This window comes from Apus apus, chromosome 8 (assembly GCF_020740795.1).
Source record: "Apus apus isolate bApuApu2 chromosome 8, bApuApu2.pri.cur, whole genome shotgun sequence".
Lineage (NCBI taxonomy): Eukaryota > Metazoa > Chordata > Aves > Apodiformes > Apodidae > Apus > Apus apus.
Window position 1 is genome coordinate 16,436,057 of NC_067289.1, and position 271,635 is coordinate 16,707,691.

The 271,635-nt window shown below is 47.5% G+C and overlaps 7 protein-coding genes and 2 non-coding genes across 14 annotated transcripts; 4 read left to right on the plus strand and 5 right to left on the minus strand.

Moving 5' to 3' along the window:
- Window positions 1–2,039: 2,039 nt before the first annotated feature.
- C8H2orf72 (chromosome 8 C2orf72 homolog) lies at window positions 2,040–9,555 on the plus strand. The gene is made up of 3 exons (XM_051626852.1): window positions 2,040–2,593; window positions 5,674–5,790; window positions 7,014–9,555. Exons 1-3 carry the CDS (start codon window positions 2,056–2,058, stop codon window positions 7,103–7,105), a joined length of 747 nt encoding a protein of 248 aa, XP_051482812.1. The 5' UTR covers window positions 2,040–2,055; the 3' UTR covers window positions 7,106–9,555.
- A 1,531-nt stretch (window positions 9,556–11,086) lies between these two features.
- Window positions 11,087–83,354, plus strand: PSMD1 (proteasome 26S subunit, non-ATPase 1). Its single transcript, XM_051626793.1, has 25 exons — window positions 11,087–11,227; window positions 13,477–13,520; window positions 14,546–14,619; window positions 14,843–15,012; window positions 15,809–16,014; window positions 17,317–17,460; window positions 18,289–18,515; window positions 19,931–19,991; window positions 21,744–21,872; window positions 23,007–23,095; window positions 23,749–23,827; window positions 24,506–24,679; window positions 25,594–25,705; window positions 26,332–26,528; window positions 27,149–27,244; window positions 27,742–27,806; window positions 58,481–58,595; window positions 61,595–61,711; window positions 68,738–68,840; window positions 72,731–72,900; window positions 74,529–74,621; window positions 77,441–77,533; window positions 79,856–80,002; window positions 82,167–82,321; window positions 83,136–83,354. The coding sequence occupies exons 1-24, from the start codon at window positions 11,212–11,214 to the stop codon at window positions 82,311–82,313; spliced, it is 2,868 nt and encodes a 955-aa protein (XP_051482753.1). The 5' UTR covers window positions 11,087–11,211; the 3' UTR covers window positions 82,314–82,321; window positions 83,136–83,354.
- On the minus strand, window positions 37,363–48,188 carry HTR2B (5-hydroxytryptamine receptor 2B). Its single transcript, XM_051626834.1, has 3 exons — window positions 47,516–48,188; window positions 40,540–40,740; window positions 37,363–38,506 (listed from the first exon to the last, which is right to left on the minus strand). Exons 1-3 carry the CDS (start codon window positions 47,829–47,831, stop codon window positions 37,623–37,625), a joined length of 1,401 nt encoding a protein of 466 aa, XP_051482794.1. The 5' UTR covers window positions 47,832–48,188; the 3' UTR covers window positions 37,363–37,622.
- A 7,299-nt stretch (window positions 83,355–90,653) lies between the features above and the next one.
- On the plus strand, window positions 90,654–149,817 carry ARMC9 (armadillo repeat containing 9). Of its 4 annotated transcripts, none has more exons than XM_051626795.1 (26): window positions 90,654–90,738; window positions 91,069–91,156; window positions 92,101–92,226; window positions 92,758–92,928; window positions 93,232–93,387; window positions 96,099–96,191; window positions 96,930–96,954; window positions 100,222–100,358; window positions 102,236–102,334; window positions 109,458–109,493; window positions 116,428–116,462; window positions 117,664–117,775; window positions 118,712–118,804; window positions 119,455–119,545; window positions 120,397–120,520; window positions 122,380–122,519; window positions 123,301–123,377; window positions 124,936–125,010; window positions 126,163–126,253; window positions 127,589–127,647; window positions 134,504–134,608; window positions 135,380–135,495; window positions 138,120–138,244; window positions 141,678–141,810; window positions 146,355–146,527; window positions 149,224–149,817. In XM_051626795.1, exons 2-26 carry the CDS (start codon window positions 91,106–91,108, stop codon window positions 149,244–149,246), a joined length of 2,466 nt encoding a protein of 821 aa, XP_051482755.1. In that variant the 5' UTR covers window positions 90,654–90,738; window positions 91,069–91,105; the 3' UTR covers window positions 149,247–149,817. The 4 variants fall into 4 exon arrangements, with proteins under 4 accessions (XP_051482755.1, XP_051482756.1, XP_051482757.1 ...); XM_051626796.1 differs by having other exon boundaries at window positions 141,681–141,810; XM_051626797.1 differs by lacking the exon at window positions 109,458–109,493.
- A 19,313-nt stretch (window positions 149,818–169,130) lies between these two features.
- Window positions 169,131–174,036, plus strand: B3GNT7 (UDP-GlcNAc:betaGal beta-1,3-N-acetylglucosaminyltransferase 7). Its single transcript, XM_051626835.1, has 2 exons — window positions 169,131–169,207; window positions 172,612–174,036. The coding sequence occupies exons 1-2, from the start codon at window positions 169,197–169,199 to the stop codon at window positions 173,813–173,815; spliced, it is 1,215 nt and encodes a 404-aa protein (XP_051482795.1). The 5' UTR covers window positions 169,131–169,196; the 3' UTR covers window positions 173,816–174,036.
- Window positions 174,037–178,575: 4,539 nt separating this feature from the next.
- On the minus strand, window positions 178,576–186,212 carry NCL (nucleolin). 3 transcript variants are annotated; one of them, XM_051626820.1, is made up of 16 exons: window positions 185,996–186,212; window positions 185,067–185,201; window positions 184,243–184,531; window positions 183,744–183,896; window positions 183,400–183,503; window positions 183,318–183,354; window positions 183,069–183,152; window positions 182,683–182,824; window positions 182,187–182,323; window positions 181,602–181,728; window positions 181,251–181,384; window positions 180,766–180,892; window positions 180,510–180,661; window positions 179,877–180,003; window positions 179,243–179,475; window positions 178,576–179,057 (listed from the first exon to the last, which is right to left on the minus strand). In XM_051626820.1, the coding sequence occupies exons 1-16, from the start codon at window positions 186,011–186,013 to the stop codon at window positions 178,978–178,980; spliced, it is 2,079 nt and encodes a 692-aa protein (XP_051482780.1). In that variant the 5' UTR covers window positions 186,014–186,212; the 3' UTR covers window positions 178,576–178,977. The 3 variants fall into 3 exon arrangements, with proteins under 3 accessions (XP_051482780.1, XP_051482779.1, XP_051482778.1); XM_051626819.1 differs by having other exon boundaries at window positions 183,318–183,503; window positions 185,094–185,201; XM_051626818.1 differs by having other exon boundaries at window positions 183,318–183,503.
- Window positions 180,300–180,376, minus strand: LOC127388058 (small nucleolar RNA SNORD20). Its single transcript, XR_007890285.1, has one exon. It is a non-coding gene; the product is annotated as a small nucleolar RNA SNORD20 (small nucleolar RNA).
- On the minus strand, window positions 182,896–182,965 carry LOC127388057 (small nucleolar RNA SNORD82). Its single transcript, XR_007890284.1, has one exon. It is a non-coding gene; the product is annotated as a small nucleolar RNA SNORD82 (small nucleolar RNA).
- A 19,840-nt stretch (window positions 186,213–206,052) lies between the features above and the next one.
- On the minus strand, window positions 206,053–212,157 carry NMUR1 (neuromedin U receptor 1). Its single transcript, XM_051626854.1, has 3 exons — window positions 212,141–212,157; window positions 207,034–207,938; window positions 206,053–206,483 (listed from the first exon to the last, which is right to left on the minus strand). The coding sequence occupies exons 2-3, from the start codon at window positions 207,926–207,928 to the stop codon at window positions 206,080–206,082; spliced, it is 1,299 nt and encodes a 432-aa protein (XP_051482814.1). The 5' UTR covers window positions 207,929–207,938; window positions 212,141–212,157; the 3' UTR covers window positions 206,053–206,079.
- Between the last annotated feature and the right edge of the window lie 59,478 nt (window positions 212,158–271,635).

Genomic DNA, 271,635 nt, shown 5'->3' on the forward strand with positions numbered 1-271,635 from the left:
GAAATGTAAACAAAGTTGTTTAGGTATTGTGGGTGCCATTCACCTTTCCAGCCAGCCTCTACTGGCAATAGTACATGTGTATGCAAAATAAACTAGAGAATTGCAGTGGCCACAAACAGCTCTATCTGGTCCCAAATATTAGTTTTTGGAGGCTGTGCTGGCAGTTTAAACATTGGGGCCACTGCAGAGAAACAGGCAGTGGTGCTTCTGAGCTGGCACAGCTCATGGTGCTGCTTATACCCAGGGCTTTTCCTCACGGGACCATGAGCAGGATTCTGATCAGAGGAGGAAAAAAAATATTGTAAATACAAAATCTGGGAAGCACTAAGATCAGACCGGGTTGTTAAATTATGTCTGAACTTGTAGCCCTGCTGTGTCGACAGCTGCTTTCAGGGCTGTCACACTGGTTCGGAAGCCAGGGACTCGTGCAGTGATACACACTGATCTGTGGAAGTGCAGCCTAATCCCTCTGTTTTAACTCCTCTCGATTTCAGTATCAGCGCTTGCCTGTGACTAAGTTACTTTTGCTAGAACTCAGGGCAGAAAGTCTGTCTGAAACCCTTGTCCAGGCTGTCTGACCCCCATGGTGCTGGTGCAGGGCAGTTTGCCATAGCTGGGGCAAGTATTTTTCTGGCTTAAAACTGGTGTCACACGGCGACCTTCCCCAGCTGCCACGCCTCCATTGTGCTTGGGACCAGCCTCTGGCACATCCCTTCCCTGGGGTGGCTGCTGGGCTGTGGGGGGTGGGTGGCTGTGAGGATGGGCAGGGACCAGACAGGTGGCTCAGCTGAGTTCATGGCACAAGTGTGGCTCAATGCACCAGTTGGGAATCACTGACCCAGGGCAGGCACATGGATTTTGGCTCTGCTTTTGCCCTCGGTGCTCTTGGAGCCTCCTCCACCCATCCCTCAGGGTTGATTTGGCTCCTGAATGGTCTCAGAGAGCAACTGGCCAAGGTGATTCTGGCTGTTTGCACCTTTGAGCTGCTAATCACCTCCCAGGTTTTTGCGATAAGACATTAACTGTTAGGAGGAGCCTCTTCTGATGCGGCACAGGGGAAGTACTTAGTGCTGTGGATCAGAGCTCCCTGGTTCATCTGACAGACACATGTACACCATGCAAGTGCTGGACTGGGCACAGGATCTGCTATCATGTGGCTTTCATTCTATCCCTGCAAACATGTTGTGCTTTGGCAGGACGTGTCTGTCACCGTGGGGCGCTGCCGATGCTGGTGGGGCTGTGGCTATGGACAGAGTTGTGCATGGAGGGGATGGATGTGGTGTTTGCACAAGGGAAGCCAAAGGGCACTGGCTTGGGAAGGGACTCCGAGGTGCAGTGTGTGGAGTGGGGGCTGCAGCTCAGCTGTGTGCTTATGCACGGACTGGGGAACTCACCAGTGGGGTGGGTATGGCCTTCGAGGGGATAATTGTTTCCCAAGGTGGAATTGTTTCCCAAACGTGGCTATAGCCTGTCCAGGCTGCACAGCAGCCTAGTGCTTTCTCGGGCACATGATGCCACGGAGGCCACTTCATGGCTGCCCTGGGGTATGGCACGTTACACCCTGGGGAGCACCTTATATCCTTGGGGGTGCAAGATCAGCTGCTCCTCTATCGCAGCCTCGTGTGTGCCCCGCTGTGCAGTCACCGCAGCCTCTGCCCATTCCTCTCTCGGCTTCTTAGCCCCTCCACAGCGCGTGTTTTTTACCTGAATGTTATCACCTCCGCACTGGAAACGGGGGCAGCCTCGCAGGAGGCTTGTGCAAGGGCTCTGGAGCTGGTTATGTGGCAGACTGGGGGCACCCGGGTCCCCTCGAGTGCCCTCCCTGCTGCACACCCCCAGCAGCGGGCAGGGGCTGTTCACCAGAGGGATTTGGGGATGGGGGCTGAAGGCGATGCCGGCCGCTTTTCACGGGGCAGGGGTCGGTGTCCTTTACCCCTCGCGGCTCCGGGGCCGGGGCTCGGGGAGCTGCTCGGCTCGGGGGCCGGAGCCGGTGCCCGGGGGCGGGGCCCGGGGCGGGGCCGGGCACGGTGCACGGAGGCGCCGGTAGCGGCGGGGATGGCGGCGGGGGAGCTGCGGGAGCTGCGGGCGCTGGTGGAGCTGGCGGGCGGGCGGCGGGCAGTGCTGCTGGTGGCCGAGGTGGTGGAGGGAGCCCCGGTGGCGACTACGTTGGCCGCCTTCGCCCGCGACCTCCTGGGCGACGAGACGCCGCCGGGTGCGGCGGCGGGGCCCGGGTCAGGGTGCGGGTCCCGGCGGCGGGCCAGCAGCGGGCGGCGGGCGCTGGCAGCGCGGCTGGTGCTGGTGCTGTGCGGCGGGGGCGCGGCGCGGGACCGCGGGGCCCGGGCCCGCCTGCGGGAGGTGGTGCGGGACGTGCGCGGCCGCCTGCCCCGCGCACCGCCGCCCGCCGCGGTGGGCGTCCTGCTGCCCGGCGGGGACGCGGGGGACGCGGCGGTGCTGGACGCCGCGCTGCGCCGGCACTTCCCGGCGCCCGGCACGGTGCAGGCGGCCCGGTACAGCCCCGGCAGCCCCGCCGCCCTGCAGCGCTGCCGCGCCGCCGCCAGCCGAGCCCTGCGGGCAGCCCTGCAGCACCCCCCAGGTACCGGGGACGGGGGGACCGGCCGGGGGACGGTCGGGGGGCCGGGCTGCTCCCTCCCTCAGGGGTTCGGGGGCTTTAGCGTGGGATTTGCCGTCTTTTCCTGTGGGGTCTTCCCCTCCTCGGTGGGGGCTCTGCCATCAGAATGTGATCTGAGCACTCCTGATGGGAACTTTCTCCCACCCCAATGGGATCTGAGCACTCTTGATGAGATCTCCCCTCCACCTCAATGGGATCTTGCTTTTCCCAATGGGATCTCACCAATCCTGATGGAGTGTCCCTCCCACCCAATCCGATCTGGCTTCTCCAACGGGATCTCTTTCATGCTGGTGGGATCAGAGCCTTCCCAATAGGATATGCCTCTTTCTGGTGGTATTCCCAGTCATGGCATCTGAGGAAGACAAACTTGCCATCAGGTTGGAAAGCACTAGAGCAGCTCATGGATAGCAGGGATGTGGCGTGGTTGCCATCCATCCTCACGGATGTGTGATCTTGGGGATGCAGGATGGGGGCTCAGCCCTTGCTGTAGGGTGAGGCAGGAAGACACTTGTGCTGCCTCTGCATAATGAGTAAGAACAGCAAGCGTCTGGGCTTAAAGCCACGCGTCTGTTGCTGGCCAGTGTAAGCAACGTGAGGATGGTGGGATGAAAGCTGGGTGTCAAACAGGCCTTGAGGAGCAGCACTTGCCTTGGGACAAAAGGCAAGTCCTGTTTGTGTCTCAGTACAGGGTAATGAGCAGCTGAGCAGGCTCTTTAATCTTCAGCACTGCTTTTTTTTTTTACTGTTTCCCTTTCCTCCTCTCTTACTTCATTTTTTCCCCACTTTTCCCTTGCTCCCCGTAATGTCCAGGGGCTCTGGAGTTTTGCTTTCTCTCTGCCTTTACCCCAAAGGATCCTGGTACTTGCCTGCAGCACCTCATTGACAGGATACTCTGGAATCCCTGGGACATGGGTATGGTTGCTGCAGCTCAGGTTGTTCTTCCCATCAGCTCATCCCAGAATCCTGGAACTGAACTTTGAGATGGCCAGGACCCACTGCAAGTTGTCTCTGAAAACCCATTGTACTGTGGCACACACAATCCCCTTTCTAGCTTCTTTCCTTTCCCATGCTTTTGTCTTCCTCACATTACTCTTGCTGCAAGAATTTCTGGTGTGCTACCAGATGCAGGCGAGCCCTTCAGTTCTGGTCACAGCAGCTGGGTGGGACAGAGCTGAAGAGGCAGGAAACATCCCTGCCTATGTGACCTTTTCCTGCCTCTGCACACTGCTGGCATTTGGCTCAGTCCATGTAACTTTGTGGCTTGCTTTTGTGGCTTTGTCCCTTGTGCAGATGGGGAAACAGCATAGCAACCAGCAGTGGAGAAAGAGGAGCAGCGGGAGCTGGAGTGGGTGTTGCAGCCTGTTTGTGTGTGTTTTATAAGTGTGGTGGGCAGGAGGACTCAGCATGTTGCTTTAATTCACCTCTGATGTGCTGCCTGCTGCTCTTAGTCATATAAGTGTCACAGGAGCTGTACGTGGGATGAGGAGACTCATCAGTGGCAGTGTCCAGCCTGAAGCAGGGGCAGCTTCTTTCCGTGCCTCTGTGAGGACTAACTTCCAAAATCTACACGTGGCCAGAGGGATTCCAGGCACAGCTGTGCCTCTGTGGAGGTGGGGACCTGGCAGTGCCAGGCACCAGCTTCGTTGCAGCCTGGTCTCCTTCACCCTGTGGCTTTCTCTGCAAGCAAAGCACAGGGGGAATAATATCATTAATGTAACATGAGGGAGGGCTGTGGGAAAGATGGGCATGGGGTTGCAGAGCACCCTGCAGAGCAGGTTCTAGGGATGCCACTGCAAAGATGTCCTCTGCTGGGCTGAACTTGTCTTATTTTCCCCCTTGAGTTTGAAAGGGGCTTGTGCTAAGCTAATAAAAGATGCTCTTGCATCTGGAGGACGATGCTGGGCAGTGTACAGAGTGTAAGGCTCTGTGTACGTGTGCTTGTGCCCTTTTTATTTCAGCCCAGCTTCAAAGCTCTTCCCCTTCTGCACATATGGCTGCTCAGTGATGCACATGACAGTTCCTCTGGAGCTGCAGCCCACCCTGTGCTGGGAAGGTCCTGGACAGCATTATTTGCATGGTGAAGCTGGGAGAGGAATCACAGTGGGGTTCCTGCATCTCTTGGGTTGTGTTCCTGCATCTCTTGGGTCTAAGCAGGAACATCTGGGCTCCTATCCTGCCTCAGTGGTGTCCAGAGTCCCCACGCACTGCGGGGAGGGAACAAGTTTATGGCTGGAGGTTTTGGTTTATTGACTGGCAGGAAACACAGCCACTGTGTACCCTTTAGTGTTGCAACAGTTTGATAAGCTGAAGGACGCTGGAGTGGTTTATCATTTGTTATCTGATTAGGAGGTGAAAGGCTGGACAATCTTTCAATGGAGATGCTGAACTGCTGCTGTTGGAGACCACATAAAATATGCTGGTGTAGTGTTTTACAACCTGCTGCAGTGTTTTACTATAATGGCTTGGAAGGCTGTAGTAACATGCTGTGATCTTCATGGTCCTCCTGAATAAATAGTGTACATCAGTGGAGGCCACGTGCTCTGTGTTACACAAGCAGTTAGAGCTGTAGTTTTCAGTGTGCTGCAAGTCTGTGTGTCCAGCAGGGCTCCTTGGGAGGGAGGAATTGCTTAATAGAGTGGGGAGCAGTAAATAAGTTGATGTGGTAGAAGCTGTGTGATAATACCAAAGAAAAACTTCCTTCTGCAAGGGTGTCCTAACTGTGTCAGTCCCCAGCCTTGCCACGTGTGCAGGCTGAGCTCCTGCCAGGTTTCTTGCTCGCTCTGGGCTGCCACATCCAAGATGGTTTTGGCAGCAAGGTGGCAAAGTGGAAACTGACTCGAGGGACAAATTTCCAAGGCAGCTTAGAGTTTTCAACTTGAAAGAAGGATTGTCAGGAGCTGCTCTGTGCTTTCCAGGGGTGGGCTCCGTGGAGTGGACCTGGAGTTGGGAGTTGGGCTCTTGGAGAGGAAATGTTGTGCGTTGGCAGTGGGGAGCTGGGGCAGCAGCTACTGCCAGTCTGAACTCATCTTCTCTGGTTTATCCAGAAGATGGGAAAGACAGGGAGAGGTGGAGGCTCCCATCCTTCCTGAGGTGCATTTCTTGGAGCCAGAGTAGCTGGAGAAAAGGTCATGAAGCAAAAGCTGCAAACAATGTTAATGAAGGTAAGCTCCTTCTCTTGTACTCCTGCTGTGTCTGTCAGAGATTCCTCACCTACTCCATGGTGGTCTTGGTGCCCAAACCCCTTGGCTGGTGGCCTCTTTAAGCTATTTCCAACTCATCAGCTGATGTCTCTTCCCTGGCTGTGGCTTGGCCGGAACTTGAAGACAACCAGCACACATCTGATTGCTGTGCTGCTGCCTCCCTATTTTCTCTCACTTGTCTAAATTAAACCCTGCTGGATCTGGTGCCCAGCTACACTCCTGGAGCTCTGCTGGACTCAGCTGTGCTTTGCCAGAGTTTCTGGCAGCAGAACTACTGTTTGTCTAAACAATTAATTGGAAGCATCACTCTGCATTTACATGATGTTTTCTGCAAACACAACTGGAATCCCAAACCACTTGCATTTGGGGTTGTCAGGGAAGAGGAAGAGGGCACTCAGCCCTGGGCTCCCTGATTTTCAAAGAAATTGTTCAAATATCAAATAGCCTAGTGTCCAGCCTTTGCTGCACCATTGGCACTTCTGCTTGCCTTTCCCAGCAGTGATTTTGTTTTGCAGAGACCCCCCTGCAGGAGGCTACAAGGTGTGTGATGTGGACATTCAGATTGCCCTATGGAGCACGTCGAGGAGAGGAAGGTCCCTCACTGTGAATAGAATAGAATAGAATAGAATAGAATAGAATAGAATAGAATAGAATAGAAATGGAACTTTTTCAGTTGGAAGTGACCTACAATGATCATCTATTCCAACTGCCTTGACCAGTTCAGGGCTGACCAAAAGTTAAAGCATGTTGTTAAGGGCATTGTCCAAAAGCCTCTTAAACACCTAAAATGCTTAAAAAGCATAAGGCTTGGAGAAAACTACTGAAATACCCGATTTGGGCAACTTTGAGACATGTCTTCTAGGATCAGAACGTTGAAGTGCCTGATCTTGCAGTCAGTGCCAGGCAGGTGACTCCTTGTTGCCATGCAGCTTGTTCTGAGATTGCTGAGGCTGGGGAGCCAGGCCCTGTGCTCCTGTGCTCACAGATCATCCCTCTTTGTTGAAGCAACGTTGAGTTTGTAAAACAAAATGAAAATTGGTTATGAAAAAGATCAGCTGTGAATATGTATAATTTGCTTAATTTGCTTCATCCCGTACTTCCTTTTTAAGTTGTTTTAAGTTCTGTTTTGCATGAAGAATGGTCTCCCATTCATATGTCCCTTAACCTTCCTCTGCTCTTCTCAGATGACCTGCAGGACCCTGAGGAAGAAGTGGCTCTGACCAGCCTGTCTCCCAATGGAAACTGTGAAGTGGCTGCTGGAGACATGGGCACCTAGAGCTGCTGGGCACCCAGCACAGTCTATGTCCTGGCTCTGCCCCGTGGATTTGGAGAGGTGGGAGGAGGAGCTGGTGTGTGCCCACTCACCCTCTGCTCTGAGGACCCGCCTCTCTGGGGAGAAGCTGCTCACCTTAACTCACCAGGGTCTTCTGTAGCTTCCAAGAACCCCTTTGGGGATGTATCTCACATCCTGGGTGAGGAATTTGGGTGTGAAATACAGCCACCTGCTTGGAGAAAGAGGAACACTTTCTAATTCTGACCAAAGGTCCCTGCCGAGATGGCTGAGGTTGGCCTTCCTGACAAAGACATTCTGTGCCTTGTGCCTTGTTTTCCTGCTTTGCTGCTGCTGTGAAGTTCCCACCCTCGTTCTGATCAGGCAAAAAGAAAAAAAAAAAAAGAGGCCAATAACATGGTGGCCTGGAGACTGCAGTGGGACTGAATATGAGGTCTTGGATCTACCAGCTACTGAAAAGGCTTTAATGTAACTGTGTAACATGAAGAAATGCAGCAACAGCCCAGAAGGGTAGCAATAATAATGCAAAAGAGACTGATAGTAATGGCAGGTGGAGCAGGATCCTCTGGCTTGTGCTGGTGCTCACAAACTGACTGATGGACTGCCTGGGCTAGAGAGGGTGGCAGATGGTATTACAGGCTGATGCTAAGGTGGGGTTATGGGAAAGGCTGATCTCACCTGGGATATCTCCACAGTCATGTGGTGGCAGGTCTCGGAGGTGGCCTGCAGCACAACAAGATGTGGCAGCTTCATAAAGACATCTAAAAATATTAAAATAATCTATTTAAGTAGTTCCAAAGGGCTGCCTGTAGCCTGTGGGGCGACGCGCTTCATTACAAATCCTTAGTTTACAGGGAATATTATGGTAGGAACACCTTTTTTATTTTTACTTTAATGCAACAAAAAGCAGGTCTGGTTTTATTTTTAGGACAAGCTGGATTTTGTTTGGGACTGGCTGTCCTTTTTGGGGTTTGAGGCCAGAAAACTCAGCCCATGATATCGTGTCTACCTCTTCTCTGGGTTAGCTGCTGAGCTGTGGCAGCACATCCTCTGTGCGTGTCTGTCCTTTCTGTCACACAGATGAAGTGTCTGCAGTCCTGCTGGCTCTGGCCAGAATTGTCTCTCAGCAATGTGCCTTCAGCATTTCTCTAGCTCTTACCTGGAGCAGGTGATGGTTTGTTTTTTTTTATCAAGCTCTGCTCATGATCATCAACATTTTTCAACAAACTATTTTTCTGTGCCTCAGCTTCCCCAACAGTAGGATGTGGAGAGCAGCACCTACCTGTCTTGCTGGAGTAACGAGGGTAACCCTAGAGCAGAGCTCAGCAGCTCTTGGTTTTGGAGTGGGTCCTTTTTGGCTGGCAGAGCCCCTGACTGCGTATGGGACATGCTGGTGTGCTCAAGTAGGAGAGATGGGGAGCGTTTCCAGGTGTGCTCAGCAAGTCTCTGTGTTACCACACTGCTTGTTTGAATGAGTTGGGACAGTCAGGCTTGGTCTGTGCAGGAAAGCTCTGCCTGGAACGCAGCCGCAAGGTGCTGTTGCTGCTCCACAGGAAGGCAGGACGGAGGGGGCAGGTGGGTCCCTCTGAGCTTGGGGAAGCACACGTCCCATCTCTTCTCAGCAGAAACACTTCCCTGTGGGAGTGTGGGCTGGGCAGAGAAAACCTCGGAGGCAGGTGACACTGGCAGAGGGTGCTGCTCTGCAGAGAGGGCAGCCAGCCCCTCCTTCCAGCCGGCAGGTTCCCCGTAGGGCTTCTTTGCTTATGCCTAGGTGGAAAATGCCAATGGAACCAAGCGACTCAGCAAAGTCACCTGCAGTGGATGGCTGTATTTGTGACCCTGGGCTTCGGCCCTGAGCAGCAAGTGCACCTTAGCAGGACGAAGGTGTCCTCCTGCTCTGTCCCTGGCAAGAGTATGTAGGTCTGCTGTGCCTGGAGTCCCTCTGATGGCCTCCCAGCAGAGCCCAGCTCCCTGGGCAGTTATGTACTTTCCCAACAAAGCCCTTGGTTAGGAGAGTCCTGTGGGACTTGACAGGTGAATCTTTATTTTCTTGCTGCTTGCCCTTTGCTGTCTATGATTTATCAGTGAAGAGGTGGCCCAAGTGAACAGATTCTCAGTTATCTTAGCACTATAAATCAAATGGATTTATTTACTGGTAATTTTAAAGTAAATTATGCAAGTTTACCCTTGCAGTGAGACTTTTGTGGAAGCAGATGAACTGCCTGGGGTTTAGGAGGTGTGAGTGGGAATGCATTTGACAAAAAAGGTACTGTTTTTCTTTGACTGAAGAGTAAAAAATGACTTCCCCCCTCCCTTCACTCTTTGGACATGCAGAGGTGCAGGAGATAGTTCTACATGTTTAATTGACTTAAGAATTTAAGGGCTCTGTTCTCTCACATGCTTGCTGTAAAGAATAAAGATGTTTAATTTCTGAATTGGAACGTGCTTCGGTTTGGTTTTTGTTTGTCATGGTGTTACCCTGAAAGTAGCATTATGCCTGGTTTAACTGATGTTTCCCTTGGTTTAAATAAAAGGTACAGTGGGAGGGAAGGGAGGTGACCCCGGTGTAGGGTAAGCAGATGATCAGAACTGCTCTGTGAGTGGCTCGGGCAGGCTGCTCTGGGAGCAGGGGGGAAGGCTGGAGACCCCAGTTATGTCAGCTCCATGGGCTGTTAGCTTGTGTTGGGCTAACTCACTGAGGCTGTTAGGTTCCCTCAATTAATCCAAGCCTTTCTAAAAGTATATTTTTCCTGTTTAGTAGAAAGAGGTAGAAACCGGTGCCGCTGAAGTCCGGGCACTTTCACCTCTTGTCGTGCAGCACCGTTGCTGCCCAACTGGGCTTTCCTGGGTGTAGAACCACCAGCTGGGATCCCCCACCTGCCGTGCGGGAGCCAAACCAATGTCCTCAGCGACCAGGGTCCCGCACAACGGAGGCACCTCCAGGTACACACGGGTGTGCGGGAGATCTGGCACCGCCCTGCGCCCACCAACAAGGTGTTCGGGCAAGAGGCTTCGGCGAGGGGCTGCCGGATCCCCACCCGCACGCGTGCCCCGCTCCCCGAGGCAGGACGGGGCTGGGCGGGGCGTCCCGGCGCGGCGGCGAATCCACGGGGTAAAATCCCCGGTCCCCGCGATGCCGCGGGAATGCCGCGGGAATGCCGCGGGAATGCCGCCCTGCTGCGGCCCGGCAGAGCCGGCAGCCGAGAGTCTGGGGGGGGGGCCGCCCGTGGGGACCCCCCCCGCCACCTCCGTGCAGCGGGGAGGCCGCTCCCAGGCTGAGCAGCAGCCCTGGGGCCGGTGCGGGGCCCGTGGGGTGTGCGGGGTGTGCGGGTGTGAGGGTGTGCGGGGTGTGAGGGTGTGCGGGGTGTGAGGGTGTGAGGGTGTGCGGGTGTGAGGGTGTGCGGGGTGTGAGGGTGTGAGGGTGTGCGGGTATGAGGGTGTGCGGGGTGTGAGGGTGTGCGGGGTGTGCGGGTATGAGGGTGTGCAGGTGTGAGGGTGTGCAGGGTGTGCGGGTATGAGGGTGTGCAGGTGTGAGGGTGTGAGGGTGTGCGGGGTGTGCGGGTATGAGGGTGTGCAGGTGTGAGGGTGTGCAGGGTGTGCGGGTATGAGGGTGTGCAGGGTGTGAGGGTGTGGGGGGTGTGAGGGGTGTGCGGGTATGTGGGTGTGCGGGGTGTGAGGGTGTGCGGGGTGTGAGGGTATGAGGGTGTGTGGGTATGAGGGTGTGCGGGTGTGCGGGGTGTGAGGGGTGTGCGGGTATGAGGGTGTGCGGGTGTGCAGGTATGAGGGTGTGCGGGGTGCGCGGGTCTCCAGGATGTGCCGGGAACCTCCGGTGGGTCCCGCGAGGACCCGGCCGGCAGAGCCGTCCAGCTCCCGCCTGGCTGGTTTTTCTTCCGGCGCCCCGCGCAGGCGATCGCCACGGGCACCTTCCCCGGGAGGCGCGGGGCCCTGCCGGAAGAGGGCCTGGGCGGCACTTCCGGGCCGGGCGGCGGCGGGGCGGCAGCGAGCGGCGCGGACCCCGGGCAGCGGCAGCACCAGCCCCGCACCTGGGCCGGACAGGGCCCCACCTCCCTGCGGGCCGGGCGGGCGGCACCATGATCACCTCGGCCGGTGAGGGAGCGGCGCGGGGCAGCGCTGCCCGCTGGGGTTTCGCTGAGTCAGGGCCGTGACTGGGCACCGCCGCAGGCCGCGGGGCCGCCGCGCTCCGCCGAGCCGCCCGGCTTGGGGGCCTCCCCCGGCCCTGCTCACTCCTCGCCGGTCGCCGCCGTGCGCACTGGTGGGAGCGGGAGGCCTCCCCGGTGCCCCGCGGGTCACCACAACCGGTACCCTGAGCCGGAGCCGCGGGAGCTGCCCCGTGGCCGATGTCCCGGGGCGGCCTCCCGCCCTCCCCCGGCTGCCGCGGCCGGTGCTTCATGAGGGCCCGGGGGGGGCTTTGCGGATCCCCGGCGGGTACCGGGGTGGTCCTGCCCCGCGGCTGGGGCTGAAGGGCTTCACTTGTTTAACGTGAGCAGGGCCTGGATGTATAAAGCAGGGAGTGAGGCAGGGGGAAGAGACAGGCGTGGAACTTCGGAGGGGGCTGGAAATGCAAACGCTTTGGAGAGGAAAATCCAGCCTCAAGAGTCCAGGCTAACGACCTGTGTGAGGAATTAAATGTTAAACACTGTTCCTGGATCTACTGAGAGCTTCATAGTGTGAGAAAATATGAGAAATATTTTTAGAAGTACTGAGGCCAGAAATTAATGTGTGACTGGTTGTGGCTTTGCGAGAAACATGGTTTGCTGGTGCCTCTGCTTGAGTCCTTTGCTTTAAGTTTAAGTCTTATTTGAATCGAGGAGTAAGAATTAATTTCAAAGGGTTTTTTTAGAAGTAGAAATGAAATGTTGAATAGGAGTGAAATTGCTTCCTCTTGATAGGTCAGGTAAATGCAGAAGCTTATTTAATTTAGTTAGTTTGATGGTGGTTTTTGTTTTTCTTAATTAAAGTGATACATTTGGAATAGAGTTGCAGCAAACAGCAGGAAGGAGCTATGGAGTGGGCTCAGAACCTGCCTAGCCTAAGGGCCATCAGTGCTCCTTCACTTGGTGTTACTGACTGACTTGTCTCTAGTCTGGTTTTAAAAAATCTCTGATAATGGTGGTTCTACGGCCTTGTTAGGCAAAGTGAGTAACAGTGTTACTGTCAGAAGACCTTTGTTGTCATCAAACCTTAATAATTGAAGCTTCAAATAAAGCTTGGTCTTGCAGTTCATGTCTGACACACAGATCAGATATGTGGCTTTGGGCAGCCTGGTCTAGTGGAAGGTGTCCCTGCTCATGGCAGGGTGGTGGGAATGAGATGATCTTTAAGGTCCCTTCCAACCCAAACCATTCTGTGGCTTGTTCCTGTTGCTCAGTTCTGAACCCCTGGTTTGCTCTTAACTGTTAAAATGTGGTGCCCTGCAGAGGGAAGGATTGACTCATACACCTGCCTGGAAACACTCTCACATCTCAATGTGAGATTGGAGTTCTCTGCCTCTCACTGCAGCCATGTGATATTATTGATCATGTTTCATCTCAACCCACTCTACTATTCAGATTCCTTTCTATATTTGTACATTTGAGTTCTGACCTGCACACTCTCCTTTTAAATTTGTCAAGATCTTTTGAAAACTTAGGTCTGCCCTCCAGTAGCCTTGCTGCCCTTTCCAGTTTGAGATCTTATTTAGATTTAAAACAGTTACCAATCTGTACAACAACTGAAAGACTAAAAGCTGTCAATTTTGTTGGACTTTGATCAGATCCTATTCCAACCCTCTCAGTTGTATCCTTGCAGTCTGACACTGAAATGACCTACAAGCATTCTTCAGATTGAACTTCCCAAATAACCATCAACCTCTCTGTCAGTTAAACAATAATTCTGTAGCTGTTATTTGTACAAGTGTTCTGGGACAGTGTCAGGATTCTTGCTAAAGCTGTGAGGCAGCACATCTTGTAGCCATGAGGCCTGCTTCCCTGGTATGAAAAAACTTTGGGTGTTTTGACATGATCTTTCTGCTCCTCAGGAAAGTGGGAAGTGACTTGCTAGAAATCAGTCAGCAAACTACTGATGGAGCTGGAAGTAATCCCATGTTCTCTAAGTTCCTGCATAATGTGTTTCCCTCTAAGAAGGATCATCTTTTATAAACACTCAGTTTCAGTTATAAATTCTGAACTATTTTATATCATGTTTAATACAAACTTGGATCTGATCTATACATTTTAATGCTAAAGATTTAAAACCAGCATTCCAGAGACAGGCTTCTTTCCTGTTCTGTTGGTTTTGAACTAAATAGCACTTTGAAACAGAGGGAGTCCAAAACTGACTATGATCTTGTTTTGCAGCTGGAATTATCTCTCTTCTGGATGAAGAAGAGCCACAGCTCAAGGTAAATTCTTATATCTGGAAGCCAACAACAGCAAATGCATTACTTTGAGAACTTGATATCAGAAATTAGTGGATCTCAATATTTAATGGTTAGACAGAAACAGATGGGCCTCAAAATTCTGTCTAGTCTGAAAGCTGAAAGGAAGTGTCTAAATAACATGATAATATGGCAAACTGCCTTGTTGTGAACATGGATCAGGCTGAAGCTTCACATGCAAAGATCTCTACTCACCAAAGCTCCCAGCTCTCTGCTGACAATAGGGCTTTGTTACTTGAAAGTTTTCTGGAGACTGCATTTTGACTGCATAAGATTCAAAGCTGAAGAGCATCTCCAATTTTTAGTATAATTTAAGCAATGTAAAACAAAGTAACAATTACTGTTTTCTCTTGGAAGTATATCATCATAGTAGTGGGAAAAGAAAACAACAACAGAGATGTTGTAGTCCACAGAGTGTATGAATCCATAGGACAGCCGGTTAATTGGAAGAGTTAACATGGCCGCTTTAAAGAAGGGGGGGTGCATCTTGTAATGTTGGTAATCACCTAGAGGTTTTGCTTGGAAGCAGAGGCAGGTGCTGATAGAGCCCAACAAGCCCTGCATTTGCTCTGAACTGATGACAGGTGGGCTGATCCTAGTCTGGATATTGTTCATCTGCTGAAGTACTGCTTCCAAAGAAATAGAGCTGGCTGGCATAGACCACAGACAGAGTTCTGTGTGATACACAAAGTTTGCCACAAAGACTTCTAAAGCTTTATATTTTAAGGAATTTCACCTATCAGACATTTTAGCCAGTCATTTATCCCAGAGGGATGGGAAGAGGAATATGAGGGTTGTCTTACCTGTTAATTGAACAGCCCTTTATTTGCAAAGGACTTGCAATGCTGGCAAAGATCTTTTAGAGTAGAATTTGCTGTTGAAATGGGTCAGTGTTTGTGATATCAGTCTTAGGTTATACTTCATTTTTACTGGGGAAAGGTAACAAATGCAATTTTTAATGTAATATAACTTTGTATTATTTTTTGTAGGAGTTTGCTCTTCACAAGTTGAATGCTGTTGTCAATGACTTCTGGGCAGAAATCTCTGAGTCAGTGGACAAAATGTAAGAAGAGACATTACTTCAGTGTGCTGCTTAAAAAGAACATGAGATATGAAGTGGATGTAGTTCTGGTTGCTTGGTACTGGCTAGTACAGTGTCTAGCTCTGTGCTTTCTGGAAAGCACTAACATAAATGGATATGGGGTTGGAGCTCTGGTCCCAGCTGTCGAGTGGCTCAAAGAGAACTGAGCGCATGAAGCTGATGCTCTTCTCTCTCTCCTTTGCAGTGAAGTTCTCTATGAAGATGAGGGCTTTCGGAGCCGGCAGTTTGCTGCTTTAGTTGCTTCTAAGGTTTTTTACCACCTGGGGGCTTTTGAGGAGTCACTGAACTATGCCCTGGGAGCAGGTGACCTCTTCAATGTCAACGACAACTCGGAGTATGTGGAGACGATCATTGGTAAGCAGCTATTGCTTCAAAAGAAAAGCTCTTTAGATACTTTTCTCCATATTTGTCTTGCACCTCTTGAATTAACTTAAACTGACACTGCAGCTGTTTTTACCCAGTTTATTTTTGCTTTGTTTCCCCTGCTTTGGCACTTCTGTAATAGAACTGACTTAGGAGTTCTGGCAGTTTTTCCTATTCTTGACTATGATTCCATTGCAAGTTCCTAGTAGCAAAATTGTTTTGGTTTTTTATTGTCCTTTTTCTCATTTGTGTTCTAATGTTATTGCTGATGGCAGCATAACTTTGGAAATAATCAGCTAATAAGTGTAGCTGCAAACCTGACTGAGTGGTACAATTTTTTTTAGCCACCCTTAACAAGATAGCAAGTCAGATGTAGAATGCAGGTATGATTTGAATGTCTTTTTAAATAAAGTCTAGTCTGCTGGTATCAGTTGCTCTGTACAGGACATGATGGACCAGAGCTGGCTTTCAGTCTCCCCAGCTAGTGCTTGCAGTGGAGCTAGGAAGTCTGCTGTTGCTTCATTTATTTAAAATATTGTGCCATTTAAACAAAGATTGTGTCCTAAAAATGTCTGGTTAGTTTCAGCACTAAAATCAGAGTTGGTTAGGAGAGAATATAAGTGTCTTCCACTAGGATCTCTGTATGACTACACAAATAGTTCTTGTGCCTCACCTTTGTGTAGTTTCCCATGTGCTGTATTTGCTGGTCTCTTCACCTGTAAAACACTGCCTGCAGACCTCCAGGAAACTGACTTTTCCCCCCTGTGTTTATTCAATGTCTTTTCAGCAAAATGTATCGACCACTACACCAAGCAGTGCGTGGAGAATGCAGAGCTGCCAGAAGGAGAGAAGAAGCCTGTTGATGAAAGGCTAGAAGGGATAGTGAACAAAATGTTCCAGCGCTGCTTGGATGACCACAAGTACAAGCAGGCCATTGGCATTGCTCTGGAGACACGCAGGCTGGATGTCTTTGAGAAAACCATCCTGGAGTCAGTAAGTGCAAGAGGCAGGAGGTGCACAGAGCCCAGCTCTCCTAGGTGTGAATCCGGAGGTGCAGTGGAAGATCCATGTTGCTGTGGAACTTGCCCTGTTTTGTATGAAGAAAATAAATGATGAAACTCTGGGGGTATTTGGTTCAACATGTTAATGAAAGGCAGGGCCACTCAGAGCTGTCAAGTGTAGCTAGATCTCTAGTTTTAACAAATCCCTGAGCTCAGATTTGCTGGGAGAATATTCCCAGGAGGCCTGGCTGTGTGTCCTCCTCTTCGGGTATTCCCTGTCAGCTACTAGCAGAGGTATGATACTGGACTAGGTAGACCTTGGGTCTGGCATAATGTAAGAACAGCTCCTCTCTCTTGTGGTCCCTGTCATCTGCTGTAATTCCCTGTGAGAAGGGATCCTTAGGACCGGGTAAGTGATTTATTTGTGGCACTTCAATAACCAAAAAATGCAGTAGTTGGATGAGCTGCTCTAATTTTCAGTAAGTGGCTGTGTGCAGCCTTAACCTGCCCTGACTGCAAGGCAGTTCAGTCTGGTCTTAATGCCTCTCACTGAGGGCTTCAGGTAGGTCATGCTACCTAGTAATGGCAGTGAGAGCAGCATGCCTGTAGTCATTTGCAGCAGCTCAGCACTTGTGTGTAACCTTGTTGTGCTGCAGCCTCTCAATCATATTCCAGAGCACACGGTTTAAATCCTTTACATTTTATCACTTTTCAGGTTACAGCTTTCCTGTATTTTTTTATGTCTCCTATTTGTGTAGATAGGATTGATAATCACAAGGCATTCATCTTGCTTTCTCTGTTCTGTTTGATGTCCTGGGTATTTACTAGCTTTATTGCCTGTTATAAATCCCTCATTTCAAGTTACAGTCTGAAATCCAGTAACCAAATCTGTTTCTCAGCCTCTAGCAAGAAATAAATGTTGAAGATCTTTTCTTGATGCATGGTTTCTTTTGCTGGCATTTTATGTTAGTGCAGAAAATTTCACTGCATCCAAGAAAGATTTCTCAAACATGAAGGGTGAAGAAGGGGAAATAGCAATTGAAATTTTAAATGAATCTTTTGCATGTTTTACCTACAGTATTAAACTGATCTTGGACATTTTGATAGTGCTTTTTCTTTACAGTATGAGCCACGTGCATATAAGCTTTTCTGAAAATGGGAAAGGAAATTGAAGGTTTATTTGTGCATGTCTTGCTCTGCTTTTTAAAATGGAAAGGAGGTAGCTTTATTTTAACTTCTAAATCCTGCTTGTCAGTCCAAACTCAGACTTGATATCCCTGATATTTAATTGCAGAATGATGTTCCTGGGATGCTGGCCTACAGCTTGAAGCTTTGTATGTCTCTGATGCAGAACAAACAGTTCCGTAATAAAGTCTTGAGAGTCTTAGTTAAAATCTACATGAATCTGGAGAAACCAGACTTCATCAACGTGTGCCAGGTAAACCTCTCGGAGTGCTGCTGAAAGATCAATCCAAAGTTCATCCTCTTTAAATGTGTTTGACTTGACAGCTGCCTGATCTGTGTTTTTTTCTGAAGTTAAATAACTTCCTGGTTGTGTACTTCAAATATTTGTGAACGTGAACTTGAAAAACAGATGCAAATATTGCAGGTTTGTTAAATCGATTTATAGATGAAGAAACATATTCAAGGGCAGTTTTGGGATGTATACAACTCTGACAGAATATTTCAAGCCTTTGTAGGGAGTATCAGGTGGAAGGTTCATGGCTTGGAAGTTTATTTGTTCCTCAAAAGAACATTTGCCGTGCTTTAGGTTTTGGTAAGCCATTGTCTGAAAGCTTTTAGACACAGTGAGTTGTTCAGGTGTTCTCAGGCCTTTGCCAGTCTTGGTATGGCATGTGCATGTGACTCGGGAGTGTTATGCCTGTTCCATTTTAGCTGACATCCCTATAGAATGGCTGATGCTTCTTTAACATGGTTTTGAAATTTCTGTTTTTAGCGGAGCAACACTGTCAGTTTCCAAAGATGTAGCTGCAGAAATAGGAATGCTTGAATGGTGTGTCTTGACTTTGTTTGGACTTGTCTTGGACTGTTTTTTAAATTGATGTATGAAAACTCTTCAAAGATTTCTATTATCTCCTATAAGAGAGAGAATTTTTGTTTCTTTGAAGGGTTGTTCTGTGGAAGCAGCAGATCAGGAAATGGGGAGATGGAGTGTGGCCTTGGGTAGTGTTGCTTTTTCATTCTGAAATACATGATGTCTTCTCCTAACATCTTTTTTTTCTGTTCTTCCCTTCCTCCTGCTCAGTGCCTGATTTTCCTGGATGACCCACAGGCTGTGAGTGACATTTTGGAAAAGCTGGTGAAGGAAGATAACCTTCTCATGGCCTACCAGATTTGCTTTGATCTGTATGAAAGTGCTAGCCAGCAGTTCTTGTCTTCTGTGATCCAGAACCTCCGCACGGTTGGCACTCCCATTGCTTCTGTGCCTGGATCCACCAACACTGGCACCGTCCCTGGATCGGAGAAGGACAGGTGGGGAGCTTGGCTTGAGAAAGAGGCATTGTTGTTTGGTTGCAGTTGTGCTCTGATGGAACCCCTTAGTTTAAGTCAGGGTAATAAAAAAACCAACAGTTTGCTCAGGGCAAAATTTTATATTGCCAGAATCTGCTGTTTGAAACAACTCATGTTCCTTTGCAGTTGAGGTGACCGTGGTGGAGTTACCGTGACTCACCTAATGAGCAGTACTTCATTAAGCCATAGTCGGAGTTGCTCAGGAGCACCCTGATGTTGTGTGGTCTTTGCAGCAACTGGTAAAGGCTAAGGAAGGGGAGAGTTCAAGCAAGAAGCCCATAGCAGCTTTGTGCAAGCTTGGTTTCACATCACAGCTCATGAGGTGCTACCTGCTTGTAGGAAGAGTGAGCTCAGTTGATGCTGAAGTGTTATAGACCCTTTTGTATTTGTAGTTAAAAAGAGCTAGTTCAAATCTAGTATGAATTTTGTCCTAATATTCCAAACTTGTTCAGTGATCAACATGACTGGATCTTAGCTGCAGGAAGCCTCTGTTAAGAAAATCAAAGTTGTTATTAACCATTTCATCATCTTTACTTTTTTCTTTTGATAGTTTACAGATAATTGACATAGGTAGTTTTGCTGTAAACCTCAGTTTTTAGAGAATCTACACATTCAGACTAAGGTTGCTGCCCAGCTCAGGGGAAGCATGGAAGAAGTTTGTACTCCAGCTACTCTTTCATCACCAGAGTTGTCATGTCTGTACACAACCTGATCCCTGCACCATCTTTAACAGTATGTGGTGGAGAATGCTGCCTGCATCAAGACTGTTTAAATATAAGGGTTTATGCAGGTGGGAGGAACTAGCTCTGAATGCTTCTGAATCAGCACTGTGGGCACAGCAAGCATTCTCCTCTCTTCTTTTTAATGAAATAAAATGAAAGGCACAAATAAAGTTATAATTCAGGCTGTGAAGCACTAGGACAAGGTGCTAACAGAAACTTACAGCTTTTGTTCCCATTTCAACACTAGCATCTATCCTAATAGTGATGATCTGAAGGCTTTTGGGTGAGGATATAATTATCCTATTATAACTATACCTAGTTGTTGACCTTGTTTTCTCACCTGTCTCTGCCTTTTCGTTCCCTACAAGCATCTGTTGTGTGTTTTGTTTTTTTTTAAATCTCATCTAGATGGAATAAAGGATGAGGTTTTCCAGGCCTTTGTCTTCAAGTTCCCTGAAATTGATCTGGGGAGGAGTTTGCTTCTCAGCAGTGACCTCTGGATAGTCAGCCCTTGTTCTGTCAAAAGTTCTCTGTCCAGTCAGCATTTCCAAGTCCCAGGCTACTCTTTCAAGACCATGTTAGCCATAATTACAGTGTTTAGCTAGTTACAAGTGATGAACTGGGTTGCATTTTTTCATTTTTATTTTATTTCAGTGATGCTATGGAAGCAGAAGAGAAACCAGGAAGCATTTGTGCAGGGAAGTCTGCAGAAATCGTGAGTGCCATTTCCGAAATATGCCTTGCTTAGCTTTTCTTACATGTTCTCTTTGAATCTCTGGGGCTGGTAGGTTGGTGTGGCTATTGAAGAATGGAGTTCTACTTTTGTCTTGCTTGAACACAGGTGACAGATATCTCTGAGGACCAAATATCTGACAGTCTGAAAATCCAGCAGTTCAGAACTGAAACCTGGAGGAGAGTGGAAAGTGGGCAGATTTTATTAGGAATTACTGAACCTAGAAAAAGGAGAATAACAGAAGGATCTGGCTCATATGTTTTCTTTTAGTTGATGTTGAAATAATTGACTCATTCCAGAAAAAGGGGCCTGAAGTTTGTCTGCTGCTGATGAAATAGCTTGATGTTTTTTTCTTCTCCTTATGAAATCCACATGAACCTTAGCTGATGAATTAGATTGATTCTATGCAGAATTACAGCCAGATTTCAGAAGGAAAAAATAAAATAAAATAATCAATGGTTCTGTGGGAATAGCAGGAGGGGATGCTGACATCATGCAGTTTCTTTTCTGTGAAGGGAGAAGGTGTTGCCTCTGGCTAGGATGGTGGGCCAGCTGGTTAGAATCTTCTTGCTTAATTTCTTTTCCCAAGTCCTGAAGGAAGTGTGTTCACTCCTAACACTCACATACAATTGCATTTCAGCATGCAGAACAGCTATTGCAGTTCTAATGCTTCTAATGCCAAGGAAAGGAAATGCTACTCCAAAGGAGAGTAAAAACCAAGACAAGAATTTTTTTTCTTTTCCTCCATGGTGAATGTTTGTGAACTAGACTGGAGAATCTTTGAAGGATTCTTGCAGATTGCTTAAAAAGCTCCAGGTTTTAATTAATCAAGGGCAAACAGAAGTGTTCTCTTGAACTTATATTCCAGAATGAAAAAAAATAAAAAAAATAAGAAAAATGGGTGGAGTTTCATGCCACATCAAGGAACCCGTTGACAGTGCATTTCTGCAGGAGAGGTGTCTTGAAACAGTTTCTGCTGCACTGGCATTGCTGATTGTGCCAAGGGACAAGTACATAAAAATTAGCTTTGTGGCCAGAAATGTTCTTGTGCTTAATCTTCCACAATTCAGAATGCTGACTATGAAGAAATAATTGAGGGGATTAGTTTAAGGACTGAAATACTCATGCCAGTACAAAGAGCTGCAGTGTACTCTTCACCCTACTCAGAAGGGGCTTCAGTTGTGACTTAAACTGTGGAAACTGTACTGTGGTGGGGAAGGAGGAGGCTTTCTCAAAGAGCTCTGAATGATTAATGTATTAGACATTCCTAGCTCTCCTAGCCATTGTTTTAAATAAAGCCTTTAGCTCCCAAGAATGTTGATGCAGGTCAGCAGGGTCATGCATAGTGTGGTTTTTATGGTCCTCTCTGTTAAAACTTCCAGGTTCAGATTTATAAAGTGGTTACCTCTTGCAAGAGACTCATCATATCTGCAAGGCCAAACATAGCAGCTTGCAAAATATCAGTTGTCACTCATATCCTTTTGCTTTCAATGAAATAATAAATTTATTTTCAAAAAGTCTGTTCTCCCACCTGCAGTGTTGTGTGAAAAAGGACTTGACTATCTGGGAGGTTTGGGCTTGTGCATTAAGGGTGGAAACGATGTCCTTTTAGTCCAAAACCCTGACAGATTTTGAAATACAGTGATGGGAGCTTACCAGAGTGGCTTCTCAGGAATTATATTTTAACAGAGCTGTAGTTGGGTTCTCATGTTTTTTCTTTTTTCTTGTATGAAGAACCCAGAGCCTAAGGACCAGATCTCAAAAATGATTAAAATTTTAAGTGGAGAAATGGCCATTGAGTTACATCTGCAGTTTTTAATACGAAACAACAATACAGACCTCATGATCCTCAAAAACACAAAGGTAAGATGCTATGTTAGATATGGCTGTCATGGATTCCTCTGATTCATCCTGTTTGTTTTGCCCATGTTGCTGATATTTTACAACATCATCTTATGTTTTAGCATAGCCTCACTGGGCTTTGGGGATACAAATCAGTGTTTTGGTCTTGATAAATTAACATTTAAAACTTAAACCTGTGAGGCTGAGGAAAAGCTTACTGCACCCAGAGAAGCTGATATGAGATTGTTTCAGCTTACAGCTACCATGACTTTAATGGCAGGCTGCTATTAGGGTGTTGGTTTTTTGCTGATTGATTTTAGAAATGAGTCTGGTTTGCTTTGCATGTGGTCAGTAGGATGGACCAACTCACCCTGCAGCTCTGTGACTGATCCAGTGAAACACTGCTGGCTGGGGAGGGGGTCAGCCAGGACTGTATGTTACAGTGTGTTGGTATCTGTTGAGGTGTTGTGTGAGACCAGACCTTCAGCTGGGCTAAAGGAATCCCAATATGTGCTTAGGGACTAGTATTTCCACATTGAAGTCAAAACTGATCAGAAAGTGTAATGTAGACAGTGCTGGTAAATTGAGTAACTGTTTTTGGTTTGGAAGTTTTTGCTTAAGGGTGGACAAATAAAAGCTTACAGGTAAGTTAGGTTCTCTTAAGCTAAATTATTATTAAAAACCTTAGGAGAAGTTTTTTTGTGTGTGAAATGAGATGGATGTTAATAGGAAAAATGGTAGGAGGTGATTGTTGGTGGCTTCCTCTATTTCAGGAAGCACTTAAGTGTATTAGAAAATCTTTTACATCAGTTGGTTAAGTGCTAGGGAGTGATCCTACACAGCATTCCAGGAATGGCTTGGAAATGTCAGCAGTGCTCAGTTCTGGGAACCAGAAAGGGGCTTCTCCAGTTAAGCTGCAGTTGAAGGAATTGTCTCTCTGGCAAGAGCTCAAATAAAGGATTAATTTGCACTGGAAAGATGGGTTGAGGATATATTAGAATGTATTAACAATCTATTAACTTTGATTAAAGGGAAATTGCTGGTTAAATTGAAGCTGATTACAGTCCATTTTTTCTAGTGTACTGGCAAGCATGTTGATTGACCTAGGACATGTATTTTGCTGGTGGGTGATGCTGATTGTTCTTGCTCTTTCAGGATGCGGTGCGGAATTCCGTGTGTCATACAGCAACGGTTATAGCAAACTCCTTTATGCATTGTGGTACAACTAGTGACCAGTTCCTTAGGTAAATCTATGGCAAGGAAGCTCCAATGTAATTTGAACAATGTTTTTGCCCTACTTACCTTGATCATTCCAAAAGCATGGATGCAGAATCCTGATGGGCTTAGAGGAGAGTAAATAAAAAGTCTGAAAACTAATGTCGAGGCAGAGTGAAGAAGCTGGAATAGTTTCTTTTTCTCTGTCCTCACATACTGGCTTTATTTGCTCACCATAAGAGCAGTTTGGAGGGTGGAGATCTGGAATGACTGCTCTTCTTGCTTACTAGCTGGAGAATTTCTGAGATGATATATTGTTTTTGGTAGAGACTGACAATGCTGAATGACTCTTGAAAGGAAATGTCAGTGCCTACCTTACCAGGGACTTCAGGAAAACTCCAGAAACTCAGGTTTGAGTTTCTCCTAGAGAGTTGATGGGCTGCATGTTGAGCAGTTGTTCTTCGTCTTTCACTGAGATCACAAATATGTAGAAGCTTGACAAGGACCAGCCAAAAATCAGGGCTATGAAGGGGAGAACGGTATAAAGTGTAAAGGCCTTCTTGCCTTCCAGAGCTCCTTTCTGGTTTGAAAGCAGTCTTTAGTGCTGTGAAGCCTTATTTGTAGGGTGAGGCATTGGCAGTATCAAAACCTTTTGAGTAATTTTTCTCTTTTTGTCTTCCAGAGACAATTTGGAGTGGTTGGCCAGGGCCACTAACTGGGCTAAGTTTACTGCTACCGCCAGCTTGGGTGTTATACACAAGGTAACACTGCATTCCTTCCCCTCTCTTCAGAGTAAGTGCTTGACTTCTGAACACTGAAAACATTTGAAGCAGAGATATTGAAAGATGCCTGCACTCCCGTTTACCAAGACTATTGCGAGGCACAGCTGTAACAGTTTGTCTTTGCAGTAAAGAAAAGCTGTGCTTTATCAAGTCCATCTCATCTGATACCTAGTGTAGTTTATGGCATGTTTTGCTCATCTTCAAAAAGGCGTTAGGATAAGCATGGCTCAAGGAGAGAGCTGTCTTCCTAACTCTTCCTTTGAGTTGTGGAGTGCATAGTTTCTAGCTATGAACATTTTAGGTGTATTTTCCTTAAGTAGTTTTGGGACAGTACCAATGTACCACTTTGTAATTCCTTTTTGTGCTTCAGCCCTCATTAAAGTGCCCTACCAAATAAATCAGTGTAGCTTCAGGCCAAATTTGTTCTGGTTTAGATCAGTGACCAAGTGATTGATGAAGACTCATGTACTGGTGTTTCGTTAACCCCAGTACAGCAGGATTCTTTGCTGAAAGGCTGATTTTTGTGGAGAAAGTGATGGCTATAACATGTTTTCTCCTGACATGTTTAAATATTATAATGAAATTTTTTTTTGTCTGCTGTTTTTTCACCTTTCACTTCCCACTGTCTCCTCTTCCTGCTGGACACTGGACATACAGGGTCATGAGAAGGAAGCCTTACAGCTCATGGCAACATACCTACCCAAGGACACCTCTCCAGGGTCAGCCTACCAGGAAGGTGGAGGTCTCTATGCCTTGGGTCTCATTCATGCAAACCATGGTGGGGACATAATTGACTATTTGCTGAACCAGCTGAAGAATGCCAGTAATGATGTATGTACTGGGCTCAGTAATGAACCTTTGTTTTGTTGGGAATATCCAGAGGGTGCTAACTAGTTTAGAAGTGGGGGTTAGAGGTAACTAAGACAGTGGCAGTGGTGTGGTACTTGAACCTCTTGTGGGCTTTAAAAATAAAGTTTGATTTTAAAAACCTATTGCTTGAGGTTTAGGTAAGATTTTTAAGAAATTCTTACATATTTGATAGTGAATCTGGCTTCATTTTTCTTACTGCTTATGTATATAGTTTGTTTTGCTAATTAACCTGTGGTATTCAGGCACTGTTACTGTTTACAGTGTAGCTGTCAAAGGAGTAAGCCACAGAAAGCTTTGCTGCCATGTAGGTTTAATGCATCTTATGCAAAAATAAGTGTTTTACTTCATCACTTACTGTTTCTAGACCTCTACAAAATGTCCCTTTTAAAGTTTGGAGTAGATTAGTATTTTTCATTCTTCTCTTTGGGTAATTTCAGACTACATATTTAAATAATCTGTGAATGGATTTCAGACATGGTGCCTTTTCTGTGTCTGTTGTTAGAACAAAAGGGGATGTACACTGTTTAAGTGGGTACTGATTTAAAAAAAGCTGTTACTAGGCAGCAGTTTTCACATGATGCTCCAATTTGTTACTGCATAAATAATTGGGGAAAAAGACCTTAAACATACTAGAAAGTCTCTTGTGTTGTTTGGAAAGCTAATACTCATTGTATATGGGCTTTTGAACTGCTGTCTTTATTCTAGCTTCTGCCTCTTTCATCAGAGTTACTGTCTGAGAATGTAAAAGTGGTATTTCTAACAGGTCAGGTGATAATTTTGGGTTTTCAGCTTTATGTTGATGGAAAGATATCTGCTTCAGCTGAACTGTGTTGTGCCCTGTTTTATGATGACTACACTTGCATATGCCCCTCCAGATTGTCCGACACGGTGGCAGCCTGGGTTTGGGTCTGGCTGCCATGGGGACGGCACGTCAAGATGTCTATGATTTGCTGAAAACAAATCTATACCAGGATGATGCAGTGACAGGTAAATGTTCTGCTTTCAAAGCAAATAACCTCATGAGGCCTTATCAGATATCTGGGGGGTTTTTGTCTTGGTTTTTCAGGTTTTCTGTTTGCAGCATAAATTGCTTCTAGGTTGCCTTAGCTGCAGTTTATTTACTGACCTTTTCCTGATCAACAAGGTTCTTCAGTTATGTGGCAGTAAGGTTCAGAGGTCCTGTCAGGACTAGTTTGTGGCACTATGCCAGATATTGATAAGACATTTTTATTTTGCTCTATTCTTTCCTTTTTCATATGCTTTAATTTAGTGTGGTTGATCTCCAGAGCCATGTGCCCTTTTTGGCTTAGAGGCCGGCTTGGAGAAGCTTGTGGGGGCTATTTCTGCATTGGCAGAGGTTGACAGGAAAACTATCTCAGCAGCTCTTGGCCCAAGGAAAAGAAGATTGTACTTGGTAGGGAAGAGCACAAAGATGTGGCTGATAGGTTATCATTACAAGCACATTTGGCCACGAATAATGGGGTTGCTGAGCGTGGTGGTGTCCAGAAATGATCAATTGTCCTACATCTTGTGTGATTCTCTACATATAATATTTACTGCTTCTGGGAGCAGAGTTTGCTTGATTTTTCTTCTTGCTTTTCTGTGCTGTGCAGGTGAAGCAGCTGGCCTGGCACTGGGGTTGGTTATGCTGGGATCTAAAAATGCTCAGGCTATTGAGGACATGGTTGGCTACGCACAGGAAACCCAGCATGAAAAGATTTTGCGAGGCCTTGCAGTTGGAATTGCTCTGGTCATGTATGGGAGGATGGAGGAGGCAGATGCTCTCATTGAGAGTCTCTGCAGAGATAAGGTAAGTTAGCTGTGACTTCATGCCTGGCCCTATTTTTCACAAGGATGACTTCCTGGCCTTTTGTGGGATCTCCAGCTACAGTGCATTGGCTGTTTCAAGCCTGCTTTAGCATCTCTAGAGTTCCCTTCCAACCCTGACAATTCTGTGATTCTGTGAAACCAGGGACATTCTTGCATAGGTCTGAAGCAGGCCAGTTTCCCAGGTGGCTTCACTCTGATAAAAAATACAAGAACAGTGCTTAGTTTTGTATTTATTTAGCCTCATACTCAGTCTCTATTGTGCAAGCAACAACAAGGAGTAGAACAGGGTCTAATGGTTAAAAACAAATGAGTCTCACTGAAGATGGGTCATTCTCAAGGATCTAGTAGTGGTCAACAGCAGATAGTGAAAAAGAATGGCACATCTGCCACATACTCTCTTGGCAGCCTGTGGCATAAAAACTTTCTGTCCCTCTGAAATTGGTAACAATAACGCTGCTTTGATTGTTCTGCTACTCATCCCTAATAAACAAACAGGCTACCTGTGTGCAGTTTCTAGGCCCAAGAGTGGAGCAGATTTAACATCAGAATTCCTTATTCTCTGTTTGGATGGATGTTAAATTTTGATCCTTTCTCTTCCAGGATCCAATTCTCCGTCGTTCCGGCATGTACACAGTTGCTATGGCGTATTGTGGCTCAGGGAACAACAAGGCCATCAGACGCCTACTGCATGTGGCAGTAAGTACTGTGGGCTTAGAATAACATAGCAAGAAATTTGTGGTGAGAGTAAGCACATCACTTTGACAGGCTTTTTGTCCACAGTGTTAAATGTCTTGGTCCAAATCAGAGAAAGTAGAGTGATGGAAGCTTTCCTTAATGTTATGAGTAGAAATAGCAGGGTCGCCTGACATTAGGATAAGTAGACTTTTCAGCAAGAGAATATTCAGTCTGGTATCACAAAAATGGTACCTATGAAAAAATAAGTGAATTCTGTGTAATGATGGGCTGGGAAAAAAACAAACTGTAAAAGATGAGGTCTGTCTGCTCTTTGACAGACTTGCAGTCACAGTCTGTGAGCAAGGGTGAGGCCATTTCAGCTAAGGCTGAACATGATTGTTAACTTTCTCTAATTCTGTCTTCTTGATTAATGTATGTGCCTGACACCTGACCTGAAATGTTGCAGAGTCCTCAGTTATTTTAGCTATGTTCTGAATGCCTTGTTTTCCCTTCTGTAGGTGAGTGATGTGAATGATGACGTGAGGCGGGCAGCTGTTGAGTCACTCGGCTTCATTCTGTTCAGGTACAGTAAATTCCTTGGTCACTTCCACAGCTTTCAATTTGATGTCTGTTACATTTTCAGGAAATATGTACACAACTGCTTTTGCAAAAGTGTTCCTTTGTGTTCAGCAGATGCTTGATGAGCCTTTCTGTAGGTTTCTGGTCTTATGGCTTAATTGTCTGGGTAGTTAGATGAAGCTGACAAATGAAAAATTAATATCTGCAGAATTAAGAGTTAATTAAAAATTAAATATACAGTGCTGGTGCCAGGCCTCTTAAAAGCAGCAGTACTCAGACAAATATGTCTGCTTAATTGCTATCTAAAACATTCCTGGAGGTTGTGACTTCAGTGAAAATAGCCTGAAGAAGGATGTTGCACTAGTCTGTCTTGTTGTTTCTTAAGTATCCACTGTTAAACCCTGACAGGTTATTTGATTTACACTGTGGTAATGTAAACCCATCACAAAATAGTAATGATGTTTGCTTTGGCTCTTTAAAGTGAATGCTGTTGTTGAACTGGTATTTTGTAGTGCTCTGGTACTCTTATGGTTCCCTAGGTAAGAGATGTTTTGGGTGTTTTTTATCAGTCTAGGGAATTGGAAGATCCAAGGACTAAACTTTCATCTGTCAATACAGTCATCTGTGTAGTCTGAGCACTGAGCTAAGCTGCAGCTTTTGAGTCTGTCTGAGAGAAGGTATTGCATACTTGAGTCCAGGGTTGTAATTGTAAAATCTTTGTTCACATCTTATTGGGGTTAGTGGCAGTCTGTAAATTCATCCATAAAAGCAGGATAAGAGGTGCTTACAGCTGGTATTAAAAAACTGAGTTAGTTGTATGACCAGTCAATTTGTTGTTAACCAAGTTGTTCCTCATGTAGAAGGGACTCGGGTTCGTTCCCTTTTACCTGGAGCACATTCTGTCTGCAATTATACGTGGTTTACAAACAGAACCAATTCGCTGTGTGGGCAGCAGGTGTCTCCCAACAGCTGCTGCTTAGTTGTCACGGCCACAGATCGTTTCCTCGCTGCATAGCGAGCAGTGTCTCTACTCTAGCCAAGGCTCTGTTTAACTGGCTTCTGCATCTGTCTACGGATGAAAAACTCCACATAGCCTTCTGTAGTTTCGAGCATCTTTTTTCCAAACAGGTTGTAACAAACCATCTTTGGCTAGTTTCATTGTCTTTATTTTTGACAAATGCAAAACATAATTGGGCAGTGATAGCTCCTACCAAATGAGAAGCTTCCAAGGCTCTGAACTAAACCATTTGCCATGTGCTGGCATCTTGTTGGAGCAAGATAAGTTCTGGATATGTTCTCTCCATATCCAGCAGTTGGGAAATGAGTGACATCATCTTTGAGTCTCTTACCTGCTCTGCAGCAGTTCAGATCTTATCCTGTCTCTTCCCTTTCCGGAGGGGGTACAGTCCAAGACTTGCACAATAGGGAAGAACATTTCCTTGTAAATTCCAGTGTCCACCTTGCTTGGTAGCAAAGGACTGAAACTTTAGCTGCTTATCACAGACTTCTGGAGACAAAGAAGGCTTGTGTTAGGCTGTAGTAGTTGCTAACACTTTGCACTTGGTAACTTTACCAAAATAAATTATCAACTGTTTTGCTTCAGAGAGACAGTCCTGGAGGGAGCCCTTGATTTGTCTAGCCCAGACCCCTGCATTCACATGCAGTACTGGGAGGGATTGTCAGCTTAGAGGGTCCCACAGGTTGCCCCTTGCATTACTCTCTCATAAACCAAAAACTGTGTTTTGTATCCTGGAAATAAATATTGCCCATCAGAGTAGGAATCTAGAAGCTGGTTTTACACTTACCTTTTCTGTTTGCTGAAATGCTAATTAGCACTTAACTGTGTGCTCTGGCCCATCTCAACACTACCAGAATGCAGGGGCTGTGAGTTTGTCAGATTTCATTACTAAAATGACATCTCTTGCTTAAGACTACTGTTTGTTGAAGTCTGACTGGATTTACTTGTCTTAAAGCCACTAATACAGCATTAGTCAGTGGCACAGGTCAGTGACCTGTGAGCTGCTAGGTATGCAGAGCTTTTGAATGAAGGGTTTTGTAATGGGAGGTGAGCAGGTCTAACAGAATGGGCTAAGCCCTAGAAATTAATCTCCTTTTAGGTGAAGGACCATGACTGAAGCTTCTGTGAGGTCTTGTTGAATCCTTTGTATGTAGTTTCAGAAAGGGAACTGTGAAGTCAGGACTGAAATAAGAAAATCAGTCTGTAGTTATGGCTCTCTTGAAATTAGTATCAGATTGGGTTTTTTGGAAACTTCAATACCTTTTATGTTCTCAGATAACATAAGTGTTAAAATACACTTTTAGCAGCATTCAGGAGTCTTCTTCCTACGTTCTTTTCCAAGTCCTCTTTGCTGCATGGAGCAAAAGTGAAAAGTTGATTAAATTCTCACTCCTGCAACAGGATCAGTGGCTGTAATTGCTCAGCAAGTGCTGTGGGGCTTTGAGAGTGAGCTGTGTGAGGAACTCTGCTTTCCTCAGAACATGAGCTGTGGTGCAGGAGGTTTGAAAGGATGAGGGGAGCAGGGATTAGTGGTGCTGTAGCAGTTTCACACTTGAGTGGTGCATGCAGGCTGGCTTGGCTGTGTGAGTGTCTGCAGGCAAGTCGCTCTAGGGAGCAATGCAGGAGGAGTTGGACTGTTTGCACTGCAGAATTCATTGGGGTGTGCTGTTCATATAGCACAAAACTTCCTTGTTCTACTCTTGGACTCCCTAGAGCTTTCCAGAGGCAGTGTATGTAGCATTGAAGCGTTGCCGGTGTGAATTCTGGGTTTGCCAGCTGTGCACAGGTCTGCAGACTGGGGATGGAAAGCACAACCTGTTGGCTGTAGGACTTGGTGTGGTTTTGTGCCATCTCTGTGTAGTTCTGTGCTTTGCAGCTGATCATTTTCATGCCACTCCATATTAACTTACAAGAAAAAGCTCTGATGCAGGAGAATTGTTTCAAAACTGTCTCCGCCTCAGAACTAGGAAGACAGACAAAAGAGTATGGCATAAAAAACTGAGACTTTTACATAATCTCTCTTTTTAAAATTTAACATGTCTTGCAGGAAATGCATATAAGAAAAATGTTATTGTAAAATGGCATAAAGGCATGAATAGAGCTTAGGATGTTTGGAGGTTGCAGTGTGGATGCAGGGCTGTACAAGAAGTTGTGTTGTAAAATAGCAAGAAAAGAAGTGATGTATTTACTTGGCTACTGTAATGTGTCTCTGTTCTCCCAGTCCTGATACTTTCCTGGTACTGATACTGATCATAGAGAGCAAACCTGCCTTATATTGATGTTTGTATATTAGTCCTTTCTACTCAAGTGGTTTATAAAATATTTATCATGGCTGTTGGAAAACAGTGTTTAAAGCACTTGTGATTTCTGGTCAGTCTTTATGTGTTTGGTTTTGTTTTTTAAGACTATTCTGATGGAAAATATGATAAATTTAAAGTGGTTTACTTTTAAAAAATGGAAATAATTCCTTTTGTATTAATTTTTACTACTTCAGATTATTTGATCTTTGTTTATATTGCAGAGAGATGCGATTGATATGTCAACTTTATTTTTATATGGTTAGAGCAATGCTGCAGTGTATCTAAACACTTTATATATTAAATGAGAGGTAGAAGTTTTACAAATATAACAAAACTGGCTAGGGAGAAGGATTTACTGTAGAATGCAGCAGTGCTTGGAAGCATGAGATAAAAAGGTTTGATGCTCTCATAGCAGTTGTTAAGAGCAGGGAAATAAGAGCCATGGAAAAGTAGGACTTAAGGCACAGGACTGTAGGATGCTGTGTCTGTCTTAGTGCAATATTTTTGAGAAAAGGCTAAGGGCAGGAGAGGGAACAATGTAGCCTCTGGAGAGCCTCAAAAGGAAGATGTAGTTTTGGCTGATAATTGCAAGCTACCCAAACAGGGAATGCTCTGCGTGGCTTATGTTCAGTACTTCATTTTAGGATGATGCAAGTGAAATAGTAATGTTTCCTGCCTTTGTATTCTTTGTGTTTACAGAGCCTTTGATGTTTTAACTTTATATATTTGATTTAAAGCAAACACAGATCAGGTAGTTGGATTTTGTTCCAGGAAGACTTGGACAGTTTGTTTTCCTTAACTCCTGCAGCCTTGGCAGATGGCAGATCTTCTGGGTAACTGAGTATGAGGCTAACAGTCACTCTAATGTGGCCTGTACCAGCCACTTTTTCAGTGTGTTAATTGTGAAGAAGAGGAATTTAGAAAAACATATCTCCTTGTTAATTCTTGCGTATAAAAGATTAAAAGGGTTTTGTTTACCCTCCAACCCATTTTACCTTTGTCTTATTCAGTCTTCCTGGGGGAGGAGAATGAGGATCCCTTTCAGTGAAAGATTAATAGTAACAGAAATCTTATTGTAATCAGAAGAAGCCTTAGACTTTCACTGAAGTCTTTTTGGTTTTGAAAATGCCTTTATCTGCTGGTCTGAAACTGGAAACAGAACTATGTGTCTTTCTTGACCAAACTGTTGTGCACTGGAGAAGTCCCTTGGTATCTCTGGCAAAACTAACCCAACTTCTAATGAGTTTACTTTGGAAAATAGGGCTCAGAGCCTTATATCACTTGAGAGCTTTTGAAAAATCCCAGTGTTTTAACTTCTTGCCATAAACTGTAATGTCTTCGCAGATAAATTAATGTGATTGCTTTAAATCTAGGATAGTTTCTTCAGCCTCACTTGTACCCTGCTGAAAACTCAGAAGTATTCCTTCAGGAAGTCACTTGCTCCTTAGGGGCTAAAGATACTGTCTATAGTGCCTATAATAAACCTATAAGCTTATATATAAAGATTTTTCAGACCACTAAATCACAGTATGCATGAGGAGAGGGAGAGAAACAGTCTAGTATGTTCCCCATCACACCTCTAATTCCAGAAAAATACTTTCAGTTGCTCTGTTTATAAACATTAAGGCTTTTTAACTGAGTAACTAAACATTTTAAGCTGTACAATTTATAACTAAGTTAGTTATGTGACCAAATCCTTGAATTTGCTTTAAAACTACTGTTCCAACAACTGAAGTTTCAAATTAAGACACCAAAAATGCTGAGATTCTTTGAACCATGAAACTAAAGTTGATGAATTATTTTTTATGGCAAAAACTTCCTGTTGGATTTTCTTAGGGAGTATTGATGTGCATCTTGCAGAATAAAAGGCTCATTTGTTTTGAAGTGCTTAATGAGTTTGAAAATTAGTTGCTGTCATCTGTCTAGAGCATTTGTAAAGAGGATCCTCCAGAGAGCAAGGTCTTCATTTTTGAGAGCATGATGTTGTTTTTCAGAGGTTGGAAAGAACCTCATTACCTGGATGTAAGGAGACTTAGATGTGGTTAGACAAATACAGTTTGATGTGAATTATTAAAATAAAGAGTAAAATTGGACATTTCAGCAAACCATCTTTCCTGGTTTTATAACTAACTTCCCATTTAAAAATGAAAAAGCTTTCTCTCCTTCTCTGCAGGGTGAAAGCCTTTCTTTGCAACTGGAGGAAACATTGTGTCTCAGGGGAACGGACACTGACAGTAAACACTATGGTGTCAAATGCCAAAGGAAAAATATGGAAGTAACTTTTCCCCTGACTGTTGTTTTTGCCATGTTGATAGTTACCTAGACAGCCAAAGGGGATGCAAAACAAAGGAGTGATTCTTAGCAGTTGTGATTAGGCTTCTTTACCAATATGATGACAGAAATCTAATGCTTCATAGTAATAAGTCAGTTCTAAGAACTGTCCAGAGCTCTGGGACTCCTAGCTCCAGCTTGCAGGGCAAAGAGCCAGAAGAGCTCTGGTGAGCATCCTGCCTCTTTGGGCTCCAGTGTCAGTGGTTGATCACTGTGCCTTTACCAGGTGTACAGTGCTTGCATTACTTTACCTTCCAAGGCTGATGTTACATATGAAAGCCTAGGAAAAGGTATAAGGAGTAATGCTTTTGCTTCCTCATACCAGCTTGCAGTGCTGTGGATTTTTCCAGTGTAAAAAAAAAATGTGTAGGAACATGAGTTTTTTTGTGAAGCAACATAAGAAGTCAGTGTGGCTCTTGTACACTAGTGAACAGCTTTACAGCATCAGTTTCTCTTCTCAGAGCCTTGATTCTACTTAACACTGGATTTTTTTTAACTGTATTTTGATGCATTTGAAAACTGATAGTACTATGGCCAGATGTGCTGTAATTAGGAAGGGTTTACACTTGGAGAATGCAAGATAAATGGTGAATAGATTTTTCTGGCTGCTGGAAAGTTTCTCACAGAACTTGAACTAAAGGCTTGCAGCTTATAGAACCCCAGATGGTTTGGGACTAGCTTCACAATGTGTATTTTATATGAGTGCAGTTGAGATGAACTGAAATTTTGCTTCTCTATTTTTAGGGTGGCTTAAAGGTTGGGATTTTGTTTATTTGGTTTTGCTTGGTTTTGTTTGGGGTTTTTGTTTGTGGAGGTTTTTTTAAGGTATTCCCTTTGTTTGTGTTTCAAGGCACTCATTCTCTTATACTTTAAACTCCATTATTTTCCTCTCTGCAAAATTGCTAAGGTGAATTTATTTATAGGTAGTCCTTCTGTCTGTGTCTGTGCTGTAATTTTTAGATAAGCAGCCAGAACATTGACTAAATATCTCCTAAATAATTAAGCAACAAATAAAATGGTACAAAATGCGTGTTTTCCCATAGTGCTTGTATGTTGCAGCTTTGACTTTTGCCTGTCTTGCTTCTCTAGTATTTAAAAAAAAAAAAAAGCTTGATAAAAGTGTCTATGGAAATGAGGAAAGGTCAACTAGGTAACTGTGTAAGTTATTTTATGTAGTGTATAGAGGCCACCGAGCTGGCCGGGTGGTTGGTTTGCCATGGGCCAGTTTCTGTAAGAATTGAGAGCATTTCATTCCTGAGAAAGGAATGACTTTTTTTTTTTTTTAAATGTGGTGAGCATGGACCCTTTCTCCTGTAAAAAGGTCCTGTGTTCTTCTAGCAAGGAACTGCAAACCTTTTATCAGTTATTTAGGCTGCTATCTTTATGAAGGAAGCTGGAAGCTATACTCTAGCTTCACAGCCAGCATGTAAAAATGTGTTTTCTATATTTGTGTTACTTAAAGATGATGCTTGTGGATGTAGTCCTGAGCATCCTGTCTCCCTTGTCAGTACCACATGAGCAGTGTTGTTCTTAGTTACCATGCAATAAACTTTTGCTTTCTTACAGTAGCTTGCAGTGACTCTAATTTTCAGTCATGGCCTGCTAATGAAGACAATGACTCTGCTGAAATCTGTTCTTGTAGATACAGTTGCTAAAACAAGAACTCTGCCATCTGTTATGTTGGGTTTTTATTTCGTAATTCTGCATCTTCATCTTCTCCCTCTGTCCTTATTCTTTCCAGGACAGTCACCTGTATTCTTAGCTTTGTCAGCGGAGGAGCAATTTCTTTTTATACTTAGCATGTTAGATGGAATGTGCATCCATGATGGAAAACATCGTGTTTTCTTGATGATGTGCTCCTGTCTGTGGAGAAATTTCCTTTGTCTGTAGGAAGAAGGGATTTTTGATTAGTCATTAGTCTTTTTGATTAGTTTTATTGTTGCTGACTAAAGTCAGTAACTGGAACATGTTGAGCTTCTATTTATTGTTACTAAAATTGAGAAATCTATATGCTGGCTTGACAAAGTACATCTTTGCTAGATGAAACTTTTTCAAGGATTGTTTCACGTTGGTGGAATGTAACCACTGATCACGAAGAGGCCTTGGAATTATTCTCTGTGGGACATGTAGAGCAAATTACTCCTCAGGTCATTGCTCATTGCAGACTGACAAGAATAGGGTCAGATAGAAGAGAATTAGGTTACCTCTTGCTCTTTCCAGCTGCTGTGAGCCAGCTGTGATGTTCCTGCTGGAAAGGGAAAATTTAAGTTGTTGCTGGAAGTAAGTGGTTGCTGCTTGCTGTATGAATGGTTTTTGTTTAATTAGCATGGATTTATTTAAGTAGCACAAGAGTTTTCAAAGATGACTGCTTCTTGCTCTCTGGCTGCTGGGAGATATCCCCTCAGGAGCAGCACTGTGCCTGTTTGCTACTTGGTGTTAGTCCTCAAGAAAGCTGGTTCCTGCATTGCAAAGGATTTGTTTCGTCTCTGTGTATGGATGTGAGTGTTTGCACTTTTACCTGGTTCCAGATGTCTGCTTTAGGTTAATGAAACACCAGCCTGTGGTGTTTTCAGCTACATAACTGGAAGTTTTGGCTTTTTAGGTTTGTTTTATTATTGTTCCCTTTTCCCTTGAGCTTCAAAGTAATCCAGATCTTATTAAAGGCTTCTGATTCTCAGATCTTTTTGGGTACAGGCATCTTTCACAGCTATAGCAATCCATCAATTCTGGCTTTCAACTACAGGATCCTCTTAAACAAATTTTGATTAACGAAAGAGGAGTAAGAGCAGTTAGAGCTTATTTGCTACCTTAAGTGGCTAGTGACTATCACTAGAAAGGGGAGGAGGGAGACAAATTACTCTTAAGTATCACAGAAGTATTTTTAATACTTTATCCTGGAACTCTGGCAGTTGTTATGTTAGGCTCTGTTTTGAACTTGCATATGTTTTAAAATAAATATATATAAATAAAAGTTGGAAGGACATTTTATCTTTAGTACTTTCTGTTCTGCAGATGAAAAAAATGTAGGCCTTTTGCTGTACATAATTTTAGTGTGTAACTAAAAAGTTCTGAAAATTTAAAAAATGAAAACAAAACCCAAACTGAAAATTTTACTCTAAAAGGAAACTGTCAAAAAAAACAGTGAGCTCATTGCTTACTGTAAGAACTCCACTACTTTGGGGAAGTCAGATTTACCTTCCCAAAGAGAGATGGCCTGAAACTGTCAGAAGTTCCTGATTTCCCAGATGACAGACTCTGGTAGCTTTTGTGGATTGTGATGAGTGATTCTTTTCTACGGAAAAGACCTGAACATCTGAGAGTGCAGACTGGGACCTGTGATCTTATGCCATTAGTTTGATGAAATTATTTTGAGTGAGGATGGACTATGGATGTGTGTGGGTCTAGAGAGCACTGTTGTCTCTGCTGTCTCTTGAACACTTGCTCCTATTTTCAAATGAAATAGCTATTCTATCTGTGATTTCTCTACTTTGTGTGAACTATATTGGCTGAGGGAAGGCTTTCACTGAAGTTCCAATGGTCATAAAAAAGGAATTTTGTTCATATAAATTAAAGGGATGCTCCAGGCACTGCTTGTCCTATTTTACTCATGATCATTGATGTGATATTGTCCAATTTTGGTAAAATGCTCTCATTTTCTTACTATGAAAAGACCAAAGGGCAGTTTCCTGTGATAAATCTGACACCACCAGGCTTATGTGTACTTGAGATTAATGGAGTTGAAATTTAAGTAGGTAAGAGGTTCTGCCCACCCTTACAGTAAAACCACAAAGGTTTAGTCATCTTGCCAGAGTGAATGTTAAAGTAATGTTTGTTTAGAGATGCTTTTCTTACAAAAAAGTAATTATTGTACTTTTAAGAGGCTAAAGGTTATGAGAACTGAAGTCGGACACACTGATTTAGCTTTTATTTATTACCCTCTTCCTGTAGGCTACAGTTGGGCATTAGTCATTTATCACAGCATGAAGTTGTGGTTGCCACCATGGGGTTGCAGTTAAAATAGAGGAGACTTTGGAGGAGAGGAATTAGTATAAATGTATAAGATATTGCTTGCATAAATAACATAAAACAATAGTATTTATACCCTCTTATAGCACAGATACTATAATGATACATACAGTAATACTATGTTATGGACATGGCTGTCATTCCACTATACATAGCTGACTTGTTCTTCTGTTTTATCAACTTCATTCTCTGTGAGCAGCAATGTATCCAGCAGAACAGCTGAAGATGTTTGGATGGGTGAGCTCCTCAGCCTCATTGGGCTCTGGTATATAATGGGGTTAATCCCATTTCTCATCCCATGCATGACAAAGAGCTTGGAATTTTCTGCCACAGAGCTTCTGAAAGAGATTCTGCTTGATCGCTTCTTCCAAAGGGCCTTGATAGGCTTTGTGGTCCGATAGTTGCAAGTGATATACCTGCTGAAGGCCTCCCTAAATGTTTTGTTGAAGAGTGTGTAGACAAGAGGGTTCACTCCTGAAGATACATATCCTATCCAAACAAATATCTCCATAAGCTTTTGAAAAACCTTCTGGTTGCAGGAGTTGCACAGAACTGAACTTATGTTGGTTATGAAGAATGGGCACCACATCAACAAGAAAAGAAAAAATACAATCCCCAGGACTTTTGATGCCCTTTGTTCATTGGTTATTGTTTGCATGGACTTCCTTCCAATTGTAGATGTTCTGCAGATAGGCACATCATTGGACAAAGTCTTGTCCCTTCTGGAGCCATTTAGCATGGCCACCTTTTCTGGTGAGGAGGCAGGTGTTACATCACGCTGAAACACTGTGGACACTGTTGACCAGGTGAAGCGCTGAGGTGGCTTGTTGATCAAGTAGGCCTTCTTGCGCAGCACTTGGATTGTCAGAAAATAAGTGACTACCATGATAGTGAGGGGAATGAAGAAGGCAGCCACTGATCCAAACAGAATGAAGTCATGAAAACGATCAGGCATCAGGACACATGTGATGTTTGTAGAGCTACTGTTTCCATCTTCAATGCCTCTGATAGGAACTGGAATAGCAATGCCTACAGGAGAAAAAACAAGGACTTCAGAGTCCAATTACTTGCAATCTCTTGTTTTGGGGAACTAAAGCTTCCGGGTCTCTAAAGAGCGAGCTCTGGAGTGGGCACAGGGTGACAGAGAACATGAATTGCTGAGATCATCATGTGGGTCATTGGGCAAACAGTACTTTGTGAGACTTGGCAAGCTCAGCTTAAACAGAGTGCCCTCTCCAAGGAGATTGGGCCTAACCCTGAGTGACTGAGGAAGCAGTATAAAGTTGCCAAATTCTCAAGTGTAAAACAGATTAATTGCTTTGACTTTAGTTGTTAGAATTAGCATGGTTTTTCCTCCAGTGAAATGTTTCCCTAATGCCATCTGCCTTTTCCCCCCCACACCCCCCTGAGGTAACCTTTTTACTTTTTGGAGGGCAGTTCTGTAAACCTTGTCTTTCCCTCTTATCTTAACCAAGTCAAATGACTGGACACAGCTGATTTTTTTCACCCTTCGTGACTCTTTCGTGTATACAAGTAGTTAAATAGATGCCAGAATTGTGCAGTGTGTGTTTGAGATGGATGTGTTGTTTAAAGTTTCTTGCATATTTAAGAGTGTTTAAATGAGGCTAGCTAGCTCTGTAATTCACCACTTTTTTTTTTTTTTTTAAAGTTAGCAGTCTTGTCTTTTAAATGAATTTTTTACAACCACTAAATTACAGTCAGCACTTTGTTTGCCAGTAGTCTGACATTACAACAAAAACAATAGGTTCCTTGCAGTCTGGTGAAGGTTATTTGTCTGAGGTTTCCTGATACCACCTAGTGAGATCTAGGGATTTACGGTATTCTTCTGCTACTCTCCTCACTGAACTTGGTTGAAAGCAGCAAGAGCAAAGTGGTTTACCCTTCAGCCACTTGATCTCCTTCTTAAGAAGAGGCACACCTTCAGATACAGCAAACATCCAAAATGAGGACTGAACCAAATTAACCTATGATTAATAGAACCATAGCTCAGCTGCCCGGTACTTTTGTGTTGGATAAGGAAGAAATTAGAAAGGGCAGCATTCATTAATAACAATAAATCAGGCATTAAAAGGTCCACTTTTAAGTGCCTTGTCATGGTAAGAGTTTCCTTTTTTTTTGTGATAAAATGGAGATGGCATCTCTTCTCCAATCATCACAGCTCTTCCAGAGTTTTTTTTCAAGTTGGAATTTTGTTTTAGGCATGTATGCATCAGCCAAGAAGGTTGTTGTATCCATTCTCCTATACATCATTGACCTTAAAATGCATCATGATTTTGTTCTTTCTCTTGCACATAGAGCATACAGCACAATGCTCATGGTTGCCTTCAGCACACATTCAGTTATTGGAATTAAATGTTTTCACCTTCTTTGCTCATTTAACATTTGGAGTTTCTTTTAAGCATAAAAGACCAGTGAGGTCCCACATCACACCACAGAGGGGCTAATACCATACAAGTTTATACGCTGGCATGATTTATATAATCTGTTTGAGGCTTGTTTTTGTTGTTGGGATTTTTTGCTTAGAATTTAGCCTTTCTGTGTGCTATATTGCCAGGGCATCTCAGTCTGCAGTGTGAATGTTACCAGCCACTCACTTATCTTTCAATCAGTTAACTTTTTTTACTTTCTTCATGGGACAATTGTAAGGCGCAGATTTTAGCACCAGCTACTCAAGGCTTAAAAATCATGTTTGAGATGGAATATACTACCACAGAAACATGAAATCTTGCTTTCCTAGGAGAGCTGCTATGCATGCAGATGTTGTCTTTTGTTTTTTGGACTCTTAGGACCACAAAGAAGAGTGATGTGTATCCCTACTCAATCTTTGCCCTTTCTGGTAAGCCTGATAAGGAGCGATGGTTCAGGCAGACTTTTATGATAAAGCTATATATGATCCAAGAGGTGGACCTAGGCCAGCTCAGGTTTTAGGGTCTGCTAATCAATAGATCTTGGCCAAATTTTCCACTTAGCTCAGCTTTCACCTACTGTTTTGGACACAAAAAGCTTCTGCATTCCTTTTCCAGTCTACAAATCTCACATACCTATGGAAATGAGCCAAACCACGATGATTTTGATGATTGTTGTAGCCCATGAATTGTACTGACTAGCCTGGATTGGCTTTTTAATCGCAATATAGCGGTCTAGTGAGATGGCACAGAGGTGCATGATGGAAGCCGTGGAAAAGAGGACATCAAGAAACAGCCATATAGGACACAGGGCAGCTGGAAAAGGCCAGGCATTGTCTGAAAGAGAACAGAAAATTCATTAGAATATGAGCTTTTCCAGAGTTTTCAGTGTGTGGTTTTCCCTTGGCATCAGTACCATTGAGAAGTTCGTAATACAAGAGCCACTGCCTTGGTTGGGTTTTGTCTTACTTTTTAGTTAGCTCCTAGCTGGTATGGTTGCTGCTATCATACTGATCAGGCTGTTTGTGTGTTACAGCCTTCTCCTGTCTTTTTGTCCTTTTTAGATCATAAGCTCTTTGTGACAAGCACTCTGGATAAGAAAGTTCTTTAAAAAACAGACCATGACTGTGCTTGGTCCTCACTCCCTGCTGTTAAATGATTAATTTCAGCAAGGTCTCCTTGATAGTCCTATAATTCAAGGTTGTATTATATTGAGATAATGGATAATAGCCGATATATTAGTCAATCATTGCAGAACCATGGTTGAATTTGAGTGGTGATCTTGAAGAATCTAGTTAAAACAGTTTAAAATTGGTTTCCTGTGTCACTTGAGCAGATACTCTTGAGCACTGATGTGGCAAAGCAGGGCTCTTGTATCTCAGTAATGATTTTCTAAAAATTAAAGGGCTTTTGCACATGTCTCTTTTTTCTCCTTAAGGGCAATAGTACTTGGTTTCTTACAGTAGTTATCTGTCTTTCATGTTTATTTTTGTAGCAAGCATAGGATCTGTCAACTGCATGGTGTCCGAGATAAATGTTTTGTAGTGTTCAACTTTCCAAAAGGCTGGTGTTTTCGAGAGGTGGGTCTCCCCATGCATGTTTGCAAATCAAAACCCAATGGACTTAAGTGAAACTGACCGCTGCTTGATTTTCACTCACAAAGAGTTTGTGTTGTAATCCAGTGCTAGCACTGTTCAACTTGAGATGGCTCCTTAGTGTTGTGTGTCTATAAATGTTCTGCAGTCCTAGGGAAGAACATGTGAACACAGAAGTTTTCTGCATTTTTAATGGTAGAAGTTGATCTACTAAATATTCTCCTTCCTTATAAAAATCAGCTGTACTCAATTAGTAGGCGCATTCATAGTATTGGCAGAGAAATCACTTCTTCACTGAATGATGATTAAGGGAAAAAAAAATATTTCTAGCAAATCAGGTTGGTTTTAATCTCCTTGCTCTGAATGAATAGATCTCTGTGCTGAGGATGCCAAACAACCAGGATTATTGTCATGCACAGTCTTACCAATGTGGTCATTGAGAATAAAACATTTCAGAATGTGACTGTTAGATGGAAATTATAACGGTGCTGTCTTGACTTGAATTATAAACTCTAGAGGATGGAAAAAAATTATTCTGCTGGGAAGCCTCACCGGCTAAACAAAGAGAATGGGTGGATGGATGGAGCCCTGAACTGAACTTGAAAGCAGCGGGCTTCAGGTATGGATGAGGTAGGCATTGAGGCAGAAGGGGAATAGGTGGTCTGTATTCAGATGATTAGCCAGTAAATTTTAGTATCTAGTTGCCCATTTCCTAAAATAGATGTAATTGTTGAAATCATGCCTCAAAAAAATTAATCTGTCAGGCAGGTACGAGGAAGTCGTTACTAGTATATTATGAAACGCTTACTCATCTTTAATTTTTCTATCTGCACTTTCATCTGGTAGTGTAAGGTATGATACCTTTCTGAAGAAAAAAACCGGAAAACCAAAATGTCTTGTGACTCATGAAACCAGCTGTTCAGAAACAAAAACACACAAAAAAAGACAAGTGTCCTGGTTTGAGCCAGAATAGAACCAAGACAAAATAATAGAGTTAAAAGAAATAACTTATATGATGGGCTTTAAAAGCTTCTGCTCACTCCAGAAAAATAAGATGGCTTCTTTTGACTATGGTGAAGAATTAGTTCAGATAAAATGTGAATAATGGAAAGTGTATTTCATATCTTGAAGGATGTCAGATAGTTGGATTTCAAGTGAGGAGTTAATACTTCTGTTGGAGGGTGCTTAAGTGCTGCTCCCTGGATTATAGCTGCATTGCTTTCTGGAGAATTACAGTGTGATAAATTGTTTCCTTTTGTTGTTAATTTATTCTTTGCAGAAGAAAACCCTCAAATATTTTGCAATGAAAAGCTCTTTCCTTTCTTTTAAATATAGATGGATTTAAACAGCTATGTGATGCAAAGCAACCTTGTACATTTTTGAGTCATAAGAGCTTTTGTTAGTTGATCAGTGCAACTGAACAGAGAAAGCTTTGTCTTTATTTTGGTCTTGTTTTGAACTGAGTGCAGAAGGCAGTAAGTTATCTCGTTCATGCTTATAGCACTATGTATTATATTTGTATGAGATGATGGTTTTATATCCAAACAAAATCAGAGTAGACTTTAAATTCAGTTGCTGGTAATAATTGAAGAATATGATTATTATTTAAACAAAACAAATATTATTAAACTGATACCTTAAAGTCCAGAAGAGTCGTGTAGTTGTCTAGGATTCATACAGTGGTGTATTTGCTTTTACTTATTTTGATTTGTTGGTAACACCTGTGTTAGAAACTCTGTACCTGGTGTTTGAGGGACTGCTCTGGGCTAAGATTTTTTGCTTTCCTGGTGGTCATTTTGTGTATCACTGGCCTATTCTGTTAGTTGGCTGTAGGGAAAGGGTGGAATAATAATTTCCCCTCAGGATTCAGGAAGCATCTCTGACCAACATGATAGTAACCTGCTTGCTTGTTGTCCTGCTTCTTAATTCAGACTGCAGGTAAAATAAGTACGTCCTGCCAAGCAGCAATACAATGCCATTAGCAGGTCTTGCTTAGTTTGGATTGTTATACATTCTGATGAGCCTAGTGTAGAGCCACACTGTTGGAGCAGACCAGAGCATTTATTGGGCTGACTGAGATTCCCCACCTTCTTTTTCCTTGGAAGTTGAAATTCTGATTTAAACACGGTAGAGGATTGGGTTTTTTAAATATCTGGCTTACCTGACAAATGTGCCTGCCTGAAAACTCATCTGGTTTCTCCAACTGTAAGGTGGTATAATAAGAGAAAAAGGTATTCCTCCTTCCTACAGACTTTGCCTTGGATCCTCCCAGTGCAGCAGCAGGGCTGCTATGGTGGATTATTTTTTCTTATTTTGAGTTAATACAAGATAAAATGCATATTTTAAGATTTGCTTTGCACCTTAAGAGTTGAGCTTTTACCAAAACTGTCTACCTTTCATGAACCTTTATTTAAGAAAAACTTGATTTATAGGAAATGCCTTGGAAATGTGTAATCCTTAAAACAAAGTATGGTACAGAAGAGCTGCTCCTGCTATAAACCAAAAAGGTTTTTAAAAGTTTGGGAGGAAGCACTGCTTGTGTACATGTGTGGGCATGATTAAGAGACACCATTAAATAGACTTTGAAACCGCTTGTTCTTCTGCTCTAAGGGTGACTGCAACATGTTGCCTGTAGAGGACTTTGTTGCTGTTAGATAATGATGCTTTTAGTGAGATGGAAATTGGATATGTTTAATCACAACCTGACTTAAGCCTAGGCTTCAGTCTTCAAATCCATGTGCCTGCTGTAGCCCTGGGGAGGGTGTTCACCCTCATGTCAGTGTGCAGATTCATCACACACTGTTCAGCACAGGCCTGGCCCTTCCAGGCTGCTGTTGTGCCATTTCACCCCCATGGCTGCCTGACTTTATTTCTCAGCTTCAACAGTAGTTGGTGACTGTCATGTACATTTTTTTTTTAATTTAGTCAAAGTAATTTTCTTTTTTTTAGAGTTGCTTTGTGAGGAATCAACTTTTTTTACTTGTATTTATATATGAGATTTGGAAAAGAGCCTTCAATTAAAGCGGTTTTCTCTGGTAGTTTGCACGAGCAAGAAGGGAAGATTTGCTGTGGCTTGTCATCAGTAATGGGGGAACATTAAGGTGGTGGTTGTTTCTGGAATATTTTAAAAATCATGGCTTGCAGCCATGATTGGCATTACCTTCTGATTTTTAAGCAGAATAATATCAGGAATAGATAATATATTTTAAAAGATGGTACATTCACAGTCTTCAAGTAACCCATAGCCCAACAAGCCATGGACAGCAGACTTCTGATCTCAAGTTTATTTGCTAATTTCACTGTCCAATGAATAGCGACATTTTTCCTTTCCTCCCATAATTCTGAGTGTAAGAAATTTGGATAACTCTTTTGAAAGCTAGATTTCAGAGAATGCAATTATTTCTTAATGTGCCCTCTTTTTTCTTTTTTTTTAAAGAAATTAGAAGAATTTAGCAAGCAATGATCTGTTTGTGTGTTCTGAAACTCACACTCCTAAATGAAAACGGCAGTGTGTGTTTGTACCAGACAACATTTTGGTCACTCTGCTGAGAAGAAATAAATCTGCTGCTCATGGTGTTGTACCTGTGAGCAAGTTACAAATTTATTTATTTTTAGAGGGGGCAGTTTTCTATTCCAGAGACAATTCTTTCTGAAGATTTTTCTGTAAGCTTACTGCCAGAGTTGGGAGCCAGTATCTGTAGAAGTTTTTGAATTTGAATGCTCTGTGACACATGTGTTTTTACAGTCAGAATCATGTAATGTGACTGCACTTCAGTTCACACCTTTTCCCTCAAATATTCTCTACATAATTAGATATCAGTCCCATATCAGAAGCATAATATTTGTATTCTCTATCTCGAAGCTGCACCCAGCTATTTCAATATTGTGGAAACATTCCTGTGTGGAAGTGCCAGGAGGCTAGATTTAATTTGCTCTCTGGCTGTCAGTGATTATTCTGTGTTCAAGTAGTTATCTGGCTAATGTAGCTTCAAGATTTAGACTTGTTATGTATTTAAATATCTGTTCTAGCTTCATTCCAGTAACTCCTCATGTTTTGTTCATGCCTTAAACCTCAGTAAACACCTCAGCATCTTCTCCCAGTCAGTGAAGAGGCAAAGCAGTTTTTCTGGTTGGCTGCCAAAAGGACTTGTATGCAAGAAATTTCAGTTTTAACCACTGCTACGTGGACGGCTGGTCACAATCAAATATAACTAATTTTGCTACTTTCTTGTAAATTTCCTGCAGCATGAAAGATGCTTTTGTTTGACTTTTAAGACTCCTGGCATGCTTTAAACTGCTGTAACCAGGGTTTAGCACTGGAACTATTGAAGATTAAGGAGCAGAAGTCTCATTATAAAAAGTTAAAAAGATTTCTTGGTTTAGCAAAATGAAAATAATAATAATAAAAATCCAAACCAAAAGAACTCCACCACCACCAAGAAACAACTTCACAAAATCCAGAACTTGCCTTCCCTGTGTATTGATTGTTAGTTGAATACTAGTACTTTTTACATTTATTTGTTTTATTATCAGTTAGGCCTTTGGCACGAAGTAAGCAGTTGCAGCATGTGTGTGTAAAAATGCATATATGTCTCTGTTTCTTGCCTCTACACACACATGTGCACATACATGACATACCAAATGTTTTTAAGTGACTGTTTTTTTCAAGTTAGAAATAACTGTCCTGGTCATGTATATTAATTTTTCTTTCTAAAAACTGTTGCTTGAAAAGAGGCTATTTTATGATCTCAACACTGAAATCTGACCTCCAATTCACACTCCTGTTCAGGGAGAAGCAGTCTGTCTCATACAGAAAGTCCATCTCAATGCATTTGTGAATAAACACATTTTATTAGTGAAACCAGTTATCTACAGAAAACTAAAGCTACTGATGGTCTTTCTGAAAGAAAGTTTATGATTGAGTTTGCTTGTTGCTCAGGCAACTCTTAGAGATTTAGCATAGGAAAAATGAACTCCCGCTGCCTTTCATTACTGCCCTGCCCCACCTAGGGTCCAGTCGTATCTGTACATTACAGATAATTGTGTAAATCTGTAAGTGTACTGAAAAAGGTCTCATGGATTTTTTTCCATTCATATTATACAAAAATAGACTATTTAAAATATATTCTCAAAGGAACCTTAAGAGTACAAGAGAGAGACTTGTCTGGAGCTGCCTCTGATTAGTTGTCAAAAGCGGTATCTGAAAATAAAGCTGGGCTCTTTATGAGCTCTCTTTATGAGAGAATATAAAAGTCATGCTTTATCATAATGACTAGCTAGAAAGAAAATGTCACATTCAATGTATGTTCATGTAAAAATATCTATTTTTTTTCCACATGAACCAGACTAACTGGTAAATCTGAGTCTCAAACATTAGGTAGATGGTTTGACATGGTACTTGGCTTGACAGATGAGTTAATTCTTTGGGATGCTTTATGAACCTGCTGCTTTCCCTAGGGTGAGAGAATATTGGTTTCTCTAGAACTGGTGCTGTTCAAGTTTGTTGTCATGGATGGTGCTGGAGACCATCTCTGACTGCTCATGGAGCCTGGAGTCAATACTAAGGTGAAATCATGTACCTGGCTCCTAGAAAGCTCAAAACCCATTCAGTGAACTGAGCAGGTAACTAGTCTTCAGTCATGTTTTTTAAGAGAAGCCTGCAAATTGTGTACTATCCAACAGAACAGATATGAACATTGTGCTGTTGTTAAAAATAATACTGCACTATACGAAATGTAATTTCCCATGTCCAGCTCCAATTTAGTATCACTAAGTTTCAGGTGATTTTTTTGAATGCTTTGTTTCAAAGGAAAGAATAAGCACAGTGGTTATACTTCCCATAAAGATATTAAGCTATATTAACCTGAGAGAGACAAAAGATTTAGCAGCCCTCATCCAAGTGATTTTTATTTTTTTTTTTAAATTATAATGGTGGAAAAGCAAATAGGTTTTCTGCATAAATGAGACCTACCCAAATTGTACCCCATATATTAGCCTCATGAAACAAATGTACTTACCAAATAATATTGTGAGAAGGGCAATCGGCATCACAAACAGACCCACGAGCAAATCTGCCACCGCCAAGGATGTCAAAAAGTAGTTGGTAGCATATTGTAATTTTTTCTCCAGAGACACTGCCAGTATGACAAGTATGTTCCCCCCAATGGTGGGGATTATCACCAGGAGGATCAGTAAAGCTGACCAACGCACTTGCACTTTGTTTCCTTGTTCGTCACCTGGGTAGTCCTGCTTGGGCTCTCCTGTTACTGAGAGAGGCGACAAAGATCCATTGCCAGCTCCAGACCCGTTCAGGAAATGTAAAGGATGGGACATTTTTGTGTCCAGCAGAATGTATTCAGGAGCTGTATTTTGCACAGGAATTGCAGACGGTGTAAGAGTTCTCTGTTCCTCTCTGGTCCAGGATGGTCCTGAAGAAAGGCCAGCATGATCAGTATGGTAAACTGGTCATCTGCTATTTTGAGATATAGTAACCATGTCGGAGCTGGTATCCAGTTTTTTTATCCTTGCCTTATTGACTGCAATTAGGTCTTAAAAATGAAAGTCCTGTCTTGTGTCCATCTCTGGTTGGTAGGGGTCAGTGGTCTGGTCTCCCCTTTATAGCGAGGTTCGGGTTTCAGAAGATTTTAGGAGACAATTCAGTATCTGTGAAAAGTAAGCAGTGTATTATCTTCCCCCTGTTTTATTTTAAATTTCTTTCTACAGCAGTAAAGAGTGATTAATTTAGATAGATGCTAAATGATTCCCTTTAGATACGGTGTATGTAGATTTGCTCCAAGTACAAACTGATGCAAAGGCAGTTGGTGGCGTTGTGTATATGCAACTCCTCCTCTCTCGAGTGTCTAATCTCCAGCAGCGTGTGCGTAGGCAGACAGCAGTTCCCATATTTCCCCTTATTAAGAATCCTATTTCTCCACAGCGGGTCACCCCCAAAATATCTTCAGAAATTATGTATGAGGTTTCCGTTTTAATGTCCACAGTTCCTCATCTGTCAGGTGAGGGTCAGGAAGCTGTAGACAATAAAACACTGATGACAGTCTCAAGGGGACAGTAAAGATTTATGGAACTGTGAGACATCTAAATTTACCCATTACTTGGAGGGGGGGCAGTTAGTAAGCCACTTGTTTTGGTAATCTGAGCAGGGCTTTTATTAAGCACAGCCTTTTCTCTCTCTTTCTCTGTCTGGCAACTCTGCTGAAGACTTAACGCTTACATTTCCCCTCTCAAGCAGAGACTATAACAGCTGTCCCGGAGTTCAGCTGAATGAATGCTCAGTTACGGAGAAGATTTGATGTGTTGTAATTTTCAGGTGAAAAAAGCCTTACCTCTTTCTCTTGCATTTTAGTAGAGTTCACTTTGCATCCAGGGAGATCCTTTGTAATTTTCATCACGTGGTGGGTTTTACAATAAGGTTTTTCACTACCTTCTGGAAAAAAAAAGTTGTTCATTTGGTTTTGATTTTTATAATTTTTCTAAAGCTTGTCTCTTTGTGTGCTTTTGTTAGCATGTGTTCTCCTAAGACCAAGGATAAAAACTTCTGATTTGGGAAAACTATTTCTTACTCAGGTATTTTCTCTAACTCTTGAACAGACGACAAGAATCGCTCTTGCCACATTTTAAAAAGATAGAAATAAGGCTGTGTTCTTTTCTTGCTGTTCTTTCTCTTCCATTCTTTCAATTATTTACTTAAGTGATTTGCAGTTTTCTTTCTTCATTAGCAAAGCTTGCAGTGTGCTGCTACCCTTGTTTGTTGATTGACTAATTCCGGTGTTATCCAGCTCCAGTGCTTGAAAAGCAGGGAAATAAATGAGTGGGGTTTGGCTGGAAAAGAGCCAGGGAGAGTTGATTGCTTCAGTGCTCTCATGCTATAATATGTGCTCCTTGTAGCTGTATCAGGATGTGCAGATCCTGTGAACGATACTTCCATGCTACAGTATTGCAGCTATAAGCATCATAGTGTGTGTTTGCCTGTGCTTCTCTGTCTCTCTCTTGCTCACTCTTCTGGACGGAAGCATAGTTAACCCTGAAAAGTTCTGCTGCCCTATAAACACTCCAGTTTCTTTATTGAATAATTTTATAAAAGTATTGTCTGGCACAATATTTTAAGTTCATGTGCTGTTACTTTAATCCTTTCTTCATGCAGCTGCTTTTTGAGTGTTCTCTTTTGTTACCTTCCAACTTTCAGTCAAATGTGTGTATGTCTTAGAATTCCATATTAAAATGGAAATAGGGTTCATTTCCAAGGATGTTAGCTGGACAAGTGTATAACAGCGAACATGAGTTTAAGGCCAGAAGAGACCATGAGATCATGGTCTGACCCCCCTGTATGTGAGTGGTCATTGCATTTCATGATTTGTTAGGGCTTACCAGGCTTGAGCTGGGTAGGGTCCTCAGTGAACTGTGAATCAATTTATATTGGTTAAAAAAAAATAATTAAAAAGCATGAATATCTTTAGGATACAGCTACGTTGGGGGCAAAGAGAGAAGACTTCTGCCAGAAATTATTAGAAATATTTGACCTAAAGTGCGTTCAGATCATACAATAGAATTTCCAGAAAAATAGTTCCTTGTTTTTTCCTGTTTAAAGGAAACCTTGGTAAGATTCCTTGTCGTATTCATTTGCAATTGACTTTTGATATATTTATTCTTCAGAAAAGTATATATTAGGAAATAAAGATTAATCCAGCTATGGTAATTCTGTTTCCTTATCTGACCACCTCCCCATTGTTAGTCCTGACAGTACTGAGAGAACAGAGCACATAAAAGCATACAAAAATCAAAAAACAAGAGTGGACAGTACTGTCTTGGGCTGGTGAGCATTTGGATTCAGTTTTCCTTAAGCTCAACTGTGTCTAATAAACTTACATTTTATTTTATGAAGATTGGAGGCTCTTCTGGCATTAATCTAACTGTACTTGAAGTCTTTACCGAAATTTCTGTTGGATTAAACACAGCTAGTGTTCTGTCTTTCTGATTGTATAGATGAAGCTTGTTTTCCTTCATCATTAACGCTTGAGCTAGTTCCTTGTTGAAAGGTGACTGGAATTATTACAGCTTTCTGGAGTAATTGGTAGTGTATCTGAACCATAAATGGAACAAAAAAAATGTGCTGGATTAAAACCATGAAAGTACAGTAAAAGATAGATGAGTCCTTTAACTTCAGTGGTCTGCTTGTGGGTGTATGCCATGTGCACATCTTCATATTACATATCGGAATTTAAAGAACAGAATTAAGACTTCTGGGGAAAAAATAGTCTGCATCTATCAGGACCATCTGCTAATCATCAGCATCAGTTACTGATCGAGCTGTGTTGGAGCTGGTGTGTTACCTTGAAAGAGGGTGGGTTTTCTACTTTTCACACAATCTCTTTTCACAGCACGATAGATTGTACCTAAGTCACCTCAGTGTAGAAATATCAGAGTTATAGAAGTATAATTTTGTCAGCTTGAGTTCTGTGTTACCTCTATAGGTAACACAGGTTGTTACCTCACAGATTTTACACTCAGAGAAGCATCACTGTTGGTTACTGCAATAAAGGACTGTTTTGGCCAAAGTGAAAATCAAGTGTTCCCACTTCTCTGGAATGTCTCAGTGGATGTTAAAAACATAATGTATATGACAAAATCGTCTCTTTAGCCACTAGGATGGCTAAATTTAAATAAATTGGGAGAGGGGAGGCACCTTGATGAATCATGGAATCACTTAGGTTGGAAAAAATCTTGAAGATCATTGAGTCCAACCATTAACCCTATTCTGCCAAGTCCAGCACTAAGCCATGTCCCCAAGTGCCACATCTAGATGACTTTTAAATGCATCCAGGGATGATGACTCAGCCAGCTCCCTGGGCAGCGTGTTCCAATATCTGACAACCCTTTCACCTAATGTCTAGTCTAAACCTCTCCTGGTGCAGCTTGAGGCCATTCCTCCTTGTTCTATCTTCAGTTACTTGTGAGAAGAGACCAGCCCCTATCTCTTTACAACATCCTTTCAGGTAGTTGTAGAGGGCAATGTGGTCTCCCCTCAGCCTCCTCTTCTTCAGACTAAACAGCCCCCATTCCCTCAGCTGCTCCTCATAAGACTTGTTCTCCAGGCCCTTCACCAGCTTCATTGCCATTCTTTGGACATTCTCCAGCATCTCAATGTCTTCCTTGTATTGAGGTGCCCAAAACTGGACACAGTATTCAAAGTGTGGCCTCACCAAGGCTGAATACAGAGGGACAGTCACCTCCCTGGTCCTGCTTGCCACACTATTTCTAATAGGTGGTCTTCTTGGCCACCTGGGCACACTGCTGGCTCATATTCAGCTGCCTGTCAATCAGAACCCCCAGGCCCTTTCTGCTGGACAGCTTTCCAGCCACTCTTCCCCAAGCCTGTAGTGTTCTATGGGGTTGTTGTGGCCCAAGTGCAGGACCTGGCATTTGGGTTTGTTGCAGCTCATACAATTGCCTCCCTACCCTGAGGCAGATCAACACTCCCTCCCAACTTGGTGTTGTCTGCAAACTCATTGACAGTGCATTCTATCTCCTCATCAAGATCGTTGCTAAAGATGTTAAAAAGAAATGGTCCCAACACTGAGCCCTGAGAAACCCCACTTGTGAGTAGCCACCAACTGGGTTTAACTCTGTTCACCACCGCTCTCTGGGCCCAGCCACCCAGCCAGTGTCTTACCCAGCAGAAGCACCAGCTGGGGGCTGTAGATTGCTCTGATGAAAGCTGTATAAACACGTTCATATCTAATTGAAAAATCAAATTATTACTTTAAAATACAGATGGAAACAGTTTTCTTAGGAACTGACAGAGGAAGCTGATACAAGTGTAGCTGCACGTAGGCTTGCAGAGCATATATACGTGCTTGTTTGTTTTCAGATGGCTAAAAAACTTATCTGCCTTTCGTGATGTTCTTTGAACTTTCCTGGGTTTGAATAATTTCTCAGAAACACATCCTCCTGTGTGTCTTTTACAGATCTGCAGCAGGTTCTTCACTGAATGCTTCTGGCCAGGCTTTTTGTGCAAGCCACTGGTCTGACCCCACACCTAGTTCCTCTTCTTTGTTAATGTGCATTAAACCCTAAATCTTGCCAGACCCCACTCCTGCTCCACTATAACCAGAGTATTTGAACCATGCATAGATTTTTTTTTTTTTCACCCCTTGCTGCAATTTCTGTTTTCAAATTTCCAATACTATTTTCTTTGAATGGAGCCACAGCTACACTAGGCATGAGCTGACAGTGGTGACAGTGTTGTTCAGTCAGTGCTTATCCCTCAAGTCCATCATCTGTGCCTGTTGGCAGCACTCGGGCTCATCCTCCTGGCAGTGGGAGGCCTCCTAGAAGTTCTCATTCTCTACCAAGTCTTGCTCAAGCAACCAGGAGGCATTTCAGGGAAAAACATTTTGGAGAAGGAGGCTGTGTTGCACATGGTGTTAGTTACAGGAAATTCCTGGCAGGGGAATAGTTCAGATCCTTTTTGTCCAGAGAGAAAGAGGCGGGGTTTGCATGCTTAGTCTACACTGAAATATGTCAGTTCGTTGCATTTTTCCCTGCAGTTTTACCATGTATTTTCTCCCCTCTGCTACACTAACCCCCTTCAGCAATTACTGTAAATTGTGCAGTTAGAGATCCTCATCCCTCCTTTATTAATTCATCCATGGTTGACATTAAACTAGAGTTAAGTTGGTTGTTTGTTTTTTTCATTTGTCACTGCATTGCCCAAGCAACTTGTGGAAATAGTTCTGTATCAAATGATTAATTCATGTCCAATAGTTTAGCAAGTTATAAATATTTAGAATAATTTTGAAATATGACTGAGGAGACTTAATGAGGAATTTAAAATATATATTTGACATTGTTCTTTCATTTTCTGACATTTCATTTTTCAATGAGTTGTAAAGTCCTTAAATATTTAGACTAAAAAAATTAAGTGTATATTAGTGATGCTTCAGACACTTCCATTTTTAGTCTCAATCACAAGATCATTGTGATGGTTTATTTTCAGTATTATCTGTATTTCCTTATATATGTACACAGGGTTTCATGAATAAATATAGCTGAAATATAAAGAGAAGTGCCAATAATCCTTTAACCTTCAAGATGTGCAACTTACAGAACTGGAAATGAAATCCAAAAAGGTATTTGGATGTGATTCTAACTGGGCTGTGATCTAAGAAACTAAGTGGAATATGCTTCAAGATATGGCAATCTGAGTTTTTAATTTATCCTATGGCAGTGTTGCATGCCTCTTGGAAAAAATAAATATTAAAGTGGACTGTTAAAGAGTAAACATAACTAACAATGTTCCTCAACTTTCAGTAGTCCAGTAAGGCTGTTGTAGGCAAAGCCTACCAAGAATTACAGTATCTGCAGATGTTGCAGTTGTAACTACTTGCAGAAAAAAAGACTTTATGTTCCTTACAGATTTCTAATAACGCTGCTGTAAGAAACACGGTGAAAAGGAAAAAGGAAATACAATTTCAGGGTTCTTTGCAAATGATGGAGAACCTTCCTGGTCAACATCATGGATTGAAAGGAAAACTGATCACCTTCCATGTCCAGCTGATCTGGTTGGGTTTTGTTCATATTTTGTTCATAACAGTCAACATTCTGGGTTTTGTTTTGTTAATTTTTGCATTGAAGGCTTAAGTAAAACTTTCTTTCCTCTCTTTTTGGGAGTAATGGAGATTTCAAAACTTCCTTTGATTTCCCAGAAGTTCTAGAGCAATTGTGCGGGTGTTTAGGCAGCTCCTTTGTGTTCTCTCTGGTTCCTGTTTCCATGAAGATTCAGAATCCTTAGCTGCATAGGGTGGTTTACTCACCGCTTGGTGAGTAAAACTAATAAAATGAGAAGTCTTGCATTTTGCTGAGAACCTCCCATTACTGTCTTGGTGCATCTTTCATTTTCTTTATGACTTCTGAAAAAAACAAGCTGGATCTTGGAGGAAGTCCTTCATCTGCAGCCCATTTATCACAACAGTAAAACTTACCCTGCTTTGGGGTGGAAACAAAGCTGTAGCTGAATACTGTATTGAAATTCTTTAGAAGAAACTTTTAGGCTTTTTTGGCTTTCTTGATTAGTGTTGTTTCCTGGTAACAGAAGAAAGTTGCAGTTAATTGTGATGTTGAGTTTTTGTATATGGGTCAGGGTTCACTGACATCTGTGTTTTGACGGCTTATCTAGGAGCAGTTGAGCAATTTTCAGATTTAAATGAAGGAAATAATCAGATTGTTCTTTTGTCATTGTTTTGCTGTTGTAGTAAAATGTAATTGCAAAAGCGAGCTGCTTGAGCAAAGACAGTGTTAGGAAAAAAGGAAGGAACCAGTACATTAAAGGTAATTTGGATTTTAAAAATAGACATTGTCTATCTTTCTAAGATATACAACCCAATTTAGAGACATGCCTTAGGCTTTAATGTAGGAATTTTTAGATGAAATTACTGGACTGTGTTATGGGAAGGTCAGACTAGAAGACTATGGTACATTGCTTCTGTCCTCAAAATATATTAAGGATACTTCAGATTTAGAATTTCTACTATGACATTTAAGATGGGGCCAAAATTGAGTCTGGAGATGAAATTTCTTCCCCCTAAATCTCCAAATGTTATCCTGGTATTTCATGTGATGTTATCTTCTGTGTGTCACTCTTAGTAAAGACAAGTGTCTGTATTAGGACTGGTTAGGACTAGCCTGTTGCTGAGTGTGACTTTAGAGAAACCATTTTTCTTTTTAGTAGTGTTCTTTAGTTTTCTCACACTCTTTGTTGCTTCTCTCCCTCTTCCACCAGGGGTTTCTACTCAGTGACCACATTGATTTAGCCCTCAGCACAAAGAGTGGTGGAGGTCGAGGTTTCCAGCAGGGTGACCAGAGGGATGGGCTTGGTACCAGTGAAGTGGAACCTTCCTCTGTCAGCAGCAGGATTGCCCCTCCAGTGTGCAGAGTGTCAAGGCAGCAGCTCATGTGGTTGTGCTCTAAGAGAAGGGTGAAAGCCTTGGAACAGGTGGAGGAGGATGTGGTCATGGTTTAATCATATTTCCCAACTGAGTTACCAGTTGGAAGTAACGCCACGGGACCCTGATTGCAGCCTGTAACTGCTTACAAAGACTTCTCAATTTTTCTTTTGATCACTTGACAGGATTGGTTTGCATTTTACAAGTTTTATTTAGGGTGGGTTTGGGTTTATACGGACAAACCTTTGGCAACAGCATGTAGGACTTTGAAAAGCATCTCAGTATTAAAGTGATCAAGCAAATGATATTGCTTAAGCATTGATGCCAACAGTGCTCTTGTGTACAATGTTCCTCTGATAATCATTTTTACAGTGCTCTTTCTCTCCCACGTTCCTTTTGTGATTCTGCCTTCTAGTTCTCTGTTAATGTGCGAAGATGTTTTCTGAAGATTGCAGGTTCTGGAAGACTGCATTACTGAGGAAAGTGGTGGGATCTGTTAAGTAGCTTTAACTCCCAAAGTGGATTTACTGAAGGCACCCTCCTATCAAAATGTTTGACCATTTAATGGATAGCTTTCAAAGAAAAGCATTTAAAATAATGGCCACAAATAATGTAAATCTGGCGAAGAATTCCAGAGTCAATTAGTGTACATTAATCCTGATTTTATGATAAAAACTATTGGCACTTCTGGATTTTCGGGCATAAAGATGTGTCCAAGTTAATGCTTCTATAAAATCCAACTTTCTGAAAAGGAATCTAATGATTAATGCTTCAAAGTGCATGATCACATCTTTGCTATAAGATGTTTTTCTCTGCCTCACAATCTGCCTGTTTAACATTTTGCTGAAGTAAAGCAAACATAAAGGTGTTAAGAGTCTTTGTGCAAGAGCTTAAGTCTGCTGTGCAGCTGAATGCTTGGGCTCATTTATTATAGGATTAGTGACTCCTGGTCTTCACATCAGCTCAGTTTAAAAAAAAAAAAAAATCATTGTTGGCATCAAAGCTGTTATTTGAGCAAGAGGCTGATAGGTAGTTTTAAATGAGTCTTAGTTAATAATCTTCAGTTCTGCTTGTTTGCAGGACAGAATTGTTCCATTTTCGAGCTCTTCCTCCTTCCTTAACATTTGTCATCATGACTGCGTCTTTGAGGCAGCAGAGTTTCCAGCAACTTTGTGTTTTTTCCTCTCTTTTATGTGCTTCTTTTTCTTTGCTATTTGGAGGAGATTCCTTTGTAAGGGGGTGGTGGTAGATGGGATTCTTTCCCCGCACTGATATTTTAGGAAAACTCATAAAGAAGCAGATGACTGGGCGCAGGGGTGAAGTAGGAGATCAGGGTACTTGCTGCCTTTACTGCCAAAGTTTTGAATAGTCTGAGACCTGGCTGCCTTTGGATCCCCTCAGCAATGCTGGAGGAGGACTGGAGCCGATGTGGTGGTGGTGCCTGCCTGTGATCAACTGGGGTAGAAGAAAGGAGTGTAAAGAGGAGTTTAGGACTGGTTATCAGAGGACACTATGGGGAAGTGTTGAAATGGGAAGAGATAATAGCTAGAGTAGAAACCAACCAAAGTTGGAGCATACTTTATAGTGGTTTTTCTACCTTTTGAGTTGTTGAGTGCTTTGATAGACACTTAATGATCATAGATGATGCTATAATTCCTGTGTACAACATATACTGCCACCACCCTCCGTCTTTCAGTGTAGCAAACTAAAAACAACATTCATTTGGCTCTTCCTTTGTATGTTTCAGTCTGAAATTAGTTTGTAGTCAAAGTAAATGGCTTGTGAGACTGCTCTTAGGATTGTGAATGTGACAATTAAAAAACTGTCTGCAAGACAGAGTGAGAAGGAGTGGATAACCAGATGATGTGCATTTTGAAAGCAGAGATAATTAAATCACTTGCAATTTACAGTTTCTCATCTTTCTTTTCCATGATCATGTTCTTGCCAACCACATTCCTGCATCGGTCTTGTGTTCATGCTGTCATGAGATTGGGTAGATTTAACAGACTAGCTGTGATGGATGTGCTTGCCATGCCTAGGAGTTCAGAATACAGACTTGTCTGATGCAGAGATGGTTATTTTACAAACAGTTGTGTCTTTGCTGCATTAGAAATGCTGTCAGCGTATGATACTATGATGTGGCTTGTGTGGCATCAGAATTAATGGAGTGATAAACAGGACTACAAAGACAGGAGGGAAATGAATGTATCCACACCTGTGAGTTCTGCCTTACTTCAGAAAGGCTCAGAATTCACAAGACTCTGCATTTGCAACGTGTGCTTCTTGCTGTAGGAAATAAAGGGTTCCCTTTCAGCTCCCCAAGCACTGGGCTAGAAGTCCTGTTGCTGTAGTGACCAACAGGACACTGCTTCCCAGCTGGCAAGGCATGGAGCATATACTTCCATTTTAGATGGCTTAGAAGGCAGCAACATCACAGCATGCTTTTGTAAGGAGGCAGCACTAAACATTGCTAATAAACTGGCTGGAAGTGTGTGTTGTATCAGCATTCCCTCATGTGCTTTGATTTACAGCAGTAGGTGGGGGTGAGGAGGAGCCAGCAGAAGCAGTGATTGCAAATGGGAGTTTGGGACCCATCAACCTTGAAGGCTGATTGAATACTGGAGTTGCGTATTTTGTCTTCTGATGAGAGATTAACTACTGTGTCTCATGGAGAGTAAACCTCCACCAGTGGGAAGTCTGTCACAACAGTGTGATTTCCAGAGATAAAGACCTCAGTCTCAATAGATGTGTAGTTCTGCTGGATAATCTTTAAAAAAAATCTGAAAAGAAAGACTTAGTGGGACCTGTGTGATACCTGCAGTGATAGGGAAGCTTATTCATTTGTGCATTTCCCTGTTCTCCTCTTAGTCCATTTGTTCCACCCTTCTGGTTATGTTTTGAGAAATGCAAAGTGTACCGTCCGGAAGGACAGTTTCAAATTTTCCCATATGAACAGAGTGAAGCCTCCATATTTTGAAGAACAACAATAATAAACAACATTCTTTCCCCCCCCCCTTTCTTTAGGACTCCTGAGCAGTGTCCGAGCGTGGTTTCCCTGCTGTCAGAGAGCTACAATCCCCATGTGCGTTACGGGGCTGCCATGGCTTTGGGTATCTGCTGTGCAGGCACTGGAAACAAGGTGAGGACCAGAAGCATCTGTTGCCAAGACTGTTTCTGCTGTCCCTGCCAGAGGGATATTTGTGGGGCAATGTCACACACACAGATGAGATTTCTCACACACGTACACTGCTAACCAGCTGGAATAGAGCAGTACTTTAAATCTTTAGCTGTCCTGGGCATAGAGATTTCCTGCTTATACAGAATAGATAAGTAGAAGAATGTTTTTGTACATTATTGCCACATTCTTGGAATTTTGTCTTCAAAAGGTTTCGTAGAGTTATCTTACTGTCAAGTTGCCACTGAACCTTAAATGTATATTGAGTAGTCCAAAATCAATACTCCTTTGACCTTGGGGTTGATCTTTCACAGATTGCTTTGGGAGAACAAGGGAGTGCTAGTGACAGGAAAACAGTGTGTGTTTTGCATAACTTCTAACTCCTTTCTTCTTTCATGTGCTACACAAATTGTCAAAGATCATGTAGTAAAGCCATGTGCAATGAAAATTAATGACATTTACTGTAGTTTCAGGTGTGTAATTCACAGCTAGTAAATTTTATTATCATGTTGTGTCATTTAAGGGTAATTCTCACAGATTTTATCAGGGACCTTTTAGAGTAAAAGAATTCCCACTTCTGCATGTGGGAATTGAATGCTCATTGGGACAAGCAACGGGTAAACTAGAGGATAATCTTTCTCTATTCACCCACTTGTGTATGTAATCTCTATTGGTACTGAATCTTATTTTCAAAACAGGTGCACAGACTGTCCATATGGAAGTAATATTTCATGCTTCCAAGTTTTTGTTAAATCTCATCCTTACCTGTATGATCCCTTCCTCAACTAGTATTAAAAACTTGGTTTGTGGCTCTTGCAAGTGAGTGTTCCCTGGCCTGTCACTTGTGTGAAATGCACAGAATGCTGACACGCACTGCCTGCTTCTTAAGTATCTGAAGCATGCAGACTGGAAAGCAAACTGAAAATTCTATTTTTATCTAGGTTGCTTTGTTCTCAAGTGGAAGGTGGAATCAAGGAGCTAATTATTTTTAACCTGTTTTATCTGACAAGTTGATTTAAGTGGAAATGCTTTTAGTCACAAAAAGAAGCCTGTTTTATTTCCAGATACATTGTGTGACAAAGACCTAAACCATCTGATTACATAGACATGCAGACATGTCTTCCAGAGCTTATGTTCATAGTAGGTTTTGAAGGCCCAGAAATAATTAACTTTGAAGATCAGAAAGTTCAGCATTTGTCATAGTGGATGTTCCATACATGGTAGTAAATGAGTGCCAGAGAATGGATGAGCCACCTTCAGGTGGAGAAGCACAGCCTCCAGGATAGCCCAGTTGGCAAAAACTGTCTAAGCGAAGGCATGATGTTATTCTAGAAGTGGGTTTTGGAAATAGTGTTTTGTATAAAATCAGATTTTTTTAAAAAGGCCTCACCCTAACAGAAGTAACACTGAGAGGAGGCTGTGCAGGGGGGCTCATGCACTCAGCTGCATTTGCTTGTGTCCTCAGTTTAACTATGGGCAGGAGTTAACTCCATACAAGAGACTGCCAAGTGATCCCATCAGGTTTCTGTAATCAGAGAATCACGTCATAGATTAAAAGAGCTCTTCGAGCTTCTTAGGGTGGATGGCTGCTCTCTCCCCTGTTAAAAAGAGTATCTATCTAGCAGCTTGCTTCACATGCCATTTCAGAGTGCTTTTACAAGACCTCCATGTTGCCACAGTCCAAACTGCCCATGGCTGTACATACTGCTATCTGAGGTTTATTCTGCTCAGCTCTGGAGTGTGTGGTTGCTGAAGGCTGGCTGAGCCCACTGACACCTTGCTGCTGTTGGAGCAAGGTAGTCTTGGTCCCTCCTGCCACCTTTTGCTCTGTCTTGCACCCAGCTCCCTGGTGAGCTGATTCAGACATAAATTTACAGAAAAGTGACCCAGATAACAACAAAAAAAAGGGAACATTCTCTGGTGAATTATTCTGAGTGAGATAAGGGCTGCAGCTCCACAGGGAAGGAGGAGGGCTGCATACCTGAAGGGAAAGTGAGGAAGAGAGGGATCTCAGTGGTGGTAGTGGTGAGTTTAGATGAGCTCAGTTGTCCAGTGTAATGTGTGCTGAGGACCTTGTACGGTTAGAAGTGAATTTGTGTTTGTAGTAATTCTGTGTATATTTAAGTCATGGTTTGCAAAGCAGCGAAACTGTAAATGGATATGAAAACATGTTCCTAAAGAGATAATTTAGTCTGAGATGCCTGCAAATTGCCCTTGTTGTTCTTGGGTACATCTGAGCATCGTTTGTTACAACAGACCCTCTTGGATCAGTGACTGCATTGAAAACAATGCTTATTGATAAGATCATTGTGGATCATGTTCCTTTTGTGTTTAGCTGGGTAGTGGCTGAATTGGAAGAAGCAGCAGAGTATTTTGAAATGTTTTTAAAACCTAGATTTATTATGTGGATGTTCAGAGGTAGCCCCACTTGACGTAGGTTTGAAATGAATACTTTAATGTGATGCTGAATGTTACAGGTTCTAACACCAAAGTGTAAGGCAAAGAATTTGGGACCTGGATTGTTTTACCATCTTATTCTCTAACCTTCAACCTGTTGTTTGATATCTCTGGTTCATTTGCTCCTTACACATGAAAGGAAGGTAATGCTGATGTGTTTTGTTAGGAAGAATGGCAAAGAAAGGGTAGGAATAATTCATGTGTACTATTGAAGGCATGTCAGTAGTTCTATGTGATGAATGTATCTGTTGCCTTATTTCTGCAGATAGATCTCGTTCCATCTATCACTTGGTTTTTGTGGGTATTCTTCCTGATTTTTAGATTAAAATCCACAGAAATACAGATTTCTGCTTCATTTGCAAAGAGCAAGCAAAATATTTTAATAGTATATTTGATAGCATCAATCTAATTACGTTCCATTAGAGTACTGTATCCTGGGATACTAAAAATAATAGCATTAACTTTGTGGCTGCTTATTTCTTGATTGTTTTTGTGGGTTTTTTTAGGAAGCAATTAATTTGCTTGAGCCAATGACAAATGATCCTGTGAACTACGTGCGTCAAGGAGCTCTGATTGCATCTGCCCTTATCATGATCCAGCAGACTGAGATTACCTGCCCAAAGGTAATGTGGCATACCTTACATACTAACTTGTTAGCTGGAAAAATGGTCTTGGAGGCCAAATCTTTAGTGCTTGGCACAGCACATAAAGTGTACATGCCTTGTAACAAGCCGGAGCTAAATGCACAGCAGGAATCCTGCATGGATCAGCACGTGCACTTGTGCATGGGGGAGCAATGCATACTGATGGGAACGTGCCTGGTAGGTGGCAGCATCTTAACTCCAGATACTAAAAGAATGAATGCTTATTCTTAAAAGGTCTAAAAGCATCTTTTAATGCTATGAAAGTGACTGTCTTCACTAACATGCACTGAGGCCTGTATGCTCATGATTTATGCCAACGCTTCCTTAGTAAAGAAGTTGGTTTTAGTGATAGTAAAATCAGTTTTAGATTTAGTCATCCCACAGGGATGTCCTGTTATAACTGTTTCTTTTGTAGCTGGTCTTATACTTCTCAGGTGAAAGTCTCTGCTGTCAGAACTGGTTTAGTGGCTTTATAGCAAATACATTTTTTTTAATGGAGTTTTTCTTTCTGCTCAGAAGGCAGAAAGGATTGTATGTGCTGTGTTTAGCTTTTAAAAATAGATTGCCCTGTGAATATATGACAGATGATGATATGCAAACATTTGTACAGACTAAAAGTCCACATTAATGAAGCTTTTGAGGTTCCTTCCACATTTCATCCTCTCTGGTGACTGCTGAGGCAAAACAGTAGCTGGTACTTTGCAACTCATCTGTCACATATGGGTTGCTTTTATTGATGTCATTTTAGAAATTGAACTGTGATTAAAAAAGCCCCTTTTTAACTGCATTTGGATGGGGAGAAAGGAAAAGGCCTCTGTACAGTGGAAAATTTTACTTGGGAAAATCAGTGAAGGAAATCTACAAGTACAGGTGTTTGGTATTTCCAAGTCATGGAACATGAGGATTTGCTGTCAGACAGTTTGTTCCTTTGAATTACTTAAAAAAATAACCTCAACCACGCAAAAAAAAAAACCCAGTTAGTTTTCACTGGTCAGAATCTGGAAGTGTTGTTTGTATTCTCAGAATTGTAGCTCAACTGAGTAAGCCAGTGGAGAACACTAGAGTTCTGTTGGATTCCTTTGTCTTCTAAGATACTAAGTCCCTGTAACATGAAGCTGAATTATCTTTCTATGGAAAGAAACTGCTTGTTGTTTTTATTCTTTCTTCCTTGCTCAGGTGCTTGGAGTGCCAGCCTTCAATACAGGAGATCACGTTTAATCGTTCTACACTCCCCTAATGTTGGGCAAATTGTATAGCTCTCCTGTGCTTCCATTTCCCACCTGTTTGAGTTTGTGTGATGTTATAAAATACAGATCCAGAAGGTGGTTCATTACCCAGTCATAGAAGCACTACAGATACTAAAAAACAATAAAACACACCAACCCCCCAAAAGGTACAGATTATAAAATAATAGATATTCCCTGAAATGTTCTACTGGTCTAGGAACTAAACACAGGATGTGTAAGTTCTACTTGTTTTGAACACCCCAAAAGTTAGTTAAAACCATCATAGTTTCTCACTCAAAAGTAAAAGGAATATTTTGCGTAATATGTTGCTAATTATGTTATTTATTACCCATGGGAAAGTTTCTGGAGCTCTCTGCCACTCTGAAGAAAAGTTATTTTACTCTGATATGAAAGGGCGGAGTTCAGAAAACTAGCTGGTTTTGGATTGCAGTGACATATTTTGATCTGATTGGATTCCTAAGTGGCATGCTGGGGCACTGTGTGCCAAAGTGTCTAACCTGATGTATGTGAGTCCTTGTGTTGCTGGATAAGCAGCTGGTTAGAGAAGCATGATGGATTTCATCTCCCACAAGCTGTACATGTGGTCTTGATGGGGTTACATATCATTGCGGTTGAATGATGGTTGAATCATTATCCCTGAAAGTGTTTAAAAGATGCGTAGACATGGTGCTTAGGAATATGGGTTAGTACTGGACTTGGCAGAGTTAGGTTAATGCTTTGACTCGGTAATCTTAAAGGTCTTTTCCAAGCAGAACAATTCTGTGATCATCTCACTGCTGCTAAATATTTTGTCATGTTTTGCATGTGAGAGGCAGTGATTTTTAAAAAGATTATGATATGTATGGTCTGACCAGCTTCCTGTCATGACTTCTAATGTTTTTCTATTCTGGGAGCATAATTTTTTTTTAAGCTTCTTGTTTGTGAACTTTGGGTTAGAAGGATTTCAAATTCTCTGGTGATCATTTGGGATGAAGATGACAGCAAACAATCTTCCTTGAATAGGATTAGATTTTTCAGGAATAAAACAACTTAAGAGTTTTGAGAGCTGAGCTTTGCAGTGGTGAAATGTCAGCAGTACTCAGAGATTTAAGAGTTAAGGTACTTTTGGTTTAAAATAAAACATCTTTATTGTGAGAGATTCTAGATGTATGCCTTTGAATCACCTTTGCTGTCCTCTTTCCTTTGTATTTTTCTTCCTCTTTGTTGAGCTCACTTTATTTAAGCAGAGAATTTAAAGATTTTAATGTTAAACAAAGAGTTAAAATAAAGAAGTGTCATTGTATGGAGGTCCCTTGAACTTGCAGGTTGCTTAAGTGCCAAAAATGGGTAGCAAATCTTGTGTCAATCTGATTTGGCCTCTTTGGAGTTGAAACACAATTCTTCTGTGTGCAGCCAGGATGATTTCTCCTGACCTCTGTTGATACATTTAAGAACTGTATTAATGCAGGATATAGAACAAGAACAAGTTTATTTTGTGAAATAGGATGCTAAATTACAGATGTGATGAGATCATTGTAACAGAAATCATTGACAACTTCATTATGTGTTTGTGACCTGTGGGGCAATTAAGACAGCAATTTTTAAGACAAACTACGTGTCTCACATCTTGAATTTACTTTTTCCTAGTTTTGTGTTAGGATAGTCATCTTGGCAAAATGAGAAGACAATAAGCAAGGTTAAGAGCTGTCTTCCATCTTCCTTTGACCATCATGGTTATCTTTGAGATGTTGTGAAGAAACCGAGACCAGTTTGCTCTTTTATCCCTTCTCACTTTCATTTAGATGAGATGCTGTCTTGTTAGGCTGCAAGGATCATTTTTGTTGTATTCTGGTAGCACCTTCACATTCTTTCATTTAAGCCAGATGCTGTTAAGGTCCTTCTGCATAACATATGCTCTTTCAAGAGAGCAAGCATATGCAGAATAATGTCAACTTTTGAAGAAGACAGACTATGCAGAATTGAAAACCTGTTTTATTAACAACAGATTCCTAGAGTTCTTAAGAGCTTGATTTGCAAAAAAGTGCCATGTGTGTTACATGCTTCTGTTTCCTTTATTTGACTGTTCATCAAATCTTGTTCTTAACAGTCTGATGGGCTTCATGTGCCTGAATGTTGACTGATGGAGGGAGATGTGGTAAACAGCTTCATAAAGGACAACCCCTTGGGTTTGTGGTAGAAAATGGGGCTGTATCATTCTCATATCTTAAAGCCTCTGTTCTTTCCTCTGTGTTGCCAACGTTGCACATTTGGCTTCATTTGAAATCAGTGGCATGTCATTTTGGCCAGCACTAATTGTCAGAATGTTGTGTGTATTGTTAGTAAAGATGAAATGAGTCATTGTCTACATTTTAGTGTTCTTCCTGGAAGTTGCCCAAATAAATTTCTTGATAGCTTTTCCAAATGCTATAAAATTCTTTAAGTACTTTGAAGTTTTCAAGGGAGAAACAGAGCTTATGAATTTCACAGCATATTAAATAAATCTGTTCAGTAGTTTGGGATGTGCTGGTTGCTGTGGTTTGAAGGAAAACTAGTAGCAGATTAAAGGACTCTACTAGATAAACTCTGGCAGATTTTGCTTCAACAGCTTAAGAAATTACTGTCTTGATATTTTTGCCACATTCTGTAGGAGTTGGTTGCCCCAACAGCAAAAACAGGACAGAGCTTTTGGCTGTACTGCTCTTGCTTTCTCTAAAAAGATGGAGCATGTGAGGATGATTCCTTCCTGAACTGCTACAGCTAGAGCTTCCAAAGCAGGCTTTCCCCAGCAGCAAGTAACACTTTCAGCTGGGACCTTATCCAGTCAAAAATCCCATTCCTGTGATGTATTTGCTTTATATGAACAGCCTGAATAAGCATGCAGGCCTGCTGTGCATTTGAGTGTTGAGGCACTCCTTCTGTCTGGGTTTGCCAGGTCCCCAAGGCCAGGAAAGGTAGTCTCCCACCCCTTAATACCACAGTTTTGCTTCCACTTAAGGTAAAGTAAAACTTTGGAAAGGGCACACTTGCTCAATACTTTTTCCAGGGTTGGCAGAGGTCCATGGCTTGTGCCAGGTATGCAGAATTTATCTGCAAGCAAAATGCTCTTGATACAGAACTACATATTTTGTATTTTTATAAGTAAGGGGTATAAGGACTGTTTCTTGTTGTACCCGTTCAGTGCTTATTCATTGAACACCTAATCTCAGCTGTAACCTCTGCTCTCCATATTGCCTGGAGAGGTGGCAATTGATCCAGTCAGGTTTAGCAGCCAAATTCCTGTCCCTTGGTCCCTTGAAGTTGTCAGGGTCCTGGTTAGCTCACTGCCCTGTGTGGTCTCCTAGTGCCACAGCTGGTGAGTTCCTGGTGGGCTTGTTGCCTGGGTGTTCTGTTCATCTCCTCTGGACTAATGTACATGTTGGGTAGGAGCTGTGGGAGTTGTATTAGGGAAAGGGTGCTCAAAGTGCAGCACACCATCACCAGGGGAGGTGGACAATTTCCCCTGCTAGCCCTATCTCACCTTTCCCAAAGGAGGTGTTTCTGCCCTTTCTTCCCAGGTGCTGTTCCATTAGACTTCAGACAGCAGTGTGAACATTAGCAGTTCTGCTGAATATCTTCTTGCTTCACCCAGAGTTTCATTCTCTGAAGATTTGATTACAGTGTAAATTCCTCATCACAGTCCACCAAATGAGATTTGTAACATCCGTCCATTTTTATAAATATTCCAAACCCAGAAGCTAAGCCCAGAGTCACAGGAATGATGTGCTCTAAACAGAGGCACTGGAATCCTCCTGCTCAGCTCAACTGAAGGAATAGTTTTACATGTTGCTTTTCTGTCTGTCCCAAATAATATCTGAAGACTTTGGTTAACCTTGTCTGTATGTGGTTGCCCTTGATACTGCACAAGGCCCTGTTCTAGGTTGCAAATACAAATTAAGATATTTTTCCAGTGTACAAGAGGTCAGGCATAAGAAACAAACTATTTATATTAAATGTGTAAACCTCAATGTAAGGTTTTATAAATAAAAATTGGGAGAGCATGAAAAAGCATAAAAGGAATGAAGTAAGAGCAGAGTTTGGTCAGTATATTGAGAAGAAACCCTGTATTGTGTGTGCAGTATCTCCCTGCCACATACCTGGGTGGCTGTCCTGAAAATGTTCACTGCACCTTTTTCTTAGTTTTAATAAATTCAAGAAAATTTAAGTCACTTCCTTTTGGGGATAGAGACTAACAGCTAAAAACTTCTTTATGCAGAGGGGAATTGGTGAATAGAGAAATAATATTAGCACAAAAATTGCTGGACTTACTTAGACTGAAAAATGGAAATAGCTGCTGTTTTTCTCCTGTCAGTTTTAATAAATGCCTCCTGCTCTACCAGAGAAGTGCTGTTTTGTTCAGCTTTGCTGTTTAAAAGTGGCTGGCTGCTCTGGGGCCTCATGGTCCTGAGGCTGTCCACTTGTGTGAAACCAGTAAAGTGATTTTAATACAGTCATCTTGAGCAGGTAATGGTTTACTCATATGAACGTTGGTGTCTTTCATTGCCACGGGTTGGTTTAATATCTGGTTAGATGCCATCAGTGCTGAAGTAGTGGAGGTGACAAGAAGTTTGGCTCGGTTAGTGTCTGAAAGAGCAAAGGCAGGAAAGGTACATACAGTGTCTGTTCCTTTAGGGTACCTGTGTTTTAAGTGGTGTGAGGAGTCAATGTGTATTGAGAACGATTTTGCAGAAAACCTGCAGTCTGAACCCAAGTGTTTGCTGAGTGCACAGGGCAGCCAAGCAGCGTTGCAGTTCCTGGGTATAATGCTTGTGGGCTGGAGACAGAACTTCTGTCTTCCATCCCAGACATTGGACACAATCTCTCTAAGGTGCAGTCTCAATTTACTGCCTTCTGGTCAAAAATTCACGGGTGAAATGTGGTGAAATTTATTGCTAGCCTTACCCCGGCTGAAGCATCACCTCTGATGTGCTTCTACTGGGAAATCTGATCTTGTGCTTTGCTGAGAAACCCCTGCATTTTGATCTGTCTGCTCAGTCAGCAATTAGTTCTGTTTTGACCTTTGTTTTTTTTACCTTGATGAATCCCAGTTTATTCCCAGCACAGTTTTCATGTCACTGACTCAGACTCTCTCTTCAACAGTTGTTGAAATGGTGAAAGATTAAGCTGTTTGAAGCAAAGACAATAATATAAGCAACTGTTCAGTACCCTTACAAATGTGTGCTTAAGATATTGTGCTAAACATACCATGTCGTAAACTATTACTTAATTAAATATGTTTATGATTTTTGCTTAAAAGGTAAGAGAGCAGAAGCAGGATTTGCTGATGACACACCACAGGGGCATTACCAGTACAGCAGAAATATTGTGCAGGAAAAACAGAATAGGTCTGACATTTTCAGCAGCAGGAATTGGAGGAAGTTTGATAAAACGCAGTGTCACGCACCTAAGGACATACAGTAGTTCTTGCTACAAACTCATCTGTTGGTCTTTTATTCCAGCAACACTCCAGAGATTCTGAGGCCTGTAAGGCCTGCAAAATATGGCTTGGAAATGCACATCCATCCTGACGATCTTAAAATCACTTTATGGGTATCTTCAAGTGGGGAAAACCTCAAATTAATTTTTAGTGGATGACTTGTAACACCAGTGACTAAAGCCATTGAAAAGAAAAATGTCATCCTAGGATGTGGAAATCCTGGATGCTTCCAGTAAAGGCACAGTATTTGACCCATACAGTCAGTTTTATAATCTCTCTCTTTTTTCTTTTAATTTTTTTATCCAGGTCAGCCAGTTCAGACAGCTCTATTCCAAAGTGATCAATGATAAGCATGATGATGTCATGGCAAAGTTTGGAGCAATCCTGGCACAAGGCATTTTGGATGCAGGTAATTCCTCAAACATTTAAAGTGGTCAATTTCTAAAACATATTTGGCTACTATAGCTGTAATAGCAAATTTAATCTGGGAGTCATGGTCCTGGCTTTATGTCTGTCATGTAATAGTAGCAAGAAATCTCTAATTCCAGGTCATTTTTATCTAACTAAAGAAACCCTGTTTTGTAGTTTCAGCTTGTATCAGTGTGCTTCTGTTAGGAGAGAACGCAGTCATTGGGCCAGAATTCTTGTCTGGAAGTCTGGACAAATATGTCCTTTTTGCTCTTAAGACTGTTTTTGTCACCCTGAATGTGATTTCTAGCACAAGAGATTGCTTCTTTATTTTTCAAAGTAAGCAACTGCTGCAGAAATTTTGAAACCTTGTGGTATTCAGTGCTCATATTTGCTTTTTCTGTTAAAATCTGACAGAACCAGTTTAAAATACATATATGTATTAAATATGTTTTAATAACGAGGGTTTGCCTCTGTCCTGATAATTGAGAGGAGTTGCAGAAAGAGAGAGGAACAGTTATCTGCAACAGTGTTACTTCAGAAGACTCAGTTTCACAGACTGCTACCTTTTTCTAGTGTAGGAAATATCATCTTATGAGTGTTAATGGCTAAATGTTGAGCCAGAGCATTAGCCTTTCAGAAGGACTGAATTGCAGGTCCTATTAAGGAAGGTTTCTGTAAGCAAAGAGGACAGTCAGTGTTTTGTTTTGAATTTTTCCTTCTGCTAGAGTTAAGACTTGTGCAGCGCTCTGTCACTAGCATCCCCCTTCCAAATTTCCAAACACAGTTTTTCCCATCTTGTCTCTCATGCTGTGGCTGCTTCTTGCCATGCAGCTTCTTATTCCCTGTGCTTACAGTGTTGGTGTGAAATTGCTACACCTCCAAGCCATGTGGTGAGGGGAGAAAAAAAAGGGCTGCCTGCACCTATCTGTGTAGAAGCCTGCTTAAAAAGCTCTTTCCCTGGCAAGCATGTGGCAGTCAGACTGCTCTGTGCTTTATCACCAGGGCTACCCAGAGAAAAAAGCAGCAGGAACCACTTTCTTGTTCTGTCTTGCCTCCCAGGTATCCCTCCCAGAGTTCAGACTGGGCAGTATTCTTGGCACAGGACTGTTAAAATAATTTTGACCATTCCCATACTCCTATTGTGTTGCTGGAAAGCCAGATCCCAGCTCAGAGATTTTTCTCTCAGCAGTACAGACCTGCTTCAAATTCCTGCCTTTAAGATTAAATAATAAAAATGCAGCTAAAACCTTATTTGCTTCCTGTGTCACTCACGTATTGTATAATGACTTGGAAACCAGAAGCATCCAATTTTAATAAAGTACATGTGAACTTGTGCCAACTTCAACCTCTTTATTTCTTGCTGCACTGCTGGGGGAAGGCTGTGAAGTAGCCTTTCTTAACCTATTGCCACTTCCATTAGAGCCTCTTAAAAGAATAATTTTTTTTATCTCTCCCATACAACTACAAGTGCTTATCTGAAACAATGAGCTATAGAATTTAATTATCACTACCAGGAAGACAAGGTTCTTTGTGTTGCCTGCCACACTTGGGGCAATTGAATTTGTAGGAGAAAAGTATAATTCTCTTCCCATGACAAGCTTTGATTAAACGTGCAAGATTTCCAATGTGACTGGAAAAATGATGCACTGGAGGTGGGGTTTTTGAGGCAGTTGTCGGTTGAAACCACCAGTTGGCTGGTGGTTTCATGGAAGGAGCAGGGTACCTTGGAAGCACTGAAGTGCAGATGAAGAATTAGTCATTGTCTAATTGTTAAGGCCCAGCAACTACATTTTTACTTCTTTAATAAAATAAGAAAAATGTAGACACACTAAATTTAGCTTAGAGATATTTTTTTTCCCCCTCTGAACTTTTATAATGCTCCCCCACTTGATACTCTCATGTTCCAGGCTGATGACTTCTTTTCTGTTCTTTGCAAAACTCAATATGCTTTATTTTCTGGAGTATGTATTTGTCAATGTGAGCTACAAAAGGGATATCCTGATGGAATTAGATGTCAGCAAACCTTGCCACAGTGACAGTGTGAATTCTGGGAGATGGACCTTACAGTACTACCCAAAGGGTCCTGAAATTTTTCTTGAGTGTTTTTTGGATTTTATTTTCCAAGCATCATGTCACAGCTTTCATCCATCCAAAGATCTGGAATGTCTCCCTTCCAGATTGTCAGGGTTACTAATTAATCTTGAAGATAAATCAGTTGTGTAATATCATGTCTTCCTGACTTTCCTGCCCCCTGCAAAACCCTGGGGGTGAGGGTGGGCTCTGTGTGGGTGTAAAAGACCAGAAACAAGTAACATGACAGCATCTTTTTAATGTGAAATCTGTTACTCATCCAGGAAATTCCAGAGATTGAATAATATAATTCTAAAGGTTAAATTCTAAAAATTAAAGTTTGAGAGTTCAATGAAGTCTGCTTGAGCTGCTTGTGCAACATTCACTGGGATGCTTGATCCAGAATATCTGCAGATTACTCACCTGGCCCTTACACAGTGATGCAGTGTTTGACTTGTTGATGGATGGCACAAGACCCGAGGGAGCCCTTCCTTAATGCTGTGGCAAATTCAAGTATAAGGTGGAGAGTTTTATATTGGAGAAAATAAGAAGCAGAGCAGACCTAGCAGTAGTAAAATACAAGACTGTATCATTGCCTTTCTTCAAAGATGTGACTGGAAGGAGTTCTCAAGTCAAACAGCAGGAGATCTATTGCTACCACAAAAGGAAAAGCAAGGAGGTTGTTTGTATGCAGAATATCCTACAGGAGGATCAAAATCTTCCATCTTCTTTTGGACTAACACTGACAAATCACTAAGATCAGATTACTGCTTCATTCAGGGCTTTCATTAGTTTTGGCAGCAAAAATTAATTTTGCTTGTCTTTTAAAATTCAGACAGCTCCATCGCTGCCTGGCACCATTGAGGTGACTGTGTGTGAGGCAGGGGAATGCTCCTCCAGTTTGGGATTTTCAGTTACAAAGTATCCCGAGTTTGCAGGGAGTGGGTGTTTGTATTTTAACAAAGTTAACCTCCCTGCAACTGGTCTTGTCAGCGGTAATGGACTTGCCTGGTGCCCTCCTCAACTCAATTTGCTGTGTTCATCAGAAGACTGAAGATCAGATTAACACTTTCTCACTCTGTCTGCAAGCCCAATCTTTCAATTTGGTTTCTAACTGGATGTTTCTGCACTACATCAACATATGGAGCTGTTTTGGTCTCTGCTTTGCTAGTACAGAGCTAAGACTTGGTTGTCTGGCAGAGATATAGTTTTGCTACAAAGACTGCAGAAGCTTGTCTCTTTGCTGCTTAGATTGATAACCTCTAGAAGCAACTTCTGAAGTTGCTGCTGTTTACATTTTTTTCTACTGAGATCGTGTAGGATAAAAACCTAGGCATATTTCTTCTGAATAACTGACATTTCAGAGAGGCAGCCACAGAAAGAAAAGTTTCTGTATGCACTGCTTTCCTTGTGAGGCTTGTTTTGTGGATCATCTACATGCTATGTTTTAAAACTGCTTATGGCAAAGGTTTGCCTTTTTCTCCCCCTCTCCCTGCCTTCTGCATTGTGCTTTTGTTTAACCTGTATCCTGGCAAAATGTCTGTGGAAGGGCTGCATTCACTGATTGTGTTTGGGTAATATGCAGCAGATAGAGCAGTTTGGTTGTTGCACCACCTGTTTTGTTTCGTGTGTAAACTGAGATCACAGTAAAGGAGGGGGAGAGGTGTGTTCCAGAGGAGAAATCTGAGAGCACTGTGGCTTGTCTTGTGTGGTGTAACCCCCTGCAGAGCAGCTGTTTTAGAGATACATCGCTCAGGTGTCTTTGTGGAGTATCCAGGAGTGCATAAACTAACTTCTTTCATTTCTGTTTCCTTGCAGGGGGCCATAATGTAACTATTTCACTGCAGTCAAGGACAGGACATACTCACATGCCTTCTGTGGTGGGGGTTCTGGTCTTCACGCAGTTCTGGTTCTGGTTCCCCCTGTCACACTTTTTGTCTCTGGCTTTCACCCCAACCTGTGTCATTGGCCTTAACAAGGATCTTAAGGTACACAATGATAGCTGCCTGGAAGGCTCGAGGGGTCTGGGAGGGGTGTGCACGGATTTGTTGGTTTTCTTTGCATGTCTGCAGTTTGTGCCATAGAACGTCCTAACTGGAAGAAGTCTGAAAAGCAGGCTTAAATTGCAGAGCTGGTGGTGGGAACAGGGACAAGAAAAATGTAGAGAGCAGATTTGATCCCTTTACTTCAAAGCAGCTTACAAAGAAAGGAACTCTGGCCAGTATATGTGGACTGACACCATCTCATCATCACTCCAGAAGGTCAAAGTTATTTAAAAAAAAAAAAGTGTGTTGCCTCCCCTGCCTTTACAAATAAATTATGTTACATTCTCCCCTAGGAAAGCTAGCAGTGGGAAAACAGGATTTGTTTGTATTCCTTGCAGAGTAAACATTAAACCAAGCAGTCATGGGTACTGCTGTTTTCTGATGCATCTGTTCTTACAGCTGATCAGCTGTGGCATGGCCCTGCAAGCTGTGCCACTCTGGGTCTCCTGTGCTGAAGACCTGAGCTAGTAATTTCCACCAAAAAAAAACTTCTGCATGGGGGTGCACAGCCCCTCCTGTCACTGCTGCAGGTTTATCCTTGCTTTCAGAGCCCCTCAAGGGGACTGAGCCAGGTCGCTGGATCACAATCCCTGGGACAGTATCTTACGCCTCTAGGTTGCTCTTCTCCACCTGTCTCAGGCTGAGCATTGAGGCAATCTACACACAGCTCAAAATTCTCCCTCTGTTTGAAGACAAGTTTGCGTGAAAATACCCTCCCCCTCTCCTGCCCCCTCACCTCCCCCTTCTTAACACTTCAAGGGGTTGTGTTGCTGCTTGTCTCCACACCCCCCTGGCACTGATCAGTTCTGCATCTTTTTGGCTGTACTGCTGTTTTGACTCCCTCTCCCCATCCCTCAATCCAGAGAGCCCAGAAGGCTGTAGGTGAGGTTATGTTGTATAACTGGGTGTGCAGACTGAAGCAGCTACAGGCTGGATGGATGTTACAGGCTGTACTTGCTTCCTCAGAGCAGTCCCTGCTCCAGTGTTGCTCTGTGATGTGCCCTAAAGGAAGAGAGTTGAGATACTGCAGAAATAAATTCAGTTCAAGAATTTGGGTTGCCTATCATAAGATGCTTTCTGCCCTTGCTTATGTAGCCAGGAATGTGCCACTGGTAACCTGCCCTCAAAAGGTACTGTCCTTTTGCAAGGGGTGAATGTCAGGCAGTGCTTGGTCGGCCCTAGCGTGCATTGACAGAGCAGATCTTCACTTAGATCTTAAACCAATTTTGAGTTAATATGAGCAGGCACAGCAACAACATCAAACCACAAAAGCTTCGAAACAATGAAAACAAAGCATGGTGTGAATAGTGTGGAGTGTATGGAGAAGGCTAGGAGAACTTGCCAGAGTCGAATTATAGAATAATTAAATAACATTGTTCTAGTTGAACTGTTGCCACTGATAACAGTTTCTCAGCTTCCGGAGGGGGAGAAGGGGAAGCTTGTATTCTTTAGAGGATCCGTGTTTGTCTCTGCTGGAAGGAAAATTAAGCTAAAGTAATTACACTGATGTGAATTATTTTTTTTCTCTTGCTTTTCTCGTCTCTAACAATTCTTACAACTGTTTGTCTTAGATGCCAAAAGTCCAGTACAAGTCCAACTGTAAGCCGTCCACATTTGCCTACCCCCCACCTCTTGAGGTACCAAAGGAAAAGGAGAAAGAAAAGGTATTCAGACTGGCTTTCCCTGTTGTAAGGACTAACCCCTTTTCCCTCCAAGTATAAACATTGACTTTGGTGGCACTAATAGGGAATCTAAAGAGCGAAAGAAAAATTGGCAGGCACTATTGTCTCTGAAAGAGAATTCTAGCTATTTTTTCCTGCTATGCCTGGGACTTGCTTATCATGGCATAAAACTGCTGTGCTTCTAAGTCACTGGAACCTTCCTTGTCTCCAGTGGTCAAGCAGAAGCATTGATTAATGAAACTGTTTTCCGTGCCCTACTGGTTTGTACGTGTGTGTCGTTGTTGTGCGTTCATGACTTGGGCTTCAAAGTGCTACTGAAGTACCAACATTGAGAATATTAGGTGGGACACTTCTAATATATTCCCATATGGAAGGACAGGCATATTCCCATAGTGAGTGTCTCTTTGGAACAAAGCTAACTTCAGCTGTCTGATTTCGTTTGAAAAACTATTCATGAGGACAAACCACCTGTGCCTGTGACACGATCAGAGGAAAGCATGCCTAGTTCCAGGGGCATTTGTGTGAGGTAATACAAGCCAGAAGCAATATATTGAAGGAATGCTTAAGTCTTTGAAGGAAATGTTGTCTTGAATAAAATCCTGAATTATTTAAGTCTGATCTTCCATTTTAAAATTAATATTCTAAATTGGGGATTAATGGATTTTTAGTGCTTGTGAGATACAGAGATTGACGATATTTCTCTACGCATTTCTGTCCTTCCAAACCACCATAGGTCCCCACAGGCTGGGCTATCTCCTGAGACAACCTTGGTTTCCAGAAGGAAATCTTTATGCAGCAGCTGTGATAGGTTTCTGTCAGGATTTCATTAGGATAATGGTGTTTCTTGACATCTGCCTCTAAGGAACAAAACTTTGTGTTTTAATGTCCTATTATCTTGCAAATTTGATTTCTGAAGATGGAATAAGATCAGTTTGTGTGTGGGATACTACAGTCTGCAATCTAAGAACAGGCTGAACATCTCTGTTCAGTGTGATGGGAAATATTTGAAAATACTTGGAAAATGATGTATTTTTTTGTTTAATCTAGATGCTGTCATATATAACTAGCTTTATAATGTGTATTTGTGTTGTATTTAGAGTGTCTACATGTGTGTCTTTGTCTATAGGTGTTTCTTTAGTCACTCTTTGAGTTAATTACTCATGATGTCCAGCTGATGTCAAATTTTAAAATGTGTATTACAGCACATCTCTATTGCATCTTCAGAGTAAATACCAAACTCCTGCTTTTCCTGTGACTTCTAGTAGTGGGCTTTTGGAGGAGGGAAAGATACAGTAATTACCTCTGTAAGGAGAGGAGACCTTCTCACTCTCTACAGCTACCTGAAAAGAGGCTGTAGCAAGGTGGGAGTTGGTTTCTTCTCCCAAGTAACAAGCGACAGAACGAGAGGAAATGGGCTCAAGTTGTGCCAGGGGGAGATTTAGATTGGATATTGGGAACAATGTCTTCACTGAAAGGGTAACTAAGCAGTGGAATAGGCTGCCCAGGGAGATGGTCGGGTCTCCATCCCTAGAGATATTTCAGACATATAGATGTGGTGCTTAGGAGCATGGTTTAAGCACTGCACTTAGAGTTAGGTTAATGGTTGGTAGAGTTAGGTTATGGTTGGACTCGATGATCTTGAAGGTCTTTTCCAACCAGAACAATTCTGTGATTCTGTGACAGGGGTGTAGCTGGGCTCAGAGCAGGGGGCCCATGCACTAGCTCATGGATTGCAAGGAGTTAAGTGTGGAACTGAGAACATGTACGTAATTGAAAAGGTAGAGATGAAACCTATGGGATGACAAGTGGGACAATAGTGGAAGCAATTTGTCTCCTGGTACAGGATGGTAAAAGCTGTTGGGCAGAACACAGCAGCAGGCAGAGCAGCCCTTAGGGAGCAATTGCAGCAGTGGAGACCTCAGGCATGTCATGCTGATGAATGACTTTGTGTGAAAACTGTAAAACATTTTAGCAGAATTGAATTCTGGGCAGGACAGATTTCCGAGCCAACCCAGAAATGAACTCTGATGAAAGACAAAGCTGCTCATAGCTGCTTTCTCACCTTTGGACTAGGGTGGGAATTGGACAAATCCTTTATCTCTGAAGCTTCCCTGGCCAAAATTAAAATGTGCCAAGAGCCCACACTTAGCCTAGAAGGCCTCACCAGCAACATGGCAAATGCAGTTGCTCCCTGTCCTGAGCAAGTTACTGCCTTGCAGAGACAGTTACTGTGGATGGAGAGATGTGCTGAATTCTTGTATTTGAGTGTTGCTTCTGGATACTTTCTGGCTCTGAAGTACCAAAGTCTCCTGTAGGCTCCTCCATAGGGCATTTTGCTTATCCACTTCTTTACATCAACGAGAGACACAGCTGTCTGGTTAGGACAGTGGAGCAGCTTTAGATCATCCTAAAGAGTATCTATTTACATGTTTCTTTACCTTGGAGGCTTTGGCAACCAGTTCGCATGTAACAAGAATTCCATTTGTTACTTTGTTAAAAATAAATAACAAATGTCTCTTATAGAAGCCCAGAGAGTATTGGCTGATCTCTAAATAAGGAATTTTGCTCACCTTCTGCATGTGTGGCTGGACCAGTCCGCATTCATGGCATTTTTTGTGCCGCCTGTGCCATGTATTTGTTTTGACAGTGGTGTATTTGTCTCTTGAACAGAGCAGTGGGTAGGAAGTGGAATTGATCTTATTGACACCTGCACTGAGAACTGACCTAACAGGCAGGGGGAGCTGAAGCACAGCCTACAGTCTTGCAGTCACACTGAATGTCTCCTCTGTTGACCTACCCAGGTTTCCACTGCTGTGCTGTCCATCACTGCGAAAGCCAAGAAGAAGGAAAAGGAAAAGGAGAAAGAGAAGAAGGAAGAAGAGAAGATGGAAGTGGTGGGTGCAAACACTGGAACTTAAATGTCTTGTTCCTTCCTTGATAATCCCCCCTTGATAAACATGGAAGGTGTGGCATGGTAGCTGGCACCCTCTTAATGTTGTCCTCCTTGCCACCTGTGTTAGTTCTGAGCAACGCATTAACATGTCAGTGTCCTGCATACACTGGTCGGCATCTGTACTCTGTGTGTGTGCCCTGTCACAGGCAAGAGGTGGTGTTATTTATGAAGCCATTATTTCTGAGAAATAATTCTTCCTCAGTATTGTTAAATAACTGACTTCCTTAAAAGCAGGAGCTCGTTCTGACAAATTTATGTGCCTTTAACTGCATGAACCTTTTGTGCACTATTTCATTGCCTCCTGTTTCTAGACCAAGGGAATTTTATCTTTTATCCATGTAGTTATTAACATGGAAAAAGGTCTTAATAACTTCATGTCCTTAGTACCTCTGACCTTTTAAAAAGAAATCAATGTTGTAGCAGTTGCTTGATGGTCTTATATCAGGTATGAGCACTGAAGAGTTTAAAGTTTCTGGTTTTGCACATGCTTAACCCCCTATTCTGAAATGTTCACCTTTTGGGGAGCAATTTCTTGTGTGCTTTGTCCATCTGTCAAAGTGCAAATTGTTTGTCCACATCTGGCTCAGGACCAGTTGAGCTTTGAGTACAGGATCCATGTGCTGCTCTGTTATTATGGTGATTGCTTTAGTCCTCTGATTTCTTTCAGCTCATAGACCTGACACTGGAGCTTGTCACCTTCACCTATGAATAACGTGTCATCCTGGAGCAAGCTGAGGGGTAGAGAGATGGCTGGGTAGTGAATTCTTGGTGGTTGCTGTAATACAGAAAACATTTCGCAGCTAAAATTCTTGCTGTACCCTGACAAAAGGACCCTTCCTGTTGGGCTCTGCTAATGGATTTAAATATGCCAAGAACAACTATAAGCTGAAAGTTACTCTGACAAGCTCAGCAGAAAACTTTCTGATTCCACTTTAATATCTATGAGAGGAAAGCAACGTGGGCACAGAATTTTTTGTCTCTTTAATTTTTAAAAAAAATACAGAAATAGTATGTGAAGGGTGTGGTGTAAGATCAAGGTGTACATGTAAAATAACCTTCTGAGACCTACTTAAATGCAGCCATGTGGTAGGCAATGAACTTTATACAGTTGGCTCAGAAAATTAATCATCTCATGGGTACAATGTAGAATTTCTTATTTTTAATATTTTTGCTCCTTTATAAATGTTTCCTTGTCACTAAATGTTGCCTTTTCATTGAATTATGCTTACTGCACCATATACTAAGCAAAATGTGCTGCACAGATTCATGTTTCTTCTAAAATTGCTACAACGTACAGTTAAGTACAGGTGTTGAGAAGAAGCAATATATTAGAAGGTATTCACATGTCATGTCTGCCTGTGTGTGTGTAAGCTTCAGATGTCTGAAAGGTTTTCTTGGCTTGAATTGAGCAGAAAAACGTGGGTAGTAAAAAGGGAGCTTGCTGCCACCTGCTGTGTTTGAGTGCTTTGCCATTATCCCAATGTTTTAGAGGTGTAACTGCTTTCCTGTTTTTCTTTTACACCTGTTGCATGACTAATAATCCATAGCTTCAAAGAGACCTGCATGACAACCAGAGAAAGTCCTGTCTGATGTTACAGGAAGTGCTGTGCAATTGGTGGGGTTCCTCATCATTTCCTACTGGTTGTTTCATCTTTTCTGCAGTCCTTGTTTGCATCTCAGATGTTCCTAAGCGAGAGGGCAAACATGATCTGTGTTCTTAAGTATGTAAAGGATGCCGTGTTTTTTCCTTCTGAGCTTTTGCCTCCAGCTGCTGAGTCATTGGTAAAGGAGGGTTTAACTGCAGTTCCCTTGGGAGTCACTGAAGTCGAGTCATTTTGGTTGAGCTGCTGTTCAACAGCTGTTTAGCTGTGAAAATACAAGGGCAGCTTTTTGGCACTTTTCATGTGCTTAATAATTATATTAAAGAATCTTCAGTTGGGAACAAAAAGTGGTGAGTTTACAGAGGAAGTATTAAAAAAGGAAGCCAGAGGTAAACTTCCACTGCCACCTCGTGTTAAACTCATTTTCACCTGCAGTTGTGAGTGAGACATTGCCATGATGAGAGTACTTAGATCCAGGGTGGCATTGACTGTGGCAGCTGACATACCTGTGAACTTGTTCCTCAGCCAGAGAATAGCTTCTCACCATGCTCTGGAATTGCTGCCTATGTTAAGAGCAGCAGCTTATATCTTACCCCTCTGAATTGTGAAAGGGCTAGAGAGTACTGTTAAAATCATGTTGATGTTCTCCTCTCCTTCCACAGGATGAGACTGAAAAGAAGGATGAAAAAGAAAAGAAAAAAGAGCCAGAACCCAACTTCCAGCTTCTGGACAACCCAGCCAGAGTCATGCCTGCTCAGCTCAAAGTTCTCACTATGACAGAGAGCTGCCGATACCAGCCTTTCAAACCAGTAAGTGTCACCTTCCTAAGCCATGTACTTGACCAGAACATTCCCAGCGCTCGGCTTGTGCGTAAGGACCCAGAATTTCTGTGTGTACATGGGAAAGCCACTCACAGCTGCTGGATCACTGCAATGTGTCTTAGAGATCTGCAACTTCTCTCTTGTATTATTTGCTTTTTAATTTCCCTCTCTCAAAATTACCATATGCAGTTATACCTGGGGGAAGCCAGAGCTGCTGCAAACCTTTTCACAAAGCTAAAACTGCCTGATTTTTCTTTCTTCTTCTACATATGTCCAATACCATGACCTGGATATCAATCAGACATACACTTTTTATTAATGACATTGCTGGGGACATAAAGACTGAGCCGTGATCTTTACAATGGCCTGAGAAGTTGTACAGGCTCATTGTCAAAGCAATTAAATACATTAGGACTTCTGCTGGTTCTTTATTATTCTGTAGTGGGGCTTATACCTAAATGAAGTGGGGTTTTCATTAAACAGATTTCTTATTCAGTTGTCTCTGATCTTAGAGAAGTGCTTTCATCTCCTGTTAGCATAGAGAAGAGATAGAATGTGGTTGTCAGATGGAGAATGACAAAGATATTGTAGCATTAGCCCAAGGGATAACTATCTTTTGTGAGATGCTAAAATATATTGCAAAGCTGGTAAGCTTGCGCCTGATGTCTGAATTTCCTGAATCAATTCTTCTGGCCTATATTTTTGTTCAAGAAATAACACACTTGACTTCCCCCTTTTGCAGGATTATGCTTGAAAAATACTTGGGAAAATACTTTGCTTGGGAAAGCTGTGTTCAAAAAGCAGTAACATTTTTCCAGGAAAACAGTAATGTTTTAAATAAATGGATTTCCTGGAACTTCCCATCAACACATTGGAATTTTCTGTGCATCGTCCCCTTTTGAAACATCCCCTTTAGCATAGCTGTGGAAGGGTTTTCATTTTATACCCTTTTAAGAGAGGAGGTGACCCAGCTGGTATTTGGATTGGGAATATCTGCTCTGTGGTTCGGTAAGTGTCCACTCAAGCAGCTGAAATGTGGGCTTACGTAGCTGTTTGCTTCAGTTTCAAAACAAGCCAAGTCCCTGGTGAGGGGAGTGCAGTTTCCTGCCTTAACTCCCCTCCTCATAAATAGGTTTTGGAGGGGACAGAACAGTGCAGGTTTTTTTCTGGGACTTGGGTGTGTAACCAAGGAGGCTCTCAAAACAGAGCTGTTCTGGAGCTTTGCTCTGCTTTAGGCAATGCCAGAGTAAAAGGCTTCTTTGAAATGCTGTTTGTAGCCTGGAATCTTGCTGTGGTCAAAGCTCTGATCCCAGCCAGGAGTGACACAGCACTACCTCTTTGCACCTCCTGTTTCAGTCCTGGAGATGCACCCTTTTGCTTTAGCCTGCCAGGATGTTTGGTTGTGATCTTTGTAATTAATTCCCCTTTGTTTTATGAGGTTCTGCTAATAAGATTCCTCAGTCGGTGGAAGCGGGTGATCAGATTAGTGTCTCTTTCTGATACCCTCCTGGGAGGTGGCTACACAGAGGCTTCACTAAGCTTTGTTGCCCTGCAAAGATGAATCTTAGCAATTAGTTTTCATGTGAGAGCTCCAGACTGGAGCTGTGGTCAAGCTGTTGTAGTGGTTTGGGCCTAAGATGACAACAAAGAAACAGCCACGTGGCCTCTAACTCAACTCTCCTTACACACAGAAGGGAGACTTCTCCTTGGGCATCTTCTTCCTCTTCTTCCTCACCAACCACCAGGATCTTCACTCCAGCACTGCCTTTCACCTCTCCAGCTCAGCTCTTGTTTTTCCTCTGCTCCTTCTGCTCAGCTCTTATCTCACTTCTTTCGTATGTTAATCACAGAGGTCCCTCTAATTGTCCCTCTAATGCCCCTGGGGCCTTTCCCCCGCTACAAAAACATCCCCCCAAACCAGCACAGCTGTGTGAATCCAGATGCCATTTTATATCAAACTGAGACGCAGGTAGTGCAAATACAAAAGGTAGCCTGGATAGACTCTGTTCCATCCTCTTGTCAGGCAGAGATCCAGGTGGGTATAAGACACTTTGCTCTCTGAAAGTCGCTCCTGCTGAGGTGTCTCATATGGCCTGGGATAACCAGGAGGCAGAGGTGAGCAGCTCTAATGCTCACTGCACTTGTCTTGCAGCTTTCCATTGGAGGCATCATCATTCTGAAGGACACCAGTGAGGATATGGAGGAGCTGGTGGAACCTGTGGCAGCTCATGGTCCGAAGATTGAGGAAGAGGAGCAGGAACCTGAACCACCAGAGCCCTTTGAGTACATTGATGATTAAGAACTGAGGTACAGTGTAGCATGCAGAGTCACTTTTATTAATCCAAATGAAAGAAAAGCTTATTTGAATCAACCAAAGTGGTTACCACGATCCAGCACTCTTGTTCTAGCTCTTTGATGATTTTTTGTGTCAGGTTCAGAAACATACGCTGTCCCAATTTAAAGAATTGGCAGCAATAAAAGAGAAATCCACTCTTCTGGATCAGGCCTGACCTGGTCATACTGGATCTGGTCTCTAATCTTGGACGGCTTGGCTACTCTTGACTAGAATCTTGCTGGGCAGTTAGAGCAGTGCAGGGCCGCAGGCAGCAGCTGAGCTGGGAATAATCAGCTCATGAAAGATGGTCCTGGAGGGGCAAGTGGTTTATTTAACAAAGCTGTCATCCACTTGACCTCAGTGTAGCAGGATTGGTGGAAGGAGAATTACTACCCTGCTTTCTAGGGTTGTCTTGTCTTCCCAGCAGTTCTTAGCAGAATTTAAAGACACTCTAGTCATGGGCTTTTAACAATCCTCATAGATCTGTTCCAGGCAATGAATGGTGCAGTTCTCAGGTTCCTTGGTAAAAGTGCCTGAACTGATGTGCAAGTTTCTCACTGACAGGCAGAAACCTTGTTGCTGTATTTCCAAATATGGACTGGCATGTCCCAGTGCTCCCAAGAGCAAAGATTATGCACTTGAATTGGTGGATGTGCTGGAAAACAAACTCCTTGCTAAAAACTGTAAATGTTGCGTCAGTGGCAGGCTTGGGTGAAAGTGTGGGGCCAAACACAAGAAGCCTTAGTTAAACACATTTGCTTTTCTGGTTTCTATCTCCTCCTCCAGGCTCATGTCCTCTAAAGAAGACACTATGCTTGATATCAGAAAGACAGACATGAGGACCTTCGTATGGAGATCTGCTGTTCAGTGCATGCACCCCAATCTGTGCTGAGCTAAAGCTGATAGTCCGTGTTTTATGGCTGAAGAACAGATATATGCTATTTAGTGTACTCTTTCACAAAACCTTGTTTTCAAATAAATATATTAAAAACTCTTGACAGAAAAGTTGCTGCTCTTAAAAAAAAAAACACAAAAAAGGAAGTCTAACAGCCTTCTTTTCTACTCACCCCTAATGTTAAAAACTAGACCCAAGTTGTGCATCTTCTTCTGGAAAGCTTGGCTGACTCTGCTCCTCTGCAGAGTTGTTGGGATCTGTGCACGTCTCTGCCTTGTCTAGCACTTGTTTAGGCTGAGCAAGGTCACCAGCTCCCATCTGGCCCAGCCATAGCTCAGGTGCTACAGGGAGTCTGTGCTTGGCAGCAGCTGTCCAGATGAGATCTGCTTCCAAATTACCCCTGTGGTGCTGAGTTTGTGCTGACCTTCCCCCTTGTTCATCCTGGTATTTGTGACACTGTAGGGCTGACAGAAGGGCTCTAGGTGTTAGTGGTGGGGAAATGGGGCATGTTTCTCTCTTTTTTTTTTTCTCTTTTTACACAGAATCCCTTTTTTCTCCTGTGTGCTTTCACTAAATATGAGCATAATAGCTGATGTGAGCAGGCAGCTAGAAATACATTACAGGCCTAGATGGGGTGAATCCAGACATGCAAGTTGTTACACTGATGTACATTGTTAGCCAAGGGGGCATTTACAGTCGAGTGTGGAATGAGCAGCAGTCAGAAGGAAGGAATGCACCCTGGCTGCTCACTGTGACCCCTTGCCTGTTGGGCTGTGAGGCTTCCAAGGGTGCAGGCCCTGTTTAGCTGTAAGCCAAATGCTGGGCAAAGCTTCAGCACTTGAAACAGGACTTAAAGGGAATGAGGTTTTTATTGTATATATGTTGGGAATATTCTGCTCCATGTGAACATACCACAAGTTCATGTGCATTTGTAATAATGGAAGACAAATACTCCATGTAGTGCCTGGGAGTTTTCCCAGCAGATGGTTTATTTGGTGAATGTATCTATAGCAACAGGATAGTCTGCCTTTGTTCTCTGCAGAGCTTAAGCAGGACAGAGCAGAGGTATGGGACTGAGAGCCCATTTTGAGTCCTAGGCTTCAGTCAGAAGTCCCTGAAGTTGAAATGTGCTGGTCTTGCAGTTCTCAGCCTGATCCAGTCTGTTCTGCCGTGAAGCAGAGCCGAGAATGAACCCGAAGTGGCTACAGACAACGTTGCTGTTAGAACTGGAAACAAAGAGGGAATCGCTGCTCCAATCCCACAGTCATTCAAAGTAAGACCCAGTGTTGTGGTGCAAGAAACAGAAGCTGGACAAATGGACGTTGTGTGAGTCTCCCTAGGACTGGTATCCCTTCCGTTGGAGTGGGTGCCTGCATCCTTTCCTCCTGTGTGTTCTGCTGATCCAACCAGTCTGGTACGTGGTGGTTTTCAGTAATTTGTTAGCAATGCCATATGTCATCTTATAAAATGCTGTTTAGAGGGAGGATGAAAAACCCTCATTTCAGGTCATTCAGCAACCTGCTGAGCAGCCAGATATTGCTGGGAGATTTCTAGAGTCTGAGTAGGAATGCTGGGAGTAGCTGGCTCAGAAAGACCTGAAGCCCTACACTGACACCTTGGCCAAGGTGTGAACAGTCTGCTCCTATTCACAAGACTTTCTGCCCAGCCTTTCCTACTATACCAGGTGTTTCAGGGTAGCCAGCATATTTCTGGTGCTTGCTATAGGTTAGGTGTGACTGTGGAAATCCATGTACTGCCTGGGGCACTGCCCAGAAGACTTGATTCTTCTGCTAAATTATTTTCTTGTGCCTGTAAAACCACTCCTGCCTCTGGCAGTGATGTTTCCCAGGGCTCCCTTGGCATAAGCAAAATAGCCCCAAACTGATTTCTGAGCTGCTAGTCTGGGGCCACGAGGCAAGGTTACATTCACACAGTCATGTTTTCAGAGGAGCTGTTTTTTGTGGAAGAAAAAGGTCACGTATGCTAGGCTGGGGATACCAGGAAGGACGTCTGGGAATTAGCCTGTCCTTGCTTTCCTGGCTATGCTCACTGTTTTTTGTCTCCACTGGGCAAATCTATATGGGAACTGTGGTTTAGGATTGAGAGCACATGCAGAAAAGCATCCACTGTCTTGGCTTTGCCCCGTGGCTGCTCTGTATTTTCCTGCTTGGGAGAATGTCCAGGGGAAGAAGAGAGGAGCTGAAGGAGCGTCAACAGAGGTAGCTGCTGGTTAAAAGGCAAAACAAATGGATTAGCAGTGTGAAGGAGGAGAGGGGACAGCCACACTGCCAATCTTGAGTTGCTCTGAGCTGAGGGGGGGGCAAGAAGGGGCAGGTCAGTGGGATGGTGTTGGGGGTAGAACACCCATGAGGAATGCTTTCTAGCAAGCACAAATTGACGTTTCACCAGAGGGTTGATGATTGAGAAGTGGCTCCTCTCTAGACAGGAGTATGCACAGTAAGAGGCTTCAAGGAGTTTCAGCCTGTTTGCACCCCTCTGGAGAGAAGGCTGTGCATGATGAACAGCTTGTTGGTATGAGTGGACAGGGTTTCCCTTTTGGGACTTCACTGGGTGAGCTCTTTGCAATTGGAGCCTGATCTGCTGTGGAGCACCCAGGTCCTTCCCAGCTTTCCATGTAGTGGGCAGTCCCTTGGATACATGTGCTTAGATCCCCCAAGTTCATAAAGGATAAACCTCTTTCACCCACACCACAGCCTGGGAGGATGCTGATCCCACACTTCAGGGAGATGTGAATCTGACTCAGGCTGGTTTTGCTTAGGGACAGGCACCTAAAACGCTCCAGACCACACAAGGACAAGAGACCCAGCTCAATTTGAGTGTCTGTGATGCAAAACAGTGTGTCCTGACTATAGAATGATCCTATGCGTGAGCTTTCCTCAATTGCCTAAGTGCCACTTCAGAAATGTGGAAGTTGCCAACCTGTGACTCTGTAAAAAAAACGCTTTGATTGGCTGTAACAACCTCAGAAGGTGTTCATTTAACGTCTAGGAAGAGGTTAGAAATCTGGAGATGCAGCAGAAATCCTATAGAAAGACTACAAAAATTTCCAGGGAATGGCCAGGAAATGTTCTGAAATCTTCTGGAAAGGTGCTGGAAAAACAGAGAAGGTTCTAGAAAGCCTCCTGGGCTGGATTCTGTCCCCAGGCTAAGGCATCTGAGCAGTTTCCCTGAGGACAGATGGGGCCAGTCACTGCAGGCTCAGTGCTGTGCTTGGGGAATGGAGGCCACCACTGGCTTTTTGATCTTCAGTTTGAAGAAGACAAGGTGGGAGCCTGGAAACCTTTGGTGCTGCTTTAAATAAAGTAGCCACCGTGACTCATTAGCACTGATTTTTGAGGAAGTGCTGCTCTCCTGGGCCTGTCTGGGGATGCTGTGGAGCGACCCACCCCTGGGGTGTTTGCCAAGGGCTAATTGGACCTAAAGCTTCTGGGTCTGCTTCAGGGAGAGGCTGAAGTGGCAGGAAGCATGCTTCTGTCCCTCCTGACTAATGGGCCTCATCCCCCTTGACCTTGGTGAGAAATAAATCACTTCAAAAGCATGCCCCTTCTGACAGTGCCTGAGTCCCTCCAGGAGGCCCTGGACGTGTCATCAGTCTCCTCTTTCCACACGTTAGCTTGGGTAGCAGCCCCCTGCTTGGCACCACACTGGGGACAGAAGTGAGGATGGAGACATTGGAGGCAATGCTCCCAGGGCATGGGGTCTTCAAGGAGGGGGCCAACAGGGGCAGGTACTCAGCAGATCTCATCTTCCCACCTCTCCCTATCACAGTGGTGCCGCCCTCCCTATCTCTCCCCTTCCTTCCAGGGCCAGGCAAAGCTCTTCCTCCTTACCACTCCATGTGAAGGTTGGACGTCACTGATAAGGATGGCAACGTTGGCCATTTGTCTCCCTGCATCCCGGAGGCTGGAGCGTCCCCCACCCTCACCCGTGCCAGACCCCAGCCTGCCCTGGGCTCTTTGCCTGCCTGCTGCTCTCGGCGTGGATGACAGGTTGGATTTGCAGCCCAGCTCTGGGTGCACTTTAACCCTACAGCAGGGGCAGATGGGGAGCATGGACATTGCAGGACCATACAAGGCTTGTGGTATTTGCTTGCAACCTCTGATGGGACTAGTCTGAAGGCCTTCACCCAAGGGTGCTGATCTTTCCCAAGGGTTTCCTGATCTTTTCACAGGGAAACAAGCCTCTTTGATCCCTGAAGATAACTGGTTTGAGCAGACTCAGTTCAATATATTTCTTCAGCACTGGTGGGACTGGGCTGGCCTGTGCTCTCTGCCTTGGGAGAAGAAGCTGCCCCAGCCTCTGCTGCAGGGCTGCACCTCAGGACTGGCTTGGCCTCTGAAATCCCACAGGGTGTGGGCAAATGGTGCAGCTGGCAGCAGCCTAGGCCTGGAGCTTTGTTTTGAGGTCTGTATTCCAGTTCTTGGCATTGGCTACACAAATAAAACTTTTTTTTTTTTTGCTCAGAATAAATATGGTTCAGGTACTTAAGTGAGCCATTGGTCTCTTCCAGCCCTCCAGCACCTGAGGGAATGGGCATTACCCCAAGTATTGCAAAGAGGTTACTTGAGGCAAATTGTATTTCTGCCCAATACCTTTGGAGACCAGCTAATGAGAGTTCCTGTAACCATGAACCCCAGACATCTCAATCCTGTGAGCTTGGTCTGATGGACCCTGTGTGGATCTGTGTGTTTAAGCAACACTCGTCTGTTTTCCAGTGTGTTCATACAGCATGTGCAGAAAACAGTGAAGGGTCCAGGTGAAGCAGGTCCTGGTGAGCAGGGCAGGGTGCAGGGGGCTCACCCTGAGACTTGCTGCTGCAGCCTGGGTGCAGGGCTAGCTCTGGGGTTGGCCAAGGGAAAGGGCAGTCATTTGGTGGTAACAATGTCCTGGCCAAAGGTATAAATAGCTGCTCTGATGACCCAGGGAAGAATTGCTGTACAAGCGAGGTTAATTGTCAGCAGAAATGATGGGGACATTGTTCCTCCAAAGATAACCTGCAAAGGATGAAACATGGAGCAATTTTTTCCCCTTCAGACTGAAGGAAAAAGGCCTGAAATATTGGTGTGGTGTCTTTGTTCTCAGCTTCAGGCTGGCTCTCCCATTTAATTGTTTTTCTCCGGTCCTTGTCAATGAGAACCAAGATGGATTAACTTTTTGTTTCCCTACCATGTCCTTACAGAGAAGAAGCTGAGATAGCTCCTGTGGGACCTACTCTCTCTTCACACAGAGATCTTTATTTTTAGCTTAAGCAAGAAATCTGGGGTTCATGGGTGAATAAGAAGCAGCTGAAAATAATTTACTGGAAATATCTGCATTGGACAGCAGAGTTCATGGGCTCATTCATAGATGAGACCTGCTACTTGCTCCTCTTGTGAGCCTGGAGGTTTTGCAATTTGTGCCAGAGTGACGAGGCAGGTGGCCATTGGTCGGTGTTGGTGGCATGGGACAGACAGCCGTTGGTCTGTGTTGGTGGTACCCATGCAGTGAAGGCAGTGAGGCCCTCTGGGCCTTGGTGGAACTGGGAATGTTTCTCCTGAGGCTCCCTGTCCTGCCATTTCTGTGCACTCAGTTTCCCAGGCTATTTTGTCCTTTTTTTTTTTTTTTTTTTTTTTTAATGGAGCATCTCTAGCTCTTCCCTCCTTTCAGCCCCCTGCCATTTTTGGCTGGAAAGCTTTGCTGTTATTGCAAGCCAAGCCTTCCCATGCATTGGTGATCACCTTGGTTGGGGGTTTAATGACCCATGTCTTAGATGGGCAGATGCCAGAAAGCCCAGCTGGGGTTCCCTTCAGGCCCACCGCACTGAGCTGCTGTCATCCCCCACAGAGGTACCCCCAGCCCCACAAAAGCAGCAGGTCTCTCCTGGTTGTCAGCTGTGCCTCCGCACTGGGGTCTCTGAAGGGTGATCTCTGCTGTGGCTGGAAAGGCTCCAGGGGCTGATCTGTCAGGATGGAGGAGCAGAGGAAGCACTTGAGGCCTCCCTCCCTCCTCTGGCCTGGGCTGGGATTCAGCCAGCCTGCACCAGGGTGGTGGCAGCAGCAAGAAGGTTTTGTGGAGCAGCATCTCCTCTCCAGGCAGGCGCAGAGATTTGTCAGTACTGCTTCTGTCCTTCATAAGATATTTAATGCCTTCCTTTCCCAAAGAGCAACAGTCTGCCTCAGTATTTTATTCACAAATACCAATCCACAGCTGTCTGGCCGTGGAGCAGTGGTGAAACAACTCCTACAGGTTATGGATGGAGTGTGAGTGCCTACTTTGTCACAACTCTGCTTCCCATCACCTCACTCTTTCCAACATTTCACCTATTAAGCTGATAACTTTAGATTCGGCAAGAGTGTTCAAGAGTGTTGTGGTTTTGTTTTTTTATTTGTTTGTTTTTGGTTTGTTTGCTTTTCCTGCTCCTTAAATAGTCTTTTAATGGCAAAAGAGAAGATCCTTAGACCACCCTTAGATCATGAGCCGAGGGAAGGCTGTTCCCTGAACTGCATTCTCTCATGCTGGTGTTGGAAAGCTAAGGTTTGGCTGGGAAAGGCTCTCGGTGGAGAGCAGTGCCTCTGAGGCGGATGGTGAGATTATTAAGGGTCAGAACCCTTGAGCATGGGGCAGGCGTGAAGCTCCGTGTTCAGGTGCAGCTGCCCCTCTTCAGGAGCCTTTTAGAGGAAGAAAGATGGTCCCGTGCTGTGTTGGGTTGTGGGTCACGTGAAGGACACGGGGAGCCTTAGGTGCTCGTGGTGGAGAACCCTGGGCAGGACGTCACTGGTGACTGGACGTAATTTTGCTGTGTCTAGACAATGCCTGCTAGAAAGTTGGTGTTAATGGCAAGAGGTTTGTTAACACCACTGTTAATTAAAAATGGGACAAAGCCTCAATAAGGGGCTTGGCCAATCCTCCTGATGGCTTTGGTCAGGCTTCCCCGAGGTAACGACGTTGTCGGACGCGTGGGGCTGGAGCTGTATGTTCTGCTGGATGGTTGTCGTGGCTGTAACTAAGAAATCATCCAAGCGTCCCGCTGAAAGCTGCCGGCCGCCGGAGGAGGCCCTGTGCCAAGTGTTTAGAAGCCTTTTTGCCTGCCCAGGACGGGGAGGGGTACGTGCAAAACATCTTAAGGCAGTAGCTCAATTTAAAAATTCACTTGGCCCCAAACGCTCTTCCAGGCACGTCAGAGAGCGGGCGGGGGTGCTGGGGCAGGGGTCCCGGGGCAGCGGGCAGGGGTGCGGGGCCCGGGGACACGGAGCAGCCGCCGCCCCCGCCCCAGCAGCACCAGCCCCCGCGGCCCCCGCCGGAAACCCCCTTCGTGACGTCATGCGCCCCTCCCGGCTGCGGATTGGCTGCGGGGGATCACGTGAGGGGGGCCCTGCCCTTGCGGTTGCCAAGGCGACAGGCGGCGGCGGCGGCGGGGCACGGGAAGGAAGGCCTCGCCGCCCGTGGCCGTCGGGGTTTGCTCGCTTCCCGCCCCTCCGGCTGGCTCAGGAGCTGGTAGGACAGCGTGCTCTCGGCTCTGAAGGGGCGACCGCAGCGCCCCGGCCCCGGTTAGCGGGCGGTCGGGCTCCTGTGTGGGGGGCTGCTGTGTGGGGAAAAGTGCTGCAAGCGCTCCGCGGCCTGGCGAGAGCGGTGGTTGGGGTCGGCGAGGGCCGGTGCCGGAGTTTCCTTGGAAGTGCGTCACGGGTTGGGGGGGGGGGGGTGTTATCGTCCTCGTGCGGTTTGATTTGGAGGTGAGACGGCTAACGGGCTGTGCCGGCTGTGCTGTGTGGGGCTGTGTGAACTGCTGTGCTGTCTGCTAACACCCCCTTCTTTACGTTTTTCTAGGTTTATCAACGATGAGATGTAGCAGTGGCACTTAGTCATGATTGACACTTTAGACTCTGAAGCTCAGTTACTTGAACTAGTGAGAGAGGTTGTTTTTTCTTTTTTCCTTTTTTTTTTTTTCTTATTGTTGTTGCTGAAATGAGCATGACAAAACTTAATAATGCTTGTACTCAGAGCCAGTTGTTGTAACTGTGGCCTAAATTCTGGAGTTATTTAACTGGTCAAGTGTCTGCTGTAGCCTGAAATCACATTGACTCCTGTTATGCTCTGTAGGCTCAAAGGGCTCAATGTCCATTAAAAGCCAGCAGTCAAACAGCAAATCAATCTAGAATTATCTCTTGGTCATTGCAAATGAGGCTTTCATTAAAGGAACAATTAGGTTGATAAGATCCACATACAGCTTTGACGCTCAAGTCCAACCAGTGATAATGGTGAGATCTTTAAAACATTGCTGAGTTGTCTCACCTGATTCTATACATGTGTAGAATCACAGAGCCTTTAGACCCTAGATCTCACAAAGCCCAGGCTGAAGTCTTGAGACCACTGATCTCCATGGAGATCCTAAGCAGGATTTTCCAGCTGGGCTCTCCCCGTCTTGCCCAAAAGGGGTCATCAGAAGATACTCTACAATGTGAAATGGCCCTGCAAAACAGTGAGAGACAAACTGTCAAGGGCAGGTGCCTCTCTGTTGGTCTGTGCTTCAGCCTTCTGGATAAATTGCCTAAAATGGGATATTTATGATTTGGAACAAGAGCACAAACTGTGACCCCTCCTGCTTGTTATTGCCTTATTTCTTGGACCAACACTATGTTGGTAGCCTAGTCTGGGGTCCTCAGTAAACCCCAAACCAACAACCAGTTCCCCCCACTTTGTAGACTTGTGTAACCCAACCTGTTGCAGGGTTCCACAGCAGCTGGTGCTGCAGAGAGTCATGCTATGGAGAGCCTGAAGAGAATTTGACAGTTCATAGGTCACTCATTGAAGCATTAATAGCATTTAAAAATATTATTCCTTTATGGTTTTGTCTCATAGTATTTGGATTTTGCTGGATTTGAAGAAACAGTGAAAGTATTCACAGAGGAGTGTGAAATAAAGGAGAAGTCACTACCTAAACCAGGAGGTGTTTCCTCAAGATGTTCAAAAGCTTTGTCTGTTCAGGTAGTGCATCATGTACACTTACTTTGAGGAATATTAAAAAGAGTTAAAGGCCACTAACCACCATGTGAATTATGACAGCAGTGAGATTAGCTGAACTCTGAACAGATTCTTGAGTATTTGAAGACAGCTGCTATCAGTCTTCTTTCAGAGCAGGAACCTTCAAATTTGGATGTTTTTTTTTCTGAACTTCTCTTCTTTTGAACCTGAGACAGTACTTTTGATTCATGCTCCTTTAGGTTTTTAGCTTGCCATACTTTGAGAAGACTGATTTTCACATGTTGTAGTTTTCCTTTATGGTAAAATTGGGTCCCCAGATCAACATGCTTGAAAACTTGGGCTTTGCTTCTTGTATTGAAGGTTGATTCAAGCTCTCAAAGATACTAAAAATAGATGGAGAAAAAAGAACATTTAAGTGGTCATTGAATGGTGAGACTTTTCATGGCACTTCAATTCTTCATTCACTAACTTACAGTTGAAAAAGCATTGCTCTTATGTGTTTGTTTTTTCATCAAATGCTTTTCCTCTTTGCAGAAAGATCTGCTTACAGCATTTGAACATGGTGAGCAGAAGGTTTTCTTCCAGCTCTGGGAGGAGCATGTTTCACCTTCAATCCGGAGCAATGATCAGATTGCTCAGAAGCTGGAGTTCCATCTTCATGTCCACTTTGCCACCTACCTCTTGAAGAACTCTATGGAAAAGTCTGTAAGTTTAGGTCACATTTCACACTTCAAATTCCTTTTGTTTGTTTTACTTCATATATTTGTCCTTAGTGTGGACGAGGATGGATTATTTAGTAAGAAGAATTCCCAGAAGATGTATCTGCTATTTGGGCCACAGTCTGGTTTAGTTGAACCAGACCCTGTATTATTGTTGCTTTTTAGATAATAAATATTCTGAGATTTCAAACTTGATTTTAATGTATTTAGGTCGCTGCTTATATTTGACAGCTTTACAGTGCACTCAGAGCAGTAGTTCTCTAAATAAATACACTGCTTTATTTCCTAGGACAATGCTGAACTTGAGGAAAGGATTTTTCTTTTTAAGGCATATCTGGAAAAAAAAGGAGCTCCACTAAGCCAGACTGCAGAGTTTCTTCCCTTCTATGTTTTGCCTTTTGTTCCAAACCCCCTGGTACATCCTTCATTTAAAGAAATTTTTCAGGTAAGTATCTGTTTTGCAGAGATGGTATTTATGATTATTTTTCTCATGAGGTGATAAATATTGAATGAAATCTAGTTCAGTAATTGCTTTTATTGTTGCCATTTACAGAAACTAGACAGTCATTAAAGAACATATATTTGATGGAGGCAGGATTGTGAGAGTGCTATCAATACTCGAATACCATCTTAAATATATTTTATATTTGCTTGAGTCCTAAACAGTTTGCCAGCTTTGTGTCCACAAATAAGAATTGCACCGTCTCCTTCCTTTCCACACACCCCTGAGGTACATGTGCTTCTGGGGAACACTAGATAGTAGTTCAAGTCCACTTCCTTGCTTTGAGGTTGTTTCCCAGCCCTTCTATCTGTGTGTATATAGCTGGATTTAAAACATGCTAGGTAGGCAGAAGGAGACTGAAGTAGTTTCATTTAATGTCAAAAAGAGGAAGTCAAGTTTAGAAGTAATCCTGCTGTAACAGAAAATGAGTGACCATTGTCTGTGTTCTGAGGTTCTTCTCCACCCCCTAAAAAATGCTGGAAGAGCATAGTTGTGCTTAGTGATTTGGTGACTCTTGCCACAGACATTTTTCCTTTGTATTTTTTTTGTTAAGTATGTTTTAGCCTTTGCCACTGAATGGCTGTTGCAGAGTTCGGTTCTTGGGCTTGCACATGCAAGGTGAGAAGAGAGTGTGAAAGTTAGTGTGATTGAACTCCAAACTAGATCTCATTTGCAGGTGCCCTTTCAGTGTGATTATGATCTACACTTACTCTGTTGATGAAGGGGTAATAAAATACTCTTACCTTGACTGCTTTCCGGGCACTGTGCAGATAGTTCTTTAGGAGATGATGTCCAGAGCTGTGGTTTGATGTTCCAAAGCATTGGTGGCAATTTCTGTGGGGAGGGTGTACAGCCACCATTCCACCTGTTGAGGGCTTGTTCCTGCGGTGCAAAACTGCACCTTAACTACTTGGTTTTGCTGGAAATGGCTGGATGCACTTGGAATGTGACCAACCTACGTTATTGCTGGTGGTTGCATACACAGCTCTCGTGTACACGTGCTTCACACACGTGTAGATAGATTTGTTTGTAAAATATGAATCATATTTTGCCAGGTTGTATGATTGAAATGCTTCACCATCCTACCACATGGACAGTTGTGCTGGCTTATCTAGGGAGCCGTGGGAGCTACTGTGGTGGGAGGAGGTATCTTTGTTCTGCACTGCTGCTTCACTCTTTGATACCAAATCAAAGCTGAAGTGGTACTTGCCCTAAGGCTGACTTTGGATGTACCAGCTGATGAGGTGCTCCAGTTTAACACCAAAAAAAGGCATACACTGCCATTTTCCTTTGGGACTGGCTATAAATAATGAGATCTACTGGTTGACCTCAGAAATGGGATATGACTGCTCTTTTTAAATTATGCTTAGCATTTTTTTTCCCTCAATGCCTTATCAAAGATGAGATCCTCAGATTTATTCATAGTAACGCTGTGTCCAAGCTCTTAGTCCACAGTCACTTATATTTTCTTGTGGGAATTGTGCAGTGCATTCCATGTTAGTGTTGAGACATGGATTGTTTTACATTAGAGAAAGAACAGCAGTGAGTCACCACTTTGCTAAGCAGTGTTCTTAAGGCTTTTTTTTTTTCCTTAGGCATCTGATGCTTTATATAGCTGGAGTTCCCGTCTGTTTGTGAAATGCATCTTGAAAAACATAACAATCCTCTCTGGGACAGACATGGTGCCTTTGGTAACATACAGCATACTGGGATGCACCACTGTCTGGAAACTGAGTGGGTAAATGTAGCACGTAAATTGTGTAGGCTCTCCAGCTGGGTGAAATAAGGGCAAATCAGAGCTGCCAGAACAACTTGCAACATATACAGCTGTAAATTTAGGAAGCTCCTGCTTGGAAGGTGCTGCTTTTTCATGTTGGCTAGCTTTTTGCCAAGCAGAAATTAACTTAGCTAAAGGTTTGAAATAAAATAAATTAGTATTCAATGAATTCTTAGGTATAATTTGACTTTTTCCTTAACAATTGTTTTCTTTTGTTTATGAGGCACTCTGTCAGGCAGAAGGCAGCATTCCAGTTTGTTGCTGATACATGGGTCTGTTTTTGTATGCAAGCTGTCTCCAAATCCTTATTTTAGAAAGGTGCCCTGATCACTGGTGTCACGTCATGATGCTTGCAATAGTTACTGACGAAAGTTACAATTCCCAGATCTTGTTAGAAGTGAAGGATGACTACTCTGGTTACTTTCTGAAAGCTGATCTATGGAAAATTATTTATTTAATACTCTCCTTAATAAATTTAAAATTTAAAATTTAATCTTTTTATCTTTTTCTCAAGTTTCTCATATTTTAGGGGTACTGGAGTACCTTTAGGGGGGTACTGCAGTTGCTATATATAGGGGCAGTTGCTACCTGTGCATACAAGGCACCAACATCATGTAATGGTTTTACACTTGACATAAAGCTACATTGTGGCTTTAGAAGTCTTGTCTAGGAATAATACTGAACTCCCTTCTAAGTTTTGCACACTTCATGGGTAGATAGCAAACACATTCACTTCAATAACAGTGAAGGGAAATTCTTTTCAATACAATACTGGCTGCCTTCTTCCCTAGTGGCAGGTTGCTGTGATCCAAACAGTGCTTCCAGCAGAGTGTACATATTTGGTGAACAGCTGTCACTGTTTATTTTTCTTTTCAAGGATTCTTGGACATTGAATTTGAGGACAAGATTGGAAGAGTTCCTGTCTGTGACTCTTAAAACCAGTCAGACTCCACAACTTCTCACTTTATTTGTATCCTTCTGAGAAAACACTTTGAAAATAATTAGAATTACTATAAAGAGAAAATATAATTTATTGGAAGAGTGTGCTGCTGAGATTTATTGCAGAACCGGAGTAACAGTTCTGTGCTCTTACAATAGGAAGTTTTTATTATGTTTACAGATGACATTCAAAAAGCCTTTTTCAAAAGTTATGTAAAGACAATGTATAGGTGCATGTGAGCCTACATATTTATATGACCATTCATTACTTCCTTGTATTGAGTACAGGGTACCCCAAAGCACTGACCTGACCTGACTTCTTTCTTTCTTATTCCTCCTCGTGGAGTAATGGACTGGATCCTAATTGAGCGCTGAATATTTTTTGAGTATGAAACGTCATTTGCCCTATAACATTTGCATGTAAAATCAGTGGTCCACTTTTAATTTTGGTGTTAATACATTTAGACTGGAGTTACTCTATCTTACACTTGAGGGCTGGATCTAGTATCTTTAAAGGTCACCAAAAAGTCTCAAGTCTCCAAGCAACATTGTATATTATGCACTTATGGGATTTTAATGTTTTTATTATTGTTTATTTTGTTCTTGCCTTTCTGTAAAGCATCAGGCATTCACTGTTTCCTGGAACAGTAGGAATATCTGGCTTGGTTGGGTTTACCAGTAGGTTGAATTTCTCATTCTGTGTCTCTGGAACAAACACATCCTGAATGGATGCACATTTTCCTTAACTCTGCTGCTACTTGTACAACAGAAAGAGAATGGAGAGTGCAACAAAGGTAAATACTGAGATGTGGTTAGGTTATTCCGTAAGACTATCAGAGCCTATAATAATAGTGAAAAGTATGTTGCAATGACAGGGAAGCTAGTGATGCATGGCAGAAAGTCCTTTGCAGTACAGACCCCTATGATAGTTACTGCTGGACTGCTGAAAATGTATTGCTCTTTCAGTAAGAGGAACTTACATAAAATACTTTTCCTTTTTCAGTAAAATTAGTTACATGTGAGGAGATAGTGATACTAAAAATGGAAGATAAGTCAAGATTCTTTGACTCCCTTTTCTCAATAAAGACCTGTGTTTATAATTAATAATCCTTGGATTTAAGAGGCAAGGAGTAAACTGGACTCTGTTTCTTCATTGCCAAGACTAACATTTATGAGCTGCCTTGAGTTTGGTTATGTAGTTTTTCCTGCTGTCTGTAGTTGGATTTTCATCACTGGAAGTTTTCCCCACTGGGCTATGAGGAGCAAGCAAGTTAGGAGGAGATTTATGTCTCATGACTTGGTGCTTCCAGTTTTCCTCTGAGCGAAAGTCACGCTCTAGATACATCCACTGGAAATTTCTGAATGAAATGTGTTGTATCACAGTTGCATAAAAAATGTATTCCAATATTCTCATCTAGGCAAAGGAAATGCTGCTGAGTGGCTAAAGTTTTGTGCAGTGGTTGCTCTCTGAATCTTTATTAGTTTACAAAAATAATCTTGCTCTGGAGCTGTCATCATATTAAATCTGTAGTAACAGTTTAGCAGTGGTCGCTGTGGAGTAAAAATAAAATCAAAGTTTTGGCTGCCTCCTAGGAAGTATAAGCAAAATATCATTAGAGTGGCTTGATTTGCAGTTTGTATCAGGTGTCAGTCCCAAATCCTGCAGAATGCTGTGATCCATGAATGGTTCTCAGAAAGCAGCCATTCTTAGAGGAGAGGAGGCTTTCTTAACTCAAAAATTTTTAAAAAATACAGGTTAGAAATAGGAAAGTGTACCTTCTCTTTATCCCATGCTTTATTGTAAGACTGTCAGTTTATAGCTAAAGTCTATTAATGCACATTTTATCTAGAAGATCCAATTAAAAAGATAATTTTGTTAAATTTTCTGAAAGTAAAAATAAGCTGTTCTGCCACGTACTGCTTTTAATATAAATTGAATAAAAGCAGCCTATTTCAGAAACTCTAAAAATCCATAAGATGTGAGAAATTTTTAAAGCAATTTCCAACATCTGAATTCCTAGAGCTATCTAATTACTTTGATCTTTCTCTTTGTAACAAAAGCTTTATGAACTGTTCTATTTGAATAGTATTTTTCTGGCAGTTTTGCATCTCTGATACCCATGTGTTTGTTGCTTTTTGAGGTGTTTTTTCAGAAGTTGTTTGGCAGATATTTGTGCACAATTAGTACATTGATACCTGCAACATAACTAGATGGTCATTGTAGAAGACTTGCAAAGGCTCTACCAGATCAGCCATGGTGCTAGTAAAACATTCCCTATTTTTCCCTCTGCTGAAAGTGGTTACCCCTCTGCCAGCTGCTATGGGACAGCAGAAGTTCACACCTGAGTCCAGAAAGTAGGGGAGCAAATGGCAGGGGACAGTTTTTAAATGAGTGCATCTGAATTAGCCAAAACTTATTTATGATGTTTTTAAACACAGAGTATAACTGCAGTGAAACTTTGTATTGCTTAGGCTTCTCCAAATGAAGTTGCTGAATATTTCTACTTCGATCAGTTATGTTTTGTTTCCCAGTGTTTCTGTGTTACAGGAACATACAGTCCACATCTTTATGGAAAGAGATAGTGAATCATGAAAGAGGATAATGATTTCCTCAAAGGTTGTGGGTAAAGTCTGTTCAAAGCTGGGAATAGGACCTAGTTCATATATATATCAGGCTGTTTGGAATGCTCTACTCTATCAAAAGTGTTAAATCTGTGAAATAAAAATCCTGCTTCTGTCTGAAATTCTGTAGTCAATCTGATTCCTGCCCATTTTTTAACAGACAGTCCTATGGTAAATATTCCGTCTGTTTGCAGATGGGCAGGATGCCATTTTCACAACACTGGAGCAATACTGTCCTCTCAGCAAACTTAATTTAAAACATAATGTTCTAGCAAAATACATAAACACCAGCAGTAACAATAGAATTATTGTGCCTCCTTTCATTGTTTTTTTCAGTCATGAAGATGTGCAGTGCAGTTCACAGCTCCAAGCTCTGTGCCTGACTTCCATGCAGAGTTAGTTTGACTAGGTTGGAGGACAGGACGAAGGATGCAGGTTTTGGTGCTTGGTTTGCTTCTTTTAACCTCTAAAGTAATTGAACCTGAAGGAGCAAAATGTAGCAGGATTGTAACTTTAAAATAAAAGAAAAATTTGAGTTCTTTTCAGAACCTGAAGGTACTAGAAGTAACTAATATAGCTTACCATCAACCAATAAATGATGGAATCACCTGAAAAATTTTCTGTAGAAGTCGAGAATTTCCTGCAACTTACAGGAACTCAGTGATTATTTTAATAGCAGGTGAGGCATTGGATAACTTGAATGCTGGGTGTTGTCTTTTTTTGCTGTGAGTTGTACCATCTTCCTTAAAAGATAGAAGACTTAGTATTAACTTTAAAATAAGCAAAGCACTACATAATGTAAACATCAGTGGTGTTTTTCTATAAATTAACTGGAGGAAACACCCAGGCTCACAGTGTAATCTAACAAACACTGGCATGCATCTCTGGGTACTGTCTGGTCCTGTTGTTTTATCTTTAGAGTGGCAGCTTGACCGTTCCAGTTGCTCTGTGTGGTTATTTTTTGTACCTACTGTTACTTTAGTGAATGGGGAAGATGGTGCATGAATCTTACCTGCAGGTAGCAAGGTCTGTTAACTCAAGTCGGAGCTGCATTTTGTCATACATTCTTCTGACTCAATGCCCACAGCCTCCTTTTGTCTCTATGGAACTTCTTGTATTAACACAGCTTTAAAACCGTATCCTCTTCACAAATGTATTCAGTGATGTTTATGGTCTGAGAGTTGTGCTGCTGCTGTAGCTGTGATGGAAGTGGTTCTTGGGGCAATTAAGGCAAAATAAATACTTTCAACTGTTGCAATGAAATGAAATCACACCAGGAGTGTGGAATGCTCCTTACAGTGAAATTTCACCCTTTTGGTAAAAGTAACTCCACAGCAGCAGTTGAAGTTGTCCCTTCAGAGCAGTAAAAATGCTTGTGAGTTCTTTTTCTTTTCACTTGTAAATGTGATATGATTTCTTTTCTGTTATTGTCTTGACAGAAACGTTGCAAAGTCTTCAAGAACAGTTAGTGAACTCTCAGAAACAATATAATGACTTGCAGGAGAGCTACCATAATCTCATTACAGTCAGTGCAGATCTGGTGGATTGCTTGGAGGCCACAGTCAATGGCAAGACGGTAAGAGGGGGTTCAGATGTGTACTTGCTTCCCCAGCTGCAGAAAACGGAGAGACAGTGCCACTAAAATGTAAATTCAGCTTCATAATTATGAGTGTTTCTCTAAGTGCTGTCTCTCTTTACTAATGAAACGCAGCATTTTATATGAGAGATTCTTCCATTGCCCCAGTATACTAGGATAAAGGTAGTGCAAAAGATGAGTTGAATTGGGCTGGCTCAGAAATCTTCAAGAAACTTACCACCATGTCACAAGACCGATCTCTTGAGACTGTTGTTGTGAGCTTTGGCATCAGCAGTGATTAGAGAGCATTTCTGTGATTACTGATTGCAATCCAGCTCATCAGAGGTGACTGTATGTTTAAAACTGCTGCCAGGTCTGTTTTAAGTTACACTTTGGTGGAAACAAACTTCTGATCCAAAATTTTAGTGAGGAAAAGCTTGGCTCTGTTCTGCTAAGCTGTGCTTGTCAATTTAGTTAGCAAAGGGAACTGGGGTAGGAGTCAATGAGTTATTCCCTGTGTGAAATGGGCCACATGTTCATAATTGGAGAAAGCTTATGAGGTTTTTCTATATAGAGTTGCTCTTATGCTTCATCTTTTGTGCCCCCTTCTCTGTGAGCTTGCTTCTCTACTGTAACTTCTGTAGAACCTGAAGGTTACTCTTATGGCAGGCGTTAGTGACCTCTAGATGCTTTTAATGGAGCTGTGAATTGATAGCAGGGAGAATGACCTAGGAGTGACAAGTCAGTATGTACCTTCCTACTGTCATCAGCCTGAACATCTTGTACTTTGTTACTCTCCATCTGGGATCAGCCTGCTCACATCATTACTGCAGGAAGAATTTGCCTATAGGTGTGGATTTTGCTTTCCAGCAGATTAGGAAAGGTATTTGCTTACATGAGCTTTGATAACAGTAAGAAACACATAGTGATGAATCTGCTGCCTCCCATTTCACACATCAGCACTCTCTCTCTCTTACCTTCTGTGGTGGAGGAACCAGGCCCCGGTGATCTGTTGTTGCAGATGCTTGTTTCATTTCCTTTATAAGCCTTCTGCTGGATGGTCTTTTGGTCCTTCCCAAGTGTGTCCAGCTGAGGGAGCTCTTTCGTTATGAATCTTGGTTTCTGTCCTTTCTGAACCCCAAGTGGAGTTGGGTCCTCGGTACTATCATGTTGAATTTTCAACATTCTGCATGTGAAGGGTTTTGTTGTCTTGCTGTAGGTCTGAGAATATCAAAAGTGTGTCCATGCGCGTTCCTATAATCACAGTCCTCTCACCTCTGTGCTGGGAAGCTAATAACTGTTCTGAAATCAACCAATTCTTTTGTAGCATGGATTTTCCAAAACAAACAAAAAAAAAAACACCACCGAAACCTGCTGAGATGTTTTGCTTTGAAACATGTGTTGTACTGTGTAATTCATAATTATTCTCTCTGCTGTAGAAGACAGTTGTGCAAGTTCTGCTCTTTAGCTAGACAGCACATCAGCATATCATTGTGTAATTCTGAAACACAAAACTGCTTCCTACTTACTGCTGGGGAACTTACCTTTTGATTGAGGAAAATCTGTATGCAAACAGAGGTGTGACAAATTCTAGTTTTCTTCTAGACTCTCTGAAAGTGTTTAGTGTTAGTCTTGTGAATTGCATAACTATTCCCAGGGGAAAGAATAGTTTTCTGAACAGAACTGTAGTTGCAGTATATACATTGTGCTTGTCATCAGTGAGTCTCAGATGTGTGATTTCTGTCACTCTTAAAAAAAACCAAAACCAAAAAAACCCAAACGAAAAAACACCCCACACCTTTAGTATAGAAACGCTTGCCTGGTAGAAAGTGTAAGTTTTATATGACACTGTTCTCTCTTTGTTTTCTACTTTTTAGATCTCAGCAGAACATCTTCATAGCATTTGTGTTCGCTTGTGTAGCAATCAGATGAGACAAAGTGTAGCTCATAGTATTGACTTCACAAGGCCTGGAACTGTAAGTACTGATGTTTGGGGGTTTTTACAGTAACTATCTCAAAATACAATACTGCTTAAGATGTATCTTGAACAACAAATGTGAGATATTAAAGATAAAACATAATGTGTCCAAGGCAATTTAATTTAGCTAAAAAAGAGGTGTTTGTACTGTGCCCTGTTCCTTTCTGCTGTCAGTGATGCTCCTGTAACCCCAGTGATTTGGCTTAGCCAGCTAAAGGAGAAGCATCAGGCAGGATCATGAGAACAAATGGGTTAAAGAGGAGGAAGGGAGGATTTCCCTTTTTTGTAAGAACTGGTTGTTAGATGACCAGTTAGATGATACACCTAAGCAGACTTGTTGATCTATATGATGGGCTTTAACCCATGTCTAAGCATCTTTGATCTTACTGATAAGTAGCTCAGGGTGCCTGGGGTTTTTTTCTTCCCACTCCACCAGCCTCTTGTTCCTTTTCAGATGGCTGCAGTGTACCTATCAATGTTCTGCTTGTGCCCATTAATGTTCTGCTCAATCTCTTCTGCGGAAATGGAGAGGGAGGTGTTTGTTGTGGCTTTTCTTCAGCAGCAGAACCAGCCTGGGATAGTTTCTAATGTCTGTGAAACTGTACCTGGGGATGTGAAATTTTAAATTACTTAATGATAGTGTAGGAGCTGCTCAGTGGTACAACTTTTTTAATATCTAGCCTGTTAATTTTTTTTTCAAATAAGCTTTAACATTAAAGCATTTTAATGTTAGACTATTGTGGGCCACTACTTTACAAAAACAAGCCAAAATCATGAACTGTGCTTACTATTTTTGCTGTGGCAGACATTCATGTATACTTAATTTTGTAGTAGGAGAGCTTTGTGAAGTGTAAAAGGAAAAGCAGAAAAAGATAAGGTTCTTGCTCCTTATTCTAGCCAAGGTTTTTATAACAATGACGCTATGAGTACATTTTGTTCCTCTTGAAACTCTGCTACAGAAAGATGAGGAGATAATAAAAATGTTCCCTTTTCTCTATGTGCTGGTATTTTCAGAAACAAATATTATTCCTCATTGCTCTTCAAGATGTTTTAAATGCCCTCACTTCCCTGCTAGTGGTCAGAACTCCTTTCTCTGACTTATCCTGTGTTTAGGAGGTACTCTCTCAGCAGCTTTTGCAGGCTGCATATCCCAGAGTTTCAGGAAGAAACCAGGGTCTCTGTCTGCTACCTCAACATTAGGGGCTATCTGTAACTCCTCTCTTCTCAGATTTACACCATGTCTGTGGTGCATGGTTATACCATCTCCCACCCTATAATGAATACCCTCTCCCTAGCATTCTTCTAACCAACAGTTTTCAAGGGTCTTCCTTCTTTCCTCGCCAATGACTTTCCAAGATAATGCTTTTATGTACCCCAGTAGTCTTCTGCATTTTTGCCATCTGGTGTTGGGGCCTTTCTATCATAACTTGATCCTCTGATCTCTTGAACCCTTTGGGGAAGGGGGCAAAGGGGGGAGTGTCATCCTTGTGCCAGATGCTGATTTGTTTCTTAATCCTTTCTGCAGAGAGTGCAGAAGTGACTGAAAATGTGTCTTTTGATAAAAGCTGGGTGGATTATTGCTAGACTGGATATGTCTGTCTGTGCCCCTGTCAAATGCACTATTTTAGCATGAACATCTGTCCTTGTATGGTTTAGCCTTTGGGTATAAGTATCAGCTTCCTTCTCTGTGAAAAAATAAGTGACCGTTGAAGAAATGGGTAAGCTGCAGTGTATAAACACAGTATTTCAGCCAGAATCTCTGCCACTGGAGGTTTTTAAGAACAAGGTGGACAAACTGTTGCCATTTACCAGGAATGGCGGATGCTTGGCTGCTCCTCCAGGACAATTAGGTGACCACTCAAAATCTCTTGCAGCCATACTTCCTCTGTTTTACTAAAAGATGCTCAGCTGCAGCATGATTGTTGAGCTTATGCATCATGGTTATTTACTCCTGCTTCTATAAAAGTGCCTCTAAAAGCATTTCTGCTCTGAAAGTGCCCTTGCCACTATATTTGTGCTATTATGGCTGCTTTAGCACAGTCTCCAGCTATGTAAATAGGTCAGAAAAAGAGGATTTGGTGGCAGTGGATTTTTCCCCTGCTGGAAGTAAATTTTTGCCTCCCTTCTGTCCCAAATTAGCCAGGTTAAGCTCACTAAAGCTGTGTTCTTCTGGCGGAGTTGTATCTATTTTTATACCAGCCAACTATTTCTGTGTGACTGTATGGCTTCTTTACCCACACTTTTTGAGTTAGTTGCTGTGCCAGCAAAGTTCCCTAGTGAAGGATGAGGACAACTTTAGCACTGACACTGTTTAGATTAAGGGTTTCTCAACTGGCTTAGGTCAAGATCACCTTAGGTCACCTTGAGGGTGAGGTAATAGTAGCTACTGTAGTTGAAATCTAATGTTGTTTCTATTCAGACTCACACACCCAGGCTGTCTGAGGCACTAGCCAAGTTTTGGGGTCCTAATGGCAGTCTTCACTTGAAGACCTTCACTGCATCATAACCATATTTCCTCATCTTACCCTTTTATCCACACTCAGTTGATCATATTTTCTTCTTTAGTTCCCACTTGGAGAGTTTTGGTTTTGCTACATGAACTCAAACATGTAGTAACAAAAGTATTAGAAGAAAAAATATGTATAGCCCATCTTCTTAGAAGAAAAATGGAATTCCTTCCTCACAATCCCAAAATACTTCTTACCACTCCCTGACTCTGTTGATCTAGGAAGCCAGATGAGATGGACTAAAAGGCAAATTCTGACTGTTTGCCACTAGGCCACCAAGGCATCCTGTTACTTTTTCTGCAAGGACTCAGAATACCTCATTGTTATACACTGAGATGTTATTGTTCAATCCTTAAGTGGTTTCAGGTTTTCACTGAAGTTTTGGAACAAAGCTGGAGGCATCGTGACCCAGACTAAGTAGCAGCATGAGTTTGCAGCATCTGTGCTGGATTTGTGCTGGAAGGTCCCTTCACTTTTTGCTCATAACTAATGAGAGATGCTGGAGTGTGGTCTTTCCAGTTGCTCCATTTCACAAAATTCCTTCAGCTGTAAGGGACAGTTGCCTGTATAATTGCAGAGGGAAGAGACTAGTGGAGGGGCAGCTCCTTGGCTCATCCTTACCATTAGGTCACTGTGTAGGCAAGATAAATGAGATGTTTCAAAAAGAAAAAAAAAGTCAGTGTCTGCAGAGTTTTGGCAGGCATTAAATGTGGTGGTTTGTTACCTTGGTTTTTCAGGATTTGGCCCTGTCTCACTGACATCACCAATGTCAGGATCAGACCCTTAAACAAATTAGTTTTGACAGATTAGCATCTCTAAGTAGATAAGCAGAAAAGAAAATCATTAGCAAGGAGATTACTTTGTTGTACTGGTGTGCAGCCATAAATTTCTACCACTTTTGCTTAGAGGATGGGTGGATGTGCATTATGAAGTTTGGAAAGAGGAGGTGCTGGAGTTCACAGTCAGCTATACTGGCACAACTTGGGACAGCCCATGCTTGGGAGCAGGTTCTGAGAGGAAATGCTAAAGCTGCATCATTCTCTGAGATGTGGACTTGACCTCTACAGTGTCTTTTGTTAAATCAGCTGCTCTACACTGCTAGCTTTTAGTGATACTGGGAAGGAGAACTATAGCAGTGCTATAACAAAGATGAAGTATTGCCCAAGAAAATTAAAGAGTATGCCTTGGATTATATCCTTGGTAGCATTATTTGTCTGCAAACTTGATTTTGTTCCCAGTGCATTGTACTCTGTGCTTAAGTTTTAATGTCAGGAAAGCAGTATTGTGTAATATAAAGCCGTGAGGTCTCAGGCTTTGCAATTACACTAAAGGTAGCGTGTATCACTTACTAATTTGTGCTGTTATTGTACAAACATCAGCTTCCTGGTATGCCCCCCCCAGCCTGTAGGTGAAGAACTGTCCTTTCAAACTGGAAGAAATTCGTATCAGGACCACGAATCCCAGAACGAGTCTTTCTTACTGAACTGGCTTTGAGACCTGGGGCAATGACATCTCATAACCAAAAGTCTTTCCCAGTGTAATCATACCACAAAACCTTATTTAGCAAGAGCTTCTGGTCTTGGCTGTTTCCTTGTGCTCTCTGGTAACCTGACTTGGACCTCGTTCTTTTGCAGAGCAACTTGATGTCTCTTGCCAGCTCTGTGAACTCCTGGGTCAGCTTGTGAGCCTGCTCTGCAATCCATTAACAGGATGCATCTGCTGCATGTATTGGGAGAGAGGCCACACTGCTGTGTTACAGTTGGAAGATGTTTCCAAGGCTTCTCTGAAGCCCTGTTTTACCATAAGGCTTTTTTCCTAGCTGCATTTGAATGTTATCACCATCTTCTATCATAATATTTTACATGTGTGGTCTTGAATTGGGAGATTAGAAACCTGAGAGAACTGTAAAAGTGAAAGGTCTGGATCTAAGAGTAGGAGGTCAAAGCCCAGGTCTGACAAGTTGAGGAAACATTAATTTGAAGATTTAATCAGATTTGTGACTTTCTAATGTTTGGACAGGGAACTGATGTAGGAAATAGTAAGTTTGAGGAGAATAGTTTTCAACACAGCGATCTATCATAGTCCCTTATGTCTTTAATGCTCTTGAGATAACTGGAATTTTATTTTTTTCCTTTTTATTTTTCTTTCTAATAGTGATTTGTATGGTGGGTAAGAAGCATGGGTTGTAGTTTCTTGATTTCTACAATCCTCTGTTTAATATATATCATGAAGCCAAGAGGATTCTGGCTCTTTATCACTGAAGAGTGGTTCATTCCCCATTGAAAGTAGCTCTTAAGCATAGGTACAACTCTTAAACCCATCAACAGCTTATCTGATTCAAGTAAGATGTACACTTCCCTGGAATTTCTTGGATTAGGAATAATGTAATAAGATTCTCTAAACTTTGGATTAAAGAGAAAAAAGGAATTGCTTCTTCAGATGCACAGTGTCTGTCAAGAGTCAAGATGAGTGTTAACCACTGGAGAATCTTTCTATGACTAAAAAGCTGTACAGTCATTTGCACATATTGCTCCTGTGCTGTGGAATAGAATAAATACCTATTATGTTTTTACTGTTGTTCAGTCTGGTTATATTTACCTGTAGCTACAATTAGTTGAATTCATGTTCATTGCAAGTTTTAGGCCTCTTCTGATACAACTCTGGAAGCTGTGTAAAAAGTTTTAGTTCTGTCACTACACAAAAGCACAAGCTCTTCTGTAAAGTTAAGCTGTCACTTACAAACTGTAAACAAGGATGAATTTTTTTACCTTGCTGGTCTGTGCTTTTTTCCCCCCACTTTCTTTTACTGCAAATGTGAACATACCATCATGCTGTGATAGTTGTGGCAGTTACTCTGTTTCTTACTTGTGAAAGAGTTTTCTGCACCAGGAGACCACATGAAATCTAGGAGACAGGGTAACAGAAGTTGTGGGCTTTTTTTATTACTTTGAACCATTCAGAGTGGATTCACCAAGCATTATGGGAACGTGTGCTCTTTAATTAAAAAATAATATGCACATTACAGCAAACAGCATCTACCCTAAACAAGCTTTTTCTTAGGATGAAATATATCAGTCTTTTCCATCCCTGTCTTATACACTACCACTTATATTTGGGAAAGAAGAAACAAGCCAACCTCCTTAAGCAAAGATAAGTTTTTTTTTTCTGCTGATGGGGTATATGATGACTTTTTCACCAGTTGCTGCAGGTGATACAACTACCTGCAAGAACTTGTGTGGGTTTTTTTGTTTGCAGAAATCCCTCTTATCTAAAGGTAAGGTGTTGCCATCAGCAGAGGATTCCACAAACTTTTCTGTCTTCATAAGATTAGCCTGGGTTGGAAGGGACCTTGAAAGGTCATATAGTCCAACCTTTTGTTATTTTCTTTAATATTAAAACTTCCCTTTAATGTCATCTTTGTCTTGATGCCTACATGCATTTTCACTGGCCCAGGTCATGCGTGTGTCAAAATGTCGTCTTCTCATGAGACAGGTTGTCTCCTAGTTTCTTTTGCTCATTCACTTGTCTATCAATGTTGTCCATTGTCTTAAATCCAGTACTGTGAAAGTTAAAATACTCATTCACATCAGGGAATTCTGAGTGTGATGGTAATAAAAAGAATAGTAGCAGATTTTTAACATTTGTTAAAGTATAGAAAGAACTTTATCTTCTGCTCACAATGAAGAGTGGCAAGTTTCTTATTCCTTCTGTATAAGGCTGCATATGTCTGTTAAAGAAGAAGTTGCTAAATACAGTGTTTATGTGCTTATTCATCTCTACACGTGTCCTCTGAAGTAAGTTTTGTCAGGTTTGCCCAAAAAGACTAGAAGCAGAATAATTAGTGTTGGTCTTATTTCATTGTGTTGAACTATGCACTTTTATTTTTAGTTAAAACTGTCCTTTTTTGCTACAAATCTGTTCTAAGTTAAACATTTTAGTCTAATTAAAGAGAACATGGCTTATTTTGTACTAAATTACTCAAATCATGAATTACCACATTTTTTTTATTTTTGTAACTAAATCCTAGGTTTCCTTCCAGAGACTTTTCTTAATTTGTCCTTGGAGTCTTTTGGGATGAGGAATTGATACCATTGCTGAAACATCTGAAGTTGTGTGTCTCAGCTTTCTTTATGTGCTGATGAGAAACTCTAGCAAAGCAAGTATGGGGAATACTTGCAGCTGGTTTCTCAGAAGCTGAGGTCTTATGATCAGTGTCATGGTCATTGGTATCTCTCTCTTAGCTGCTTCACTGCAGTGACCAATATAAGTAACATATTCAGAGAAGTGTGTCAGTGCTTGGTACATAGTTACTCTAACTGACAATGAGAACGCAGGCATGTGCAGACCAGGTGTGTTTGCTGGGTGTTGAAAGGAGAGCTTGCTATGTAAATGTATCATGAGAGTGACACTGATTTCAGTCCTCAAACACAGAAGTACATAGATTGAGAGAAGATGCTTATTCAAAACTAATAGTGTGTTAATTTTTAGCTAATTTTGATTTTTGGGGTGGTTTTTTTTTTTTTTAGAACTGTGTGTTTCTCTGTAATTTATTTCTGTTAACTTGGTTTTTTTTTAATCTACTTTATTTTATTGTGTGCCTGTTTGCCCATAAAGGGATATTACTCTATGAGCCCTTGTGATGATGGATATGTAAGTGTCTATATCTTTATATCCTTTCACATTGCCTGCTGCAGTCTGTCACAGTCTGTATTTCTCTTCATTTCACAATGTGTAACATTTTTCTATGCATTTTAACTTATTATGGCATTAACTGTATGTTTTATAAAGACTCAACAAATGTGCAAGGCTTGCTTGGGATTTCTGCATGGAGAACGGAATAGGAGTCTTTATGAAGCCATACTTATGTAGCCATAAGTAATTTTATGGCTTCATAAGACATGTAACACAGCATGTCAACAAAAGAGCAGCTTTCTCCCCAAATTCTACATGAAACACAGCTTCTTTATATCATGCAGAAAGCAATTACTGCTTCCACATCAACATCAGTGTATATAGTGGACACAGTGTGCCAGCAGCAGCTGATCCCACAGCCCTTCTGAGTAAGCAGATAAATGTTATTGCTCAAGGTAACACAGCAAATCCACTTGTGCTCTTCAGAGGTGCATCTTATGTATTTGAATTTTTAATTGTAAAGTGAAACTTCCTCTCTGTAGTAAAGATTATAAAATTGTTTCTTACAATTAAAATGGATCCTCTTTGATTGTGAACTGGAAAAGGGAAGCAGTATTACTGCCTGCGACTTGTGTAACTCAAATGGAAGTTTGTATTCTGGCAGTATTGCAAGTACACCATAAGTATCTAATTTTGCTCACAGGGCATTCTTTGCAAAGAGAGGAAATGAGTCTGCTTCTAAGTAACTGAGTAACTCAGTGTGTAATCAGAAAAGCGATTGACACCAACTCTGAAAAATGTCATTCATTATTCTACTTTAAAATAATCCATATTTCTATTTTTCTGCTTTATTTGGGTAAAAAAGATTTCACCTTTCCATAAAAACAGTACTTCTTTTTCAAACGTATTCCTCACTTGGAATTTCAGTAACCCCTGTGGGTGTTCCACTTCCCACTTAACACAATATTTTGTTGTCTGAGAAATAGTCATAGATTTACTGAATGTAGTGGACTATTCCTTCTTTTTATCTTGATGTAGAGGGTACTGTCCGCATTCACCTCTGTTAAGAGGTCACCTCTGTCAATCAACCTGTTCATGTTGATGATGTGAGTGTTCACAACAGACACTTTTTTCTTGATGTTTAGCATTTTATTCTCTCTCAAAATGGTCTGTTTTGAGATTGAGGAAAGAATAAGGAAGATAAGAAATTATTATATTATCTTTGCTGAGGAAAAGTTTTGCTCTTATACAGGTAGCCTTAGTTAAATGTAACTTTACTCAGTGTGGAATATAATAACTTATAACACAGAGTTTATAAAATTGTTGTAAAGTTATCAGTCTCCAGTTCTGAGTTATTGCTTGAATACATAGAGAGCTTTGAGCCTCCTCTCATATTTATATATATAGTATTTTATACTTTTTCTGACATTTTGTCTTGTCATTACATTATCATGTAGTACAGTGTGACTTTTCAATGTACACTTCAAATGTCTTAACCTGTTTTATATGCCAAGGGGAAGGTTTCCATAACAGCATATGTCTTGTTTAAGTGAAGAAAAAAAAAAAATTAAAAACATCTGCTGATCTTCTTATGAAATAAATTTGCATAGCCCCAGTAGACCTGCCAGGTTACACAAGCTTGGAGTCAAACCCATCTTAGGCTGCATGTAGCAGTCTTGTCATTAGCATATAACAAATGAGCTCAACATACATTTTTGAGTTCTAATGATATGTACACATTTGCTCAAACTTTGGTTTTCCTCTTCACATATTCATCACATATATCTGATTATTAATTCTGAATCTGCATTGAATCGACACTGAATTCTTAGTGCGCATTTTCAGAGTGGTAGCTGAGGACAGGATCTGGCTTTCAGCTTTAGCCTTCAGCATATTATGAATATATACATCAAATAGCAAAGCAGGATTGGTTTGAATACAGGGCTACAGTATTTGATAAAATCAGTTGTGGTTTTGGCTTGGACATAAAGTGCATCTGTTTTCTTTTATAAATATTGATTTTATTTTTTTTCCTCCTTTGAACTTCTTCATTTTATTGCATGCTGTTCATATTCATGCCTTGCTTCTTTAAAAAATGAAGGGCTGCCATCTGTGGCTAATCTGCATCATGACAGAATTACTCGGCTTATGGCACCTGGCTGGGCTTTGGCAAGAACCAACACAAACAGAAGTCATACCCCATGGTCCTACCAGAATGAGCTATGCTTGGGCTGTTGTGTTCTTGTTTCTTTCCTTAAGACACCTACTTTCTGCATGTGTTTCAATTATGACAAATGGTTTTGTCTCAAGATTGGGTTTGCATGCTAAGTATTTGATTTAAGATGAAGTTAATTAATGCAGGGAGTTTTGTAATGCAGGTGAATCATGTACACCCCATGTTCTTCCCACTCATTCACTGGCAATTTAAGGAATACTGTTATTCAAAAGGTTGAATTAATATTTAACTTGTTCCGGGAAAGGTAAGACTGGGGAAAGGGCTTGGGAGAAAATGCTGAGGAAATAAATGCTTCTTGATCTAAGAAAACTGGTAGTAAAGAGGAGCTATGTAAACTTTGCTGATGGATGGATCATCTGGTGGTTGACATGAAAGGTGTGTAATGGGGAAGTTACCTCTCAGCAGTGCCTTTGACTGCCTTTCAGTCTGTGGCCTTGGATTCATTACCTGGAGACTGTAATGTTCCTGCTAACCTTATAGGAATATTAAGAATTTATTTTCTGTAGAGTGCTTTGAGGTCTATGAATGCTGATGGTTTTACTTTCTCTTGTCCAGTTATTTAAAAGCAGGTTTTATAAATAAGTCCCAACTTCCCAGCATCCAAATACTTTCTCTCTCCAAAACACAATACAGTTGGAGTTTTTGCACTATTGCCACAGAAACGACAAGATATCAGAGTTCAGCATTTAGAATGGAGAATGAACAGCTGGAAAGAGAAGAACAGATATGTGATGACCAAAAAGCCAAAAGGCTCAAGTGGGTTCTCTTCTGCCCCCTTCCAGACTCCAATATTAACCTTTTCCTCAGTTTAAAGTACCCCTTTTGTTCCTAAAAATAATTTTAAAAGACTTCATGATTTTACATGTGTCTGCAACATACAAGTCCATTTTAAAAGCATATGGCTAAACTTCTGTGAAGATTTAAAATTAGTTTTGTTATTTATTTGGTGGTAGGACAGGTTTTTTGTTGCTGAGAATCTCTAGCAATGTGTTCAAGGGGTGAAGGCTGGTTCAGCAGGCATTCCCACCAGAATGCATATGGGACCCTGGCTTTGGATCTGCTGTGTACAGAGATAATGGTGAAGACAATGACCTTTTTCCACAGGCTAGATTATATACCTTAAATGAAGTAAGCATGCTGATGTAAGCAAGCCCAAGAACTGATTTGTATTTGAGGTGTGGTTTTGCTTTTGTTAAAGCTAATCCGCAAGTGGAGAACTAGAGCTTAGCACAGTTTTTGTAGGGTTAAGTTATGTAAAGGGATTTAACTGGGTAAATATCCTGAGACTGGGGCATCTTGGATGCATACCAAAGAGGAGAAATGGAAACAAACAAACAAATGCTAGTGAAATGCCAAAGGATGTGCCAAGGTCAAGTGTATTTGCTTTGGTGGGCTGCCTGCTAGGGAATTTGTAATGTGCATTTGCCTTTCCCTGTTGTGTGGGGCCAGGGACTTTGTGAGGTGAAGAAGAGCACTCTGCTTAAGGAACAGGAGTATTAAACCGAGTTACATTAAATTTAAGGATGGGTCTGTATTTCACTCTTTTAATTAGAAACCTTACTGTGAAAGAAGCTATGAAATTTTTGGTGGAGTATGTGGGTCATATTCCCCAGGCTTAATTTCCACCTGGTCTATGAGCCAGTTCTTCCTATTGCTGAGGCTGCTGCTTCCAACTGGTCAAATCTGCTGGCATTAAAGATAAGGTGTGGAGCTCGGTACGAACTTAGGGCTGTCAGGGGTATTAGCTCAAGCTCTGTGTTGGAACCAGTGCCCTCGATGCTGGTGCTGCTGCGTAAGACAATGAAAGCAGCCAAGGAATGGGTGTAGAGGTAGTGCCCACCAGATTGGCAGTGATTTGGGAGCAAAAGCTGAAGAGACCATTGGATGAGGAGGAGAAAGGCTGGCAGGGTGGTGGAGCTCTGAGGATGTGGAGTACCACATCTTTCCTCTTTAAAAACGAGGATAAAAACGTTGAAAGTTGAGAGTCTATGGCAGGAAGGTGTTCAACTTTGTGATCAGCAGTCAGTGGTACTGTATTTGGGTCACTTGAAAATTAAACTGACTGTAAGTCAGAAGGCACATTTAGCAAGAGATGGAGAGTGTCCCTCAGGAAGCTGCGTGGCTGTGTGCTTCACAGGCTGCCTCTGATATCTGACCCAAAGTAGTGTGGACCCTGAAGTCATGGCCCTACATGCCACAGAAGAGCTGCTGGGTTCTACTGTTGCCAAAAAGTGCCCAGTGAATACATACAATTCTCTAGCAATATTTTAATGCAATCTCTGTTCTCATAAAATTTCTTAAAATAGAAGCCTAAATAAATTCCAAACCAGGAAAATACTTGTACCAGAGTTGTTACTGTACTGTGTCAGGTGTTGTTTGCTTATTTTGCAGAATTGTTCTGTCATAATCAAACACTAAATCTGTTGGGTTTCTGTTTATGGTGGTTGTGCCATGAGCATTCAATTGTTTAATTGCAAATTAGTAATTTTTATCTCTTGCTTGCACACTGCTGTGCTGTGGTAGATCTCAAGAACCAACTTATTCAAGAGATTGGTGCCTGTATCTGCTTTCCAGATGAAAAAAGTTGAGGCCCAGAGGTGTGAAATAACGTGTTTAAATTGAATCTACAGTCAGGAGCTGATCAGGACTAGAAGCGTATCTCCTAAGACGAAAGCCAATGTCTCTGTATGCCATACTGGATGGATACAGATTTGCTTACTTATGGCTAATTGCAATCATGTAGATGAAGATAGGAAATACCTGCCTATAACATAGTTGCATTCTTTTTGCTTACCAGTGGTGCTGATCGTAGTCAGTCAGATTCAGAAATAAATGTGCAGAGGACACACCAGTCCTAAAAAACTTTTCCCGTTTCTGTTTTGCCTCATTGAGCCTGAATTAACTGTATCCTTATTGCTTTCCCAGAAGCACCAAAAGCCTGAGAGAGCTTCCATCCTCGGGTCCAGGTTGTAGTCTAGTAAACTTGAGTCTGAGCAGGAAAGTAAATGCTGGACAAGAAGGTTCTCAATCAGTGGTCCTGCGCTTAGAGCTCCAGTATAGGGTCTGCTTCATCATCCAAATGTTTTTCCAGTTGCTTCTGAAGTTTGAGATTTATAAAAGTTTTGAGATTTATAAAATATTGCAAAATCCTACACTTGCCAAAAGGTTTTATTTGTGTGGAAGGGTGGTGCGTGTGTCTTTACCAATTACATTTCCCTTAGCTACATTTTGGTTGGAGCACACGTTTTTCATTCTAAGGCAGGAAAGAAGTGGCAGGTAGAAGAACTTTGCTGAGCAGACATCTTTTATATACATCTATTTACTCTTTGTGATTTTATTGTGCACAAGATGATAGGTTTTTTCACTGGGAAAATAGTTTTGTTTAAACAAAAATTAACAAAAATGCTAAGAAAAATGAACACAAATAATTGAGGGGAAAAAAGTTTGTTTTGATGCTTTGAAAGACTTTCCTGTTGTGCAAAATAAACTGTTTTGAGAACTGCTGTCAAGATGGGTTAATTCTGAAGTGTATTACCTGTTAATTATCTATTGTGTACAAGTCACTCATTGACTTAAGCATCATATAAAATGCTTTCCAACATGCCTATAAGTTTATTTCACCTCTAAGAGAGTAGTTCCTTGTATTAGGAAGGATACCCGTGAGGTAGTGTGTTCAAGAAAATGTCAGCTGGTGTAATTCAATATTCTCTATGGTATTTCATGCTTTTTGTCTCTTAAATCCCTCAGTTTTAAATCTGACAATAGACATCAATTATATAGCTCCCATGAAAGAGACTAGGTTAGAAGAGAAGTCCGGATTTAAAGGCATAAGTGGTAATGAGAGATTTTTTAGAAAGTGAGATCAACACAAAGAGATGACACTGAATATTCTGCAAATATGGCATGTAGTTGACAGCAGAATGCGTGATATGAACCACTCTTATGCCAGAATTGCTGCTTCTTGGCTTGTCTACAATTAGCTCTAGCAAAAAATTATTTACTGAAGCAGACAGCTTTTATATGGAACTTTTATATGGTGTTGATCCTTTTAAGATTTGACTTGTTCAGCAGTGGTACCTGCATATGCTCTGTGTCACACTGCATTAGGGAGGAAATATCCAGGGTATATTATCTTAGCACCACTGAGAATGTTCATACTCATATTCCGTATTGGTTTTATCCATATTAGAATACAGTGTCTTTACATACTAATAGTTATATGTAGGGGTATATATGAGTAGCAACAGGTACTCTGATGATGTTAGTGTCAAAAGGAAGGTTTATAGTACATCTGGATGCAGTAATAGGTGCTAGGTCTCCAGTGAAATGTTACTGCAACTTTAAGGTATGAACATTTTTTGAGTCAATAAATGTGTTATTAGGTTCTTCATCTTCCTTGATGGGCTTTGGATGGTTGTTTCCATCCACTTTTTTCCCCCTTTATTTATTTATTTCATTGTTTTTTTGTTTATTGCTTGAATTATAGGTAGTTTTGGGAATATGACAGTGAAGATAACATGGCCAGATCATAAGAAAAGAAGTTTTTAACTGTGAAACACTTTAAGGGAAAAGAAAGATAAACCTTGGAGACACTGTTTGTATGAAATTTGGATTAATCTGTTGTGGTTTTTTGCTTGTTGTTGGTTTTGGGTTTTTTGTTTGGTTGGTTTTGGTTTTGTTTGTTTGTTTGTTTATTTTTTTCCTTTTTTGATCCAGGCTTCCAAGATATTAAGAGCATCTTCAGTCTCTGTGTAAGTATTTAATTCTGAGCTTCACTTACCTGTAGATAAAAGGAGTGGTTTGTTCACTGAAGTGCATTCCCAGTTGTCTGCAAATGGGAACCACTCCTCCCCTGTGAGCTTCCTCTGATCTCAGTGAATACTGTGTGCAAATATTGTGTGATCTGTTTTCTTCTGTTGGGCAGGTTCAGTAATATCCTAATTTCAGCAGAATGTTGCTAATCCAGTAAATCAGCCACTCTGCACCTGTTAGTTGGTTGCTGTAGTTTCTTTACTGTTTCTGCACAGTGCAGCACTGTTGTTACAACTGGTTTGCTTCTCACAAATGTAGGGAAAAGGGAAATTGGTAACATGGATTTTTAGGTGCTTCAAGTTAATTTTTTTTTGTGACTGACTTCATAAATTTTGGCTTATAAGATTGAATAGAGATGGTATATCTGAGGTGAAGGTTTAATTAAATTTTCGATACATTGTTTTGATCCTTCTGTTGTTTACAAGGTAATTAAAGGGACAATTATACACATAACATCAAATTTGTTTTGAAAAGTCGTAGGGTAGGAAGAGAGTAAAAATTGTTTAGTGGAATAAATTTAAATAGTAAAATTAAGAACTGACTAGAAATAATTTTGTTAAGTAAAGCTTCTATTGCAGTATTAAAACTCAAAATAGCAAGATAGTACTGGTGTATGGAGAGTCATCATATATTCATTATTATGTTAAACCTGCATAGTCCAGCTTGTAAAAATCCATTTGGTCTACCACCTTTGTGTTGGAGAAGACATTTATGTGTGCTTGAGGGCTTAGAAGTGAAGTTGGGGCTGCATCTTGTCACTGTGTCTGTTTATAACTATGTGCCAAGAGCCACAAGCTGCTGCCCTCATGACCTTGTGGTCCACACAGGACAAAAAAGGATGTTACTGTACTGCTTTGTGCCACTAAAAAGCTCAGATCATCTGTTGGTTGGTTGCCAGAGTTTAGTGACTGCAAGTTACTATGTTCAATGAGCTGCATGCGTGGTGAAAAAATGAGACAAAGTTTAAAAAGCCTGTTGTTCTAATGCGGTAATGGTAATAAAAGTAAGAAAGGTGTACAAATGTGGAAGCTCTTTTCCTGAAGCACACTTCCTGTTTTGGCTCTTCTCACCTCAGCAACATCAGCTGCACTGAATAAGAAGAGAGAGCTTTGATTGATGTATTTCCCATTTGCATTGCAGGAACATGCAGGATGTGCCGTTGTTGCCCTCTGTGGATTATGAGAAGCTGAAGAAAGATTTAATTACAGGGAGCGATCGTCTCAAGGCCTTCTTACTGCAGGCTCTGCGCTGGGTAAGGGAGGTGGCCTCAGCAGAAATGAAGACATAGGTCCCTTCTGGAGGGGTTCAGGACTAAAATCCATCTTGAGAGCAGGATGATTGTTCTGGTGATCAGAGCAGCAATATAGGAAACTTCTCTGTCAGTGAAGCTTGCTGAGGCTCTTGGGATGATGAGGAAAGCCCAGGTAGTAGGTGTGGATTTGTAGCAGTACTCTCCCTGTCTGAGGAAAGCCAGATAGGAATTCCTGGGATCTTCAGTGGAAGTAACATCTAATGTGTTTTCAAGAAAACTGTTGTGAGTTTAGGCAGTTCCTTTTTCCATGTATTGCCCCTTTTTAGATGTATACAAATATTGCTGTATTAAAGAAATACCTGACTCTAATCAGCATAATCCTTTGTAATCAAGAAGTGCCTAGAAGTGCCTACGTTCTGCTTGACTTGGATCACATCACGATATTGCGGAAGAAGTAAAGGTGACAACAGGAAGTTACATTTTCCTGTTGAAAAGGAAGCTGATGGGTTCAAAGTGACAGACATGTAAGATGGTAATAGTGGAATTCCGATCAAGCTTCAGTGTCCGTTTTCACATTAAAAAACATCCGTTGGGTCTGACTAGTGGTTCTCCTAGCCCTGTAGTCTGTCTCAGATGTTTTGGAAAAGCAGTACATTTGTAGCTATTTGAGGGGTTTTTTAACTTCATGGGAAGTAGTGCTTTTTCCTTCCTCTGTGAACAGCTCCCAAGTAACAGTTTTGTATTGCATCACTGAACTGAGGTCAGGTCAGTTCATTTAATCTCGTTCCCTTAGATCACTGAGGTTGAATTCCTTCTCCCCATGGGAAAAGATTTCTCAGCTGTGGGGTATCAGCACCTTTAAAATCTTCAGTGGTCATCAATTCACATTATCATTTATTTATTTGACTGGTTTATTTATGTTCTTATTTATTTTAGCGCTTGACAAAATCATATCCTGGAGAACAGAGGGACACTGTTCTGCAAGCCTACATCAACCATGACCTCCTCGACTGCCACAGCAACTGTCAGGTCAGCTGGAAAGTGATTTCCTCCACCTTTTGTCATTGCAACAGTAAAGTGACCACAAAAGTTAAAGGACTATTAAATCAATGACCTGTTTTTCTCCCTGTAAATTCCTGTAAGAGGGAAGTTGTGTGAAAGCAGCACCTGAAGTAAAACAGATTGAAAATAGTTAGCATTGTGGTGTTCTTGATAAGTTACTGAGCTGCTTTTCCACACTCTTTATTTGTCAAACAAAAGTATTTCTATTCAGGTAGCATTACTGCATTTTAGCTCATCAACAAAGTTAACAGATTTTTTTTATTTTTTTTATTATTTTTTTTTTTGGTCCCTGACTAAATACTGATTTTAGCTCTCAGCTTTAGCTGATAACTGTGTTGGTTCATTATAATTCTCACCCTGCACCATGGTGTTTTAACCAACTGAGCTAAGGAGCTTAATTAGCTTACTTGTTCATTTTCCATTTCTCCCTCAGCACCTTGTCAATAAAAAAAGGAACGTGGAAATCTTAATTCACATTGTCATTATTTAAAATATCAATATGCATTCCAAGTTGGTTCGCTGAGAAAATGTAATAACCCTTTTATAACATTATAGAAGGCTAACTTCATTTTATCCTGCTTTGGTGAGGTTTTATTCACGTTTGGTTTCTTTTTCAGGGAAGTGTCTTTAAATTATTTTGTTCTAAAAGTAACATAGTCAGACAGTATACAGCAAGGCTCATCAATGCTTTTACTTCATTGTCAGAAGGTAAGAGATTTGTTGCAAAAAGAAAAAAACAAAACATTTTAATATAAAGCTGGCTTAGAGGTATTTCACAAGTGCATGTCACTGCATGTGGAAATTTAGAGCCTTATTTGCACCCTTTTTATAGGGATTCATTGTCTTTTGTTCAAAACATTTTTTCAATATCTGCAAAGCTTTCATTTTTACACTCTATGTTCAGCATTTCTGACTTCTTTTGTTGATTTGTGGCCTTTAATGTCGGCTTCAGTCTCTTCAAGAGAGTTAAAAAAAAGGAAAAAAAAAATCCCTATTAATTTTAAGGTCATGTAGGCAGACCTGCTACCACGCTGTGTAACAGTAGTTAGTGCAGCTGCTCTTGCGCCTTCCTGGTCCTCACCTGAATTAATCTGCTCCTCACTGCTGTTTGGCTGCATATATATGCAGCTTTGTGTCTCTGCCTGTTCCAGATTAGCCCTTTGTTTGGTGCTACTTAAGGAGCTAACTATTGCTAGGAACTGGAGTCCCATTCAAAGTCAGTAGCTGTAGGGCATCTAACTTGTTTGAGCTCTTTGGACATCTCTCTTCTTTTCCTAGAGTACACAAAACTGTGATAGATCAGAAAGCTTGTACTGAAACAGGGATAATGGATTCTGTGTGATACTAACTTGGCAAGTGGGGGCCTCTAATGCCCCAGGCAACTGGATTGAGTGCAACTGGTCTGCTAGACAACTCATTTGTGCACGTTGGGTGTTGGCAAAAGGTTGTGGCTTGTTAAGAAGAAACTGAGGTCAATCCTGCTTAGTTTTCTAAGGAGAGAGCTGTTCTGTCATAAGCTGATATCTTGGCATCTGTTCTCTCATCACTTTTTGCACCAGGTCGTGTCTACCTTTCTCAGAACCCAATGTTGCTGCAAATGCTGGAGGAGAGACTGAAAGCTGAAGACAAGGATTCCCTTACATGGAGGAATGTTCTGGCAGCTCTGCAGAAATTCAGCCTCAGGTGATGAAAGCACAGCACACAGTGGTGACAGCAGGAGAGGAAACATAGGCTAGTTAGGCTCTGTTCAGAGAGGAAAGAAGAGCACTTGACTTTCCCATAGCAATCATCAGAACCTCTGATGACTGATGAAAACTGTCATTTTTTATGAAGGAGAACTCGGATGTGCTGGCTGAATTAACCTGACTTCTTACCAGCTGTCAATACCCAAGTCACTGCACATCTGTGATAGCCTCCTGTGCTTTACAGGCATTCCTTAATTGAACAAAGTCAGAATCTTAATGTAGAAAGTTCTGGAGATCCTACACAGAAAAAGAGTTGTGTTACATTCCAAAGCATAAGGTTTTCATTATCCTTTCTGCAAACATTTTTCAGGGATTTTGTCCTCATCCTGTTGTCCCTCTTTCCTGGAGCTGTCTATGCATGGGCTATCTTGTTTCTTACTTTTGCATTAGCAGTCTGACTCAAATGCCCACCATAAGAGAAATATCATGCAAAAGTAGTAAAGAGCATGATGTTGCTGCCATTTACCAAAGAAGTATGATCTAGGAACACTTGTTTTCACAGTACTCAGGAGGAATATTCAGCCCTGAGTAGTTAGCTAAATATAAGGAGGTAGATGGTTGTATTTAGCTCTTATTTTCATTAATATTTCTTCTAAATTAAGAGTGTAAGTGTTGAGGGCTTTTTTATTTTGATTTGTTTGAGCTTGTTGAAGAATGAGGGCTTCTTTTGGATTTGCCTCATTTAGAACTTGTCTGGATAAATAACATGTGTATGTGCTTTTGGGTAAGATTCTGGACTGCTTCCTGACATGATAACCGTATACATATTTGAGATGAAAGAGAGTAAATCTTCATACCCTACTGCTTGAAATCCTAACTCAATCTTAGAGGAAATGATTTTTCTATTCAAGCAGTTGTTGATAGTACAAGCTAGTTTGAATTTTGGGGCCTAGGCACTAAGCTACTGAAAATTTGAAATTTTTTTGTGTTCTCTCAGATGGTTCCTTATTTTGTTCAGTCCATCCCATAGACCTACTGCGAGATCCAGGGCCAAGAAAGTATATGAGCTTTCAGGAGTAATACAAATCCCAAATACTAAAAGCAGGAAAATACCTGCTTTGATCTTTGCAATTTAGACTTACTTCCCATTCGAAACAGTGTGATTAAAAATTGTGTTCTTCAGTAAGACCTTTCTACCACTAGAGATTACAGTTTTTTGTATTGTAAAGCACAAAATTGCTGGTGTAGGAGATCACAGTCTATCACCTGACACTTTATCCAGTATATTCTTTGAGGACAACTATGGATTGAGTTAAGAGAATACATGATTTAAGAATCTCTACAGCAAAAAGCAAATAGATTTAAGCAAAAATCTCATTTATCAAATGAACAATACAAAAGTGCTGTAGTGCTATGGCTACCTGTGGCAGAAGTAATCAATTTGTTTTATGGGTCTGTTGATTATAGCTGGCTTTGTAAACCAATTTAAAGACAATAGAAAATGTAGTTTTAAGTAGTTAGAAGCCTTAGAAAACAATGAAGAAACTTACCTCAGCAGTTTGCAGGCTTAAAAAAAAAAAAACAACACAAAAACACACACCTACCCAACAATGTTTCAGTCCTCTAACGCTAGGAGGATCTGCAGCTTCGATTTCTTCAGGCTTTGTTAATTCCTCCTTTTAATTGATTCTACCAAAATGGATAGTTTGGGGGATTTTTAGGGTTTTTTTTATAGCAAGCTAGTGTATAGCAGGTATATGAAGTAGGTTTTTTATGTATTTCTATTAGCTGTAGATGTATTTGAAAGCTATTTACGATGTGGTCTGATTTTTGTGGGGTTTTGGTTTTTAATCCTAGGCGTGCTCTGCAGTCAGCAATGATTGAAGATGGGCTCATTTCCTGGCTGGTTGATCTTCTAACAGATATAGATTGCCTGTCTGATTACACACTGGAATATTCTATGGCCTTGTTCATGAATCTCTGTCTGCGGAGTGCAGGTGTCTTACATTTGAATTACAATCTTATTCCAAGAAATGGATAGGGAAGATTGTGAATCTTTTTTTTTTTTTTTTTTCCCTGATACACCTGGATTCTTTCAAGTGACTATAATTAGTAGCAGGGACTCACATGACCAGAAATATTTGAGTGTTCTCACCAATGCTTTTGAGCAGATCTCTTTCCCAAGAATCCCAGCCTAGAGAGGTTAGCTTGACCAAAATCTAAAGAATTAAGAAAACAGTTAATCAGTAGAACCCTCTAAGATGTTATGATTTTTTCATATCTGTATGTGAATACTGCCATTCCTACATTCCAGGCCCACTTTTTAAAGGACACTTTTTACTTGTGTATGAGATTTGTTTGTGTAAAACAATTTCAGAACTGAGTTGATCCATAATGGCAAGGAGCATAACCTTCACCTTGTGGTGTGAAATACTTGCATGCTTCACTTCTACAATGCACAGGCTTAAAAGAAGCTTAAAATAAGTTTCCTTTTAAAAAGGAAATTAAGGGTGAAAAATTCACTACTTGCCATAAGCAAAATAGTATCTTTGTTAAACTTTGTAAGATCCCTTAGTGTTGCATCCTGTACAAAATTGTGGTTGTATAAATCCAGAGTAACTCCACTGACTTCAGCTCAGTTATGCTGAGCAGCATTTGGCAGAGACAAGGAGCAGTATTGCTCTGTATAAATTATATTTAGTACTGATTGTAAAAAGTAAGCAGCTTGCTCTGATCTGTTACAATTTCCAAGCATATTTATGTTTTCTCCCTTTGCAGGGAAGAAATCGTGTGCAAGGTTTCCAAAACGTGTGCTGAAAGTTCTCTCTAGTCTTCTTGGCCATGAGAATCATGAGGTATTTGTACAGCAAACTTTGGGTTAAGGAAAAGGTGGGAAGAAAAATTCAAGATGAAAAAAGCAAGAAATTAAGAAATTGAAAAAGTAAACTTTTGTTTCCCTTGTTAGACCCTATGTGCTAAGTTAAACTGAGAGGAAAATGCTAAAAATTATTAGTTATTTCTACCTAATGCTTTTCAAACATCACTCTGATTCCTGCTGTCTGCTCTATATAGCATTGCTTCACCAGTCTTTGCAGAGGGGCACTTCTTTAACGATGGAGTAAAATTCAAGGCAGGAGAAAGTGAGGGGAAATACTGTATGTTGTTGAAGTCATAGGGAGGCAGAATTTTTACCAGGGTGTTCTAGACTAATTCCTTGATGACTGCAAGGTGCAACAAAGTATAAACCCTGGTGTCACATGTTAATATACAATGATTGTATCATCAGATTTTTTGTTTATCTCTTAAACTGAAAATAGAGAGTAAATTTGAATGAAGTGTTTACTCTGCATTTTATTAATTTATTAGAAGACAGGTATGAGTTCTTTACTAGCAGTGTTTTGAGATGAAGCTTGGCATACCTTTATTGCCCTATTTTGCTAGTTTTGTTTTTATGAATGATGAGAGTTAACACAGCACACATTAATATGAAATAACATCTCAGTCCCTAGACTGAAGTATTTAGAAGTGATTTCACACTGTTGGAGTCAGTGCCTTGGAATGACCTTGAAATTTCTCTCAGAGGATGCATTCTTACAACCTGGTTTGAACCAGCACAGCTGATAGAAGTTTTGTTATCAAAGATGAAGGTAGAAGGCAATGGTTTTGGGTGCCCGGAGAGCTTTCTGAGAAGCTATGGAATGAATTCTTGTGTATATCCCAGTCCCTTACCTTTCCATGCTTCCCCTGCTCCCTTAGTCATTGTTTATTTTAACACGGGTATAGGCAGAGGATGCCTGGAAATCTTAGTGCTCCAAAAGTAACTGGCCAATACAAAGGGTCATGTAAGCGCTGGTGAAACTAGTTTGACAGATCTGGTGGCTTTCACAAGCCATTGTATGAAGCCTTCATGGTAGCTGGTTTTTTGCCTCTCCTGAGGGACAGTAACAGGCAGTACAGAGGGTGTTTTAAGCTGCTGCAGCTTTTATCATCCTGCCTAAAGCTACAGTGCTTGAGGCCTGTCTTGAGTCCATGCTGGCACAGTCTTGTCCCTGTTCTTTGTCATATTTTTTGTTCTGCCCCTAGTGTTTGTCAGAAACTAACCCTCTTTCTCTGCTTTTTCCTTTCTTTTTTTTTTCCCCTTTTTTTTGTTTTCATCAATTTACAATAATAATTTTTTAGAAGGGAGGGGAGGAATCTGTATACACCTGTACTGATGTAGATCAACCATATCACAGTGTAATTGCATCCTAAAAGCTCACTGCTTCCCAAGTGGGAATTTTTGTGAGTGCAGGCTAGCCTGATTAAACTCTCTGAACCTAGCTGTTCTGTACCTTCACTCTTAAATTTTCCCTGTAGTCAACTGGGGTGAATGTAAAAGTCTTTCTTAGTGGTATGACTGTTTTTTCCTTCTAGATACAAAGGTATGTGAATGGAGCACTGTACAGCATTCTTGCTATCCCTTCTGTCCGGGAAGAAGCCAGAGCAATGGTAAGAAATGCTGCTTTGCATAGAATCATAGAATGGTTTGGGTTGGAAGGGACCTTAAGCATCATCTACTTCCAACCCCCTTGTATGGGCAAGGACACCTCCCACTAGATCAGGTTGCTCAGAGCCCCATCCAACCTGGCCTTGAACTCTTCTAGAGATGGGGCTTTCACAGGTTCCCTGGGCAGCCTCTTCCAGTGTCTCACCACCCTCACACTAAAGAACTTCTTCTTAGTGTCTAACCTAAATCTCCCCTTCTCCAGTTTTAATCCATTACCCCTTGTCCTCATCCCAGAAGTGATGCCCCAGCATTGTGAAGAATTCTATTGAAATTATAAATTAAAGGTGTTATTTTAGAACAGTGTTGTCCATCTGGCATTTCCTACACTGGATGTGGCCCAGGAGATGCTTTCACCTGAATTGCTGCTTCTTCCCCTTATTTAGCTCATTCTGCAAATACCCACTAAGAGGATAAGTTCCTCTTCCTGCTTTTGTTTCTGCCTGGTAGAGACATGGTGAGCAGAGGAAGGTTTTAGCAGATCTAGGAACTGATCTGTGTAAGTTGGTCTGATGGTAGCACGTGTTTTGACTTCTGGATTTGAGAAAGCCTTACCTGGGATAGCAGTGTATCCCTGTATCTTAAGGATTAACCTAGTGAGTTGTGCAGACATAGTTGTTGTCAGATGTTTTACCTCACAAAGCACAGAGCACTGGAAGTCATCCTACATGATTAAAGACACAACATCAAGCCTGTGAGGGGCCACAGAGAAACTGCGTTTAGGAGAAGGTCAAAGCTGGTCCTGCTTTTTGCTTTCCTTCTCTAAGCCTTGCATTGTTGTCTTTGTGAATGCTAATTTGCCCTTTTCTGTTGACTACTGTGCACTGAGTTCAGAGGGCAGAAGCAGCAGATCTCTTGTAAAAATTTGCTGTTCATCATGGACACTTCTGTATTTAAACCTAGAAGCAGCCCAGGCAGCATTTTTCTCTTGTCTTTGGGAAGCCCATAGGACAAGGTGGAATCTTAAAGCTGGAAAAGGTGGTTTGTTTCACACTACCTTTGTTTTTCCTGGCAAAACAATGACATTTTAGCTAACAAAACTCTGTCACTGTGGTCACATGAAATACTAATCCAGCAATGTTTTCCACTCCATCCAGGGAATGGAAGAAATTCTGCGTGAGTTTATCAAGGAAGGAAATGCAGAGATGATCCGTCAGATCGAATTTATTATCAAGCAGCTCAATTCAGGTCAGAAGGACAGATGCAGCTCTCTGAGCTGTAAATCTTTCAAAAAAGCCATAAGAAAGCTCCTGTTTTTACTTGGCATTGAAACTCTCAAAGAATAACAATAGTGTGATGGTCTGAGAGAGGGTGAATAGTGAATGTCAAGATTTGAATGTCAGAGGCATTTTAACATTTTCTTTTGTGTTACAATTATACAGAAAAAATAAAAGGCTGAGAAGGTCTCAATTCCAAAGTTTTGGGACTGTAAATAGAATGACCTATTTTCTAAATAGGAAATAGAAAACCTTTCTAAATTCTGTGATTTTTCTGTGACCTTGACTGTTTTCTTGCATGCCAGTAATGAGAGACTTGCTTTCCACTGCAAAAATAAACAAGTGATACAATTTGTCAAGTGGGATTTAGGGACTAGGTCCGTCTCTGCTCACCTCTTGCTCTGTTGAGGAGTGTACCTGTGTTAATCTGAAATGGCTTATTCTGAACTGGGGACAAAGACCTTCCTTTTTGGAGAGTATGTTGATGGGTCCTGGGAGTTGTAGATGCTGTGTTAGTACAGGGAAGTATGAAGAGGTGGGATATTTATTGTATTTTCTGTTCCCTGTGGCTGAAAGGAGGGCTGAAGAAAGAGAAAGCAAATAAAGAAAAGGTGAATCCTGATTAAATCTTTCTGTACAGTAAAAATAGAACAAGTTTGACTCCTTTTGGAAAGAGCAGATGACAACATATATTATGGTCCTAGCTTGTATATGAACAAATTTAAGTATTTAAGCACTGTACAATATTTGTTCAAAGTTATAGAATTGCTCCTTTTCTACCTGTGAATGGTATTTTTAAAAGGTTTTGTCTGATTGGTGTGTAAAAGCTGAGCATAGAGATTTCCAGTATAAACTTGGATGCTTTTTTCTAAGAAAATTGACTTGTCCAAAAGTAGTAAGTATTGTATGTGATAACTATCTTTTTATATATATAGTAACAGTATTGTATTGAAATGTTTGTAGGGAGAAGTAGTCTTTTTTAAACAAATTAATTGAAAAAAAGACAAACTTGCAAGTGCACACAGTAAATCAAGTCTTGTTGGTAAATACATTGAGACATTATAGTAGGATTTATGAGAAAAGAGCTGTTGTGGAGTGTTTGTGTTTCTGCCATTTTCCTGAATATTAATTTATTTCAGTGATTTCTAGAATGCTTTAGAGGAGCAAATATTTCCAACATTGTGCTGAAAAGAATGAGGTGTCTATATGAGAGCTAAATTTTACTGTTGTAAAAGAGGAGCAGTAGCTAGACATTCTGTTAAGTTGCACACATATTCTTAAGCCATTTTGTTTTGCTTTGTTCCAGAAGAGCCATTTAATGATAGTATCGTGTCTGATGATGAGGAGGAAGAAGATGATGGGGAAGTAAGTTTAAAGGCCTTCAGGCACCTTTTAGAAATGTCCTTAGCCTTCCAGACATAAAATATCTGTGTCAATAAGACAGATTTTGAGTTTGGGAGGATTTTTTTTCATTTGTTTGGGGTTTTTTTTTCTTTTTCTGTAATTACCAGACTGTATTAACAAGAAAATTGGATCTGTTTCCATTACCTTATCTTCATTTGAAGTCCTACTCTTTTATTTTGGCAGGTAGCCACCTCTGTGATAAATAAAGGATTGTAGCTTGAAATAAGTAAAGAGATGAGGAGTTACTGTAGCCGTAGAAACTTTGCTTTCAAGCAGACCCACTTCAGCAGTTCAAAATAAAGGAAGCAAATGAACCAGTGTATTGCCAGAACAGTTTACAAACTGGTTGTTACTTTTTCTTATGGTATCGTTATCTGCTCGGGGTGTGACTTCTTTTGCTGTTTAGAAGCTTTGATACATAATTAATAATTTTTCTCTATGTAATGAAGGAACACAGTAATTATCATCTAAATAAGTCCCATAAAAAGAGGAAAAAAACCCTGAGAAAATAAGTATGAGAAACTATATCATAGTAAACATAAACTAGTTAGCTGTGAACTTCCACGTCTGCTAATAAATGCATTTTATACCAATACTTCAGCATTTTTAAGGAATTGTCTACATAGATTAATGGCTTCCTGGGTGTAGACAACAACGCATATTGTATCATTTAATTAACAAGCAAAGCAAGGTGAAAATGATGTAAGGGACATGTTAAACCCAGTCTTCACTGGTGATGTCATTGCTGTGTTGCCATAAGTGCACAGCAGGGGTTGAAAAGAAAATGTGTAGACAATTAGATGGGTGTTTTATCTGAAAGAAGTCTACCACATAATACTTTTATTTCATGGGCTTGTTTTGCGTGAAAAATGTACAATAACACCTACAGTAGATGTCCTTGGAAGAGTGTTTGAACATATTTACATGGGTGTATACATGCACATACATTTATTTCATGTATCTACTCTGAAGATGTCAGTGACATTGAGTTAGTGATCTCTGCAAAACATTCTTGTATTAGAAATATCACTGGGGAACAGATACTTACTGAAAACCAATTTTAAGAGAAGACCTAAGTTTTTGTCCTGAACCAACAAAGAACAAGACACATAAAACTTACCAAGTCAGTTGTGTCCTTGCTCTACTAGAGTGTTGCACATTATTAACACAAGTGTGAGTGAGCAACTACAACCTTACTTCAGTCTAAAACTTGGCTTATTACTGCAGGGTCACCGAGTGCGTTTTCAAGTGCATGTTGTGCCTTTTATGTTTTGAAAGCAGAGAACTATCTAAGTGTCCCAGTTGTAGAAGGTGTGGTATGCCCTCAGCTGCCTTGCAGGATCCAGTCTCTGCCCAGCAGTGTCCCACAAAGCTTTGCACTGGTTGTTTTATTTAGCTAGTTTCTATGTTGTGGCACAATAGGTGGTGAGCATGTGGACTAATTACCCTTGTGACTTTGCCTAAATGTAGAGCTATGTGGAAATTTTAAGTTTAGAGCTACAAGGAAGTTTTATTTAATCATCAACTCTCCCCTTTTTGTTCTAAGGGGGTTCAGTAAACTGTTTTTTTTCTAATAGGATTCAATTGTTTTAATTGTTTCACCTCCTGAAGTGTGTTTTCGGTAATCCTTCCACTCTTCCTGCCCAAAATCAAAGCTTGATGTGCAAGATGGGCTTTCTGGGGATTAATTATTATAACCTCCCTTTCTTTAATATCCCACGTAACACCCATTAACTGATGTTCCAAGGCTTTGAGTGTCTTAGATGTATCTTCTGAATCCAAGGTGATGATATTTTTGCTTGAAATCCAGTATGCTTTTTTGAAGGATGCTGTGTTCTGTTGGGAAAGCTCAGAGATAAGGAGCTCCTTCCTGAAAGCTTTAGCATTGAATTGCATTACAGTGTTGAACACTTTAATTACTTTACCTAGTCTTGGGAATGAAAGGAAGGTGAATTCTCCTGTTCAGTCATACCACCTAGACAAGTTGCTGCTGCTCACAGTCCCAGCCAAGGCTCTAGGTCAAAGAAGTTTTAAATGCATTTTTACCACTGAACCATCATGTGATTAAAACAGATTTCTGTCACTTATTATTTGTCTCAAAAATTACAATAGGCTTTTGAAACGGGGAAGTGTCTGATTCTAGTTTTTTCTTTAGGTTTGTCATATTAAAAATACAAAGTCTCATTAAGACAATTTAAAAAATGTTTCTAGTGTAACATTGTGGCACATCCTAAATCCTTATTTCTCCTGGAACTATTAACTTTCTTTTGCTGCAAGGAGGCCTCGTGTCCTAGTCCCTCAGTTTAGAAAATACAGAGTACAAGCAGTATGGCAGCAAAACACTGCACGAAATGCATAACTTTGTTACTTTTCCAATAAGCAAAGATTTGTTGACTTGCTGGTTCATTGCTTGGAGGCCTTTTGTATTTTGGAAATGTGGTGAATTATTGTTCTTTGATGGGGTCTGTGATAACATCTGATGTTGTGATCTGGCAACTGAAAGTTTTGGAAAACTTGATCAGAAGCTTTGCTTATATGTAACTTTTAAAAAAATTACTACAGACTAAACATATTTCAGAATATGTCTGAACTTGACAATACAATGACATGCATTCAGACTGCTTACTGATACTATAATTTGTTGCTGATTTACTTAATACCAATATTTATACCTTTACAACTTAAGAAACAACAAGGAAACTCTTTTATGCTGACTTAGTTTGCAGGTTTTTGCCCCAGTTTTTATAGTTTCCAAGAGCATGCAAAGGTTCCCCATGCTATTACTGTTGCTTTCCATGGTTGTTTGGTTTTCACTGGGGGGGCTTAGGGATGGGGGTTGGTTTTGTTTGGGTTTTTTTTCTTTTTCTTTTATCTGTGTTTGATTTAGGATTGTTGAACTATTTCTTGGCTTTGAGCAGATCTTGTTGTAATGACTACTTTGTCCTAACCACTGCCACCAAGATGTGGATGAGCCTGTTGGAGGACAATTCTGTGATTTCTAAGGGCATCATACAGTCAGAAATTTACCGTTCTGTAATGTGTGACACTGGAGCATATTAACAGAATGAAGAATGTCTATGTACATACTGTTATTCAGAAATAAGTTTGCTTTTGGGTATGTCTGCTGAGCTTTACATTAACTGGTATAGAGCTCAGCATGCATTGGCCTCTGGAGTACACACCCACCTTCATTCGGTGAGCCATCTGGGGTGTGTTGTCACCCACAGTCACAGTGCATATTTTCTGGTGCTTAATATTCTTTTGACTGTTCTGTTAAATACTAAGTTCATTTATCTTCAGTATTTAATGTTTACATTTGCTTTTTATTTGACATGGACCATCTTTAAAAGCTGCTTGTAAAAGTGAATATGTGATATTATAGCTTTAATTCAAAAGTTTAGTTACAGACTTGAGCTATATTAGATAACTGTATGGTGAGAATTTAGCAGACACCCTCTAATCCCCCATCACTCAGCACCTGGCAATAAAATCAGTAAACTGCAGTGTGAAAATACACTTCAGCTAGAGAACATATCAAAAGAGAGAAGCTTAATCACAGACCTAATTGTGGGACTTCCAGCCATTACATTAAAAGGCTTTGCTGCCAATGCCTGCTGCAGCCTGTGGGCAGTGGAGAACAGGGCACCAATTGTGTTATTTCAGCAGTGGAATGATGGCATGTCTGTCAAAGCTCTTTTTCAGTATGAGGAGACAGAGGAGGAACATGTTCAGGCTCAGTTACCTGGTATTTTGAATACTGTCAGGGAGCAAGGCTTGCAGGCAGAAGTACTTCCCAGAAACCAGAAACTGGAGTTCTCTGATAAAAGGATGTCAAACAGAATACTGGAAGAGGTGGAACTTGGGGAAACCAAGTTGATCTGTGAGGAGAAGTTAAATACATTATGCTGCACAGATGCTGGATGGAAGAGCAGGCTGATGTTCTGACTGTAATGTGTAACACTACCCAGGCACAGTGGAGGCAGTCTGCTCTAAAGCTTCCTTGAAGAAAACTGCTCTTGATGCTGCATTAACATGTCACAGGAAAAACATTTCCACTTTTGATAAAGCTCACCTTTCAACTTTTTTTTTTTTTCCCAAGTATGGTATATTGTGCCATTTGGAGTATGGCTTTTTTTGTTTTGCTTGATACAGATGATTGTTGCCTAGTCTTCAAGTGTGTGTGTTTTTTGATTATCCGGATTATTTTTCACACTTACCCAGCATCCCAGATAATTAGGAGCTGATTGTAATTTATCTTGCTTTGAAGAGAAAGGCAGATTGAACATCTTCCTGAAGTCCTCTGCAGCTTTATCATTTCTGGCTGAGCATCTAAAGGAAGGTAAAAAGGATTAATAATCTGGGAACTTCAAAGCACTTATAGAAGAGCTAGGTTTTTTTCATTAAATCCATGCATGAATAAATACATTATGGAAAAATTTTACTCTAAACCTTACAACACTGTGTGGATTATTGGCAGGATTTCTGTAACTGCTTCAGTTGTTTGCACACAGGTATCTAATGTCTCTTAAGATCAGCACAGCATCAGAAGCACTTGCACAAGGCTGTGGGATATGACTTGGGACCTGTGGGAGGTTTGTGCACTTTCAGAGCTGCTGTGAAAGACCAGGCAGGATATTTCAGTGTAGGACTGGGTGGTGCTGTGGGCTACTGAATTGAGCCTTTTGTGTCTGTCCTTTTTTATCTCACCTTGACACCTGCAAATGGGGAGGTGATGACCAAGGAGAATAACTACATCAAAACAAATATTATGGTTTTTCAGCCATTTGGTATAGAAGTCATTGAACTTGAAAAAAGGCAAGCCTGTGGAGCTCTGGGGAAGCCAACACCTACTTGTTCTGAGTGATGGTAGTTTCATTTTTCTGCACCAGACAAAGTCTGGAATCAACCAGCCATTTCCATTGTAGGAAATACCTTCCCTGTACACACTTCCAATGTTTTTTAGCTCATGCTGTTTTTGTAGAGCACTGTCCAAGCATCCATATTATTGGCTAATCTTTGCAGCAGAGGTTATTTCTTACTTTGGCTAGTGAAAACTAGTTGAGTTAAAGTCTCTAAAGATAAACTGTTTTTTGTTTTCTTCGTGCTCCACGGCTCATCAAAGTTTGGCAGTCATTATTTTTAATGGAGTTTATGCCAGGCTCTCTCTGTTACTATTGCAATATACCTTTTTAGAAGGATTAATTTACTTTTTCTGACAGTCATTTACATTTACTGTCACAACCTGTTTGAAAAGCAAAGCACATTTTCTTCCTCTGTGGTGGGTCTTACTTAGGGTTATCTTGTGCAGCACAGAAGAGAATTATTTTCAGTAGTAAAACACAAGCAAAAGTACAGTCTTGTTCTTGCATTGCTAGAGAAATTCCTCAGACTTTAAAATGTCTTGGCTTATAGATCTGTAGAAGCTGCAGAACTCCCATGAAAGATATATCACCCATATTTACACCACAAGTAGGCTCAGGAGAGTGGATTCTTGGTACTTTTCACTAGAAAAGTTGATTACATTAGGGTTTTGTGGAATGAAGTCAACAGAGGTTGGTTGCTTTCTTGCATGGTATTTGTACCCCAAAGCAGTGATTCCAAGAATTCTGTCCTAGCCCCATATTGTCTGTTTTAAAGCTTCCTTGCACACCTTAGCAGCTGCTGTTGGACACCCATGGTCTCACTTTTCAGGAACCACAGCTTGAGGAGGGGTTTTGAATGCCCAGCAATAAGGATTTTTTTGTATTCAGTGATTAAAAATTATGCCTCTTTTCCTTGAAATTGAGTAATAACATGGTTTGGGATTCTTCTTCCTTCCTGGAGAATAAACAGCAATAAATTACTTCAGATTTTTTGTCGAGGTAGGGAAACATACCCCAAAGTCCTGAATATGCATATGGGTGTTTAAAGTCTCATGGAATGCTAGCATTATGTTCAGGAAAGACTATGAATTGATTTAAGGTGTGCTTACTTTATTTTTACTACTAGTTGTTATAATCTAACTTACATTTATGCTTAGATTATACTGATTCCTAAAAAGATCCAAACAAGTTTTCTGTTAAGTTTCCTTCCATTCTCCTTGATTGAATGAGAAATTTCTTATGCTTCTTTTTTTCCCTTCTAGAATTTACTTACCTTAAGTTTGAGGTTTGTTTTTTTGGGCTTTTTGTTGGTTTGTTTGTTTGTTTTTGTTTGTTGGTTTGGTTTTTTGGGGGGGTCATTTGTTATTGTTTTATTTTTTATCAAGAGTAACTTTTTCTCAGCCTCCAGTGTGGCCAAGAATTGCCATCAGGTTGCTTTTTTAAGACAATACTGTATGACTAGACTGACTTGGGCTGATAATGCAAAAATTAAAACTCCAAACTTCATCACCAGCTGCTTGTTCAGCATTGCATGCTGAAGAGCTCTGCACCTCCTCTCCCTAGCGTGCAGTGTCCAACACAGATACTAATGGCTGAGATTTTTCCTAAGCCTTTAGTAAGTGAAGCAAGGAATAATTCTTTGGAGTTGGAAATTTGAAAAACAACTTTTGAAAGGCCTACTGTACTTTTTGGCAAAGTGTTTGTGGAAGAAGGGGCAGGGTTTTTTCTTCTCTCAGGATTCTTTCGATTCTGTTTATATAAATAGTCTAGATGTGTTTGTCTTTAAGCGTCTAATTTTTGATAGAAAATGTTTGTAGATCACCACTTACATGTGCAGTACTAACAGTCATATATCTGGAAAGTACATATCCAAGTGACTATTGAAGTGAGAACTAAATTTGAAATGAAAACTTCTTGGAGCCTGGGCTCAGATAACTTGTGTGTTGCTGTTGCAGGAGAACCACGATGTCATGGAGGCTGATCTGGACACAGAGGAGGTTTTGCAGCCTCAACTGGGAGAGCTTGCAGGAGAGAAGCTGCTAACAACTGAGTACTTGGGAGTGAGTACCACTCACTAGCACTTGAAATAAATTCATTTGCTGGATTAAGTGTTAAATTTCAGCAGTTTAATAACTTTCTAAAATATTTTCTTCTTCAAATTGTTGCTTAAACAGTTAGGTTCTACTGGCATAGCAGTCCAGATCTTTCACAGTCTGTTTTATTAGCTGCTGCTCAGAAGAAGTGAAATAAATTTGAGCTAGGCTTTCACAGGAGGTGGTCAGGCTGTGGCTTAATAATAAGCTGAAGGCAGCCTCAGGGTTCTAGTGCTACATCAGTGGCTCTCTAGGCACACAAAGCAAAGTGCTGGGCAAATTAATACTGGAACACTGCTGGTCTAAAATTAGTTAGGGAAAAAAAAAAAAGTTGAAAAGTTAACTGTTCCTACAGGCATTATGCCAGATCAAGTATTGTGTGTCTTACCTCAAGCAGCAAAAAGCCATTAAGTAAAAAGGTGTGAAGTTGGCATGAACACCATTTGGTGTGCTGGGACTTATTTGAGATAAATGTCACTGGATGCCTTCTCAATCCCAGAGTCCATAGGTCTGCCAGTGCTGATGATGGAAATGTGAGCTGAGATAAGATGTCATGGAACAGCCTACAAGTGATTCCAGGGAATTTTATCTAGAGACACCAGAACGCAACTTAGATTCTGATGCAGCATTTCTACAACATTTTCTCTGTGTTATCTTCATATCTGTCATTTTCTCAGTTATCTGTCTTTCCCCTGCATTCTCTTTTTTAAAAAATAATTTCTTTTTCCTGTGTGTCAGATAATGACTCATGCTCCAAAACCCAAGAAGAAATCCTTTCCTGTTTTGCATCAGAGTATAGATGAGCCACTCCAGAGACCTGTGACACCAGGTTATCACAGAACCGTGTCCTTAATGTAAGTCCAAACAAATGAGACCATGTTGGTTTTTTTTAAATTCCTTTAAAAAACAAAACAACAATGCCTGATAAACTTTACCTGCCTAAAAGTGCATTGCAATTCCATAAAGATAATTTCAAAAAAAGAAAGGAGAGGAACAGTGTGGGTGGAGAATGGTCTGTTGGCTGAGGTCACATACCTGGAATAGATGAGTAAATGTTTAGTGATCAGTTCGATTAAAATTTGCATTATATCCTGTGTGTTTGTAGTCCTTTCACCTTCACATAATATATTCTATTGAGAAGTTGCATGTAGTGTCTAAAATGCCTGGGGGGATCTTGCTCCGTAGAAGCAAGAAGGTATATTGCTCTCAGGACACTAGGTACACACCTGTAAGAGAAAAGATTAAAAAGAAAACAGGGAAGACAAAAAACTTGGAATGTTGGATTTCCTGCTTTGCAAGAAATACTTTTTCCAGCAGGAGGGTCAGTGACTCCCTGCTTGTGGTGTTTCTGGGGTCAGAGGCAGAAGGCTGCATTGTAAATGGAATAAAGAAACCTTACAGTATAGAGCTCCAAGAATATGCTGTGCCTTCTCTTAGAACAACTATGTCTTAATCATTTAATTTCTGTAATAAGACTTCTTCATTTCACTGTCCTGCCTGAGGAAGCAAAATACGGATGTTATCTCAAATTTAAATGACTTTTTACTTTCAGTTGCATACAGTTTTGGATTTGATAAATCCAAGTAGCTACAATACAGGCAGCAGTTTATTGTGAGATGTTTTCATTTCTGCTGTTGCTTAAACTGAGAGTATAGATACTAAATATCTATACTCCAACAATGTGTAGATAATAGAAACTAAAAGTCACAGTATTGGTATAGGTAAGTAAGTTAAAATGAAAGGGTAACCTGAAATATAACAGTGTAATGAACTTAGGGGGTAGAGGTGGTTCTTAGAAGCACATACCAGCCCTGATGTCTGAAAACTGTCCTGTCTTGTCCCCTCAGCCACTCTTTGCTTTCGTGTTTGTGTTTTCTGTTCCTTAAAATACATTTCTTCCCTCTTTTAGTGTGGAAGATCCATATGGAAAACAGTGAGGACTGATTTAGGCTGTAGTTACACAGGTGCAGTTGAATCTGATCAAAGTCTGCTGTTGTGGACAGGGAGTAGGAGCTTTATCTTACCTGTGTTGTGCCTCTCACTGTCTTGTGCTGGCAATTGTTTATACAAGCAGGTGATCTGACTGGGAGCCCTCCTGAGCCATCCAAATGTGTCTTTTTGGCAGCTGTACCACTAGTATGGGATTGTATTGGTTATGTAACCAGGACCTTAGAATGGACAAGTGTAACATACCAGATCTAGGTGTGGAAGAAGCCCTGGATGGCACTTTTTTTCTTTCTCACTCTGTTTTGTTTTTTTCATTTTGGGTTTTGGGTTGAGCAGAGCAGTTAAACTACATTCAAAAATTATATAAATGCTTGCATTCAGAATTGAAATGAATGTAACTTGTTTGAAGTTCTTCATGTGAGACTCAATGTAACATGTTCTATTTTTAAAACACTGTGAAAGAGGAAGCAGTTGATGGAGATTCTATAACATATCTCTTTATGAGTGGTTGGTTCATACCTCCAAAAGGGGAGGGGGTAGGGGTGGACTTCTAGTGCTGAATGGAAGTATTCACTCAGAACGTTAATGCAGAATGGCCACTGCACATCTAGCAGCTATTCCATGCTAATTTTTCTATGAATTCCCAGTGCAGACAAGGCTGTAGTTACTTCAGATGAATTGTTGTGGGATCCTGAATTGGACAAGCTCTTGCTGTGTGGAGCTGAGGAAGCCAGGACATACTGGAAAGCTGGGGGGAGGTTCACCTTTTTTTCCTTTTCCCCCTCCTCTTTAAAGACTCCCTGGCTGTGATCACTCAGGAGGGAATGAACTACTTAATGTTCTGCTGTTTCCTTAGAAACTGATTTAGCTGTGAAATCATTAACTTCCTCCTTGTGCTGCATCTTTTGTAACCAGAAATACAGTTTAGTTACCTTAATCCAATACTGGGCAGGGAAACTCTTTGTTTGCCAACTTCCTTTCACACACTTTTCACACCCCTGTTGCTGTGCTTTGTTGCTTATTAGTAAGCAGACTTGTCTCTGTTCTGTCCTTTGGCTACTTCAGTTTCTCCATCCAACCTCACTTGGCTAATCAACAGATCTACTTTCAGTCTGTATTGCATATAGCTGTGTAAAGTTAAATCCTTGTAATATTCAGGAGCAAATCTTAAATCCTTGAAAAAGTATTGAAGAGCTCTCAGACCCACTACTACAATCTTTTTCTTTAAGTGTCTTGCTGGCATCTTGGGTCTTCAGGCTGCAAGGTGTTATGGTTTCCTTTCCTTGGCTCTTCTGTCGCAGCAGGAAAAGACGTTAATTTCAAACACATCTAACATTAGCTGGTTTGGGGGAGTCACAGTCATCCAGTTAAATTATGTCCTTAGCACTATTTTTCAATATGAAATCTAAAATAGTTTCAGTATTTCTATGTCATTACAGGCAATTAGAAAAAAAAAAACAAAACAGTTTTCTCTTATGCAACATTTTATACCACAAGCATTCATCACCCTGCATTCTCCTTTCTCCTCCAGGCCAGAAAATGATACCAGTTATTGTCCTGGTAAGGATGAGAAGCTGCAGTCTCTACCAAGTGGTCCTCCAACTGCTTGTGGTGGGAGCAGGTCCAGCACATCTGACACCTGCATTTTGTCTTCATGTAAGGTTATTCTGCAAATGCTGTTGTTAACTGTTGGTGTCCTTCCTGACTGGGGCAGGCTTTGGGGCATAGATTGTTGTAGATTGTTTTTTTACAATGTAGCCATGGAACTGACCCTCAGTTTGTAGACCCTGGGGTACTGTGCAAGACCTTGGGGCACACAGTAAGATCTATCTGAACGGATGGCTACCGAGGTAAGGTGTGGTCAGCAGCCACCAAAGGTCTCACTGGCCTTGCTCCATCTTGCCTCCTGTGGAAGTGCCAAGGATCATACGCAGGCCTTCCAAAGTGCACAGTGTGCTGTATTTCACTCCAAAATGTCTTCTGCCTAGGGAAAGAGCTGCAGCCCAGAGACAGTGCACTTCCCAACAGGCAAAGCCCCTTACTTGATCAAATACACCCTTGTTTGGATCTAAATGAATCACTGTCTGCTGGCACCTGCAGGCTCTGTTGGCTAGACCTCTGTATTGAAGTTGAAGGCAGCTGCAGTTATCTGCTTAGATTTGCAACTACATTCAAGCCATAAAATGCTGTGGAGGATGGGAAGCCCTGTGCTCTATAGCTGCATTGTGGGTGATGCTGCTAAAGATTCTGCCCTTGCAACTAAACTGAAATTAATGCAAACTCAGCTGGACCTGAGAGCTCAGAAACACGTGGCCAAAATTAAAAAGTTACAAGCTGCTGAAATACTTAATTTCTGAACTTCTAATATCCCCAGGATCGCAGAACTTCAGATGTGGGAGTTTCAACCTTCTTGCAGGTTTCATTAACATTTCCAATTAGGGATTTAAGGCAAAATGTTCTGCAGTCTTAGATAAAGGATCTTGCAGCATATCCGGTACAGAATTATTAATAAGTTCAGACAAAGCATGCCTTTATTTTGCTGAAAAATATGCTTTGAAGCAGTAAAGGAATAGCATACTTTTTTTTCTTTCTCTTCTTTTTTTAAATTTCCTAGAGGAAATTAAAAGGATTCTGAGAAAAGTAACCAAGGTCCTGCAGACAGGAATCTGCTTGCATAATGCCTAGAGCTGATGCATCCAACGTGCTGAACGAAAGGCACATCTCCTGATAGAAGGAGATTAAACTCCTGTTCAGAATGGGCAGCTGGGCTCTTGCTGCTGTGTAGGAATGAGCTGCTGTCCCCAAACCTCACTTTGCACAGCAACACCTTGAGTCTAGCTGAGCCTGTTATGGGAAGGTTTGCTGACAAATCAGAACAGCAGAGGCTGTAACTAATCAAAAGCATACTGATTTGGCAGATTTCCTATATAGAGGAAAAAAAAAAAAAAGGAGTTTTACATATTCATGCTTCTTAAAAAAAAAATTAAGCCAACCAGGTACCAAAGGTGTTCCTACTTGCTGTTTTGAAGTGTAATTGGATACAATTTCTGAGGCATTATGCAGCCACTAGGAGCCCAATGTTCCTTCGGAGCCACATCTTGATAGGGTCTTGCCAGTGAAATTTATTCACTCACGCTTGTCACCTTTTCTGTGCTGCTGATGCTGTCTGACAGTTTGCTTGTGGAGATTTGTGTGGAGGTTTAAACAGGGAACCTGAGTAAGTCAACAAAGGAAGTGTTCATTTTTTATGGAGAATATTGATTTAAAGCCTTGATGCTGATGAAATTCCTGCCAGCTTTTCTGGTCCATGTTGTCAGAATTTTGCTTGTAACATGTCTAAAACAATTTGGTAGCTGTTTTCAGTAAAAATTATATGCAAGTGATACTAACGAAATAACTAGATTATGGTCTCTTGTAGGAAAATCTTGGAGGTCAAAATGTACAGCATATTGCAAGTTTATATGCATTATACATATAAAAAGACAAACAATTTTAATGTGTGGCAGAGACAAGTCTTCCTAGCACTAATCCAGGCTATAAAACAACACTGAGCTTCTTGAAGGATCAGCAGAGGTTGGTTTCAGGTTTTTGCAAGTAGCCAGTGAAATACATGCTTCTTTTTCTTACCTCTTGGGATTTGGAAATGAGGATGGAGGAATGAGAAGAGAAAGGAGAGACTGCACTGCTGGATCCCCTGGTTGTTCATGTCAGTGACAGGACTTTAATTCTGTATAATGGTACCTGGACTGGGTCATTGGACATCCCCTGTTTTCCAAAAGGCAGTAGTAGGTTTTGTAATGCTTAAATTGGACAGACTGGAATTTAAGACTATGGAAAACAAGCCCTTTCTCTTCTAGTGCCTTCTAAGATATGGCAGGGAACAGTACAAAACAGAAAAGAGTCAAAATATTTGCATTGCTTCTAGAGACTCTCATCATGCCCAGCCAAACATCGTTTGCTGTGTAAGAAATACTGAATTTATTGAGTTCTGATCTTGACCTGATGGTCATTATGCAGTACAGGCAACATGCTCACATCAGAATATGTTTTCCAGCATCACATGAATAATTTGGGAATCAGAGTTTTGTGCAGTCAAGTTGTAAAATGAATAGTAAGAAAACAAGAGTGAAAAACAGAATAAAAGCTTCATGTAAACAGTGTAATCAAGGTCACATATCAAGGAAGCTAAGTTTAGCCTCGAAACCTTGATCCTCTTTTGTTTTCTAAAAATGAAAGCAATTCTTTGTCCTCTGTGCCTGGATTCATTCAGCTGTTCTTGAATTGGTCTGATTTTGTCTCGGTCCATCCTCCCTTTTTATCACTTTGGTAAATAATCAATAATTCTGGCTCTCTTGTTTTTTTTTTTAAATCTTCTGCAAGCAGATAACTTGTAGTCTAGAGATGAACACACCATTGCTACACTCATTATGCTGAGTATCAGACAGAACATGTGCTGGGCAGCCAAGTGCTTGTCTGAAAGTGATCTGATCTGCATCCATATCAGCGTGTGAGAGCAAACAAGGACAGTGCTCTGTCCTGAGCATGGGAGGAATGGAGCTAGGGATTTTCCCTGAACTCTTCTTAAACTTGTGCATCTTGGCAGCTTTGTGCCTCTCAGCAAACTGATTGTCCTTCTCCATTAGTGCAAGGCAGAAATACTGAACCAACGTGGTAGGCCCAAGTCTGACAGAAGTGTAAAACACTTTTGTCCACAGTGGCTGCCTGGTACTGTGGGCATGTACAGATGTCTGCAAGTGGTTGCATTCCTGTCACTTTGAGGTATCAGTCATTAGCTGATCTGTGTTAATCGATGGTCTGCATGCTCCTAGCCCATTGCAAATGCAGAGTATAGCTGCTTTGGAAATGATCCAAACATTTTACTTTCCAGCTGCAGAGGGCTGGAAGCATGCACACTGGCAGTGGGCTTGGATCAGCTGATGAGCTGTCATGTGCTCTGCCACACAAACTCAGTAGCCTGCCATTATCTCAGGGTCTCCTTCATTTAGCAGGAACCATTAATTGATTTTGTTTCTAACAAAATTGTAAAGAGACAGCTCCTCATTGAACTGTGCTTCTTTTTTTTAAATAGCAGATGAAATGAAGTCATCTGAAGTATTCTCATCAGGCTGTAGAATGGACCAAAGCATCCCAGATGGTGACAATGTCTCGTCCTCCCCACCTACCGACTTCACCCAGAACGAAGTAGATGAGCGTAGTCACAGGTAGGATTTATCCAGATGAGGACCTAAAAGTACAAGAGGTGTCTGAGGGGACTTACTAGCTAATTCCATGCTGCTGTAAAGACAATCTGTGAAGTCATTTGATGTATGATGTAGTCTGGTCTGAGACAGCTGTGGTGGTGCTTGCCAAACAAAATACCCTTAGCTGTGCCAGAGGCAGCTGTTCAATTTCTAGGCATCTGGTCCAGAACGGGAGAAGTATCAAGCAAGACATCATTAATGAACTTCACATGTATGCACAGCACAGCTTTCTGCAAATAAAACTTCCTGATAGCTTCTTTAAATGACTTGACTGTAACCCATGAAAAATCATTAGTAAAGAAGTACATAGGACTGTGGGAACAGGGCAAGAATTAATTTGCAAAAGGAAGAAAAATTAAGCATTTAAGTGGATTCAGAGTGTTGAAACATGCTGAGTTGATAGCACTGCTGACCAGAGTCCCTGATTTACCCACTAGACAGGTATAGCAAGGGAGACAATATTGAGAGTTCTCCCAGCAATGGGTTTCAACTCTTCTTTGAAACTGTTTCTGTCAAAAGAAGAGGAAAGATTTTGCTTTCTCCTGTTCATACCTTGAGCTCTCTGTGAAGCCTTTGTCCTATGCAGGACTGTGATGTTGTATCTTGGATGAGGATTAGGAATTCATTAGCACTTGGGCCAAGGTCTAGTGAAGTTTTTCAGGGCCTGCATGTGCCCTTCAGACATTAACAGCTTTTTCCTATAGCTAATTTGATTGGGCCAAGTTTTAAACAGTGAGTGCAGAGAAATTTTAAAAGCAAGTACATTCCAGAAGTAAAACACAGAATGGGTGGAGATGTGTTGAAGGAGAAGTTTTACTAACTCTTTATGGATCTGATTTTTCAGAAGTGCTTAGTTATTTGTGTCAGTTACAGCTCTAGCACTTCTGAAAACTGGAGTCTGCTTAAAGCTTTATTTCCTTCTGGCTTACAGATGCTGTGTGTGGTTTTGGGGGGTTTGGTGTGGTTTTGTTGTTGGTTTTTTTTCCCAGTTGTGCTGTTTCAGTGGTGAGATCTAAGAAATTATAGATTGTCAACAAATTATCAGTATTTAGTAGCTGAAATGCTTGGTAGTCCTACCCTTGTCCCAGTATTTCTGCTTTTATTTCTGTTGCCTGTCCAAACAGTAGCTAAGGACATACTGCAAATACAGATGGACTGTGAGAATTTCATGGCCAAATTGCTTGCTTTGTGTTGGAGAGAGTGATTATTTTGTAGGCTTTGGCTTGCAAGAAGTCATACATTTGCAGCATCTTGCCCCCCACCTTGGTGAGAGGCTTTGCTTCTCTACAGCCATAATCTATTATTAAAAAGACGTGTCCTTAGTAATCTTTAATTTTTCTCCATAAATGTCTGTCTAAATCTCAGTAATAGATGGATCATTAACTGAAGGCACAGGTGCAGCATCCTGCAGAAGATAATATCTTTTTATGACATGCTTCCTTAGCATGTGTACATAATTTATCTTTACAGACACAGCTTCGAGTTACGGATGTGGGAATGTAGCCATTCACACTCCAAGTGAACACAGGGTTTCCTATGTCAAGGGACTTTTGTTAATATGTTGGTGTTGCAATAGCTAGACCTGCCTTTTCATTCTTGGAAGCATACTTTAACTTGTTTGCTAAACAAACAGAGTGAATAAGTTGCTGCTGTGGTCATAGTTTTGACCAACTGTGAGACATGTCTCCTTCCTACTAGGCAAATTCCAAGACCTTCCTAGAAGAGAGATGTATGAGAAGGGGAAGGGTGAGTTGTGGTGGTGAAGTGGCCACATCTATTTCCCCTCTTCCTTAGCAATACATTGGGAATGTAACTGCACAGAGATTGGTGAAATTACACTAAATCCGTGTGAGAGAAGAACGAGGCCCTGGTAGTGACATGTCTATTGCAGCTGGTTTATTTCCACTGGAATAAATGATTGTTTGAGCTTATGTGTGTCAAGCTGGCAGCTGCCCCTGCATTGCTCTTCCCTGCTGCATTTTGATCATGTAAGAACATAGATCTGTTGTGCTTATCATGGATAAATTTGTGATAGGCTTGAGTTTACAATTGTGGTGGCTAGCTGAAAAAGCCCTTTTTTTTAAAATTGTGACTGTGTCCAGTATCATCGTCACAGAGAGCTTAAACTGTGCAGGGCCTTCCTAGGTCTCTAATGGTCTTGCTTTTCTGATAATCTGGTAACAATTGCCATAAGTCCAGATATATTTCTCCTGGAGAAAGTGGTCTAACTCCTCTGTGAATGTTCAAGTTCTGTCAGGTCTCCTGGTTGATTATTCTGATCCCAGTGTCAGTTTGTTGTGCACCTTTTTAGAGGCAGTTATTTCCATTTTCCAAGTAAGCAGTTTTCTTTCTTCTCAATTCAAATGTATGTTTCCCTGTGATTTTGTTGTGAGTTTGTGTTTTTGTTATGGTTTTGTTGTTGGGTTTGGTTTTTTTTGTTCTAGCACTTGCCTGCAAATTACCACACCTTCTAGTAAATGACTCCTTTACCAAATACTAAGGAACATTTTCCCACAGTAAATTTTCGTGCTTCTTTATTCATCTCATCAAGTTCTAAAGGATCCCAAATAGCGGTTTTCTGTGTTATTCTGAGGATTAATTCTTTTCTGTTGATCTTGGTCTATTTATTGATGTTGTAAAAAGATGAAGTGGTTCTGTGACACCTGAGCACATGGAGACAGATCTGCTCTGCATCCTCTCCGAAGAACAGCAGGGGTTTATTCAACCTAATAGTATTTTCTACCACCTTATTTTTTATAAACCTTTCCTGAAGAGTTTACAAAGATGTGAGCCATCCTGTGTGACCACTGTGTACCTGTCTGTGGGCTAGTGACACTGATGGCATTGCTTTGCTTTGTCCCCGAAGTGTTTGTAGTCCAGCTGCCTGGGTTACTGCAGTCAAACTCTGTGAACTTTGTTGATAGCTTTGTTGATAATTTTTTTTTTTAGTCAATGGGAATACAGATCCAGAGTTTTGCTATCTATTGCTGAATAAGGAAAAAAAAATTAAAAGCTGATTTATGTCTCAAAAACTTCTGCAAGGCTGTTAGATCTGCCTTTTTTATGTACATTAGCTTATCACAGTACACATAAGATTGCTATGAAGAGCACTGATTAATTGAAAGCCCAGCTCTTGAACCAAAATGAATAAAATTACAAAAAAAAAAAAGCAATAACAATGAGATGGTTTTGTGGAGAGATATATTTAAATACGTCTGTGATCCACAGCTTGGGGCTTTATCTAGCCAATCTTTCCTTTTTTGCTGGTATGTGTCTGCTGCCATCTGCCACCTCCTTCTTTTAAATGAGACAAGTGTGATACTCAGAGATAGGCAGACCTGTTAGCACGTCTCTGTCCTTAATAGTTAGATTATACATATGCAAAATACAGACAATAGATGCTATTTAAAATACAAAAGAAACACTTGCTCAGATCTTCCCTGCAAGGTGGAGCAGGGGTATGGAAGGGCTAATCAGCACTGACTCAGCAGCATTCCCAGGGGAGGAAGGGAGATTAAATGTCTTGAAAATCCTCCTAATCACCCTTTCTGATGGTCACAAAGGGTTCTTTTGATGGAGCTAAGAACTCGGGAACTTTCCATTTTAATTGCCAGTCTTTAGATGGCACCTTTTTCGATCTCCTGCCTTTGGTTCTGCTTTTATTTCCTTTTAAAGTATTAAAAGCTTTTAAATGTAGCTGTTATTTCAGTTTAACCTTTTAAGAGAAAACTGATTCAGTACAGCAAATATGAATATAGATTCAGAATTATTTTAGAGACTTGCTATTTCCTGGTAGCCTCCACTTTTGTACCTGGGAAGGAATATGCAGATGCTGGAAGCAGGGAAGGATGGTGCATCCTCACACAGTCACGGGGACATTTTAAAGAATTATATTCTTGCAGCACATGCAGACTGTGAAATAGCAGCAGCTGTTTTATGTTCTTGGTGTGAACAAGGAACCTGTGTGCCTAGGGAATTTATTTCATAGATGCCATCACAGCTTTTGGCTCTTCTGACAAAGCCTTCAGGGAATTCTACAAATCTTATCGCAGCTGGGAGCCAGGGAGGCTGCCTGTGTTTGCCAGCATTGTCACCCATTCCTGGGAGAATTGTCTGTGCCTTAAAAGGATGGATTCCTGTGCTGTAGCATGTCTATAGGGTTTTTTGCACCTCAGACTGCATCTCTGTGTGTATGATAAATACAATGGAATGCAGCTAAGGATCTTCTACGTGTTTGCAGGGGACTAAGCTGAACCTGTTGTGCAAAGAACCAGGTTTGAGTAGGATAGACAGGTCGATAGAGCCAGGTTTAGAGCCTGTGTGGTGAGTACATGCCCCAGGGCAGTACCTGTGGTGCCATGTTCTTTTCCATTTGCAGTCTCCCTGAATTTCCAGCAGTCCATCACACTTGTCACATCACATACTGCAGGTTTCACTTGGTTGCAGACTTACTATGCATACTGATTTCTCGGTGCATTGCTAACCCTTTCCATCTCCCCCCACAGCGAGTTTCTCTATGCCTTCAGCAGCAAACCCAAGATCCCTCGCACTCCTGAACCTCAGAATACCAGTCCTGGAAAGGAAAAAGTCCCAGCCATTACCTCCCAGTGCTCTCGGTCTGGACCCAAACAAACAAGCCTTCCCAGCTCCTCAGGATCATCCACAAGTGGCAAACGGAGTAAGTGGAAAAAGACATAATTCTCTTTGTCAGTTCTTGGGGTGAGGAAGGAGGGGGCACTGTAGTAGCTCTCCAGGAATGAAGTCGTAGGCTACAAACATGCCAGGAGTATATGACATTGTACTTATCATCTGCAGGATGTACAACCACGTAATTGTATCCTGCTGAACACTGGTCCTATTTCCAGGCTGTCATGTGAGCAGTTAAGAGACATGCTTTTTCCTGTCTCTGTGTGGAGAAAAGTGCCCCAAATTATCAGAATTTGATGGGGAAGCCTCTAGTCTCAGACTTTCTCCAGATGTCATCAGACCATTTCCTTTCCTTTAGACATGTGTTCATTCTGTTGTGCGACTTGTTTAATGTTCTTGAATTTGGATTCCTGGGTGTGTCTACACACTGCAATTCAATGTAGACCAGGTGTCAGGCAGTTCAAGAAGATGGGCTCAGGACAGCCAAGCATGGTGTGCTTCTTGTGGCAGTCAGGCTGCTGGGAACTTGCATTTAAACACCATACATATATGTGTCATTGCCTAAAGAAGTGTAAGTGGTACTAGGTTGCAGTGGACTCAGAAGAGAGGAGGGTATGGTTCTGAGGTTAGAGGGAAAAGATGGATGCTTGGTTTAAGCCAGGCAACACAAGCCCAGTAAAGTGGAAATGTTGATCTCAAATGCTTGCACAACAGTAAACATGTGTATGGTGTGTAAACTATGGGGATGTTGGGGACAGAGGGGAAAGAAAGATGCATTCTTTAGTAACAAGTTAACGTTTTGTCTGGAGTGTTGATAGGAGCAGCTGAATTGAAATACACCCCTGGGGCCAGCAGCCATGAAAATGCCAGGAGCTGTGTGCTGATGTTCTTATTCCAAACACATCGTGACAAGTTTAGTGATGATTATTTGATCACAGTGGAACATTAGCTCTACTCTTGATCTGTAACTGTTACCTTTAAACACTTCCCAAAGACATGATAGTTTATAATACTTTGTAAATCTTCACAGGAAGTTTGAAGTACATGTATATTATTAGCTCCTCATTATAGGTAGGCAAGGGAACCGAAGTAATCTAGTAAATCAGCAAGAGAGATGGAAAGAGCTTCCCAAGTCTTCTGTGTTGCTCACTCACTGTTTTTCCACACAGTTGTAGGTGCAGGGAGTACAGGTGAGGCAATGGAAGGGAGTGTCCTTGGTGGCTAAGGGAGGTGCTGACCCAGAGAGACTTGCTTGAACAGTCCTGTGCTTAGGTGATAACTGCCAGCTCTTTCAGCTTTATTTCTGCTGCATATGCCCTGTGTTTTACCTCTGACATCTGTGCTTTCTGTTTCCTGTGATCGGGAGCATTGTTCTGCCCTGACTGAATGTGGGGTTAACACCTGAGAGTCTGTCCCTGGTTCCTGTTTCGGGTCGCTTACAAAAGCAGTAGCCCACTGAAAAGAGCAGCTCTGCAGAAGGGAAAAGCTCTGTATGTGTGTGTGTGTACACACAAAAACTCCTCTCCATATTCTAGTTTCTCCAGGGTAGCTTTATGCCCCTGGGTGTGTGTTCTGTGAAAGACATAACATACACGTGTTGCTGCCCTAGGGCTCTAGAGTAAGTTCCTTTTCCAGTGGCACATCTTATTTTGAAGTTACATTCAAGCAGAGCATTCTACATCACTTGGGTTTCTCTGTTGATTCAGGATGTGTAATTTTTAAGTCCAGACTCTTGGGCTTTTATAAGTTTTATTGGATGGTAGTTGTCTTACTTTATATACCTCTTACCTTTGCTGTGTCTGTGCATTCTAAAACAATGTACATCTAATTTTGTGTCTGTTTACCTTATATCCAGAGTTTCTAATGAAGTTTCAGGTAACTCTTTTCTATCATAGCAAGAGACTATGTCCCAGTGGAAGACTGTCTTTAGGTTTTTTGATTTCTTGGCATTGCTGGAGAAATACATTTTTATGGCTGATAGGCATGATGAGAAAAAAATGAGTTTCTGATTGCTCTTAAACTTGATGTGCTCAGTTATTTGAGACACACATTGTTTAGCTTGCTTTTAATTTTTATTATAGGTATATTTTCTGGAAATAAGTTGTTTTTACATAAACCCAGTTGAAATAGCTGGACTGCTCCTCTTAGAGCAGGAGTGTGTGGAATGCCTGAGGAATGCAGAAGAAGCATAGGTACTTAGTGCAGATACAGGCCTGGGGCCAAATTCCTCCCTGAGCTGTAGCCCGCGGCTGTTAGCTGAGCTGCAGAGCTGCACCGTAAAGCAAAGCCGAGCTCCTCCAAATAAAACCAGCCATGCTGGGGTTTTCTGCGGATTCCACTTCCCAGCTGGTGCAGGGATGCCACTGGCTCCTCTGCATGGGCACAACTGAAGCTGTTTGCAGTGTTCCAAGCTCTGTCTAGGGCACAGTAGAGCTAGAGCAGCACAAAAATCTCTACCAGAAGAATGAGGAATTTATTTTTGTCAGGGGTGTGACTGGGCCCTACTGACTCCCTGCTCCTCCACAAGTTCTTCCAGTGTCCCGACAATGCCATAAATGCATTCTGTGTTTTTAAGTTGCAACATCAGTGGTTAAGGTGCCTTTGTGCATGTTTTTTGTGGTGTTTATGTCACTGTACACGTTGAACAAATGTTGCACTCAGGCAGCTCCTGCCCTGTAATAAATCCTGCTTTCAGCTGACAGACCCTTTCTTGCTGTTTTTCTGCAGGCAGACAGTCCAACAGGAAGTGAGAACAGTTCCTTTCCTCGAGAATCACCTGTCCGTTGTTGAAGGACAGAGCCAGCTTCCTGTAATGAAGCTTCACTGATGACCTCCTGAGAAGAGTGAGATTACTGACATTGCACGGTGTACACTTTGCACGGGGATTCAAGAATTATCTGATGGGATGCAGGTGTTGTCATCTCTAAAGCTGGCTAAGACAAGGGCTCCGTTATTACAATTTAAGGTCTGCCTGGAGCAGCCTTGTCTGGAGTGAGATCTCTGTTTGGTCATCAGAGACTGGAGAGAAAGAATTTCATCAACTTGTGGCTGACTTGTGGCAGGTGAAAAACTGGCAGTGCCCACAGCAGCACCCATGCTCAGCTCTGAGGATCTGATCACCACCTTTATCTGCAGCAATTATTTCTATTCTTTCTTCTTATCTTTGGTTTTTTTTGGTTGGTTGGTTGTGTGGGTTTTTTTTCCTTAATTTTGCTCTTTAAAATTTGGGGCATGAATAATATTTTTTTTTTCCATTTGAATGAAGAACTTTTTCTTCATTCATAGGAGAAACCATGAGAATATGAAGCCATTTTCTTTTTACATGTGGCTGTGGACAGTCTTCTTTGGTCTTTGTTGGTTTTTTATGTTCTTCACTTCTGAGCAGTGACTGATTATGTCTTTATGGAGTTGATCTTCAGTGACTATGAAGTGCTGGCTAGGCAAGAGAGATGGGGAAGCCCACTGCTAAATAAAAACACAGCAATTAATTCTCTCAGTGAATTATGAAGCTGGTGCTGATTGTCCTTTCTATCCAAAGTAACAGTGACCAGGAAACACTAAAGTCTTCACTGGGGGTTGACTTTATAGTAACATCCCCTCATGTGATGCAGCTGTTAGGACAACAGCAGCAACTTTTCCAGAAATGCAATTTATCTTGGAACTTGGCTGAGGCAGAAAAGCAGGGAGTCTATTCGCTGTAGGCAGACTTCAAAAGGAAATGCTTCAACAGGTACAAAAAGGGAGAAGGTAAAGTGTTTGTTTGGGAGAAACAAGCAAGTGGAAGACAGCCTGAAAGCTAAAGCAACTCCATGGTGACACCACCTTCCCACAGAGTAAACAGTTTTTACATAAAACCACCAATCATTTCCATAGGGCCAGAAAAAAGCTTTCTGCTTGTGCTGAGACCTTGAATTGTGCCTCTTGGTGTGTGGTGGCAACTGAAGAGCCAAGGCCATTTCCTTGTGTGATGTAGTTGCCATGAGACCCACTGAGATCAGTGATGCTGTGTCAGATGTTTGCAGAAAGGGCTCCCATGCCCAAGGTCAGGTAACACCTTTGGATAATAGATTTTGAATTGAAACCAGGATGTTTTGCAGGAGAAGACATCTGCCAGTTTAAAGTTCAGTTGCATCATGTGGAAGTTGCCATTTGCGGCTTAGTAACTTCAGGGTGTCCACAAGCCTAACACCAAGCAGGCAGAGCATGGGTCTTGCTTTACCTCCCAAACTACGTAGGACATGAAGTGATACGAGACACTTCATAACCCCTGTCACATAGATCTCCATGCTAGACAAAAAAAAAGCACAGAATATCTCTGACTTACACTTAGATTCATACACCTCTCAGAGTTGATAAACACAATTAATGGAAAAATGTCCTCTGGTTCACAAAAAGGCAGTAATGGAAAACAGCCATAAAAACTCACCTAGTGGTTTTCCAGGGTAGGCAGCTTTTCTTTTTCCTCTGAAATGCTGTCTTTTTTCCAGCACGTAATATCAATGGCCAAGTTGTTAGCACTGAAGTGCCAAGCATGTTCATTTGCATGTGTGGGTACCACAGAATGCTTCAGCAGCTTTATTTATTTTACAGCAATGCTGAGTTTCATGTTGGAGCTGATTTTCTAAGGTGCAGAGCAGCTTTTGAAAAATGCAGAGTGTATATATATATATATATATATATATATATAAAAAATATTTTATTTTGTTCTGGGGGGAAACCCCAGAATTAAACACCCCAAAAGCTCACTGGCTTTACCAGTAGTTGAGGTCACAATTGTACTACTCCTTAAAAGTCAGCTGAAGGAGGTGGGTAGGTGCCCTCCAGCAGATCAAAATTAGTGAAAGACAAAATACATCTTGCAGAACTGGACTGAAAGAAACAAGCTGCAGGGTTTGTGCTTCATTTCTTACTCAGGCCTATTGCAATACAGAACTTTGTATGTACATTTTTGCACGTTCAGCTCTTTGATGTTTTGGAGTGTGAGTATCAAAGCTGGAAAGCTGTGAGGCCATTTTTTATATATTGCTTGAGAAACTTCGTTTTCCAAATACTTGAGAGAAACTGTGGGTGATTTTCAAGGCTGACAAAGTAATGTACCTTCTTTTTCTCTGGTTTGTTCACAAAAACCCCCTATGATGCCAGTCAGAAGGTTTTGAAGCTAATGAAAAATGTGGATTCTGCCTTTGTTAGTAGGACACCACTGTTCAGGGTTGAAAGGATAGAGGCCAGTAACACACACATACCAAATTCTGCACCTCACTCTTAAAAGTTAGGTATTTTTTGTATGTGCCATGTAGAGGCTGCTGCTAGATACAACACCACCCTGGTAAATTCATAACAGGAGCAGTGGAAATTGCTAACCTGAATGAGAGGGGTGTCATTGTACTTAAAAGTGGCTGCAATTTTGTTTACAATAAGAAAATACCATTGCTGCATCTAGAAGGATCTGCAGGGGAAGGTTTTTTGGGGTCGAAGTGCTGTGTGATGCCTTTTGGATATAACTTCTAATTTTGTTCATGAACGGTGTCATGAGAGACACAAACTGCATAATCTATGTAAATTTGCACAGAGGGCTCATTCTATACAAGTGCTTTAAAATTATCTGGCAGTGACTGGTTAAAAATGCTTCTAAAGGGACTTTTTTTTCCTTTTTTCTCTCATTCATAGTTTTGTTTGGGGTTTCATGAACCTTTTGAATGTGCATTTGTTTACATTTCACCCTGATTTATTGTAGAAAAATTCTGTCCCCAACAGTTTGTCTCCACTGGGGTTGCAAGCACAGCTCCCTTCTGTTCTGCCTCTGCAGAGGTAGCTTTGTTTTCTCAGAAGTGTTGCAAAGGAGGCACCAACCACTCACTGTTCGTGGTCTCTCATGAGGAGAGCCCAGGCATGTGGGATGCCACCAGTGACATTGGTTTGGTGTCAGAAGTATTATTTGTTGGGAGGATTTAAGTGTGTAGGGGAAGACAAGCAAGGAAGTTCTCTGGAGGAAAAATATTGCTATGATGGGGAGGGACAGTGGTTGTTTGGATTGGCTCTGAGTTGTTTCCTTTTAAAAAAGTTCCAGCGGTCTTTATAAATCATGGTGGAGGTTACAGTGTAGAGATAAAGTGCTGCATTGTGTTCATGCACATCTTTGAGTAGCAGTAGCAGACAAGCAAACAGGCTGTCTTCCTCCCAGGTAGTTAATTACATCCAGAGTTACTGTTTCGCTTGTGACTTGAATTCATCTTTGAGCCAAAACTTCCTGGACCATCCTCACATGTGCTTGCTGTCTGGTTCAATATTGGAAAAAGCCCTTTCCCAGGAGAGGAAATGTTGGAGAGCTGGGAGCAGGAGCACCTTCTTCAGTGAGTGTAATCCAACCAAGGGCTGTGTGAGCCCTGCAGACCCCCTTGGACACACACCTGGCTGTGGTGTGTGGAGGACACAGAGGTGTGGGCATGGCTAGCAAAGAGGATGTAGATGTAGCCTTACAAGCTTCCACTGACCCTGGTGGGAACTAAGCACCAAAATACCTCAGTAACTATGCCTGTTGGCTGCTCCAGGCCATGCTGCGTTTTCCTAACCTCTGCTACTCATATAAATTGTAAAAGGAGTGGGACTCCTGAGGATCTATTGTCAAGTGAGAAACAGCAAGGTGTTTCAAGGCAAACAAAACAGACTTTAAGACCAGACTGGTCTGGCCAAGCTGTATGGGAATCTGCTGCTAAAAGACCAACAAACCAACTTCTGGGTGCAGAACATAGAACATTGTCCTCCTGCCTTGTCAGACCAGTAATTCTTCTAGCCTGGCATCTTGTCAGTGGTTGAGATCTGATGTTTCAAAGCAAGTTTCTTCCCAACTCCAGGCTGCTTTGTGCCCTGCAGTGGAAAGGCATTGTATTCAGGTACAGGATCATAACCCAAATTTCCACTCTTTAAGGATCTGATGCTCTCCAAACAGACTGAGTGGCACACCCCAGGACATCTAATAACTTTCTGGAACATGTCCACCTTTTATTACAAGTTCTCTTAATAGTCCTTCACATATGGTCCAAGTTTCCAAGAAACTAGGGCAGTAATTTATTGTGGTGAAAGTGAAAATGCTTCACACAAATTGTGAGAATTCCAGGTGACACCTTTAAATGTTTTCTCTGTTCTTCAAATATGGGAAATGCTGTTCTGATATGATTTTAAGTCCATGGGTTTGGGGAACTTGTGTTATTTTGGTCAGTCTGAGTGTGGGTGACCTAGAACTGTATTTAATTTTAAAAATGATTTCTTGTATGTTTTTAATTTTAAAAGTCTTTAAAGTAGTATTTAATTGTATTGGTTTTTCTTTTAGTGATGTTGAGAGCTAATAAACAGGACAGATAGGGAGGACAGGTTACCTGGAACAGTAACATTCATCCTGCAGATGTTTACGGTGCTTTATGTATTAGACTGTAGCTGACAGCTGTGCATGCAGAAGGCATCTGAAAATCAAACCACCTAGTGAGGGTTTTTAGGAGGTGAAGACACCTCCCTCTGCTGCTCTCAAGGAAAAAAATCAGCTTTTTTGGATCCAGATTTCATTACAGACACATAGTCCTCCTTCTCTGAAGAGTGAAAAAGTTGAGCTAGCGCAAGGATGGGATGTAAGTGCTGGAAATAGCAGCTCTGTGCCAAGTGATACAGTTCCTCATTTGGGCTGCCATGTGCCGGTCTGACTGCCCTGGCCCTCGTCTGGATCCGGTTGACTGTTGGCAGAGGTTGAATGCTTCCTGAGAACAAATCACCGTATTGTTCAGGTCTGCTCATGCACTGCCTTTTGGGAGCGTGCTTCATGTTGGTAGCAAGAACCAGGACCATTAGCACCAAATGAATTCTTTGTCAGGCAGCATGTCTTGCTGAAATTTTTACCCTTTTCTCCAACTGCTTTCCCCCTGGATTGAATTTGCAGGATCCTAATGGGCTGGCTCCTATTCAGCAGATGACTTGTTTATTTTTTTTTGTTAGTTCGGCAGATCGTGACTTACCATGATTTTCCACAAAACTGGCTCCTTTCTTTTTCCTTTTTCCAAGGGAGCAGCTGGGAACTGAAATGAGGCAGCTCTGAGACTTGAGGAAAACACTTCTGTTTCGATTAAGCCCCTTCCATCCTCAAGCACTGTGGAAACAGGGCTGTTGGAAACAGCCACAATTTCCATCCTGACAAGCTGTACCAAAAACTCCATGCCAGGGAGCTCCTAGTCATGAGCCACCACCTCAGGGACTGATCCACAGGCAAAGTACAATGGCAGCTCTCAAGGTCTCGTCACTCCAGATATGCCACAGCATCCGTTGCTGTCCTGTTTCTGTCCAAACCCAGGAATCAGGACCTTCTGGAGCAGCTGTGCCAGTGCAGCCACACTGCAATTGGAGGCAAATTATGGGTTGTGAACCAGCACGACTGGTCCTGTAGCTCATATTCAACCTCAGTGCTTAAATGACATTGGGACACAAGCGTCTTGGCCCATAACTAAGGCTTTTAGATGCTGCCACAATATGCAGTAACAGCAAGGAGAATTTGGCTTGCTACTCCCAAAACTTAAACATTGGTCTGGTTGAGTTTTCAGCCATACTTAACTGAAGTTTAGTGTCATCTCACTCAAATTCAGGAGAATTGCCCATGTGTTCAAAATGGGAGAGAAATAAATTACTTTTGATTCATTTTCCACATAGATTAAAAACTCTGAGTAGCTAAATGTCTGATTCCTGTGCCATAGTTTAAAATGTCAGAGTGATTTGAGCAGGGGCAAGGAGAGAGCATTGTAGGACTGTCTCTCCAATCCTTGTTATCCTGATGGCTCTGAAGATACAGGTGGTGAGGATACAGGTTTTTCACAAAGTTGTGCTGAGCGTTGCAGGAAGGTGTGGGTCTAAGCAATTGTGAACCTCCACAAATCTTGTTGGAGCTTCCAAGATTCCCAAAACCACCTTTACAGCAACTAAAGCAGAAACCAGTGTCAGCAACTGTGTGTTATTTCCCAAGTCACCCAGAAATGGCAGCAATGGGAATTGTTTTCATCTCAGGTGCCAGCTGGGTGCTTTGTCTCCTGGCTTGTGTTCATGCATGAGGCAGAGACCAAGGCTATTTAACCAAAACTAACCCAAGTGATCCTACAATTTTTTTTTTGTCAGTGGAACCCAATCTAAAAAAAAAAAAAAGAAATATCCTTGCTTTAAGTCTCATTATTTTCATTGCTGGTAAGACAGAAATAAGTCCTTGTTTCCACCCAGTCCATCTTCTGCTGAGCAGCTGTGAGGAGACAGCTAGTTTTCTACAAGCCCTCTGTCCTGGCTGGCATCAGGGGATGTTCTGAGCCTTTGTGGAAAGCTGATTGTCTTGTTCAGGTACCTGAAGGAAGTTTCAGAAGGAATCTCAGCACATACATAAAAATCTGGCCTTTTTTGCCTGCAGCAGTGGCCTCTAAAGAATATCTGTGTCGTTTCCTGTCTCTGCTTCCTTCCCTCGCTTTAACTTTTTTGGTTTTGGGGGGGGGAGGTGCCTTATTTTTTCCTGCAATGGGAATAATTCGATGGGGCTGGATCATGTTCCTGCTTTACAGAGGCAAAGGAGGCTTTGAAAGCTGCTTGTCCCAGGCTGAAGCTCTCTGATAATTGGCTGGATGTTTGTGCTTGCTGGCTGTGCCCCCTTTCCTTTCACCTGTACCACAGCCTCTTTCTGCAGTGCATACCTGATCCCAAAGAGCTCCCAAAGGAGAGCTTTTCTGTCTCTGGTATTATGCAGGAATCTCCTTCCTTTTGTGCTGGGGCTGATTACAATCTCTTATTAGCTTTACCTTTTGGCTTCTGACGCCAGTACTTCATGCAAAATCATTTCCTAATGAGAACAGTTCATGGCAAGCCAGCCAGTGAAGTGTTACGTGCTGAAGGGTGAGACCTCTGTGCTTCATTATATGCCTCTCAAACTATTCCTGGGTGGATGGGAGTGGGGCAGGGCATTGCTAGAGGATCTGGCAGCATTTTGCCTCGACAAAATTTCTCACGACACGGGCTGTTGCGCTGGGCAGAGCAACAGGTCACAGACTGCCTTATCTGCTGTGAAGCTGAGTGTTCCTGCTGCCTGGCATGCTTAGTGGTGTTGTCCACGTGTTTCTTTGAATGACCTTCCTCTGGGCTGTGAGTGTAGTTTGTACCGGGAATACCCTGTCCTTGCTAGAAAATCAGCTCCTGGGGAAATACGTCCTTGCTCAGGCGTGTTGGAGATGCTGGAGGGAGTGTTATCACCAGGACCTTAGTGGTGTGTTGTGGGTTAACCCTGGTGGGCAGCTCAGCTCCACACAGCTGCTGGCTCCCCACTCCCCCCACCCCAGTGGGATGGGGAGAGAAGTGGAAGAGTAAAAGGGAGATAACTTGTGTATTGAGATAAAGACTCAAGACTTTAATAGGTAAAGCAAAAACTGTGTGTGCCAGGAAAGCAAAATAAGGAGTTCATTCACTGCTTCCCACGGGCAGGCAGGTGTTCAGCCATTTCCAGGAAAGCAGGAATGTTTACTTCATCATGCATAACTGTTACTTGGGACAACAGATATAACTCCTTCTTCCCCCAGATTTCTGGGATATCCCTTTGATCAGTTGGGGTCAGCTGTCCCTGCTCTGTCTCCTCCCAGCTTCTTGTGCACCCCATGCCTGCTCACTGGTGGGACAGCGTGAGAAACAGAGACAGCCTTCATGCTGGGTAAGCAATAGCTAAAACGTCCCTGCCTTATCTGCACTGTTTTGGTCCGAAATCCAAAACACAGCACTCTTACCAGCTACTACGGAGAAAATTAACTCTGTCCCAGCCAAAACCAGGGCAGGGTGCAAGAGCATTTGCATGGACGTGGTGAGGCCAGAGGCTCTTCTGAGCCCAGCTGTGCACCAAGGGAGCTGGGGGGTGGCTACAGGGGCTGGTGCAGGGCTGGCACACTGTGCCTGGGCACAGGCCAGTTCCAGAGAGCAGAAACCAGGGTTTCAGTAACACTTGTGAGGGGGAGCTGAGAGGATGTGGCAGACAACTAGGCACCTTTAAACCCCCAGTTGGGGCAGGAGGGAAGGTAACCTGAAAGCCCTGCCGTGATGGGTGTCAGGGATCGGGGGAGTGTGTCTTTGTGCTTCCAGCTGCAAAGGACTCCCGGGAAACCTTTTCCACCAGCGTTTCTTCTCTGTCTTTCCTTTGTGCACTAGGACTGGATCAAAGAGAGCAACACTGCACAGGAAGGTGATGCACCCTTTTCACTAGCTCTGCAAAGGTTCCTGCTACTGCAACAGCTCTTCCAAGTCACGCTGTCACTGCCTGACTGTGCCTGAGCTTTTGCAGACTCTTTTTCAGCCCTAAGGCACAGGTTATCAGCTCTTTAATAATGAAAAGCCTTTCTTCTGTGTCTTGTCATGAGTTGATGCGATAGAGCAGCAACTGCCCCAAGCTGCTCCGTGCCCAGCTTGTCCTGAAACTGAAGGAAGCTAAAAGCTCTGATTTGGTGGTGTAACACTAGATAGGCGAGAAAGCTGTGCTCCACACTGCTTTATGACCTAGTGCCGTTATTATGTATGAATTCTCTCACAGCAGCTCAAATCTGGAGTTTATCCTGCACACCTCGCAATGTATGCAGTGGTTGGTTTCTGTTAGGCTCTTAGCCACGGAGAAGGTCATACGATAGCCTGGGTGCAGTAAGGGTTCGATCAATATGTAATAAAGGTTGTTCTTCACCATGTAAGAATCAGGAATAGAAACTCCATCACCACACCCGCTTTCAGAACTGCTTGAATATCACAAAGAAGTTGGGAAATACCTTTGTGGCTCCGTGCCGGGTAGTTGTCTCAAATGCAAATACACTAGCTTAAAAGTGTCTCCTCCTTTCAACTCCTTCCAGCCTGAGAGAGTTTTGCACCTGCCTCAGGGTAGATAGGGAGATTGCAGGAGACAGCAGGGGAGATGTGGGGCTGCCTCTGAGCCTCGCTGGAGCCAGCAGGCATGGGACGGGGCAGGGGTCTGGGTAGGAGCGCGGCTAAAATGTAGAGTGAGTTTTAGGGATGGGCTGGCTTTAATCCTTATTATTTAATCTGAGGTTCCTGTTTGTTGCTGGTAAGGAGTGACTCTTGTGATCCCTCAGTGTTGTTGTGTGTTCTGGCAGCAGGGTAAAAGGGTTTGTGCAGGGTGAAGGTGCCAGGGTTGCTCTTTGCGTGGGGAGCTGGGGCACCCAGAGCTGCTGTGCTGCCAGACCAGCCTTGCTGTGCTTAGGGGCTGCAGCTGGAGATGGCCTGGAAACTGAAACTCTTAACGTGGTCAGTACTAGTTTACGCTTATTTTCTTTTCCAGACAGAGTTTGAAGCTAGTATTTGAGACCCTGAGGGCTGGAAATAGATTTGGCTTGTCAGGAGAACCGCATGTCTGCCCCACTCGTGTGGCACAGGGGGAAGAGCTCCTACATCCTTGTCTCTGCATAAACTTGGCTCATGCTGTACCTGTTCAGCTAAGAGCTGTCACATGGGATCTGGCTTTTCCTCCACATCCACTGAACATGGAGCCCACATCCTGAGCTGGTCCTGTATCCCATGTGGATCCCAGTCCACTGGAGCAATCCAGAGGCAACTGTCACCTACTCACAAGGCTGAGGCCAGTATCTCCTTCTGCTCCCATTGGTCTTGGGATCAGGCATCCAGCAGCAGAGCCCTGGGCCTGCAGCACTGCCAGCAAAATTATCTTCACTGCTTGCAGAGGGAGAATCAATACATTTCACACCCCAGAAATACAAAGATTATTTTCTCAATAATCTGGGAATGCAGATAATACACATGTGGAGGAAGGGGAGTGGCAGAAAAATGGACACTATGTTTAGGGAGCTTTTGTCACTGGATCCTGCATGGCCAGGCCGGACAGCTCTAACCTGCTCTAACCTGCTCCCTCCTTTGTGCCAAAATAAATTGTCCAAGTAATACCCTGCAAGTGCACTGAAGCAACAGAAACCTGACAGATGCTGCCTGCATAAAACAGTGTGACATGAAACAGTAAGATTGAGGCTGTGAGCAAAAGGGAGAGCTGCCAGTATAATGATCCTCCTGGATGGACAGACGGACAGATGGAGGTACACACACGTTTCTGCCTGTGACCTGTATGAGTTTATGACTAATTTTTTCAGGTAGTTTGGGTATCGTGGCAAACTCAACAGAAAATCCCGGGCCAAAAAGGCAGTGAGAAGCAGGAGATTCTTGTGCAGCCTCGTGCCTGCAGGTTTCCGCTGGGTTTGTGTGCATTCCCGCTGTGTCACCCATGGTAGCGAGAGTTCACCTTTCTCCTTGTGTCCCTTGGGGTGTGCACACCTTGCTGGAGAGGCTCTGACAGCTGAAAAACCCTGGAGTTAGACAGTAGCAGGTGAGTAAGGCACTTTTTGGGCTACACACAAGCCCCACCCTCCCCTGCAACACCAGGCGTGCAACACCCGGGCTCCAGCATGTCACCTCAGGCTGTGAGATACGAGTCCCCAGGGAGGGCCATGTGTCCCCTTGCAGAAGCAGGAGCTGGTGCAGCACAGGGGCTGTTGCTGTCCCGCAGGGAGCGTGCTCCACCCCACTCGCTGGGCATTCCCAGCCCCGAGGAACTCCTGCAAACGGATTTTCTAGCAGCTCCTCTGAGGGAGGAATTTGCAACGTTTCCAGGCAAAGGGGCGGCTTGTGCGGCCGTGCCCATCCCAGGAGCCAGGGAACAGAGCAGCCCCTTCTCTGCCCCCGTCCCCGCAGAGCAGACAGAGCCCTGCTGTTGATCAGAGAAATTTTGGTGAAGGCCGAAGGGAGGGAAAGTCTCCTGGCAGGTTTCCTCTGTCGGAGCCAAGAACGGTCCCGTTAGGAGCTTGTGATCCCTTTTTGTCTTTTCAAATATATCTATTTGTTTTTTCAGCCTGCTGGCTGCTGCTCCCAGGGACCCGGGCTGGGAGGCCGGGCCGCCTGCTCGGGCCTCAACCTGGCTCGGCTCGCTCCGGGAAGGACTTTGGCTTCTGAAAGCCCCTCTCTGAGCAAGGACGCGGATGTCTCCTCTTGGCCAGGAGCCTGTGCCGGCAGCGGGCGCTGGGGGGGGGCTCGGCATGCCGGCCCTGGGAAGACTGGGGCAGTGTTCGGGGCTGGGAGCTGCTGAAAGGGCTCAGTGTGTGCTGAGCGTGAGTCACGGCGGTTGCAGGGCAGCTGGGAGCCGGGGAGCAGCGGCTGCAGGAGGGGCCGGCGCCCCGGGAACAGGCGGCGAAATTAATATCATCGGTGTGGAGAGGAGGCAGAAGGGCCTGAGGAAACAGGGAGTCTGGGAGGTGGAGACAGTTTGAGGGACCCTCACGTCACACCTGGGTGTAGGGGGGTGGTCAGAGATGGGAACAGGGAGTGCCCCGGGTACATCGTTTGACCTGCATGTGGCTCTGGGTGTCAAAAAAAGGCTGGAGAAAGGCTGGGAGAATCCTGGGAAGCTTTGTGGGGTCCTCAAGACAGGGAGCTGCCTTGTGTCACCCTTCAGTGCCCCACGCACTGGCTTGCAGGGCTGCTGCTCCATCTGGCTGGAGCAAAACAGCCCTGGAGTTACCAGTTTTCTTTGGCTGTAACTCGGGCTGGGTTTGGCGACATGCTTCCCAGCCTGGCTGATCCACACCCAGGTGGCTGCCAGGCTGTGCCAGCCCCTTATGCATCTCCCCAGTACCCAGCAATGTCACCTGCTGCGGCAGAACCAGGAGGTGGCTTGTCGTTCTGGTGGGTCAGTGCCAGCCCCTAAAGGGAAAGTGGCCTTCTGGGGACATTCCAGACAGGAGCTCTGCATCTGGGTGCATATGAGATGAGAAGCAGGGAGGGTTTTTGGTTTTGATTGAACACAAGCGTGTCTGGGAGCACCTGGGTCCGTCTCAAAAACAAACAGTCTTGTGCACATGCATGCCAGCACCAGAGAGGTCCCCCATGATGTATCTGAGGGTTAACTGTGTCCCTTTTGTCTTCCAGAGGCATTGTGTGCTCTCACAGGACACCAGCACTTGTGCAAGAGACGACTAGAGGCCCCTTGGGTTTCCAGTTGCCCCTGTCCTTGAGCCCATATCTGCTGGGGACAGCAGGAGGTGGGAACTGGTGCAGAGAAGGTGTGTGCAGAAAGTGCTCCAGTGGTAGCTGATCAGGAGATGTGCTCTAAGTGGGTAAGTTTGGTAATGGGGTTTTAGCTGACTGAACTGCAAAGACATTTCCCTTTAGCACATATAACCACAGCTCAAAAGCACTGGGTCTCACCAGCTGAGCAAATGGGGAGGGTGGCTGATGACCCTGAGCAGCCTGGCCACGTTCCTGTGCCTCCAGACCTGCAGAAAACCACTCCAGAGGCTGGAATAAATTTATCAGATTACTGGCTGCCATCCCAGGGCCAGTTCCTCCACCAGATCTCTGGTTTGTTAATCTGTGGAGCCCCATAGCTGAACCCACAGCCACATGCCAGACATTGGCACCATGAGCTGCTGGTGCCAGGGAGTGTCCCAGCTCCCAAGGATTGATGGGCTTTCCATCCTGCTCTTTCCATACCGTCCAGCTCTCCATTCTTTTCCACCTCCCCCAAACCTTGGGCGGATCTTCAAGGCTTTGGCCCCACAGGAGTGACCTCGTAGGGTGGTGTTTCTCTGTCCTGTTGTCACCAGTGGCAGCAGTAGGATGAAGAAGGAACATGGGGATCATGGCATGATGATACAAATGGGCTGGAAGGACCCATGAGAGCCATCAGTTTGTTCCTCCACCCTGCAGCAGGATCTGATTTCCCACGGTGAGGCAGGGATCAGCCCAGCAGCCGTGTCTGGAGCCTCCCTGGGCCAAGATGCTGGAAGCACCAGAGCTGTGGCAACGCGGCAGAACCGTCAGCGCACCGAACAGCACAGGGCTGTGCCTGAGACCTGCTGTGAATCAGGGAAGGAGCTGGATCCGTGCATTAACTCACTGGCCATCTCAGCCCACAGCATGACTTCACCGTCGGGTGAACATCCCACCATGGCAACCAAACCTCAGGAATGCAGCTGGGTGTGCCGGCTCTCTTCTCCTCTCTGGAGGGCTCTTGCATGGTTGAAATACTCCCAGGCTAGTGAATTGCTGCTGCCACCTCTGCCACCACCTGTGACCTGGGCTGGGGAGCCATGACCATGCAAAGGTCACCGTGCACCAGGTGGGTACCTGCCAGGGGTGGCACTGTGAGTGCTGGGTGCTGCCCTCCCTTCTTGTGCACACAGAAGCAAAGAGCTTTGCCATGGCCTTGATCCAGTAGTCTTGGCCAAGTGGGGGAAATCCCTAGCCATGTGCCCTCTTCTTCTCTGTCTCCATCTCTTGCTGGAGGTGGCCCCACCAGTGGCTGTAGCAGAGCCCAGGGTTTGGCACAGGCAAGGAGCAGCAGCGGAGTGATGATTAACAGCAAGAGGAGCAGCAGGGCCAGGGATGTCTGACTCGCTTCTGCCTCCCTCCTGAAGCAATTTGGCCAAAAAAGGCTAACGTGAGCATTTCTGCATCTGCCAGCCCGGGAGGGGGCCCGGCCAGAGCCTGGGGTCTCAGCAGGCCCACACTGTGCTGGGGCCGTGTGTTTTTCCACTTGGGCTGGAGAGGGGCCGCGGGCAGGCGGCCGCCGGGCTCAGGTGACTCCTGAGCCTCCCTTTCCATCTGACTCATGAGATGTCGTGAGCGCTCCTGCCCGATGGAAAAGAAGCCGCCTTGCAGCTCCTGGGCCCAGGTCCCCTCTGGCAGCAGGACAGGTCCTTCCCTTCCCCTCCCAGAGCCAAGTGCACCAACATCCTCTTCCCCCCTTTCTGGATCTGGGCAGCACAAACATGTCTCCCTTCTCAACCTCATGTTCTCATCCCTCTAGGCTGTCTCCATCCTCATGGACTTGTTTTCTTCAGTGCCTGGATGCCATTCTGCCACGAATTTACAGAAGAAACCCAGACCTCGGGGCTCTCTGTGTGAAGCTGAGTTGAGTGAGTAGAGTGGGGGAAACTGAGGCACACTGGGGTAAGTACTTCTTGTAGGGGCACTCTGGGCTGGGAGACACAAGCCAGAGCCTCTGGGTCACTGTGTCCAACCACAAGGCTGTTCGTATCACGCCGCAGAGGCAGCCCCACCATCCCTCTGCTCCCCCTGTGCCCACTGCCAGAGCTGCAGAATCAGGCTCCCCCTGCTCCTTTGGGAAGGGAAATGTTTTCCCTTTCCCCTCCCTTCCCTGTTCGCCAGTCTGAGTCTGGTTTCCCCCACGCACTGCCGCCAAGCGCCTCTGGAACCACTGGAAAATGCATAAAAGGCCTGGGCAAGGCTGAGGAGGGTTACTCACAATCACAGCTGGATCCAGCTGCTGATTTAAAGCAACAGCACAGCCACACAGGGCTGGGCTCACCAGGAGACCTGGGCATCCCAGGGGCACAAATTCCCTGGGGAAAGGAGGCAGCATTCCTGCTGGGGAAGCTGAAGGGGGGACTTTTTCACTGAGGAAGGTGCAGCCCAAGAAGGCAAACCCTTAGGTGGCCACAGGGGTTTGCTTACCTGGGTTTGCTAAGTGCTTCCTTCTGCCCGGCTCTTTCAAAGGCCAGGGCAGTGCTTCCCTGCTCGTGTCCCACCTGGGGACATGGCTGCAACACCATTGCCTCTGCCAACACTGTGCCACCAGCCTATCCTCTGCCTTTCCCTGAGCCCTTGGCACTCGAGTCTCACCCCATTGTGGCTCCATCATTGTGGCTGTGGGGTCTGTGCCCCTGCCCCCAGGAGCACCATGCTCTCGTGGGGTGGCCCAGAGTTAGATTGGGGCTGCAGAGGACAACAGTGGCTCGGGGACCCCTGAGCAGTGGTTTGGCTTGGCCATTGCCTTGCAAGGCAGCTTCCCTTCCTTCCCTATTTTTGGAAGAAATTATGATAAATCCCAGGGATTTTGATTCCAAGCAGGGCAGCGGGTGTTACTTTGGACTGTGGCTTAAGGTGTTCTGGCAACCTTCTGTGGTCGATGGAGCTGGAGGGAGTGCCCAGCTTTGGGAAGGCAGAAAACCTGCCTCTGCCCAGGAAACAGCACGGCCCTGATCTGGAGAGGTGCTGGGATGGAAATGGCTGCAGGGCCCTGGGGTTAATGTGGGTTATTTTACATAACCCACCCTGTGCTCCGGGTCTGGTTTATGGCCCTGATAACGATGGGCAGGTGGCGGGAGCTCTGTGGGGGTGGCTGTCTTTCCTGGCCTCCCACGTCAGACGGGGGTGGTACATGACGTCTGTCCTAGCTTCCAAGGTAGTGCTATTCACTCAGCAATAAACCAGGGTAATAATTAATCTTAATCACCCGGGGGGCTTTCTTTGTGTAAGGGCTGGGGTGGAGTCAGTGCTGGTCCCTGGTCAGAGCCCGAGCATCCTGTGTGGGAGCAGTGGTGACAGATGAACCTCAAACCTCCTGGGCTTACTCTCTATACGTGCCCGCACAGCCCAAGCACCATCACAAAAGGTGCTTAGAAAACAAATGTGCAAGGAGAAAGGGATGTTCCCTGTCCTGTTGCATCTAGGATGTTGGCCCCAGTGCCTGCAAAGCCCTGATGTGGTATGAATCTGGCTCAGCTAAACAAATAGAGACCCCACCAGGATGCCACAGCCTTGGACCCCCTTCAACCCCAGGATATGTTGCAGGTGAGTGGTTTAACAAAGAAAAACCTAAGAACGTGACCCCCCCGGTGCTGCCAGTTTCAGGTCAGGCTGAGCCCTTGGTCCCACTCCAGGAGCTTGGAGATTTGGGGAAGAGAGGGCTGGTTTGGGTGTCCCTGCAGGTCACAGGGCAACAGGACCTTGGCTTGTGTGGGAAACCCAGCCCGGGGACTGCACTGGCACAAGGGGCTGGGAGGTGTGAGATGCTGGGAGAAGAGATGAGACTTTTTTCTGTACATGTATAATTTGCTGGAATGGAAATAAATCAGAAAACAACACCAAATTAAAAAAATTAAAAATGCTATAGCAAAGAAACCAGGACAGCTTTTACCAGTGAAACAAAACCCAAACCATCAGTGGGAAAACATTGGCTGGGTCAACCTGCCACAAGCTAGTCTTCTGGGATTACATAAACTTCATAAAAAAAGCTCACTTCTTTCTTTGTATGTTGTTTCGTTTGTGTTTTTTTAACATTTTAATTCAGGTCCACTTTGAAATGAAAAGAGGCTTCTTGAAACAAAAAAAGCATTGTGGTTTGCTCTGAGAACATTTCAATGGGTGAATTTGGCATCACCCCAGTCCTCGCCCTTTCTCTTTGCCCCAGAGGATGCCTCGTAGCCCTGTTAGATGCCAGCTCCAAAGCCTGGTGTCCCCACAGGCTGCTCACCCCCGTCTCTGCTGGTGACACAGGGAGAGATGCTCAGGCTGGAGGTGTGTATGTGGCACTGGTACCAACTGTCCCTAAATGGATCCTGGGAGCCAGCGGCCGTGGAGGCGGCTGCTGTCAGGGGGAAGCCAGTGTCACCTCAGCTGTGACTAGGGTGTCACCTAGGAAGGTCTCTGCATTACTTTCCACTTCTGCCTCTCTGTATAATGCAACAAGGTGTGTTATTTCTCACAGATCTCCTGCCAGCTCTCATGGGACCTCAGTGGCTCAGCATTCCTCAAAATGTCACCAGTGTTGCACAAGGTGAAGGAGCTTGGCTTTCTCTTGACAAGGCACTTGCCACCTGAGAGCCCTTCTCCAGACACCCACAGCTCTGCCCACCGGGCTAAACAGGCACATGCTGCCCTCAATTTTCAGTCTAATGGTTTAGACCTAAGAAATAAGGGTGCTGCAGTGAAGGAGGGACAGGGCAACGGATCCAGCCACTTTGCTGAAGGCAGGGGTGGGCAGGGACCTTCTGGTGGCTGGGTTTGCTCGTGGTGAAGTGATGCTGCCCTCAGCTCCAGTGTTGGGTAAATTAAAAAAATGCAGGTTTTTCTTTCGGGTTTTACTCTCAGCAGAGGATTGTGGCTGCTCAGGTAAAACCTGTTCTCAACAGGCACTTTATAGAGGCAAGAAGGTCTGTTTTGACGTGTGTTGGTTTGGGTTTATTATTATTATTATTATTAATGCTTCCGGTTTGGTTTTAGCCTTTCTACCTTCTCAGGGTGGATCTGGAGGGCACGAAAACTTGGGTTTGTCCTATGCTTTTCTATGTAATGATGAAAGAAATGTAAAGAATGCTGCTGCTTCTTAAGATTCAGCCTTGAAATGGGAGCTGGTGGTGCCCAGGGTGCTTATCTCTGTCACTAGTAGCCCTAGACCTGACACTATTTGGGTCTTAGATGAATATCAGAGGCTGGTGGGAGTGGGGTCTGCCTATGCAGTGGGGGTTATCTGAGCCCAAACCCTGCACAACAGCACAGGAGCATCCAGGAAGTCCCCATGCTCACGGACCTGTGGCTTTCCTGCATGGAAGCAGCCATTGGAGAGGCAGGAGCATGGCTGGCAGAGGTCCCTGCCACTGGCTGTCCTGCATGTCCCTTCTGTGCTGGAGCAGAACAGCCCTTGGGCCCTGGGCTTGCTGGCTGGATGTACTGATGTTGGGGGATCCAGGGAGCCCCGGCAGCCCAACACACCCCCACAGCATCTGGGCATCCCTAGCAGCTACAGCAGCCCCTCCAGGGCTGGGTTTGGGTTTTACTCCAGGTCCCCATGGGGGGAATGCTGTCATTCCTGTTACCAGCATGGTTCCAGGGCATGTTGAAAGGAGGAGGCAGTGTTTGTGCTTTTGGAGCTTTGCTGTTTCCATCCCTTAATGCCTGTCCATGAAGGGGTGGCTCTCTAATGGGGGTCCCCCTCCACTGTGAGCTCCTCTTTGCAGAGTGGGGTGAATTCCCAGCACCCACCACCCCTGTACTACAGGGATGAGATGAATCCTCACATCCTGCTCTGGTCAAGCTGCTACTCAGTGTGGGTCTCCATTGTATCCCTGACACCCTTTCTCGGTGCGTCTCACAGCTCTGGTTTTCCTGAGGCCTTGAGTTTAGCAAGTACAGGTTTTTCTATGGGCAGTGGGAACTGACCAAAAAGTGGGGACCTTTGGCTGTGATGAGGTGGCGGGTGCTGCAGAGCTGGCACAGCCTCTTTGGGTAGTGTTTCCTGGGGAGTTTTCACAGCCCCCAGGACAGAGAACTAGGGGGCGTATGGGAAAGTGATAAGCCAAGATAGGTAGAGAGCAGCAGGTCTGGAGAAAGAAATGCAACTTCCCTCCCCAAACTGAGCTGGACTTGGAGGGTCCTTAGAACAGGGTGAAGTGCAGTTTGAGTAGCAGAGATTGTGTGGGTTGCACTACATGTCCAGCTGTAGAACAAAATAGACTTTCCTGGCTCTTTCACAAGTGCAATGTGTCCAGGAGGCTGTGAGAGCTGTGGGAGACCCTGACCCTAAGCACTTGTGCAAAATGCAGAGGGGCTGTGGGCAAAGAGACTGGGATATTTCTGTTGGTCAGGAAAAGAAACATACCAAAGGATTTTCTGCAGGCTTCCCAGCCTGGCTTTGTGGTTGACACAAGCAGCTGGTGGGGTTGGGATGATGACAAAAAGGGAGACATCAGAAATTATAGGGACTGATTTTCATGGCTGAAAAAGACCCTAAACTGAAGTGCTACATTTGAAAGGAAAGGAAGGTCTTAAGTCTCCTTCTCCGTGGGCAATGGGATGTCCCATGCTGAAATGGCTGCAGCAGGGATGCTGGTAGAACACTACTCCAAACCAGGGCTGAATGAAGATTTTGGAAGGACACCTTGCCTGCCTGTGGTGCTGGTAGAAATGTGACCCATGAGACAGATCCTGGCATGTAAGCAAGCAACTTCCTGCTGCAGCAATGCTTCCTCTCAACTGCCTGCACCCCCAGGTGAGTTGTGCGTCCAGGACATGTCTTGGATGTGGGTCTTGGGCAGAATGTGGGTGTCTGCTGAGGATAGAGACCTGGGCAGAATGTTAGTCCCTGACACAGAGTGGATTATGAGATGTGGGTCCTTGGGAAGGTGTGGGTCACAGGAGAGGTGGGGGACAAAGTAGGGGTAGGGTCCTGGGAAGGTGGATGTTCCAAGAGATGTGTGGCTTCATTGTTCCAGGGATCCCAAAACATTTTGTGCGCAGAGGCCAAGTTGGGATCTCAGTGAGAGAGGACTGGGCCCCAGCTCCCTAATGAGATTTATCCCAAAGTGACCTGCCTGTGTTGGGGAGGCAGAAAAGGCCCACATTCCTTTTCCAGAGATCAAATCCAAGTTGCCAAAAGCACCTTTCCTGGTGAACACTTCGATCCCCTTCCCATAACTGGGATCCTTTCCAATTGACAGCAATGGGACAGGGCTGAGGCACCCCAGAGAGCAGCACTGTGCCCGGGGTGCAGAAGAGCCAGCGGGGTGCCGGGGTGGGGTCCTCCCCCGTACTCCCAGATCCCATCAGCAGTGGGGGTGGTCCCCAGCGAGGCATGTGGGATGTCACCCTGAAACCCCTTCCCCTGCCAGCACTGAGGAGGTCACTGCCTGCTGGTGCAGCTGGGGGGACGGAGGGGCAGGGCAAGAGTTAACCTACCTGCTCTGCCATCCCTCTCTTGGCTCCACCTCGGAGAGCGAGGGGAGGGAAAAGGGAAAAAGTAGGGGAAAGAAAAAAAAAAAAAAAGGGAGGAGGAGGAAGAGGGCAGAGAGAAGCGCCCGGACCGCGGGCAGCCCCGGCCAGCAGCGGAGCGGCCGCCCCGTCACACTCCCAGCATGTTCCAGTGGTGAGTGGTCTCCGGGGAACCCCAGCCCAGCTCCTGCCCCTCCCGAGCCCCGGTGTCCCCTGCTGCCCTCCGCTCCCACCGCCCGGCGCCGCCGTCCCGAAGCCTGCGGGGCTGCCAGGTCCCCTTCCCACCGGGTCCCTTCCCAGGGGTCCCCCGCTCCCCTCCCGGTCTCTTCCGAGGAGCTCCCCGGTCCCCATCCCACCGGGTCCTTCCCGAAGAGCTTCCCGGTTCCCATCCCTCCGGATCCCTCCCGAGGGATGCCGCGGGAGTGACTGGCTGGGAAAGGGCGACTGGAGCAGGGAGGCTGCTGATGGGGAAGGGACGAAGCACGGCGTCTGTCCCCTGTGTCCGTCTGTCCCCGGTCTCCCCGCTTCGGCTCAGCAGAGATTCCAGGGGGTTCCTCCCCCACCACCCGCGGGCCGGGGTACCCCGGGGAGAGGTGTCTTAACTTGTCCGTTCCCAGCGCACACTTTTCCGCGTCCCGGGACACCGGAGCTCCGGCCCGGCGGGAGCCGGGACAGGGTCAGCGGGCAGGGGCTGGCGGTGAGTCCCTCCCGGGCTTCCCTTGGGATGCCTTTTCCAGCCAAGGGCTGGCTGGTGTGGTGGGGCGGTGGGGCAGCCAGACCTGCCCCGTGGGTCCCTGTCCCACGGCGGCGACAGCCTGGGGGGCGGGGTGGGGGCAGATGCCCACGAAGAGGGGGAACATTCAGGTTTTCTGCCCTTGCCTCTCCCCCAGCCCTGCAATTACCGCCTAGTAATTAAACCCGACATCTTTCGTAAGAAGGAGACGTGTCCCTGGGACAGCGTGGGACTGGGGACAGCTGTCGTGAGCTGGGGCCCTGCTTGGCGCTTGCACCCAGCCGGCACAGGCAGCTTTTGGAGACACTTGGGTGCTTTTCTGCCCAGCATCTGCTCAAACGGGAGATCCCCTCTCCCAGGCTGTTGGCACCGCCAACAGAAAGAGCTCTGTGCTGCTGGTGCCTCCGCCGGCCCCGGGACTGGGTCTAATTGAGGGGCCAGAAAAATCTAAATAAATAGATAGTCCTGGCCCATCAAAGAGGTTTTCATGCGCATCAAAAGTGGCTGTGTGCCCCTCCGGGGACCGGGGATGGAGAGCCCCAGACTCCTGGGGCCTCGCCTGCCCCGCAGCACGCAAGGGAAGCTGCCCACCTGAAAGGGAAGCTGCCCACCTCGAAGTTGGGCGTTTATATATTCAACCGCCCGGCGTAGCCGGTGGTGGCGTGGCCCTCACAGGGCTGCTTTTGAGCTTTTCCTGGTGGAGAAAAGGGAAGAGGAGGAGCGGGTTGGGACCCTTCCAAAGCGCTCTCGATGACACCGGCGGTTGGGGCAGGAGGTCCGGGTCGGCGCCGGTGGGAGCCCTGCCGGGATGGGCTCGGGTTGCTGCCGTCCTGGGCCCCCCAGCACCGGGTGTCCCAGGTTCTTGTGGTACTGCTTGGACATGCTGAGGGTTGTGCTCCAGAGCCGGGTGCTGGGCTCAGCAGGGTGACCTCTCTGTGATGGCAGCAAACCCGAAGCACCTTCCTCGCCTCCTGTTAAGGGGTGGTTCTTGGGGTCTCCAGAGAGCAGGACCTGGTTTTTGTCCCCTTTAGTACTGCCCAGCTGTGGCTGGGAAGGTTAATGGGGGCAAGTTGCTCCATGTGGTTCCTCTCTTTGTTGGACAGAGCCTGCCAAGGGTGGGACCATCAGTGCCAGCTAGTGCCAGTGGTACCTATGCAAATTTTAAAACATTATGTCAGTAGTTCACTGCCCATGGATTCTGGGGGCCAGCTGGCCATTCTTCAGGCTGAGAACGTTATCATGTGTTGTCCCTGTAGTGGTGGGAAATGCAAAGATGGAATGGGATGGGGTAGGGTGGGATGAGATGGGGTGGGAGCCAGGCTGGAGTGTTGGGATGGAAGTGGTGCAATTTGGGTTACTATACAGGCGTGACCAGGTTTATTTCTGCTGCAGTGCCAGGTATTGATGAGAGGATTTTAACGTGGCTTTGGATGGGCAGGGGTTAAAGTTGCTGCTCTATTGGACCAAAGGGTTTCTAAGAATAAGCTCAGAAGAGCTGTGGGGCCAGGGCTGGAAAGAGTTAAGGAAATGGTGAGATCTAATCAGAACTGCTCCCTCATCAGTCGCAGATGAGTGGCCACATATAAAACTGGACAAGGAATATCTATCCATTTACCCGTAATTACTTATTTCCACGCTCGCTCTCACAGTCCATGCTGGCGATCACAGTTTTCCCACGTAAATGCAAGGCTGAAAAGTTCTTTGTACTTGAGGGTGAAGCTGGAGACAGGAGCTCACGAAAGCTCCTGGTTCCCTTGTTCCCGTTCAGAGGGCTCCTGTGTTTCAGGGTTGCCAGAGTCCCCAAACACAGCGCTGGCCTCTGCCCTGGGGACCCTGAGGGGGACTGGCTTGTCCCACCTAACAGGTGCTTTTGTGCAGCCTGTGCCCCAAAACCCCAGCAGCTTCACAGCAGCACTGATCTCAAATCCAGTCCCCAAAGCCAGGAGAGTTTCAAGGTTGGTTTTGGTTTTTGTTTGTTTGTGATTATTTTTGTTGGTAGTTTGTTTCTTTTTAAATGTTAAATGTTTCAGATTTCTGCCCCGAGCTTGTTCTCAGAACTATGCCAAAATGAAGGTGCCATCTGTCTGGTAGAGATGAACTTGGATCTGTCTGGCTCTTTACAGGAGTGGGAGGCTGAGGGGCTGTCCCCAACAGGTGCCACCTGGGCTGGGACATGCTTCAGTCACCAAGATGATGGGCGCAGGGGAGCTGTGAGACTGGTATCACATCTGTCTCCTTCTGCTCCCCAGCTGAGGTTTCACTGGTGGGCAGGGAACAGGGCTTTAGAGGCTGCCAAACATGTCTCTTCCACATGGGAGCAGCTGGAGTCAGGGCTGCCCTCGGGAAGCTGTTGGGATCCTGGTAGGCACATGGAGACCAGCTGCCACCCCTGTGCCCAGCACTCATTTGTACAGGGAGATAGCCCAAGGCAATTGGAGCAAGCAGGACGGAGGCAGGAGGAAATTGGTGGAGATGTGCCAGCTGTGGAGGGATGCTTGGGCACAACATGGTGCAGATGGGCAGTGGCAGTTCCTCTCCACGGCAGCAGGGTGAGAAACCCACCTTTAACTGTGTGGAAAAGCAGGTTGGAGAGACATTTGGTGCACAAGTAATCTCTGGGCGCAGCTCTCCTGCTGTTGCAAGGACTGCAGGAGGGAAGAGCATGTGAGGTGACCCACAGTTTTTCCCACATGGCTCTTGCCCGTCAAAAGGTGATGGGACACAGATTGTGAGCATCCTATGACCTCTCCAGGACATGCATTAGCAGACAAACCTGTCATAGCTCTCAGTTTCCTCTCCTTAACCACCCTGTCTCTTCCCTTTAGGAGGAAGACCATCTACAAAACTGTGTGCCTTTCCTTCTTGCTGGTGATCACAGTGACAGTGCTGCAACGGGGAATGGCCCCCAGCCAGTTCATGCAGGGACAGCAGCAGAAGGAGCTGCCCCCTCTGGAGCCCCTGAAAACACAGAAGAGAGACAACGCCTTCTCCATCACCAGCACCTTCTGGAAGAGCAAGAAAGAGAAAGGTCCTCTGAAAGAGGAGGAGAGTGTGACAGCAAAGCAAGTGAAATCCTGGGATGTCACCACTACCAACTGCTCAGCCAACCAGAACTTCAGCAAGGTGGACTGGTTCAAAGGGCTGGAGCCCAACTTCCAGCAGTTCCTACTCTATCGGCACTGCCGCTACTTCCCCATGCTGATCAACCACCCCGAGAAGTGCAGCAAGGATGTCTACCTGCTCATCGTGGTCAAGTCTATCATCACACAGCACGACCGCCGTGAGGCCATCCGGAGGACCTGGGGCCAGGAGAAAGAGGTGGATGGCAAGAGGATCAGGACACTGTTCTTGCTGGGCACAGCTTCCAAGGAGGAGGAGAGAGCCAACTATCAGAAACTGCTGGATTATGAGAACCACATCTATGGGGACATCTTGCAGTGGGATTTCCTGGACAGCTTCTTCAACCTCACCCTCAAAGAGGTCCATTTCCTGAAGTGGCTGAACATCTACTGTGATAATGTCCGTTTTATCTTCAAAGGTGATGATGATGTGTTTGTGAGTCCCAGTAACATCTTGGAGTTCCTGGAGGACAAGAAGGAGGGAGAGGACCTCTTTGTGGGGGATGTCCTCTACAAGGCCAAGCCAATCCGGAAGAAGGAGAACAAGTACTACATCCCCAGTGCCCTCTACAACAAAAACAACTACCCGCCCTATGCAGGGGGTGGAGGCTTCATCATGGATGGACCCCTGGCCAAGAGGTTGCACAAGGCCTCGGAGACGCTGGAGCTGTACCCCATTGATGATGTCTTCCTAGGGATGTGCTTGGAGGTCCTTAAAGTATCACCTGTTGGGCACGAGGGCTTCAAAACTTTTGGCATTGTGAAGAACAAGAACAGCAAGATGAACAAGGAGCCGTGTTTTTTCCGGAGTATGTTGGTGGTTCATAAACTGCTGCCTCCAGAGCTGCTCCAAATGTGGGACTTGGTCCATAGTAACTTGACATGCTCAAGAAAACTCAATGTCCTTTAGCTCAGTCTCTCTGGAGAGCTGGGACTGGAAGGGCTGGGACCAGTCCCTGCCCTGGCATGGGGTGAGTCTCTGCTGGTGGCACACAAGTCCTTTGGGGGTAGCTCCCTCCAGGGCAAGGAGGGCAGAGACACTGCACTCTCGGGCAGGGTTTGTGATAGTGTTTGTTCCTGTACTGTAATGTGGTTCACTTATCTCCAGCTGGGTTGGGGGTTGCTGAAAAAGAGAAAAAAAACAACCAACAAATCTAGCACAAAATGGAGAGAGACAGAGAGAGGGCACAGAGAGGTTTGTGCTTTAGGTATCACCTCCACTAGAGTGTGATAAACAGTGGGGTGGGAGGCAGGGAGGGATGTGGCACATGGATTTTTTGGAGATATGGAGGGTCTGGCTGGCCAGGTAAGTCCCTTCAAAGGACCTGAGTGGTTTACAAGTGCATGTACCCCCCCCACGACTCACAAGTGGAGGGGATTTTATTTATCTCAAATTTCTCCTCCATGCAGGTCTTTAGTAACATTGACCCTGAGTGCATTGGGTTCATCCCCACCCAAGTCCTCTCTGTGTCCATACTATGCAGCTGGGGAAAGGGGGGGGTCTGCTCTGATGCTGGACCTCACCAGCTCCGAGCCCCCATTAGGGCTGCAGGGTTTTAGCCAGGTGGTTGGGGGACTGGGGTCTTTGTCCCCGACAGGGGGTCCCAGACGATGGTGGCTCCCAGTGCCAGCCCGGGCTGTGCTTGGCTCCTCAGCCCCTCTCCTGGCCTCGCTGTGCGTGTATTTGGAGGAATGCACCCAGCTGAAATTCCTCAGGGATTTATTCCTTCTGGCAGGAAAGGGATGAGGCAGCTGCTGCTGCCCGCGGCCAGGGAAGCAGCAAAGAAACTTGTTTGGCCTCAGCTGGAGTGGCCCAGGGTCTGGTCACACCCAGGACACCAGCTTGGATGCAGGTGGCCCTGGGACTCATTGCAGGGACACCCTCTCCTTGTAGCAGGGTTGCCCCTGGTGGGGGTAACCTCAGAGGGGGACAACAAACCCCTAAAGACCCCATGCATGACTGCTTTGGGCTCAGCCCGTTTTGCAGCAAGTGTGATGCTCCAGGGCAGGTGGGAGAACATCAGTCCCACCCTAGCACATGGAGCTGGGTCCAAGGAGATGAGGTGAAGGAGGGCTGGTGTTTTGCACCACGTCTGCTCCTCTCAGGGTTGTTGTGGTGTTTATTCTACAGCATGAGGCCAAGGAGCACGACAAGGAGTGGTATCATGAGACATGGCCCTTTTTTCTTTGGGCTGAAAGGGCCACAGGAGCTGTTGGGGGAACCCTGAGCAATCTGCTGTGATGGAAACCCCCCAACGTGGAGAAACATGCGGCCACAGATGCTCTCCAGCCACAGACTGCAAGCGTGAGCAAAGCCACAGGCATGTGCAAAGCCACACGTGTGCACTGGTGCTGGTGTGCCAGCTCCTGGGCACAGGCTCTGCACATACAGGTGTCCCCTTGCTCTGGTTTCGCACGCCCAGATGTCCCCACAAGGGTGGCCACAACATGGCCCCGACCACAGTGAAACGCAAGGCACATGTGCACCCTCTCTCTCTCTCTCTCTCGTGCCAGACATTGAAAGGAAAAAATTTCGACTACCTCAAAGGTCCCCCTGTGCAGTGCCTTTTTTTTTTTTTTCTTTCTTCCCTTTTCTTAACGTGTCTTGGAAATCTGCCCGTTTAATTTACTCTGAGTCTGTATGTCCCCCAGGTTAGAAAACAAACCAAAATAAGGGCATAAACCAGCCAAAAAAAAAAAGGGCACCCTCATGCCAAGCCACACCACTTCTCGGCAAATGCCCCTCGGCTGCTCAGATGAGCTGCAAATTTGAAAAGGAAGAGGCTGTTGCAGCAGCAGCACTGTGAAATGTGACCTGATGCACCCAGCAGCACCAGCACCGTGTCCCTGGGGCAGAGCCCTGAGGGCATGTCCGGTGTCTGATGAGCTTGGGCAGCAAACAACACTCCTTTGCGTTCCCATCCCTTCCCTCCTTCCAATGGGAGAGAGTTCAGAAATCCTTTCCAACATGATACCTCCCTAACTTATGGCAGGTACAGTACATTGGTCTGTGTTTATCCTCCATGCAAGGACAGCTCTCGCTCTCCGTTGCACCATGCATGGCCAGCCAAGGCTGCCTGCAGAAACCTCTCAGTGTTGCTCTTCACCTGGTGGGACCTGTACGGAGAAACATTGTAGATTTGGTGAATATTCTAGTCTCGAAATAAAGGTTAAAAGAAGGAGAAGAAGAAAATAAAACCTCAAGCACTTACCTTGTCTCATTGCTAGGGGGTTTCTGCTCATCAAGAGAGACTGGCTGGTTGGGAAGAAGACCTGGTAATGGGCTACAGTGGCAAAACCTCTGCTTGGAGCAGGTATTCGGGGCTGTGGCTGCCCTGTTCCAGCTTGGCATGGTTTCCCTATGGAGCCCGCTGTGGTGTTTAACAAGGGCCAGCAGAAAGTGTCTCTTCCATGCATTCTTCCAGCTGCATTTCAAAACCAGCTAAACTTCAGATTGGGAGCTCCTCACCCTCCTGGGAAGAGCCACTTGAGCAGGTTTGTAAACACATCTGTTTTGCAAAACACCCTCTCCTTGAGCTGAAGATCACTTACCTGTCTCTTGTCATCCTCTCTGTGGCAGGACCTTGGTCACTGCACAGGATGACACACCCCCTGGCCACAAAGGGATACAGATGCCATAGGTCAGCACTAACCCGAGTAGAGAGCACCATGTCCACAGGGATGTGGCTCACATCAGGTTTGAACCTGGCTGGGAAGAAGGGGACGAGTGCCATGGATGGGCCCATGAGTGTCACCTAATTGTTTGGGCACTGGGGAGTCTCCAGGGCTGGCATTCAGCTCCGTTGCTCTATGTGGTGATGTGGAAAGGCCAGCAGAGGAAACCAGGACATGCTGCACTTGGCAGGACACACCACCTGAAAGCAGGGGCCATCTTACCTGTGGCTCCAAAAATTTCACAGGTGGGGGACTAAAGACAAATGCTGAGCTGACCCACCTGTGGCTGCTCCTGCCCTTTCCCTCTCCAGTGGGACCCAGGACTGTCTCCCACAGCGACCCTCCTCCCCAGGCTACCAGGCTGTGAGGTAACGCTCCAGCCAGGGAACCAGGTTCCCAGCGTGAGACCACATTCCAGTGTGAAAGGGGCTGGGCCCCATGAGGCAGGGATGGGCTCACCTGCAAGCTGAGGTGAGTTATGGCAGGGGTAGAGGGTGGGCAGGACGCTGCAGTCCCCAGATCCCTTTGCTCGGCCTCATACAAGGGGATGGACGGACGGAGGGATGATGGATGGAGGGAGGGATGATGGATGGAGGGAGGGATGATGGATGGAGGGATGATGGATGGAGGGATGATGGATGGAGGGATGATGGAGGGAGGGAGGCACGGATGCCTCTGGGACCTGCGGACCCCGCGGCTCCCGCTGCTGCCCCCTGGTGGCCGCTCCCGCACCGCCCTCCGACCATTTGCTCGGTCGGCGGCTCCAAAATGGCTGATGCTCCGAGGGCTGGAGGAAAGGGGCCGGGGGGATGACATACAGACCCTTCTTCAGGTCTCCAGCTGAAGCAGCAGCACCACCCTCAAGCCACAAGCACTGGTTTGATAAAAGAGATTTTATCCGTAGGGAACCCCTTTTTCTTCCAGGGGCTGTGAGATGGGAATCTACAAGGAGCAAAAAACAGCCAGGTTCAACAAAGTGCTTGGTCCCGTGGGTCACAGCAGTCCCCATGAATGCTACATACCTGGGAAAGAGGGGCTAGAAAATTGCCCCCTGGAAAAGGACCGATACCCAGGTGAATATGAAGCAGCAGTGTGACCAGGTGGCCCAGAGCACCCTGCCATTCTACAACCACATCAGCATTTTGAGGCATTACATGGAAATTTAAAAGTTGCAAGTATTGCTACAATGCACAAGCCAGCACTGAGGACTGTTAAGACTGGCTGGCAGGACCTTTCAGCAGGACACAGTCAGTTGACATTTAAGCCTGCAGGTACCTGTGACCAGGGAGAGCTTCTGCTGACAGCTACACAGCCCTGCAGCCAATACTGCCCCTGTTAAACCAAACAGCTCCCATGGTTTCTGTGCCCCCATGCTTCTGCAGCCACGTGCAGCAGTCACTCAAGAGCAGTGCTGTCCCCTAACACCTGCCACTACAGGACACCAGCCAAGTGCCTGGCTGAAAAAACCTCCCTGCTGCTGAGGGAACCTAGCACCTTCATCCCCACTCTTCACCCTGGCTCAAACCAGGACAACCCTTAATGAGCCTGAGGAACAGCAAAAGACAGGGGTTTGGTCAAGGTAGCAAGTCTGTTACTTACCCCACATATTTGCTTCACACTCACGGATGAGTGAAGAGGAGACAAATTGGAATGAAGCACAAGAGGCAACATCCGTAGGAGCGTGACTGAGCTGCAGGGCCTTGGTACAAGATCCAATTTACTCATGTGTTAAAAAAGTAAAAAGCCATGGGCAAGCATGCAACATTCCATACATCTTCAGTGAAAAAGCAGGGCTGTGGGCACAGGGTTCAACACCTCAGCCATGCTATTCCTCTCCCTTATTCCCTCCTCCAAGCACAGACACATATATTGCTGGGAGCTGCCTCAGGCCAGAGCAAAGCAGGACACCAGCTGACCTTGAAGAGAGAGAAGGCAGCTCAATACAGACTATTTGTCAGAGCCCTGCTTCATTTAGTGGCACAGAAGTAACACGAACCAGTTTAGGTCCTTTAATCTGTCCAAGACAGGGTGCTGAAGCACAAATGATAAAACATTCTGCATTTTTACAGCAAAAATGCTATGGAAGTTTATAGGAAAAAAAATTTGTACATGGGTAAAACATTATAAATTCAAGACAACTCACAGACAAGGGGCAAATTCCCACATCTATCGCTCTTTTTTTTTTTTTTTTTTTAAAAAGTTCTTTGAATAGGCAAGCAGTCAAAATGGCTTGCTCTCTCTGCCTTGAAATGAAAGTTGTGTCTTCCAAGTGGCTCACAGTACTGCTTTGCATCTTGGAATGTCCTCCGAAGGCTCCGCCAAGATAAAAGGAGAATAAAAACCCCCGGAGTCCTTTCAGATAGTCTCAGAGAGCAGAAGGGAAAGGAAAGGGGAAGTTTATTCAAACTTTATCTTCTTCCCTTGTGGCTTGTGATCTCCACCTCCTCCTCTGCCTCCTCGGAAACCACCTCCTCTACCTAGAAAAAAAATTAGTTTAAGAAACAAAGTTATAGGTGTCCCTGGACAGATACCACTGCCCGCCCAACCCCATCCTGCTTCACATCAGGATCTCTGTGGTGGCACCACACTATAATCCCAAGAATGGGTTTGGGTTAGTTTTTGAGCACACCCCCTAAGAACAGCAACATTGGTCTCTCCTTACCTCCAAATCCTCTGCCACCACCTCTGCCTCCAAATCCACCTCTTCCTCCTCGGCCTCCGCCTCTGCCACCACCTCTGCCTCCAAATCCACCACCAAATCCGCCACCACGTTGAAATTCACCCTTTGGTTTGGCAAAATCCAGGATTACTTTGTTTCCATCTATCTCTCCATCCTCCATGGCTTCTTTAGCTGCTTTGGCATCTTCTGGGGAGCTGAAGTCTACAAACCCAAACCTAGGAAATGGTTTAAGAGACAGACAGTCAGACTCCACAAGCTGTAGCACCACCTGCAGGTCCTCAGTAGCAATCCCTCTGGAAACACCAGCCTCAGAGGGATCAGGACCCTGCTACTTGTAGAACAGCAGAGGCTAATGGCAACCCATGGAGCCCCACTTCAAGTCTGCCAGTGCTGAACAGTTAATATTCTTCTCGTGCGAATCCATCGGCTGCCACGGATCTGTTGGCAGGGAGGAGCTCATTGAGAAGTGAGTGTCTGGTGCCCTCTACAGACCCGAAGCTGTAGCGGTGTTCTCTGGCTCCAAGCACCAGCATGAACATTAGGAACAGCCCACACTACGTATGAAAGTGAGGCTTTCTGTAGCAACTGAACTAATCCCAGGTGATGTTGAACATACCCTTTAGATGACCCGGTGTCTCTGTCTGTGACTATTCTAGCACTGATAGAGCCTTCAAATGATTCTCTTAGCGTCTCTTCTGTGGTGTCCTCAGAAAGGCCTCTGACAAACAATGTTTTGCTTTGTTCTGCAGAAAGAGAATACATTCAGAGATCACGATGTCTCAACACAGTAACCATCAGTTTCTTAACATCACATCCAGCTTGCACCACTGGCTCCCAGAACAGCCTGCAGGGCTAAGGGACAAAGCCCTTGAAAATTTGTTCAGGACTGCACTTAGAATCTGATGTCAAAGTATCTCTATCAGCCAGCCTGGTACTGTAAAAAATTTCCACACACACACACACACCCCCCCTCCCATTTTTTAAATTTAAATGAGATGTTTGCATCTCATCAGTAGGGATATTAACCGGACAGACACTGCTGGATCAGCACTTGACTATCTAGAGGACTTCGGCAATAGTTTCATCAGCGTTTCAGATAATCAGTCATCATATCCAGCACACTCACCCATGAAGTCTTTTACACCACAGGCATATTGTCTTTATTTTCAAAGCAGCCCTGAGTTGGCATAAATGGCACACTCCTGCCACAGCTGGCTCAAGATCAAATGGTCTAACATGGAACACTTACGATTAAATCCTCCTCTTGCATTCATGGTCCCTTTCTGCCATGATGGTGAACTGAATTCCAGCCTGATTGTTCTGCCTTCAATCTCTGTGTTGTTATAGGAATTCAATGCCTCTCTGGCATCCTCAGCTGTGGGGAATTCTACAAACGCATACCTATTTGGAGAGGAAGGTATCAGTCAGCCTAGGAGCACAAGGCATCTGTGGGGACAGGTCATTCACAAAGCCAACTCAGGAGTCAGGAGAAAGGCCCAACATACCCTTTAGGCCTGCCCTGGTTGTTCTGTGGCATCTTGATGGAAGAAGCTTTCTTAAACACTTCTTGAAGACTTTCTTCTGAAGCAGCATATGCAAGGTTGTTGACAATTAGGGTCTTTGACTCTCCACCTATGGAAAAAGCACAGTGCTGTTAAGTTTAAGTTTGGAGGAGAGCTCTGCCTTCCTTTAGGTGCATCCTCCTTTCTAGGGTGACAGCAGTTGTTGCTCTCCCCTCACCTCGAGGCTCGAGGCCAAACGCTACACTGCTTTGGTCACCTAGACTAGTTGTCCCCCCCTCTGTCTGAAACAATCAGCAGAGACATAAAACACGTAGGGGACGCAGATTCTGAGTTAGGCAAAAGGTTCTTCCCTGGTATCTTATGGCTTTCCTGCAGTGCTTCAAGTATCATCCCTAGAAAATCTCTGAAACAAGTAAAATTGAATCCTAAATACAATTTGCATGCACATTATTGGTCTGGAAAAGTACCTTTCTGATGTTCTTGATTGCTCTTCTCACCAGTGAAGTCAATGATAATGGTACGACCATTGATCTCTGTGCCCTGCTTCTCCTCCAGAGCTTTATTTGCATCAGCTTCTGTTTTAAATTCAATATAGGCCATCCTACAGCACAGGAAAGAGCATAAGCAAATGCCTTCTTCCAGGAACAACAAGTTAATGGGGAAGAGCAAAGATATGGTGGAAAAAAGCTCAAAAAATTATCATGTTTAGTATACCTAAGGCAGCAGGTCCCTTAAGGCAGCTTAAGTACACAAGCTTATCAAAAGATGCCAGGAGCCTGAGGAACAGCAAAGCCCCAGCAGTCCTCTCAGCTACATACCCTCTGCTGGTGCCCTCCTTGTTCATGACTATCCGCACTTCTGCTGCGTTTTCAAACACATCTCTTATCTCCTCCTCAGTGATGCGGTAGGGCAGGTTCTTCACAAACAGGGTTCTAGCATCTCTCTCTGCAAAGCCAAAAATCCCTTCTTAACAACACTGCCAGTCCAGGGAGAACCAGAGTGAGCTGATCCAGCAGAAAATAAACCACAGTAAGCATTCACATTTTCAGAAGCTGGAAAAGGGAGAAGTCCAACAGCTGCCTAATTAACTGTGGTAATGTAACCATTGTGACACCTAATTAGGCTGTCACTGTATTTCTCTTAAAGGCATCAAGGTATCAACATTTTTTGAAGAGCCACATTTTCTCCTCAGACCCCTCAATATGAAGTTTATTTGGATCATGTTTCTAGATACACTACGTCTACACTTGCCCGTCCATTTACGAGCATTTGAGCTCAGAACAGCTTGATGTGGCTTCAAAGAGCAGAGCAGCTGCCCCCAGTAACACTGCAGCCCTGCTCCAAGGCCTGGGCATGGCGGCTGTTCAGTGATGTGCACAGGTATTCAGAGTTAGAGGCTGTACCTTTCTTATCTTCTTTCATCGTTTCCTTGCTCTTTGCCTTTTCCAGTTTGATTTCACTACCCATTAACTTCTTCCCATTCATTTGGAGAGCTTTATCCAGGTCTTCACCAGATGAGAAGTCTACATAGCCGAATTTCCTGAAAGAAGAGTAACCTTTGTGTTTACCCTGACCTAGCTCTGGCAGCAGAGAACACCAACAGAAACCCAGAAACAGAGAGGTCCCCACTGGTCAAGTTAGAGCATTGATAAAACAAATGCCAACTCGCCCAGAACCAAAACAGAGAACATCAGCTCTGTACTTATGACAGTTCTCCCTTTAGGGAGCTCTGTATGAAAAAGCAGCAAGCCAAGCAAATACAACCCCCTTATCAGCGCTGTGCCCAGCAAGCAACATGCAGGAGCCTGAAGGGAACCCACAAAAGCACAGTTGCATCTCTCTGAAAAAAGTACTGCCAATTAAAAGAAATAAGCAGCAAAATCCTACTGTTGAACTCACTTGGAAGAACCAATTCTGACATCTAAGACCTCAATATTCTTCTTCCCAAAGAATTCTCTGATGCCAGTCTTCAGTTCTTCATACTCCTTGGTGGGGACTAAATTTCCCACAAAGAGGGAGAAAGCTGACATGGGCCCTTTCACTGAAAAGATAATAAGAGGTTTTTTTTAAAGGCTATTAAAAGAACTGGAAACCAGACTCCAGGCAGCTTTAGCACATCAGTTTTAGCTCAAAAGTTACATCATACTTCAGTATTAAGTCCCTTAGAATCATCATTTGTGCTGGAAAAAAATCCCACTGAGCATCCTGCCCCTTATGTGCCTTCCCCAACAGTCCAACAAGAGTCCATCAGACAAGCACCATTTGATGATCCCACAACCACCTACCCTCTGTTTTCTTTTTCTTGGCCTCCGGAGCACTTTTATTGGCCATTTCTTTCTTCCTCTTTCCAGGTGCTTCCTTGACAGGCTCTGTGATAAAAAATAAACAGCAGCACTGTAATAGAAGTACAAAACTACTTTACTATGCTGGGTTGATAGAGAAGCATTAACCTTGACAGCAACCACATGCAAGATGTTCTGCTCAGACATCTTCTGTTATTGGAGAGTTATGGTCTCAAAAAAATCTAAACTTACTTTCATCCTCACTGTCCTCCTCAGCATCCTCTTCATCCTCCTCCTCCTCTTCATCCTCATCATCCTCCTCACCCTCTTCAACTTCCTCATCTTCAGATTCTGCCTTGGCTTTCACTGGTGCAGCCTTTGCTGGAGTAGCCTTCTTCACCTGAACAGGCGTTGTGTCCATGGCTTCATCTTCAGACTCTGAAACAAGATGAGCACAACATTTCAGACACATTGAAGATTAAGCCCCTTTTGAGACTAAGAAAAGTAAAACAGTGTTCTTCACTAATCTGAGTTTACATGTCCTTAGAAAAAGAGATTAATAAAATTATAGTGTTTATAAACAAGCTGCTTCTGCCTCAACTTTTACTGGATTAAAACCCAGTATCTTAAGCCCAAGAGAAAATTAAGTTTTACTAGCCATAAGGAAGTCTCACATACCATCATCTTCCTCTTCATCATCATCCTCCTCATCATCATCCTCCTCTTCTTCAGACTCTTGCTTTGCTACCACAACTGCAGGCTTTTTGGCTGGTAAAGCCACAGGCTTTTTGGCTGCAGGCTTCACAGGCATTGGTGGTTCATCCTCCTCATCTGCAACAACAGCACAGCAGATGTTCACCCACACCACTCAGCCTTCAACTTCACTAGTAAAGTACTGTTCCCACAAGATTTTTGCAAAGTTCAGGAAAGAAAGATCAGGAAACTAGAAGATGCTTGATGTGTTGCGTGTACTGCAGCTGCAGTCCCAAGTTCTCCTCCAGCCATGACTGATTCCCCACCTCTCCTTCCTCACGACCTTTAATGAATGAATCCCCCTCTGCAGACTCTTAAACCACACTAGACTTTCAATTCCAAAGCTATTCAAACTCATCGACTTGACTAGACCAGCCTGAAACACCTTCTATAAGGATGAACACATATTTCAAAAGTAACTTACCAGAATCATCCTCTTCATCATCATCCTCCTCCTCATCATCATCATCTTCATCATCATCTTCATCCTCCTCCTCACTTTCTTCCTTCTTGGCGTTCTTTCCATTCTTTGCTCCTTTGGTGAGGACAGCAGCCTTTTTAGGTGATGGAACAACAGCTTTCTTAGCTGGAGTAGCCACAGGCTTCTTGGCAGGGGTAACTGCCTTTTTTGCAGGAGTGGCGACCTTCTTTGCAGGGGTAGCTGCCTTCTTGGCTGGTGTAACTGCAACTTTCTGTTTCTTCTGAGGGATCATCTGAAATACACATCAGTGTAAGATTCTTACCTGGCCCTTTAAACTACTAGTACTTCAGTGTCAGACTAATATTTAGCAACTGCAACCTCGAGCAGATCCTTCTGTCATACTTATTTCCTGCTGAATGACCGTAACTCTCTCTTCTGTTGAATTAATAAAGTTTACAATCTGATTTTCCCTGCTTTTAACAGGCTGCTTATGAACGTTAAAGCATCTCCTAATTCTCTGGTCCTGAAGCAAGACCAGTGACCTCCAGCAGCCTGAAAGTTTTAGTCTTTTGTATTACTTGCAATACATTACTTATTGCTGATGCTCTACTGGAGTAATGAATCACCCACATGCTCATCAGTACTAGGAACAGCTTTGGGATCAAAACAGCCCTTCCAAGGGCTGAAGTACAGACTTAGCCATTATTCCCCACACTGCTTTCCTCTGAGGAAAGCCAGTTTGTTCATTCCCCACACTGACAGATGCCAAGTGTTCATTCATGCCCATTCTCTCTCTGCCCCCCAACCCTTTTATAACATGTTCATACTTTCGACTTCATTCCCAGCCCGGTCACCTCTTCTCCGCTGCTTTCCTCTAGCTCAGAAGACTCTTCTTCCTCGCTTTCCTCGAACTTTTTGGGGGGAGGAACCATTTTTTTCTGTTTGATTTGATTCTTGGGAGCCTGGAAAAGAGAGAACCAGCTTGTGAGGTGGCGGCTCCGGGGCACAAGTGTCCCCAGCACGTGGCCGCCCCAGCGCGGCGGCCGGACGGGGCCTTCGGGTCCCGGAGATGGGGGGGGGGGGGGAAGGGGTGTCCCGGTCCCGGTGGGTGGGGGGTTCCGGTCCCGGACGAGGGGGTTGGGTCCCGGTCCCGGAGGGGGGGGGGTCCCGGTCCCGGTGTGGGGGGGGTTCCCGGTCCCGGAGGGGGGAGTTGGGTCCCGGTCCCGGAGGGGGGAGTTGGGTCCCGGTCCCGGAGGGGGGGGCTCCCGGTCCCGGTGTGGGGGGGTGCTGCCCCCCGGGCTGTCAGGGGGGCCCCGCGCGCCCCCACGTGCTCGCCCCCCCCCGCCGCACCACGTGGCCGCGCGCCGCCGTAGCCCCGCCCCCTCTCCCGGGCCGCGCGCGCTCGCTCGCACGCGGCGCGCCCCGAAATCCCGGCCCCGTCCTTCCCCCCCCCCCCCCCCCGCCCCCGAGCCCCCCGCCCCGCACACCGAGACCCCCGCTCCCCGCCAGCACGACGGGATCGGGACGGGCCCCGCGCGGCTCCCGCGGCCCCGCCCCGCGCCGCCATCTTCGCAGGGAGGGCGGGGAGGCCTAGACAGCCCCGCGCGGCCCGAGGGCATGGTGGCGGGAAGGCGGCCCGCATCGCCCCCGGTGACCCCCTCCTCCCCCCCCCATCGCCCCCCGCCCGCCCCAGCGCGGCGGCTGCCGCCCGCTCCCCGCCCGCTCCCCGCCGCGCGGCCCCGCCCGCCGCGCTCACCTTGCTGATCTTCACCATGATGGCGGCGGACGGCCCAGGGGCGGCGGCCCGGCTGCCTCAGGAGCGGGGTGGGCCGTGCGGCGGGGCAGGCGCGGAGCGGGCCGCGGGCGGGCGGGAGCGGCGGGCGGGAGCGGCGGGACGCGCCGGGCACCGAGCGGGGACTGACCCGAAAGAGCGAGCGCGGCCCCTCCCGCGGCCTTGCCTAGCCCCGCGCCGCGCCCCGCCCCCGCCGCCCCCGCCGCGGCCAATCGCCGCGCTCGCTGCGCCCGCCGGCCAATCACCGCCCCCGCCCCTCGAGCGCCTCCGCCAATCGGCGGCGCGCTGCCGGCAACCAACGGGAGAGCGCGTTACAGCCGGAGGCGGGACTGAGGCTGTGCGGGGGGGGGGGGGGGGGGCGCGCTGCCCTCCCGGCAGGAGTTGTGCTCAGCCAATCAGAGCGCAGCAGCACGGCGCCTGCGCGCGGATTGGGCGGTGGGGCTCGGGGGGGGGGCGTGGCCGGGGCCGCGGGAGAGCACGTGGCCGTCGGCGGGACACGTGGGGGAGCCGGGCCTGGGCTGGGGGGGTCCCGGGATCCCGGGGCTGGGGGGCTCGGGGGGCGGTCCGGAAGTTCCGGGGCCGGGCGGGGGTCTAGAGGTCCCAGGGCTGGCGGGGGGGGGAGGTCCGGCAGTCCCGGGGCCGGAAGGAGGGTCCGGGGTCCCAGCAACGGCGCCGGGAGGGGCGTCCCGGGGCCGGGAGGGGCATCCGGGGGTCGAGGGGCCGCGGGGCAGATCCGGGGGTCCCAGGGCCGGTAGCCAGCCTGGCCGCCGCCCGCTTCCCAGGATATGCAGCAGGAACTCGGCCCCGGGGGTGGATCTCGGCCTGAGGGGGCTTCTGCCTTTTCCTTTGCCGTGGCAGAGGGACGGGGCTGCAGGATCCCCAGCACTGCCTTTGCCACCTTCCATCTGCTGCCCGACTCGGGTGGTTCTGAGCCCTCCTTGGGCAGGTTGGAGCATCCCCGGGAGCGGGTCGCTGTGCAGCTGCTGAGGCTGCGGTTGGCACAGGAGGACTCGGCAGCTGCCGCCCTGCTGGGGAGAAGCGGCCCAGTGCTGGAGAGAAAAATGTGCCTGCGCTTGCCTGCTGAATGCTTTGGACATCATTCGTTGAAAGAAGACATCAGCTTTCTTCCTGGGGAGTTTTAGCCCAGTGGCTATAAAGTCAGGGCAGGAATGGCCCCAAGGCAGAACGTGACACCCCTGGTTAACTTGCCTGCCTGCTGGCAGGGCTGAGGGCTGCCTTGCCCCCCTGCCTCATACGGTGCTCCCCAAGGACCTTCATAGCTACCTTACATCCCCTCCCACTTCAAACTGGCTGTCCAGTTAGCTCTGGGGGGCTCCTGATTCGGTCGTGGGTGACTGTAGCTGCTTACCCTTCCAGGTCTGCTTGTCCCCAGAGGAAGCAGTGACACGGACCCAGGGTGGCCCGTGGGAATGCAGGGTGATGGAGAGGGAGTCTTGGCAGGAGTTTTTTAACTGTCTGGAGCAAGAGCTGATTGCACCCTCCTCACCATCCCGGCACAAACAAAATCCCACATTATTGTTGCTGGCAGAGCTCTGCTGCCAGTGCTGGGGCTGGCCTTGGTTCCTCTCCATGCTGTGGAAGGGCTGGTTTGCCATGGGAAAGGAACAGCTGTTCCTTCAGCCAGGGGCAGTTTTGGCAGCAGGACCTTACATGTGTCTAATAACATAGTGCCAGTGGTGGGATCAGCAGAGGGTTGGGCTGGCAGCTGGCCTGTCTTGGTTCCCAGCCCTGGCAGGGGACATCTCAGCATGGCCTGTGCTCCATCTCTTCTCCAGCAGTCTGCTTGCTGCTGGCAGGTTGTCCTCGGTGCTGGCCCCTCAGGTTGCAGCAGGACCCCTGTGTGGAGAAGTGAGAACTGGTGCTGTGCTATCACATGCACTGTGTTAATCCAGGCACTGCTGAGCAGGTCAGGGTATGTCCCAACCCTGTCAGCTGCTGCTGTGGCCCAGGATGCCACAGGGTTCAGGAAAGCAGCTGGAGCACCACTGGCATTTAGGTTGGACTGTTCCCCATAACCCACCTGTGGTCAGGACCTCCAAGCAGCCATAGCAGTGGGTAGGAGGATGCAGGAGCAGCAGCAAGGCCAGCCTTTTCCCGGGGATACACAACATTCCAAGGCTGTCCCAGAGAGCCCTGCTCCTGTGCAGGCACCACCAGAAATTTCACAGCCAAGGGAGATCCACAGGGCACCATCTGTGAGAAGAAATTTGGCCACAAGGTGGGTTTAACAGCTCTATTTGTGGAGTAAATGTATTTTAGGTGCTTTCACGGCTGTCTCTTGTAGCATGACTGCAGCTTGGGAGCGCTGACCTAATTCCACAGCTAGAGGGAATTTAGCTGGTTTAATGGAGAGCCCGGGAGGGATTTGCCAAGGATTCCCAGTTTCTGGAAGAAAGAGACTCGTCCCCTGAGCTTCCCCCCAGTCTGGCAGAGCTGGGGACACCTTCCCTGGCTGCCGGTGCCCCATGGCCAGCCAGGCAAGATGGGGGGGACACCCCCACGGGGGCTGTAGCTGGGGTGTGTCCCCGGACCTGCTCAGCCTGTGCCTGGTCACGGCTGCGTGTTTCCACTAGATGGTGACAAAAGGCTGCAACGCCGGTCCCGAGCGGGACCCGCGGGGCTCCCCGGCCTCCCAGAAACACCCCCCGTGAGTGCAGCTGAGCAGGACATCCCACCCTGCCTGCTGCTTCTGTCCCAGGAGACCTGGGGACATGGACGGGAGGGTCAGAGACGAGCCCTGCATTTGATACCCACCAGATAGGTGCAGCAGCCAAGCACAGTCGGGACAGGAAATGTTTTACCTGTGGCTTGGGAAAAACTGCCAGGGACCTCCAACCAAACACCCCATGGGTACTCAGGGAGGGGGGACACAAGCTAGGAAAACCAGCTGTGCCCTCAAGTTCCCTGGCCCCTGCTACAGGGTCCAAACAGTGGCCTGGTGTGGGTATGACACAGCAAAGGTGACAGTGAAAAATGGCAAATTTACCCATCCCAGATCTAGGCACTGCTTAACACCTCTTAGGCATCCCCCTGTCCCACCAGTGAAGCCCCTGCCATTCGCTGCCAGCCAGAGCCACTGCAGTGGGTACCACAGAGCAGCTGATGGGTAGAACCCAGCAGGGCCAGGCACACAGAATCACAAAATGTTAAGGGCTGGAAGGGACCTCTGGAGATCATCTAGTCCAAACCCCCTGCTAGAGTAGGATCCCTGAGAGCAGATCACACAGGAACATGTCCGGACGGGTTTTGAATGTTTCTAGGGATGGAGACTCCCTGAACAGCCTGTTCCAGTGCTCTGTTACCCTCAGAGTAAAGAATTATTTTCTCATATTCAGGTTAAATCTCCTGTGTACCAGTTTGTAACCATTACGCCTTGTTCTGTCACTGAAACTTGGCCTCTCTTCCCAACCACACAGGTCACTTCACATACCTGATAAGTGGAGAAAACTTTTCCCAGGCCCTTATTAATGCAAGGCATCAAATTAGATGAGTCTGTGTGGTACCCTAATTACATATTTCCTTCATTACTCACCTGGCTGTGCCAAGAGGAGAGCCCTTGAGAATGTTGACAGTAAAGTGGGTGCAGGGCTTGCTGTGACAAACAGATTTCATTTGAGTGGCCACACACCAGCCCAGGTCCTGTGCCTTGAAATGGGCAGTTGGGACACAGTGAGCTGCAGGGCTGGAAGTCAATGATGCCTGGCAGAGCATGGGGCTTCTTCTCTGAGGAGCATCCTTTTTGAGATGGGATGCTGCAGGGATTGGCATGGTCCCCTGGAGCCAGGCACACCCCTCCTTGCTCCAGCCGATGATGGGCGATAACTCAGCACATCCCTCTGGGATAAGGCTGTGCCATTCCCTGGGGAAAAGCCCTGCTGACACACAGGGTGTTTCGTACGTGCAGCATTTGGTCTCCCCATGACCTCCAAGTATTCCTTGAAATGGTCATTCCTGGTATCCTGCAGAGAAAAAGGGCTTCTCCATTTCCAGAAGATGATGGTACCCCCTGAGATGTCCCTTCTGGCTGCTTGCTTCCTCTCCCTAACCCCCCTTGCCTGGGGCTGGCAGCAGGACCTTGCTGCCTGAGATCTGCCCAGAGCCTCCGAGGCAGGCAGGGTTCCCCTGTGGCTCTGCTCAGCAGAAAGAACAAGTACAGCCCTGGAAAAAATGGTGCCAGGGAGAGAAGTGAGACTGAAACAAAGAGGGCTTGCATTAGGTGTGAGATAAAGATGAGAAATCAGGCTAAGGAGATGTGGAGCAATTCAGGAGGCAAGAGTGGAGCCCAGGAGTGCCCTCCTCTCCCCATCAGGATGGAGAAAGTTGGTGAGATGGGAACCAGGAAGTATTTTGAAGCAATACATGCAAATGCCTTTATAACCCATGGGGAAGTCAACCTGGGGAAGAGTTAGAGGTGAACCCAGTTCAGCAATCCCAGGCTAGCAGCCAGTGCACGTCACCACCCCAGCAACTGCACATCCCTGAACTGCCCTGCTGAGCTTGGGAAGGCTCTGCAGGACTGCTGTGGGGACAGCCCAGAGGGGGAAGTTCCTCTTGGCACAAGGCATTTCTGTGCATCCTATTCATCTCCAGAGCCAGGCACCAGGGAATGGGATCCAGACAAGCACCAGGTCTCTGGGGATGACTCAGGAGTTGAGTAAAAATTCAGCAGACTGCTCATGGCTCAGCACAGCTGCCCCATGGCACAGGCCCATGGTGCATGACACGTGGTTTTGCCTCCACTCACTCACATTTTACCTGCTGGAAGTTCCCTCTGCTCTCAGGCTCGTGTTGGGCTATTTCCATTTCACAGCAGCTCCTGGGCATGGGGCCAGTAGAAGGCAGACACTCTGCCTGGAACAAACCCATCCAGGGAAATGTTATTCTCTTTTTTTTTCCATCCTCAAACAAATAACAAGAACAACAAAAGAAGAATCTTTGTTGTGTCCAAACTGGAAAAAGTAGGAGCCTTTCTCCACACCCCACTCCCATTTTTGTGTCTGGGTGCAGCAGTGAGCTCAGCCCTGCCTCGGGAGCTGCTCCCACTGCTCAGCAAAGGCAGCGAGCACTGTGGCACCATCACCCAGGGCTTCCCCATATCCTTACCTCTAAAGCCAGGAGAGAGCTAAACGACAGTGGGAAGAGCAACCACACAACACGCTGTTGCTCCCAGGGCCTCCCTTGTAGACCCCCCTCTCCCCCAAGTCCCCAGTATGACATCCCAGCCTCTGCTAGGCGAGCCAACAGGTCCTCGCCATCACAGGCAAGCCCAAACTGCCTTCAGAAACAGGAGCTGGTGCCAGTGGAAAGTGTGCTGGGTGGCTTCTCAGTGAGAAATTATCTGTCCTTTCCCCAGGGAGCTGCCATTCTGTGTTGTTCCAGCAAAAGTTGCCCACCAAGCCCCATCCATAAGGTCTGAAAAGCTCCTGCCAGCAGCAGGGACCAGCCACCCTGAGGACTTTTGTGTTGCATCAGGAGGTCAAGCCACGAGCTGAGCTTTTTGGAAAAGGTCATTTGACACTTGACTGTGCCTGCAAAGCTCAGGTGACCCAGGCTGGCATCAAGCTGTACAGACCACCCAAGAGCCTGGGGAAGGTCAGAGCTCAGGAGCCACCAGCAGGGTGCCAGGGATGCTGAGCCCATCCAGCTTTCACCTTCCACCTGCCCCAACCTCTGCAGCAAGCTCCATCTAAAGGACATTAAAACTAAGGGCTGAAAGTGCTTCCCCATCCTGGGCAACTCTCAGGCTGTTTGTGCCTCATCCCAGCAGCACATTGGGTTGTGTCACTTACCAGCTCTTGCTTCAGAAAGTCCCACTGGCAGGGTGTGAGTTAAACCCACTGCTTTCAAACTTTCTACAACCATAGTTAAAAATAAGACTAGGAGTAGTAATTTCCCCCACTGTCAGTGTTCTCAGACCCAAAACCTGGTCCTGAGCAGCCTGGTGGTGTCTCATTAATCCAAGTGAGCGTGTGATAACGACGCCTGCATCTGGGGAGGGAGGCGAGAACATGTCTTTTTGGGGAAAAGTCCTCTGGTTCCTGTCCCTTACAAGCCATCAGCTCATCTCCCTGTGCATGGGGGAGGAAGCTTAAAGCAGACTGAAAATTACACTGCTCCTCTCCTGCTTGGTTTTAATTGCAGAGCAAAGAAAGAAGCCCATCGATTCATCCCACTGGGTAATTAAATGCTTAATGCTATTGACTATAAAGACATTATGTTTCAGCAGCCCAACACTAATGCATTAATAATTGCTTATATCACGGCAAGGAAGGGACAGGAGCTGCTCCTGGGGCACATAAGAGTTACGTGGGATGGGAGCTGGCACTGAAAAACCTGAGGACCTGAATTAGTGCCATGGTGAGCTGCAGGAGTGAGAGGTTCTCCCAGGGAGCTTGAGGCCAGGGAAGGGCTTGAAGGACCATGGAGGGGGCAGGTGGCCCCTGCCCCAGGGAAGCCCCCTCCAGCCAAACAATGGATGGATCTGGACTCTGAGCACCAGTGCTGCCCTGGGCACAGCTCTGGGATGTTGTCAGCTGTGGGATCTGGAAGATAAATCTGAGCAGAGAAACATTTTAAAGCAAGCCATGATACAAGTGTGGGCAGGGTCTGCCCACCCCCTGCCAGGTGCTGCATTTCCAATAATTAGCTCACTGCTTTAGCATGTATGTTATGCAGATGATGTGAAGCACAGGGCAGACCCTGCACACAGCTTGGGATTAACCACAGCAAGATGTGGCCAAGCAGGCTCTGCTCTGAGCTGGAGAGGGCAATTTACTCATTGGGAAAGGCAGTGCCAGCCCTGGGAAGATGGCATGCTGGTGGGCACCGTGCACTCCCCGAGGGGTCTCGCCTGGCAAAGGATGGAGCTTGTCATGGTGGCTGCACAACATCCCACCTGCAGGGACTTTCAGAACAGGAGGCCCGTGCCCAGCAGGAGGGATAAGGCCCATTAGAAGGTGGAGGAATGAAGAACCCTCAGCAGTCTGGGGAGAAGGGACCCTTCTCCAGACCACCCTCTGCTGAGATTTTTCCCGCCTCCCCATGGCCCTCCAGCAGCTCCCCCCTTTCAAGGGACAGAGCAGCCGTGGCCCAAAAAGCCATCAGAGGCACAACTTCCATCCAAGCTCTCTAATCTACATCAGCCACCCCCTGCCCAAGGATAAGAGGAGACAGCACAGCTCTTCCTGGCCTCCAGCATGAAGACCAAAAGCACTTGCAATTTTCTCTGAGCAAATAGAAGTGCAGATCATGCTGTCAAAGCTTTATTTGATTTGTTTCTCTGATGGCTCTGCACCTTTTGCCTTCATTATTTTCTCTGTCCCACACCATAGTCCAATAATACAGCATCTGTCCAATAAAAGGTCCATTAATATAATTTATAAGTAGGTGGCACTTTCTGCCTTGCCCAGGAGAACTGGCTCCCTGGATACCCTGTTGCTTGGAAAAAGTATGTTTTAACATTATTCTGAGTGAGATAAGTAACATCTGAGCACTGTTTATTGCCTGATTTATCTTTGTGAAGTTACATTTCTGTTAAAGATTTGATTCACAGCTTGAAATCCAGCCTTTTTAACTCTATTTCTGTAAAGACTTTTGCAAAAAAAATAAGGCTGGAAAGAAAGAGAAGGGAAGATACCTTCCTACAGCTCCCAGAGATGAGCAAGAAGGTGCTTCCAGATCTTTGGGAATGACCAAAGGGGGACACTGAGCCAATGGAGGAGCAGCTGGTACTCCAGTCTCCCACCTCACCAGGTGGGGCAGTCCTGACTGGGTGAGCTGCTGCATTTCCTCTAGAAGAATCTCTCTGAGCCTGAGATTAAGCCTAAATACATCCCTGTGTTGGTGCATACGTGTGTATAAAAGCCCCTCTAAGGGTTTGTTGGGATATTAGGAGCAAAACATGTTCCCTGAAGATGCTGTGAGGGTGAGTGAAGCTCATGGCTGTTGCTGGGTCTCTGCACCCCTTTGCTCTGGGGCTTCAGGACATGCCTGAACAGCCACAGGCAGAGCTCGGGTCAGTGCTGCAGTGCTCATCACTCTGCACCCTTTTTTGGTGCAGAACAAATCATGACCCCTATGGGTGCTGATCCAGCAACCTCCTAGCCATGAGCCTTGGAGCCTCATGCCTGAACTTGCTGAAATCTGTTGGGGCTCTGGCACCTTTGGGCCGAGGAGCACCCAAACTGGTTCCACCACCTCGCTGGGGCTCCTCCTGTACCCACATCCTCACCCTAGCTCAGGGCATCTCTCCCAGGGAAACTGAGCTGCTCTGCACAAGGGGCTTCCCACCACAGGGCCAGCATCACCCAGACCTTGAAGTCAATAAAACACACCCAGCATATGATTCACAGCCGGGGAGGGGGCAAACCCACCTGTGGAAGGAGATCATGCTGGGAGAAAGATCCAGAAGGTAAAGGGGAAATTTCAGGGAAAGCCCAAATGTCTCCAGCCACAGTGATGCCCATTTAAATGGGTTTTCTTTGGCCTTTGGTTTTGAATCAGCTCTGTCACGTTGCAGGTGAAGGCTGCTTGCACACAGAGAGACTGGCCTGAGCCCTCCTGCACAGGGGGCAGTGGCGACGCAGGGGTTAATGTGGAGCCTGGTCTTGCCATTCATCTCCTGCCAAAGCCTTTGCCAAAATACACACTGGGGCTAATGAAATGATCCTGTGGATCTGCTGAGCCCCAGCAAGGGCAGAGGAGATGAGAGCGTCCCAGGTCCCTGCCCCTGGAAAATCAGCAAAAGGAAAACCTTGATGGGCCTGCAGGAGCACTGAGCTGCACTTACCATTAGTGCAGGATTTGTGCAGTGCTGGGTGGCCTAAACCTTCACCCTCTGTTTAACACTGGAGGGTGCAAAAAACACGAAGTGGGGAGAGTCCTGCTTTGCTCACTCATATTCAATCCTCTCTCTCTGCCCTGGTGTCTTGTATTTGCGCAAAATCAGGATCTATTTGTCTGCTTCTGCTTCTGCCCTCACTCCCCCCTGTGGAAGGAGGATCCTCCTCCTGAGGCTGGAGTGAAGGCAGCCAAGCTAGGAGGTCTGGAGGGGATGGCAGTGATGCAAGGTCTCACTGCTGACCCCAGCCTCTCCCAACCCACATGTGAAGAATATAGTATTACAAGTTTCAGCCAAAGGCCCTGCTTAGCTCTGGAGTTGTTACACCAGGGTCATGTTAAATTCTGGGGGCAGCAAAGCAGGGCAGGAGCTGGGAGGAACAGCAAGTGGAAGTAGAGACCTCTCAAAGACTGGAGCTCCCAGCAAGGGAAGAGATGCTCACAGATACGACCCATCAGACCAAGCTCAGCTCCAAGGATGGGTGGTTTCCTACTGCAACCTGCAACAGGGTTAAACTCCATTAGGTCTCCTAGTTACATCTGCACAGGGACAATCAGCAGAGACACAAATCCTCCTTCTAGGAGGAAAAACTTCTAAATGCTTCAATTGCCATGCTCACCCACCCTGACTGGCTGCAAACAGGTGCTTTTCAGTCCCATTATCACAATTTATTGTGTTTTCTTTCTTTCAGCTTTTTACTGCCATATATTTAACTCAACCATCCCCCACACAGTCAGTAGAAATCACTCTCACCTACCTCCCTTCTTGCATGGCAGGGGACCGAAGAAGTCCTCACCCAGTCCTTGTCCTGCAGGGCTCCTGGCTCATGCAGATGATGCTTTTGCACCTCACTTGCTGCTGTTGTGTTTCAGGCTCCTGCCAGATGGAATTACTGCCTGCAAGCTGGGAGTGCTGCAGAAAGACAGAAGCGAAACCCAGCTCAAGCCATTTGCTTTTCCATCTGTGCCAGGCAGTTGCTGAAATCAGCCCCACCAAAGAGGTTTGGAACTGAGGCCAGGATGAGTTTGGACAACTGAAGAGCTGGAGGGAGATGTGGATCTCCCTTTAACCAGAACAGAAATCACCTGACAACAGCAGGAGGAGCAAAGAGCTCTTAAACAGAAGGGCCCAGACCCTGGTGTGAATACAATACAGTACCTGGGAGAAGGCAGCTTGAGCCTGGTTAACAGGCTCCCTGGGTAGCTGTGGGCTGGAGGTGTGAGAGAGAAGAAAAGGGCAGGCAGCACCAATCTCCTCCCCTGGTCCTCATTCATACAGCTGTGAGGCTTGATGGTCTCCTAAATTATTATGACTTTATTGTCATTAACTTGATTTCTTTCTGGTGACAACAGCAGTGAATTGGTCCCAGCTGTTCTAAGTATGGGCTGAGAAATTAAAAGGCATTAAACCAAACCATGTGCTGGAGAGGCTGGTGTGCAGGGGAGGGGGTGCCTTAGGTCAGTGATAACTCCAAGACTGCAGTAATGGGTGTAATAGGAGATGCCAGGGGGGTATTGGTGTCCAGGTCTTATGTTCTGCCTGCAGGCAGGATACTGAAAAGCAGGTGCCTGCCATGGTGGGTTCTGGCCAGGAAGGGGACACCTGTGTATTCTGAGGCCACTGCCATGGGAAAGGACACATGGAAACTGATGGACTGTGGGTTCCAGCCCAGCCAAGTGAGACAGGCAGCCTGTAGTGATGTGTTTTGGGGTGAAAGTTGCCTGGAAGCAACTTGGACCAATAAGCCAAAAACCTGTCCTGAGGAAAACAGGACCTTGTCCCCCACTTGCCACAAACCTGCAGCCTCCCTGGGATTTCCCCTCCCAGGAGCATCCCCTGGTCAGACCCTGCCTGGGGGTGAGGGAGGGCAGTGCTGCTGAGCTGCTTTCTGAGCCTACACAGACAAGTGCCAGGCAGCAAAGAGTTTTTATCAGCTATCCCTGCAGAGGTCAGGCACAGGACCTGAGGAAAACCAGATTTAATTTATATGTCTTTATTTTCTGCTGCCTGTTGGCACTCCTGTGCCTGCAGGCACCTGCCAGGGCATGGAGAGGAGCTTGCTTGGGGAAGCTGCTCCATCCTGTCTCTGCCAAATACCTGCTGGGGACTTATGTCCTCCCTTCCTGGCAGCCCCAGGCTGATTGCTGTGGGAAATACAGCTTTTGGCCTGGCTTTTATCCTCAGGGCCAGTTGGGACTGTCCTATGCATGAATCGAGCTCTGTGGGTGGGAGAGGATGCCTCACACTTGGTGTCAGCATCATTAATGTGCGATGGTCATTAAAACAAGACAGTCTTTTTACCTGCCCAGGAAAGATAACGAGAAAGATGCTTTTAGACTCCAGATGCCTCTCAGACAGTTTTCTCTAGTGTGCCACATTAAAGAGTCCTGAACAGTGAGGACAAACTGGCCCTGGCTGCCATGATAAGCACAAAGAGCAATAAAACCCTGTAATTAAAGTCTGCTGCTGTAGTGACGTGGCAGCAGAGGCAGCTGGGGTCTAGCCCTGAGCACAGGTCCATGTTTTGGGTTTTACTTGTTTTCATTTCAAACTCATTTTGGAGGGGGTCCACTCAGGTACTGCTGGGTGCTTTGAGTGCCAGGAGGGAGGGGAAGATGCTGTCTGGACACAGTTGAGTGCAGGAACAAGGACTGTCACTCCCTGACTCTGTAACACAGACTGGGTTCTTAACAGAAGCAAATACCCTCAAAAACACATCTGAAGAGGAGCTGACCTTACAGAAATGCACCCAATCCATGGGGAGGCATTTCCCCTCGAGGGACTCCACCACCACCCTTTGGAAACTTGTGTTCATGTTTCACTGGTCCTAAACATACATAAAACTAGATAAAAGTTAGCTTTATCCAGTCTGGGCATCCCAGCCCTCCTCTTCATGCTGGAATTTGTTCCAGCCCTATGAGGACAGGAGAGCTGATGGCTTCTCATTCTCCATCTCCCAGAGGGGTCCAGGCAGACCCCTGGGACATCTTTACAGAGCACCATAAGCACAATTGTGTGGGCTGTGGGGAAGCCCTTTGCAGACTGTTGTCCTCCAGGTCAGTCTCAGGGTCCTCCACTTGCACTCCACAAGCCCCAGGAACCTGCTCAGGAATGATGCTCAGGGATGATATGGGGTCCTTGTGCTGAGCCTGATCCCCCAGCCCCACTGGCAATGGCAGCAGTCCCTGCTTGCCTCAGAGCTCTGCCATCCAGCCAGCTTTAATCCACTTATTGCTGTGCTAATTATGCATCACTTTCATTCCTTTACCAAAGTGTCCCCATGAACCAAATTAAGCATCACACAGGCTCCTCTGACATCAATTCTGCCATCTTTAGCAACCACACACCGTGATGGGAGAAGACGTGGGCTAACCAGACAGTCTGTCTCTTCTAACCCATTGTGGGGGTTTCACCCTGCCCCAGATGATGCTGGTGAAGGTGCCTGATGGATTTAAGGGGCCACTTTGCCCCAGAAATTGTCCCTGCCTGTTGCTGCTAGGCTGTGGGGCAGGGCACTGTGCATCACACCTCTGTCCTTCCCACCACCCTGCTGTGAGGACAGTGGGATTTCAGGCAGGGAGGTGGTGAAATAACACACAGACCTTCGCTTCTTGGAGATGCCCTTTGCCCATCCAGTCCCAGTGTGTCCCTTCCCTGGTGCCCAGGTACCCTAAGATGGGGAGAGATGGGGCATGGGGAGCCCATCCCTTCCCTGTACATGGCCCAGGCCCTCCAGGGCTGTTGGGCTTGCTGTGATGTGGGGAAGACTGTCCCCAGGGCAGGTGACAGTCACACTGCACTGCAGCTGAGCCAGCCCAAGCATTCAGGCTGAGTGACTCCACCCAGACCCCTGGCTGGGCTGTGCTGCCTGTGCTGCCTCTTTCCAGCCTCTCCTTCCCTTCCCTGCAGCGTGTGGCTGCATGGAAAGCTGCTTCCTATGTGACTCCTGGCTCTTTGGGAAGCTGGGGGGGAAGATGGGCTTCCTTCTGCATGGGGCTAAACAGTGAGCTCGTGGGTGTCTCTGAGGAGCAGAACCAAAGCCTGAACATAGTTTTCTTGCTGTCTGTTCGTCCTCCTGCCCTGTCAGTCTGTAGGCACTAGGTGTTTGCTTTTCACCACCACAACCATCCTGAAGCAAGAGGAACAATTGAAATATTGTTCAAAAAGCAGACTAAATCAGTGCCGAGCTCAAACCCAGCACATCCCTGTGGATTCCTGACTTTTCCTGCTTCTCTGCTCCCCTCACAAAGGCTGGGATCTCAGTGGGAAAGGCTGCCCTTCTACATCCATGGCTAAGCAGCCTGAATCCACCCCATAGTCCAGCCCCTGCCAGGACCCCTCACTCCCAGACACAGGAGGGCTTTGCCAAATTCACACTGGATGAGCTTTCCCCATAGCATGGCTGTGCAAGGGGAGCAAAAAACAACCCTTCCCTAGGTTCATTGAATAGAGGCAGCAAAAAATCCACTGGCACCCTCTGGGGCCATCTATCATGGCTCCAAATACACAAGGCAATTGCTGTAGAACTTGAGTTTGGCCCTGTAAAGGAAAAAAAAAATACCCCATGCCTGTTGCACAAAAAAAAAGCCTTACAAGGCTGGGGCAGCCTCATAGATGGATTGCTTTTTAATCCCCGAAGCTGTGGTGATAAATCTTTTTATTGGAAGCTCCAGAGATACTGTGTCACTCAGGGCGTGCAGCAGCTTTAGGGGAAAACAGCTCCCTGAGCTGCTGAGAGAGAGGGAGTCTCCTGGGAGCAGGGATGGAGGTGATGGAGTAGGGATGGGTGCTGGTGTGGGGGTGCTGAGCAGGCATGGGGGGCAGGGGGGTTCTCCCAGGGCCAGGAGGTGGTTGTTAGACAGGAACACTGCCATAAATCTGGGAGGACAGATGGACAATTATTGGGGAATGTTTCTTCAGAAACAAAGCCTTTGGAGAGGAGATGGTGTCATGGAGCCCAACGTGGCCACGTGCTCCACATTGCAGGGACAGAGAGGTGCTTCTCCCAGCTCCAAGCAAAGACCCGGAGCAATGACACCCGCAACCCCCCAGCTCCCAGCCCCACAATGTCCCTGTGCTCTGTCCCCTCCTGCCTCCCTCAGGTCCTCAAAGTATCATTTAGTTGGTGAAAACTCCCAGGCAGTGTCTTGGGATCCTCCTTCCCCCATGGCCATCCTGAAGCACAGGTCAATCCCCCTAGCCAGTTACAGGGGTGGGAATAGTGGGAGCAACCTGCCCCATCCCTGGCTTCTGCTGCCTCCCCCTGCCCCACAGGGCTCTTTGTCCTATATCACTCCCCCTTGGTGGGAATAATCCCTCTAATTTATACCAGGAGGGTGGCAGGGGATGAGGCCAACCCCAAGGGTGCAGGGCAGTGGGGAGCATCATCCATGGGGCAGACAAGCCCTGTAATTCCTTTCCTGGGGGCTGCAAGTTGTGAATGAGTGATTTAGGTGATTTAAAGAACCACTTTTGACATTGTCAAAAGTCATTTTAACATGGTGTGGTAAAAGTGCAACTTAACCAAAGTTTGATGGCAAGGTTCACTCTATTACTGTTCAGCCCAATCGTTTGAACAATGATTCAAAACTATCAAAACTACAAATTAAAGTTACTGAAAATCAAAGTTGCCAAGGCAAAATCAAAGTGCAGCCGTCACACTCCACCCCATGACTACAGTCAATCCACTTTATTGACTCCCAGAGTGATAATAGAGTCACCTCTTGTCTCTATGTCATAAACACGTGGCATATTGCGGATCAGTGGTCAGAGACCAATTATTTGATAAGTAGTTTAGTTTAAGTGTCATGATTAATGCCAGTTATATATATCTATAGATACATTTCACATACAGTTGTTTGTATAAGTTTTTGTGTAAGATTGTCAGAATTTGTTTCATCTTTTGCCTGACTTTGATATACAGAATGATTATAAGCAATAAACACAATAAGGTCAAAACTAACAAAACTACAATCAGATGCTGCGTCAGATTCCAAATTCCAGTTGCTCTTGGTGACCATCCAAAAAGAGTTCCCACCCATGATGTTCTGCATCCTTCCTCACTCTTTCTAGGACTACAAAGGTGTATCTTCTCTGCATGGACATGGATGGTTGTCAGAGTTCTTGTTACTTCAAATTAGGTTTAGCAATTGATTCAGACCATTGTGTTGCAACAGTTTTCATACCGATGTGAGACTCCTTCCAGTAGGGGTAGGTAATACATCTGATGTATTGTATAGTTAGATTGTAGCAATTGGTGGGTTGCCACAGCAACTGAACTGTTAAAGTCTCATCCTTTGGTTATTTAACTTCATCTGCAATTTGTGTCAAGTACACACACCATTTCCAGACCATAAGTTTTTTGTGCAACTCCTTCTGGGGTGGGAAGTCCCATTCAAGATTGCTTCCAGCAAATTAAATGGTCTACTGGTTTGCACAAGCTGTCCCTGGTGCATTTCCTCAACTTGTTTTACTGCTCAGACTAAGGATGAAAGTCCCTTTTCCCATTTGGAGTGTTTCAGTTCTGTAACTTAAATGCAGTCCAGCTGAATAAAGGTCTTTTTTGACCATCAGAGCCAGTTTGGAACAGGTTACAGCAAGTGCCACGTTCAGCAAACCCCCATTTGGCTGTAACAGGATCCTGATGATGTACTGGTCCCAGTGACTGATAGGTTTTTGATTCTTCAATCAGAGCTTTTATCACATCCTTATGTTCTGATTTCCACTCCCAGGGTTTGCCCTTATGTAAAAGTGAGTATAATGGATGAGAAATGACAGAAAATCCAGGTATGTTTTCTCCAGTCTCCTAATGTTCCCAAGAACTGTTGTAATGATTTCCTAGATGGGGGTATATGCAGGTGCTTGACTTTTCTTGAGGTATCTGGAGGAATCACTGCACTACCCACAGTCCACCAAGTACCCAGGAACTTTCCTTGGTTCCTGGCACTTCTCAGGTGGGATCTCAACTTCTTCTGCATGCAGTGCTTGCCAGGCTGCTGCTGCTGCTTCTCCCACCTTTTCAGGGGAAGTCTCTCTGATTAGGATATCATCTATACGTTGGTACAGTTTCACATCTTGAGGAAGAGAGACTGTAAAAGTCGGGCACGAGCATCATGAGCAATCGTGGGTGAATGTTTATAGCCCCACGGGAGTCTGTTAGAGGCTCGTTGCACACCTTCCTCAGTAGAAGCAAGTTTCTCCTTACCCTGAGAGGAGGATAAAGAACCTTAAAGAACATACCTTTCACATTGAGCACGGCCATCCACAGGTGTGGGGCTGCCTGTAGCCTGGTGTTGAAGCTGCAATATTGGGCACTGCCACCATTAGCAGGGCCGTGTTGCCTTCAAGCGCCGTTGCTGAGTTGTTAGACACCATCTCCTGTCCCACTTTCAGACTGGCCAGACCAGTGAATTGTACAGGGAGTGGGTTCAGCAAACAACGTGCCATTTTTCCAAGCCTGCTATTACCTCAGAAATCCTCTTTGGTGCCACAGCAGAAATCAGGTATCGTGGCACAAGCGATTTTTTACTCAGGAAGCGCAGGGGCTGCACAGAGCACAGGCAGGGCAGCCTCCCTGCTCCTCTGCTGGTGGGGTCAGTGCCTGAGCCAAAGGGCCACACACTGCTTGCTGTCTGGCAGGCACCAGCTTTGTTAGGCCAAGACACCAAACCCCAAAATATTTTCGTGGCTCTTTTTAATTGCAAAGTGAGTAGAGGACATGCTCTGCTCACCCGGGAGCCATAAATTAACTTCCATTGTTTGGCAAATTTCCCTGTTTACTCCAGTGAATTTAACTCTCTGCTGACTGGGTCACATACTCAGCTTCTTGGCATCCTGTCACGCCACTACAGAAATTTGTGCTCCCCTATCTATTAGAATTTTCACCAAGTGTCAGTGAGGACCAGCTGGAATCAGAATGTTTCTGCTTTAGTGATCAGTCTGGACTCATCTTCAGAGAAATCTGAGGGGAAAAAGGGCTCATCATTGCTCCCATCATAGTTATCAGAATCACCTCAAATATCACTACCCAAATCCTCTGGGGACACTATTGGTTTCCTAATTTACATGGGGTTAGAAGAATGCCAGGCCTGCATGAGCATCATGTCTATTTTTTCTTCCAGCTTTTATTTTTCCTCCTTTTGTTCCTGTAACTGTTCCTGCAGCTGTTTGATTTTCAAAGACAGTATTAATACAGCTGCCTTTCTGCCTTCTGTTTCTTCCTGCAGGTCCTGTTCCCTTTTATTGTTATTCTTCCTATCCCGATAAGCAGCTTCTAAACAGGCACCTAACATATTGCAAATAATTCCTTTCCCTTTTCCATCCTTTATATGCCCTTTGATCATCGTTACCTGTTCTTCCACAGCTTCCCAATCATGTCAAGTATCATGAGCCCCTTCTTCTGAAAATTTGGGACTCAGATTTACTCTGTTTCCACAAATAATCAGTGATACTACTTGCCAACCTGCCAATTAGACTAATATGTCACAAATGAGGGATTTAGATCACTTAAAGAACCATTGTCAGAGGTATCAGCAAAAGCGGTTTTCATATGAAGTTTTAAAATTGCAACTTAAGAAAGTTTGATGGCAAATTTTACTCTATTACTGTACGACATGATCATTTGAACAATGGTTCAAAACTACCCACACACAAATCAAAGTTACCAAAAATCAAAGTTACCCAGACAAAGTTACCATAAGTACAAGGTTGTGCACGATACCGGTCACTTACCAAAGATCTGCTGTTGGTGAAAGGTCTCTTGGCCTCGAGGAGCAACCCAAGAGGTGTCCCTGCTCAAGGGGTGATCACCACTGTGCAGCCAGGCTGCCGTGCAGGGAGAGCTCAGAGATTCCTTCAGGCTGCCATTTATGGAGAAAGTGGCTGGCTCATAGTCACATTACATGTGATGGGAAAGGCACACATGATACCCACAACTTTCTTTGTTCCTTGATAAACGACTCTTGGAAAAGTTCATGTATTAATTGCATGATCAGTGTCCCAAGCTCACATGCATTGATGCTTACTGTGTCACTTGGCCCCTTTGTGGGTTTCAGAGAACAGATTGGAACAAGATGAGTTCTTGGCCCAGTTATGGCTCAGTCCTCCACCTCCTCCACAAGGCTGGATGAAGGCAGAGTCAGTGCGTCACCCTTCTGTCTGCCCTGAAATCCACTCCAGCTGTTCTGAGCCCCAGAACCCCCAAAAAAATCCCTGAGGACACACACACTGTCCTCTGGCAGTGGCCAAGGAGCTTGAGCTGCAGCAGCCACAGCTGGACCCTCACACAGCCCAGCTGCTCACAAGCAGGGGGACACAGCAACTGTCACTGCATAATAAAATGATATCACCTGCCTATTAAAAAAACATTCCCCTTAAATTTGTGGCTGGGGAAGCAGCCAGGTGAAGCCAGATGAAGCAATAATGACCATGAAGGAGGCATCAGTCGTGTCCACCTGTACACCAGTGACAAGGGGCCCCATACATCTGCTAGAGTGTTGTCCCCTGCTAAGACAATCAGTGATGAGAGCTGGAGAGGGAAGGAAATAGAGGGATCCTGATGGTCTTGTCCATGATGACATCATCTAGAGAGAGGCTGTGAGCAGATGGCAGGACCCTGAAGTGAAAGTTACTGCAGCCCCATGCCCACCCTCACCCAGAGCACACAGCAGGACCTCACCAAGGGATTTGCCCACAGCAGACCCTGCTTTGGGGGTGGGGGTCCAGCCACACTGCTCCTGAGCCAGGAACCAGATTGATGGGGACAGAAGGGAGTTTCAAAGCCCCAAATTGTGTCCTTTCTTGGTCTCTAGCCTGGCCACAGCCCTGTGTGGTGTGCTTGGGGAGCAGCAGCAATGCCCCTGCCAGTGCTCTGCCTGGGGCTTGCTCCTCCAGTATTTCTGCTCAGGTCCCCGGGCAAGATCTGCTGGCACATCCATCCTGCCCAGAGGCATGGCCATGGGATGCTGAGCAAGGGGAGCTTCCCTGGGTCTGGGGAAACCATGCAAGGCCAGAGCTCAAGCTGCTCAGACAGCCCCTCAAGCAGCATTTTGGAGCTTGGATATCTCATGCTGGGGGAGCACCTGGCATACTCTGGGACATCAGCAGCATCAATCTCAGACAGTAAATCGATGGGTCCTTCCAGCCTGGGGCAGCACGACCAGCCAGCCCACGTTCCCTGGCATTTTCATGACATTTCTTGAGTTGTGTGTCTGGGGACAGATTGATTGCCATTGTTTTGGAGGCAGCTCCCCCTCTGCAACAGCCCCAGCCTCAGCTCAGCCCAAGCACACCTGAGACTGGGAATGGTGCCTGCATCCCACTCCCACTTTTTCTGCCTTGAGCCTGCCCAGCCCCACAGGCAGAGCTGGTGGGACACTCCTGGTGCCCATCACCCTGGCACATGGCCTACCCATGACCCCCCAGGACAATGGCCTGGGTTCAGTCTCATGCTGGGAGCAGAGCTGGGTCCTGAGTGACACAACCAGGACACAAATTAGGCCAACAGCTTTTTTTAATTCTCATTGTGTCTTGACCCATATGGGGCAGAGATGGAGAAGGTCTCCCCACATTCCCTGGGAAGGGAGGAAGGCTGGGAGCAAGGAGCTGTACCAGCACCCTGCAGCCAGATACTGATTGGCACCACTAAAGGGATGTGCCAGAAAATCAGAGGCATGTTGACACCAGAGGGCCCTGGGGAGGTCTGGAGGGAGAAGACACCCACAGACCTTTTGTTCCCCACTCCATCCATGTAAACCTCTCCCACCCCATGTGAGAGCACCTCTTGGGACATCCATCCAGCACGGTGTCCTGAAATAGGCCAAAGTGCCTGGCACCCCTGATACCTCCATCCACAGGCTCACCCCACTGGGCCGGGAGAGATGGGGGGATTGCTGGCATAGACACAGAAGCCAGCCATCCATGCACCATGAGGGACGTCCTGGCCTTGGCCAGCCCTGGTGCTGAGCATGGCCGGTGCAAGTCACCCAGGGCACAGCATGGCCATCACCACTGTGTCCCCAGACCACCACTGCCAAGAAAATCAACCTTTGCATCCCAGCAGGAAGGCACAGGGAGGCAGAGATGCCTCCATTGCTCCTGTCCTGCTCCCCACCACAAGATGGGGGCCACAGTCAGAGGGATGCTGGTGGTGGGAAAAGCTGGCCCCAGTCCCCCCATGTCCTCTCACTCTTCAGCAGAGGGATGTTGTGTGGGTGGTCGACTGGCCCCCTTCCACCTCCTCCAGCTCTAACTCCTCAGCATCAGAGAGGGGCAGCCCGTTGGTGCCAGGCATGGGCTCACACTCTGTGCTGCGGGTGGTGGCACGGGTGACACTGGGCGAGTATTTCCATGACTGTGGCAAGCGGTGTCCAGGGTGGCACATCACCTCCTTGAACATCTCCCGGAAGCGGGTGGACATCAGGTTGTAGAGGATGGGGTTGGCGGCCGAGCTCAGGTAGAAGAAGACACCCGAGATGATGTGGACGTACTGGAACATGTGGAGCATGTGGCTGGTCCAGGTGGAGACAAAGCTCCAGACAAGGCGGTCGGTGTGGAAAGGAGCCCAGCAGATCCCAAATACCACCACCAGCACAACTGTGGGGAGGCAAGGAGCTGGTATTACTGGGGGAACAGGGCTGGGTAACCCCTCCAGAAGACCTCCAGTCCCTGGCCAACTACTGCCCTGTTTTAGCTTTAGTCACAGCAAACACCCAAAAAAGCATGGGAGAGAAGAAATGGGAGAGGGGAGGGGTCTTCATCACTGCCCTGAGATGGTTGCAGAGGCTGTGGGCTGGGTAGGACCTGGTCTCTCTCTGGGAAATCCCACCACCACCACCAGCATGTGAGGTCTGGGCTGGGGGATGTGGAGCAGGTTCCCCCATCCCAACCCACCTCCTTTCTCTTTCTCACCCAGCACTTTCCTTGAGGAGGGAAGCTCTCACTGGAAGGGAGCTGGCACAAACACTTCTCACCCCTGAACCAGAGCCACCAGATCTGCCTTTGCCTCAGCACCCCACAAGCAAGCCCTGCAGCCTTCTTCCAGAATGACCCAGCATCAGTGCTCTGAACTGGCTGTGCCTCAGTTTCCCCAAGCACCCTCCCAACACAGTCCCCTGGCTCTGCCCATCCCCAGCATTGGACTCACACAGCATCTTTGTGACCTGCCTCCTCTTGACTTTCTTCTGCCCCTGGGTGTTGTGGCAGTTGTGGCCACCACTGGACTTGGCTCCCAAGGCTTCCAGCATCTTTTCTTTCTTGAGCTGCAGGCCAATGAGCAGGTAGAGGATGCTGATGGTCCCCATGGGCAGGAAGAAGAAGATGATGGTGGTGATCTGGATGACAAGGTTGTAGGTCAAGCGCGGCTTCACCAGGGTGCAGATCTCGGAATCAGGCACCCACCCCCGGCCAGGCACGTAGAGAGGCTGCAGCCCATGGAGGCTGGTGTTGGGGATGGAGCAGATGACTGACAAGAGCCAGATGGCAATGATGACCCTCTTGGCGTGGTTTCTGGTCACCACATACTTGGCCTTGAGCGGGTGCACCACGGCGATGTAGCGCTCCACGCTCAGGGCTGTGACGTTGAGGATGGAGGCAAAGCAAACAGCCTCGAAGAGCAGCGTCTTGAAATAGCAGCCACTGGTGCCCAGCAGGAAGGGGTAGTTGCTCCACAGGTCATACAGCTCCAGTGGCATCCCCAGCAGCAGCACCAGCAGGTCAGACACGGCCAGGCTGAACAAATAGTAGTTAGTGGGTGTCCTCATGAACCGGTGACGGAGGATGACGATGCAGGTGAGCGTGTTGCCCACAGCCCCCACCACGAAGATCAGAAGGTAGATGACACAGACAGGGACAAAGAAGCTGGACCGTCGAGGTCCCAGGTACTTATCTCGCAGCTGCTCCTCAGTCAGGTTGGCATCCTTGGGGTCGAACAAGGTCTGTGGGTGAGTCCTGTTGCAGAGATGAGGGCCGATGGGCTCCACATGAAAGTCTTGCTGGGGCAGAGGGAACTCAGGGCTGGAGCAGTTGACATAGGAATTCATGGCTGTGGAGAGACAGGGAGGTTTGTTGGATGCTTTCCCAGCCTGACTGCTGCCCCAGCTCCCTCTGTCCCTCTCCCTTTGGTGTCAGGGTGCCAGGAGGCTGCTCATCGTGCCCCAGCCTTTCCTTTGGGAAACCACCCAAAATCCTCCCTCCCCCCCATATCTCCCTCCCAGGTTCCCAAGCGCTTCTTGCCCCATTTCCCATCCACAAACAACCCTGGCAGCTCCCTGGCCCACCTTGGTCCCTCTACTCTGGTTTTGGGGGATATCAGCTGGGCTGTCCTCTCTCCCTGTTCCCAAAGTAGAGCAGGATACAGCCCCAAAGCCAGCTCCAGAAATCGACTCTGGCTTTAACTCTACCAGCCGTGCAGAGCGGCTGATTGGGTAACCACAAAACAACCAAAGGGAAAACTGATTTTCCAACCCAAGAAGGACTTACGGCTTGTTGGGAAGCTCCAGATGAAAGCTGAGGTCCCAGCACCCCTGCACCAGATGAGGTCAGGATGGGGAGACAGGGTGGGAGGGGATGGAGTCTTCACTGCCTTAAGAGGCAGGCTAAAGAAATCCAGCTGCCGCTCTCCCCTTGGAGTTCTGTTCTGAAAAGCTGCCTCTCCTAATCCACCTTCTTCCTCTTGTTCTGAGTCAGTGAAGAGGCTGGTGGGGAAGCCAGGGGGGTGCCAGGGGCTTCCACTCCCACTACTGGGCAAGTAAACCCGGTGCTGAGCTCTTACCCCTACTGTGGGCTGGCTCCTCGTTTGCAAAGCAGCACTGCCAAGAAGATGCTCTTCAGCAAGAGAGAGGAAATATCATTAAAGTAATAAACTCCATTGACTCTAGGGGAGTCCCGGGGGAGGGCAGAGCAGTCGCCAGCCCCACCAGCAGCCTTTGCAAAGCAGGGATTTGCCATTTGCGTGGCATCCGTGGCAAGTAAGTCATCAATCAGCCCTGCTGCCGTCCTGACACAGCCAGGCACAGGAGCCCACGCAGCACCCAGCTGCCCGGGCTCATCTGGAAGAGATGCAGACAGAGCCAGTGGCTTCCTGGGGTCTCTCAGTTTCCAGATGTGCAACCCCTGGGTCACCTGATTCCCTCCCCCATGGAACAGGGGGATCCAGCCGGCTCCCATCACACCTCGGTGGGAAGAAGTTGCACTCACAACATCACCCCTTGCTCCGCGCCAGGGTCTGCTCCCTCCCTCTGCCCAGCGTGTCTGTCTGTCTGTCCGCTCTCCTGCCCGCCCTCCGCGCTGCCACCCTGTCCTGCTGATACCCCCCCGGGTGGCAGGGCTTGTCTGTAGCTGCACACAGACCCACGCACACACAAATACACACACGTGCTGAATTAACGGTTGGACTAGATGGCCTTTGAGGGCTTTTCCAACCGAAACGATTCTGTGATTCCATGCACGCCCACACGAACACACACACACACACTCACGCGTTCCTGCGCCCCACGGACGCGGGGCAGAGCTGGTTGTCCCCTCTCCACCTCGGCTCCTCTCTCCTCCAACAAGTGCTTTACGGGTCCTTGAGCAGCCCGGAGCCCCGGGCCCCCCCTCCTCCCCGCCCCGCCGCCCCCCCGCGGAGGAGAAGCGCTGACGGCAGCGGAGCGGGGCGGGGGGATCCCGGCTCTCCAGCTCGCCCCGACCCCCGGAGGTGGGGAGGAGACGGGTCGAGGTAAGGGGGTGACACCGCGGGGAGGCGGCTGTGCATCGTTTCGCCTCTCGGTGCGACGGCCACCCCGCGGGACGGGGGACAGGGACATGCGACGGTCCCTTCGTCCCCTCTGAGGGTGGCAGAGCCCAGGGGGAGCCGGTGTCCCACCTCCCGCCCCGGGGATGGCACCTTGAAGGGCTCTGGCACCTCGACGAACCTTCTTGGTTTCTGCTATCCCAGCACCATCCCCACAGAGAGCACGGGTGCTTGGCTGAGCTGGTTGGGATGGAGCTGGAAGAGCCTCTGGTGGGGCTGGATTCAAGCAGGCAGGACAGGGATTTTGGAGAAGGAGCCTGGGGAGACCTGCCTCCAGCCCTGCACTCCGCACTCCCACCTGAGCTGAGCCCCAGCACAGCTCACTGCACCACTGAGCCAAGCACCTGCAGCCAGGCCATGAGGAGCTTCCTGGACCTGGTGGCCTCCAGCACCATGACACTGCCCCTGGGGTCCTGCACCCCTAAATGCCCCTCCTGATGCCAGAGCACACAGCAGACAGGAGCAGAACCACTCACCTCTCTTCCCTCCCACAGCCCACGGGGGAAACTGAGGCATCAGGTTCCCTTTGGTCCCCAGGGGCTCAGCACCCATAGGGGTGGACTGCCTCACCACTGTCACAGAAACTAGCAATTAGAACCTGATTGTAACCAGAGATGGTTGGCAGCACATGGGTGGGTGCAAGTGTCCCCAAGGCCAGTGAGGACACCCCAGCACAGGGGCAGAGCACCCAGCACATTCCCCGCTTAGAGACACCCACACAGACTGCACACCCTGGCACACTGCTCCAGAGCACCTTCGAGCTGTGGGGTGTTATTTGCATGCTGGGGATGGTGCAGCACCCCATTTCCCTCATTGTTAGTGAAATCAAGGCAAAGCAGAGTAGCAGCACACAGGGGAAAGGAGGGAGCAGGTAAGGACAATGTGCTCAAACCAACCCAAGGGAGTGACACACAGTAGGAGCTGATCCCCCAAAGCCCTGAAGACATTTTTTTCTCCCCATTTTAGTAAGACACAAAGATTCTGAAAGCCTTGAGTGTGTCTGGTCTCTGAACACCCTGCCTCTCCACATTGGCTGGCAACACAGGCAAAAAACAGCCCACTGCCTCTTGGCCTGCAGCCTGATATGTTGGAACCATGGATCTCTGCTCAGCTATGTCCCAGATGGGTGATGATGAGGAAAAGGCAGGCCACAAAGATGAGGATGCCAACAGATCCACCACTGCAGCACCACATGCCAGTACCAGCCCCAAAAGACTGTGTGTGTCCTGGTCAAGCAGAGCTCAACACTCAAAGAAAATTCAGAGCAGGTGAGAGAAGACATGACAAGACCAGAAGAGCCCTGGGTCAGCTTAGTGCCCCTAAACTGGCCTTGATTCTGCTCCTAACAGTTAGCAGAGGGGAATCTGGCAGAGTGAATACACAGAAGGCAGCAAGGGTCTAGAGCTGCCCCGAGACGTGACTTTCCTCAGGACTTCATCTCTTACTGCAGAGGAGAGGAGCCACTGAAGCCAAAGGGCTGGAGGATAAATGGGTGCAAACAAGACATTACGCAAGGGGAAAAAAACAAGCTGGAAATACTGTCTGAAAATGGGAGGGAGAGGAGGTACTGCCTGCTTCTACAGGAGTGACGAAGGCAAAGAAACCTCATTCCTTCTGGGGATGGAGACATGCTAAAACCCAGAGGTTTATGTCACAAGCTGGTGATGACAGGAACAAGACACAGAGACAGCAGCTGGGCAGTGCTGGCAGCAGCTCAGTGTGGCTGGCTTGGCAGATGCTGGGGTGGGGGACTGTGTCTGGAGCTGGCACATTGCAGGCCACAGGTCCTGGGTGTTCCAGAGCCAGAAACAGTAGCTGATGGGCACAGATTTCTGTCCCTGCCTCCAGATGGAATGCAGGCTGCTTTTTCCCCAGGGGATGGATTTGTGCTGGTACAGAAGCAGGTTGTCCTGCAACACTGATGTACCAGAAGCATGAGCAAAAGCCCACTTGCGAGATTGCATGAGGCATTCCTGGAAACCAATCTCTCTTTCTCCATCATGTCTCTCTTGAGTAACTTGGAAACTTCAGAGCTACAGCCCTAGGAGCCAACTGAATCCACTCCCAGCCCTTTTCAAGGGCACATCACTCCCGGTGATTGCAGGGCAAAACCAGCTCTTGCAGAGCTGTCTGTGTTCTGTCCCACCGTTTCTTCCCCAGCTTAGCAGTTTTAATTAACCCTCTCTGGTCCCAAGCACCCCTAGGGTGCACCCCCCACAGCTACTGAAGCAAGCAGATGAGCAGCCCCCTCACAGGGTATTGCAGCTGCAAATCTTCCCAGGCAGCAACAGCCAGCACGGACAGAACAGGGTTATGAAACTTTGGGACAAGAACGAACCCTCTCCCCTTGGAGAACAAGCAATGGAGATATAAATCTCTGCTGGTGCCCTGCCCACAGCCCAGGGTTTCTCCCTGAAGCAACTACTGCACCTAAAGCCCCACAGCTCATCTGAGGAATTGCTGGGAAGGAGGTATTTCTCCTCCACTCCAAACTGGGCTGAAAGGAGAAGAAAAATATAAAAGGACCATTTCAATGTTCACTGAACAAAAGCAATTGGCTTCCTAAGGAACAGCAAGATTTGCCTCTGCTCCTCAACATGTGTCCCCATATCTGCTGGGGGGACAGGGAAGGCAGGCACTCTGAGCAGGTATTCAGGCTCCATGGCAACCATAATTTTGCTAATCAGGGCCAGCACAGACTTGAAATGCTTTTTTCACCTGGCAGGAGCACTGGGCTTTTGCAGGTCCCCATCAGGCTGAGCTGCCCAGAGGAGCTGCCTTGGCTGTGCCCCCAGTGCAGTGATGGAGCAGGAGGGTTGCCTGCAGCCAGGGCATCCTGACAAGAAGCTACACAGCCCAAACACTGCATCTCCCATCCAGCACCAGGCCAGAGACCGTATTTTTCTACCAAGGCCTGGATTAATCACCTGAAATAAAAAAAAGCATCAGGTCATTTTTCCCTGAGCTGCAGGTATGTCTGTTTGGCCAGGGTTTCACTAATAATGCACCATTTTCCTGCCCCTCCCTTAGCTCCTGTCTGACACTGCTCTGTGGCTCCATTCAGGACCAGCAGATGCTGGCACTGGGAGTAGCAGTGGAGATGACATTTCATACCCTTTTCCAGCATCCCTGGGGAGGACAGGGAGCAAACAGGGAGGTCTTGCATCTCCTGGTCCCATGCTGGGAAGACAATCAGCTAGAAGGAAAAAACAGTTGCTTGAGCTCTGTGAAATCTTATTTGCAAAGAACACATGGCAAGGAAATACTGTCTCAGTGATGGAATCCCATATGCCATGTAGTGTCTTGTTCTTCAAGTCAAAATCAAACTCAGCCATAAAATACCAACCAGCTACAAGAACATCCCAAAGAAGAACAAACATGGCAGCAAACAGATGTAGGCTAGAAAGAGGGAAACTCATTGTGGGGTCTGTAGTAGGAGTATCTTACACTGGTTGCTGGCACATTTACTGGGAGAAAAAAGGTCTGGGGGTAAGGGCAGGGAGCCCTCCTGCAGCATCCTCTTGCAAGGCACAGGAGAATTTGGATGGGACAGGTGGAAGAGATGAGAAGGCATTGGAGAGTGTCACACTGACTCGATGGTCACCCTGTCACCTTAAACATCACAGCGGTCCCAGCACTTCAACCAAGTGTGGACCCTGGTGCTGATGGTAAAAGGGAAGATATCCCACCAGAGCTGGACTTGGGGTGCCTGGTGAGGCCCCAGCACCTCCCTGTCCAGCTGGCAGTCAAGGCTACTGCCAGCTCTCCATACAGACCTGCCTGTCCCACACACCACATTCAAAGTCCTTGTCACACAGCCACAGATCCCAGCTGTCAGGCATGGGACAAGATGCTCTCTCAGCATCTTCTCTATGCAAGTACCAGGCTCTGCTCCAGGTCCTGAGACAGATTTTTACTCTAAGCCTCCCTTCCCTTCCAAGCACCAATAAATTTTAGGGCTGAACTTTTTCAGGCTTGTTCTGCATACAAAGGATAAATTAAACTAAAAAAAAGCAGGACACACACACACAATCATTTTTGCTAGCAGAAAGTTTGTGCTTCAGCTGCAGAGAATCAAAACTCAAGGCACATCACAAGCTCTCTGGGATGCCAACCCAGCAACTTCAGCATGAATGAATGAATGTGGCCTGAGACCACAGGAAGAAAAAACCCACCAGTGTGAGTAAACAGCCTGAACTACTCCTGCCTGCTGACAAGAAGAAATCTAACAATCAGGGGGAGCTGGCAGGGTTCACCTCTGAGCATAGGCAGCAGATGGCACCTCAGGTTGCAAGGTGGCTGCCAGCAGTGCTGCCGTGCATGAGAGTGCAGGATGCTTAAGCTCCACCAGGGAGGATGGTGGATCCAGCCCCTTCAGAAACTTGAAGTGTTTTGCTGCCAACAAATTGGAGCTGGATACAAGGTGAGCTCCCAGCTCCTTGAGTAACCTGCCTGTCCCCTTTGTTCAGGGAGAAAGGATCACCTCAGAGGCCAGGGAGACTGAAGCATCTAGAAAATGTGATTTCTGCCTTGGCGTGAATGAGATATATCACACCAGCATGGGCTGGTCCCATCCATGACAATAAAGCCATGGTCTGGGCTTTGCAGAGGGCTCACCTGCTCTTCCCAGGGCTGTTTGCATCACCTGACTGCTTCTAGCAGCAAGGGGATGGGCAAGCAGAAGCTGCCTCTGTTGATGGCCTCCAAGGGTGGCAGCTTACCATGTCTCAGGTCAGTTGATCACCCCTCTGAGATGAGATTGCCTTTGGCCAACGCTGCTTCCCAAGGCTTCCCCACCAAAGCTATCACCTCTGTCAGTCCAAAACCACAACCCCACCACCCACCTCCTCCTCCATGCCTCCACCTGTGCAGCCCTCACTAGCCCCTCTTCAGCCATGTTTGTACAGCATGTGGCACAGGGAAAAGGTCCAACCTGTGTCTACCATGACTGCAAACCACACAGTCACCATACCCAGGCAAACCCACCCACTCAGGAGCGGCTAAATAAAAAACTACAGGGCCAAGTCACATCAGCTTGATTATGGTTTGACATGTACAGCAATGGAGTGAAGCCAGAGGTGGGGACACAGGCACTAATCTGGATGACACCCACCCTGGGGGACCACAGCAAGACACCAAAGTCACCCCGCCATTTGCTGAGACCTGGGGGACACTCAAAGGATGGAAGAAGATTTGGGATTATAATTCTCTTTAGATGGAAGGATAGAGATGAGAGACTCTCAGCCTGATTTCCACACTCTGAAAGAAACCAGAATGAATAATTAAACACCCCACTTGTACACACTGAGGATAATCCCAAACTCACATTTCACAAGTGCAACAGATCCAACAGGTCCAGTTCCCCTCTCTGGCAGGGTGGCAGTCAGTGGGTGAAAGCCATCAGGGTGGCACAGCCCCACCACAGGAAAACTCCCAGTGCTGTCCAGTACAACATGCTCCCAAACCAGGTAACAGGTTCTGGGGTGACCATGCTTGCCCCCACTTCTGCCTGGACCTTCTGCCATCCTCTTTCCAAGCCTGGCAGCAGCATCACCCTTCCACGCTATCAGCCCTTCCTACAGCCCCCAAGCCACTCCCCTCCCACCCCTCAGCCCCTTTATAGCCCTGGGAATCACCCACAGCTGGGTAGCACCTGGGTGGAGGGATGGGCTGGGGTAACCCTCTACTTGCCAGCCACCAGCCTAACACCACCCTCATGAGCAGCTCTGGAGGAAAGGACTGGGGACAGTTGTGCATCCATAGACTTAGCACATACATTTCAACTGCCTTGTCTCACCCCATCCAATCAGTTCACTCTCCCGTGCCTCAGTGTCCCTCTGTGTCCTCTCCTGACATTGTAGTTCTAAGGAAATTCCTGTTTTCTCCTCTTTCCCCTCCTTAGATGTTTCCTAGACAGGCAGTCATCTTTACCCATCCCAACTGGCCCAAGAGTGGTATCAAGCAGTAAGAAAAGCCTGCCCCAAAAGACTTGGGGCATGCACACCCTGCTTCCAGCACCTCTGGGACTGGTGGGAAGGGTCTGGAGCACAAACTCAGCCCATAAAAGGGTTTCCCTCCTGCTGGCCCTGCAGCTCTTGGATGGACCTTCCCAGCCAGGCTCAGTGGCCTCCCAGAAGCATTTTGGCCACTGGTCACTTCCTGAGCCCCAAAGTCCCCAGGAGCTGGGCATTTCCAGATGCTTCATTGGGAAAACAGGATTAAATTCTGGAGCTGGCTGGGATTTCCTCTCCCTGGCTGTGCCAGGCTGCTCTGAGAGCAGTGCTGAGTGGCAGCCTGGTACTGCCTGCCTGGATTTGGCCCAGATCCCATTTTCCCCATGCTTTTCCCTGGCCCACAGCCTCTCTCCTTCTTGCCAACACTCTGGCAGCCCCCCACTCTCAGCCCCAGTGTCTGATGTAGCAAAAGTCTCCCACACGCAGGTGAGGGCCTGGGACCCCCAGACCTGTCAGCCACTGCAGAAAGTGGCAGTTTTCAGTGAAAAGCAGGAATTTGGAGAGGACTTTGGTGGATTAGACACATGGGCAAAACATGGCACCTAATCCACTCAGAACTGGTGTGAATCCCATCCCATGTGGCTGCTGCTAATGACAGGCTTTAAATAAACAAGCAAATGCTTGGACAAATGGGAGAGATTTTCCTCTGGCACCATACAGCATTGCCTGCAATATTTCTTCTCTGACTCTCCCTCCATCCACCTCCCATCCCCATCTGGCAGGTTATTTCCATCCTGCTCCCTTTTCCCAACAATAATGTGCCCAATGCTACACAAACCCATGGAATGGTGAAGTGTGCTGAATAGGAAAGAGCTTCTGGTGAGATGCCATGAGCTGCCTTCCCAACAGCACCAGGAGCATAATTTCAAACCCTCCCTTTCTGGTGCTTTATGTCTGCATTAATTTAGACTAATTATGTCCACTATAAAGTGATCAGAGCAGAGTTTCTTCTTCCCTGTCCTGGCTTTGAACATGGGGCTGGATGATGAACTGAACTGGGAGAAACCCACTTGTCAAGAGTGGTGATTTGGGCTGTATCACTGTGTGGGGAGCTCCTTGTTCGCTGCTGCAGTTGCTGTTTCCAAGATACGACCAACCTCGAATTCACCACCCGGGCAGCTGAGCTGGGTGGTAGGGCTGGCAGCGAGGAATGGCCCCCCAGGACACGGGCTACAAGCCCCCGGGATGGCCCACGCAGGGATAGACACGCAGAATTTTTTCCCAGAGGAAAAAGTGGCAGCTGGAAGGAGGCTGGTTTCCTGGCAGGTTGGCTTCGCAAGCCGCATGAAGGGGTGACAGCCCCATGTGGCCCCCCAGGGCTGTGGTGTGGCCCGGCGCCCCGACGCCGCAATGATGGGCAGCAGTGACCGTGCCGTGACCGCGATCTGTGGCGTTTTGGCTCCCTCTGGTGGGCATACCTGGGAGCTCCGCGTGTCCTATGGCCACGGGCCACCACTGGCCACCAGCAGCCACCCTCTGGCCCCGCCGGTGTGTGTCCCGGGCAGGGCAGGCATTTGCTCGCACCCCGCTGTCCCGGAGGGGCTGGGTGGGTGGTGGGGAGGGTCGCGATGGAGCCGCTCGTTGCAGCCCCCAGGGACCGGGGTAGTGATGCCACGTGGTGGATGTCCTGGAGACAGGATGGGACAGTGACCCTCCTGGAGAAAGGGGGCCTGGAGCAGGTCTGGTTTTGTCCGTAGAGGGGTGTGGGGAGGTTGGTGGAAAATGGGGAGGGAGGGCTGTGAAACAGGGGTACGGGGATGTGAAATGCTGGGGAGGTGGGAGGCAGAAGGTTTGAGTGCCGGGAATAGCCTTTGTCAGGACTGGAAGGGTGCAGAGCCAGTCCCCCCAGCCCCATCACGTCCTTCAATGTGTGGCCACTTCTGGTCACTTATTGTCCCCTCTTTCCTTGTCCGGGGGACTCCTCACCAGATCAGCGGGCGCTGAACCCCTTTATACAGTCACTGTCTGGGGGTGGCTGGAGCAGGTGGGGTACAGCAGTGAGGGTGGTGGGATGAGGAGGGAGGGCACGGCACTGGTGGCTGAGGGAGAAGGGCAGGCAGTGGGCAAGGTTTAGGGGCACATGGGGTGATGGGAGGGGGGCATAAACCCCCGTGGTGTTCAGGCAGCCTGGGAAAGCAGCGCTGCCAAGCCCCGTTCCACGGGCCGGGCAATGCTGTGCAGCAGAGCGACGGGGACGAGGGGTTTGTGACAACGTCGTGTGTCCACACGATGGCACCAGACGCGGAGCGGTGTCCCCAGCCAGGGTTCTATGTCAGGACAGTGTCCCCGGGCCTCAGGGCTGCGTGACCTCGCGCCTGGGAGAGGCGACAGCTTTTTTGGAGAGTTTAGAGTAAGGGCTGTGCAACAGCTCCGGGCCAGCAGCTTCTCTCAGCATCCCTCCAGCTTTTGGAGGCTCCCACTTTCTTTTCTGGTGTAAAAAAATAGAGGCAAGTGTCCTCATTTCTCTGCTCCATCCACTGGTCTCAGCTGCTGTCCCCTCTCTCTACAAACTTCACCTGGCTCAGGTGTGCACAGAGCCACTCTGCCTGGCACACACCTCATTGTGGCAGAGCCTCCCACCTCCCCACCCTACCAGATAAACCAGACCCCCTTCCTCTGGGAAGGAGGGAGGCAGATGGAATGGAGTGGAGGGCAGGGGGACAGATCCTGCCTTGTACTTGAGCAGCTGGCAGGGCACATGGGGGCTGCTCAGCAAGGACCAGAAGCTGTTGCTCTGGCAAAGGAGGGCTTTGACCATCCTGCCCCATCCCACTGTAGCCTGGGCAAAGAGAATGGGCCACACTGGAAGCCTCTACAGGGGGCTTCGGAACGTAATGGCTGCAATAATGGCATCCCTACAAATCACCTGGGTTAAACCATGTGCTGTGCGATGTCCCCAGCATGAGCTCAGCACCAGCAGGGTTAGACCCCACACCTCTCAGCAGGCAGCCAGGCTCTTTCCTCCATCCCTAGTGCAGCCCTGTGCCCCGGACTGGTGGCTGTAGGTCATGATGCCCCTGCTCCCCCACCTGCTGAACTCTTTCCAACAGGTATGGGGTCCTTCCTCTTCCCTCTCTACAGCCAGATTTTCCCCTAAGCCTTTCCCCATAAGGCAACGTGCATTAGCAGAGGATGAGGCCTCTAGAGGGCACTTCAGGGAGCCCAGAGCAGTTTTGGGGGTCACTCTGAAGGAGCTCCCCCTTCGCCCATGTGCTTTGGCAGGGTGGAGGCTTTCCGCTCCCCACAACTTCACCTGTTGTATCAGGTAGGCTTGGCAGGGAGTTTTCCTTGTTGGTCTCTTCAGCTGTCCAGGGGATCCAGAAGAGCAGCAATGCACAAGACATTCCTCATGCCATCAGGCAGAACAGGCATGTGTCCCAGACAGGGCTGTGAGCCCCCTCTGTCCCCTGCTCCATCCCCCAGCCACAGCCAAACCCCTCTTCTCCATTATTTTAGCAGACAAGCCCTTCCCTACTCTCATCCCACCTGCTCCTCATAGTGAGAAGTCACCCAAGCTCCTCATCCCTGCCCCTCCTGTCCCTGTCCCCATCCCCTTCCTCCCCCAGAAGTCCTTCAGTCCCCCCAGCCCCACTAAGCTCAGCAGCTGTTGAACCAGCAGCGAGCCAAGATCCCGTCAGAGCAAACAGCACCTCGGCGCAGCCTGGCGCTGCTCCGTCTGCCTGCCTCCATCTGCCAGCTCTTGTCCCACAGCTCGACTGCAGGCACCCTGTGAGCAGGGTCTGCCCTTGCCCCGTCCCTCCCACCCTCTCTTCCACCTGTGCAGGACAGAGACTTGACTCAACAGTTTCTAAAAGGCTTTGAAAATGACACAGAGACTGGGGGCTGACTGGAGCAAAGGAAGACCCTGCAGGACACCCAGTTTGGCCAAACCCAGGGTTTCACCAAGAGATCCTGAGCTATTAACCCCAAGCAACCCCTTTCCCACTCAGCATCCTTAGGAGAGCTCAGGCCATACATCCCAGCTTTCTCTGTCTCCCTTCATACAGCCAAGCTATTGCCTGCCTGCTCTGCGGGGCTCTCACTAAGTAGCTTTGACTAAATCCGTGGCCAGAGGAAGCTGCTCATCCCCGTGGCTTCGTGGCCAGCTGGATCACTGGCAGCGCTGGAATGGGCAGCTTCAGGGATGGCACAGCGAAGGGGTAGGGCAGGTCCCCAGAGAAATGCCCGAGGGCCCACCCGCTGCCAGCTCGGCTGAGCAAAGCCACGGGCTGTGACCCCGCCTGGCCCAGCAGGGAGTCCCAAAGCCGGCAGCAGGAGTGGAGCAAGGATTTGTGCCTCGGAAGGAGCAGCTCCACTGCTTCCCATGAAACAGGCGCCAGGGCTCAGGAATAAATCGCCTCCAACAGGAATGCGAGCTGAGGGAAATGAAAAACCCGCAGCCCCGGGACCGGGGCAGACGCTGCTGCCTTAGCACTGGTTCGTGGACGATGCCACCCTGGGGGGCTCCACTGCCCCCAGCCCACCCGTGCCCTGCCCCACCGCTGCTTGCTTCCGCGGAGAACTGCCTCTCCCTTGGAATGAGAGGACGTTGCCGACGCGGGCCGCTTTTCCGCCAGGATTTCTAAAAATAAGAACTGAGCCAAAAAAAGCTTTATTTTCCTTTTTTCGCTGCTTTAATGCGAAGCTTTTGCTGCTCCCCCGAGAGGACCGCCCCCTTCCTCCTCTGCCTGCGCCTGCACCCCGCCCGGGCTGGGGGGACCGCCCCCCCGGCCCCCGCCCCCCCGGGTGGCCCCGCACCCCCCACATCCCCCCCCCCCCCGCACCGTCCCGTCGCCATGGCGACAATGACCTCACGCGGGGACGGACGAGCGGACCGGTCGCGTAGCAACCGTCCCGGTGACATCAGAAGCCCGGTCCGGTTCCCACGGCAACCCGCGGGCCAGGGAGGGAAGCGGGGGGCCATCCGTGGGGGACCCCCAGGCCCGGGGAGTTTGGGGCAGCGGGTGCCCCCCGCCCTGCAGCCTCCCCAGGAGCTCCCGAGCCCCGCGGGAAAAGGGTTAACGCACATAAATCAGCATATTTTAGTGACGTCAGCCGTGGGGCCTCGCTGCAGCCAACCGCGAGGGGGGGGGGGTCGGATTAGGAAATGAGCCCCAGCTGGCCCTAACGGGGGTTTTGGGGGGGATAATGCACTGCTCCTTTTAACCCATCCAAACCCCCAGCCATACTCCCAACCCTTCCCGGGAGGAGGGGAACAACCCCGACACGGTTCCCCCTGCCCTGCTGGGGAGGGGGACGGGGGTTGATGCACTGTGGGGGACACCATGTTGGCTTCTTGGGGTGCAGGAGGGTGAGAGTTTTTCCTGGACAAAGCACCTGTTTCCTTCTTCTTCTCCAAGCGAACATGGGGGAATTTTTGGAACACGTTGCCCAAGGAAGTGGATGCCCCTCCCTGGAAGTGTTGAAGGCCAGATTGGATGGGGCTTAGAGCAAACTGGCCTGGTGGAAGGTGTCCCTTCCAGGAGGATTTGAGCTAGGTGATTTTTCAGGTCCCTTTTCCAACTCAAACCATTCAATGGTTCTATAACGCTATAACTCTATGAAACACATACATACGCTTCATCCCGTGCAAGGAGCATCCTTCCCCCCACCTAACGTGGACACTCTCACCCTGATAAACATGCTCCCAGGCCCTACCTGCCCTCTCCCATGGCTTCAAATTCCTCCAGCCTTAAGTGAGGCCAGGGAGAAGAGCAGCTTTTATGGACCCTGGATGAACCTCTCACCACCTTGGGCTACCAGTCCCCAAACTGGAACGATAAGGCTACACTCATGGAGGTGACTGGTGTCACCGGTGGCCTTTGCAGAAGTTAATCTCCAGTGTCGCTGGTGTCCCCAGTGGGATTAGCCACTAGATAGCACTCTTGTTATACACACGGGTGAGTGAGCTGGCAGGTATTTGGCAGCAGGGAGAGGGGATGCTGAAGGCTGCCTGTTCACCCAAGCGCTACCCACGATGCAAGACGTAATCCCAAATGGGGTGTGCTGCAGTTCTTGGGAGAGAGCCAGCTCCTCCATCCTCACCACCAGCCAAAAATAACCATGGCAGGGTGACTTTCAGCAGGGAAGTGATCTGCACGGCTGCAGGGGCAGGGTGCTGCACACTGAAATGCAGCTGCCTCCAGGGTGGTGGCTGCTCTTGCCTTGGGGTGAAAGTGGCAAGGATCAGGAGATGCTTCTGATGGGGGAGGAGGGATGGTTCTCAGTTTTGCAGCTTGCCTGGACACAGTCTCATCAGTGTGACAATAGCCCCTTCCTGGGATGGCTCGTTCCACAGGACAGCATCTACATCAAGGCACTCACCAACTCTGGGAGAGGCTGGGCATGCTGCTATGACCCAACACATGCTGCAAATTCCCCTCATACATTTATTTCTCTCTCAGTCACTGTGACTCACGCTCTCTGGCTGCCTGTTTACAGGCTGTTTTCCCAAGGCTCCTGCGGAGGCAATGACCAGTCAAGAGAAACTTGGCTGCTCACCCAGGTCCTCAAGGGAAACCCCCTGGAGGTCTGGGAGCAGGAGGGAAGGGGCAAGAGTTGGACACCTGTGTACTGGGACTTCTCCGAAGGGATGGAGGCACCATGCATCCTACAGACTAGCTGCACTCACAGACTGGCTACACCCAGGAGCCTGGGGACATGCCAGGGCTGGCACCACCAGCCTGCCTGGCATTGCTCTGGCAAAGATGGGTACCACCCACACATCTCCATCTCCAAAAGGTCAAGCATCACCAGCCTGGAAATAAGTGGTCCCCACACTGACTCCCTTCATCTCCCATTAGTGGGTGTCCAGCATGCCAAGCACCCTTCGGTCAGGGAACAGGGGGGGAAGGACCCCAAGAGGGTCCCAATGATACAGGAGGGCTGATGGCAGGAGAAGGGCAGGAAGGTGCAAGGAACCCCAAGTGTTGGTGGGTTGCCCTTGAAACAGCCCCAGAGGGAGGTTCCTGGTGCATGCATCCTGTCCATGCATCCTGGCCCTGCCTCCCTGGGGATGCTGAGGCAGGGGAGGGGGAGTGGGGGGAGGCTGTGCTTTGTGGTTTCACGGTGCATCTGTGCCCTTTGAATCCCCATGTGAATGTGGAGGTGGTAAAATGTCACCAGCTGGGCCATGGGGAAGGGGGCTGGGCACATAAAACCCCGACAAAGGGTGGCCATTGTTTGGGGAGAAGCAGCGGGGGGGCCGGCGGGGGAGATCACAGTGTGTCCCTCGGCCCCCTCCCCGCCCCCGCTGCCCCACAGCTCAGGTGCCTGATGAAAAGGCAGCTTTATCCCCTGCCCAAGGTCCGTGTAGGAAGTGATGCAGATCCCCGGCATCTCGGGGCATGGCTCAAACGTGCCCCTCGGGGAAGCAGAGGAAGGCAGAGGGGAGCATGGTGTGTCCAGCCCCCTGACCCAACTCTGGGCTGCCGGGGCTGCTTGCCTCACTCCAGCCCCCATTCCCACGTCCTGGCAAGCCTGGCCTGCGTGGGCAGATGGGACGATCCTGCTCGGGCGCAAGGAGCAGCCTGGCCCCCCCCAGCTCCTCCGTTTCAGGGCCTTTTATGGCCATCAGCTCCAGCAGGGTAGCAGCCAGGGTTGCTTCCCAGCCCGTTCCTGCCAGGCAGGGGAAAAGGACACTGGTGGGGTCACCCAGGGATGCTAAAAAGGTGATGCACCCTTGGCAGCCCCAGGAATCAGGTCTTGCCATGGAACTGCAGCATTTTTTGGGGGAATAGCATCTGGCACACTGCCAAGTTTATTTTGTGCCTGCTGCTGTGCACTGGGATCGATGGAGCCAAGGATACTCCCAAATATTCAACAAGGGTGTTGTGAACCCCACAGGGTCACAAATGGGTGAATTTTGGCATAAAAAGGCCCCCACGATGGAGCAGGGCTGAACACCTCAGTCCAGGTTTGGGATGAGGTGCCAGAGAGCTGCTGGGCACCAGGGTCAGGGTGGGTAGAAGGAGGCAAGAGCTGTCCCAAGCCCTTGCCTCCCTCCCGAGGCTGAAAAGCCCCTGTGCTCCACCTCCAAGCAGGCGGCATCCAGGCAGCAGCAAAGCAGTCCCCCAGCCCTGGGATGAAAGGTGCTGCTGCAAACAGCACCTGTCATTTCCTCCTCTGTGGCAGGAGCTATGGAACAGGTTCTTCAGCAACCCCCTGGCATAGCGACAGGACGGGGAGAGGCTGGGAAAGGAGCCAGCCGAGATTTGGCACCGCCGGCACCAGAGCCGCCCCATGTGCCGCTGGGAGAGGGGCCCCACAGGCCCCAGCCATACTGGCGGGAAGCTGAGCTAGATGGGTGCTTGAAGGTGCCGTGTGGGACACTAATCTTGGCCAAAAACCCCGAGGAAGCAGCTGTAGGGGAAAAATTGACTTAATGTACTCACAGGGCTGGGACCTGGATCTACCCACTGGTTTCAGCCAAGGTGTGGGGACAGAGATGCCCACGGCAGCTGAGCAATGTGGCCAAGGGTGCAAGGCTGCATCCCACCTCCCTGGGGTCAGCTGTGAGATCCCCCCTCCCAGCCACAAACCAGGGTTCCAAATAGGATCCCCATCCCGGTTCCTGGGCTGGGGGCTGCTGGGGGGTCGGGGGCCAGATATGCCAGCAGTGCCGCCGTGCATGTATCCCAGTGTGAGCCCAAGTGGGATTTGACGCAGGAGACGTGTGGTGGGAGAACTGTTGCCAGGCTCGAGGAGGGATCCAATCGCACCGAGGTGCTCTCGGCAGATTAAGGATTGGAAAGCTCTGGTAATTACTTTGCAGTATAAAAATAGGCCTGGCTTTATCCCTTGCCCTGATCTCCTGCTCCTACCTCACCCTGCCCCACTCCTCCCCCCGCCCAAGGGTGAGCAGATGCTGCCCACCTGGGGAGCATGGCAGGAGGGTGGAAAACAGCTGCCAGCCTGGTGCCAGTGTTTCTAGGGTGGAGGGGGTAAAAGAGAGGGAGAGAGTGTCCAGGATGTGGCAGCAATGGCAGCACAGCAACAGCATCTGGCTGGCACATGCAAATCATGCAGATTGGGGGGCCGGGAGAGAAGCCAGGGCATGCACACGGTGTACTGTGGGGCATCGTGCCAGGGGAGGGCCCAGGGACAGAAGCAGAGCAAATGCCTGGTCGGGAGAGGACCAGGTCTGTGGGATCATCTGAGACAAAGAGGTAGCTTATCTCTGGCTCTGGCCATCCCCATGTGCTGGCAGCTCTGGGGGGACCCAAAAGGCCTCTCCATAGTGTGGAGTGGCAAGGATCAACTCAGGGAGAGCAGTTCCCAGATCTCCCACTTCCCTTTGCTGGAGCCTGGAGACACAAGGTGGTTGGAGCCACACAGGCAAAGCACGCAGCAAACACTCCAGTGCATGCAGTCCAGCCTGTCTTCTCACCTCCTCCCACAGGCTGCAATACCTCTGTCCAATCTGTATCCCACAGAATAGCCAAAACATGGCCTCGCCCTCCTGTTCCCATCCTTGCATGGCGCTGTCCTTTCCCACAGCTGCCCTGTTCCAGGCCAAACTACAAGTTGCACCCTGAGCCCTCCGAGCGAGGCCCCTGCAGCAGCGTGCGGGCAGTGGGGCCGGCAGCAGGGCACGCTGGGACCCGTAGTCTGGCATCAAGCCTCGGCGTCTTACATGAACCCATTTAACTCTGCAAGGTTCCCAAACACCCCAGCCCCGGCGGGGAAACGGCTCAGCTGCATCCAAAGGCTTCTGGGTTGGGGGGGGGGGCGGCATCTGCCAGCCCCGTTCCAGGCCGTGCAAACCTCGGGCTAGTAGAGCAGTGCTATAAATATCTCCTTTTGCCAGACTGGGTCACGCAGCCGAGATCACGTAAGGGGAAGCGCTGCCCTCCTGCAAGCCCTCTGCAGCCTGCGCAGCACAGCGCGCTCTCCTGAAGTCCCCCCATCTCCCAGTTCACGGCGAGGGCACTGGGATGCAGAGCGGAGGGGTGGCTGGCAGAGCGGTGGGCGGATCGCGCGGGCCAGCGCAAGGCGGCATTTCTGCCGCCAGCACAGAGGGCAATGCCAGCCCAGTGAATGCCCCTGCAAATCCTGCAGCCCCGCTGTTCCCCGAAACCTGCAGTAGGATGGCTGGGGGCGGGGGGGGGGGGAGGGGGAGGGCGAGGGGCAAAGCCCCCGCATCCCAAGCCGTCGGGATGGCTGCAATCCCTGTCCCCGGCAGAGCCCCCAGCTCCGCGCAGCCCCCCAGCCCGCTGGGGTGCTGCAGGTAGGGTGCCCTGACACCCCCCAGCCCTCGGAGGATCTGCTGTCGCCCACAGCCCCGTTTGCAGCCGAACCACCCTCCTTTCCCGCCGGTATTTTTCCCTCCTCTCCCGCCGGTACTTTTCCATCCCCTCCAGCCTCGGTCCTTTGTTCTTCGCAAATTCCGCATCCGGCCCCCTCCCGGCAAGGGGGCTGCATGCACCCCCCTGCTCCCCGAGGATTCAACCCCCCAGCGAGTCCCTCCCGGGTCCCCCCAGTTGCCCTCGGTGGGGGCGCGGGCGGGGGTGCCGGGGGGCAGCTGAGCCCCGGCCCGCTTGCCTGGCTGCGATCGCTGCCTCCTCCGCCTCTGCCCCGCGCCGAGGCCGCCGGAGCCGCCGGGGTGCGGAGCCGTCACGGGACACCGGAGCCGCTGCGGTACCGGAGCCTCCCGGAGATACCGAGCTGCCCGGGTGCAGGGCCGCCCGGAGGTACCAGAGCCGCCGCGGTGCCGGGGCCGCTGGAGCCCGTCTCGGCGCCGCCGCTCTCCGCCTCTCCCCGCCCTGCCTCCTGCTCCCCCGGGCCGCCACCGCGGGGCCTGGCCGGGGGGGCTGCGTGCTCCCCGCCAACGGCTGGGGGGGACGGGGACCGGGACTGCGGCTGGAGAAGTACCTCGATCACCTCCTGCCCCCTCAATCCCTGCTGCAGTGGGGGATGCGGTCTCATGCCCCTCTCTCTGCAGTCCTCCCCCACCTGCCCCAAATCTCTGCTCCTGCAAGGTCTGTACCCCTGTCTTGTCTCCCCTGGTTGGTGCTGTCTCCCACATCCTCCCGCAGACCCCTTTCTTCTGCCCGCCCTTCAATCTCTGCTTCCAGGGGTGCTGGCAGGGTGCCCCCCCACCTCTCCCCTCTCCGGGGTGTAGATGACCCCCCCACACACTGCCATGTATGCCCCATCTGCAGCACTCAGTCTCACTGCAGAGACACAGCCCCATCTGCCCCCCACCTCAGGGGGATTCTCAGCCCCTCCGAAGCAGGTTTCATTCTTCCTTTCCCTTTGCAATAGGGATCCTTGCTCCCACCATCTGTGCTTTGGGGAGAGTTTGCTCTGCCCAGGGCTCTGCAGCTGGAGCAAGCAGTACCCCAAACTCAAGTGGGGCAGGATGCCAAGGGACCATGGGGCAGAGGAGAGGAGTGCAGAGCCACCCCACTGTACAAACCAGAGAGGTCACCCAGTGTGCAGTAAGGGACATGCTGGGAATGTCTCGAGGACAGGGGGGAGCAGCAGGTACTTGAGGAGCAGAGGAAAGGGGTGACCAGTCCCTCCTGGCTGGTCTTGGATGACTTATGCCCTCTGCCATCGTGAGAACGTTTCCCTAGTCCCCAGTTTCTTCCAGGGGTGATGAGGGGTTGCAGCTGGCTGGTTGGGGAGGGATCACAGAGGGGCCACAGCAGCCCCAGCCTGGAGCTGTGCGACGAAATCCAAGCACGACCAGGTGGACTCTGCTTGCCTTGGCTGTGCCGCCTGCCAGGCAAAGCACCCGTGGGCAGCTGTGCCGGCAGCCACAGCCCACCCATGGATCCAACCTGTCTGCAGCCACCCACCTCCTGAGCCCAGCTTTGGGTCATTGCCACCACCCAATCCCTGCTCCAGAGCTGCTGTGGATGAGCCACTAGGATCTGCTCTCTGTGGTGGAGAAGGATTCTCCGGAAGGATGGAAAGATGAGCTGCTCTGGCAAAGAAAAGGCAAGTTTAACCTCCCTCCCTCCCTGTTTTGATGGGGAAATCTGCACAAATCCAGTGTTATCCTGGCGCTTTGGGGCTGGGGCTGTGCCCAGCTGCTGGCAGAGCCTGCACTGCCTGGCACAGCCCTCCCTGCTGCCTCCCTGGCCACCCAGCCGCTGCGCTGAGACCGCGCCAACTCGTTTCACTAAGGGTGAGCAATGACAGCTCCCTGCTGAGCGGGGCTGGAGAGGGTGGCTTAGAAACCTCGTTGGCTTTATCTTCTGGAATGAGCAGAGGAGGAGGGCTGGTGCCCCGGTGGGAGGAGGGACCTGCGCTGGCCTCCTGGTGACACTCGGCCAACTCATTGCATCCCCTCTCTCCCCTCCCCTTCCAGCTGTCTGGGCTGGACTAGAGCTGCCTGGTTGGAGAGGGCTGCCTTGCGAGCCACGTGTGGGAGCCATTAGGGGCAGGGGACACTGTAGACATACAGGGGACAAGTGCAGCAGCTCTGAGCCATTTGTGGAGTGGAGGGAGTTGGATGACAGCGGTGGGATGAGGGCTGACACCACAGCACAGTGCACAGGAGGGAAACTGAGGTACAGGGTCTGCAGGGGCTGCACCTGGAGGTAAATGGGAGGCTTTGCCCAGCTCTCCGAAGGGCAGCACCTGGGTGGAGTGGGCACAGCACTTCCCGGGAGGGCAGCAGAGCTGATGGTGGCAGAGATAACTCTAAAAATACGCCAGCTGCTTTGTTGCTGGCGACAATAGCCGGCAGTATTTTTAGCTGCTGTGGCGTTAGCAGCAGAGCGCCTTCCCTGGTCCTGCTGCTGTCCCAACCCACCCTCGGTGCCGCCGGGCCGCCAATGGCCCCCTGGGGCTGCTTCCCAGTGCTGTGGAAACCGTAACGTTAGAAACTAAACACAAACACCTCACCGGCTGCCACCCCCAGCTGAGTCACGGAGCTGCCTGCTCCCCTCGCCCATGCCTCTCCTCTCTCCCTCCCACCCCCAGCCCCAAAAGAGATAGCTGGTGTCCCCCAAGCCAGCCCCACTCCTGCTTATGTGGGATGGCCTCTCCCAGGGTCAGGGTTAGGGTTTGCTTTACTTTCCCCCATCCCAGGACTCCAGGAGCCAGGGATTTATGAAACAAACCCTGCAAAGTGCAATCACTGTTCCCAATCCCATAACATCAGGATATCCGCTCACTTCCCCACTGCAAAGAGCCAGACCCCGAGGGGTGCCCAGCTGGCCAGCACAGCCCCAGCCCTCACCCCCAGTCTGCGGCACAGCCCCTGCCTGCTGCCAGGGATAAAAATAGCAGGGCAGGAGCAGGCACAGGTGAGTGCCAGGCTGAGGTGCTGTGCCCGGCCCCTTCATCCCATCAAAGGGGAATGGGGGTTGTGAGCAGGGGAAGGAGGTTTTAGGGTAACATCATTGGTGGGACATGGTGAAATAAGGCAGCTCTGCTCTGCCCTCGAGTGAGGTGTCAGCACTGGGTGCCTGCCAGACTCAGCACATTGGTGCCCTCATCCCACCTCCTTGGGGAACAAGGGATGAGCAGGACCCCATCCCACCTCCCAGGGGTGATGGAGTGTCCCACAGGGGCACCACTGCTGTGCTGCCCCAGCCCCTGTGGGATTTTTGGGGTGGTTTTCAGGGAGCTGGCAGGCTGCTGTAGGGCAAGCAGGGCTGTAGCCCCATAACCAGGGCTGTAGCCCCATAGCTGACGCAGTGCACACTGGAATGGCTGCCTTTCTTCCACCACCCACATCCCAAAGCCCTTGGCACCCACCAGAAAGCTGTCCAGTGGGTTGCAGTAATTTTTGTATTCAAGGGCCAGGAGAGCATCTCCTCCCTAAAATAAGGCAGCAGCCAGCAGGCAGGCTGGGGCGGGCAGCCGTGGCCATGACTATGTTAGGATGTTCTGGGGCTGAGGGCAGATCACGTCGTGGGTATGAATTAATTAACACTAAGCAGTTCTGGATGGCGTCCCAGGCTTTTTTTTTTTTTTTCTATTTTCATTTTAGCCAACTCCAAGCCCGCTGGCATCTGTCAGGTCCTGGGTCTGGCAGGGAGGGGGGGCAGAAGCACCCTTGTATCTGCCTCAGTGCCTGTGGTGCTGGGTTGGCATCATGGGCACTCCACTGCCTCAACATCTTCCTGCTCCCCAAAATGTGGGTGTTACCACTGGCTTTGGAGGCCAGTGTGGCTGAAGGCAGCTTTCAGGACCACTTTTTGGCTGTGGGGTTTTTTTACTCCCCCCTCTGTGCCCATGAGATGCTCGCTCACATGCTTTGTGCCTGGCTTGCAGCCATGAAAATTACCTTGGAAAGGGTTTTTTAAGTGCAAGTTGTAAGCAATGTGAAATACTTTTGTTACCCCAAAATACTGCGGGAGGGTAAAGGACTGGGGCTGCATGTATACCCAGTGCCTGTGCTGGCCCCGAGTGACAGGGTCTAGGGGTTGTGCGTATATTGCGTCCAGCTCTGCACGTGTCCAGCCGTTGTGTGCCCGCACATCTGGCTGGGTGTGAGCACAGCTGAGTGTGCACAATCACCAGTCGGGCTGCTGGGGGTGTGGGTGACTGTGGATGCATCCTGTGAAAAGGTTGGGCTGTGGAGGGGAAGGGACATCCCTGCTGGGGCACACAGCCCCGCTCGAGCTCGGCTCCCGGCGTCGTTTCCCGCTGATGAAACACGCACTTCTCCCTTCCAGGCCTGAAACTTCTCAGCGAGAAAGAGGGTGCGGCTGCCGAAAACATGCCTGCACCTCCCACCTCCTGCGCAGACGGCCGGAGAAGCCCTGCGCCAGCCGACCTCCCCCCAGACGCCTTTAAATTTAGCTCTTCTTCCGTCTCTGGTTGTGCGAGCCGGGACAGCAGCCAAAGCCTCCGCAGCGGTGCGCAACCCTTGGAAAGCGGCTGCTCCCTCTGCTTGAGGCTTCAGGGTCCTGGGAAGAACCCATGTCCTGTCCTTGCTCCCCATGGCTGCCCCCCCAGTGCTGCGGTGCCCAGCGCCCGCAGCCACCTCAGCCCCCACCCTGAAGCAGCGGGAGGGCTTGGGAAGGGTTAAGTGACATGCCCAAGGCCCTCCCCAGAAGCTGTGGCAGAGCTGGAAATGACCCCAGGCTCGATAAGGAAAGGCGGGAAGTCTCCGATGGGTGCAAGCAGTTCAACATCCCCCCCCGCCCCCCCGTCCAGCTCTGCTGCCCTGGAGGAGTGGGGAGTTTGGGGGGTGTGCCGGGCACGTCTGCTGACCCCACCGGCACCGCCTGCAAACCTCCGTGGCTGTGCACACGTGCTCCATGGGTCCGACTGCGTGTGCAAAACACGGAGATGGGCGTTTACACCTGGGGTTGTGTGTATGCGTGTGCGCAGTGCACGTGCGCATGCACACGAGCGTGTGGGTAGTGGGGTTCACACACGAGTGGGTGCAGGAGCATGTGGGTGGGCAGCATGCGTGTGGGCTGGTATGTGCTGAGCCCAGGCACCACCAGATGGTGCCCTGCCTCCATGTCACCTTTTGGGGGCCCAAATCTGCACCCTGCAGAGGGACATAAGGGGTGTGTGGAAGGGGACATTGCCCTTTGTGGGGTGATGTCCTTGCCTGGTACTGGTCGATGGGTGTTTGGCCTCTCCCACCAGGGAGAGCCCTCCACCACAGCCAGGCGTGGGTAACAGTCACCGTGACACCTGCCAGTGCCCATGCTGCCTACTGAGGTCATCAGGGTGGTGGATCAGTCCCTTGGTGACACTGGAGGGGGCAGGGATACAAGCAAATCTTGCAGAAGTTGCGGGGTCCATAGATGGTTCTGGTGCCTGGGCAGCAGCTCCAAACCTGCCCAGAGCCAGAGATGCTTGACTCACACCTCAGCACATGAGGTGGGGGATACAGCCCAGCCCCTGCCCTCATTTCAGTGAGGCTGAGACCTAAACAAACTCCTCTCACAAGGGCACAGCAGAGATGAAGGGAAATACTAACACAAATGGGGACAGAGGGGTGATTTTTGGTCCATGCTCCCTCCCCGCTCTATGGGCTTCAGTGCCAACAGCCCCTGCCAGCCTGCCCCACACATGTGGGTCAGTCACAAGCCCCCTGCCAGCTGCCTGCTGTGGGTGCCATAGGTCCCGGGGAGCTGCCATGGGGCCAGGTGGGAAACTCAAGGTCACCCAGGAGCCACCCCGGCCCTGCAGCTCCTCCAAACCAGCCCAACCTGCCAAGGAGGCCAGACCTGCCAGAGGACCCAGGCTTAGTGGGTCCCCTCCCTCCCCACCACCACCACCACCACCTCCCCCTTGAAGGGCCCCATCCCAAAAAGCAAAGGGGCCATCCTCTGCAGCAACACCCATCCTCCTTACCCACAGCAGGGAGGAGGCACACTGCTGGGGTGCCAGCTGTGGGGCCACCTGGGAATAAGCCATTGCACCCCTTCAGACAAAGAGCCCGGCACAAAGCAGCTTTGTGCCCAGACTTGCCAAGTTTTCCCTGCCTGCTGGAACAAGGCTTTTTCCCGGGAAAGGCCAGGACATGTTTGGGCATGAGTGTATCCCAGTGCCCGCTGGTGCCCACTCAACGTCTGTGCTGCCATCACCACCAGAACTGAGCCCTCCCAGCACGACCTGGGGGTCTGGGGACACAGTGATGAGCACAGGAACTGTGGTGGCTGCTGGGACAGGTTGGAGGACCAGACCCTGCTCCTGGTGGTGGTCGCCCGGCTGTCACATTAGGCACGGGACACCAGCCAGCTGAGCATCCCTCTTTCCCCCTTTTGGGGAGCCAAGGGATGTACCCAGAGATAAGGGCACCTTGCCAGCACTGGCTGGGGCAATGAATCCATCCATCCATCCGTCCATCCATCCATCCATCCATCCATCCATCCATCCATCCATCCATCCATCCGTCCATCCGCTCTCAGCTCACCCCCCTTCCTTGCCTCAGCCCCGGTTCCCACCCCCCCCCAAATCCTTCACTCGGGACTGCCCGGGGCTCCAGCTCACCCCGTGACGCGTGTGCGCGCCGCGGGGGACGCGCAGACGTGTGCGGGACGGGGCGGCCCCGCCGCGAGACCGGGAGTAGCGGGAGGGAAGGAGGGAGGGCCAGTCCGGTTCCGCGGGGTGCCCCGGGGAGGCCGCTCCGCACGGCGCCCGCTGCCTTCCGTGTTTTCCCTGCAGCCTTTTGTGTGCGCGGGGCGGCCGCCCGGCCTTCCCTGCTCCTGCTCCTGCTCCTCCTCCTGTCCCTCCTCCCCCCGATGCCCGCCCCCCCGGCCGCCATTTCGCAGCGCCGGGCTCGACTCCCCTCGCTCCACATCATGGAGGACCGGCGGCGGGAGGAACAAAGAGCCCGCGTACACCCCGCGCCCCGCGGCCGGGGACACTCGTGTGCCCCCCGGCCCCTCCCGCCCCACGGCCACCCCACTCCACCATGTCCGAGTGGTATTTGAGGAGGCTGATAATTTTAGGCCTGGCTCACTCCCACGTGTGATGAAGTTGTTCCGGCCTCAGCCTTGTGGAAGCAGCACAGGGGGCAAGCTACCAGCCCTCCTCCCCTCCATCCCCCTGCTACCCCCCGTGTCTCATCCTGCCCCAGCACCCCAGCCCAGCACTGGGTGCTGACCCAGGGCCGCAGTGGTCCCTGAGGGACATGGCACATGTGCACGGGAAGTGCAGTGAGATGCTGTGTGTGCACAGAAGTGCACAGGTGATGTGTGTGAGTGACCATGTATGCCCATATGGGGCACTTGTGTGACAGTCTGTACATGTGGTGCACATGGGAGAGCGTGTGCACACGTGTGTTGTGTATATGGGTGTGTGACAACATGATGGCACACACAACCGTGCTCATGGCAGTCTGCACATGTGACAATGCACATGTGTGATGCTGTGTACATATCCTGCACATGGGACACTGGTGATGTGTGACAGTCTGCACTTGGGTGTATGCACACTCAACAGCTTGCACACATGGCACTGTGTGTGCTCACATGGCTGTGTACACATCCGTGTGTCAGGCTGTGGGGAGGTGACAGCAAGAGTGTGTGTGATTGTGCACATGAACATTAGGGGGTGTACGCAGGAGTCTGTGTGTGGCTCAGGGGGTGTGTCAGTGTGCACATGGGGCCACACACATGTGGCTCACATGGCGAATATCCAGGCTGTGCCTCCCTTTCCTCCTCAGTGTGCAAGGGCACAGTGTGAGGGCAGAGAGATTGGGGGGGGGGGTGTGTGTGTGTGTGCGCGCGTGTGTGTGCGTGCACCCCCAAGGGGAGGTGGCTGATGGAAGGACACCCCAGGCATGGCTTGGGGTGCTGCAAAGGCTGGTCCTGTCCTCTCCTGTCCCCCCAGCAGCCCGGAGCCTTCATTCCCCCCGAGGTGCTGTCCCGGGGGCAGCCGGCAGCGGCGCTGTGCTGGGGGGGCAGCCCGCGGGGGGCGCTGAGCCCCCCACCCCGACGGGAAGGTGCACGGGGGGGACGGCGGGCAGCGGGACCAGCCCGGAGGCGGCTCCGAGCCGCTGACGGGGAGAAGAGGACGGGGCGGGCGGCACTGGAGGGCGAGCGAGGCCGGGGAAGGAGGGGAGGCGGCTGGGACAGCCAGAGGCGCGACTGGGGACCCGCCTGCCACGGCCGCATCCTGTCCCACGGATCCCCGCTCCGGGATCTGTTCCTGGCTCCTTCTGTCGTCTTCCACCCGTTTTTGATTCCTTTCTCCCGCTCAAGGTTTGTCTTGTCCGGGCACTGACAGCCCTGCCTGTTCTGCCTCCCATTGCACACGAGCCTTTCGCAGCTTTCCCTGGCTTTCAGCACCGCTCAACCCTTAAGCTGGGTGCAACCAAAACATCTCCCCCCACATGGCTCGCATTACTGCCTCCCGGTCCTGTAGCCCTCCAAGCCAAGCAGTGGCACAGGGCACAGATCACCTGCAAGTGGGCTGGGGCAGAGCCAGGTGCCATCCTCAGCCGTGTCACCCCTGCTTTTGCATGCACAGTCCCTGTTGTCCTTTCCCTTGTCTACCTGACCGTGCTTCTGCTGGGTGTCAAGCAGGGCTAGCGACCCATACCTTCATCAGCAGAGGGGACAAAAAGCCAGGGCAGAGGACACAGCGGGTACACTGGTGCCATCTGCCCCTTGTGAGCTGCTCTCAGTGAGCAGTACTCCAATCACAGCTCCCATCATTTCCCTGGTGCCTTCCAGACACCAGCATCAAGCACTTTGCTGACATTAAATATTCAGTTCCCTTCTTCATCTCCTCCCTGTGAAGGAGTTTAGCATCACAATGAACCCACTGGCCTGCCTGTGCCCTGCACTGGCTGGATGCATCTGGCAGGATGCTGTGTGCCAGCCTCCTGCAGAAGTGGCTGGGAGCAGAGGAAAGCCACATCCCCCAGCAACATGGCCAAATGATGGCCCTGGGGACCAGGGTCACCTTACCCCTTGCTGGCTGCTCTCCTGTGCATCTGCTTGCTGCAACACTGGGTTCAGCTCTCCTCTCAACTCTACCTCTGGCTTAGGTCTGGCCAGGAGCTGCTTTCTCTCTCTTTCCTACCCTCATGCCACTCCACCCCTCAAGTACCAGCTGGCCTGTTCACTGAGAGGAGTCACCTGTTGAGCTCGGATTAACAGGAGGGGTGTTCTTCAGAGAGAAATAACTGATATCACTTGAGGAAAGAGAATTCTGGCTGAGGAGAGGCTGAAAAGCACTGTGTCAAGGCTCACTGCCATGGCTGTCTTCAAACCCCTGGGGGAAAGCACCAGCCCAAAGGGCTCCTTTTCACCTTCAGGTCCATTTTCAAGCTTCCCTCTGTGACCACAAAGACCAGGAATGTAGTGTACCTGGTCAGAACAAGAGCCTGAATCCTACTCACAGGCCCAAACCATGCAAGGGACCCAGACACCAGGTCATGGGAATGCCCCCATGGTGTGCACACCACATATCCACTTACTGCAAGGCAGAAATTTGCTACCAGAACGGGAAACATCCAGGGCAGCACCAGGCCAAGGGGTTCAAAGCCAGGAAGATTTCGGACTCCCCATGAGGACCCAACGCAGGGCACGGCCAGATGAGCCTTGTCCCAGCCTGGCAGCTCCCACGAGCCCTGTGAGCAGAGTAGAGCCACCCCTGCCATTCCTGCAGTGTGGCATCATCGCTGCGCACGATGCTGCTGGAGTAATTGCTGCTGGAGTAATTGCTGCTGGGCTGGGTGCCAGAGCAGTGCCTGCCTTCAGCACCCCCCCCCCTGCGCCCGGAAGAGGAGATAACTCAATCTGCCCCCCTCCTGCCTTCCTGCAATGGGGGGCCCCCTCTTGCTCAGCCCAGTGACCCCCCCGAGGCTGGGATGAGTGGGGAGGGAGGCCATGGAGGGCATTGGGGCAGACTCACGGTGCTCAAAGGCCACTTCCCTGCATCCCACTGCCCTAATTTCAGGCGTCTGTTCAGCAAAGCCCTCAGGCTTCCTGCTGTAAAGGCTGCTGGAGCATTTTAAAAGCGTGCTTTAACCCAGCTTCCTTCCTGGGAAGAAACCATGTCCTGGTGATACCGAGTGTAAAAAAAACCCCAGTGTTAACGGTCAGCAGCCAGAGCGGGCAGGCAGCAGAGCTGCAGCCTTCCCTCCTGCGCTGCCTCAGCCCCGTCCTGCATGGGATTGGGGGTACAGAACCTGCTAGAGCCCCACGATGGGCCTGTCCCTGCCACCGTTGCAAAACAGGCTGCAATCAAGCCCCCTCGGAGGCCGTGAGGCGGCAGGGGAGGGCAGGACGCGTGGCAGCCGTGCTAGGCGAGGGGCGATGTGGCAACTGCCTGCAGCAGGGAGGGGCAGCTCTGGGGGGCTGGGGGCCAGGGCCAGCAAATGGCTGCCTGTCTTCCCATGCCCAGCAGCCCTTGTTCACCCAGGAGAGGGGGGTACAGCCCCAGAGGAGCCACATCCTGGGAAGAGAAGCTTGGCCCCCATTGAGTGCCTCCTCCCAAGCACTAACTGCAACCTGGGGACGGAAAGGGACACTTGTCCCAAGCCATGCCCAGGAGTCACCTCCACTGAGCAGCGAGGGCGCTTTGATCCTTCAGACTCAATTCCCATGCAGCCTGGGGGGGTTTTGTCCTTGCCTGCTCAACCTAAAGCTCTTTCTAAAGCATATTTTAAATAACTAAACTATTTTATTAGGCTGAATGGGGCAACACAAGCACAGTCCACAGGGTGTTGTGGGTCACCCACTCATTGTCCCCAGCCCAGGGCAGCTCTGGTGCTGCCCCAAGCTCTGCTGAGCACACTGCAGGCTGAAGCCACCATCCCCACTGGCACCTCGCTCCTGAGGCAGCATGGAAACACTGCGGTACTGCCAAGTCCTGAGTGGAAGTTTCTGGAAAACTACAGCAGATGAGTCACTGCAACCCCTGCACTCTCAACCTGAATACCAATGGGTGGATTTTGCAGTGCATTTTGGGCAGTTGGGTTTTTTTGGAGGGAAGATAGAGCGGGGAGATGCGGGATGAGAGTGTTCAGCAGCAGCTTCCTGCCTCTGGGTTGGTGGAGCTCAGCTTCGGCCCAGCAGCATCTCTGGGGTGTGTGAGGTGCAGGCTGGGGCTGCCAGGGCATTCAGGAGCCAGTTGGCACCACGCACAGAGCTGGAGCCTGTGCGCCATCTCCCTGTTCCTGGCCAGAGTTTAATGTGGGGGTTTTTCTGAATCAGGCTGAGCATGGGCACAGCTTCCCAGTGCTCCTGTCCTGCCAGCACTTAAAACACATCTGAGGAGACACAGGGTGAGGGTAAGCTCTTAGTGCAGGCAGGAAGAATCTGGTGGTGGCCAAGGAGTGGGAAAGGGACACATTCCAATTCTGCACAAAATAAACTCTGCATTTTAGATAACAGTTGATGCCCCTGAGAGAAAAATAGCATATTTCTTATAGGTATATGCAGCACCTTGGTTCCTCCCCAGCTGTGGGAAGAGTCTGTCGGAGCTCAGCCCAGGCTAGCAGTTGTGCCATCAGTCCCTGTGGAGCTCTCACAGGAGCATGGCTCAGGTGTGAATCCTGATCAAAGTCCTTACTGCAGGTGGAGTGTGCTGGGTGCCCCATGTGTGGCTTCTCCACTGCCTAACAAGAAGTTGAGGTGCAGAGCAGCTTACTTCTGTGCTAAAGGAAAGGAAAGCCTCTCTCTCCCTCCCCCAGTTGCTCATTTTTGCCAGCCCCGTTGACCTAAGCATGTTTGCAGATTGCCACCCCTCTGTCCACTGGGATGGAAACGTGGTCAAAGTTTATTAGCAGAGCGCCAGCTGCACATACACGTGCATGTGTTTGTGTGTATATATAGGCAAAGCATGACAGCACAACCTTTGTTTTCCTAGGAAGCCACACTGAAATGCAAGGTCACCGGGGGAAGAAGCAAACAGGCAGGAAGGAGGCGACCCAGTGGGTATATTTTCAGCTGTGTTCTGCCTTCCTGCAGTGCAAGAAGGAGGGCAAAGGGGCAAAAGGCTGCAGCAGGAGCCAGAGCCCAGAGAGCAGCAGAGGGGCTCATCCTGCACACCCCACCTCCAGGCTGTGCATGCTTCATTCTGCTGGGATGCCCATCTCCCTTGGCACAAAGGCATTTACTCACTGGTGTTTTGCTTGTGCCAGAGAAAATCTGCCTGCCAGGGCACTTCCAGCAGACACTGGGGCAGAGCATGTGGCAATTGGGACCTTCAGCTGCCATGAACTAATTTTCTTCCCCATGCTGGGCCAGGCTCCTGCTGAAATAGTCCCCTTCCAACATACCAGGGGCTGCTCCAAGGTCTGGGTTCTGCTCCTCCATGCAAGGCAGGTTATGTCCCATGTGCTCACCTGTGGCTTGGACTGCAGGAAGAAGGGAGGCTGCTGAGCTGGCCACAACAGGGTGGTGTGCTTGGTGGTGGCCATCATTCAGAACTGGGCCACCGTGTCCCTCCTGTATGGCGAGGAAGTGGCAGAAGCCTGGTGTGCTCTGTGGGTAATGGCTGCTCTTGTTGACACACACACACTCTTTCTCCTTTGTGGCAGGCAAAGCAATGCCTTTTGTATCTGGCAGCTGCCTCCAGCCCAGCATGTGAAATCACAGGGTCACCAGCAGCTGATTCCCACACGAACAGCCTCTGCTTGTGTACATCACTTAGGCCACCAGGGCAGACTGTGGCAGTGCCACTGTGATGGTAACTGGGAGTATGCAGGGCTTCCCTGGCAAGTGTGGCCAGGCAAGGACATCACCCCCTGTTGTTGCCAATGGGGCTGTGACAAAGGCCACAAGGCAATAGGACTGTCCCAGGACAGAGCAGAGGGGAACCAGCCCTTGCCCTCCTGGCAGATGGCAGCCTCCTCAAACCCACTGCTAACTCGTGAAACCCCCAGGGATGTGCCACAAGGAAGGAATCAGAGTGACTTTCAGGAGATCATATCAGGGCCAAATCCTTGGGCATTTAATGCTTGCAGCCACCAGTGCCCCTTTTCCAGCCTTTCTGTTCCCAAAGAGCTTATCTGCCCTGCCAACGGAAGGTGCCACAGGGAGGTACCTTAATCAGGGCCCTGCAGCAGTCCTGCTGTCCCCAGAGACTGTTACGGAGCCATGCACGGAAGGACCTCCGGAAGAAAGACAAAGCTGAGAACAGCCAGCATTGGTTCTTTCCCAAAACTGGTCCCAGTCTGTCCCACTACCAGGCCCCAGCCAGTCACCATCCCACATCACTCCCAGCCCCTTTCCAAAGCACCTGTAGGTCCTGGCCATGGTTGCAGCAGCCATAGTCTGTGGAGACCATGGGGCTGTCCCATACACAGGGGCCAAGCCTGGGAGCAGAGGGACCCTCAGTGCCCTGCCCAGCCCTGGCACAGGGACAAGGACCAGCCAGTGCCCAGGTGCAAGAGCAATGCTGTGCTGGAAGGAGCCCAGCCAAGGCTCTCAGCAGTCACGACCACAGCATCCTGGAGCCAGGGAAATCAGCCCAGTGACTCAGAGGTGAGAAGGGAAATTCAGACTCGCTTCTCTGCCCTCTTCAGCCCTTTGACCAGTTTCATGGCTCCTCTTGATTTGCATAACAGCCCCTGAGCTGCTCCCTAGGGCCACCAGGCCCCCTGCAGCAACCAGGCCCCCCACAGCCCCTGCAGACTCCTGCAGTCAGCCCCAGCTCACTCTTGCCAAGCCTGCACCAACGGCTGCCTGCACAGGGAGGCTGGCAGGCCCCTGCCTTTGGTCCCCAGCCAGAGCTCCTCCCCAACCCAAGATGCCAGCAGGGAGATTGCAAGCCCCACTGGGGTGCACTGAGCTGTGTGGGTACTCAGCCACACTCCAACCAGCAATGGGGGCAGTGACATGCCTGTAACAACAGCGGTGAGGCGAGGTGGCTCCATGGGGTGACGGTGACTGATGTCTCCTCCATCCTCTGCTCATGCAAGGCCGGTGGCTTTGGCACAGAAGTACTGCTCTGGCATCCAAGTTCACTGCAGTTTGCAGGGTGACTTCCCACAGTGCAAAGGTTGGGGCTTCTCATGCATCCCAGCTGAGCCTGCTGCTTCCCCACCAGGATTGAGGCTCCCTCAGGAGCAAAGAGCAAACCCAGGTGGGATGATTAACCACCACCTACCTCATCCCTCTCCAAGCTCCCGCCTGGGCCACAAATGTGTCCCCTTCCAGCCCAGTGTGGGGGTCAGGGACATGGAGGAAGGAGTGACACAGGCCAGGTCCAGTGCCCATGGTGCCATTGCCCAGCTGCAACCATCACTGCTCAGCCCGGGAGAGACCTTTTCCTCTTTCAAGGACACAGCCACAGCTCTGGGATGGAGCAGGGCTTTGGCCAAAACGCAGAGGAGGGTCCATGGCTGAGCTGAGGGGTGGAGGGAGGCAGCAGGTCCACCCCACCACAGCAGGGCTGGCTGGGGACAGAGCAAGGCTACAGCTGCAGCCCAGGGCTACTGCTTTTTACACTACAAGGGACACCCTGGGTCAGGTCCTAGCCCCAAAAAGCTAGCACCTTGAGAAGAGGCTGTGGTGCGTGGCAGGTCTGTTCAGGGACAAACTTTAAAGGGTTTTGGCACCCGGAGGGAAGCCTGGGCGTGCATCTACAGCACCGGCCTGGGGCAGCAGCAATGGGCAGTGCTGCTCCCACCCCTTGTGGGACCCTACAATAACAGGCAGGCCCCAGGGAGCAGCTCTATGCTCACCCCATTCCCACCAGCAGCCAGTGACACCAGGTTGTTCCCAACGGGCCCCGACGACGCCACCAGGTCAGCACCCCCTCCCTCCAGCCTGTTCAGCTCCCCCACCACCCGCACAACACACCAAGCCCCACCCGCTAGACCCTACCATAACAAACCGGCTGGTTGCAAAGGAGAAAGGCAACAAGACGGTTAAAGAAAAAAAAAATAAAATAAATAAAAACCAAAACACCCGAGACCCGCCAAAACGGCGAGCAGGTCAAGCCGGACTGCCACACCTTTATTGGGGTGCAGGGAAGGGGAAGAAATACCTGCCGAGGGGGAAGCGGGGGTCCAGCGTGGTCCAGGGCTCCTCCCGGTGGCGGCTGCGGGCGGCCCCGCATCCCCGCTGCTGGTGCGGGGGCCTCGCCGGGCTGCGGTGCACAAAGGGCTCCGCTTTTAAAGCCCACGGCCCGATTCCCCCAACCCCATAGGGCCCTGATTGGTCGGGCCGGGGCAGCGCTGCGGGCGGGGGGGCGGGGGGGTGGTGGTGTGAGGAATTAAAAAAAAAAAACCTAAAAAAAAAATAAATAAAAAAAGATCCCCATAAAAAACTCCAAACAAACAAACAAAAACCCAAAAAAGCAAACGCCGGGGAGGGAAAGTGGAAACCAAGCCCCAGCAGCCGAACCTTCCCCCCGGGGATGCACCGGGCAGAGCACCGCTGGGCATCCCCCCTGCCTGGGGGCTCTGGGGGGCTCGCAGGGGGCCCTGTGTGTTCGGTGGAAGGGCCGGCCGGGAAAGGCTGGAAACCGCAACCCTCCTGTGGAAAAAACTTGCCTGCTGCCGGGCCAGGGGAAGCCCGGGGGTGGGTGTTCCCGGGGGGCGGCTCCAGCCGGGGGCTTCATCCCGGGGCCGCCCCCCCCTCCCGCCCCCGTTTTATCCCACGGTTTTAGCGGGGTGTTTTTTTTGGTTTGTTTTTTGTTGTTTTCTTGGGGGGAGGGGGGTGCTGTCTCGGGAGCTGTGTTTTCCCAGCTCGTCGGCAGGGGGTATGCTTGTACCGAACAATCCAGCCCTTTTGTCCAGGGTGCTCGCCCCCATCCTGGTCCCCGTCCCTATCCCTGTCTGCGTCCTGCCTGCTCCTCGGGGCTGCGGGCAGGCAGGAGCCCTGAGAGCTGCCAGACCCCAGGACTAGGGGGGGAACCTGCCTGCCCCGACCCCAGCGCTGGCACGGCGGAGCTGGGCTGCACTCCACGGGGTGATGGAAGAGCAGAGGAATCCTGCTCACCTCGTGTCACCCGTGGGAAGGTGCCTCTGACCCCACCAGAGCTGCTGTGATGGGCACTGGTGGGAGGAGGATGTTCCGTGGCCCAGCTGGAGCACAGTTTTTGAGGTGTCAAGACAGCCCTAGGTGCTGCAGAGAGGCAGAGCATGGTCCCAGGCCACACTGGGTACAGTCACACCTTTTCAGTAGCCATGTGTTTGGCCAAGAGTTATTTTGCCTTCCACAGGCCATGGACACATGTTTGACCCAGCTATAGAGAGGGAAACTGAGATATGTTACACTGAGAGAGCCCAGGACAGCCCCAGGCCCCTGCTGCCATCCCTGTCCGCAGCCCAGAGCCCCTCACAGCAGACCTGTGCTCCTTGCAGACCTCCCACACCATGTTCCCTGCTTTAACCAGCCTCTTGCTGCCAGGGCTCCAGGGCCAGTGCATATCCAGTCCCCAGCAGTGCTGGCCACCAGCCTCGGGTCTCCAGGGATGCACCAAAGAGTTCTGGGGTGTTCATTCCAGCAGGAGGACAAATGGATCTTTTCCAGTGTCCAAAACCTTGCAAAATCCTGCCCTGATGGGAAAAGTTTTTGGGCCCTTCATACTTCAGCTTGGGTCCTTTAAAAAGGGTCCCAGGCTTGAGTCTGAAGTGTTCATGACCTGTTTTCTTTTAATAATTTCTGGGGTTTGCATGTGAAGCATCACCTCTTGGTGCTGGGCAAAGCTACGGGGGAAGCACCAAGAGGTGTCCATGTGTGGCCAGGAAGCACGTGTACATGCAGGGCAGAGCAACTCCAAGGTCCTGCTCAGGCAGGGGAAACCTCTCTCTGGGGAGAGCTCACTGGGGAAGCCAGGGGTCCTGGTGCAGGCAAGCAGGCCCTCACCACTGCTCTTTCCCTCCAGCCCCTGTGCTGGTTCCCAAAGCAGGGCTCATCCCCACGCTACAAGGGACCCATGCTAAGGGCAAGCTGGCTCCTGCAGCTGCTGACAGAGGGGCAAAGCCATCCATGTGAGTCCACCTTGAAGATCAGCAGCTATACAGAAAAGAAAGTAAGGGCACATCATACACAGGCTGTATCCAGGCTCTGTTTCTTTGTTTTCTTCTTTTCTTTTCCTGGAGGGAAGCTGACCTGGCCCTGGATGTCTGCTGCTACTTTGTAGATAGGTGAAATCATAGAGGGATTTTGATCAGGCTGGTTTATTTGGGACGGGAATTAACCCTGGAGCTGAATTGTCTGGGTTAGAAGCGTTTGGGGCTCCCCAACAGACAGTGCAGGTGATGACACAGCATTGCCCTCAAGATTCATTAAAACCCAGACTTTTATGAGATCACTGTGTATATAAAACCACGCAGCCCTGTTGCAGCACCCATGTATGAAACCAGACCTGCTCAGAAGCACATCTGAAAACCTCCTTGGTGGCTATAGCCAGTCTCCAGGCTGCTGGCACTGGCACAAGTGGGACAAGGCCAGGTGGGTACCAGGGGTTTGAAGGGTCCTGAGCTCTGCTTGGGTAGGGATGCAGGCAGGGAAGGGCAGCATGGTGCTTCAGGATGCCCCATCCATCCTCAGGACTCACCTTACTGCTTAAACCCTCCTGATGTTGACGGATGTCACTTTCCAGCACAAGCCACACACATTAAACACACCCTTATCCATGCATGGCCCAAAATGGGCTGGAGCCTGCAGGAGAGGGATGCCACCAAACCCAGCTGCCTTTCCTCTCCTGAAGATAAATATCCCAGAATAGCCCAGGCAACGGTGAGAAAACAAACACAAATACAGCGCAGGGAAAGTTTGGCTGGAGCTGGCTAGAGCATCCTGGCAAGGCAAATGCTCCTGCTAGTGATTGTTCAGCTTTCATGCAAAGCCCCTTTTTTATTAAATGGGGTCCTGGCGAGTTTGCTTCACCGCCCATCAGAGCATCCCTGCGGGGCCAGGCTGGCTGCGGGAGGCAGACGTGGAGCCAGAAAGGCCTGACCCCACCCAGGCCCTTAGTGCTGCCTTCAGCAAGAAGTGCAAGAACACTGTGACTCTTGGTGACAATGAAGGACCATTTGTCATCAGGAAAAATGCATGTGATGTCACTGGCAGGAGGAGAGTCAAAGGCTCCTAAAAAGCACGATGTGGCCAGTCCCGCATTTGCTAGTGAGCAGGCAGGTGTGAGTGCAGGCGGGACTCCAGCATCCCAGCAGCCCTGCACTCAGGCTCTTGCCTTCGTTGCTCCTGCCTTCACTGCTCTCATGCAGCTTTGGCTCTGCCTGCATCAGGACACTGTGGGCAGATTCAGCAGTCTGGCTACTTACCTTCATCCAGCCGAGAGCGGGAACTAACTGGAGCTGGTTTGGTCATGGGAACATGGTGACCCTATGAGGAGCTGCAGCTGGCATCATGTTTGGGACAGATTTCTCTGTTATACCAGCTTGGATCTTTCTCTGCCTGCAGCAGTATCTTCCTAAGGAGCACAGCTTCACAGTTACTGCTCTGAGGGAGAGGGATTCCTCCCCTTCAACACACTGTGGTTGAGCATCTGGGCTGGGCAGCTCTGGCTTGCAATGAATTTGAGTCAAGCATTCAAAGCTGAAATGGGTCTTCTGAAATCCTCTCAAAGAAGTCAGGTCTGCTCAGGGCTTTTCAGCCAGATGTCCAACTCCACCTACAATTGTGAGGGATTACAAGGCTGAGGCAGCCAGGAAATCAGCTTGGAGATGGTCTTTCATGTCCCATGCACTCCTGGGACAGGATTCAAGACAGCTGTGAAGAAAATGTAATAGAAAAGGGTTGGCTTGAAATTTAGGGTGGGAGACAAGCTCGGGCTGGAAGCTGGGAGCCCAGGAGGGAGCCTGACCACTAGCCCTGGATGTGTTTATCCCTACTGCATTGCCTCCAGGATGAGCTCTCTTCTCTGCTCTTGTTTTCCTAACAGCTGCTGGGCAGATCACTCAGGAGCAAGTGTCTGTGAAGCACGTGCTGCCTCGTATGTGTGCATCCATGTCCGGACACTAGGTCTGGTCTCTGCTCCTGCTTCTTCCCTGGCATCACTCACCTCCTGTTGTTTGAAGCAGCCTGTCTGGATGAGGCCCCTCACCAGCCTCTCTGTAATGTGCACGTTTCTCTGCCTTCAGAAGTTTCTCCTGGGCTTTTCTCCTGCTCTATTTAATTAAGCACCATGGGAGAGGGACAGTAACCAACAATTAGGTGAGCTGGAGAAGTGCCCTGGTTTTCTGGCCTTGCTGCTCTGAGCACCTTGGGAACCACTTTCCCCCGAGACAGGAGGAAGAGAGAGATGGAGCCAAGGGTCTCAGAAAGATGGAGTGAAGCAGCATCTGCTGGGAAAAGCAGGTGGTGGGGTAAATTGAGCAGGCATGGTGGGATGAGGCAGGGTAGCTCCCTGGGAAGGGGTGAGCCTGTGGGGGGTGCTCCTGGCTCTGAATCAGCAGGGCTATGAGACTGTCATCAGAGAGCATGACCTGGATAGAGGAACATCCTCTAGGCAACATAGATACCCCAGGAAGTGCTCAGGAGACACAGGCTGGGGCGGCTGCCTGAGCTTTGGCTCCCTGGTCCCCAGCCTGCCAGCACGGCCAGCTTAGGTAGGTGTGATGTCTGGAGACTGCTGGGCTCTTGTCCTTGGAGGCTGCAAGGATTGTCCATTCATAACAGTTTTGTGATCGTCAGCAATTGCCTTCTCCTTGGCTGCAGGGTCAGTGGCACCCCTGGGGAGGGATTACCTCCACCGCCGACTGCGTGCCTGGCCCAGTTGGAAACAGCCCCAAGCAGCCTCTGCCTCTTTCTATTGCCAACTCAAGGCTTTGGAGTTAATCTGCAGTATCACCAAGAGATCAGATCTTGGCCCTGCTTGTAATGGTGTGATCCCAAAATATTGTGGGAATAGAAAACATGAGATGCTGAGCCAGACTGAGCTCCTGGAGAAGACAGTGGGGCACAGGGGAATAGGGGTCTGCCTGTGTCTAGGTAAGGCTGGAGGCTGTGATCCAGCTGGTGAAGTTGGTGACTGGGTGGGAGATAGACAGAGGTGACCCCGACCCAAAATGACCTGGAAATGCAATGGGAACCAGCTGAAGTGCAGGGGTCCAAGGCTTGGGAGCATCCCTCTGCTCTCCTCATTGGCTGGGAGCTACTTGAGAGCTGCTGTGGGAGCCCCACAAAGAGGCTGCTGCAGAGGGGCAAGATGCTTGAGCAGTTAACAGTGATGACTGGAGCCCTGGTACCTGCATCCCACCGGAAGTCTAAAGCAATGGAAGACTTTCTTGGTCTTGGCCACTGTGAAAGGTTCAGTGCTGGCCTTGCCAAGGCCAGAGCTGCCTCTGCATCTGGCCAAGAATTTCCTGCCAAGATGTTATTTGGCCAAAGTCCTGGAAGCAGAATTTTCAAACCCCAGGCAAGTGGCTGTGTGTGTGTTCAGACATGCACCCCTAGGAGAGGCCATTCCTTATCTGCATCCACCTCTGCTGATCCCCCTTCACTCAAGGTTGTCTCAGCCCTTGCTTCTGCTCCTGGCTCAGCTCCCTTAGCTTCAAATCCCATTAGGTTTCAGCAGCATCCTCTCAGAGGGCTTTTCAGAAGCTGGGAAAGGCTGGCAGAGAGAAGGCGGGTCCGTCTGGGTGAGGCACACTGATCAGAGACATCCAATACATTATGCATGACCAACCTGGGCTGCAGCTCAGGAGAAAGTGGTGAGTACGCACTTCTCCTTGAGAGGAAAGATGCCTGCAAGAGCTGAAGAGTCGCGTCTAAGCCTGGTGATGTTTTGAGGGACAAGCCAAGATGCTGGATGTCTCACTCTTCTGCAACACCTTCTCAGGCTGGCTGCTCGTGGTGAGCCAGGGATGGAGCGTGGTGGCCAGGTCTGTCTGTGGCAAGGAAGGGGAGACAGCCTCAGCACTGCAAAGCATTGCAGCCAAATGGGCTCCACTTCATCAAACATCCTGGGAGGCAGTCATTATGTCCCTTTTGGCTTTTCATGCCCAAATCCACTGATGCTTGTGGCACCTAAGACTGGCTGGTGAGTCGCAGCACCCAGCGGTGCATGACACTAGGGAGTGTTTCTATCCAGTGTTGCTCTTGCTAAGGGCAGAGCAGCTTCTCCTTGCTGGGACATCCCAGTCCTTGGTGCAAGCACATGTGACTCATTTGAAAGTGATGCTCCACCTTGACCAGCAAGTTGAGGATACTCTGCTTTCCAGCCTGGACACGAGCCAAATGCACAGCAGCAAGGGATGTGGGCCACACTGGACTTTTCTGAGAGAAGGGAAAGGTGACAGGGAGGAAGGCAGGAGCACACAATGAGGATATCTGCATGACTTCACATCAGGTGTGATTCTGCATAGGAGTCACAGTCTGAGATGGGTGCAGTCCCTCAGACTTTGGGGAGGGCACTAAGAAAGGGATCTTCCTCTCAAAATGTCCAAGCAACAAAAGTATCTGGAGACTCCATCCCTGGGAAGCTGGGGTTTCTCCAAGAGCCAGATTCCCTTCCAGTGGGGTGTGACAGAAACACTGACTTCAGCCCAGCTGTCCAGGGAAGCTGTGATCAGGGCAGTAAGGGGCAGTGGTGTGACAGCAGCATCACCAATAGGACCTGCTCTCCACAGCTGCAAAGATCCCTTGAGACAGGAGATGGCTGGGTGACCCGTGAGACATCTGCTTGCTGTGGCACTTGGAGTGATGCCACCACACTTTGGAGTGACTGGGGCTGGGAGAGATGCTGGGCTGGAAGTGTTCTGGTGTTGGGGCTGAGCGGGATCCTAAAGGGGGCAAAACTGGGCTGAGAGAGGCATCAAGGACAGCCACACTCTACATTTTGAGGGAGGCCCTTAGAGATGCCTGGCTCTGGGTTTCTTCCCCCTCTGCCCACAGCAGCAGCCCCATGGGGCAGCAGAGGCTGGAGGGAGCTCACAGCCACCCCTCCAACCCCACGAACATCCTCCATGATGCTGCTTCTCTTCCTGAACCCATTTCCTCCCCTTCCCCACACCCAGGGATGCGCTATCTCTCTGGAGGCTGCAAATAAACCCACCAGGCCTGGGACACCAGATTCCTCCCTGGAAACATGGCTGCTGTAATTCCCAGCAGAGCCAAGGTTGGCTCCACATGGCCACGGCTCCCTCCTGCCCTGCTCCCTGCCCACCTGGCCCAGCTGCCTCGTGCCTCCTCACCAGTGCAACGTGGTCGCTCGCTGCCCAGTGCCAGGGGATCAGCTCTTCTTTTCTTATTATTGTTTTTATTGCTGCTTTACTAGCTAAACCTAATGAGGCAGCATTTTGTGGTGGCCCTTGAGGGCAGGCGGCCGGATTTGTGACTGCAGTGCTGCCGGGTGACCTGAAGTAGAGATGGGCATTTAGTGCAGGGGAAAAGAGACCAGCACCCACATCCCTGGGGATGCTGGGAGGAGCCAGCAGCTGCGGTGCCCAGAGAGCTTTGTCGATGCCGAGCTCACGCGGAGGGAGAGTGGGATCCTGAGGTCCAGGGGGCATCCGCTGGCATCGTTTGTGCCAGAGCTGGCAAGGACGCTGTGCCATGCTGAGAGAGCACCCGCACTGCGAGAGCCACAGCTGGCACGGGCGCGGCGCGGCGCTGAAGGGGCATTTCACCGCTCAGGCGGCTGCTGCGCATGAAAAGGGCATTGTAGGGGAGCGTGTGTGGCTGGGGAGCAGCTGGCACTGGCAAAGCATCGCCGCCTCTTAAAGGTACACAGAGGGCACCATCCCATTCCCCAAAGGGCAGTTGTGGAGCCAGGGTGGGTGGGGGGAAGAGGGCAGGACATTGCTGGGGAGGCAGCTGACATGGCTTTGAGGCTGTGAGCATGAAGGGGACAGTCACACAGGTCCTGGCTGCAATCTGGGGCCAGCTGGGTCCCTGCCCCAAGCACCCAGTGCTTGACATGATCAGGATGGGTGCTGCCCAGTGCCCTATGCCACTTTCCAACAGGTGCCATGGGATGCTGTGTCTCCAGTGTGAAGATACTCAGATATGCCTATATGGAAAGGACTTAGTAAAAGCCCCTTCATTCCCTTTCTTCTAAGCCAGCCATGGGGAGCCCCTGCCCGTGACCCCCTGCAGAATCAGTGTATCTGCCCCTGTAACAGCCTGCATCCCTGTTGCACCCCTGCTGTGAACACCCCTCCCATGCCCTGCCTGGGGGTTGCAGTGTGCCCCTTTACCTGCCTGTGTGGGCTTGGTTCACACCAAGGGATCACAGAAGTTTCCTCCCGAAACTGGTTTCTGAACGGGCTTGGCTCACCCAGCATGAAGAGCAGGATGGGCAACACTTTATTTCAGGCGGCAGCATAAATCAGCCCGTGGCTGGTGTCAGGCTCTGCCAGACGTTCCCCTGGGGAAGCAGAGGCAGCCGCAGGGGCTGTTTCTCCAAGCCCGAGTTTTCAGCTCGGGGCCTGAGTACAAATCCATGGCCATGTTCAGGTTCAAAACAGGCACTGAGGAGAAACAAGGGACAGGCAGGGGCCTCTGGCAGCAGAGGAGAGGAGCCAGCTGGACACTGTGATGTCTCAGCTCATGGCTGCCAGCTTTGCTGGAGCCGGTTTGCCAAACCAGGGTACATAAAGCAGCTTGGGAATGCTTGGAAGGGAGCATGGATCCCTCTGAGGAGGGACCTGAGCAAGGTGGGGTGTGTGGGGAGGGTCGGGATGCTGCAGGGTTCGAGGGAAGGAGCCACCTGAGACAAAAAGCACTTGGAAAAGTCCTCGACACCCAAACTCACTAGCCCAGACACGCTGAGAAGCATCTCTCACTGGGAGCCGCGGCTTGAAAAGAGCTGGGGAGCACAAACACGTTTCTTCTTCTTCCCCTGAGGGGAAAGATCCCACTCCATGGCAGGGTGCTGCACCCCACGTGGAGGACAACACTCGTGGGGGGCTTCTCACAGCATCCTTGTTTGGGAATGGGGGAGCAGGGGTGAGGATGAGCAGGGATGAAGTGGGATCCAGACTCTCCGAGTAGTTGCTGCGGTGAAGGGAAGGGGGGGTGTCCGTCACCCCCCGCCGCCCCAAAACCGCTCGCCCCGCTCCCGGCAGCGCCGCTCTCCCACGGCAGAGGGCGACCTGCTCCACGCTTGCGAGTGGCAGCGGTGGGGGGGGCAGGGGAAGAGAGAGCGGGGAGGGGGGGTTGGCGGTTCCCAAAGCCCACTGTGTCCCGAAACAGGGACCCCGACCAGGCCTCAGCCCCTGTCCCGCGGAGGGCTAAGTGGTTTGCAGCCTGCATCCCCTCATCTCTGCACCCCGGCATCCCCACTTCTCTGCACCCCTGGAGGTGCAAGGTGGTCTGCATACATGCAACCCTGTATCCATGCATCCCTACATCCCTGCATCCTGGGCAGGGTGTTTTGCAGACTGCATCTCCGCATCCCTGCATTCCTGCCTCATGAAGGGGGAGCTGATTTGCAGCCTGCATCTGTGCCCATGGCAGGTCCTTCCCCTGACACTCTAGTCCTCCCATTTCCTAAGGATTTTGCAGAGCTGGATGAGGATTGGAGTGGCACTTCAAGGATGGTCTGTGCAGGGAATGACTGTGACACCCACATGGATGGAGACACACCAAGAGGAGATGATAGAAAGTAAAAAAAATCAAAGTGCCAAAGAAGAGGTGAGTAGGTGACTGTTCCTGCCACGTCCAACAGAAGAACGATTGGGGCAGCAAATGGAGGCTGAAGGTGGAGATGTGCAATGGGTGACAGAGGTAACACAATGATTCCCTGCTGCAGGAGGCCTTGGGTGCTTGGAGGCTGGCACATGGCTGATAAACAAGTGGACAAAGTAATGGAAGAAAAATCCATGGAAGTCTGTTAGATACAAAAGCTCCAACACCCCTGTGCTGCCTGTGGCCAGAGTTAGAGAACCACCGGCTCAATCCTGCTCTGCAGTTCCTGCTCCTGCACTGCTCCCATAGCATCTGGGAGACATCCCAGGCTGGCTACCATGGTGCAATGGTAGAGATGGATCTCTAGGCTTCTCCACTCTACCTCTCTTCCCTCCTCACACAGTTTGTATTCCATGCTGCACTATGTTCTACCAAGACTCCTTCCACATTAATAGCTAATGTGATTTCCTGGGCTTTCTTTTCACACCCTAAAAGAGGCCAATTGCTCCTACCCAGGAATACCTGTCCCATCTGCCTCCTGGGTCACTCGTTTTCATTGCATGAGCAAAGGACCAAGTAATAGACCATAAAAATAACTGTCTGCAGCTGAACCTCTCTGGGAAGCCAGGATACACAATGCAGGTGGCTTTAGGGGAAGCCAGTGTCGTTGGATCTAGACTATAAACCACCTCCTTCTGCTGCAGGGACAGAAACCTGTGTTCATGCAGAGGGAGGAACGGTGCTGTAATTCAGATGCTCTTACAATTGCAGAGTGTGTCGGCGCTGGGAAATCCCCGAAGCTCATCGCCAGATTAAGAATTAGCTCCAGGTTGTAGGGAGATGGATCAGTGTCCTGGCACGGTACCTTCCAGCAGCCCATCATAGCTGCTGGTGGTGCTACGTGATGTGGTTGGTTCCCACTGCCTAAGGGAAGGAAAAGTTGGGGAAGCAACTGAAGCAATCGTCCGAGGAACTGGGACCGTGCCCTCAGAGTCTGGCCTGATCCTGACAGCCCAAGCCCTGAGCTGATTACCAGCAGCTTGATCTTTCCTTTAATGCCCAGCCTGGTGCCTGCATAGGGTTGCCCAAGGGGAGCTGGCTGTACCTGACTGCCTGCATGCATGGATGCAGTTGCCTCCAGCTTGGCTTTGCTGACCCTGCATTCTGTTTCTCACCTTCCCCAACAAGGAAGTGCACTGGACAGGGAGAGAGAAAGCTTTCTGCTAAGCCACGCTCCCTTGCCAGCCCGTCAAGCTTTCAGCCATCAGCCGGGAGGCCAGGAGTTACCAGTACAGCTCAGGAGTGAGAAAGGTCTCCTGGGGACAGGACTGGGGTGACAGAGGACACCACAGGAAAAGCCACTTTACAGAAGGCAGTGCTTAGGAGGACAATGGCTGGCGTCACCGCAGCAGGTAGGCTTGAAGATGGACCGTGTGTTCACTCTGAGCAAGAGCCTGCTCCACTCTGGGATTCCTTCAGTCCTCCTGTCCCACTCCGGGGCTGGGACACAGAAAAGGTTAGTTGCAGTTTCCCTTGCAGGACTCTTGGCAGAAAATTTTGCTGGGCAGGGAACTTTGCAACAGCCCACAGGGACACACCGGAGGGTGCAGGGAGGGGTGAGGGATGTCCCTCCTGGGGGGCTGTTTGGTCCCAAAGAAGAAGGAGCTCACAGAAGGCCAAGCAGATCAACCCGATGTGGGCTTTGGTGCCCCAGGCTGCTGTGTCCTGTTTGTAGAAGACAGCCCACTGCCTCGAAGCTGCTGGCCCCTCCAGGCAAGCCAAGGCATACTGAGCCTGGCTGGGCTGTGATCTGAGTCACAACGCCCTCCTGGATGACTGCACACATGGGGAAAGCAGAGGATGCTGCTGTGCTCTCCTCTGCACTCCCCCAGTCTCCCCCAGCTGCCAGGAGATGCTCCAGGCTTTTCCTTTCTCTTGTCTCTACTCCCTCAGCTAACTGCTTGCAGCTGCAGGCCAGAGCCCATCACCTTGGCCTCTTGGCTGCAAGGCTGAGAGGTTCCCACACACCCTTGGCCAAGCCTGTGTCTGAGGAAGGTGTTCTGGAAATGACCACCCAGACAAGCGGTGCCACAGACATTTGGAAAACTGGAAAAGGAGAATTAAATTCTGGGGCTGAGAGGTAAAATGTAAACAGAGATGTTTAAGTAGCTCAGGAGTTATAGGACATGCTGTGCTTTCTCCTGGAAGAAAGGATGGGAGATGCTGCTGTGAGGCTGGGTGGGATTTTGAAGTGATATGACAATCTTTCTTGGTGTTAACACACCTTATTGATTAATGTCCTATGGAAGAAAGTCCAAGGAGGATTTGAAGAGACCGTTCCAGCCCCAAAAGATAAAGAAGAAGGTGTCAGATGTGACTGGATGCTTTGGTTTTGTTGGATGAAGCCTGGGGCTGTGCAGGAGGCAGAGCTACATGCAGACTGGGGCTCGCTGGGGACTGCCATGGCTTTGAGATGAGCTAGTGACAGTCTGGGGAAGGACTGGGCTGACAGTGCAAGGCAAAGATCTGAGGAGATGAAAGCAGTTGAAACACAATGCATTACCAACAGAATGAGCCCATGTGGCAGAGGACATGGCTGGGAGAGATCTTGGTTGCATATACGTTGGGGTTAGACGTGTGCTTACCCAGCTGATGGAATGGGAAGCCCTCCCTGATGAGGAAAAACTTGATGCCATTGGTAGGGATGAAAACCACTGGTGTGGTTCACGTGAGGGGAATTGTTTGAGAAGGACGGTCTGCGTGAGAGCTGCGTGGGAGGGAGAGCTTTATGAACGGGCTGTTTCCTTGGTTTGGAATCATTGATAACTGTGAAATGCAGGATCTGGAAGGCATATGGAGTGACGTGCTAACACCAGCACCAGGGAGCAGTCCTGCTTGCCCAGCTCTGCAGCAGGCAGCTGAACCAGGGAGCAGGAGAGGTTCATTACTCCTTCACCTGCCACTGGGGGAAATCAGATAAAATAGAAATTACAGCTGGGTGAAGACCATCCTGAAGGTTCTACATGTCCACAGCAAAGAAGGAAGGTTGCCAAAACTTAGGTAATAATCTGACATGAAAGGAACCATGCAGGACACAAAATAACGTGACTTCAGACCTTGTTATGACAGATACAGATTAATTAATTGCTGGGATGGAAGGCAGTGGTCGCCTGGGGACTAGTCAGCATGACCTGATTCCACTTGTTCTGGGTGAAAAAGGGCAGTTCTGGCTCATTTACATGTGATACACCATAGGGTAATTTTTCCAAAGCTGAAATAAAGCAGGAGAGAAACTGGTTTGGAGGAATAATTTAGAAAAAAATGTGATAAAATATTGTGAGCTCTTCAGAAAGATTTTTTGATAGCTGGCAGGTCACAGTGCAAAAGGAGAGGAGACTGGTTTGGCTACAAGCCCATTCTGATTCAGTGGTGAACTGGAAAGCAAAGAGCTACACATAACTGGAGGGGAGAGAGGACACTAAAAACCAGTCAATAAAATGGAAACTTAAGATACTGATTAGGCAAGCTAAAAAAGAATGGGAAAACTCCATGTTGGGCAAGGGTGAGGATGACTGGAGAGACTTGCAGGTAGATAGAGAATACAAGAAGTGACAGCACTGATACAGTCTCTACCTAACACCACGGAGATGATAAAACTAACAGTGACATGTAAAAGTTGTGCTGAGTGAGTAATTCCATTTGCAGAGCAGGAGGGGGATATACTCATATCATACAATGTATCATATAGACCACTGGAATCTTGGAAAGATATTAGAGCATATACAAGGGTAAACTCACAAGCCCAGAAGAGTCCTCAGAGAGCTGGCAGAGGTGTCCTGCCTTACTAATCTTTATTTGCAAGAAGATCAGAGAAATGCTAATATTTTACCATAATTTCTAGAAAAGGCAAATGAGATCACTGGATAAATCAGACCTGTTAACCTGGCATCATGCAAAAGAGAGGCAGAAAATCTGATCTTTAACCAACACAGAACTAACATGCAAGAATATGAATAATGAATCGACCTGGTTTTGTGGCAATGAGGCTTGGTAGGAAAAAATGATCCAGGCTTTGCTCAGTGAAGTTAACTGCATGATCCCAATATCATTCTTGTGAATGTTTTGACTGAAGACTGTTATACAATATGATAAAGTATTTCCTATGGGAGCCAGCTACTGGGCCTCAGAAATAGCTGACTTCTGTTGACACACAGGAGTCTTCCCCACAGGCTTCACCTGGAAGGTGGATCCTCCTGAATCCTCTCACTGGTGATAATGCTGACAAATGGCAGAAAGACAGGAGATAAGGACATCACAGTCCTGCTCTGTGGTTTGCCCCTTTGGTGAACTCAACCCATTCAAACCAAACATCTGAGGAAATCAAACAAAAGGAGCAAGGAGCAGACAGTGAACTTCATGTACCAAGTGGAAGGATGGAAATGTTCAGAGCAACCAACTCAATCAGAGCTCCTATTGCAATATGGGACTGAAAGGAGTGGAGCAATTTTTGGATGTTTATATAGAAACCAATGACATGGCTGATGCAGAAGTCCTGAGTATGCTTTTCAGTTTTGTTTTGTCCTGTTTTGTTTTCAATGGGGATGGAACATGGGAGAAGATAAAATGTATCACTGCAAGGAAGCCTGAACATGGGAGAGAATGAGAGCACATATGCCTAGTCTGGTTATCTAAATGGAGCAGAGATTAAGAGGTGTATGAGTGTTTTCCTAAGGCCATAAGAAAGCTAATTTCAGCTGTTGTAGGTAACACAGAACATTTGCAGAGGTGAAACCAACCAGACACAAACTCTACAGCCTGCTGCTGACATGAAGGACGCGCTCTAACAAAGTAAAACCTCCAGCCGTTTCTCATCGTATTCCCAATCTCTCTGGCTTGGCAGAAGGAAGATGCACCACAGGTGTCGAGACCTCACCCTGGGAAACAAAACCCTCAGACACACCCTTCAATCCCCTGCAGCAATCCAAACGTACATATTCATCTCAGCATACCCCAAGCAGGTATCCCACAGCACATACCTGGGATACCTACCTCTACTGCTAACATCACGGTCCTATCAGTTCCGCATTAGCTGAAGCATTAGGGCCACTTAATGGATCATTATCGGTTCTTGATCTTACAAGTGTCTTAAAGAAGGTGCTGTTCATACAGCCTGGCTTTGTTAATGTCTTGTGAGGATTGCCCAATGATAAAAGAGCCTTATTGCTCTGTCTACACTCATTTTAATCTAACACCTTTACACATTGAGAGATTTATTGTTTTATTCCTCCATTAACAAAACCATCTGCCTCAGTCTTCATCCCAGGTCCTATAACTCTTTTCTTTATACTAACTGACAAAAACCTTAACTAGGAGTTGAAGTTTTTTACATTAAAACTCTCTCAGGAACCTAATTACCTTCATTTCAATGCTAAATGCTTTAATATAGGCAACAAACCAATGGCTAAATTCCAAAGCCAGGGTAAACCCACATTAGAAATGATCAGGCTTCCTCAACAAGAAGCATGATTAATCATCAGAACCAACCAGCTAGTGAGAGATTAAGACCCTATGGGTTTATCTCCAGATCAGGACTCTTCTGGAAGAGGTGTTTGATTTCACATCCATTGTAGGAGTAAGTGGGCAAAATACAATGGCCTGTGGTGTAAAAGTAGCCACATGGGAGGGGTGGCCATTCTTTCTGGTCTGATCCTCCCAAATGCACTGTGCATCTATCTGCTTCACCAAGACTCAGAAATGAGCAAATGGGCTCCCTGAAATTCAGGCTGGGGAGACAGCTCATACAGCCTGCCCTCCTCTCCACCTTCAAGGGATCCCTAAATATGCAGTGTAAAACAGTCAAGGTCAGAGAGCCAAAGTGTGGCTAGCCCCAGTCCAGAGTCAACAAAGACCTGGGAGTCTCTCTGCTCCATAAATCTTTGGCACATATCTAGAACTGCCAACAACCTGAAGGACCAAATGGGGTCTTCCTTGGAAGTCTCAACTTGGGGAACTTATTCCTTCTCAAAATCCTAACCCTCAGCCTGAGACTGAGCCCCCAGATCACAGTGCTCAAGGGAAGTCCTATTAGATAATAGCTGCTCATGTGCCTTATGGAAGCTATACCAGGATTGCCTTATTTCAAGTGACCAAATATGTTGTCTTGTGATGGTAGAAGGAAGGACCCTGTTGATCTCAGAGCAATCAAAAGAAAAGAGGTATCAGGGAGATGAGAGTCAGACTGGTTGGCCTTGCATCATGTTTGCAGGTGGTAGTGAAAGGTGGCTTCCTAGAGAAAGCAGTCAAACCATGACATGAGGACATATCCCTCAGTCTTGGGAGAATGGAGAAGTATTTTTCTTGCCTCATTGGTGGAAGGCCACTAACACAATGGGATGGGTGGAAGCTGGGAGGAAGAGAAGGATGAACTGTGCTCTGAAGGTGCTTCTCCATCCTGCTTGATGACAGTGGGTATCCCAGGGTTAGACGGGTATATTAGGGGTGGTAAAATCTCACCTTCAGCTATTACCTTCAAATAACCCTCAGTAAAGCTTTGCACAAGTTGGTAGATTTCATCTTGTCCCTCTGGACATGGCCACATCTCTGCCAATATCACCCTTTTCTTACCACCATCCCTCCCTCCACAGCAGCACAGTACCTTGGACATGAGGACTTTTGCCCTGAAGAGACAGCAGTGAGCATGCAGTGTTGCCACATTTATCATCAGCGACTCAAGCAAAGTATGTTCAACCTCTCCTATGCTTTCCATGTCAGCATCTCAGGGTTGGAGGCCACAGGGGCTGATGAGGGTTCAGGCTTTGCCCTGTGACAGAAAGGATCATTATATCTTTGAAATGGAAGCAAGCCCTTGGTTTCCAAACAGATGGATGATGACATTTTTGCTAAGGCGAGTTTCAGCTCTCCTTGGCTTTGCGTGCTCCACGGTGTGAGCCTGTGGCTGAGCCTGAAAGCCAAGGTCAGAGATGTTACCTGTTCCTCTGACACAAAACATTCAAGGGCAGTGACAATGCTCAACTGGAGTGGGAGCTTGGAACTTGCCAGGGACCCAAAATGGTGACACTGACCCTCTCCAAGAGGGTCAGGGTGCTACAAATCTCCCTGTAAGCCCCTCTGTTCCCCGGGCCCTTCATTTCCTGCTGCTCAAGCTCAGAGGAACAGGCATTGCTGTGAAACACGTGCAGGCACTGGCTATTCAAACACGACTCTCTTTCATGGACTAACTATTCCAGGGGAGCATGTGGGAGAGAAACCAAAGCTGTGCCACTTTGGGGAGGGTCTCCCAGGCCTGGCTTGGCTGCTGGGAGGGGGAACCTGGATAGGAGTGGGTGTGTGGGGAGGAGGTGAGGGTGCATCTGTGGGTGCTGGGGAGCAGAGCTGCCCCACACGCCTGGAGCTGCCGCCCCACAAACTTAATCAGCACCAAATGTGCATGTGCATGAAGTGAACAGAGGGAAAGCCTTTGTCAGGCAATGGCGACCACTGCTGCAGAAACAGTCAGAGAACCTTTTTCCCCTTCAAGTTTACTACTTTTACAACTAGCCTGGCCTGGAAGCCTTTATTGCTCCCAACAAAGCTGGGACTTTGCTCTCAAGCCAACCAACGAGAAGCAACAGAAAACCTGCGACTATACGTATAAACGTGCCTGCCCCTTTGTGTACGTATTCCTCCGTGTGTGGGTGCGTGTGCATGTGTGTGTGGGTTGGGGAGGAGCTGCACGCACCTCGCCCTCCCGGCTGCGGGGAGCCAGGCAGGGGGTGCTGCCGGCAGCTGCGGGCTCCCCTCCCGCTGCTGGGAGGCTCGGGGGGGGTGGGGGAATTCATCACTCTGCAAACAGAGGCCTCTCAGAAACACCGGCAGCCACTTCACGGGCAGGTTTGCAGAGAAGCTCGGCGCCCTGTTGCAGAGCTGGAAGGGAGCAAGCAGCTTCTGCAGGGAGCCTGTTACCCCAAGCCCTCCCTGAGCTCTTCAGTGGGTCTGCCTTCCCAGCATCCACACACCATGACCCCATCCAACTTGGAAATACAACTGGGAGCTCTTCAGAGAGTCCAGGTGAAGCTGTTTGGTGTTGATATGCACACGCCAGTGTGGAGCTGGTGGGTGCAGAGTGGTTCAGCGGGGCAAGGTCAGGGCCTGAGCTGCTCCCAGTCACACCCCCAGCTGAAGCCCTCCTCTCAGTCTGCAGTGTACCCAGCCAGGACTGGGGTGTCCCAACAACAGGGAGGTGTGAAAGGTGCTGAGGCTGTCTGGAAGGAACAATATATTTGCTGATGCAGGCAGCAAAGCTCGCCCAGGTTCAGCAGCATGAGCTGCCAGCATCATGGCCATTGTCTTCCCTGCTCCAGCTGTCAGCCCTCTGCCAGCAGCAGGACAGGTAACCAGTGGCTCTTGGCCAAAGGGTCACTCCTGCAGCTGGAGACCTTAGCCCTGCTATACATCCTGCGTGCTCAGTAGGAAACCCAAAGCCAGGAAGAATCCTGTGGGCCCACACTGCCCAACGGGCATCGCCTGACTCCCATCCTCAGGGTGTTTTTCCCACGACTGACACCAACCTGCCCACAGCAGGCACAGTCACTCACCTGCGTTTTGTCTGCTAGCCCAGGCTGCCAAGAGAAGGCAAAACCCAGCCTCCTCTGCTGTGTGTGGCCCTCCCATGGCCCGCAGCATCTGGGAGCCGTGGCAGGCATCCCTGCCGCACCGCGCGGCGTTTCTGCAGGCGAGGAGGCCTTTGAGAGGCCGGGATAATGGCTAATAGTGCTGTTTTCCTCTGCTCTGCTTTCCTTCAAGTGAATTACCAGGGTCTTGCTGGGAATTATCCTGCCATTACCCAGGGCTCTGGGGAGCTGCCAGTGATTTACTTAGCAGCAAACAACACAAAGAGCCGGACATGGCGGGAGCTACACAACTGAACAAGCTGGGGAACGTGCAAGTGGAAGAAAAATGCTGTAACAGCAGCCAGGGCACAGCGATACAGCCCGGGCTGCTGGCCAGAGATGGGCATGAGGATGTCCCCAGCAGCCACCCTTCATTTTCACATGGAATAAGGAGTAATGGAGCTGTTATCCCCCGAGGGCAGACTTGGTTCATGGTGTAGCTGAGGGTGATGGAAACGTCCAAGGGTGGTGGCCTCGCACTGCTGCGTCCGGCTGGCTGGAAGAGAGCCCAGGGCTGTGGCACGGGAGGAAAATCCAGTCCTCCCTGCTCCTGGAGAGCCATGGGACTTGGGAATCACATGGAAGTGGGTCAGCAGCAGAGGCAGGGCTGCCTCATACTCTCACAAAAAAACCCACCTGGTGGCTGCACAGGGGATCCAGCAGGGACAAAGAGTCCTAACCTCCCTCATTGCCTCTTTACACTTTGCAGACTTTGTCCTTGTCACCCTTTATTGTCCCCCCATGGGTGAACACAGCCCTCAAACACCCATGTCCTGCTTTATCCCAGCCACGCTACTGACTGTGACAGCATCTGCTCTGGGGGACCACCACAGTGTGAGTCTGTCTAGGGCTGCCCCCTCCTCCCTCTGGGAACTGCCCTCTGTGTACAAAAGGGTGCAGACACCCCTGCAGACATGTGCCACCCATGTGTGTCCCCACAACCTGTGCTGCACCCTCCTCGTAGGTTCTCATGCTCACCATCTCCCCCCTCTCCTTACACAGGCTGCCCCTACACAGCCACCATGAGCCCCTTCTTCAGCACCGTGCACCCCAAAAATCCCCCAGCACCCACACAGACCCTCCTGCCCCATGCTAGCTCTTGCAAAGCTCTGCACACACACACACAAACACACACACTCCTCTTGACACTTTACAGGCGCCGGGAGAAGGAGGGGCTCCGTCGAGTGCTAGAAAGTTGTTCCTACTCTGCACTGGGAGCAACCACATTACTCACGAGTCCCTTTTTAGCGCGGGTATGTATTTCCCCCCTTCCATCTCCAGTCCATTAGCTACTATGGAAACAACATGTCATTGCCCGGAGGTGGAGTTCAGCCACAGCCAAAACAGCCGCGGATAAATTCCAGCACCCAAATTCACATCCTGGGGCAAAGCCCGCGCAGCTCAGCTGGGGAACGGGACGGGAACGCTGTGCCTGTGCTAAGGGAGGAGATCTCAGCCCGGGCTTGCCGGCTGTGGGATGCGTGGGGTGTGGGAAGCACTGGTGGGGACTCTGTTGTCCCAGCCGGGGTGGAAACGGCATGGCTGGGAAAGGCCAGGGTGATTTACTCTTCCGGAGCCCGACCGAGGAGTCGTGGAGATAAACAGCAGATCTGCAGGGCCTCGGCTGCTTCATTTCTGCTCCATCGTGTTGCCCTCTGCCCAGCCTGGGGCTGACCTGCCCGGGGTGGCTGCCGAGAGGAGGAGGCAGCTCAGGGCACAGCCAGAGGGGCTGCACGGGGACCCCACTACTGGTAGAGCCTGTTTGACCCAGGGCCATCTGGCACAAGGATGCAATGGAAGAGCTTAACATCCCTTGAACTCATCTGCATGGGCTGACCTCCAAGCGCTCAGAACCATCTTGCTCCCCTGCCCCCCACCATCTCCTCCTGATGGGTTTTCAGAGCACTGTGTGTGTTGAAGCTTCTCTGGCTTGTGAGTGCGGGGTGCTGAGACTGTGCTGCTGTGGCCTTGGGAAGGCTTGTCCCCAGCAGGGGGAAATGGCACACTTCAGAGGTGAGAGGTGGCAGGACAAGGGCTGGACAGGGTTCACCAGATGCTGAGTGCTCTCGTCCCCCAGCAGTGCCTTCTGGTGCTGCTTGCTCCTGTCTCCCCCCATGTCCTTCCAAAGCAGATGCCCATCACAGCTCAAGCTGCAGGTTTTGGCTGCCACAAGGTGTCCAGCCTAAGTGATGTCCCGCTCAGGCCCCCATTGCAGGGGTACATGGAGGGGATGGTCCCCATTGCACCAGGGCAGCCAAGGTGTTTGCTAGAGCTAAGCTGCTGGGTCCCACTGCAGGGTCACCAAACCATGTCCCCATACCCTGAGTCACCCTGATCTAGGGAGGGACCGTCAGTGTCCCAACACCATCCTGGCTCCCTGCATGAGGATATCCCCACGGTGGGGCAGGAGACACAGGGACCCAAGGAAGCTGCAATTTGAGCATGACAGCACCTTGCCATATCTCCTAGGGACCCTGGGAAGGAGGAGGGTAAGCAGGGAAGGTGGCATGTCCTGCCTGGAGGCTTTCATAACGGGTGAGTCCTGGTCCCATTCTCCCCTGGCAGATGGAAAATGCTGGAAATAGGAAGCAAAGCCCTCAGAAGGAGTAATTTTCCTTGGTGGCAGCCAGCAGTCCGTCATGGGGCTGTCCCACCTGGCACTGGGTCTGCTCTGCTGTCTACTGCTGCATCCTTCCAGTCGGACTGCCCAGGAGATGCCATGTCCCACATCAGTGGCTTTGTCACCCTGCAGTGCCAGTGTCTGGGGACAGCAGTGTCACACAGGGCAGGGAAGAACTACCGTAGTGCCTCCAATAGCTCACCTAGAGACAGGCTGGGGCCAGCCCTGTCCCTAGCTCAGACCCCCCATTCCTTCCCCAGCTTCTCCAGAAGATGGAGCAGAAAAACCTGTTAGTCCCTGGGGCAGCCTGGGAGTGATCCACTGGCTTCCCAGCTAGATCAGTGACCTGCATAAGTGCCTGCCTGGATCAGGGCCAGAGGGAGCAAACTCTGGCCATGAGGTTTCCTCAGAGGAGGGAGGGAGAGACCAGAGGCAAATGGGGAAGCCTTTCCAAAACAGGCAGAGAAATTGCCCGTCAGCAAGGCTTCTCCACAAAGAGGCAAGCACTGTCTCTGAGAAATAATGGAACAAATGTTGGGAGGAGGAAAAAAATAATCCAGGTTTCTAGAGCAGGGATTTTCAACCTGTGCTGCTTTGCTGATCTCCAAAAATATCTCACCAGAGATGTGAGTCTCTTTGTAGCAAGCATTACACCACCTGGAAAGATGCTTGCTGGCCTCAGTTACCCTTCCTTAAAAACAGTCCATGGAGCCACAAGGATCCCCCAGCCACCAAAGCTGCAGTTCCTGAGAGAGCTGTAAACACGTAACAAACCAGACTGGTTAACCTACGTGGGAGCGCCACGGCACGGGTTGCAGCCCCAAAACACCAGTCTTGCCAGGGCATGGCCTTCACAAGAGCAATGCTTGCCCTGAAGCTGAGGTGCAAGCCCAGGGAAGAGCAGTACTGGGGAAACTGCAGTTTCCAATCCATGCTTCAGCCCTGATGCTAGGTGTGGATTCTCTGGTAACTAAAAAAGGCCTCAGTTTGTAGTGGCCAGACTCTCTGAGAGAGTGCTAATGTGTGTCCTCTGACACTTGCAAGAAGATATAAATCTCCTTGTAACCTCCTCATCAGATTTGTTTAACATTAGTCCTGTGGGTTTGTAACAATTAAAAAGGAATGGGCAGCAAAAATGAGAGGAAGGCTCCCATGCTTTGGAAACCAGTGTGGAAAGTAGCTAGAAAAAATGCTGGGGGATGTTGGAGGCTGCAAAGGAGAGAAGCAGGAAGAGTGAGTGTGGTCCCGCTCCTAAAAAAGGTTGAAATATCCCTCCTCTCCAAAATCCTCTGTATCACATCTGTCTACACTTAAGTAGGATGCCTGAATATCCTGGCCTGACACATGGATTGGTCCCGATGTCCCCAGTCACATCCTTGTCCTGGATCTGAGAAATGGCACCCAAGAAAATCCCCTCCAGGCAGGGATTTTCCCTGTGTTCCTGTCCTAGCATTAGAGGTATGAACACAGCTCCCATCAGCTCTGCAGCTGAGCTGTGTGACACAGGGGACATGCACCCATCTGTGACCCCACAGGCATGGTACTTCCCCCCACATCCCATTTACCTCTGCCTTTGGTCACTCTGGGGTAAAGAGCATCCTTATAACACACCTCTGAGATCAGACAAGCCTCCTCTCCTCTCAAGTCCACACAGCCATGAGATGAGTCGGCCAAATAATTTGGTGGAAAATCAACCCCTCCCCTAAAAAAAAAAAAAAAAAGCAAGCAGCAGGATTTGCTTTCAGCCCGACCCTTTCCTTAGTCTGACTCTCCTTGCACAGGGAGGGAGTGAAGCTGCTCACCGGGCAGGGCTGGATGGCTCCTTTTGGCAGTAGCAGAGATTTTGATCGGCTTGAACGAATCGTGAAACTTCAGCCTGAACTTCCAGTGACTCATCCAGAGAAGGGAAACTTCCTGGCTTGTGTGTTCGAGCATTTCTGGAAAAACTGCTATATTTGGCATGGAAAATAGGAAGGGTTCCTGCGTCCGCTTGAAATGGGAGCAGCACAAATGACTCAATGGGCAGCTGAAGAGAGGTGAACAAGGATGCTCTCTAAATTATTCATTGCAATTCTCCATGGTGTGTGTTTTTGCCCACACCAGGCTCAACAGTGCCTGCACACAGGATGGTCCGGGCTCCACCAGGAAGATGTGTGATTTATTGCTCCAGCAGTAACCCCGCCAATGCACACTGGCTGTAGATTATTGACTACGGACACGATAGGCTGCTTCCCATCTGTTTACCAACAAACACTGCTCCTACAGGTATGACATTGTGCTTATTGCTACACGTTGACCCAGCGTGAAAAATCTGCCAATTTATGTTTTCATGACATCAGGAGCTAGAAATGCGTTTCTTGCCAGCTTCAAACACTTTCAACTGTTTCATCTAGCGTGCTGGGGGAAAAAAAAAAGAAGCTGCTCTTCTGCAAATTACTGAAGGGGGGGGGGGGGTGGCTATTTTTGAGGTTTGAAATGGATTCTTCTTCTATCTTTTTGTTTGTTTGTTTGTTTTGTTTTGTTTGTTTTTAAATGCTTGTCCGAATGGTTGTTCAAACAGCCTGTTCATTAAAGTCCTGAGCTGGTAAATGAAAATTATCATTTTCAAATCTTAAGGTTATCATCTAAAAGAAAGAAAGATGTGAATAAATCCCAAGAAAAAAATAAATCAACAACTTTTCATGAAAATTCAGTCAAAAAGAGAGAGAAGGGCTGCAAACATTTTCCATTGGGTAAAATGCCAACTGGCTCCAGGTTAGTGTATTAAACTAAACATTCAATTTGGTCATGCACTGCTTTTATTGGCAGATTAAATATCAAAAAATATGTCTATCGCAGAGAGGTGCTTCATGCTGGAGTCTGACATCACATGGCATCTCTGCATCAGTGCTCTGGGAGGGAAACCTCTTCCTACCGCCTCTGAGACCCTACAAAGCTGATGCCCAGGATCCATGTGGCCACAACCATGGCACAGGGGCCACCCCTCTCACCTTGGGACCCCTTGATGCCTGGTGTGGCTGCGCCAGCAGTGAGGGACCAGCCCCTCTGTCCCGATGCTTAGGGCAGGGAGCAGGAATAGGGCCGTGGGACTCCGATCCTCTCCCAGCTGCCAAGGCTTTGGAGCTAAGGGACCTCAAGCAGAGAACGTGACCGTTGGATTTAATTCCTTCCAAATCCTACGCTGAATTTATCCAGTTGCTTCTCTCCTGTAAATTTTTAAGTCATTCTTCATGCTTGCATGTCAAGGAGGCTGCAGCTTGGCTACAGCAGAAGAACTGTCCCTTTTGCTGGTGCGGAGCTTGCTGCTTTCTGGTGGCCCCACGTTCCTGTACAGCAGAGCTGGGCAACCACCTTGATTTTGCAGGCTTCTTTCTTCCTCCCCACTCAGCCTGCTCTTTCCAAGGGTGCTGCTCAGTGGGAACCATCCCATGAAGAAGCATTTCAGCCTGGAAGCAGTGGCCTCCCTCCCCCGGCTCCTCCCTGCCTGGCTGGAAGGCAGCCAGTCCCTCCAGTGCTCCAGCAGTGCGGGGGGCGAACTGGGAGGCAAGGCAAATGGAGCAGCACTCCCATCTCTGGCATCTTCAGCTCACCAGAAGCTCCAGGAAGGAGTGAGACATGTTGGCATGGTATCAGAGAGAAGGGGCTTGTCTGGGGCTCTGCTTTGCCTCTCGAATGCTGCCCCTGGAGATTCAGTAGCTGAGTCTTCTGGTCCATCAATTATTTAATTCCCTGCAGCCATGTGGTCTTCAGCCCCTAGTGCTGGTCTCCTCCGAACACACAAGCCTGCATGGGAGGGAGGAGCAGGGCTAGGCAGGAGGATGTGATGCCAGGGCTGAGCAGAGGACTCTAGCTGAGAAGCCACGCAGAGGCACAGGGGACAGGTCCCACCAGCCAAAGTGTTGAGCTGAGTGCTTTGGCCGACATCTTCTCATCCAGCCGCACATCAGCTGGAGGGGTGGGTTCTTCCGATCTCCCTGGATGACCCCAGGCAAGTCACCTCCCTGCTCCATGCCTTGCCTTCCCCAGTGGTAAAATGGGGCCAAAGATTTCACAACAGGTGTGAGCTTCAGTGGCATCTACCTCCTGCCGCAGCAGCACACAAACGTGTGTGCAAGATGGCGTTTTGCAATAGAACAAGAGCTTGGCTCTCACCCCTGCTCATGGGGGCTACACCACCACCAATGTCTCTCTAGTGGATTGCCTAAGGATGGTGGTCTCTGTTTGCTGCTGCTGCCTGTGCTGTCTCGAGCTAAAGCAGCACAGCATGGCATAGCATGGCCCAGCACAGCATTGCACAGTACGGCACAGCATGGCACAGCACGGCATGGTGCGGCATGGCATAGCATGGCATAGCACGGCATGGCACGGCACAGCATGGCACAGCACAGCATGGCACAGCATGGCACAGCACAGCATGGCACAGCACGGCACGGTGTGGCATGGCATAGCATGGCACAGCACAGCATGGCATGGCATAGCATGGCACAGCATGGCACAGCACGGCACAGCACGGCATGGCACAGCATGGCACAGCACAGCATGGCACGGCACAGCACGGCATGGCACGGCATGGCACAGCACAGCATGGCATGGCGGGCGCTGCTGGGTAGGCAGGACAAGCTGCGACATGCGGGCAGGCAGGCGGCTGGAGCTGGGTAGGTGTGTCGCTGTTACCCAATAAATAACTCAAGCCCTAAAGCAGCCCATTGTAATTACAGGGGCCCCGCGCAGATTGAAAACGAAGAAGGAGGAGGAAAAAAAAGGAAATCAAGGTTCAGGCTTCCCCAGGAGGTAGCGCTCCACGGGGTAAGCGATTGAGGGGAGCGGTGATTTATATCTCTCCAGAGGAATTCTCCTTTCCAGGGCCGCCCCAGGCGCCAAACTGCCGCCAGGTTCAGCTGAGTTTCTCATCTGAATATGCATGAGCTAGTAATTAATTCTCTCTCATACTGATCCAGAGTTGGGGTTGGTTTTGTGCGTGCGCGCGCGCGCTGTGTGTCCATCTTCTCCCAGGTGCACCGACAAGGCAAGGAGGGAGGAGACGAAGAAGCAGAGCTCTCCACAGTTGTCCCTGTGGGATGACAGCCATTGGTGCCCTGTGGCTGGCTTGGGACAGGAGAGTGGCCCTGGTTGGGTGGGGAGCCCTGTGGGGTGGCTCTGGGGGGTGTCCCCCTGGGGACAAGGGGCAAGGGGAACAGAGAGCAGGACACAGCTGGAGTCGTGTGCCCAGGGCTGGCCACACTGAGCTGCAGTCCCTGCACCAACACACATCCAGCCTTGGACGTGTGCAGGGGGATGCTTTCCCTCCTCCTAAGGACATTGCAAAGACCTCGTCTTTACAAAGCACGGGGAGAGGCAGGGAGGGAAAAGAATCTGGCCTCGCCTCCTCCCTCCCACCTTCCTCCCTTGCTCTCCTTTTAAATCTCTTCCGTGCATCAATTTGAGCAGTGGGACGGGAGCCCCGAGGAGTGAAACCACGTCTCTGGCCCAAGGCCCAGGCCTGGGGCAGAGTGTGGGTGTGTAATCCCTGTGTGATAGGCCCCTGCCCTGAGTCTGATCCACAGCGTTGTTCACTCGGGCTCATAGTCACAGCGAGCCTTCAAACCAGGGGAAAAACCAGAAGACTCATTAGAAGAGAGGAGCAACTGTTTTCCAAGTTCACCAAGCCCACACCAAGCCCTTCCTCCTGCCTCTGGGGCAGCTTGCCCCAATGCCCTCCTCACCCTTGGCTTGAGAGAAAGGCAATAATCAGCCTTGCTGCTCTTAAACCAGCTGTGGGGCCCTGGCAGCGTGCCAGGGACAAGCTGGGGTCCTACTGGCACGCAGGCAGGGAAGGGGACATCACATCACTGGCTTCAGCCCTCGGCAGCCAGGGAGGTGATGCTGGGTCCACTCCCACTGTTGTGTGCTCCCTGGAAAAGCCAGTGTCCCAAAACAGAGGCTGCTTCCCTCCTCCCCTGTCATGTCCCCATCCTGCCTGTAGGTAGAAGCAGGATTAGCAGCAGTGCTGGGGTGTATTGCTGCCCTCAACTTGGCCCTGGTTCCTGCCAGTACCCAGCCAAGGGAGGCAGAAGAGGGTGCTCCTTTGTCACCATCTCTCAGCCAGCCAGGGCAGTGGCTTCCCAGAGAACATCTTGGACATGAAGGGACTGTGGTGTCACTGCCTGCTGGGGTCAGGGGACTTGGAGAGGTCACACTCGCTTTCCTGTATCCCTTCAGTCAAGGGGGATAACTGCCCTAGAAAGCTGTTCTCATCTCGGGGCTCCATGAAGAGACAAGAGGGGGAAGCCTGCAGGATGGTGCCATGTCCTGCCTACCACGTCCTGCTCTGGGTGCTGGCAGTGGAGTGCAGAGCAGCCAGACTCCCCACGTCCCTGTGAGGGATCCATGCTCGGTGAGCAGCGGGCTGGGGAAGGCCAGTGAGTCAGAGCCCTGTGTTGTAATGCAGGGGCACAGCGCGTGTCGGAGCAGGGATGGCCGTGAGCTGAAGTGTGGGGCCCGCCTGGGCCTTTTGCAATCCTCTAGCGAAAGGCAGAGTCTGAGCCTCCATCCCTTAATTAAAGTGTGCCACAGGGACCTGCTCCCTCCTGTTTACGTGGTTCGTGGGGATGGATTGAGGAGCAATACCCAAGGATGTGGGGAGGATGGCAGCTTCATTGGCCCTTCCCTGGGCCGGGGCAGCTGGTGCTCTCCAAACACAGTCCCTGCGTCCTGCTCCCAGCCTTGGCCTCAAAGTCTCAGGAAGACACCCTTTGGACCCATGAGCTAGCCCCAATATTCTACACTAACCCTGTGAGCACACACGAAACTCCTTCCCACCTCCCCATCGCCCTCCAGCCCCCCAGCAGTACTCCTCCAAGGCCCCACAGAGAAAACGCCCACGAAGGCACGGCCCCCGCATGCAACCCTTGCCCATCGAGGAACAGAAGGTGACACAGCCAGGATGTCACCTCTGCTGGCTTCACATCCCACATCACCAGCCTGACCTAGAAACACTACCACATCTCGTGCGCCGGAGCCGGGGGATGCTGCAGGCTCATCCCTCTGTTTTTTTCTAGAGCAGCTGAGTGACAGACGCCCCTCCCCTGTCTCTCCAAAGAGCGTAATGAGAATTTCCTCTGAGGAGCAGCTTGCCACGATGAAATAATCGCCCGAGCAGCAGGATCTTCACTGGGGATTAGAGAGGCTGCTACTTGCTGAGCTAGGAAAACGGCCGATGAGGAGGGAAAACTCCTACCGCCTCCTCTGGCACCTCGACTCCTTTGCCAAAGCAATTGCCTGCCGCAGACGGAGTGAGGTCCCAGGCAAAGCTCAACCCTGGAAACTTCTGTCCCAGATGCTCAGGCACTTTTGCAAAGTCCCCTTCCACCCTCCTTCTCCTCGCCTCTCTGCTCCCTGTGGAGCCGCTCCCCAGCCCTGGCTGGCGGGAAGGGTGGAGAAGAGGTAAAGCAGCAGCTGCCTTTTACAGGCAACAGTTTTTTCGTTGTTGTTTCTTTTTGGGCTGCTGAGGCATAAATCGCTGAGCTGAGCCTGTTTCTCTCTGCCCTACACACAGGAGCACTCACCAGCTGGGTCGTCCCACTGCACCAAGGGACGACAGAAAGGGCTAAACATGGATTTCCGACGCAGAGTGGTTTAAGGCAGTTTTGCTTCCACTCCAGGCTCTGCTGTTTTTATGTTTTATTTTTTCTCCCTCCGCTCTCTTGTCTTCTGTGGGATCCTGGTGTGACCATCCCTTGAGGCTTCCTCATTTTCTTTCCCAAATATCCCACATCTCTTTTTTTAACTGTTCGTGAAACGTGGGAAACCCAAGACCCAAAGGAGTACCCCTGGTCTGAGAAGAAGGCACTCTAATTAAAGCCAAGTTATAGCAGAAGTATTTTATTTTAGGGCTTTGTTTTGTTTGTTTGTTTGGTTTTTGTTTTGGGTTGGTTGTTTGTTTCCTCTTTCAGACACATTTAGAGGGACAGCTGGGCCAGGGGGTGGCCAGCCGTGGTGCAAGGTCCAACAGAGGGTCAGCAGCCGACATGAGGCCACAGCGAGGATGGTGCTTCCCGCTCTTGATGCTGCCCTGAGGCCCTGATCCCCCATCATCACCTCAGGACTGCTCCTTGAGGGGCAGGGCACGGAGGCTGAGGAGAAAAGTTCTCCGTGGTGCACCAACCACCCTGTTTGTGGTGCTACCGTGTTTTGCAGGAGGGTCATTTTGCTTTGGAAATGGCACCCGGTGGCCTCCGTGCCCCGCCACCGAGCGTCCGTGCGGGGACGAGGTGAGGGAGGCCGGCGCCATGACGCCTCGTGCTGCTGTGCCTGGTGCCAAAGCAGCGTGGGGGCTGCCGCGGCTTCTCTGCAGCTTTCCTGGAGCTTCGGGAGGGAGCCCAGGAGGAAGCCCGGCTCCCAGCAAGCCGGGAGAAGCGCACCCTCCGCCCGCGGCAGCCCCCGGGGAGGTCGCGCCCCTGCGGGGCTCCCCGCATCCCGAGCCAGACGGGTCCAGCTCCGCGCCGACATTCCGCCCCGCGCCCGCTCCGGGTTTTCAAACCCACTCCGCTTTGGACAGACGGGCGCCTCAGCCAGTCTGGAGCCGCAAAGCGTCAGCACAGCGTTCGCTCCGCTCCGCCTGCCAATCCGCACCGCCGGGTCCCGATATCCCGCCCTCCGAGGACAGGCGCTGCCGACCCGCGCCTGGGCCCGGCGGCCATGCTGAGTGTGGCACAGGCGCTGTTCCGTCTGGGGGGGCTTTTTCTTGGCCCCTCGCCCGTTTTTTCGCGTTCTCGGCACCGGCAGGCGCTCGGGCGCGGCGCTGCCTGCCCCACGGGGCCGATGTGGGCTGCGGAGCGGCTCGCGGGGGGTGGCAAAGCCGCCTGGTTGCCCCGCGAAGGGCTCTCGGCGCCATCTTGAGCGTGGCAGAGCCCCCTCGCTCTCCGCAGCGCTGCCCCGGCACCCCGGGCGGCGGCGAGGGGCCCGGGGGGGCGGCAGCGGGGCCCTCGGTGCCCGCGGGCGGGGGCGCTGGGGGGAACACCGGTGTAACGGAGGGGGACCCAGGGGGAAGCTCCCGGTGTGTTCTGAGCCTTGCGCTGGTGAAAGGTGTGTGCGTGGGGAGAGCAGTGAGGCGGCCTGCGTGGGCAGCTTGATTGTTTTTTTTAAAATTATTATTATTATTATTTTTAATTGTAAAATAAGCAAATGGGTGGGAATCCCGCATTTCTGCGCGGCGCCCGGCACCCCCGGCGGGCCGCCCTTCCCCCGCTCCCCCCGGGGGCGGCCGCGGTTGTTGTTGAGGCAAAAAGTTTCCGCGGCTCTGAAAACACGGCGCAGGTTCCGCGGGGGAAGGCGGGGAACCCACGGGTTGCCCCGCCGGCCAGCGAGGGGCCGGGGCTCCCCGCTCCCACCCCCTGCCCCCGCACGGACACCGTTACCCAGGCAAAGGGGGACTCCGGGAGAGCGGGGGCAAAGCGCTGGTTCTCCCGCATTACTCTTATTATTATTGTTGTTTTAAACTTATTATTTTCCTCCCCTCCGCGGGCGGGCGCGCACGCCTCCCGCCCCTCCGCAGGCATGCGGGCGGGCGGGCTGGCTGCGGCGGCGAACGGAGGCGAGGGGGAAGGGGGGGGGGAACGATGGGGGAACCGAGCTCCCTCCCGCCTCACGGGGCGGGGCGGAGGCGGCGGGGGCGGAGGCAGCGCGAAGGGAGGGGAAGGAAAAAGGGGGAGGGCGGA

Excerpts from the sequence above, each read along its gene's own strand:
- C8H2orf72 (XM_051626852.1), top strand. The coding sequence starts at position 2,056 with ATGGCGGCGGGGGAGCTGCGGGAGCTGCGGGCGCTGGTGGAGCTGGCG. Across the intron at positions 2,594-5,673 it reads AGCCCTGCAGCACCCCCCAG|AAGATGGGAAAGACAGGGAG; the intron begins GTACCGGGGACG and ends TGGTTTATCCAG. Across the intron at positions 5,791-7,013 it reads TGCAAACAATGTTAATGAAG|ATGACCTGCAGGACCCTGAG; the intron begins GTAAGCTCCTTC and ends TGCTCTTCTCAG.
- PSMD1 (XM_051626793.1), top strand. Across the intron at positions 25,706-26,331 it reads CCAGGATGATGCAGTGACAG|GTGAAGCAGCTGGCCTGGCA; the intron begins GTAAATGTTCTG and ends TGTGCTGTGCAG. Across the intron at positions 74,622-77,440 it reads AGGAAAAGGAGAAAGAAAAG|GTTTCCACTGCTGTGCTGTC; the intron begins GTATTCAGACTG and ends TGACCTACCCAG.
- HTR2B (XM_051626834.1), bottom strand. The coding sequence starts at position 47,831 with ATGTCCCATCCTTTACATTTCCTGAACGGGTCTGGAGCTGGCAATGGA. Across the intron at positions 40,741-47,515 it reads CCTTCTCACAATATTATTTG|ACAATGCCTGGCCTTTTCCA; the intron begins GTAAGTACATTT and ends GTTCTCTTTCAG. Across the intron at positions 38,507-40,539 it reads GGTTTGGCTCATTTCCATAG|GCATTGCTATTCCAGTTCCT; the intron begins GTATGTGAGATT and ends TTTCTCCTGTAG.
- ARMC9 (XM_051626795.1), top strand. The coding sequence starts at position 91,106 with ATGATTGACACTTTAGACTCTGAAGCTCAGTTACTTGAACTAGTGAGA. Across the intron at positions 92,929-93,231 it reads AGAACTCTATGGAAAAGTCT|GACAATGCTGAACTTGAGGA; the intron begins GTAAGTTTAGGT and ends TTTATTTCCTAG. Across the intron at positions 118,805-119,454 it reads ACTGCCACAGCAACTGTCAG|GGAAGTGTCTTTAAATTATT; the intron begins GTCAGCTGGAAA and ends TTTCTTTTTCAG.
- NCL (XM_051626818.1), bottom strand. Across the intron at positions 184,532-185,066 it reads GGCTGGGAATGAAGTCGAAA|ATGATCCCTCAGAAGAAACA; the intron begins GTATGAACATGT and ends TGTGTATTTCAG. Across the intron at positions 180,662-180,765 it reads AACCAGGGCAGGCCTAAAGG|GTATGCGTTTGTAGAATTCC; the intron begins GTATGTTGGGCC and ends CTCTCCAAATAG.
- NMUR1 (XM_051626854.1), bottom strand. The coding sequence starts at position 207,928 with ATGAATTCCTATGTCAACTGCTCCAGCCCTGAGTTCCCTCTGCCCCAG. Across the intron at positions 206,484-207,033 it reads GCAGGTCACAAAGATGCTGT|TTGTGCTGGTGGTGGTATTT; the intron begins GTGAGTCCAATG and ends GCCTCCCCACAG.